Source organism: Hylobates moloch, unplaced genomic scaffold, assembly GCF_009828535.3.
Source record: "Hylobates moloch isolate HMO894 unplaced genomic scaffold, HMol_V3 SCAFFOLD_18, whole genome shotgun sequence".
Lineage (NCBI taxonomy): Eukaryota > Metazoa > Chordata > Mammalia > Primates > Hylobatidae > Hylobates > Hylobates moloch.
In genome coordinates, this window is record NW_026652293.1 from 40490166 (window position 1) to 40778523 (window position 288358).

At 39.4% G+C, this 288358-nt stretch overlaps 1 long non-coding RNA gene across 2 annotated transcripts; it reads left to right on the forward strand.

The window, feature by feature from the left end:
• Positions 1-16269: 16269 nt before the first annotated feature.
• Positions 16270-216717, forward strand: LOC116457347 (uncharacterized). Of its 2 annotated transcripts, none has more exons than XR_004245002.2 (7): positions 16270-16410; positions 58924-58973; positions 148854-148912; positions 152672-152764; positions 206091-206307; positions 207265-207420; positions 215126-216717. It is a non-coding gene; the product is annotated as an uncharacterized LOC116457347 (long non-coding RNA). The 2 variants fall into 2 exon arrangements; XR_004245004.2 differs by having other exon boundaries at positions 207265-207415.
• Positions 216718-288358: the final 71641 nt, after the last annotated feature.

Here is a 288358-nt window from a genome sequence, read left to right on the forward strand (position 1 = left end):
CAAATAAATCATTGCCCTCATTTTCAAGAGCAGAGGTTTGGGGCAACTTCAGTTCCTCAGAACCCTGATCCACAAGAGGAGTATGACACCATTCTTATGCTCTTGCAGATGACAGCAAAGGGAGAGAACAGACAGCATTCAAAAAAGAAAGTGATGTGGCAGTAACCAGATCTGTGGCCCTCACTAATACCAAAGTCACAGGCACTCACACACTCACACATGAAGGATCACTCAGTCCACCACTGTAGTGCAGCACAGAAGGTATAGCACAATGAGGGTAGACAGGAGTTTGATCAACAATTTGAGTAGATGAGAGATTATGAATCTCTTAATAAGCTTGTATAGATATTGTTGTAAGCTTAAATTCATATTGGTGAATTTCATTTTAATTTGTCTCATGGGAGACCTCATTTAATCCACACAGCCTCTAGTAGTAAAAGAATTCATTCCAAAGCAAAATAAACAAAACACCTTGATTATTCTGAACTAATTTTTTTGTTTTTCTATTTTACTTTTTTAGAGACAGGGTCTCACTCTGTCACTCAAGCTAGAATGCGGTGGCACAATCATAGCTCACTGTAACCTTAAACTCCTGGACTCAAGTGATCTTCCCACCTCAGCCTCCCAAGTAGCCAAGACTACAGGCGCATGCCACCATGCTCAGCTAATTTTTGTTTTGGTTTGGAGAAATGAGGTCTTGCTATTTGCCCAGGCTGGTCTCAAACTCCTGGGTTCAAGTGATCCTCCTGCTTCAACCTCTCAAAGTGCTGAGATTACAGGCGTAAGCCCCCGTCCCTGGCCTCTGAATGAAATTAAGTAGGAATGTGTATATTTCCCTTGCTTTCTAATTACTGTAATAGGAAAATAGGCAACTATAAGTATAGAAAATGAAATCAGTTTTTCTCAAAAATGTTACTTGGTGTATCAAAATTAACTGGGAAGACACTTCAAAGCATATCTGCTTGCCACCCCACCCCATCTTGGATGGCATATCAGAGTCTGTAGGCTATGGGCATGTGTGGAGGGGACTCCCCAACTCCTAGGTGTGCTTATAATGCCCTTTTCTAGGACCACTTTTAGGAGATTTGTCTCTAGCTTAGTTTCAAAGAAAGACCATGGGATTTGGGACCACCTTGGAGTAGTTTTATGATATGGGGAGATTTATTAACTCTTTCAATCTCAGTTCTTTTGTCTGGAAAATGGAGATAACAATACTTAACACTTGAAAGGGTGCAGATCAGTGTGTTTGAAAACGTCAAGCAAGTGCCTGACACACAGTGTAGTGTTCAATAACTGTGAATTTCCTCCTATTTCTAAACTGAACGTTATATATAGTCACAAATTGATGCTCAGAAACATGACTCTGAACTCTGCAAATCTTTACGCATTAAATAAAGATTCAAACTTAATTCTTTGTTGAGGCAGAAAAGTATGCTGTTGTTTTTGGGTTAACTTTCAGTTAACTAGAAAATAAAATCAAGTAGAGTAGCTCTTGCCTAGAAATGCTAATTGGTTGAGATATTTTTGTAGCTATTGACAAGTGCCCAGAGGATAAATCTATGACAGCAATTTGGCTCAGGAAAGGCAAAAGGTCTATAAATAATATTACAGTTATTCAGAATTAACCCTTTCCAAGCACAGAGTGTGCCCTTCTTTTGAGAAGTTTAAGAGTTGTTTCTTACATTTATATATAATTTTGAACTTAAAATGTTTATTTTCTGCTATGTAAATTCCAGTAAGCTCCAGCAAAACAACAAACAGACAAACCTAATACTTCAGGATTTTGACATGAATGTCATTGGAAGTATAAGGCAATTTGAGGGAAAATTGTTACATTTGAAACATTTAGGATATAGTATGTTATATCCCCACACTGGGGATATGTTTAATCAACTCTTCTGAGTAATGACTTATAGTTTATTCATTTAAGTTGCACATATTTCTTCTTGGGGTTACTTCTAGGTAAAACTTATATCATTTGATATTAGGTTAGTTGGCGCATGAAGAGACTAATTACTACTGTAACTTCATTATCTCATTTTCCAATTTATCAACATAAATAATATAAATAATAGATGATATACATATAATCTATTTGTTCTTATTTAATTGCTTTTGCTTTGAAGCCTACTTTGCCAGAAATTAATATTATCACTTCTACTTTTCATTTTATTGTTTTCAATACCTCTTTGCCATTCTTTTTATTTTTAATGTGAACGCTTTTGTTTTAGATATGCCTATTTAACGCAGCAGATATTTGGATTTAATTTTTTACTCCAGTTTGAGAACTTTTGTTTCCTAATAAAGGGGATTTAAGCCATCTATATTTACTGTCAAATGGGTTGCTTTGCTAATTTCTGTTTTTCTGTTCTACATGATTTCCTTTCTTTCCTTCCTTCCTTCCTTCCTTCCTTCCTTCCTTCCTTCCTTCTTTCTTTCTTTCTTTCTTTCTTTCTTTCTTTCTTTCTTTCTTTCTTTGCTTTTTTTCTGTTTTGCTTTAGGAGTTTGCATACATGGAATGTCCTGTGTGTTTTTAACTTCCTTAGTAATTCGGAAGGTGTATATCCTCTTTTCAACTTCACTTTAGTTTTCCAGAAGTCAGTTTTTGATCTTAATTTTTCTAATTATCAGAGTCAACAATTAAATATAATTTTAGACTCTCTTCTATGTGAGATAAGACAGTGAAATTTTACTCCTCTTCCTACTCTATTTTGTAAGCAATTCTTTTTTCTGTTTCTGGAAAGCAGGCTGAGTTCAGGAGTGGATTGCTCATTTATTTTGGCCTGGAATAAAGTAAACTTGGCTAAGTCTATTAATGTTTTGCATGTGCATCCTTTTTTACCCTCTTCTAGTTCAGAAAGTTTTTTTTCCTCCTGTTATGTCTTTGATTGTTGTTTCCTATTCAATTGTTCTGGTTTTCTTTGGAAATACCCTTGTAATTATTGAGTTGGATCTTCACTTTCTGGGATAGGTGTCATTCTCTTTCATGTGTGTTTTATGCTTTGGGTAATTTGTCTGTGTCTGGGAAAGTTATTGGAAGTATGACTTTCAAATTACTGATCAATTTTCACAGAGTTAATTCTGCTCCATAGCAGTCTTAACACTGCTAATGCATTATTAGTTTTCTTGCATTGCTAGTTTGTCACTCTCATTTAAAATTCTACCCTCTAGTTTTTATTTCTTATTTTCTCCTAATGGCTTTTGACTCTTGTTTTAAAGAACAGAAATTTTAAATCTGTTTCTTACAGTTTTTATACTTTATGATTTTCAGATATTTTCATTCTGAGTCACCCTTTGCTTTTCTTCAGCAGCATGTAACACTTTTCATTTTTGCAGTGGAAAAATACAAAATTTTTATCCATTTTCAGATGTGGAGAGAATTATCTGGATTTAGTATTTACTTACATTTGGGTATGTAGATTGTTCCTGGTAATCCATCCACTCTCCATTTGGGGTCTGGTGAATCCTCTTCCCAGATTTATAGCTGTACATAAGATTGATCTTCTGGTCTGATTTCCAGTGTAGTAGGACCTTTCTGCTATTCTGCTTGTCTGTGATAAGAATTTTTTTGTAACCCAATGCTTGACTCCCTAACAGTCAGAACAGATGGACTATATACAATTTAATTCCCAGCATGCATGTATACTAGGACTTTCTCTAGTTCTTGACTGTCTTTTGGGTTTTACTAGTGGGACCACACTTCAGATGATGCAGCATGTCACTGCTGGCTTCCCTGCCACCCCTACTTAATTGTTTTGTGGTAGTTACGTTATCTGAATGAGTGCAGAAATGTTAGTGGCAAAACAGGAATGACTATCTCTATGTGTTTTAGAATCTGTGTTTTTGAATTAGAAGACAGACAGTGTAGATATGACCAAAAATCTTCTATCTATTTCTTTGAGCACATGGGCCTTTTATTTTATTTTTGCAGCATAGCAGTCATAGGCCACTAATTGTATGTTTCTATTCAATATCATAGACATGTAGTTAGTGAAAATTCCTACCAGAATTGTCAGTGAGTCAATTTTTGATACCAGTTGTCAGTATTTTAAAGATGTCCTGTCTTCTTTCGTGCCTTAAGTATTACAAGGTTGGAAAGGTTCCATTAGGGCCTCCTAGCTAGAAGCCCTTTCAAACCAGAGGTCTCCAATTCTTTTAACTGACTTAGCATTGAGAGGGGCTAAAGGGGCTTAATTATTACACTTTCCAGGTCTTTAGTTCTGCAACCTTAAGTCCTGGATCCCCATGACAACTCTGTGGTTATTATTCTCCATGGGCAAAAATATTAATGATATGATTAATAACTAATGTAAATTTTAAACAGCAAACATTAATATAACAACATATTAAATTAGTTAGTATACCCAGGTGGTTCAGGCTATAAATTTTAGAGTATGAGTTTTGGGCCAAGGTTCAAGTCCTATACCAGTCACCTACTAGCTTTTTGAATCGACCTTAGGTAGGGTTACTTAAGTTCTTGGCTGCTAATCTATAAAATGTGAATACTTCATAGGGCTATTGTGGGAGAAAAATGATGTAAGACAAGTGAAATAGTCAGTGGAGGGCCTAGCCCATGGATGTGTTCAATATATGCAATCTATTACTATTATTTTTAATATTATTATTGAAAACATTCTTAAAGTTTCCTAATATAGTTTTCTTGAATAATGAAATCAAATAAACTCAAGATTAATACGTGTGTTATGGTTCTATCTCCCGAGGGAACAAAAGGTCATGGATATTCCAAAAAAACTACTGACTAAAGGTTGTTGAGCTGAACCTGTGACAATTCCAAGTAGCAAAAGCATGCTTGTAGTTCTGCATGAATTTCAGTGACACAGGAAGTTTTCTATAGGCTTCTCTCACTGAGTAATCGTCTTGGGAAGTAGAATTGTACCTTGAGAAGGGAACACATCTGCTTGGATGAAGTTTTTATCATAAAATGCAGAATTTCTACAGTGTGGGATAAGTCTATTGTTAGTTGGATGTTTTTCGTAAATTTTCTGTTACAGAGAAGATGTCTTAGACACATGGCACTTGTGTTAGGCAAATTCAGTTGTTGGGGCCGATTAATCTAACACAGTGGGAAAGTGATTTCTTTGCTTCAAAATCCAAATATACCCTCTTGAGTAAAAAAGTTTGTTAGATATTCTTTAACCACCTTGCTAACTCTGTTTTTTTTTTTTTTTTGAGACAGTGTCTTGCTCTGTTGCCCAGGTTGGAGTGCAATGGCGTGATCTCGGCTCACTGCAACCTCTGCGTCTGGGGTTCAAGCGATTGTCCTGCCTCAGCCTCCCAAGTAGCTGGGATTACAGGTGCCCACCACCACACCTGGCTAATTTTTTTTTGTATTTTTAGTAGAGACGGGGTTTCACCATGTTAGTCAGGCTGGTCTCGAACTCCTGACCTCAGTTGATCTGCCCGCCTTGGCATCCCAAAGTGCTGGGATTACAGGTGTGAGCCGCCACGCCTGGCCCCAGCTTGCTAACTTTCTAGGCCCCTGAATATTAATCTCTTAAAACACTATAGTTACCAAAATAATAACGATGATAACGATGAAAATGATTACAATCTTAATAGCTGATCTTTATTAAGAGTATGACATGTGTTAGGCAATATTCTCAGTGACTTATACAGATAATTTAATACTTGCAACAACCCATGAGGCAGGTACTAGCATTTGTCCAACTTACAGATGAGTGGATTAAGCAATTTGCCTGAGGTCACATTGCCTGTGAGTTGTGGAGAAGGAATTCAAAATGTGCATTCTCATTCCAGAGTGTGTGCTCTTAAACGAAACTCTCTTTATTAATTTCTCACTCTTCTTCCCCTTACAAACTCATGCACATCCCTTCAATGATCAATACTTGAAGTCACTGTTGACTAGGTGTGTTGAACTACTTCTCCTTTCCCCCATATGGCCCATCGTGAAGAGAAGATAAAGAAAAGGCCATGAGGGCTGGGTGCCGTGGCTCATGCCTGTAATCCCAGCACTTTGGGAGGCCAAGGCGGGCGGATCACGAGGTCAGGAGATCGAGACCATCCTGGCTAACATGGTGAAACCCCGTCTCTACTAAAAATACAATAAATTAGCTGGGTGTGGTGGCGGGCGCCTGTAGTCCCAGCTACTCAGGAAGCTGAGGCAGGAGAATGGCGTGAACCTGGGAAGCGGAGCTTGCTGTGAGCAGAGATCGCGCCACTACACTCCAGCCAGGGAGATAGAGCGAGACTCTATCTAAAAAAAAAAAAAAAAATAGAAGAAGAAAAGGCCATGAGGATTTTGGTAGAATGTGTCTATTTGCAGCCTGTGTTTTTAGGCTTAGTAATAGTAGCCTCTTCTATTCGGATCCCACTTTTTTAATTTTCAGAGAGGCTTTTTCTCCCTGCTGATTCATTTGATCTTTGAAACAGCCTCATGAACCATAGGAAAAATGACACTATTATTTTAAAGATGACAAAACTGACAACCAGAAAGTTCAAGGGGCTTTTTAAAGGCCATACAGATTATCGGAAGAAGATTTGAGACCATTTATCATATTGAAAGTAATAATAAAGCATTTATTAAATGTTTACCATGTGCCAAGTACCATGCTAATCACATCAGTGGCATTAACTCAGTGCTCCACAGTGATAGACGTCAAATCACATAGCTGAAGTCCACTCCTAGCACATGACAGAGCCAGGTCCCAAACCCGGGGTGGGGCTCTCAGCTCTTTAGTCTCTAATTTCTGTTTTACTAGAGAGAAATGGATTTTCTTTAAAGACATAAATGGGGAACTTTATGCACATTAAAACACCTTTCTGTTTGTGGCAAATATTAATTATGACAACAATGGTTAATAATATCTCAGTGTTCACCATGGCAGCCACTCTACTGTCTATGTGCCCACTGAATCAATAAACATTTACTTACCACCCAGGTTCTGTCCTGGATGCAAGAAAACATGTATGAGTAAGACATTGTCTTTCGTGGAGCTTATATTATTTTGGGAGAAACGTAAAGTAATCCAATAGTCACACATGTTTATAAGAACAACAGCTCTATTTGTTTATATAAAGGAACATCTGGAGTGTTCTGAGAGTTTATCAGTAGTGTTCTTTGATAAAGTCTGAGGATAGGGAAGTTTTCATGAAAAGGCCACATTCATATTGGGAATGGTGTAGAAGTGTTAACTACAAAGAGAGGAATGTTTCTAGGGAAAGCAGATTAATATGGGTAAGATTTGAGATTTTTGGGGTTTTGAGGAAGTCACAGAAGATTAACTGGCTAGAGTATGTTTAGGGAGAAGAAGAATGACTCAAGACAGGCTTGGAAAGGCAAAACTATGCAGGTCTCGTTAAGGATTTTGCTCTTTATCTAGGAGCAAGAGTAATCCGTTGAAATGATGATTACGTGTGTCTGAAAAGATCCTTTAGCCTTAAGTGTAAAGAATAAATTGTGGAGGGCAAGGATGCCATGAGACCAGTTAGGAAGCTACTACGGTAATGTGGGCTAGACAGAGAGTAGCTTAGATGGGGGGAGAGTGGAGGAGATGGGGAGAGTGGATGGATTTAGGAATTATCTAAGAGGTAAATTTATCAGGATTTATTTGGGATTAGATGTGGAGTAAGCAAGAGGAAGGTGTGAGAATTTTTCCCAGATTTCTGGACTATGCAATATGCATTGTTTTATCTAATCCTCCTAATGTACTATGATTATTTTATTTCCAATTTGAAGACATAAACAGATTCAGAATGTCACTGTCCATCCCATGGTTATATACAGCACATCCACGGCAGAGCCAGGATTTGACCAGTGTGCTTAATCAGAAATCGGTGCTTCTGACAGCTGCTACACTGGGAAATGGGAAATAGGAAGAACTATCTGACCCACTACAGAAAGAGGAGTCTTGGCCAGATGCGGTGGCTCATGCTTGTAGTGTCAGCACTTTGGGGGGCTCAAGGAGGGGGACTGCTGGAGCACCGGAGTTCAAGACCAGCCTGGGCAACATGGCGAAACTCCATGTCTACAAAACATACAAAAAATTAGCTGGGGGTGGTGGTGCGTACCTGTAGTCCCAGCTACTCAGAAAGGCTGAGGTGGGAGGATCTCCTGAGCCTGGGAAGTAGAGGTTGCAGTGAGCTGAGATTGTGCCACTGCATTCCCGCCCCACGCTGGTGACAGAGTGAGACCCTGTCTCAAAATAAATAAATAAATAAATAAATAAATAAATAAATAAATAAATAAATAAAAAATAAATAAATAAATAAATAAATAAATAAATAAATAAATAAATAAAGTCTTAAAAACAACAGTTGAGCAGTTGAGTATGGACTTTAGTGAAAAAAATGGGCATCACTCTACTTTGAAGATATGTACATCCTCAAAGCCCAGTCTTATGACATCTGCTACTGCCATTTTTATGAGATCAATGAGAAGAGGACTAATAACTTTAGTGAATATGATTTTGTTAAATGTTATTTTATAAGTAAAAAATACATGTTCATTGAAGAAGAATTAAAAGATACGGAAAAGCCAAAAGAAAAAAAAATGAAAATGTCATGTTAACCTATAACTGAAGAGAAGGAGAAAGTGCTTGCTTGGTTTTAATTAAATAATACCATACACTATGATTCTCTACCATGGGTATTTAGCAGAAAGCTCACTAGAGGCCTCAATTCCAGACCCAAACTTTGTCAATACTTCGACTTTGGAAGAATTTTAGCCTTTAGGGCTCCAGTCTTCTCCTTTACAAAATGACATGAAATGTTGCCTGCATATAATTATCACAGTCTTTTTTTGAGCCTTAGAGCATGACAGTGCTGGACCTATTAGCATCATCACAGCATAGGAGAACACAGCTTTGGGGTTTCTCAGACTATTTACTGGCTTCTTCAGCCCTATGACTCAGTTTCCTCATTGGTGCAGTGGAAACAATGATATTGATCTCAAAGGGATGTTTTGAGAAATGGCTCCCATGTGTGCAGAGCACTTGCTGGGCTCAGTGCCTATACAGAGCAAGCAGTCAACAAACATCACAAATCTCCATCAACACATGGCAGGCAGCAGTTTGCTGGATAATCTACCTCTTGTAGTCTTGAGGCTCCTGCTCTGGGGGAAGCAGAGTCCTGGAAGACCCACTAGCCCTCCTTGCCCTCACTTCTGCAACTTCACCTCCTGCTGAACTGCACTGTTTTTTTTTTGGGGGGGGGGGATGTGGGCGGGTAGGGAGGTGATACTTGCGAAAGGCTAGGCACTGGAGATATGAAGTGTAGGACCCTAGACTTTATTCTTAAGCAACAAGCAATGTAGTGGGGTTGGATAGTAAACAGAAAAACTCCAACACAATTTAATCAGTGTCATAATACTATGAGCAAGTGGCTGTGAGGCCAGAGGGAGGGGGCGGGGAAGTGACTCATTTTGCCTGAAGGGACCTGAGAAGGCTTCAGGGAGAAGCCTTCATTTGTACGTAGCCTGGCAGGAAGGGTACAGTTTGTTGGGTGGAGAAAATGGGCATGAGCATCAGCCTGAGTGCTATGGAAGAATCTTTTCCTGGAACTCGTAGTCCATGAGACCCTACGGATTCCAAATCCATGGATGAAAAATCTGGAGCCAGAGTGGAGGGAAATGGAGTGGGCAGGTAAGGCTCTGCTGGTCTCTATCATCACCAGCCTTCTTTTTCTGCATCCCCTGTGAATCCTCCAACATCTCCCAACATCTCTAGTCTGCCAAGTGTCTTTCCTGTGCCAGGGCCCCTTTTCCTACTTTAGATACTGAAATGGTCCTCTGCCTCTCTTCTCCCACTCACAAAAGTCTGCCAGGAAGAAAAGATCAGACGTGAATGGCTTAACCTGTAGTATAGTGATTTATGTGGCTTACATTGCTGTAATCCCTTTCCCATGTAACGTTTAAGTTTCTTTCTTTTTGTAGAATAAAACACTTTGATGCCAGAACCTCATTCTATCTTCTGATCCATGGTGTATGCACAATAGCTTTAGGCCCCAGGCAGCAGATGCATTCTGTTTGGTTAGTACAGTGTTGTATTCACTGTTGTTGTTTGTGGTAAATAGATATGACTTGCCAGTTTGTCACAGACCCCACCGTGCCCCACACACCCCTGTGTATACTTACCACAGCCCCACTGCCTCTTCCACTTAGCTGACCTGCCTGGTCTGAAGACGTGTGCATTTGTGCCCCCCATTTTTAGCTTTGTTATTTCTTGACTTTTCACTGAGAAATTATATCAACCCCTCCTATAGTTATTCCCCCTCACCTCAATTATTTATCTTTTTTTTTCTTCTGCAGTTCTACCAACAATACTGTATTGATGTGGACCTCAGTACTGGGCAATGTATTACGAGCATTCAAAGATTCCTTACTGTTCACTAGGACGGAGTTCAGGCTATGACACCTGTTAACAGGGTGTTTCTCACATACTTACAAAAACGAGAACTGAGGTTGCCATTTTTCTTTCTTTCTTTTTTTTTTTTTTTGAGATGGAGTCTCGCTCTTTCTCCCAGGCTGGGGTGCAGTGGCACTATCTCGGCTCACTGCAACCTCCGCCTTCCGGTTTCAAGCGATTCTCCTGCCTCAGCCTTCCCAGTAGCTGGGATTACAGGCGCCCGCCACCACGCTGGGCTAATTTTTGTGTTTTTAGTAGAGACGGAGTTTCACCATGTTGCTCAGGCTGTCTCTAACTCCTGACCTCGTGATCCGCCCGCCTCGGCCTCCCAAAGTGCTGGGATTACAGGCGTGAGCCACCGCGCCCGGCCGCCATTTTTCTTAAAGTAAGACACAACGAAACAATATGCGCTAATTTTACAGGAGTCCACCGTCATATGTGGTTTCACTTTCTGCAGTTTCAGTTACCTGAGGTCAATCTCAGTCTGCAAATAGGTGAGTCCAGTCCAATAAGATATTCTGAGAGAGCGAGCAAGTGAGCATGTTCACATACCCTTTTTTTATAGTATAGTGTTACAATTGTTCTATTATTAGTTATTGTTAATCCCTTACTAGCCCTAATTTCTAAATTAAACTTTATCATAGGTATGTATGTGTAGAAAAAAATAGTATACATAGGATTCTGTACTATCCGTGATTTCAGGCATCCACGAGGGGTCTTGGAATGTATCCTCCTTGGATAAGGTGGGATGACTGTAATTGATTCTTAAATGAATAGATGAAATCAATTATTTAGCCGACACTGTTTGTCTTTTCAACATTTGAAGAGGGCTTATCAAACCCAGCCGCTAAGGCATTTCCTCTGCAGGACTGAAAAGCACACATGTGTGAAGGAGAGGGTAGCTGAAGGATATTTGGGAGTGGGGGAGGCAGATGGGATCATTCTCGGAACAAAAATGTTCTCATCTCCTAGATGAGTTTAGACTTTGTCTACACCGAGGTCACGTGGGGGAGATGGGATGTGTAATGTGATATTTATTTGGCAATGTATGTGGCCAGCCACATACACTGTGTGCTCAATTCAGCTTACAAGTGCCGGCTCCCGGCTCTGAGGGCCCCATGTGCTTTGACTTGGTGGAAGGCTGCTCTGCCAGGGTTTACGCATCCCTACCTCTGACCTGGTCATTATTCCCAATTATCATCCATTTAAAATAGTCAGCAGGGCAATAGCATGTGCACATCAAGGATCACAAAAGGAACTTGGATTAGGAGGCATAAAAAATCTGTCCCACATGTGGCACTATTAAAAAGCTCTGGCTGAGACACACTGTTTATAGTCAGCAGTTGTCTGGAAAATAGATGTTTACTTGTAATGCGTGTATTAAGATCTTTGCCATTAGGCAATATATATCCTGCATTGTGTCTTCTCCTACAGAAAACTCTACATTGGGACAAACCTTTAATTAGCAATTCTGTGGCAACAAAAAGTATTCAACATCAATACTGTTATATGTTGGCATTTCTGCTTATTATAAAAAAGAGAGACGGAGAGTCAAAACCTGGAACTTTTCTTTGGAAGGACGGCCTCTTTTTTTTTTTCTTTAATGGAATGCTCCATTTAAAACTGTAAGTGAAGTATTTGCTAAATAAAGATTAAATTACTAACAGAAAACAATGTTCTCAATATTTGGCAAGAACTTAGACACACTGGGTTTCCCTGACCCGTGCATGCATCTTCTGATGAAAAGGTGCATTTTAATATGCCTAGGTGCATTCTTTGCATCAGACTCTCTCATCTATCTAATGAATTTCTTTTGTTGGTGATGAGACTAGCTTTTCTGCTTCAGAACAGAAACATGGACAGTGCTTCTGGAACAGGGACCAGGCACCACAAGACTTGTGTCCTATTCTTGCTTTTGACACAATATACGTTTTTTTCTGCCTCTATTATCTTAGCAAACAGACTTGTGTCCCCCGAATACCATCCTACGAAGGGATGATCCTACTTCTGTGAAGTTCTGAATAACATTACATTCTAGTGCTAAAATAATGAATTAACTTCAGACAAATTTGGTCTAAGATTAAGCAAGAGGACTCTATAGTCTGGGTGGCCCATCCTCGGCCTGGGCACATCCTTGGGCAGTGGGCAATGTTTTCTTAGTCTTGGTTCTTGTATATATAAAGCGGGACAATAATGCTTACTTCATAGGTTTGTGGTGAAGATTAAATGAAAAATTAAAAAAAATGTAAAGCCCCTAACATAGATTCTCACAGATAGTCATCAATCAATGTTATTCATTAGGTGCAAAGGGATTCCCTAGTGCTTTTAAAACTTGAAAGATGGCAGCTGGCAGAAGCAGCCACTGATTTTCACCCCCTCTGGCCCTTAGTAGGGGCCCAATACATATTTGGTGAATAGGTGAAGGAATAAAGGGCTACCAGAACAAGCCCCTAAATGTTAACTCCCAGCTCTACCAGTCTAAGCAACCAACTCATTTTGCCAGATCACACACTCCTCTTCATCTTCTGTATCTCTCAGTAGAACCCACCATTGCAATTAGAAGCAGGACAAATGGTCACATATTCATCTAGAACTCTCTTAAGCCAAATCAACAAATACTTATTGAGGGCAACAGAGGTGAGCAGAGTGAGGTCAGGAATGATAATTCTCAGCATGGTTTCCAGAGCATGGCTCTGCAAAGATATACGACACAGTAAAAATCTAGAACAGTGTTTTGTTTTCGTTATTTATTATTAATTTTAAATGATCTGATGGCATAAGATGAATCCTTACCCTCTTGTCCTGATCTGCTATTTCATTCCCTGCTAAGCACCCATTTCATCATATATGCTCACCTGGAACATTCAGACCTGCTGCCACAGTTAGAAAGATTCCTTTCTCGGCACCAAAGGGATCTCAAAATGGTTTCGAATGCCTGTTAGATTAACACCCTCACTCCTTATGGGTCCCCTTCTCTATTCATTCACTAATATGGGTGTTTGGAATTTGAGGAAAATGGACTACATTAGGGCTAGTGCAATCTATTTTTCATTTTCAAAATAGTGCGTCTTGCTTTCTCCCTTATAGTATTTCATTGTTTGCTTGGTTTCACAGAACTGTTTTGGTAAGAAAGTTTTGAGAATATCCTGGGATTACAGTCTTTGAGTGAACTTTCATACCCATAGTATAAGCCCCTTTGGTTTAAAACTATCCCACTTAAAAGCATCTACTTATAACTACCAGCTGCTGGTTCTTTTCTGTTCCTACTCATGAATGCACACGCAGACACATACAGATACATGTGCATGCCTGGTTGTGCGCGTACACACACACACACGCACACCCTCACGTGCACTGTGTATATGTAAACATCCAGAAGAAACAATGCATTGTAAAAATTGTCCTGTTGAGTTTGTAATCTAGAGTGAGTTACTGAGTGCTGATAAGTAAAGGAAGTGCAACCAGACAGTTTAATCCTCCAATTTCCTGTCTTCTAATCAGCCCCTGACTCTTTTGGCTTTAAATTAGAAACATTCCTGTCAATATTCAGTACAGGTGAAGGAAAATCAACTAGAAAATAAGTAAGGACAAAGCATTTATTTCACTGTCTAAAGTTCACAGGGGAAATATGAGTATAACAACAGGAAATCAAGATTTTTAAAAAGATAGTAGAAGTACATAGGCTTGCTTAAGTAACCAATCCCAAGTCTGAATGAAATACATTTGGATCATAATTTGATTTAAAGAAAAAAAAATAGGAACATAGTTCAGTGTATTTACTTCTCCCTAAAAATAGTAAATGGTACTTTAAAAGACGTTGTACAAGGCTAACCTAAAAGAAAATGATAAGGATAACTTCTTAATATATGTGAGAGGGAAAAAAAACCTGTCCCATTCAGATTTTGCTTGCAATCTGCTTATACTGTTAGAAAATAATGTTGGAGTGTACAGAAATCTTGTAAGTTAATGCATATTCTTAGAGATTAATATACTTACATATATTTATAATGGTCAATAAAAATAAAATTGTGCATTTAAAAATAAGCTCAGGTAGAGCCACTGCACTGCAAATATCTGCAAAATATCTGTGAAAATACTTAAAAATAGAGTTTGCAAATGCATTAAATAGAAAGTGTATAAATATGTTTACCATGGACTCTTTAAAAATATGCTGAGTGCTGGAATATGATATGCTTTATAATTTATTGAATCTCCTCATTTTGAGTCTTTTTATTTATAGATATTGTAGCAATTTCCTAGTTTATCATAAAAGCATAAATGCAAATTTATAGACAAATCTCCATTAGGCAATATCTTCAAATAATTATAACAAACCATCATTAAGAAGAGTTGTTCAGCTGAGAATTTTGAAAATTGAAATGGTAAATACAACGTAATATGTGAATCCAACACATCTTAACAACAACAAAAGTTTTCCATGAAATATGAGTTCTTAATTTTGTGTCTGCAGTGGTTAAAGCTGCCAATCATTTGGGAAGTAGGCTGGAGTTGAGTTTTTTTTTTTTTTTTTTTTTGAATTGTTGAACATAGTAAGGCAGTATTTCATAGAAGTATCTTGCTATTTTTTACATGTGTACTTTAAAAAGTAGGCATTTATACTACAAGGCACAGCATATTCTTTTTGCCCAAGTGTTTTCCTGGTATGCAAAGTTTGAGTTGTACAAGTTTGAGTAAGTGACAGACAGTTCTTGATTTTAAAAGTGTATGTCAAATTTTTGAAAGAGAATGCTCCCAAAATAAGTGCTTCAGGACCTAGCATGGGGTGAGGGGGCTGTAGGATAATTTAGTTGCCTTCATTTCACAGTCACTATGAGTTTTTAAATTGGAGGGCAGAAGCAAGACAAGTGCATTTTGTAATTCACATAAAAATAGTTCCATAACACATTGTTATCATTATGAAGAGGAGAATGTTCATTCTGCCTTCATTTCATGCCATATGGGTAGAATGGAGATAATTCTGCTGGACAGAATTATATTTTGAAGCAAATACATGCTTCTAGGGTGCCTCCATTTCATTTGGAGCTGAGGAAAATTTCATGAGGGTTTTCTTTAGTTTTCTATGGGAGAGTTTCTACTAGCGATGTCACAACACAGCTAGATTAAGTTGATATGTAATATCTATTTCTTGATTTGCATGATTAAAGCATTAGAGAAGTGGCTCAGATATCAAAAGGTTTCTCATAAGTGGCAGCGCCAAAGGTAATTACTGTTAAAATGTACATGCTTGAACCTTGGTTGCTTGTTAACTTCTAAGTTGTTTACAACCCTGTGGGTTTGAATAAACTTTTTTATTTGACTTTTCAATATCAAGACCCCTTTCTTGCTTCATTTTGATATAAAAAATGTATTTATCATTCTTATATCCGTGTCCCACAAGGCAACATTAGCTTCAACCAAAAAAGTAATGGAGGACAGAGATGGCACTTCTCCGTATTATATATTTTAAAATAACTGTTTCTTAAACAAAAGTAGTCTTTTAAAGACAAAGTTAAAATGTATACCTAAAAAAATTAAAAATTAATCGAGTCAACCGATTATTTCCAGTTAGTTATCAAAAAGTGTAGCTAAAGCCCTACTGTAAGCCTGAGTGAGTTATGAGAGGGGGTGGGGATAGAGAGGAAAAGAGGGGAGAGAGGGAAGGAGAAGAGAGGTTGTTATTCTCAGTCTTTTATTAACCAGTTTCTTTCATCCTAGTGTGTCTTTATTATTTAGAAAAATAAAAATGATCCAGAGCTCTACCCATTCTCACCTAAAATTCTGGAGTAGGTAATGACCGTCTACAACCTGGTACAACATATGCCCCCAAACTAAAACAAACAAACTCATTTGCCATACAAATTGTTTACGATTCATTAAAAAGCAAAATTGCATATCCCGTCGCTGGCAGCTGAGGCCGCGTCTCCACGGGCGGAGGGGGCATTCACTGAGTTGCCTTTGTATGCTGGGAGGACCAAGCCGGAGGTTCCCACTATGAGCCCGGAGTCTGTGCAGCCAGATGACGCATGAGGTAATTTTAAAGCTTTATTTGCCTTTAGTGTGAAACTCCGATCTTGTACTGTCCTTTGGTTAAATAACTATATCAGCCAGAGGGAAGTTTAAATTTTTCTTTCAGCTGGGGAAATTGTTTGGGATAGCGAGGTGGGTGAATGGAGGGAGAGGGAGAGCATGTTATTCAAGGAAAGAGATCTAAGAGAAAATGTGAAATTTGTATTATTTTAATTAGTTCCCTCCTCCTTCATCAAAGTCCTCAATTTCTCATCAATAATGGGAAATTTACATTAGAATTATTGGTAACTGACAGATCTGAAATGCCATGTATTTGGTCACCTTTGAGGGAAAGAAACAAATTGATTTATTCCCTATGATAACTTGTATAACTTCTTTAGAGAGCGCTCTGATTTCTCACTCCTTTTCAAAGCAAAGATCTAGAAGCACTGAAGTTGAGAGAAACTTCCCTGTAGTATGCAGCCTAAACAGCAGCATGTGAGCTTTCCACATTGTTTATTTTTAGGCAACTGCATTGCTAAATGTTTCCACCACTTTTATATGTTATATTCCCGGCGGTAAAACATCTGTAAAATAATTTTAAATGAAAAGCAACTTCCAAGTAAACTTTACAAAAAAGAAATTACAGTTTTCCAAGTTAAAAAAAGAGAAGCATTTGGTGATCTTTGCAAGAAAAAAAAAAAAGAGAGAGAGATGACACAATTTGCCATAAAAAGTAACAGTCTATAAAATCTATGAGCTCTTGAAATACAAGGAAGTAAAATGTTTCACCCAGAATATGACATCAGCACGCAGTTTTTTTTTTAAAAAGCTTACAACTTAGAAAATAATTGCGAAACCAATCAGTATATTCATTTCTAATGTTTAACAAGCTGTATAAAGTGAAGCAATAGGCAACATCATAGCATACACAAGTAAACTTTGTTCTTGCTGGCAAAAACTCTAATGGGAAAATAAGTGCCCTGAACAAAAGTTCAGGGTCAAAGTGGATAGTCTACTGTTAGTCTAATTAGCTAAAAGCTGCATGTAACATTGTCCTGAAATTACTGGTAAAGTTTCTAATGTCTAGTTAAGAAATTACAAGTTAAAACACACATGTGCACACATACCCACAACCACTTTAACTCAAGAGTCCTTAGGATGGACATACTGCATCCCAAGAAGCAGCCGGGTAGAATCCTGCGGTAGCTCACTTTTAACAGTCTCTCAGTCCTCCGAATTCCTAAAACTTGCCAAAATGATACCACCATTGGTCCAGGAAGGGGAAAAGAGAACTCTTTCTGCAGATCATACAGTGAAACCGACCATGCCCTGTTTTGTAATTCCATTTGCCAGTCTCCCCCTTCAACATCTCTCTCTCTCTCTCTGTTTTTTTCTTAAACTGATATCTATGTGAAATGAGCTGAAGTTCACGGTCCAGTTAGGAACGGATAATACATTCATTGTCCTGGCAGCAAACTTTTTTTTCACTCCCTGGAAGAATTCACGCTTGCCGCAAGAATAATAATTACGGAAAACTAGAAATGCACTGCTAACAAATTAATCCTTAACGGACACCACCCTAACGAGGGCAGTAATGATTTGAGGACTCTCTTCCTCACGGGACTTGCATCTCCTGTGACAATGAGCTATTGTGCATCCTCCCAACTCACTCTACCTCTTATAGATCCAAGATGTCAAAGGTTGTCTGTCCTGGTTGACCATGACATGTGAGTTAACTCATTCTGCTGCTACATGGCAGAACTTTATTCAAACTTTATTTATATCCAGAGTAACTAAAAGATAGAGTGTGCGGGTCTTTTCCACTCAGAGCTAGAATGCCTAAGAGACGGAAAACCTGCTCTGACATAAACGGAGAAAAGTTAGATGAGAGCTGATGGAAAATACGGAGTGGGGACCCGGAGTTCTCTCACAGGTGACTTTAGGCAATCCAGTTAATTGGCCAGGACTAGAATTCACTCAGAGGTTGCTTCTCCCTAGTGCCCAACACGCATCCTCAGAAAATACCACAGCCAGAGAAAACCATACACCCCATAGTCCCTGTAAACAAAAGTAAGGGGGATGTGAAACTGGAGAGAGGGGGCAAAACCTGAGGGCCGGGACGAATGTTTCACTTTTTCCCCCAATACTGACTTGGCTAAAATATCCACCTCCACCTTACAACTGATACTCTTTAAAAAAGAATAAAAAAAAAAATAGAAAACTCCAAATACTGTCCCATGGAAAATGAGGGCAAGCATTCCTGGGAACTCAAGTCGCAGAGTGGCAGAGAGAGGATGGCAAGAGGCAGCAGTGTGAGGCTGCCTCACTGAATAGTGTGAAAAAAATCAAATGTGAGTTTGATGAATGTGAGGTCTGGGACATTTTGTCAAAGAGGGAGGGAAAGTAGAAAAGGAAAAAAAAAAAAAAAAAAAAAAAGCAGCCCCGGCTGCCAACTCACCATCCACCAAGTTCTGGCCGAGATGTCGTAGCAGAGCTGCCATTTGATGGAGCCGTCGGAAGCTTTCCCTGCCATTACGCTGTCAGCAAGCTTCATCTGATGCTAACTCACGGGAGATAAGACACCTAATTGAGAAAACATTTGCAGTGGCATGTGGGGCAACATGTAGTCCGGTCCATACCATATGGAATCATGGGTAAAAAAAAAAATCTCCTTGACAATGAACCAATCTCTCACAGACCCAGTGGCAAGGTGAAGTGGAGATGAAAAGTCTTCTGCTCCTAGCACTGTCTTCTCCTCTCTCCTTTTTAAAAAACAAGAGCCCACTGCTACACATCAAAGGGAGGTGGTTAAAATTAGGGCTTCATCACTCAGATGATTTTGGTCTGCGGGGTTTTTCCTTTCCTTCCAACAACCAATCCCCCCCTCTTTTTTTTTTTTTTTTTTTTTTAAGGAGAATAAAGAGATTTAATAGGACAAAGGCAGGTAGTGGACTGCGGAGGGAGATCGCCACAGGCTATTAGCCTAAAATTTCTGCTTGACAGATGGAACTGCTTAGAGACTATCATGCAATGTTTTGGGCTTTTTCCCCCCTATTCACCCCCCCTTCTTCGACTTTAAGTCTGATTCAGTATCTGTTTTTCACAGCCACTTTTCTCAAGAACGTGAGCTGTGCATTTAAAAAAAATGTTTAGTTCAGTTTTGCTGTCTTACACATCTCTGTTGGAAAAGTCTCAAACTAAATCTGGGAACAACTGAACAGGTTTTCCAAGGAGTTAAAAAAAATTTCCAGGAAAAAAATATTTCTCTTTCCTTACTTTATTTTTTTAAAATTAACTCATTAGTTAATTTAGTCATGAAGGAAGATAAACAAGAGATGGCAGCATTCAAGTCTCTTGATTTTTGGTTTGGCTGGCATTGTGTTTAGATATATGTTTTTATGTGAGTAAATAAATACATTACTGATATTTTACAAGTTCTAACCTATGCTGGGCTAGGCACCACCGATGTTTTTTGGTGTCTTTTTAAATAAATTAATTTTGGACTTTTCCATTCTTTGTAAACAAAGCAATCAGTCATTATCAATTCGGTTTAGCACGATTCAGGCTAAACTTGACATGAACTCTTCCTTAATCAGAGGAAGTCACTTCTGATTTCCTTACTGTAACCTAGCCATCTTCTTCATAGGGGTTTTTAACCACACATCCTCTCTTTAGTGTGGAAAAGTAAACCACAACATGGACCTACCAATAAGAATGGTTGTAAAAATAATTTTTTTAAAGTGAGAAAAAGTCCAGACAATTGCTTCATTTCAAGTCATTTTACTTAGGACTAAGAGGGAGAAAGAAGCAGAGAGAATGACTTGTATTCATTATATTCTTTCAAATTGTGTGACACTAGGAACTGTAGAAATACCTTTATCAGGGTACCAAACACGTCCTAATTTTTGTGGATGTGCACCAAACACATCCTAATTTTTTCTGAATATAAGGGATCCTTTGAGCTCCAAGAACCTACAGTTTTCTCTGCTATGGGCCTTCAAAATATGTACTCCAGAATATGGGAGAATTGTCCATCACTATTTCTCAGGGCTGTTGAACTGTGATTATTTAAAAAGTTGTGCATTTACTGCCTAATTATCCAGTGGATTTTTGGTTCTGGTCATATTTTTGACTGAATAACTTATTCAGAGCATATTTTAAGTTCCAAAGAGGTAAATTTGGTGCATTTTGCTTTCCTATTTCTGATCTCTTCCTTAGTAGGTATTATTTTAACCATTTAGCATGCTGTTTTGACAAAAATAACTGTATTAAAGCAAATTTTATCATGTTGCACCAAAAATATTTCTAACTTAAAGCATGATGCACAGACTGCTTCTAGGAATGAACTACAAATACAACAAATATGGCATTTTTTTTTCTTTCTCATTCCTTATTGTAATGGGATTTCTTCTAATAAAATTGGGGTGAGAGGCGATAGCCAGAATTATTATCAAATGTAAATATTGTCATCACTCTTAGGAAGTATCTTTGTATACTTTATTACCTTGGTGTCACCTGTCTTTTCAGAAGAAGAGTCTGCAGTAGCACAGGAAATGTTATTAGCTTTTGTCCAACGAATACAATGGACATACTACCAGAAACTTGCCCTGAGCTTGCCAATGAAAACGTTTATTGCCATGTGTAACTGCAGCATCATTAAAATTACTTCGTTTTTCTTAAGTTTATCATTTAGAGAAAGATAAGGAAAAAAGTTGGAAATTCTATATAAAATGTAAAATATCATCAACCAAACAAAAAAAGGAGGAAAAAAAAAAAGAAGAAGAAAAGAAATGAAGTAGGATTCTGTCTTTGAATCAACCAACCTCTGATTCTACTTCATCCATTCCTACTTGCCTCTGACAAGCAGACAAAACAAAATTTCCCTGTTTTAGGGTCTCCTCTGCTTTCTCCCAGGGCGTACAGGCACATGGACATCTTGGACTTGTGGGTCCACAGTTTTACAGTTTCTGAGTTTATTCTGCAGCAACCTCTGAAGTTGGAGCTGTTTCTTGTCTGAGTCGCTGCATTTTTGAGACTCAGAACACCCTATGCATGCCCATTATTTATGAATGAATGGAGCACAAGGTAAACTGGAGTCCAGATTTCACTCTGTGAGTGATAGAATAGCTGGGAAGATTTTGCAGGAGAGGGCACATAGTTTGAACAAAAAAATGATAAATATTATTGGATAATAGTATTTTAAATCCAGAACAATTAGGTGCATTTAACTTTATCATTGTTCTCTAAGAGGCTGGTGGAAGCTGTCCTTCCCATGCAGCAATCAATCTTTTCACAGTGTGGCCCTTTGTTAATAGCCTTAAAACAAGATTAAATAAAACATGTTAAATATTGCAATTATTGTGGGAAATAAAATTATTTGGTGAGCATAATGGGGAGCAATTCAAGCATTTAACATGATCCAGGAAATGCTACTCCAAACAATTGCATTTGCTTTATGCATTTTTCCCCTTTGATTGCTGACAGATGCCTTTTTGGAAACAAACATCTAAATGGTTTGCCTTCAGTTAGAAAAAAAATATAACAGAAAGCGGCTACATGTTTTGAATTTAACTCTTGTCATTTGAATCCTTCTTCCCACTGCACATGAATGAATCCAAGGCAAAAACAGCGCTCTCATAAAGAAATAAGCCCATCAAAATTTGGCCTTTCATATTTCCTTTCAGTGTATTTTATAAGAAGTGGGAATCCCCCTAGATAGGGAGTCAGGTGATGAGGACTATTTCCTGGTGACAATGGGGAAGCATTAGAAAGGGAATTGTCTCCTTATAACATGAAGCCTCAGGCAAAGTGCAAGTCACTTTCCAGCCTCATTCAGGTCATCATGGCCAGTGCTCCCCTAATCAGCTATCCCCTTTTGCTGAATGGGAAGAACCCAGGAAATCTCAGAGGATGGTGCATTTCCATCTGTGTCATTGCTGCAGTGCATTCGGATAAAGGCCTTGAAGACTCTGCTGTCAACAGGTGTACAATAGCAACGCCAAGGAGAGGTTTTGGTTTCTGTTATATATTGCTAAAAGGAGATATGATATGGAATATTCATGATTTTCAGAGGTTGGGTCGTAGGGAGATTGAGAGCACTGCTTCTGCAATCTAGTTGTCCATATCTAGGCTCTCTTGGTTACTGTGTGACCTCTCCCAGGTTACTTAACCACTCTGATTCTGTGTCCTATCATAATCAGGAAAATGAAGATAATAATAGTTAAGTGTGCATGTGTGTGTGTATGTGTGTGTGTAGTGTAGTTAGAAGCAAAGAAATGCATAGGGTACATAGTCCCTGATATGTAATGAGTGCTTAACTGAAGTTATTGTGCTGTTGTTGATGTCTTGTTACTATTATTCCTCTATTGAGGGAAGCCCTCTTTCTTCCCCCTTCTGCTCCTGTGCTTTGAGGGTCAGTTGGATCCCTTCCCTCTGTTCTTTCATAATAACCTGTGCCTTGCTCCATTGCAGCTATTAGCACCCTCTTCTGGAATCATCTGCCTCCTAGTCTGTTTTCCCTCCTGGACCTTGAGATCCTTTTTTTTTTTTTTGAGACAGAGTCTTGCTCTGTTGCCCAGGCTGGAGTGCAGTGGCCCAATCTCGGCTCACTGCAAGCTTTGCCTCCTGGGTTCACGCCATTTTCCTGCCTCAGTCTCCTGAGTAGCTGGGACTACAGGCACCCGCCACCATGCCCGGCTAATTTATTTTATTTTATTTTTATTTTTAGTAGAGACAGGGTTTCACCGTGTTAGCCAGGATGGTCTCGATCTCCTGACCTCGTGATCCGCCCACCTCAGCCTCCCAAAGGACCTTGAGATTCTTAAGGGCAGGGACTGTATCTTGCCCATCTGAGTAGCTATAAGGCCAAGCACAGTGCTGGGCAGAGTAGGGGCTCCCTACATAGTTAGAGAATGAGAATAAAAAGGCGCAGGACATTAGCCACTTTGAAATTTGCATTCTTCTATTTACACAGCCTTGCCTTTTACCTTGGCTCAAGCTATTGCTGTCCTTGGACATGATCTCCCTTTCCAAGGTAACACCCTCCTGAGGACGCCAGCTCACAGTGACCCCTAACACCTTTGGTGCCCTGCTGCCTTCCTTATATGCACCATCCATTAGTACTACTTTGCATCAACTGACTGTATTATTATTTGTCTTTGATGAAAATGTGTCTTTCATTCATTTATTCACCCATTTAATAGCAACATATGTGATGCAGGCACTAAAACTTATTTTGTCTTTCTTTTCAAGCTCTGTTTCTAGGACCATTGGAAATTTGAAAGTCTAGGAGAAGAGCAATTTGATTTCGTACGTAGTAGCTCACGTTTACTGAGTGTTTCCTCTTAGCCAGGCACTAAGATCTTTATGTGTGTGCGTGTGTGTGTGTGTGTGTGTTTTTTCCGTGTGAGTCCTTATGAGGTAGGACCTATTATTAACTCCATTTTACAAACAGGATAACAGACTCCAAGAGGTAAAGTGACCTGCTTAGGGCTCCAGAGTTAGTGATGGAAGGAGGATTCAAGCCTTGGAATGATGACTTCAGAGCTTCACCACTCTGGTGTTGCCTCCTGAACCAAAAAAGGAGAGAAGTAACAGGATTTAGCACCTACTACATGTCATACAGTTTTTAAACACACTTTTGGGTATGATATGTCGTTTAACCTTCACAACAACCATAGGAGGTTGTTATTAACGATTTTTAACTTGCAGATCAGGGTCAAAAAGGTAAGAGTCTTGACTAAAGACACACGTTAAAGAACAAGAGGCAAGATTCAACCCTATGTCTGTGTAATGAAAAGCCCATGCTTTTGCTATTCCAACCAGCTTGTTCTCAGAAGATAATTTTTATTTTTTATTCATTTTTTTGGAGATAAGATTTATCTGTCACCCAGGCTGGAGTACAGTGGCCTGGAACTCCTGGGCTCAACTCAGCCTCCCAAGTAGCTGGGACCGCAGTTGTGCACCACCACACCTGGCTAATTGATTTTTTTTTTTTTTTTAAGAGAGACGGGGGCTTGCTTTGTTACCGAGGCTGATCTTGAACCCCTGGTCTCAAGTGATCTTCCTGCCTTGGATATTTTTTATTTCTTATGTAGAGTTGAATGTTGAGCTTAACAGATATGTATGGCCTTGAATCACCAGGCTCATGGAAAACATGAAATTAGAAATGTACCCTGTTGCTGAAGCTGCAGAAATGTTCAGTTTAGAGCAATAGGTATCCAAGATTAAAAAGAAAGAAAAGAATAGAACAGAAAGTAAAAGCTCTATTAGGAGGCATTAACTACTATTAACACCTAGATCTTTCCTCTAACCTTAATCAGGTGGAAAATCCTAAGATGGTGTTCAGGCCATCACCGTCTAAACCTTCGAGTTAAGATGTATTCACACGTTAAGTGTTGGGATAAAAAGAAGAATCAACATAAAAGGATAGAAAGTCTAGTTCCTCCAAAGCTCAGAAAAGTGTGACGGTCTTTGGTGGGAGATTTATCCTTTTTTGATGAAGGCAGCAAAATCCTCTGCCCAGGTACACGTCATTACTGGGTGTGAGTGTGGTGACTTAAAGAAACCAGCATTCCAAGTCACCTGGCATGGTTTACTCACTGTATGGCAGAAGTGAATGCTGCAAAGCTGAAAAGGGCAGAATTGAAGAAATTGCCAGAATGTCCAGACAGCCCCATCCATTTTATTAATTGGCCCAGGGATTGCTCAGATTTTTGATCTGGTATATATACATATACGTGGATATGGATATATATTTATTGCTCAATCAATCTATCCGTATTTTGCAAGGAAAATATTGATAATTTATTTTTGGCAGAAACTCACCCACAATGTCCTGCAAAGAATCGGTTTTCTTCTTGGCGGCAGATCTTGTGCCTCATTTCCATTTAGAAATTCTTTGACTTTTACTTTCTCTGCATTTTCTGTTAACCGGCTGCCACCCAAGATTGGACTAAACCCTCTGCCCCCTGTTAAAAAAGAAAGAAAAGGGGGAAAAAAAAACCATATACAACATAACCCTCTAATAAGTATATGCACAACTTCTATGCAAGGCGCTTAAGAAAACTAAAGGTTAATATATTCTAACTAGATGTTGGGTATAGAATGTCAGGTCTGTCAAATTTCATTATAACTTGCTGCTCATTGGAAAAGATTTGATTTCTTTTGCCACTGTCCTACTATGTTCAAGTCACAGACTGCCAGCAGCAGCCCACAGAAGACCACAGGCTGGCAGTGAGCGGGCTCGAGTGGGAAACCAGCCGCAAGGACCATCTGTTTCCGATTTCTAGCTGAGCCAAGATGTGCAGTGAAGTGCATTCCATTCACCAGGCCAGCTTCTCCCCTGCTCAAGTTATTAGTGTTACAAGTGAAATTGTCTTTTCCAAACAGCAGGGGAGCTATAATCCTTATGGAACAGGACACTTTAAAACACACACACACACACACACACACACACACACACACATGCACACACACACACACACACACCATTCAGACATCTTTTGTTAAAGTTGTGGGGAAGGCTGTTTGTAAATTTAATTACAGCCTTTATGGGGTTTATAAAGTGTGTTTTATTAAGCATGATAACCTCTGAGGCAGCAGCATATACATTGGCCTCATTTAGTGTAATTGAATGATCAAATATCTTTAGGATGCTTTTTGTGGGCATGCTTAAAAATGATAAGAAGGATGTATTTAAACCATCTTAAAATGAAATGGCTTTCAAAAGCATAATGGGTTTTTAGGAATAATCAATGGAAACCCTTGCCCAGCTGGCCCAAGTGAGCCAATCTCATGCACATTGACAGTGCTGAGGCTTGTCAGCCAGCTATTAAATCCCAACGGGGCCAAATGACTCATACCACCATTTAAGTTGGGAGACCGTAATAAGCTGCATGTTTGTTGTTTGAGATTGATCTTCTGTCTATCTCAAGATGAATACGTTTTAGAAAAATTTGGAGGGAGGCAAAGTAGCAAGGCCGATTGCATGATAGTGTGATAGAAATAGCAACAGGAGAAGTCAAGAGACCTTAATTAAGTAATGTTATAAACATGTATTTAGTAACAGGTACTTGCCATCACACTAGGTGTTCAGGATATGAAGAAGAAAGGAATAAAGGCTGCCCTCAAGGAGCTCCCAACTCTCACCGAGGAGACAGATAGAGGAGCAGGCAAGTACGTTACGGTGTGACAGAACCACGCTGGGCTTCTAGCCTTGGTTCTTCCTCATGCTCGCGGCTTGACTCCAGGTTGTCACACCCTCTCTGCAGGCTTCATCTGAAATGGGGATGGTGATGGCAGACTTTCAGGGACTGTTGTCAGAAGTAAATGAACTATAATCCACATAAGAGGACAAAAGTCTGTGAAAGGCACTTAGCCAGTGCTCAATGTATGTTAGTTTCTATTTCCTTTTAGTTATTCTTTGAATATGTGATAACCTTGTAAATTATAGCAGCTTTCTCCTTTGTGGATGAGTGGCACATTGATCTAGAGAGTCTGCCTCATTCGTGACTCCCAGTACAGGTCAACCAGCCTTAGGCCACACATTCCCTAAGGGCAAGGACTGAAGAGGGTGCTGTGCAGGGTCATGAATAATGAAATGCTTAATGTGAGCTTTTGGTTCATGGTGAATGACAAAATGATTTTTCCAAAAATGAACTTTTTTTCTTTTCAAAGCAGAAATCATATAAATTCATCTAAAATGAAGAGAGGGGGAGAAATATGATAAAGCCTCTTATTTTGTATTTAAGAAAATGAAGCCCAGTAGAGAGAATTACCTGGAGTCACTGAGCAAGTTAGTGACAGAGATAGGGTTCCAACTTAGAGACCCCAATTTTTGGTGTCTCTGCTGCTTCACTGATTGTTTCACAGTGTTTGAAAGGTGTTCTGAATCAGGTAATTCAATTGCATGCAGATGCATGTGAGTCCCTGCTGCTGCTGCTTCTGCTGATTGTGTTATAGACCTGGCAGTTGGATCATTGTACTTCACTTATGTTTACAGACAGAAATGGAGGTCATCTGGTAGAGTCCTCTTATTACATAGATGGGGAAGCTATGGGTCAGGGTCCCAGGTAGGTTCTCTGAAAGCAGACTTTGAGACTTGTATGAGAACTGTGAAGACCTGTGTGTGAGAACTTTATTGGGATGACCGTCAGGATCAACACCTGCAGGTAAGTAAAGGAAGGAAAATTGGGCAGAGGGAGGAGATGGCTAGACGAAGTTCTAGCTAATCCTACAGGAAATGTGGAAACTGGGATGGCATTGCAGAATGGTCCCAAATTAGGGCGAGGGGATGAGGATATTGTACTCCTATAATGGATCACCAGCGATTGAATGAGAGCTATTTTCAGGGAAAAGGAAGAGACTCCAGGCTGGACAATTCTTTCCAAGCAATCAAAAAAATGCAAGGGAGTTTCAGCTGAGAGCTGTCAGCTACTAATATTCCCAATAGGTAGGAGGGAATCTCCATGGTATGTCACAGGATCCACCTGTACCCAGAGAAATCAAACGGCCTACTTAAAGTTAGTGGCAAATTTGGGCTTAGAATTTATGGTCCGTAGCTCAACTCTTTTCTCCAATGACGGTGAGGAGACTTCGTGCTCTATTTGAACCTGGTAGATTCAGGAATACCCCTTCTTCAGAAACAACAGGGGATGGGGAAAGGAAAATAAGGCAATGAGGGCAATGTTGGGCATTTCTTGGATTCTTCTTCAGTTGTCTAGTGATTGTCACCTTTCTTGGCAGATGCAAGAGTTCAGTGAATGAATAAAAGAGATGTTTGGAGTGTGACTCTGAACACATCCTGTCAAATCTTTGTTTGAGCCTTGAAAGAGTCTCGTGGTAGAAGCAGGTGTTGGCATCTCTCTGAGGCCTTGTACCTGTGAGGAAGAGAATTTGAGAGAGGGGAGAGGAAGTACAAGGCAGCAGTGGAGTGAACCGCTGGTGTTTCTTAGTCCACATGTTTTCATCTCAAAGAAACTCTCCCTTAGAGCACCCAGTCAAGAAAAGAAAAAAAAAGAGAAACCCCCAAATCTGAAACGTTAACGGTGTGTGATTATTAAACTCTTTGCTTCAAAGAAGTTCTTTGGAGAACAAACCCAAGCTTCCATAATCTCCTAAAAAGAGCAAATCTGTTTGATATGGAGCCGAAAGAAGGCTTTTAGAGTCGCTACCCCTTCATACCTCCACCTCCTGGCTCTTTAATTTCTTTTTTCCTTTGTGTTCTCAGTGGGATTCTTTTATTTGTTATAACATTTTAAAAAGAAGCCATCTTAATTTTTGAGCCATTGCCATCTCTGCATTTCACTGGCAGTGAACATGATGTAAATTAGTCAGGAATCCATGGGCACTCAGATTCTCTAGTTAGTATCTCTTCTCTGGTCCTTGGTGGGACAAGTCTAGGAGACTAGTTTTTGCTTTATTCTTCATTGTCCCAATATAATGAACACACCCTTTTACAGGGGATCATGGACTGCCCCTCATGAGAAGTGGAAAAAAAGGGTTTCTACATCCATGTTTGGCAATTTTCCACCTTTTCCCTAATGGCCAGGTGTAGGTTCCTCTCCTACTCTCTCCACCTCTCCTTATCCTATTCAGAGCTTGTATTTACAGTTAAGAACTTTCATTTGTCTCTTCCCTCTCCCCCACTTTCCTTTCACCCACTTGTTCTTCATTCCTACATTTATTAAACTTCTCTTATATTCCATACACTGTGCTAATGACTAAGTGGGTACATTTATCATCAAGACAGAAGCTTGCCTTTATGGCACTGGACCTTGGAGCAGACAGTCTTGTACCCAAGTTGTCCCAATTCTTTGTGATAGATCCTATGATGGGAACATATAGGGTGCTAAGAGAGAGCAGAAAAGGGTACCTCGCTTAGTATGGACGTGGCGGTAAGGGTGGATTTGTTGCATTTCCTGCAAGAAGTAACAGTGAAGCTACTTTGGTTTGAAGGATGACAAGGCATGTGGAAGATAAAGGCAGATGCTGGGGAGCACGGGTAGCAGGAGTGTTGCAGGCTAAAAGAATAACAGAAAAGACCTGAGGGAGAGTCTAGTAGCATCGCACCCCTGAAAACTGTCCACTGTGGCTAGAGATCACTACATTTCCTGATCATTGTATTCTCCCAGTAGATGCATCTATAGTCCACCTACTATTTTTTATATGGCTCATGAACTAAGAATGATTTTTACATTTTTTAAGTGGTTGGATAGAAAATGAAAAGAAGAGTCATATACTGTGACACATATAAATAATATAAAATTCAAATTTCAGTGCCCATAATAAAGTTTATTGGACATAGTCATGCCCTTCATTTCTGTATCGTTTATAGCTGCTTTTGTGCTATAATGGTAGAGTCGAGTAGTTATAATGGAGACCGTAAGGCCTGAAAAGCCTAAAATATTTACTATCTGGTCCTTTATAGAAAAAGGTTTGCTGATCCCTGGCCCAGTGGATGGGGCTTAGGGCTTGGATTAAAACAGGCTTGGACTCAAATACTGGCTCTTCAACTTCTACCGGTGTGACTTTTAGCAAATTTCTTAGTGTCCATGTCAGTTTGCTCATTTGCAAAACGGTAATAATAATACTTCACAGCCTTGTGAAGACTGAGGAAAATATTGTCACATAAAGCTCCTGAGAATATTAAGTGCTGAAATATACTTACTTATTAAAAATAGTTAATGCCAATTTCAACTGCTTTGAGCTATTAATAACATTTGTGATAAGATAAGTATGATAACATTTTGAACTGCTGTATTCATTGCCATAATGACTGCTTTGGGAATTATCAGTCAAAAAATATTTTCTGTTAATAGATCAATGAGGAAAGAGAAAGTCATATTTGTGAGAGTGAGAGTCGAAAGCTGCTGCCAGAACTCCTCGAAATAATAAGTACAGTTAAAATTAAGTGCCTGCAATGACACAGTGCTGAGTACTTTACATTCATTGTCTCATCTGATCATCACTTCAAACCTATGAGGCAGCTACTGTCATTCATTTTTATAGATGGAGAGACTGAGGCTTAGAGGGGTAAATTTAATTCAAGTTACACAGACAATAGGAGGTATAGTTATGGCTGGAACCCAGGAGAGTCTAATGCCAAAGTTTCTGTCATAACCACTCTGCTTTTGGAAACATCTGATGAAAAGCAGAGATTCATATTTCAGGGCCCAAAACTGTTCCTGGTGGCTGGCACAGTGGCATATCATTCTGAGTTGAGCTCTGTAGAAGTTTCCAGTTAGAAAAATGCTATTGCAACTGCCTATATTCACTCTTGAGTCAGTTTCTCAGAAGACAGCCAGTGAGAACTACAACCCAGATTGTGTCTTGAGAGTTGTCTTATTAGGAGTGGTCTTGTATGTAATCTCTCTGTTACTTGGGTATGGGCATGTGGATGTGGCTGTACTAGGGGTGGAAAAATGGGTGTGTGTTTGGCTGTGCGATTGGGATAATATGTTGTGATTAATAAATAAAATCTGGTCTCTAAGTATTATTGACATGGTAATAAAAAATCAAACTATTACACACTCATACACAATAGTTTCAATTTGGTAACTATGTGCACATATGTATTTATTTTCAAAAAGATGGGGAAGGACTATATCAAGATATTCAATAGGTATCTGCCTCTAGGTCAGAGAAATAATGGCAAATATTATTTTATCTATATTTCTATTTCCAGAATTTTAAACAATGTTCATGTAATTATGCATAAATAAAATATATGTGATTTGATGCTGCATACCAAAAGACTTAAAAATTTTCAAATTCTTTTTTTTGAGACGAAGTCTTGCTCTGTCACCCAGCCCATGGTGTGATCTCGGCTCACTGCAACCTCCGCCTCCCGGGTTCGAGCGATTCTCCTGTCTCAGCCTCCCGAGTAGCTGGGATTACAGGCACGCGCCACCACGCCTGGCTAATTTTTTGTATTTTTTAGTAGAGACAGGGTTTCACTGTGTTAGCCAGGATGGTCTTGATCTCCTGACCTCGTGATCCACCCATCTCGGCCTCCCAAAGTGCTGGGATTACAGGCGTGAGCCACTGCGCCCAGACAAAAATCTTCAAATTCTTAAACTCAATTCTACCTCTAGTATACTACCATACACATTGTTTAACCATTCTATACACGGATATATGTTCATTTTAGTATTATTTGAAGTGGTGAACAAATTTAGAAAAAAATCTACATGGCATGACTACTTCAGAGCTTATTATGTAGCCATGAAAGAAAATGTTATTTACAAATGGAAAATGCTTATGCTATAATATTGTGAAAAAAGCATGAGACAAAATTGAACCTACAGAATGAGCACAATTTGGTGAAAACCCAACAATCTGTTCTTTAAGAGACAGAAGACACATTTGAGTCTTAAGAGTTGTTTATATAGTTGGTAGAATTATAAATTTTTTCTCGTTTTTTGTTTCTGTGCAATTTCAAAAGTTCATTTAATAAATGTTAATAAATAATAAATAATGTTAACAAAAGTTCATTAATAAATAATGAAAACAACTTTGATATTAAAAAACCATTGAAACTGGAAATCTATTGGCTGGTGATTAGGCTTAAAAACTCCCTCTCCTTCCATAGCTCAATTGCGGGTACCTTCATCTGTTTCCTTTTATGGTTATCTGGGTGTTTTCCAGATTAGGCACAAGAACTTTAATGAAAATGCAAAGAACACTGAGCTGGGAACCAGGAGATGTGGATTGTAGCCAGGGCCATGCCATTAACTCACTGTGTGCTTCAGGGTGAATCCATTTTCCTCCCAGGGCCTCAGTTTCTGTGTCTATAAAATGATGAGCTCTGGTTCCCTCCCACCCAATACAATTCAACACACACAGTTCTACTTTTATGGTTTTGTTATTGGGTTTACTGGAAAATTTTAAGTGAAAAATGATTCCTCTGTTAGTTAAAGTTTTAAAAACCGTTGGAATGGACGATCTAGATTAGTATAGATAACTAACTGCTTTTAGATTGTAGGTATTGTTTATATCTCTCTTTAAAAATTTATTTTTTATTGTGTTGAAAAACATAAAATCTACCTTATTAACCATTTTTAAGTGTACAGCACAGTATTATGAACTATACACACATTGTTGTACAGCAGATCTCTAGAACTTTCTCATCTTGCATGACTGAGACTATGACCATTGATCAGCAACTCCCCATTTTTTCCTAACCCCATCCACTTTGAGGTTTTTAATTACCGATTCAATTTTCTTACTAGTTATAGGTTTATTCTTACTAGTTTAGGTTTGTTCTTTTTATTTCTTCAGCATTCAGACTTGGTAGGTTATATGTTTCAGGAATGTCCATTTCTTCCAGGCATATAATTTGTTGGCATATAATTTTTGTTAGTTATATCTTATAATTAATTTTATTGATGTAGCATCAATTGTAATATTTCCTCTTTCATTTTTGATTTTATTTAGGTCTCCCTTTTTTTTTCTTAGTATAGCTAAAGGTTTGTCATTTTTGTTCATCTCTTAAGCCAACTCTCAGTTTCATTGATTTCTTTCTGTTGTTTACTATTCTCTGTTTCAGTTATTTCTGTTATAATCTTTGTTTTTTTCTTCATTTCTCCTAACTTTGGATTTAGTTTGCTTTTATTGTTCCTTATAGTTCTTATAGTTCCTTAAGATATAAAGTTAGGTTATTTATTTGAGATCTTTCTTCTTTTTTAATGTAGGCATTTATCACCATAAACTTTCTTCTTAGTATGACTTTTGCTTATTTGCATAAGTTTTGGTATGTTGTGGTTTTGTTTTTAATTTGTCTTAAGATATGTTCTAATTTTCCTTTTAATTGCTTCTTTGGTCCCTTGGTTGTCCAGAAGCATATGATTAACTTCATGTATTTGTGAATTTCCCAGTTTTCCTTCTGTTATTGATCTCTAGTTTTCATTCCATTGTGGTTGGAAATTGGTATGATTTCAGTCTTTTCCAATTTGCTAATACTTGTTTGGTAGCCTAATATGTGATCTATACTGGAGAATGTCCATGTGAATGTGAGAAGCATGTGATTCTGCTGCTATTGGGTGGAATGTTCTTTATCTGTCCATTAGATCTATCTGATTTATAGGATTGTTCAAGTTTGCTCTTTCCTTACTGATTTTCAGTCTGGATGTTCTAGCCATAATTGAAAGTGAGGTGTTCAAATCTTCTACTATGATTGCATTGCTGTCTGTTTCTCCTTCGGTTCTGTTAATATTTGCTTCATGTATTTGGGTGCTCTGATGTTGGGTGCATATACATTTATGGTTGACTTATCTTTCTGGTGAATTGGCCCCTTTTATAATTATGTGATGTCCTCTTTTGTCTATTGTGTCAGTTTTTGACTTAAAGCTTATTTTTTCTGATATATATAGCCACCTCTGCTATCTTTTGGTTACCATTTTCATGGAATATATTTTTTCTATCCTTTTCTTTCAGCCTGCATATGTCTTTAAATCTAAAGTGAGTCTCCCATAGGCAGCATATGGTGAGATCTTGATTTTTAAAAATCCATTCAGCCACTTGATGTCTTATGATCGGAAATTTAATCCATTTACATTTAAAGCAATTACTTATAGAAAAGGACTTAAGATTGACATTTTATTGTTTTCTGTCTTGTAGCTTTTTGTTCTTTTTCTTTCTCTGTGTTGTCATTTTGGTAGTGACGTGTTTTGAATCATTTCTTAATTTCCTTTATGTATCTTCTATGTGTATTTTCTTTGTAGTTAACATGATGCTTACATAAAACACTTATAACAATCTACTTTAAGCTGATAACAACTGCAATCACATACAACTCTACTCTTTAACTTCTTTCTCCTTCACACTTTGTGTTAACTCTTATACTATAATTAAAAGTGATTTATGGACCACCATTACAATATTCTGTATCTGTTTATACATTTATCTTTATCAGCAAGCTTTATACTTTCACATGTTTTTGTGTTGCTGTCTAGCATCCTTTTGTTTCAACTTGAAGGACACTCTATAGCATTTCCTGCAAGTCTAATGGTGAGGAACTCCTTCAGCTTTTATCTGGGAAATTCAGTGTTTCTGCTTTATTTTTGAATGTCAGTTTTGCCATATATAGTATTCTTTTTTTTTTTACTTTTCGCACTTTGAATATATTCTCCCATTTCCTGCTGGCCTGCAAGGTTGCTGCTGAGAAACCCATTGATATTCTTATGTAGAATCCTTTTCATGTGATGAGTAGCTTTCCTCTTGCTGCTTTCAAAATTCTCTCTTTGTCTTTGACTTTTGGCAATTTGATTGTAATGTAGACTTTTACAAGTTTATCCTAATTGGGATCCTTTAGGCTTCTTTTATCTGTATGTCCATTTCCTTCCCCAAATTTGGGAAAATTTCAGCCATTATATCTTCAAATAATCTTTACACCATTCTCAATCTCTCTCTCTCTCTTTCTCTCGTTTCCTTCTGGAATAGCATAATGTGTAATTAGTCTGCTTGACAGGGTTCCATAAGTCCCTTAGACTTTCATCATTCATTTTCATTTTTTTTCCTTTTGTTCTTCTGACTGGGTAATCTGAAATGATCTGTTTTTGAGTTTGTTGATTCTTTTTTTCTGCTTCATCACTTTTATTGTTGAACCCCTCTAGTGAAATTTTCAATTCAGCTGTTGTGTTCTTAAGCTCCAAAATTGCTGTTGGTTATTTAAAATTTTTTCTCTTTGTTGATATTCTCATTTTGTTCATTTATCATTTTTCTAACATCTTTGTGATGGTTATTTTGACTTCTTTGTCAGGTACTTCATATACCTCTATTTCTTTAGGGTTGGTTACTAGAGATTTATTTTGTTCCTTTGATTGGCGTATGTTTCCCTATTTCTTTATGTGTCTTGTAACTATGTTGGTATTCATGCATTTGAAAAACAGCCCTGTCTCCTAGTCTTTACTCACTGACTTCATACAGGGAAATAACTTCACCAGTTATTTCAGCTAGAGATTGTGAGGGCCTCTCACATCTTTTCTGGAGATGTGTTTACTCTGGTTTCTCCCAATTAGAGAGGTTTGCAAGTTGTTTTTTTTTCAGAGCTTGTAATCTCTTGCTCCCTCTGGTGTCTATCTGCAGTATTATAAGTTTTCTGGTGCAACCACAAGCAACTGAGTTTTTAGGTTTTTTTTTTTTTTGGTCCCTGTGGCCCTAAGCAAATGAGGTATGTTGGTTTCCCATTAGGACTCTGAATCAGATGAGGCAAAAACTCGTCCCTCAGGAAGCCCCCTGAAAAGGCAGAATGCTGGACACACATACCACCCTCCTGTTTTTTCCTAGGGAAAAAGCCACAGCTAGGTGCTTACTCCTGATAACAAGCCCTGCTAATTTCTATCTGTGATATTACAAGATCTCTGGCACTGCCACAAGCCCCTGACTCTCTTTTGCTCTCTGTGGTTCCCAGGCATCCAATGTATGTCAGTTCCCATGAATCTTCCGAGTCAAGTGAGACAGAAACCAGTTCCTTGGGCAGCCCCCCAAAAGCTGAAACTTTGAACATACGTTTCATTCTTTTCTGTACCTGTCACAAAAGAAGCTGTATGTTGGGCTTTTCCTCCCAGAGATGTGCTGGCTTGGGGGAGGGGCTGACATAGTTAATGAAATGAATTTCTTATCCATTTCAGTGCAGCTGCTCTTGGCTTTAAGATTGCCTGGGGGTATTGTGACTTCCTAACTGATTTCTAGGTTCTCATAAAAACTTTTTGTCTGTGTATTGTTGTTTAGTTAATGTTTCTGTGGGGGAATGGGGTCTGGGGTTTCCTATTCCCCCATCTTGATGATGTCATTCTTCTATATCTCTTAAATAATGAGAAATTAAAACTTGCTCACGCCACGCTCATATGTGCAAAGACACACACACCTTATTATCCTACCTATGGCCTCCTTTTTATTTCTGCAATTCTCCCCCTAACGTATCCTCTCTCTCAACATTGCCCAGCAAGTATGCCCCAAGGTCCCATGAATAGGTTTATTAACATCTTTAGACCTAAGCCATAGGAATCCCTGCTGTAGACCTTGTATTGAAAGATAATACATACCACAAATACAAAAAGACAGATTTATTTAAGAGCACATGGGCACCTCTGTCACTCAGGATCTGGTGTTGAGGGCTGACATATGCAGCCATAAACATTTGTTCTTACAACTAACATCTTCTGGACCTCAAGGAAAAACTTTTTTTTTTTAATATCTCTTAATATATGTCCCTGAAACATGCTTTAAAGGTTTGTGGTTTGTGTCATTGCCAGTGTTGAAGCTAGTCCCTATTTTAGAATGTGGGAAATATTTGAACAACTGAAGCATTTAGGTAAAAGAAGAGGCAAATTAGTCAATTTGTCAAATCTTTCTTTTCAAAAAGCTTTAATATGGAGATTCCTGCTCAATAAAGAATCATTTCTCAGTGACATGGAGGGTACTTTTTCTTGCTTCTCTGTCTTCTGGTTCTGGAGATACACCAATTGGTATGGTATTTATAGCAGTTATAGGTGGCAGATGAAGAACTATTAACTTTGTAATAGTTAAAATTTATATTACTCTGAAATTTATATATAGGAAGAACGAACATGTACAATGTCTGATACTGATTCTTTATCTTTCTATTAAATCTGGTTACTGTTTTTAAAATGGTGAAAATCATGAGAAAAGTGATAATTTATACAACGAAATTATAATAGTTTGTAAAGCTTTCTATGACAGTGATAATTTATCATATGTAATCCCACTATAATGTTTGCATATTCTATCTAAAATTTACAGATCTTTCTAAACCTAAGATAATAATCTAATTACTTTAATAATTTTATTGATAATTCCAGTTTCTCCTGCCTCTGAGGAGTGAGTTTTCTCTAAACTGAAATTAGTATCAACTTACCTAAGAGCTACAGTGACTCAGGAATAATTGTGTAATTTGGTGTTACTATTAAAGGAACAAAAATTATGTGACAATCTTGATTATAATAGCATAAAAATTTTTTTGCCAAAATGAAGGAAAGAAAATTTTGTGGAATTAGTGTATAGCAATTTGTAGATTATGTATTCCTTTATTTTAGTAGTCAACAAACATCAACCACTGATTAGAACAGTGGTTGATGTAGATCAGTGGAACAGCCAGACACGTACGATAATAGTTAAATTGTTATGTTTGATATCTTGTTTATTTTCAGTGACATAAAAATCATAGCTTCACACATGTTTTTAGATTTTTGTTTCTATTAAAGTATATTTGTCAATGTAGGGATGTAGAAGGCAGTTTATGTAACAGCTTACTAGTTTGATTATGAATTTTGAATTTAGACATCCAGTATAGGGGCCTCTAGCTATACTCTTGTCCTGAACCCATAAAGTGTTTGAACCGGTCTGAATAGGTTATGGCATGACAGCCAACATTTGTGACTACTGTGACACTGAAAGTATCTGAAAACATGGAGCTGTACTTCAACAACCTGCTGATCATATCTGTGGAGCTGTTTGAGGGTGCTCTAGAAGTGCAGTGCTCAGCCCAAGGAATGTGGGTGAGGGGAATAGGATATGGTTGAGGGTCCTGGTATGGCATCTTCTTTTTGTCCCCTTTGAGTGGCCTCAAGCAAGCTGCAGAATTACTACTCTAATCATGCGAGCATATTTATAGCTTCAGCACTGTTTAAAATACTGGGTTTGAGAAAATTTGACTTATATCCATACCAATTCACATTTTCTTTTTTTTTTTTTTTAAGTTCTGGGGTACATGTGCAAGATATGCAGGTTTGTTACATAGGTAAACATGTACCATGGTGGTTTACTGCACCTATCAACCCATCACCTAGGTATTAAGCCGAGCATACATTAATTATTTTACCTAATGCTCTCCCTCCCCCAACCTCACCCCCAACAGGCTCCAGTGTGTGTTGTTCCCTTCCCAGTGTCCACGCTTTCCTATTGTTCAGCTCCCACTTACAAGTGAGAACATGTGGTGTTTGGTTTTCTGTTCCTGTGTTAGCTTGCTAAGGATAATGGCTTCTAGCTCCATCCGTGTCCCTGCAAAAGACATGATTTTGTTCCTTTTTATGTCTGCATTGTATTCCATAGTGTATATGTACCACATTTTCTTTATCCAGTCTATCATGGATGGGCATTTGGGTTAATTCCATGTCTTTGCTATGGTGAATAGTGCTGCAGTGAACATATGTGTGCATGTGTCTTTGTAATAGAATGATTTATATTCCTTTGGGTATATACCCAGTAATGAGATTGCTGGGTCAAATGGTATTTCTGATTCTAGGTCTTTGAGGAATCACCACACCAACTTCCACAATGGTTGAACTAATTTACGTTCCCACCAACAGTGTAAAAATGTCCCTATTTATTCACAACCTTGTCAGCATCTGTTGTTTCTTGACTTTTTAATAATCACCATTCTGACTGGCGTGAGATGGTATCACATCGTGGTTTTGATTGCATTTCTCTAATGATCAGTGATGTTGAGTTTTTTCATGTTTGTTGGCTACATAAATGTCTTCTTTTGAGAAGTGTCTGTTCATGTCCTTTGACCCTTTTTTATTTATTTAGTTTTTTCTTGTAAATTTGTTTAAGTTCCTTGTGGATTCTGGATATTAGAACATTGTCAGATGGATAGGTTCCAAAAATTTTCTCCCACTCTGTAGGTTGCCTGTTTGCTCTGATGATAGTTTATTTTGCTGTGCAGAAGCTCTTTAGTTTAATTAAATCCAATTTGTCAATTTTTGCTTTGTTGCAATTGTTTTTGGTGATTTTGTCATGAAATCTTTGCCTGTGCCTATGTTCTGAATGGTATGGCCTAGAGTTTCTTCTAGGGTTTTTAATAGTTTGGGGTTTTACACGTAAGTCTTTAATCCATCTTGAGTTAATTTTTCTATAAGGTATAATGAAGAGATCCAGTTTCAATTTTCTGCATATGGCTAGCCAGTTTCCCCAGCACCATTTATTAAATAGGGAATCCTTTCTCCATTACTTGTTTTTGTTAGATTTGTGGAATATCAGATGGTTGTAGATGTACAGTCTTATTTCTGAGTTTCCTATTCTGTTCCATTGGTGTATGTATCTGTTTTTGTACCAGTACCATGCTGTTTTGGTTACTGTAGCCTTGTAGTATAGTTTGAAGTCCAGTAGTGTGATGCCTCCAGCTTTATTCTTTTTGCTTAGGATTGTCTTGGCTATATGAGCTCTTTTTCGATTCCATATGAATTTTAAAATAGTTTCTTCTATTTCCATGAAGAATGTCAATGGTAGTTTAATGGGAATATCATTGAATCTATAAATAACTTTGGGCAGTATGACCAGTTTCATGATGCTGATTCTTCCTATCCATCAGCATGAAATGTTTTTCCATGTTTGTGTCCTCTCTGATTTCCTTGAGCAGTGGTTTGTAGTTCTCCTTGAAGAGGTCCTTCAGTTCCCTTGTTAGCTGTATTCCAGGTATTTTATTTTCTTTGTAGGAATTGCCAATTCACGTTTTCAAAATAAATTTCATTATCTTTGTCAATGAAAGAAAAGAAGGCCCTTAAAATCTTATTAAAATTTTTATTTTTAATCGACAAATAATAATTGTAATTTTTATTACTTTAACTGTTTCACATTTTTAACAGTTGTAAAAGTGGTTTGATTTTTTTTTATCAACTACTTATAGAAAAGAGTCTTTTTCATAGTGATTATTAAGAATTTGAAGAGACTTTAAAAAAAGTCTTGATAAAGACTGTGTGTAGGATGGGTGCAGTGGCTCACGCCTGTAATCCCAGCACTTTGGGAGGCCCAGGTGGGTGGATCATTTGAGGTCAAGAGTTTGAAACTGGCCTGGCCAACATGGTGAAACGCCGTCTTTACTAAAAATACAAAAATTAGCCAGGTGTGGTGGCACAGGCCTGTAGTCCCAGCTATTCGGGAGGCTGAGGCAGGAGAATCACTTGAACCTGGAAGGTGGAGGTTGCAGTGAGCCCAGATTGTGCCATTGCACTCCAGCCTGGGTAACAGAGCAGACTCCATCTCGGGGGTGGGGTGGGGGGACAGGGAAAGACTGTGTGTAACTATTTCAGGCACAAAAACATCTGATAATGAAGTTCTAGTCACAGACACAAGCTCCAGTCTTGCATTACAATATGTGAAAATATTTTTTAAAAATATAATTTCAATTTTTATTTTAGACTCAGATAGTATATGTGCAGGTTTGTTACATGGGCATATTGTGTGATGCTGAGGTTTTGGGTACGAGTGATCCCATCACCCAGGTAATGAGCATAGTACTCAATAGGGAGTTCGTGAAAATATTTTTGAAAGTTACTTATAAATTCTAAATTTATAATCATTGCTAATGTTTTAAAATCATAATTATATTATAATGAAAATTTACTTTCTAAAACCAAGCCCCATATTTTCGTATACCAAGCCCCTAAATTTCTTCTAATTTACCCCAGTGTGCCTTATGAAATAGAGTAATTTTCTACGTGTGCCATAACATACAAAACACTGGAATCCCCACTTTATCTGATAAACAATCTTGGCAGCACTCTGTAGTCACCATGGGAGGTTTACAAAACACTCAGGCCTGGTCCACCCCAAGAATCTGATTTAGTTGGTCTGGTTTGGGGTGGGGGTTGGAAACTCAGTATCCTCTCTGTTCTGAGAGTGGATCTGAATGTTAGAATGGCCAGGAGAGCTTGGGAAACACAGATGCCTGAGCTTCACCTCCAACCACAGAGTCAGAATATCTGGATCATGAGTTTTGAGCCCCATACCACTGTTTAAGGTGATATCCTGCCTCTCCTTCAATGTGGCGGTAAGCCTCGTTGCTCAGCCTTCCAGGTAGAAGACTACTAAGTGAGGAATTAAAACATGGACATTGGTTTGAGGTTTACAAAATACTAACTCCATTACATCCAAGAATTTGGGACTTGGGTTGCAAAACATTTAGGAGTATTGGAAGCTGTCTTTTACGTGATGCCAGTTGCATAACACTGGTGGATTCTGATGGCCTAGACAATGATTTTCAACCCTGGCTCATGTTAGAATTGCCTAGAGAGCAAGAAACAAACAAACAAACAAAAACCCAAACATGCTTGGGCCTCATCCCAGACCAATTAAATGAGAATCTCCAGGAATGGGATCCATATACGGTCTGTTTTTCAGAAAGCTTCTCAGGTGATTTTAATGAATAGCCAAAACTGAGAACAATTGGCTTAAGGGAAACGTGCAGGACTTGATTTCCAATTGTTTCCCTGCCCCTGTTTGTCCAGTCACATTGGTCTACTCAGTGTCCAGTGTCCAAACCTGTTCCTATCTCAAATTTTGTGGTTCTCATGGACTACACTATCTAACATGGCCCTGCTGTTCTTGCCCCCTGTATCTTTTATTGCTCAGTTAATGACTTACTTTGTCTGCAAAGCCTCCCTTTATTGCCCCAGCTCTCAGTGACTGCTTCTCCTGTAGTTTCCTCTGATTATAACACATATTCTCATCTGTGAGAGAAGAAACAATGCTGTCTCCATCATTATGTCCCACCGTGAGGAAAGTCTACCCATGGCAGGTTTTTAGGAAATGCTTGCTGCTGCTTTTGCTGGCTGTGCTTTCCTTAGGGAAGTGAGTAGATTCCACTTTGTGGAGATGGCGAAGAACTGGAGAAACCCAAACTCTTATTCATCTGTATTTTTTCTCCTACTATTTGAGGCATTTTTAGAGGGAAGGTGAGAGTCCAGGATGTTGCAGAGGTATCCTACAGTGGTGGGATTTTCTGTTTTACCATGCTTACTTTATGCCCATGCCATGTGTGAGTAGGTGCTAGATGAGGAGCAATGTTCGTTACGATGAAAAATAGCTTATGTCCAAAATCACTGCCTTGGTAGGGGCCTGGAACAGTCCATAACTTGGATATGCACCTCTAGTTTCTAGCTCTCCGTTGGCATCTTCTAAATATCGCTCAATGTTCCCTTATTTGGAAAAGGGATCTTAACTCTAGCCCAAAGCTCATGTGAACCACTTTTATATTCATTCATTCATCTATCCACCACTCATTGGTTGAGCACTTTGTGTGCCAAGGACCCTGTTAGTCTCTGTGAAGCTCCGGTTAGGCCTGTCTGCTAACTAAGTGCTTACAACTTTCAGAGCTAGGATTTACAGAGTAACAGAATACTAGCTTCTTACAAAGGTTTTTCCTTCATTTTATTTTAAACTCATTTAAATTTTATTAATGAAACACTTTAGCTAAATTGTGCAGGCTAAACACATTTAGAAAAACAAAACTTTCACCTAAAAAAAGATGTAATCTTTGTGAATGTTTACAACAGTGAGGTAAATACATCCATATTCATGCAGACACAGACTTATAAATACAATGCAAATGCACATATGATATGTGTTGCTAATGCATATGCAGACCCTTGTAACATGTCCATTTCAACACTAAATATTTAAAGTCTTCTTAAAGATGCCAACAAGTTGCTAATTCATGGTAATTTCATTCTTCTCTAAAACCTTATAACAGTTCCAAATATAACTGGTACATAATTTTCAGTGTGGATATTGAAGCCTCAAGTTAGAAATTGCATAATTACTGTGTAATTATGTGGCTTTTGGTATGTATACACACTGAGCGGCTGAAGAAGGGCTTAGTTCATTTTGTACACTTATAAACTATTCACCTGCTTTGCTGGCTTTCTTGAATTTGCTTTCGTATATTCAAATAATACCTCATTTTATGAGCATTCGCCCATAGCCAAAAAAAAAAAAAAAAAAAAAAAAAATGGAGTCTAATGAAAACACAACCGAGTCATTGGTCTGTTTTACAATGTTCCCGAAACGTGAATCTCATTTCTAACCTCTAGATCTTTTGGTGACATAATCATTTCACTTGAATTTTGGAAGCAGAGCCTGTTTTTTGTTTTGTTTTTTTTTTTTCTTTCCGACTTTTATTTTAGGTTCAAGGGGTAGATGAGCAGATTTGTTACATCAGCAAATTGCACGTTGTGGGTGCTTGGTGCACAGATAATGTTGTCACCCAGGTGATCAGCATAATACCGACAGGTAGTTTTTCAACTGCCCCCCCGCCATCCCGCCCTCCACCACCATGTAGACCCTGGTGTCTGTTTTTCATTTGCTTCTTTATGTCCATGTATACTGAATAATTGGCTCCCACTTATAAGTGAGAACATGCAGCATTTGGTTTTCTGTTCCTGCCTTAACTTGCTTAGGATTATGGCCTCCAGCTCCATCTATGTTGCTTCCAAGGACATGATCTCATTATTTTTTATGGCTGTATAGTATTCCATGGTGTATATGTATTACATTTTCTTTATCCAGTCCACTGTTGATGGGCACCTGGGTTGATTTCATGCCTTTTCTATTGTTAATAATGTTGCGATGAACATATGCATGCATGTGTCTTTATGGTAGAATAATTAATATTCCTTTGGGTATATACCCAGTAATAGTATTGCTGGGTCGAATGGTAGTTCTATTTTAAGTTCTTTGAGAAATCTCCAGACTGCTTTCCACAGTGGCTGAACTACTTTACATTCCCACCAGCAATGTATAAGCATTCCCTTTTGTCTGCAACCTTGCCAGCATTTGTCATTTTTTTTTCTGACTTTTTAATAGTAGCAATTCTGACTGGTATGCAATGGTATCCCATTTTGTTTTTGATATGCATTTCCCTAATGATTAATGATACTGAGCATTTTTTATATGCTTATTGGCTGTGTGTATGTCTTCTTTTGAGAAATGTCTATGCATGTCCTTGGCCCATATTTTAATTGGATTGTTTATTTTTGCTTGTCGATTTAAGTTCCTTATAGATTCTGGATATTAGACTTTCGTCAGATGCAAAGTTTGCAAACATCTTCTCCCATTCTGTAGGTTGTCTGTTTACTCTGTTGATGGTTTCCTTTGCTGTGCAGAAGCTCTTTAGTTTAATTAGGTCCCACCTGTCAATTTTTGTTTTTGTTGCAATTGTTTTTGGAGTCTTCATCGTGAAGTCTTTGCCAGGGCCATTGTCCAGAATGATATTTTCTAGGTTTTCTTCTAGGGTTTTAATAGTTTTACATTTAAGTCTTTAATCCATCTTGAGTTGGTTTTTGTATATAGTAAAAGGCAGAGTTCTAGTTTTCATCTTCTGCATATGGATAGCCGGTTATCACAGCATCATTATTAAATAGGGAGTCCTTTCCCCATTGTTTGCTATTGTTGGCTTTGTCAAAGATCAGGTGGTTTTAGGTATGTGGCTTCATTTCTGGGTTCTATAACCTATTCCATTGGTCCATGTGTCTGTTTTTGTACCAGTACCATGCTGTTTTAGTTACCGTAGCCTTGGATTATAGCCCTTCATATAATTTGCGTCAACTCTCAAGTTCTTGTTTGTGTATTCTTTCCTAGGCAAAGTAACCTCATTTCCAGCCATGTTCTTGATATCATGTGTTTCAGTTCCTTTACCATGCTTTTTTCTAAAAGCATCATGGACGAAGTGTTGTTTCTACTGCCAAAGGATCCTCAGAAGAATTGAGTTTGGTCAAGGTCCTCAACTTCACTGGAATCTGCCCACACAGACCATCCTTTTTCAAGGGTCTCACCCTTTCCCATTTAATACCTTAACAGTAATACAAGAGATCCAATAAGCTTATGATACATTTTGTGTTGTAGTTCAGATACCTTTAGGATTAGATTTTTGGTTTAGTTTTCTGAAATCTCTAACTGTGGTTACAAGAGATAGGGTTTCTTTTAGTTTAGAAGCATTCTGGCTCTTTAACCAGACATATAACTGGATATTTAAAGCCCTAAGTTCATCATTTCTGCTCCCTCACCAAGTTCTCCATCACTCTTAGGAACAACATACCAACTCTTTGTTTTTACTAGAATATTCTAAGGCAGCAGTTAGTTGGTCACCCAAAGACCTTCTCTTCCATAGGCACTTGATTCCAGGTGGTACAGATGATAATTTAGGGAATAATTTTCCACTTCATGCTGTGGATTAGCAGTGTCCCTTTTACCACTGACAATTTGGTCATTAATGCCTTTTAATCGAGTCAGATTAGAAAACCAGGGGCTAGATTTAGGGAAGAGACTACAAATATCTAGGGTATAAAACATAAGGAGCACTTGCACCACCCTGAGAGTGAGTGTCTCCTTAATGTTTGCATCTAAGTAACTCACTTGTCTTACCCTAGTCCCTAGTCCAGAGAGTCTATTCCAGATTTCCAGTTGTAAAGTTTTGTGTTGCTGAAACCACCTCAGTTTTCCATTGCTACACAACAAACCACCTAAAAATTAGTGGTTTTTCAAACAGCCATTTATTTATTCATGATTCTGTGGGTTGGCAATTTGGACTGGGCTCACTCATGCAGTTTCAGATAATTGGTGGGTTTTCTAGGAAGTGGCTGGTCCAGATGGCCCCTTCATGTATCTGGGGCACAACTGGGACTCATCTAGGGTGGCTGCAGCAGTTGGGAATGCTGCTTTTCTCTATCTCTACTTATCTTTCTTACCATGTAATGTTTTATCCCCAAGGAGGCTAGCCTGGGGTCTATTCATAGAGTGGCAGTGTTCTAAGAGGGTACGAGGTAAGAATGAAAACTGTACATTGCAATGATGAGAGTAGAAGCACTAAGAAGCTAAAAAAGACAAAAAATGAAAAACAAATTTCTCTTGCTCTTCACCTTGGAAGTTGTAGGTCATCCCAGATGAAAGAGGTGTAGAAATAGACTTTCTGCCTTGGTGGTAGGAACGTCAAAGGATTTGTAGCCATTTTTACACTCTTCCTCATGAGTATATCCTCTGGCCACACTTATTTACATTCCTCCCATACACGAAATATATCCATTCTCTCCAAAGAGTTTCACAGCCTCATCCCATTTTGGCATAAGCTTGAAGTCTGTTATCTCACTGTCTGCATTAGGTCTAGTTGGAGAAGAGATTCTTCTAATGTGGCTTCTTATGGGTGGTTGCTCTTGATCCAGAGTCCTATGAACTAAAAAGACAAAGACTCTTTCCCTCATACACCCCACATACAATAGTGATATTAGGAAAGGATAACTGCAAAAGACATGCACGTTCTAAAAGGAGGGGTTTGGAAGGTAAATAGCATTAGCTGATCCATAGAAATTCTGGAATCCAGCAGGGTACATGTCAGAGCACCCTACTCCAGTAGTAAAATATGTTTCTTGACTAGGGTTCAGTTCTGCTCCCTGAGTGTGGTTCTCTAACTCACTGTCCTCCTTTGCTCTTCATTTCTTTTTTTTTTCAATAGAGCTCTCTGAGGTCTTTCTTTTTTTTGATAAATGATGGCCTGTGTATGCAGATGAGCATATTATCAGTCTATTTCTGCTAGAAAGTTTCAGAGCCAGCCATTATCCTTGACTAATGCAGGAGCAGAAAACCAAATAGTGTGTGTTCTCACTTATACGTGGGAGCTAAATGATGAGAATACATGAACACATAGAAGGGGACAACACACGCTGGGGCCTATTGGAGGGTGAAGGATGGGAGGAGAAGAGGATCAGGAAACATAATTAATGGAGACTAGGCTTAATTTCTGAGTTATAAAATAATCTGTACATTGAACCCCAACGTCACAAGTTTACCTATGTAACAAACCTGCACATGTACCCCTGAACTTAAAAGTAAAGTTTTAAAAAAAGAAAGTTTTGGAACCAGAGGGCTCTTTTCGTTTTGAATGGTTTCCCTTTTTTTCAGTTCATTTTTGCAGTGCTTTACTTAGTACAAGTCTGTTACAATTTTTTTGAGTTTCCTATGTACCTTATTAGTCCATGTCCCAAAGCCATATCAATATGTCTTTTTGAGAAATACTTTTATCTTATGGTGCAAATATGAGTCTTATTGGTCGATATCCTTAAGATATTTAGCTCTCATTTTGCTACCTGAGAAAACCTATTAGTCACTAACTTAAATTTTCCTGAGGTCTTAATAAAGCATCTTATAACCACATGCTTAGTTTGATTATTACCCTGAGGCCAGTTCTTAATTTTAGAATGTTTTACTGGTTCAAAAGACTAGGGGAATGTGAAACAGTTTTATTTTACAATTCAGTAAATCCTGAGATGTGCATACATGCACACATACATGTTCACATGCATACACACAAAGTGTTTGCTCATACCAGTACTGTTTGCATATAGATGAAAAAACTTCTGCTTGAAGATTGGTCATTTTTCTCTTTAGTTCTTTTCCCTGTTAATGCACCTTATTGTATGTAGATAAAAAGATGCCAAGTGAGGCTTTCAAAAGTCTGTTTGGAGGCTGGGCATGGTGGCTCACGCCGGTAATCCAAGCACTTTGGGAGGCCAAAATGGGAAGATCACTTGAGTCCAGGAGTTTGAAACCAACCTAGGCAACAAAGTGAGACATTGCTTCTACAAAAAAATAGGAAAAAATTAACCAGGTGTGGTGTTGTGTGCCTGTGGTCTCAGCTACTTGAGTGGCTGGGCTGGGAGGATCACTTTAGCCTGGAGGGTTGAGGCTGCAGTGAGCTGTGATTGTGCCACTGCACTCCAGCCTGGGTGATAGAGCAAGAGCCTGTCTTAATTAAAAAAAAAAAAAGAGCCTGCTTGGAAATCTTTTTAGGCAGGTCCACTAGATTATTGGGTATATAGTCTGTCTTCCAAATTACCACAAGTGACAGCTTTGCCAGTTGTTTCACTATTACATGATATGTTTTGCTCCTTATCTGCCCTCCAAGAACAATTTGATCACTGCTCTTTTAGTCCCTGAAAACAATGTCCTAATTGCTCTTCCAACCTCTGCTTGCTTGCCAGTCTCAAAGGCAATGCCACATATTTTATGTTTTATGTTATGGCAGCTTTTGACTTTTATGCAAAATTTTCTTTATTGGCCAGGGACAAGTCAGGGAAGCAGAGCTCCTGTGAGTGTTTGGATAAGGGATTGGTTATAGGAATTAGACTTTATACAATCATGGAAGGAGCTGATGAAATGAAGCTCCAAAAAGAGGGCTGACATATCAGAGAAATGTGTCACTAACCGATCTTTTTGAAGCATTGGTGCAACCGGACAAGCTAGAGCTTGCAGGGGTACTCAAGAAGGCAAGCATGACCAGCCACTGAGGTAGGACTATGAGGAAGCAGCTCACAGTGAAATCAGCGAGAAGTTGTTGCCTCTGTGTAGCTACTGCATGTGTGACTCTCCCAGCAGTGTCTTGACAGTAAGCCTGGGGCTGCTGCTGTTCAACAAAGCCTGGGGTATGGAAGAAGAATTGGACATGAATAGAAGAGTAAGGATAAACTGGAAACCACTGGATCTCTGTGTCTGTCTGTGTGTCTGACCACAATATGACCTTCAAAGAGTAATGCTCATTATTCCACCTCTGCTACTCAAATCTCACACAAGTTCCTCTTTTAACTGACCTGAACTCAGAATCATATTAAGAAGGAATTCTAGGACACAAAGTTTCCAGTTTAACTAGTTGACAATAGAACAATCCAGCATAAACACATTCATATCTTATGCCATTACTTACTACATGAACACAGAATTAGAAAATTTTGATGCTGTCTTGTTATTTTTTCCCAACTGCACAGTCTTTTCCCTCTTTTTGATTATCTAAACATCAATTTTATATAGCTCATTTTTCCCACTGGAGAAAAATTAATGTCCCTTATAAGAGCACTGTTTAAATAGCCCATAAATTTTAATAGCACCAACAGTGGCTTTCTGTGTATCATGTACTGTCTGCTGGTACCCACTTAATTTTAGGAATGTCAGGAAGAGCCTCTTACTGTACATTAATGGAAAATTAAATCATCTTACAGGGAGTTTCCTTCTTTTCTGATTATTTTTCTGGGAGAAAGCTGTATTTATTTTATTGTAACCAATTCTTCCTTTGATCTAAAGTATTCCAAAGCATTTGATGCTTTTCCTACTATCTTCCTTTGTGGTGAAAGTTCAGCCTGCACTGAAGAACTTCCTTATACTCTAGTAGCAATTTCAGAAAAACTACTTTAGTGCTTGTAAGGACCTCAGAGAACATCTAATATAATTCATGAATTTTTTAGATGAGGAAACTCCAGACCAGGGTGGCAAACTAATCCCAGAAAGTAGGTATTACCATTCCATTTTACAAATGGAGAAAAATAGGATAACAAAAGTTAAACAAATTTCCCCAAATCACACACCTAGTGGGTGGTGGGGCTGGGATAAAGCCCAGATGTGTTTGCTTCAAGGGTTATTTAACTAAACCATTTCACTTGAACCACGGGGCCATCATTTAAGCTCCTGATACAACACAGTTGTATTTTGTGCAGTGCAAAGGATCAGCCCATGAACCCTTAACTTAGGGATGGCAAGAGTAAAGGTAAGCATTTTGGAAGTGTTTACTTTTCTCCCTTCTAGAGCCCTTCCTCTTTTTAGCTCCTTCTAAATAGGTAATGTATGATGGCTGATTTGAACACTATCCTGGACACTAAATTATTGTCACCTAGGGTTGCTCTTGTTCTAGCTATCCTTTGACTATCTCTTATAGTGTCCCGTATTCCTTCTTTAGTCTTCTACAATCAGAGTAGGTTGCTTATTTAAGGTCTGAAGCTACTTTTATGCTGTAGTTAGCTCAACAGTTCTCCCAGAAAGCATTTTGGTATCCACGGCTCAAAATAACTACCCCTTCTCTGAACATAACACCTTTCATCTTTTATTGTAATAATTAAATTAGTTTCCTGTCTGTAGCTCAGACTGTGAACTTCTTCAGGGCAGGCATTTTGTTTTCCATTTTTGCCTCCCCAAGATTAAGATGATGCCTGACTCCAAGTGTATGTTAATAAATATCTATCAATGTGAATGCGTGTGGAGGATCCTCTAAGTTGGAATCAGTCTGATAAGTGTTATAAGCATAGTGCAGTGTTCACACTTAAAAGTTTTATGCTGTCAGAACCTCCTCATTCTATTGATGAAGAGACTAAGATCAGGGTTGAAGTGAATGACTCAAAATTACACATCTATATTTTAAGAAAATTGAGAATAGAATTCTGGATGATTCTTATCCTATAGGATCTTCCTATGGCATCTGTGTTTTTCAAACACTTTTTTGACTGTGAAAGTCTTTGAATGAAACAGCATCAGCCCACCACATTACATGGTTAGAAGTAGAACTGCTCTAAAGGTTGTAGTTAGTGTAGGGGGTGAGGGAGACAGAAGGCCCTGGACAGCACCTGCTGCTGTCACCACTCCATCCTCTGCCTCTACCCCTGGGGTCTACAACCCGCAAAAGGGTTCCATGGAATACACTTTGAAAAACACTGTGCTACATTGTGCTCCTTTGCTTTCTCCTTTAGCTCTATAAATAGCTAAACAAATTCACAAAGGAACAAAACAAAACCATGCACTCCCCCTCCTGTCTATGACCCCTCCTCTAAGCAGGAAGTTTTGCCCACTTGGTAACCCCAGTGGGGATCAGAGGAGTGAGTGTCATTTTCAGCCCAGCAGTACAAAGTGCCCATTCTTGCACTTTTATGGAAGGCAGTGCAGCCGGGCGGGTCTCCCACGACACATCTGCAGGGCTATATCTCACAGGAAGTAGTGCAGCTCTTCAGAGATAAGTTTCACTGGGGAACAAAGAGGGATTTTGTTCACTGCTTCAAGAATGATGCATTGAACCTGGGCCTAGCTTTTCAATTCATGGAGCTAGAAACAAGGCAAAAATGACCCAACGTGCTTCTTCCTTCTTCTCAAGTAAGGCAGAGTCATCTCCAAATCACCCTCCTCCTGCTGTCCAAAGACACTGAGAAAGCATTCTCTTTCCATTTCTGTACCAATCACCTCAGCTACCCCCACTGTACTCCCTGAAATCAATCTTGAACATTTAAAAAGTTGTGTTTATTTCACACATTTTTCCTCTTTTGGGTATCTGGGCTGTTCAGTCTGTTGAGATTAAGATGTCTCAAATTGTGGAAGCCATTGTTAAGGATTTCTGAACCTATTACTTGTAGCAAAGTACCACAGAGCCATGGTGTTAGAGCTTTTTTATTTTTGGAAAAGCATGCTTGTGAGTCAAGACGACTTGGGTTTGATGTCCAGATTCCCTTTGACTAGATATTTGACCATGACCTTGAGCAATTTGCAAACTTCTCTGACTTTCCTCATTTGCAAAATGGGAATAATGATATCTCAGCTCCCATTTTGAAGTAGAAAATGGAATCTCAGAGAGGTAGAGTGTTTTGCCAGATGTCCACAACAAGTTAGTGCCAAGGATAGCTGGGCAAGGCTTGTTATGTGCACTTAGGAAGCTGTACTGGCTGGTGAAGCAAACATATGACTCTCCGCTTTGTGTCTCTATCTCAGCTTTGGAGGCACAGATCTGACCACATTTGAATTTCAAGAAGCCATACATTTCCTGTGAGATAATGAGGTGTGGTATTGAGGCAGGCAGGATTTATATGGCAGTTAAATGTAGTTTGGTATCAAAAATATGATTGCATTATTCACTGTGGCATAGCAAAGATCACCTCTGCCCCCTTGCTTTTGGCTGGATCAGCAGATGTAGACCACGATTAAAGAAACACTGTCAAATATTTCTTTATAGTTTAATTTTCCTCTTACTCTCCATTGCTTGCAATGCCCTTGCCTCTGGGAAGAGTGGCAGAGTAAACATGGCTTTTCTTACTGGTTTTGTCCTTGCTTTTAGAGAGTGATTTAAGAATTCAGATTGGTCCTGGATTATCACCTTTGGTGTGTTGCACATGAGAATGGGTTAACTAAATAGGGACTGAGAATCTCCATTTGAAACTAACCAAAGGCCTTTGGGCAGCTGAGGTAGTGCTGGGATGGGGAGACCACCACTCCCCTGAAGCAGCCCATTTTATTTCCAGAATGCCTTCATTGTTAGACGCCAACACTTTCAAAGAATCAGAGAAGTTCCACGATGGGTTGGGTCAAATGTGGAGCTTTCAGTCCCAGGATGTAGTTAAACATAAACTGAATGTTCCCTTTTCAAGGAAGCTATCAAAGGGATTCCTGCTGGAGACTAGGCTGTCTTGAGTTTAAATATTAATTCTGCCACTTCTAAACTCTGTAAGTCTTAGTTTCTTATATGTAAAATGGGGCTAATAATGCTTACCCTACTGTGTTGTTCTGGGGGATAAAGTGAGACAGTCTGTATTAAATGCCTAGCAATAAATGTAGTTCTCTATTTACTACTTTTTTTTTTTTTTTTTTTGAAACAGGGTCTCTATTCTGTTGCCCAGGCTGGAGTGCAGTGGTGCAGTCACGGCTCACTACAGCTCGATCTTCCAGGCTCAAGCAGTTCTCCCACCTCAGCCTCCTGAGTAGCTGGGACTACAGGTGCACACCACCATATCTGGCTAATTTTTGTATCTTTTGTAGAGATAGTTTCATCATGTTGCCCAGGCTGGCTTAGAACTCCTGAGCTCAAGTAATCTGTCCATCTTGGCCTCCCAAAGTTCTGGGATTACAGGTGCGTGCCACTGCACGTGGCCTCTACTTACTTCTTTACAGTCATAGATATTTGATCTTTGAGTAAATTCCTTTATAAATGGAAAGATTTATAATGGAAAAGGTTCAGGAACTGTGGGAAATGGATGAAAAACTCATTTTGGGAATGCTGATATGATCATGTATGTATGATGTCAAGACCCTATTGAATGATCCTTCTCAGTGTTCTAGGTCAATGTAGAGTTATTTGATGCTCAGGAAAGCATCAGTGGTCCAGAGAGTTGAAGTTTTTGTTGAAGGAGGGGAGTATTTATATTAGCAGTGATACCATGGACTTGGGTTAGTTTGGATGGTGAGGGTGGGATGGGGCAGCGTGGTGAGAGGCAAGGGTCTATGTTTTGGGGAAATTAGTAGAGTTTGATTCTTATAGTTCCTTACAATCTATACTTGGAATAATTAGAAAGAAGGAAAATAAATGGTTGGAGAAAGAAAAAGAAATATAAAAATGTGAAAAGTAGAGTTTCTTTTGCTATAGCTAGGATACCCTGGGCAAGAAAGGGGAATGGGAGGTTAAGTTACACCTAGGGCTTGAAATCAAACTATTTGAAGGAGGGATCTGGGTCTTAGGTAAGAGGGACTGATATTTTATAGTTCAATCAATGTAAGCAGTAATAATAAGAGCAGGGACAGAGTATACTGATCTATTCTTATAGAAGGTTTTCATGGGCTTAATAAGGGAAAGAAGGAAGAGCAAGGGGAGAAGGAGGTAAGAGTAGGAAAAATTTGAATTTTCTCTTCCATACATGACATTTACACAATACTTGATACATATTTATAGATTTAATTGAAAAAATTTGTTAGGTAGGTATTACTATCCCGCTTACAGATAAGGACATTAAAGTTTAGAAGTAGGATATTGTTTAATGTCACAAAGCTAGAGGGTGGAAAAAATTGGCTTTGAAATTTGGTTTGCATAACCCCAGACCCTGTGTGCTTTCTATGGTTCCATGCTGCGCCTGAGCTGTATAAATTCCTAGATTGGCTAAGAAGGCAGGACTAACAGTCTGGATTTGTGGGTGGTCCCCTGAGTGAAGAAAAACACCACTTTGTTTGTACCCTAGGTGACAAAGTTGCAGATGAGGTAGAGAGAGTGAACTCTACCCCCTTTTTGAGAAGACTTTTTCTCCTAGATCTGGGCTCTTCAAAGAGTGGTCCCTGGACCCTGTCAGTTTATAAGCTATTACTGGTCTGCGATGAGAAAAAGACCTTGAGCCAAACTAAAAATCAACTTTGTAATTAAGCACACTGCTTGATTCTACTTATATACTTTTTGTAGCAAGACTTTTTGGATGAAAGAAGCAACACGTGGATTTACATTGTGATGTAATCGCCTCATCACATCTTGGAAAAGTACAAGCCTTTGACAGATTGGCTACTTAGCAAAGCACTATCCTAGAACCATCCCCTCACCAGGTCATGGCTAACATTTTAGCTGATAGTCCCTCAGGGGCTCTGCACCTCGCTCTCTGTTTAACAACTTTACCCGAGAAGAGTACAGCTCACGTATGAGTTGAGCCAGCAGCTGAGGGACTTCCAGAGAAACGCAATTCAAGACTCTGGGAAATGGGAGATTTCAAAGGACACAGGCCTCTGTTATCCCTCAGAGGTCTTCACTTAGCCTCTCAAGTGAGCTGCTATTCTGAACAAATTTGACATACTATAACCTAGCCTGTGATTTTCCTACAATATCTTTCATTATTTTAGGAACAGGAAGCATCCAGGATTTAGAAGAGAGCAATTTTTTCCCCAAGGAATTTATTCTGAGCTGATTAAAATTGAGAGCTGGTGGTGATCCTTCAAAATTTAAAAAGAAAGTGTTTTCCTTAAGAAAACCAAAGCATCTCAAGACTGGTGTACTTTTGGTCAGAATAGACGCTTAGATGACCATATGAAAGGCAAAGGTATCTTATTTTCAGGGAATACAAAGGTGGAATGAAAGCAAATATATATCAGAGAAGTTCAGAGTTCAAAAGGATTTTGGATACAGGATTAAGAAACTGACTTCATCAAGATGACGTTATTAGAGGAAAATATGTAAAGTCATTAACTGATATTGTCAAAACATATTTGTATCTTACAGGATTGGTTTACAATAGGTCATGCCTCCACTGCTCTTCCCTCTTATGCTCTAGTAAATTCCTGTTTGTGCTTCAAGATCTATCCTGAAGTTCACCTTTCCTGTGACGCCTTCTACTTTCCTAGGGAAAACATCTATCATTGGTATTCCTGCATTGCAACACCCGCCACAGGCAAACTTTATATTGACTATGTTTTTCCTCTGCTAATTTGTGAACTCCATGATCCAGGGGTAGTGACCTATTTGCCTTTGCACTTCTTGCCCTTAGCACAGTGCTTGACCCGGAATGTACACAATGAATCAGCTCTACTGCTCTGTAGGTTAAGAGCATGAACTGGAATACCGAAATAATGCCTGGGTTTGCATCCTGGATCTGCCACTTATTATGTAACTTATTATGTGAGTGAGTTGGTCATTTAACCTCTCTATGCCACAGTTTCTTCACCTCTTCACAGAGGGTAATAATTGTACCTATAGTGTTTGAAGACACAATGTGATAAACAATACATATAGAACACCTACGACATACCTGGAAAACAATAAGAGCTTTAGAAAGGTTAGTGATCATGTTGTTGTTGATAATGAGACTCTACAGGGCAGAATTAGGATCAGTGATTAGTGCTATCAGGGTAAGAAATAACTTTCTAACAAGGGGTAGGGATATCTGAAGGCTGAGTAGTTTGCCTTAAAAAGTAGTGGGCTATAGTTTTAAAATCAGTGTGGTGGCTGGGCATGGTGGCTCATGCCTGTAATCCCATCACTTTGGGAGGCCGAGGCAGGTGGATCATGAGGTCAAGAGATTGAGACCATCCTGGCCAACATGGTGAAACCCTGACTTTACTAAAAATACAAAAATTAGCTGGATGTGGTAACGCGTGCCTATATTCCCAGCTACTCGGGAGGCTGAGGCAGGAGAATTGCTTGAACACCGGAGGTGGGGGTTGCAGTGAGCCAAGATCGTGCCACTGCACTCCAGCCTGGCGACAGAGGGAGAATCCTTCAATAAATAAATAAATTAATTAATTAATAAAACCAGTGTGGTAATACCATAGGGATAGACATATAGATCAGTGGTACAGAATTAAGAGTATAGGAATAAGCCCATATGCATATGGTCAATTGATTGTTAGCAAGGGTGCCATGAATACTTAATAGGAAAATAACAGCCTTTTCAACAAATGGTGTTGGGACAACTGCGTATCCGTGTGAAAAAAAGTGAAATTAAATTCTTAGCTAGCACTATATACAAAAATTAAGTCAAAATGGATCAGAGACTTAAATGTAGGAGCTGAAACTATACAACTCTTAGAAGACAACATGGAGTTATCTATCTGACCTTGGCTTTGGCACTGATTTCTTAGACATGACACCAAAAGTATAAGCCATACAAGAAAAAATAGATAAATCTGACTTCGTCAAAATTAAAAACTTTATTGAATCAAAGGATAATATCAAGACAGTGAGAAGACAGAATGGAGGAAAATATTTCCAAATAGTATACCGGTTAAAGGTCAAATATCAGCCGGGCGTGGTGGCTCAGATGTGTAATCCCAGCACTTTGGGAGGCCAAGGCTGGCGGATCATGAGGTCAGGAGATTGAGACCATCCTGGCTAACACAGTGAAACCCCGTCTCTAGTAAAAAAGTACAAAAAAGTAGCCGGGCGTGGTGGGCACCTGTAGTCCCAGCTACCTCAGGAGGCTGAGGCAGGAGAATGGCGTGAACCCGGGAGGCGGAGCTTGCAGTGAGCCGAGATCGTGCCACTGCACTCCAGCCTGGGCAACAGAGCGAGACTCTGTCTCAAAAAAAAAGAAAAAGGACAAATATCCATAATATATAAAGAATTATAACTGAACAACAAAAGCAAATGTCCCAGTTAAGAAAATGGAGAAAAGGCTCGAATATGCATTTCTCCAAAGGAGATGTATCAATGGCCATGAGCACATGAAAAGATGCTTGATGTCATTAGTCATTAGGGAAATGCAAATCAAAACCACAATGAGATACTCCTTCACACACACTGGGATGGCTATAATTAAAAAAACAAAACAAAACGGAAAACATCAAGTGTTGGTGAGGATGTGGAGAAATTGAAACCTTCATCCATTGCTGGTGGGAATGTAAAATGGCACAGCTATGGTGGAAAACATTTGGTGGTTCTTCAGTAAGTTAACCATAGAATTCCCATATAAACCAATAATCCTGCTCCTAGTTACACACCTAAAATTATTGAAAACAAGTGTTTAAAAATGTGGTATATCCATAAATTGGACTATTATTCAGCCTTAGAAGGAATGAAGTACTGATACATGCTACAACACGGGTGAACCTCGAAAGCATTATATTGAGTTAAAGAAGTCAGATACAAAGGCCACATATTGTATGATTCCATTTATAAGAGCCATCCAGAATAAGCAAATCGTAAAGACAGAAAGCAAATTACTGGCTGGGGGAATGGAGAATGGGGAGTGGCAGCTTAATGGGTATGGAGTTTCCTTTTGGGATGATGATAATTTTCTGCAACTAAATAGTGGTAATGGTTGTACAAACTTATGAATGTACTAAATGCCACTGAATTGTTTGTTTTAAAATAGTTACCTTTGAACCTTTGTACATAGTTGGTGGGAATGTAAATTACTATAAGCACTATAAAGAACAGTTTGGAGGTTCCTCAACAAACTAAAAATAGAGCTACCATATGATCCAGCAATCTCGCTGCTAGGAATATACCCAAAAGAAAGGAAATCAATATATTGAAGAGATATCTTCACTCCCATGTTTATTACAGCTCTATTCAAAATACCCAAGATTTGGAAGCAACCTAAGTGTACATCAGCAGACAAATGGATAAAGAAAATGTGGTACATATACAAAACGGAGTACTATTCAGCTGTAAAAAAGAATGAGATCCTGTCATTGGCAGCAACATGCATGGAACTGGAGGTCATTATGGCCAGTGAAATAAGCCAGGCACAGAAAGACAAACATTGCATATTCTCACTTATTTGTGGGAGCTAAAAATTAAAATAATTGAGCTCATGGAGATAGAGAACAGAAGGACTGTTACCAGAGGCTGGGAAAGGTAGTGGGACGGTGGGGAGTGGGAAGTGGGGATGGTTAGTGGGTACAAAAAACCAGAAAGGATGAATAAGACCCAGTATTTGCTAGCAGAACACGGTGACTATAGTCAAACATAACTTAATTGTACATTTTGAAATGATTAAAAGGGTATATAATTGGATTGCTTGAAACACAAAGGATAAATGCTTGAGGTGACAGATACCCCATTGGCCCTGATGTGATTATTATGTATTGCATGCCTGTTATCAAAACAACTCATGGAACCCATAAATATATACATCTACTGTGTACCCACATACGAAAATAAATTGGTTATCTTTATGTGTATTTTACTGCAATAAAAAGAAGTAGTGAGCTTCTTTTTGTAGCAATTATTCAAACTGAAACTGAAAAGCCACCCTTTGGGGGTGCTGTTCAGGGCACTTGCACAGGGTGCTGAAGCTTGGACAAAATGACTTCAAAGGAAGTCAGTGACTGTGAGTGAGCAAGGCCTCTGCCTGTGATGTCAGGCAGGCTGGGAGCCAGGGTCCTGCATCCTGGCTCTGTGACCCTGGGTGGGGCTTAACCCTCTCTGAGCCTCCTCTGTAATGCAAGGACAATAATTACAGGGTTGTTGGGAGATTTATGGTGGGATCACAATGCCTGACACATGGTAAGTGCTCCATAAAGGCCAATCCCTCTTACAGTTTTCAGATTCTATAATTCCTTAAAAGAACCTTCCTCATAATCCAAACTACATTTTCAAAATAATTAAGAAGTGTTTGGGAGCTGTGAGAGGATCCCAGAAATCAGGGAAAATCCTTTTTTTCCCATCTTGTTCCTATGGAAAGCCACTGCCACGAGATCTGTTTTCCAGGTCTTGAATGCTTTTGTTCCTCATATCTGGGTTTTCTCTTTTCTCCAGCCTCTGCCTCTGAATGTGAAGGAAAACTGGACCAGCTCAGTGTCAAGCCTGTGAGTAGAACACCCTCTTAGTTCTTTCACAGTTGGTTTCTGGAAAACATCTCTATGTCCAGATTACTTTGTGGGTCTCAGCCCTCCCAGTGTTTTGGCTTCATGGTTTCTGTAATACTTCATTTCATTATGATATGACTGTAAATGGTCAGTCACCTTCACTTTCTCTAGCTAATTACACCCACAAGGATTTCCACAGGCCTGTGGCATTTTCAAAGAGCTCACACTCATGGATTTGCCAGAAATCTACAACGGAAATTTTAAATACAGGCATTCTTTGACTTCTGAATGCCTGATTTACAAAGGTCAAATATCTATGGAAGCATGGCCCTTGCTAGGCACGGAGCTGGGGCAGGCTTCTCCTTCTGTGGGTCCTGGAAAGGGAGAAAGAGTTTTGATTGCCATCTGTCTTTCCTTCTTCCTGTGGGGTCAATGGCTGAGGAATTAGTGAAGGGGATTGGGAGGCAGGGGAAGAGATGTGTTTTTGAGAACCCTGCATCTTCACAGGCATTGCATGATGGCCATACGTGATAGAACCTGGAGTTTGGGTATCAGAACTGGGTCAGAAATCTGGCTCTATCTTTAAACAGTTATCTTTTATGACTGTGTTTCCCTGGAAAATTATGTGACTTCTCTAGGCTTCAGTTTTTTCATCTATGACATGGAAGATAAATATATTTATCTTGAGGGATAATGGCAAAGATTAAATTAGATAAAATATGTACGACAGTACCAATAATAATGGACTTTTCTTTCTTTCTTTTTTTTTGAGACAGTGCTTGCTCTGTCACCCAGGCTGGAGTGCGGTAGCATGATCTTGGCTCACTACAACCCTTGCCTTTTAGATTCAAGTGATTCTCGTGTCTCAGCTTCCCGAGTAGCTAGGACTATGGACTACCACCATGGCTGGCTAATTTGTGTATTTTTAGTAGAGATTGGGTTTCACCATGTTGTCCAGGCTGGTCTTGAACTCTTGGCCTCAAGTGATTTGCCCACCACAGCCTCCCAAAGTGCTGGGATTAAAGCCATGAGGCATCGTGCCCAGACAATAGCCTTCTTTTATTGAGTACTCACTATGTGCCTGGAATTATTCTCTGTGTTTTAAAGTAATAACTTACTTCCAACAACACTAAGGGTCCTACTTTAATCCCTGTTGTATGGATGTGGGAGCCGAGGCCCACATAAGGGAAGGGCCTTGTCTCATGTTCAGAGCTGGGAAGTGTTTAGTGACAGGAGTCAAACCTAGGTAATCCAGTCCTAGTGCTCATACTATGCTAAGCTATACTGCCTTCTCTTTTCTTCATACAAAAGCTAAATTCTCACTATTACATAGCTTTCAAAATAGTTGTTGACAGGAGAAAGAGAGGGAGTTGAGATGTAAATCTGATGTTGCTGAGATTTCTAGATATTGCCTCAATGCTGATCTGTGTCAACACCATGACTGGCTTGGCTTTTGTGGGCCTTACTGGGGATCCAACTTTGGTTCATAAAATTCTTTTTATGGGAAAATGCCTTTGACATTCTAGAGAACAGGTTCACATGGGATACTTTTCACTAGTATTTACAGTAGTACTAGTGGTATAGTAATAATTGTCCTTACTCTTAGTGAAGGACAATATACTTAACATCTTTTTTTTTTTTTTTCCTTTGCTTTCTTAAAATGTTTAGTATGAGAGGAAGGGGGAATCGGAAAACTGGTTTTGGTTTTCTTTTCTAAAAGCAGAAAACAATGTAATTAGTGGGAAATTTACTCATAATCTTGATCTTTAAAATCTTCCGCCCTTTCATTCCATTAAGATTGCCTTTTTTTTTTTTTTTTAAAAGAAGGAAGAAAAGAGGCATAAATAGCCAGGCTACTAAATTCTCTTTAATGACTAAAGCTAATAAGAAGTGGCTCTGGTATTTCATCCAGCCTCTCAAATAATGGCTCTGTTGTTTTGATCTCAGAAGTGTAAGGGAAGCTTTATATTCAGGGATGGGCGTCCCTGTCTCAGGCACCTGAGAGACTGCATTATATATTTGAAAACCATTTTACAATGATGTCCCTTCCCAGAGTGTGAGGCCATTGATGCTTTGATGTGGTTAAGTAATTTAGTACAATCATGTAATAGATTAAATTAGATTTCAGCTTCCTTGAAAGTTTTGAAGAGTACACATGAAATGAGTGTATCCACAATCTTGGAGCACTGGGAGCATTTTCCATTTTTTATGTTTTATTTTTCCACAGGCTTCCTTCCCTTAATCTTGAATAGAAGCAGAGGAGAAATTGCTGAATTTCATTCTGTAGTGTCCCTGCTTGAGTGGGAGAAAAGAAATGCATGTAGGGAAGAAAAGAGGGAGATATTTTATAAGATAGAGTGGAAGAAGCTGTTTCATTTTCCATAAAATAAGTGTTTTGTGGTGGTGGAGGGAACAGAGGCAAGAACAAAGACTTCGGAAGGATTTGTAGAGGCAGACATGAGTTTTAGTCTTGAGTCTACAGTTTTTTTTGTTGTTGTATTATTACATTTCCCTGAGCCTGTTCCTAATTCTGTAAAATTGAAATCATAATATTAAAGTTGAAAATGAGATGATGTAGATAAAGTGGTGGACATAATGCCGGTCAGAGTCAACACTTAATACATGGTTGTTTGCTTTCGTCTGATTTCAATTTAGTCAGTTACATATGGAATATTTATTGATAAATCATATCAATATGTATTGAATATTTATTTTGAAACATACACTTGAGTGCTGTATAATGCATTGAGTTAGGCACATCAGACTATGCACCTGACATTTTCGGGGAATTAGAGTAGCCGAAACTTAAAATATTCCCAAATGAACTCATGGTCCCCACTTTTGCTAGTATTGCTTAGCTCAGCAAATGGTACTATCTTCACCTGACTGCTTTGCCTTCTTTTCCTAGGAAAACTAGGTGTCACCCATTAATCACTGCCTGTTCCTCACCCCTTATAACCAATTCATCATCATATACTGTCAGTTTCTTCCAAAATATTCTCAGATCCATTAATTTCAGAGCAATGTCTCCAATTTCACTCTTAGTAGCTGCATCCAAGCAATATTTATCATTTTCCTGAGTCATAGCAATAGGCTCATACCTCTTCTTCCTGTGTATTTTCTCATCTTTCTCCACCTATGCTTTAAAGAGAGAGCTTTCATAAATGTAAATCTTATCATGTTACTCCTCTGCTCAAAAGCTTTTACTAATTTTTTATTGCTTTAATGAACAAGACAAAATCTGTTTTGTTTATCACTGTGTACTAGGCACCTAATATTAATGCATTGCATATACATTAATTCAATAAATATTTGTTAAATAAGTGATCCCTTTTTTCAGCATCCATCTGGATGCTTTTAATGGCAAAACCCACACTTAACCTTTGCACCAACCTGTCAGATTCATCTCATCCACTGCTACTCGATATGCTATGTTTTTCACATATATAAACCTGCAAGGATGATAGTATAATTTTTGCTTTAAATCTTCACATATAAAACAATTAAGAGGAAAAACAATCTTTGATATTTACCCAGGCATTTAATACTTCCAACGGTCTTCATTCCTTCCTGAAGATCTGAGTTTTCGTGTTATTGATAGCCCTCAGTCTAAAGGGCTTTTTGAGAATTTCTTTTAAAATGACAAATTATCTTAGTTTTCTATCTAAAAATGTCTTTATTCTGCCCTCATTCTTGAAGGATATTCATGCTAGATTAGGATTCTGGGTTGGCATTTATTTTTTTTCAGCACTTTAAAGACACTGATACACTCTCTACTGGCTTCCATTATTTCTAGTGAGAAGTTAGCAAACATCTGAATCGGTTTCGCTTATGTGCTATGTGTCCTTTTTCTCTAGCTGCTTTCAAGATTGTCTTGCCTTTGGTTATTAGTAGTTTAACTATGATATGCTTAGGTGAGATTTTCTTCATATTTACTCTGCTTTGAGGTGATTGAGCTCTTGAATCTGTAAATTTATGTCTTTCAGGAAATCTGGAGAAATTTCAGTCATTATTTTTTCACATCTTTTGCTGTGTTGGTTGTCTTCTCTTGCAACTCTAATTACATGTATGTTAGATAATTTGATACTTGTCTATAGGTTTCTAGGATTTGTTTGCTTTTCTTTTTTGTCTTTCTTCTTCAGGTTGGATATTTTCTGTTTATCTTCAAGTTGGCTGACTCTACTGTATACTCCACTATGCTTTAAGTCCATACTATAAATTTTTAAATTTCAGATATTGTGTTTTCAGTTCTATGACTTCCTTTTTTTAACAGTTTATGTTAATTTTCTGATATTTTCTATTTTTATTTATTATGAACACATTTTTCCTTATATGATTGGGCACAAATTATGATAGGTTTTTAAAATAATTGCTTTCTAATTCCAACTTCTGGGTCATCTTGGGGGTTGGTCTCTGCTGATTATGTTGTATCTTGAGAACAGATCACATTTTCCTGTTTTTTTGTATGTAGAATAATCTTGGAATATATCTTGGACATTCTCACTGTTGTATTGTGCAGACTATTCTATATATTCTTCCTAAGAGTGTTAAATTTTTGTTCTGAGAGAATGTTAACTTAATTGGGTTCAAATTGAAAAATGTGTCCCTTTGGAATCTATGCAAATTTTAATTCAGTTCTATTATTCTTATTTTAGCTGTTAATAGCTTGCCACAAGTGTGCATAATTCAGAAGTCAGCCAGACTTGGATGGAGTTTATATACAGAATTTGGGGCTTCCCACACTTGTTCTCTCCTTTTTGAGACCTCCCCCACTGACTTTACAGCAGTTATGGTTACAGTGAACTCTGTTCTCTAATTTTTCAGGACAGAAAGATGCTAGGTTTTCTTCTGGGATTTCTATCAGAGTTTTAGCTATGCAGTGGTGCCAACTGTGGCCTGCCCTCAGGGTCGATCTATTTTAAAAGTGATACTTATTCTGCTGCTTCCTTCTCTGCAGAACTTTTTTCTTTTGTTACTCTCTGGTAACATGAGGTAGTTGTTTCTTCATATATTGTCTAAAGTATATAGTTATATGCAGAAGGCTTGGTGCAGTTGGAGCTTCTTCATCCATAAGAGAAAAAGAACCCTATATGGCACATTTTGAACGGCTCAAATTTGTGGGCAACACCAATCATCACGATATATTTAAAAAAATCTTGTGGTGTATACATCCATGTTATCAGTGAAGTATTAAAAAATTGTTGTGGTGTATACATCCATGTTATCAGTGAAGTATGTATAATTCATATTTGAACTGTCATGTATGCATGTCAAAGCTTAGTGTTAGACCATTTAGAAAAAAATGCATATATTCATTATTATATACTGCATGGTAAACCAAACAACCCACAATAGATTAAATTGATGTTGCTGTTAAATTAACAATAAACGATAATTACAAAGTGAGAATGGCAGAAATAAAACCATGATCAACCCAACGCAATGCTAGGAATTCGATGATGACAAAATTTCCTTTGTGTATCTGTAAATTTCAGTAATTATGAATTATCTGAGCTACAGTAGGGTGTAACATAGCCAAACATTTTGAGGAAATCAGCCTTCTTAGTAGAAAATGGAATTCATATCTTTGGGAGACTCTAATGATATGCTAATTTTAATTTATGAATATTAACATTTAAAACCTTTAACATCTTAGTAGATAACTTACTAGTAAGTTGGAGGTATATCAAGTTTTCACCCTTAAGAACTGCAGAAAAGACATGCACTTAAGGACTTTTTATAGGAGGTAGTCATTGGCCACTCATCTCTTATCTTGAGAAACTCTAGGCACCAAGGTATTTGCTCATTTTGGCACATTTTCCTTGCTCTTGGCTATGGAGATGAGCTAGGTCAAGGGGCCACTTTCACTGCACAGGCCTGAGAACTGAGGTGGGTGGGGTCAGGCAAACTATGTTCTAGACAATAAAGCCTAATCTCTTTTGCTTTGGCTTTCATCTTAAGCTTAATTCTTATTGAATGCTCTCTGTAAGTCTTTCATTGACTTTGGAAAGAACCGAGAGTTGAGTGTTAACTTGCAGTAAAAGCAGGCAAAGTAGGACAAAAATTGACAAAGAAGAGAAACTTCATACTGGCTCTGGAGTCAATTGCATATTTAAATATTTTAATACAACCTCACCACGTGGTCATGTGAAATTAACAAGTTACCTCACTTTGCATAGCCTCATTTTCTCATCTACAACGTGGGAACAGTTCTAGGAGGAGCCATCTAAAGATTTACTGGTAGAATTGATACATATAATGCATGTAAGGCATGGTTCCACTAGGCTGTGAAGACAGAGGCCACTTTAGTCTTGCTCACTGTCGTCCAGGTCTGTTTGGCACCGTGTGCGGCACATGGTAGGTGTTCAATAAGTATTTGATAATTAAGTCAGTGAATAAAGAGTATGGTGCCTGAAACATAAAATTAATAATAAATGGAAGTTTCTTCCTTCTCCAACCAACTGGTGTTGTAGTAGGAGGGATAGGGTTTGGGCAGAACCGAGTAGGACTCACTTGTCAGATGTGAGAAGAATCTGGCTATCATTCAAAATTCAGGGCAGGAAGCAGCTGGCAATTGGCATCAGGAGTGAAGAAGACAGATCGAGACCTATGAGGCTGGCCCCAGGCAAATTTGTGATAAATGTTAATCATTATTATTTTTATAGCACCTTGCATGGGTCTGTTTTACACCTTTCAAAGCACTTTTTACGGCTATGATTTTGCTTGTTTCTTAGGAAACATCTGAAAGGAAAGCTGCTGGCTGTTACATGAGCACATGTGTTGGTGTTATCTGTGCATGTGCACAAAACTTATTTTTATGTGGCAGAAAATCCTATAAATTATGTATGGGATTGAAGTTAGAGAATCTAGAGTTGTTTTGGCTCTAATGACGTTGACCACCTCACTTGAAGTTTAGGAGAATCGCTTTCCCTATCCTGAATCTTAGTTCTTACTACTGAGTGTAAAATCTTGGAAATGAAGCATAACTGCTCTGTGCCTCTGTTTATTTATCTGCAAAATGTACATAGAAATATATACTGCCCAGTATATATTTCATAAAGTTGTTTATTCACATAGCACGTATTTATTTTGTCCACTGTCTATCAGTCCATGTTATAGGAGCTTGGGACACATGAGTGAACAAATGAGATGGAGATTGTTGTAAGGTAGAAAGGAGTGAATACATGCAAAACACTTATATCAATCAGTGCTTGTCATAATAGAGCAATTAATGGAGGTATTATCTTGAAAATGAACAAATTGGCAGGGCACGATGGCTCACGCCTGTAATTCCAGCACTTTGGGAGGCCGAGGAGGGGGAATCACAAGGTCAGGAGATCAAGATCATCCTGGCTAACATGGTGAAACACCATCTCTACTAAAAATACAAAAAAATTAGCTGGGCGTGGTGGCGGGTGCCTGTAGTCCCAGCTACTTGGGAGGCTGAGGCAGGAGAATGGCGTGAACCTGGGAGGCGGAGCTTGCAGTGAGCCAAGATTGTGCCACTGCACTCCAGGCTGGGCGACAGAGCAAGACTCTGTCTCAAAAAAAAAAAAAGAACAAATAATATTTTCCATGGTCTAGATCAGCCTGTATTTTAAGATGTGTAAAGGGAGCTATTACAATTCAGAAAAACTATTTTGTTTTCACAAATCCTGGCTTTTAAAACGATTTACTTAGATTTGCTAAGGACTCAAGAGAGTCAGCTTTGAGTTGACAAAAGATCAATTTGTTGTAGTTTGTGCTTTCTTTCCTGGGTTGATTTTTCTTACTTAGCATGAATGGTAGGAGACTGTTAGAGCATGTGATTTTCAAGGCAAAGAGATTTGCAGGGGAATGGAAAATATGCTGATTTAATATCATCTCTATTATGTAAAACACATAGTAAATGCTCAAGAACTGATTATTGACAATTATTTCTTTTAAGAATTTGTAAAAATAATATAACAAAGAAGCTTAGGACAAACGAATGACTTGCCAGTGGCAGGACCCTTTGGCAATGCAGCTTATTGTAGGTGGAGATTATTGAGGGTAGTGAATATTCATAGAAAACCATAAAACATATACTATGAAAGCCAATAGTCTAAATAAAATCAAGCTGTCTTTGGGAATGGTCATTTTTCTCAATTAAGAATCCAGTGGATTAACTAGGAGTGTGTTGGAGAGATAGAAATTTCACGTATTTGGTGATATCCTTCAGCAAATGGATTTACCCTCTTATTTCTCAAGGCATTCCTGTAAAGCAGAGTTGAAGTCAATGTTTAGACTTCTGGTTCAATACAAATAAGAAGTTTCTGAACAATGTAATATCCAAATGCGAAAAAAGCTTTTGATTGTTTTCTACAACAATGAAAATTAAGGGGTGTAATCTAAAATGCAGTGATGATGAATTTCAGTGTGTTTGTGGAATACACAGCTGGTTATCTGCACAGCGGATGCCTTGTGATCTGTACATTCTATTGGAATGCCATCAAATGGTCTAAATGCCCCTATCTTACCTAAAGGATTAGAGTTGATCTGGTTGGTAGGCCTGGTATTATAGGGAGTTTCTCACACAAAGTTGGACATCTTGGCAGCTTAGTGCATGTAGATGAGATTTGAGCAGGAAGTTGAGTAGAATAATTGAAAGAAGTCTCTTCATACATATATACTTGGGAAATTGAATATGGTTCCAAGATTGGGAGAACTGTAGAGATCAATGAAGATCAGCAGGATGAAAATATGTGAAGGGTAGTAATAGACATTTTGGTGAAACACACATTATAGTTTTGTTTGCCTTTATGTCAACTTGGTATATTAACTTGGTACCTGGGAAGGCGGGCTGCAATTACTGATCTAGGTGTGAAACGGACACAATAGCTGTTATGCTTATTTAAAAATTGCCCATTCAGCTATTCCTCGTCATCTCTAAAAACCAAGTTGGAATCTGTGAGCCCCATGGTACCTCTTTTTTATCTTCCTCCACAATGAAAGGAGTGTTTGCATGAGATGTTCTTGCATAAGAACTTTGTTATCACCTGTGCAGTGTGTGTGTGTGAGTGTGTGTGTGTGTGGGTGTGCATGTGTTTTAAACAAACAAAAAAGTGAAGACTGGCCCTAAATCCTAGCTGGCTATGGAAAGTAAAGTCATTATGAACACCTGTGAGTAATGACTTATTCATGAAAGTCTCTATTAGAATTCTTAATTGTAAAATCTTTCCATTCTTGTAGAGAAATAATGTCCAGTGCAGAATGGTTTTGGGTGATTTAGTTCAAATTAGCCATTGAAATCACAATGGGTGGGACCATACTACTGTGAGACAAAGCAGTGGTTTCCAAACCTGGCTAAGCATCAGAATTGCCCGTGAACTTATTAAAATACATACACTAGACCCTACTCACTAAATTAGTGTCTCTTGGGGTAAGGGACTTCTGAATTTTTTGTTTGAATTTTCATCATATTTGATTCTGAAGAACAGAATGGTTTAGGAGTTATTGAGATAGTACATTGAAGCCATTTCTCTCTATTAGGATTTTTCCAAGTGCGGTCTGTAGTCCAGTTGCGTCTGAGTCTTGGAGTGGAAGTGTGAGAGTGGAAAGTGAGGAAGAAGTACAGATTAAAATACAGATTCCTGGGCTTCACTTTAATCCTGCTGAAGCTGCATTGCTAACAAGTGCCTCAGATGATTCTTACGTCAAAAGAGTTTGAGAATTATTATTGTGTATTCCCCTATGAATGGACTGTGGATGGAGGAGATTTGAGCTAGTTGAATTGACCCTGAATAATGGGAAATATTTCATCCAGAGAAATGGGAAGACAGCTGACTATCCTGGAAACGTATTCAATCCTAGGCAAGGAAATTTATCAACATAATCTAGTTCTTTACTTAATAGCCATGTTATGAAGTAGGTAGTAAGTTACTCATTGCAGAGGGCCTTATTTGAGGTCCCAGAGTTAGAAGAAATGGAAGCAAGATAAAAATTTGGGTCTAATTGACACCAAAGCTTTAAACCTGTCTACACTCTACTAAATTACCAGGAAATCTATATTAACCGGTATATAAATCAGGAGAACTAAACTTTAATCCCCACTCTGAGTGTGTCTATTTCTGTGGTGTTAGCTATGTCCTTGGTCCTCAGTTTCCTCACTGTTCAGAGCATAAGTGTTATATAAGAATATGGCTCTATTGCCTATAGTGATATTTCTTCTTAAATATTGAATGAAAGACAATGGACCACAGAAAGAGTATCCTTGGGAACCGAGCCTGACATCTGAAGGTCACAATATTCTTCTCTCTTCTGAGTAATTGTCTGAAGCCAATTTTGAAGTGTTTAAAAAAGAATTCTATTTTCCTCATTTGTGCAGGTAGCCTGAGACAAAAATTCAGTGCGTTGAAGATGTATTGGGACTATTTATTTATTTTTATAACTTATAATACTCCCAGTCACCTGCCCTCGAAGTGGGGCCATATATATTAACACCAACACAATCTCAAGAGACTATTCAGCAAAACTAGAAAAATAAAAAATGGTCTCACATTTGCTATGGCTATTTGCACTCTACGTTCCTGGATAAATGATGTCCAACCCCTGGGAACCTCTGTGTACCAGTAAAGGTTAAGGGCCTTTTTTTCCAGAATGCCTGCTCTATTTATAATAGAGACTGCCCCATCCTAGATCTAAAAGCCTGTGAGAAACATTAGCAGTGGCATCCAGGCAGGCAGGAGTTTTTCTGACAGCCCCTTAAGTCATCCCTACCAATGCCCACATGATCCTCAAAGGTCAGCAGGGGACTGAAGTCGTGACTTTGAATGCATATTGCATGCTCTTCAATCTGACTAGACTTTTCTGAACGATATCTTCGGGTCCGCAGTCATTGCTCAGTTATAAGGCCCTTCCAGACTTAGCACTTGTACCCCAGGTCTTCTTCAGGTCCTTGGCTTAACTCTTTCATCTCCTTGCATCCCAATTTCCTTATGACTGGCCCCATGGGACGCTGTCCATGGCCAGTGTTTGGCACTCAACACTCAGTTGGTGATGGCTTTGTTAGTCCCCCCACCATTCCACAGCTTCCTGACCACTGGAGGATAAGATAGGCAAGGGCCTTAATGAAGATGACAGTGACCATATGTGGGTTTGCCAGAAATACTGCTTGTTTATTTCCTTCTCCCTGTTAATAATGTTGCCTTTCACTTTAAATGGTTCTGGTTTGAGTGATTATATTATATTGTCACTCCATATAGAATGTTCTTGGTCTCATAGAAATGGTCCTGTAATATCACACTACCCCCAGTGTCCAAAATATACAGAATTTCACAACAAAACCTTTCTCTGATTAATTTTCATGGATTGTGGAGCTTTTAAAAATGTAACTGCTTCTAGCACTGTCCCTGGTGCACTGCAAGCCTAAATCAATGGAAGTTAACCATATTAGTAAATCTGGTCACTCGAAATGTTGCCAGGTTTAATGTGAATAGTGAACCCACAGCCAGTTAGCCCAGCACAGCTTCTGTAAATGGTCCTGCTCACTCCCTATAAGCACATGCCAAGCTCTTTGTTACAGGAGGTTCCAGTACATACTTTCCATTTTCAAACTAAGTCTGAAACTTCTTTGACCAGTTTCTACTTTCTACCTTCTATTGCATTATGCTTTATTCACCAATTCTGTAATTCGTTTTTAGATAAAGAGAAGTGTTAAAATGACAGAAGATGCTATTGCAGAAGAGAAAGAACTGAGAGATCTGGATGTAATACATGTTTAGTAGCTGAAGCAATCCAAAGTAAAGGAGGAGAGATAGCACATGAAAAGAGTATCTGGTGGAATTTTACAAGTGATGATAATTCTTTCAAAAAGAAGGGGGATTCAGGGTGAAGGGAATGGGAAAGATTGGGGGAGAGGTCTAAAAGTCCTTTTTTGTTGTCATTTGTTTTGAAATGTTTTGGTTCCAGTGAAGGCTCTGTTTCAGATGCTACAGGAAAAGTACTTTCCCGTCTTGGGCCCAAAGGAAGTGTGTACTCCCCCAGGCTGCCAGATTCCAGGTCTTGGAATGAATGGTGAATCTTGGAGTAATCACATGTCCTCTGCTAGGAATGCATTCCTAGAGATTTGTGGTCTCCCCATCTGGGCTGCAGGTGATGGATTAGATCAGGGAGGAGGAAAAGGCCCGAGAGGGGATTCATGACCCTGGGCTCAGCAGGGGATCTAGCTGGATTAACACGAAGGCTTCAGTCATGGCCAGGCAGAGAAGCTTGCCACTCTCAAGTGCGGCATGCTTGGGTCCAGTGCTGGGAGCAAGCGGTGGCAGTCTAAACGACAGTGGAGGAACACTGGTGTCTGGAAACAAAGTAGATCAGAAAACCTCCTAAGCAGCAGAGGTCACAGGAGCCATGCACAAATACATAGGCAAGCACAAGGATGAAGGACAAGGAGCTGATCATAAAGAGACATCTTTTGGCATGAAATTAGCTGTGAATTACTTGGGGAAAGATCAGAGTCTGTGACCCTTGAAATACGTGAAGTGCCTTGGAAAGGAAGGTCCAAGTTTCTAAACAAAGTAGCATGTTCTCTATCCTAACTCAGAAATGGCTTATTTAGAGAAGGCTGCACTTAAAAAGATTGGGTTCGAGTCCTAGGTTTACCCTTAACTTCTTAAATGTATTTGGACCTGCTCCATTTAGGCTCAATGTCTTCAGTTAAAAAAGTTGAACTCTGTGTCTGTGCTAATATGGTAGACACTTACAACTATTGAAATGTAATTAAATGAACAAAAATTCAGTTCCTCAGTCACACTAGTCACATGTCCAGTGGTCAATAGCTACATGTGGTTACTGGCTACCACATTGGACAGATATAGAACATTTCCATCATCATAGAAAGTTCTTTTGAGCAATGCTGCCTAGATTATCTCTGAGTTCATGTGAGAATCATGAAGCAAATTACCGTGTGTCAGGGATGAAGCCAGAAGCCATTTCTGCCCACCTTAAGATCTCTCTGTGGCAATCTTTGCAATGAAGCTCCTATTTGAGCTGGTGGAAACTTTCTTGAGCTGAACCATAGTCTGAGGCTCTTCTACTCAATCCTCCTGCCTCCCTATCTTCTTTCACAAGTAGATCTGCATTGTAATATAAAGACTTTCCCTGCCTACTGTTTCTCCCTCTCCTTTCCCTTATACAGGCATTGTCCTCAATAAATCTCTTACACTTCCAACTCCAAATTGGCCTGTGGTTTTTGGAGGACCTGAATGAACACATGAAGAAATGTTCTTCACGACAGACAATTAGGATCACCAGAGAATATGACCATAAGTCATGGTTTGAGCAGGCAGCCAGGCCTATATGATTTATGAGCCCTCCATGGCTTTCTTCCCACTGTGCACTTCCTAGAGATGCCCTGTTAATGATTTCTTGCCTCTCAGTTTTCTAGCCTCTGCCTTCTGCTTCCCCTAACTTTGTCCTGCCTACTCTCTTGGAGCATATTCTATAGTCCCGAGCTGATATTTGATTTCTAACCACTGTCTTGAGCTTGATAATTTTGGCCATACTTTTTTCAAGGCCTATCTTTGCTCAGGTTAGAGACCTTGATTCTCCTTTCCTCTGTACTCCATGATCATGACCACTGGTTCATTTCTAGCCTTGGGTTTTGGAATCCCAGTTTGGGCAAATCAGTAGGCACCTTCTTGTCCAGAAGGGAAGGTAGGTAAGACTGCAAATGAAGCTCTATGTAAGAAAGTGAGATATTCCAACAGGTGGATGGGAATCAGATATGCCATGCCTGAGGATCCAGTTCACTTGCAGAAGCATACCCAGAAAGGTGCAGGCCAGTCAACAGGATTTCTTGAGTCCTCTTAGTTTTTGGAGTAGAGGCTAGGAAAACAGGAAAGGCTCCTTAGAAGGCAATGGTGGTATATATCATACCATTAATTCACTTAAAAAACAACATTTGATGTGTGCTTGTATCATGCTAGGTCCTGTGCTGGCTGGAGATGAAAATATGAATTACCAGAGTCGCTGCCTGGTGTTCATGGTCTAGACTTTAGACCTGAAACAGGAGCTCAGGAACCACATCAGAGGCAGAAAACCAGGAATGAAACTGTTAAACAAAAAATTCTAGTTAAACTATCAGCAAGAGGGAATTGATCCTGTGGCAGTGTAGGTGAAAATTAAAAAAAAAAAGGGGGGGGGGAATTGAGATTGAGAACTAGGAGGTGGTTACTCTAACTCTCCTACTTAAGACAGCTTTGGAGTTTGGACTCAAGCAGCTGTTGCTGGGAGGAGAGAAGAGGAGCAGAAGCTGAGATCCGGGGAGCATCCACCACTACGCTCCATGATAGAGACTTTGCAAATTTCAGGCTGCTACAATCCCTGAATGACAAGCAAACTATTTGTGGGCTCATAGAGGAGCTCAACTGGGCTTCTGATTATAATTCATCATTCCATAACAGGTAGCATTTGGAGATTTCTGCTGTTTGTAATATTTGTCAGTTAATTTGCAGAAATACACAGCGTTCACCCAGTTAAATAACTTGTACTATAGACAGGAGTAAAGGAACTCAGATATTACTGCATGTAATGGAAACCCAAGATATTAGAGGTAAATGTAAGATAGAGGTTCAGTTCTCTGTTATATAAATGTCCTTGTGTTTATGGCGGCTCTGTTTGAATTCATGAAAGAAGGATCCAGGCTTCTTTTCTTGTTGTCCGGCAATTCGTCAGTGCTGTTGTCAACCACATGGTCCAAGATTCTTCACTACCATGCCTGGATTCCATCTACAAAGAAAGTGGGAAGGGGAGGTGATGAGCATGCCTTTTCCTCAGTGGTAGAGCTTGGATGTTACATACACATGATCAGCTATGCTCAGATTTCACTGGCCGTGATTTACTTTCAGGGTTCCTGGAAGAGGTCACATGTCACGGCAAAGACAATGAATACTATGGGGTAATTGTCTTCAGTCATGGGCTTGTGTGCACTCTTAATTTACAGAGTGTTGCCCACTTCCAGCACTGGCCCTGAGGAGGGGGTACTAAACCTTCTTTTCGCCACCACTATCCCTTAGACTTATCTCTATCAAGAAATTTTTCACCCTGGGTTGGAACTCTGCATTTATTTGCATCTGTGAGCCTCTTGGCAAGCAGAAGCTATTGCACCAAGTCTGGCACAAAGCAGATGCTCAAAACACAGGATAGCTGGCTCAGTAAATGGTTAGTGAATGAAAGAAATCCTTTAGGAATAAAATGTTACAAAATCTCTGCATGAAAAAGAGACATTCCCCTAAACACCCCCTCTCCTGCCCCTTTTTACCTGCTAGGACAGGCTGGGCTCATACATTCTTTTTTGCAATTGTTGGGGATGATTAAAAATAATTTATTTACATTATGTACGATTGACTGAAAGAATGACTAAATAGGTGTGGAAGTTAGAGATTTGGCATTCTTAGATACCAAGGGCACTGTGAATTTCGTCCTCAGGCCTCTCTGAGCCAGTGACTTCACTCCACTTCTCTGTGGGCAGAAACTGGGTAGCCTTTCTGACTTGGTTATGCCAAGCGGAAGTAACATCCTTTCCCACCCCCTGCCACATCAAAGGGGTCCTGGGAGCAAGGAGGAGTGTTATTGTGGCTTTTCACTTCAGGAAGCAAACATAATGATCCTATTCATGGCATTAACTGCAAAAAACTATCATTAAGTCGTTGACTGTCTTATAATCACAAGGAAGGGAATTAATACTTTGGAGCTCCAAATATGCACTTTGCGACCTCCGTCTCTTTTAATCTTCTCAATAGTCTATGAGAAAGGTAATTCGAGTCCCCATTTTACAGATGGGAATCATGTCAGAGAGATAAAATAATGTGCTCAAAGTGGTGCTGCTACTGAGGTCAAAACTGGGATCTGCCTGCCCGAAAGCCTGCATGCTTACCATGATGTCAAGTGGCTGTTGCTTACATTGCCAGTGGATTCTGTAATGCATAGCTTTCATAACACTAACTCTCTTGGCCTTGACAATTAGCCTGTGAGGTGAGGGAAGCAGGAGTTTTCATCCCCATTTTGCAGATAATCAGAGGTTCACAGAGATTAATTGACTCGCTACATATCACACTGCTGTTAAATGACAGCCAGAACCAGATCTGCAAGTCTAGGGTTCTTTTGTCCTATCCATGCCCACCTTATGTAGAGGTTATGTAGTTGACAGGAACAAAGAAAAGAAGTTGATTCCTTAAAGACGTCAAACATTTTCATAATGGAGTATAGGTAAGATTACCAGCTATTCTGATTTTCCTAGACTTTCCTGGGTTAGTACTGAAAGTCCTGTGTCCTGGGGTTACCCTCAACTATGGGAAAACTAGACCATTGTTTCACCTAGTCAGGTAAATTTCTTGAATCTCATAGAAATCAATAATTTTCCTTGATGATGTCATGTCAACAAAACAGCATTATAATGACATTAGGTTTACACTATTCTGAATAATAATGTGATCATTATTGGCCCAATGTTGTTTATTAAAAGCAGTTAATTTCAGTGGGGAATTCCAGTATCTCAGAGTCGCCCTTGGCTCAGTTTTATCTTGTGATTGTGCTTTTATTCCATCGGTCCTTGTCTTAGAGCCAAGGCCACCTTGCCCCACCTGTGGATTTAGCCATCAGTGGTTCTCAAAGTTCATTGTCCATAGAATTATGTGAAGAGCTTATTAAACCACTCATTGCCCAAACCCCAGAAATCATGATTCATTAGATCTGGGGCAGCGCCATGAACTTGTACCTCTAACAAGATCCCACATGATGCTGATGCCACTGGTTTGTGAACCATGCTTTGAACAGCACTTGGCCAGTCCAAAGGTCTCAAAACTGTGGATGCAAGACAATCCATTGGGGTGTGGGAAGAAAATAGAACTTCTATGTATGTTTTAAAAAAGCTAAATACTTTCATCATTTAAAATAACGTATTAGAGTGAGGGGCTCAAGAGGGCTGAACAGAGGCATCTGGCACCTCGCTCTTACACAAAAAACCAAAACAGTGAGTAGACAATCACACTTTGAATAGATCATCTAAGAGAGAACACTGGAATTCAACAGAAAAGTGACAGAAAACACCTAAGGCAAGGAAGAAGAGGAAAGTGAGGCAGTTTGCTACACAAGGATTGGCAGGAAGCTTGGAAAGGCTCCCCAATGTGGGGCAAAAGTAACTAGAGATCCCCAGCAGTCCACATTCCTACTGAAGACTCCTGTAATCCCAGCCATGGAAGAGCTCCTCAACCCTTATGGGCCCTGAAACTAACATAAGGAACTACTTAGAACCTTGTGATAGCATTGCTTTGGAGAGGGAGCTTACACTGAGCCCCACACAACTTTGAGTCCTAAGCAGCTATAACACGATGCTATTTTGAAAGCCCAGCTCCCACCATACTGCATCCTGCCATGGAGCCCAACAGCCCCTGCATCTCCACAGCCCTGGAGCCCCCATTGATATTCCCTGCCTGCAGCTGCTGCTGCTACTAGCTTCCACTGCTGGGCCGAAGTGTACCCCATTGGTAGTGACCCTATCATTCCCAGCCATGGATGCATTTATAAGTGCCCTGAGGATAGGCTTCTCAGTCCTCCTCAGCAGCAGGGCTGTGGTGCAGCCGCTGCTGTCCCACTCTGCTGGTGGTCTGGGATCACCCCACCCTTGCCCATCACAGCCAGTACTTGTATGCATCAGTGGCGGTCCTGAGGACAGGTCTATTTGGCCTGGCTTTCTGCCTAACCCCACTCAGTGCCTGAGCATGCTATCTGGGGACCTGGAGATTGGCCTGCCCCACCCACTATCATTGGCACTTGAGCACCCCTCCCAGAGGCCTAAGGATGGGCCTACCTAGTCTGACACTATCACTACAGCTGGCATCCTCCAATCATGTGCCATTTGTGGGCCTGGAGACTGGCCCATCCAGCCTGTGGTAGCCACTGCCAACACCAACATGGAGCACTTGGGAGGCAGAGGGTTGTCCCACTACTACTATGATTGCCTATGCCATACCTACTTCCCAGGATCCCAGTGATCAGAGCACCTGCCTGGCCCATCACTGCCACTGTTGACACTTAAGCAAGCTGCCTGGAGGCCCAAGAATCAGTCAGTCTTTCTGGAGCCACTAACACTGTTGTTAGTGTATGCTCCCTGGAACTGAAGAACAGGCATTCTCAGCCTGCTGCTACCACTACTGAGGCTTAAGGACAGGTCCACCTGGGATCCCTGTCCCCAGCAAAACATAACAATGGCCTTCACTAAAAACCACACCCTAAGCCACTGAGGAAACCAAAGACATGACTGACACCATTTAAAGCTGAAGAAGTTATATGGAGACTACACTACTGCACATACCCAGAATGAAAGCCAAAGTGTGCTACTCAACCAACATCATAGACATTTTCAGGAAAAAGTCCTCTTCTACAAAAGCAAATCCAAAAATTAGAAGAAGTAACTATTATACCAGATGTGCAGACATCAATGCAAGGATACAAGAAATATAAAAAAGTGAGGAAATATGACACCTCCAAAAGAATACAACAATTCTCTAACAAGAGATCTCAAGGAAAAAGAAATGTATAAAATGCCAGGAAAATAATTCAAAATAATGATATTAAAGAAACTTAGTGAGATACAACGGAACTAAAAAAAATTAAAAGGAAATCAGGAAATCAATTAATGATATAAATGAACATTTACCAAAGAGATAGAACAAAGGGATAGAAAATTTATTTAACAAAATAATAGCTGACAACTTCCCAAGTCTAGCAAGAGATTTAGATATCCACATGCAGGAAGCTCAGAATCATCAAATAGATAGATACAGAGAAAATCAAAAGTTTTTCATGAGACATTATTATCAAACTGTCAAAAGTAAAAAACAGAACTATAAAAAGAGCAAGAGAAAAGCATTTAGTCACTTACAAGAGAACCCCCATCAAATTAACAGTGAATTTCTCAGCAAGAACCTTATAGGACAGAAGAGAATGGGATAACACATTCAAAGTGCTGAAAGAAAAAATTGTCAACCCAGAACACTATATGTAGCAAAGTTGTCCTTCAAGTCTCCTTCATGAAGGAGAAATAAAGTCTTTCCTAGATCATCAAAAGCTGAGGAAATTCATCACCAGTAGGCTGGTCCTACAAGAAATGTTTAAGGAGCCCTAAACCTGGAAGGGAAAGAGTGATGTCTATCATGATGAAAACACATGAAATTGTAGAACCCATTGGTAGAAGAAACACACAAATGAAAAAGAGAAAGAACTCAAATGTTACCACTACAGAAAACCACCAATTTTTCACCACAATGGTCAACAATAAGAGAGAAAGAAACAAAGGTTATACCAAACAATGAGAAATCAATTAATAAAATGACAGGAATAAGCCCTCACATATCAATAATAACTTTGAAAATAAATTGATTAAACTTTCCACTTAAACTATATAGACTGGCCGAATGGATAAAAGAAAAAAACTGGATGAATGGATAAAAATATTCTGCCTACAAGAAAGTCATTTCACCTGTAAAGACAAATATAGATTGAAAGTAAAGGGATGGGAAAAGATATTCTATGCAAATGGAAACAAAAAATGAGCAGGAGTAGCTAGCTATACTTCTATCAGATAAAACAGACTTTAAGTCAAAAACAGTAAAAAGAGATAAAGAAGGTCATTACATAATGATAAAAGGATTGATTTGGTAAGAACATATGGCAATTCTAAACATATACGCACCCAACAGAGCACCCAGATACATAAAGTAAATATTATTAGAATTAAAGCAGGGGTCCCCACCTTTCAGGCTGCGGACCAGTACTGGTCCATGGTCTGTTAGGAAATGGGCCTTATGGCAGGAGGTGAGTGGTGAGTGAGTGAGCATTACTGCCTGAGCTCTACCTCCTGCCAGATCAGCTGCAGCATTAGATTCTTATAGAAGCCCAAAGCCTATTGTGAACTGCGTATGCAGGGTGTCTAGGTTGCATGCTCCTTAAGAGAATCTAACTCATGTCTAATAATCTGAGGTGGGACCGTTTCATTCCGAAACCATGCCCCCTCCCCACCCTTGGTCCATGAAAAAATAGCCTTCCACAAAATTGGTCCCTGATGCCATAAAGGTTGGGGACTGCTGATCTAAAGGCAGAGGTAGACTCTAATACAGTAACAGCTGAGGACTTCAACACCACACTCTCAGCATTAGACAAATCATCTAGACAGAAAATTAACACAGAAATATTGGATTTAAACTGCACATTAGACCAAATGTACCTAACAGACATTAAAGGACATTTTATACAACAGCTGCAGAATGCACATCCTTCTCGTTAGCATATGGAACATTTTCCAGGATATGTTATTATATGTTATGTTATGTTAATGTTAGGACATAAAACAAGTCTCAACAAATTTTTAAACTTTGAAATAATCTAAGTATCTTCTCTGACCCCAGTGGAATAAAACTAGAAATTAATAACAAGATGAACTTTGGAAACTGTAAAAAGATATGGAAAGTAAACAACATATTCCTGAATGACTGTAGGATCAAGGAAGAAATTAAGGAGAAAATGAAAAAAATTCTGGAAACAAATGAAAATGGAAACACAACATGCCAAAACCTATGAGCTACAGCAAAATCAGTGCTAAGAGGAACATTTATAGCAATAAATGACTACATCAAAAAAGTAGAGCTGGGTGTGGTGGCTCACACCTGTAATTCCAGCACTTTAGGAGGCTGAGGCAGGTGGATTGTTTGAGCCCAGGATTTCGGGACCAGCCTGGAAAACATGGTGAAAACCCATATCTACAAAAAAAGACAAAAATTAGCCAGGCATGGTGGCATGCACCTGTAGTCCCAGCTGCTTGGGAGGCTGAGGTGGGAGGATTGTTTTAGCCTGGGAAGTCAAAGCCACCATGAGCCACGATTGCACCACTGCACTACAGCCTGAGTGACAGAGTGAGACCCTCATTCAAAAAAAAAAAAAGTAGAAAGATTTCAAATAAACCATAAAAAGTAGAAAGATTTCAAATAAACCATGTAACAATGCACCTCAGAAATTGGTTTCATGAAAAGATGAACAAAATTGATAAGCTGCTACCTGGACTCAGAAAAAGAGAGAAGACTCAAATAAATAAAATCAGAAATGAAAAAGGAGACATTACAAATGATACCACAGAAATAGAAAATATTATCAGAGACTATTATGAACAATTATATATTTAAAAAAACAGAAAACTTAGAGAAAATGGACAAATTCCTGACACATACAATCAGAACTAGAACAAGACAAGGATACTCACTTCCACCACTCCTATTCAACATAATACCGGAAGTCCTAGCCAGAAAGGACATCCACACCAAAACCCCATCTATATGTCACCATCATCAAAGACCAAAGGTAGATAAAACCACAAAGATGGGGAAAAAACAGAGCAGAAAAGCTGAAAAATTATAAAAATCAGAACACCTCACCCCTTCCAAGGGAACACAGCTCTCTGCCAGTAATGGAACAAAGCTGGATGGAGAATGACTTTGAAGAGTTGAGAGAAGAAGGCTTCGGACAATCAAACTTCTCTGACCTAAAGGAGGAAGTTTGAACCCATTGCAAAGAAAAAAGATTAGACAAGTGGCTAACTAGAATAACCAGTGTGGAGACGTCCTTAAATGACCTGATGGAGCTGAAAACCATGGCATGAGAACTACGTGAAAAATGCACAAGCTTCAGTAGCTGATTCAATCAACTGGAAGAAAGGATATCAGTGATTGAAGATCAAATGAATGAAATGAAGCAAAAAGAGAAGTTTAGAGAAAAAAGAGTAAAAAGAAACGAACAAAGCCTCCAAGAAATATGGGACTATGTGAAAAGACCAAATCTACATCTGATTGGTGTACCTGAAAGTGATGGGGAGAGTGGAACCAAGTTGGAAAACACTCTTCAGGATATTATCCAGGAGAACTTCCCCAACCTAGCAAGGCAGGCCAACATTCAAATTCGGGAAATACAGAGAAAGCCACAAAGATACTCCTTGAGAAGAGCAACTCCAAGACATGTAATTGTCAGACTCACCAAAGTGAAATGAAGGAAAAAATGTTAAGGGCAGCCAGAGAGAAAGATCGGGTTACCCGCAAAGGAAAGCCCATCAGACTAACAGCTGATCTCTCTGCAGAAACTCTACAGACCAGAAGAGAGTGGGGGCCAATATTCAACATTCTTAAAGAAAAGAATTTTCAACCCAAAATTTCATATCCAGCCAAACTAAGTTTCATAAGTGAAGGAGAAATAAAATCTTTTACAGACAGGCAAATGCCGAGAGATTTTGTCACCACCAGGCCTGCCCTACAAAAGCTCCTGAAGGAAGCACTAAACATGGAAAGGAACAACCGGTACTAGTCACTGCAAAAACATGCCAAACTGTAAAGACCGTCGATGCTAGGAAGAAACTGCATCAACTAATGAGCAAAATAACCAGCTAACAGCTAATGGCAGGATCAAATTCACACATAACAATATTACCTTTAAATGTAAATGGGCTAAATGCTCCAATTAAAAGACACAGACTGGCAAATTGGATAAAGAGTCAAGACCCATCAGTGTGCTGTATTCAGGAGACCCATCTCATGTGCAGAGACACATATAGGCTCAAAATAAACGGATGGAGGAAGATCTACCAAGCAAATGGAAAACAAAAAAAGGCAGGGGTTGCAATCCTAGTCTCTGCTAAAACAGACTTTAAACCAACAAAGATCAAAAGAGACAAAGAAGACCGTTACATAATGGTAAAGGGATCAATTCAACGAGAAGAGCTAGCTATCCTAAATATATATGCACCCAATACAGGAGCACCCAGATTCATAAAGCAAGTCCTTAGAGACCTATAAAGGGACTTAGACTCCCACACAATAATAATGAGAGACTTTAACACCCCACTGTCAACATTAGACAGATCAATGAGACAGAAATTTAACAAGGATATCCAGGAATTGAATTCAGCTCTGCACCAAGTGGACCTAATAGACATCTACAGAACTCTCCACCCCAAATCAATAGAATATACATTCTTCTCAGCACCACATCACACTTATTCCAAAATTGACCACATAGTTGGAAATAAAGCACTCCTCAGCAAATGTAAAAGAACAAAAATTATAACAAACTGTCTCTCAGACCACAGTGCAATCAAACTAGAACTCAGGATTAAGAAACTCACTCAAAACCACTCAATTGCATGGAAACTGAACAGCCTGCTCCTGAATGACTACTGGGTACATAACGAAATGAAGGCAGAAATAAAGATGTTCTTTGAAACCAATGAGAACAAAGACACAACATACCAGAATCTCTGGGACACATTTAAAGCAGTGTGTAGAGGGAATTTATAGCATAAATGCCCACAAGAGAAAGCAGGAAAGATCTAAAATTGACACCCTAACATCATGATTAAAAGAACTAGAGAAGGAAGAGCAAACACATTCAAAAGCTAGCAGAAGGCAACCAATAACTAAGATCAGAGCAGAACTGAAGGAGATAGAGACAAAAAAAACCCTTCAAAAAATCAATTAATCCAGGAGCTGGATCAACAAAAGTGATAGACTGCTAGCAAGACTAATAAAGAAGAAAGGAGAGAAGAATCAAATAGATGCAATAAAAAATGATAAAGGGGATATCACCACCGATTCCACAGAAATACAAACTGTCATCAGAGGATACTATAAACACCTCTACACAAATAAACTAGAAAATCTAGAAGAGATGGATAAATTCCTCGACACCTACACCCTCCCAGGGCTACACCAGGAAGAAGTTGAGTCCCTGAATAGACCAATAACAGGCTCTGAAATTGAGGCAATAATCAATAGCTTACCAACCAAAAAAAGTCCAGGACCAGATGGATTCACAGCCAAATTCTACCAGAGGTACAAGGAGGAGCTGGTACCATTCCTTCTGAAACGATTCCAATCGATAGAAAAAGAGGGAATCCTCCCTAACTCATTTTATGAGGCCAGCATCATCCTGATACCAAAGCCTGGCAGAGACACAACAAAAAAAAGAGAATTTTAGACCAATATCCCTGATGAACATCGATGCAAAAATCCTCAATAAAATGCAAACCGAATCCAGCAGCACATCAAAAACCTTATCCACCATGATCAAGTGGGCTTTGTCCCTGGGATGCAAGGCTGGTTCAATATACGCAAATCAATAAACGTAATCCAGCATATAAACAGAACCAAAGACAAAAACCACGTGATTATCTCAGTAGATGCAGAAAAGGCCTTTGACAAAATTCAAGAACCTTCATGCTAAAAACTCTCAATAAATTAGGTGTTGATGGGATGTCTCTCAAAATAATAAGAGGTATTTATGACAAACCCACAGCCAATATCATACTGAATGGGCAAAAACTGCAAGCATTCCCTTTGAAAACTGGCACAAGACAGGGATGCCCTCTCTCACTACTCCTATTCAACATAGTGTTGGAAGTTCTGGCCAGGGCAATCAGGCAGGAGAAAGAAATAAAGGGTGTTCAATTAGGAAAAGAGGAAGTCAAATTGTCCCTGTTTGCAGATGACATGATTGTATATTTAGAAAACCCCATCATCTCAGCCCAAAATCTCCTTAAGCTGATAAGCAACTTCAGCAAAGTCTCAGGATACAAAATCAATGTGCAGAAATCACAAGCATTCTTATATACCAATAATAGACAAACAGCCAAATCATGAGTGAACTCCCATTCACAATTGCTTCAAAGAGGATAAAATACCTAGGAATCCAACCTACAAGGGATATGAAAGACCTCTTCAAGGAGAACTACAAACCACTGCTCAACAAAATAAAAGAGGACACAAACAAATGGAAGAACACTCCAGGCTCATGGATAGGAAGAATCAATATCATGAAAATGGCCATACTGCCCAAGGTAATTTATAGATTCAATGCCACCCCCATCAAGCCACCAATGACTTTCTTCAGAGAATTGACAAAACTACTTTAAAATTCATATGGAACCAAAAAAGAGCCCACAATGCCAAGTCAATCTGAAGCCAAAAGAACAAAGCTGGAGGCATCATGCTACCTGACTTCAAACTGTACTACAAGGCTACAGTAACCAAAACAGCATCGTGCTGGTACAAAAACAGAGCTACAGACCAATGGAACAGAACAGAGCCCTCAGAAATAATAACAAACATCTACAACCATCTGATTTTTGACAAACCTGACAAAAACAAATGGGGAAAGGATTCCCTATTTAATAAATGATGCTGGGAAAACTGGCTAGTCATAGGTAGAAAGCTGAAACTGGATCCCTTCCTTACACCTTATACAAAAATTAATTCAAGATGGATCAAAGACTTGAATGTTACACCTAAAACCATAAAAACCCTAGAAGAAAACCCAGGCAATACCATTCAGGACATAGGTATGGGCAAGGACTTCATGTCTGAAACACTGAAAGCAATGGCAATAAAAGCCAAAATTGACAAATGGGATCTAATTAAACTGAAGGGCTTCTGCACAGCATAAAAACTACCATTAAAGTGAACAGGCAACCTATAGAATGGGAGAAAATTTTTGCAATCTATTCATCTCACAAAGGGCTAATATCCAGAATCTACAAAGAACTCAAACAAATTTTTACGAAAAAAATCAAACAACCCCATCAAAAAGTGGGTGAAGGATATGAACAGACACTTCTCAAAAGAAGACATTTATGCAGCCAACAGACATATGAAAAAATGCTCATCATCACTTGCCATCAGAGAAATGCAATCAAAACCACAATGAGATACCATCTCACACCAGTTAGAATGGCGATCATTAAAAAGTCAGGAAACAACGTGCTGAGGAGGATGTGGAGAAATAGGAACTATTTTGCACTGTTGGTGGCAGTGTAAACTAGCTCAACCATTGTGGAAGACAGTGTGGCAATTCCTCAAGGATCTAGAACTAAGTACCATTTGACCCAGCCATCCCGTTACTGGGTATATACCCAAAGGATTATAAATCATGCTGCTGTAAAGACACATGCACATGTATGTTTATTGCGGCACTATTCACAATAGCCAAGACTTGGAACCAACCCAAATGTCCATCAATGATAGACTGGATTAAGAAAATGTGGCACATATACACCATGGAATACAATGCAACCATAAAAAATGATGAGTTCATGTCCTTTGTAGGGACATGGATGAAGCTGGAAGCCATCATTCTCAGCAAACTATCGCAAGGACAAAAAACCAAACACTGCATGTTCTCACTCATAGATGGGAATTGAACATTGATAACACTTGGACACAGGAAGGGGAACATCACACACCAGGGCCTGTCATGGGGTGAGGGGCAGGGGTAGGGATAGCATTAGGAGATATACCTAATGTAAATGATGAGTTAATGGATGCAGCACACCAACATGGCACATGGATACATATGTAACAAACCTGCACATTGTGCACATGTACCCTAGAACTTAAAGTATGATAATAATAATAAAAAGAAACCAAATAATGCCATTAAAAAAGACATGGGCAAAGAATATAAATAGACATTTCTCAAAAGATAGACAATTGGCCAACAGGTATTTGAATACTTGCTCAATATCATTAATCATCACGGAAATGCAAATCAAAACCATAATGAGATATCATCTTATCCCAGTTAGAATGGCTATTACTAAAAAGCTAAAAAATAACAAATGCTGGGGAGGACATGGTGAAAATTAGTACAACTATTATGGAAAACAGTATGGAAAATTTGCAACAAACTAAAAACAGAACTACCACACAACCTAGCAATCTCACTACTGCGTATTTATACAAAGAAAAGTAAATCAGTTTATCAAATCAATACCTGCATCCCCATGTTTATTGTAGTACTACTCACAACAGAAGAGGTACGGAATCAACCAACTGTCCATCAACAGACAAATGGATAAAGAAAATGTCGTATATATACAAAATGGAATATTATTTTCCATAAAAAATGAAGTTATGTCATTTGTAGCAACAGGATGGAACAGAAGGTCATTATGTTAGTTGAAATAAGCCAGGCACAGAAAGATAAATATTGCATGTTCTTACTCATATGTAGGAGCTAAAAAAGTTGATTTATGAAGGTAGAGAGTAGATTGATATAATACTAGAAGCTTGGAATGGTGTGTGGGTTGGTGAGGGAGACATGAAGAGAGGTTGGTTAATGGGTACAATATACAGTTAGAAAGAGTAAGTGCTAATGTTCTATAGCAGAGTAAGGTGACTATAATTAACAACTATGTATTGCATATTTCCAAATAGCTAGAAGAGAGGACCTGAAGTATTCCCAATACATAGAAATGATCAATACTCCAGGCAATAGATACTCTAAATACCCTGACTTGACCATTATACATTCTGTGCATGTAACAAAGTATCCCACAAATTTGTACAAATATCACGTATCAAGAAAAAATAATGTATTAGTACAATAGTATAGGCAAATACTTTATATGTAAATAAATATACATAATTAAGTAAAAAAGAGCTTGATAGAATTGAGCAATCACTTTTTCTCCAGCAGAGCAGTGTGTATCTCCTACATCAGAGTCATCTGTATGCATCTGAACCTCCATCATAGGGAAGAGGCAGGGATTTCATATTTAGCTGATTACCCACGTGATTCTCATGCATACCAACACTGGAAAGAGCCCGATATAAACTCTGGGATTCATAGCCCAGCGTTTTTCAAAGTATGGCCCCGTTAGCATTAGCCACTCCAGAAATGTGTTAAGATTCAAATTATCAAGTGCCACCCCAGATATACTGAATCTAAAGCTCCGGGTGTCAGGCCCAGCAACTTGTGGTTTAACAACCTCCCCACCCCCGCCCGGATATTCTGATGTGAGATAAAGTTCGAGAAACATTTCTCTGGACAGGAGACCTTTAGAGAGAGACTTAGATATAGTGATTTGATAACAGGTTGGTCTTCTAGTTCCACTGTTTCTAGCTTTTTAATCTGCAGCGAAGTCTCTCTTGAAGCCTGAATTCCCTGAGAAAATGAATTCCCACTTTTTTCTGTCATGATGTTTGGCTACTTTCTTTTGTCTCCAAACTTGTAGCACTGAGAAACTATTAGTTTACTGAATGTAAATATTTTCTCTTGCCTCTGGCTTAGAGTTGCACAGTTAAATCTGAATTTTCAATTATCAACAAATGAATTTTTGTCGATTGTACACATGCTATGCAGTATTCGGGATATACTTATGTGAAGAAGCATTTGTTGTTTATCTGAATTTCCAATTTAAAACCTACTCTGGTTGCTCTTCCTTCTGCCGCGAATACTCCTCTCCCTGGCTATATTCTTCTGTCCTTTAAGACTTGTCATCTCCTTTGGGAGGTCTTCAAAGACACTCATGCCAAGATTGACCCCCTATTCTGTTCTCTCATGGTTTGCACTTTATTGAAATTGTTTAATTACTTGGTAGCCTTTTCCGCTAGACTGAAGCTCTTTAAGGATAGGGACTAAATCTATCTTGTTGGTTGTGGCATCCCCAGTGCCTAGAGCCAATTTGTGGGCATTCCAACTTTGCTTAGTAGATAAATGAATGGTTCTTTGTGAACCCTGTGATTTCTAGAACCAAGAGCAGATGCTGCCAGCACCCCTGATGCTGCCTGGCTGCCCCTTCGCTGCTGACCTTCTGCTGTGATCCTGACTGACCTGTGCAGTGCCTGGGCATGGAAAGAAGCAGTGTGCTGTGGCAGGGAGAGCTGATGACAGAGACAGGAACATCAGCTCTGTCCTCTATGTGTGTGTGATCTGGCTGGAATCTCAGCTAAATCTCTTTTGATCTGTAAAATGAGGGAGTCCTAATAATACCTTGGTTTTGAAGATCCAATGAGACAATTGGTGATAATGGAATTTTATACATTATAAAGAACTATGAAAATAGTATTTGATTTTCATTTTGAGCTTGGAATTTCTGGCTCAAAACAAACCCTTTCAGGGTGAGTACATTATCCTCATTCTGTTCATCTCAGATCCATTTCTACTTGTATTTTTTTCTAGTATTAATAATATATACCACTTACTATTGCTTGCCAGGCACTTTGTTATTGCTTTGCATACATTATTTTAAGTCTTGACTAGCCAAGTAGGCATCCCCATTTTACAAATAAGGAAATTGAGACCCAAAGAGTTTATGTGCTTAAATAGTAAGCAAATAGTAAATAGCAGAGCTTAAATTTAAACTCAAGGCTGTCTGACTGCGGAAGCCACACCCCTTGAATCACAGCACGTTAAATCTTGACTCATGATTAGAGTTGACCTTTGCTAGCTCCTTCAGGGGTCCAAACTGCCTTAGGGTGGCCTGTCTCCCCTGGCTCTCAGCCCTGGTTTGGACACTGCTGCAAGGGGCTAGCAATATCCCGCTAGAGTCAGCTGATTGCCAGAGGCACATGAGAGTCTGTTAATATCACTGCATCACCCCAAAGCAGTCACATTTCTGGTTCTGCCTTTAATTCCATCTGAAAGTTCAACTTTTACAAACTATGTATTTCTATTTCCAGCACAGCTCACACATGCTGCCTTGGGAGCCTGTCCTATGTATCTTGGGCTTCCTTCTGATATATTCCTTAAATTGGTGAATTCTGTGCTGTAGGCCAGAAACTATTGCCCATCCAACAGCCCTTCCCCTCCTTGCCTTGCTGGTAGAGCCTGAGTTTATTCATCTGTCTACCTTTTCCCCATGTGACTCAAGAGAAGTGACCCCATCCCAGCTCTAGGAGTAAGTCATGATGACCTGTTCGTGACAGCATCATTCCTCTTTCCAGTCATTGGTTTAGGGATGGGCACATAACATGGTTACAGCCAATGGGCTAAGAGCAGACGTCTCCTGAGGGCTTTTGGGAAAAGTTGCTTTACTGATAAAGAGGTGTACGGGAAGATGCCATTGTTGCCTCTACTTCCTCTTCCTCCTCTGTTGCTCTACCTGTGTATTCTAGCACTAAGGCAGCCATATTCTGTCTAGCAGAAGTGCTAGTATACTGGAATACCAATATGCTGGGAATGTAAAGAAACTAAGTTTTTATAACATCATTGAACCATTGCATAAACCTTTCTTGAAGGAGTCCTATCTTGGATTTATATAAGATCATAAAAGCTACATAGATGTCAAATCATGTTTTCAATTAAGAGTTTGTATTCCCATTATTTGCAACTGACAGCTTGGTCACTGATACCCTGTAACTCTATTTTCTTCTCTGTCTCCACTCAGGACTATGACCTAATAGAAAGCAGAAATTTTTTCTTGTTTAAAGTTGTATCCTCAGCATCTATTATTATATTTGACACGCAGTAGTTACTAATCAAGCACTTCTTGACTGAATGAGTGAAAGCTCTGCTGGGGAAACTCACTAAACATGAAAATGCAACACTCTTGTATTTGATTTCATCCTGAGACAGGTTAAAATAAAAGCATGAGGGGTGCTATGCTTGATCTGTAGTATTTACAGTAGACCAGTAAAGGTTTCTGCTGGATAATTCTCATGTAGAGTTGAAGCAGAATCCTTGAAGATCAGAGCAGAAGGGGACTTGGACATGGCTATCCTGAACTGCCTTTAAAAAAAAAAGACAAGGAAGTGAGTCTCAAAGAGGCAAGTAACTTGTCCAAGGCACCTATATATTTCTTGACTCCGTTCCTTTAAGCCACCCCAACTCTTAACTTGCTGTGCAACTGGGGCACATAACATACACTCTCTAAGCCTTTTTCAGACATAGGTAACAAAAGGGTAATGATTACTGTTTGCTCAGTTCCAGATGCATGGTAAAGAGAGATGCTGTGATAGAAGTGGAAGAGTTTTGTAAGTTACACAATTCTAGGCAAATTTGTTTTGCTATTACAGTAGATATTAAATTTATGTATATTGAAGTGAGATGAGGGAAGAAGCTATAACCAGAGTGCTAACAGGTCTTGGTATGAATTTGTAGAGAACATAAAAAGAAGTGATTCAAATAGAAAAGGAGGGTGAAGAGGCCGGGCGTGGTGGCTCGCGCCTGTAATCCCAGCACTTTGGGAGATCGAGGCAAGTGGATCTTGAGGTCAAGAGCTTGAGACCAGCCTGGCCAACATAGTGAAACCCCATCTCTACTAAAAATACAAAAATTAGCCAGGCACAGTGGCAGGCACCTGTATTCCCAGCTACTCGGGAGGCTGAGGCAGGAGAATCACTTGAACCCGGGAGACAGAGGTTGCAGTGAGCCGAGATCACTCCACTGCACTCCAGCCTGGGTGACAGAGCGAGACTCCGTCTCAAAAAAAAAGGAGGGTGAAGAAAGGATGTTGGGATGCAAAATCCTGAGTTTTTGAGAGCTTGTTTGTAGCAGACACTATGCTAGACAGAATGCATCCATCAATATTTAGTATGATCATTGTACCATAGGTTTGGTTTTTACTAGTGAAGAAGCTGAAGCTGAAGCTCCAAGAGGTTCGGTAGGTTGTTGAGGTAGTGGATGGTTTTCATGGCCTGGCTTGACATTCATACTCTTTCTGCCATACCATAGGTCACTCCAGAAACTTGAGGACATCTATCTGGATGACGCAATCTGAGGTCCTCCTGCCTCTGGCACACCAGGGCTTCCCATTCCCCACAGGTCTTCCCTGACTGGCAGTGGGAATATGCCAGGCAAGATGACTTGGAAACTGATGGTTGAGAGATCATCATGTAGATGATCACAGTGACCAGCAACATCAGTCTCCTCTCTGCCTCACCATTGCTTAGTCCTTAAAAGTCTAGGCAAGGACAATTCTTCCTTTTTGTTTTGGTGCCTAGGTCATGTAATTTATCTTCCTTTCAGTTGTGTTTGGTGTCTAAATACAAGTTCTGGGACAAGGGCAACAGGAGCTAGTATGTGTGACTCTAAGTCACACAGCACTGGGTTCAAATTCTAGTTCTACCATTACTCATTTGGTGGCCTTATACAAGTTTCTTTTGGGTCTCAGTTTGTTCACCTGTAACATAGAGGTAATATCTTACTTATAGGGTTATGTATTGTTATCATTTCCACATATGGTTGATACTAAAAAAATGAGAGCTATTCTTTAAATTTATTTGCAAGAAAAAAGAAAAAAAACAATTTGGCTTTTCTTCTCTATTAGTTTTTTAGGTCTTTTTTAAAAAATTTTTTTTAAAAATTTTTTATTTTTTGAGACAGAGTCTTACTCTGTTGCCCAGGTTGGAGTGCAGTGTTGTGATCTCAGCTCATTGTAACCTCCGCCTCCCGGGTTGAAGCGATTCTCCTGCCTCAGCCTCCCCATTAGCTGGGATTACAGGCATGCACCACCACACTTGGCTAATTTTTGTATTTTTAATAGACAGGGTTTCACCATGTTGGCCAGGTTGGTCTTGAACTCCTGGCCTCAAGAGATCCACCTGCCTTGGCCTCCCAAAGTGCTGGGATTACAGGCGTGAGCCATCACGCCCGGCCCTGTTTTTTAGATCTTTTAAGTCTAGTTACCATCATTTTTTTATGTCTCTATATACTTCTCTTTTGTTCCCAAATCAGCTTGTATTTTCTAGAATTAGGTTTCTGATAGGTCCTTCTCCATATTTTCTCTGCTTTCCTCCCCCATCTCTATTTATCCCCCAAGTGGATTATTTTGTTCTCAGCCTCTCTCTGTCCACTCTGTTACAGGGGGCTTTTCACTCCAAATCTCTTAGATGTGATCATATAAACAGTTGTGTTTGCCCTGAGTTTGTTTCCAGCTCCATTCAACATCCATTCTGCTCCAGGAATTTCTGAGGCCAAAACATTTGGCTGCGGAAGGGACTCCCATGGCATTTGTTGAGGTGCATCTGGATTCTGCAGTCAGCAGCCTTTGAAGCCATATAGTGCATCTGGTTGCAAATGTTTCTGGCCAACAAGGAGCTCAATTATCTATGCACTTTTTTTCCAATCTCTCTTTCAATCTGTTAAAAACATCCAGATTTCTTGGGTTCCATTTAGAATGGAAAACTATAACCACTTTGGAATTCTCTGATAGTAAAAACCTTTGCTGGCTCTGCATTGCCTATGGAATAAATGCTAAAGCACTCTGCAGGCAATCAAGGCCCCCAGAGTCCAGCCTCAAATCAAGCCTTTAATCAGGGGTTCTTAATCTGAGGTTTGGGAATCCCTTGAAGTTCCAAGCAAAATTGTTTGTGTACACTTTTTATTTTTCTGGATAGAAAGTCCAAAGCTTTCATCATTTTCTCAAAGGGGTCTAAAAATCAAAATGATTAAGAAGCGATCAGTCCATTAGGCTTGCCCTTGAATTGAGTAATGGGCACATCAAGCTGTCATCTTCACAGCTCTTGTTCTGAAGCTCTTGTCCGGCTGTGCTCCCCCAGCTGCCTTCCTAGCTCACATTTGCCACTTTCTCTCACTTCCCTACCTGCTGGCATCTCTCTTCTGTTTCCCCTTTATAGCATTATCTTGGTCATCAAAACTGACCTTTTGCTGCATTTCCTGATAATCACTTACTTCGTTATTAATGATAACTTCCTGATAATGTCTTAGTTTGGCTTCCCCACAGAAGCAGACCCTAAGATTCTAAGTCATCTGCAAATAACAGCTTTCTGGAGTGAACCTAGAAAACATAAGAAAGGGAGTGGAGAAGGGATACCAGGTAGAGAAAGAAGCTGAGAGAGGATCATTATAAAGCAAATGAACAATGTGGGCACCTGGAGCCTAATCCTGCTGGGAAATATATGACTCAGGTTTCCCTCAGGGATGTTTATTCACCATTCATCATTGCTTGGGGAAAGTGGAAAGGAGAAAGAAATCCTTAGCACTCTGCCTGCCCAGCATGCAGGCTGAGTGGGCTCCAGCATCCAGATAATGCCCTTGGTTGAAGAGTTGGAAGTTGGGCTGGCTTGTAGCAAAAAGGCACTTTCTGAGGGCATCCAGGTGTGGCCCAACAGTGCCTGCTACATGACCTGCCTCTAGATAAATATGCTTCCTAGTCAAGCTCTACCTCTGAGCTCCCCCTCTGATATAGTTTGGCTCTGTGTTCCCACCCAAATCTCATCTTGAATTGCACTCCCATAATTCCCAGGTGTTGCGGGAGGGACCCTGTGGGAGATAATTTGAATCATGGGGGCAGTTTCCCCCATACTGTTCTTATGGTAGTGAATAAGTCTCAGGAGATCTGATGGTTTTATCGGGATTTCCGCTTTTGCATCTTCCTCATTTTCTCATGCTGCCACCATGTAAGAAGTGCCTTTCTCCTTCCACCATGATTCTGAGGCCTCCACAGCCATGTGGAACTGTAAATCCAGTGAAACCTCTTTTTCTTCCCAGTTGCAGGTATGTCTTTATCAGCAGCGTGAAAATGGACTAATACACACCCTCCCTCTTGAGTTTGCAGCACTGGACTTCTCAGCAATTCCCAGACGTGAACAATATTGTCTTGTCTCTGTCTGATTTCTCATTTTGTTCCCTTCACCTAGGTTGTCCCTCTCTCTTCATGCTGAAGACTTAGTCATAATTCAAGGCCAAGCTCAAATGCCCTCATTTCCATGAAGACTTCATAGATCCACCAAAATTACAATAAAACCTATCCTGCTCATGTGGGCCCCTAACACTGCACATTTGCTTATGAAATGAGCTGAGCCTGAGGGGTGGATGTACTGTCTTCTCCCCTAGAAATTGAAGTCCTGAGGTCAGGTATTGGTTTATTAATCTTTATGTTCCAGAGATGAAGCAAATGTTTGGCACACAGTAGGCATTTGAAAAAGATTTCCTGAGACGAAGTTCATAGTAGCCAATAATACAATTCTTGATTAAACTACATCATACCCCTGGAAATGAACTGTTTTGTTTGGCCTCTGAAATGTGACTCCATATGTGGTTCATCCCAGGGACAAAGTCTTTTTTTTTTTTTGCATTGATCTATTAAAATATCTTCTTTAGTTGCTTCTCTGGAAATTAATGCTTTAGAATTGGCTTAAATATCCTTCAGAGCAAGATGCTAATTAATTCAACAAATATGTACTGAGCACTAACTACATTCTGAGCACTAGAAACACGTACTTGAATGTGTCAGAACCGCACTGTCTAGCCGGGGTTTATAATCTTGTGGTGGTCCTTATAATTGTTCTGTGTGTATGTAGAAGTCTTCTCTATGGCAACATTGTGAACTCATTACAAAGGTGTCTTAGTCTCCATGCATGCACTGGACTGGGTTACTATAAGATAATGAGGAACTAATGAAAATCTTTTGGGTGGTTTCAGGCCAATCCCAATAATTCTTAGTCAGCCTTCAAGGCTTGGTTCAGATGTGTCCTTTGGGGAGCCTTTGAGTATTTGGGTTGGGTTAGGTGACCATGCAGTGGGCTTCTAGCATCTGGTGCTTACCACATTGTATTAAAATTATTAGCTGTATTTCCACCTATTCAACCATCAGCTCCTCAAGATCAAGGGGTGAATTTTGTTTGGCTTCTCATGTGGAGTGTCTGATATACAGCAGAGTCTCAGTTACTATTTGTGAATGGCATTGGACTCATGTATGTGTTTTCCCATTTAGGAAGAAGAATCCATGGTAATTCCAGAGGTGGGTGATTTTCCCAGCAGACCTTCCACTCACATCCCCACTTCCCCTTCATCTATTCAGGCGTTCACTCCCTTCCTTGACGGATTTGTAGAATAGGTTACACAGAACTCTAATGAAGCAAACAAAAAAAGTTACAGTACTTTGGGGATTGCTGTACTTTGCTTCTAGAGATAATTTTTCACTCAGGCCTTCACTTCATATTTTATTCTTTTATTCAGAGAAGGAAATGCTTTATGCTTTCTGGAGAATGAGAGAGACCACAAGTTATTTAATTGAAAGTATGTTGGTCAACATAAAAATTTGGCAAAGATGGCAGGTATGGATATGCATATCTGTTTTCTGGTGAGTATTAGTAATTTTAGAAGAACGTTAGATAGATTTTTAACTCTTCACATGTATTGAATCATTTTTATAGCCTTTTCCAGACATTTATTTGATTTTAATTTATTTTCCATTCATTTCTCCTGCCCCTAAACATTTTGATATATTATGAGAATGCAGTTTCAAGGGCTCAATGATGTGTTCCGGCCTTGCATGTACCAAAGGATTTGGTAGAGGTCCTCTCCAGAATGGTAGCACAGAGGTCCAGGCCTGGGGAGAGGAGACTGGTTACCCAGGGCAATCATAAACAAGGTGGCCGGTGGGGAGAAACAGAGCTACTCTACTCACATTCTGAATAGCTAGGGTTCTCACTTGCAAAATGCCAGTGTAAGTAGAACTGGGAGGAGAGAGAAGAATGCAAAATGAAAAGTTAAGCCACGAGCTAGAACACTGTAGTCAGAACAGTCTGAGATGTGCACCACAGAGAATAAGCAGTGGTTAAACAATGAAGTTGTGAGTGGAAGGTGCCATTCACACCATCCGTTTAGCTAATGCCTCATTTATGATGTACAGATAGGTACAGTACCTTAAAGAAACCCCAGTAGTCTGGACAGAAGATATGGACAAAGGTCCCTGCTAATAGGGTTTTGTTTTCACCTCATAACACTTTCCAGCCCTTGAAAACTGTTTTGAGTAGGATTGTACTATCCTTGGAGAGAGTAAATATCTTGGGCAGTCATGACTTTTATGATTTTCCTCTAACATTGATTTCCCATTCGTTTGAATTTTACTTAAAAGAAGTGAGCCCACAGACCTACCACGCCTGTACTTCTGTGTGGTACGTGAGCCTGTGGGATAGCTATGAAAAGTCAAATAAATACAAAACAGGTGCCCAAGTACTGGAAACAAGGGGAGAGCAAGACCAAATTGATTCCAGTACCATGCAAGAGACACCCTTTATCCCAATTTAACCCCAAATTCTGCCTCTGCAGCCACCATTTCTCTTGTTGTGGCTTTGATCCTCTCACACATATGCAGCATATTATGAGATTGCAGTGCCACCGGGAAAGGGAAGGTTTCCATGCAGTTCAGCCCACAGGTCCCCTCTCTCCTCTCCTATTAATGCTGGTGTGTTCACCCTAAGAATGGGTGCACTCTCCCAACCTGCATGGACCACAATGCCACATTACATTTTAAGATTTAAACTCTTTACTCACAAAATGGTTGTCAAAAGGCAAATAACCCCTACACTCATTCACTACAAGCTTGAAGTATCCACCAACATAAACTCTAATTTGCTATTTAATAAAAATCATAAATTGAAATCTATTGAAAACCATGGACTGAAATTGAAGACCCTTAATTCAATAAGTATATCCTGATTTTATAAGGGAAGTGAAATAAATGCAAAATTCATATCTGTCCACAGGGAGCTTAGTGTCTCCAGTGATTCAATATACATCTTCTCAACTGACAGTGTTAGTTAGACTCTGTGAGGACAACAGACATGGTTTAGATAGACATTGTGCCTGGCCTCAAGGAGCTTACAGTCTAGTAAAAGAGGTATTCAAGTGTACTATCTATGAATACAACATAATTAGTTCTACCCCTTATGGAGGTACAAATTAAATATTTCTGAATTCCAGTCTCATTTATTACAATGAGGACTTTATTTTCTACTCAGAGTCACCTGTGTGACTGACTAAAGGATTCTAAGGAATTTGCTTATCTCAAGGGGTCAGTCTCGATTACTGTTGCCCTCCAGAGAAAAAATAAGAACCTCTGAGTCATGACCTGTATGGTCCTGTTCTCTGCTGCAGTTGTTCTTATAGAGTATTATTGCTCAAGCAGGCCCTCCATTTGACCTAACCTTTGCCGTGAATGCTGGGGGTTCTAGACACGGTCATGGAGATCCAGTGTACCTGTCTGCTGGAAGGTCAAGTGGTCAGGTGCAAGGAGCACTACAGATACGTAGTTGCCCCCCCACCCCCCACCATTGGTGGTTAATGAACATAAAGCTGCCATTGGCTTGGAGTTCATGGGAGTGAGAAAGTGGTGTATTTGATGTGTCTTCCATATTAATGTTTAAGAGCCCGAGTTTGATGGAACTACTGGGATAGAATTGCTGTGAACTTTTTACAAAGAAACACCAGAGAAGGTACAGAACTGAGGGAGACAGTCATGAGTTCAACTTTTTGATTATGTTGATGTGGGAGCTCCCATGAAACATCTGAGAGCGAATTTTGAGTAGATTTTATTTATTTATTTATTTTTAAAATTTTTGAGACAGAGTTTTACTCTGTTGCCCAGGCTGGAGTGCAAAGGCCTGATCTCAGCTCACTGCAACCTCTGCCTCAGGTTCAAGTGATTCTCATGCCTCAGCCTCCCGAGTAGCTGAGATTACAGGCAGGCGCCACCACACCCTGCTAATTTTTGTATTTTTAGTAGAGACGAGGTTTCACCATGTTGGCCAGACTAGTCTTGAACTCCTGACGTCAGGTGATCTGCCGGCCTTGGCCTCCCAAAGTGCTGGGATTACAGGTGTGAGCCACTACACGTGGCCTTGAGTAGACATTTGGATCAAAGACCTATAGTTACAAGAGTGGCTGGGCTGGAGATATAAACTTGTGTACCATCATCATATTATTAATCCTACATTATAGATGAGGTTATATGATTTTCTCAGAGTCATACAGTGCTGGAGTCTTTCCTGTACCTTATATAATCTCTCTCTCTCTCTCTCTCTGTCTGTCTTTCTGTGTCTGTGTCTCTCATATCCCTCTGTGCCTAGAGTAGTGTCCTCCTCACAGGAGATGCTCAATAAATATTTTCTTATATCCCAAAGACTCCCTAGATAGACATGTCAGACCTATTTAAAATCTGCTGGCGTCTCTGGTCATTTGGAAGAGCATGTTTCGAAAAGATGAGCTTTTTGATGGCTGTATTCGGGTAGATAACAGACAAGGAAACACACAGCAAGACTGCTAATTGCATTTACTGGACCACACGCCTTCCTTTATTCTCAGAGGAATACATGTTTCCAAGAAATAAGGGGTTTGTCTGAGGTCCAAGGGCACTTAGACAATGGAGAAAACAGGTCTCTCAAGCTGTGGTTAATGTCTCTGTCTGAAGACCTCGCCCACTATTGCTTCATTTATATCTGAACAACTAGCACTTCAGGATCCTTGTGTTTGGATTTTAGGTATACAAAGTTGTTTTCTTTTTCCTTAGTTCTGGTAAATGACTCCTTTTCAGCATTTTCAGTTAGTTGTCTTCATGTAAGTTGAATGTGGGGTTCTGGATTTGGAGACTGAACACCAGGCTTTGTATGTTGCTTCTAATCCCTAGAAGCACATGACCTTGGGCAAGTAACTAATTGAGCTGTTTTTAGACCCTTAACGGGGGATTTACATTACCTGCCTCCTAGATTGGTAGTGAGGTTCAGTGAAATGGCCAGGGTGAAACCATGTACTACATGTTTATTTAAAAAATCTGGCAGGTTTTAGCACTCCTCGAAAGCACTCTTTTCCAAGTCTCAGAGAGTTTATGGCTTTTTGCTCATCTTCAGTTGGGGAGGGACTTCACCTGTCATATTCTATCTTACCTATGGACGAATGGAACTACTCTGCTTCAGAAATTACCACCGAAATAAGATTTTAACCGCTATAATTGTTGCAAATTGCTTTGTCTCTCCAGAATAGCTGTTTCTTTTGGGGTAAATTTCTCTTGCACTCTTACCATATATCTTGCTGTTGGCTAGGGGAATTGGCCACTGGCTTAGGCCATTCATAGACTTCCAGTCCTCTAAGCAGTCATTAATCCAGGAATGTGCACAAGATCCAACTGGGCCAAAAGTTTAAATGAATACCAACCCCTGGGAGAGACAGGCTTTCTTTCCTACTGATGTGAGGAGAGAAGTAGAGGTAACAGGCAGAGAGTTCTGATAACAAAATGAGTTCCTGGACTATTGTGCTTGAGACCAACTTAGCCCCTTACACACTCATGAAACAAGATTCCTCTTTTTACTTATGCCAGTTCGGTTGGAGTTTTGAACTTGCAGCCATCGTAAATATCCTAGTTATCTATTGTTGCAGGACACACTACCTCCAAATTTAATAGCATAGGGCCATCACTGTGGATTCTGCCGTGAATTCTGTGGGTCAGTAATTCAGACAGAGTACCATAGGAACGGTAACTCCAAGTTCCACAATGTCTAATGCCTCGGCTAATGAGACTTGAACAGCTGCCACAGCTGAAATAGCTCAAATGCTAGGACTAGAACAATGGGGCTGAAGATGTCTCCTTCACCAACTTCTCTGACATCTGGGCTGGGATAACTCATAGGCTGGGCTCACCCAGGACTGCTGCTTGGAGCAACAGTGTGTTGCTTCTCTACATGTAGCTGGAGTTTCTCACAACCTGGTGGCTGGATTTAAGAGCAACCATCCCAAGGAGAAGTATTAGGAGAGCAAGGGTTCTAAGACAGCCATGTGAAGCTGAATGACCATTTATGGTCTAGGCTCTGAGGTCACAGAGCACCACTTCTAATGTACTCTATTAGTAGGGCCATCAAGGGGAGGGGACATGGACCCCACCACTTGATAGACGAAATCTTGAGAAACTTGTTGCCATTAAAAAAATGACAAGCACAACAATCTTAATACATGTCTTCCCTTTTTTGTATCCAGGCTCACCACTCCATCCCCTCCTCCCTGTCAACGCTTACTCTGATGTCTTTAAAACTCATCTCCTCCAGAAAGCTCTCCCTGACTTTCATTATTTTACTCAGAGGTCCATTTTAATCCTTTAATAAAAGGCAAAAGATGTATTCAAACTGGAGAGAAACCAGAATATCTTTACTAATCCTTGTCTCCTTGATGCCAGTGATAAGCATTTCTAGTATAATCTTAGGTACATCTATGCATTACAGAGCCATAGATGTTGAAAGCTAAAAGAAATGTGAGAAGTGATCTGGTTGATACCCTTAATTTTGCAGATTCAGTTCAAAAGACCTTTGTTAAACTCAACTCTATGCCAGCCATTATGCAAGTACAGAGGATGCAAGGCTGAACTACATGCACAGAATAGCCAATAAGTATAGGCCGGGTGCAGAGGCTCATGCCTCTAATCCCAGTGCTTTCAAAGGTCAAAGCAAGAAGATCACTTGAAGACAGGAGTCCAAGACCAGCCTGGGCAACAAAGCGAGACCCCATCTAGAAAAAAAAGTTAGCTGGGCATGGTGGTATGCATCTGTAGTCCTAGCTACTTGGGAGGCTAAGGTGGGAGGATTGCTTGAGCCCAGGAGGTTGAGGCTACAGTGACTTATGATTGTGCCCCTGCACTCTAGCCTGGGTAGCAGAGCAAGACCCTGTCCCAAAAAAATACAAACCAAAAAACCAAAAAACAAACAAAAAAACCCCAGGGAAGCATACCCTAAAGTATCTTTTGAAAACTTGGGTTCCACAGAATGTTAGTTTTATGAAGAAAAAAGTTACTGTTATCAATATATTTGTGAGATGCTAGGTTCAATAAAATTAAACAATTAAATATGCTCTTTATTGTAAGACTTTTTAGGGCCTTTACTGTGTATATATTAGCCTGAACAAATGTTTGTCAAATGAAGGTTCTTGGATGAAAGTGTATTGTACATCCCTCTCAGGTAGTGAGGTGAGGGTGGGACAAAGTATGCTACATTTCTCAAACTTCTCTGTACACATAGCTCTTTTTCTTGAAATACGTGCCTTAAATATTGCACTTTGGACACATTTGGGGAGTGAGAACAGAAGGGGGAATGCAAGCATTCCTTCCTTTCCTTTGGACTTCTGCCTAGTGTCTTTTGCACTTCTGTTTCTTCATGAAATGCAGATACAACCCGGAACCCCAGTGTACTGGTTGGGAAACTCAGACAATCTAGCTTCACTCTTACTAGAATCCTGTTCTGGGTGCTGTGTCCTGTGCCGGACACCTCAGGATAGACATTCAGCTTCAAATGGACTGAAGTTCCAAGCCATGATGTCGATGTTCACCAGAATTTGAGAATTACCCATCTGTTAGATTGAACCTTAAATGCTGTCTGTCGAAATTAGCCACCTTCTTCTTGGCTATTGAATTACCCTTGGCGAGGAATTACCCTGGTTCAGGTTCTGAATTACAGTAGCCTCAATACTTGACATTTGGGTTGAGCCACATGCAATTACTGTTTTTGGGGAATTAAAAACAGTTAAGTATTGGCACTTGCATAGTTTTACCTAATATCACTTCATCTTTACAATGTTTCTATGAGTTAAGCCTGAGCTGGGCCAGACCAAGGCACGTGGGTATTGTGGCAGTCCAATAATTTGTACCTTTTCAAATTGATCCTTTAAAATCCCTAGTACTTATAGAGAGCCTGAATGTAGTGTGGCTAAGTGGATAAAGGGGATCCCTGTTGGCCATGGCAGCAATTCTTCTATTTTACAGAACAATTAAGCTCTGGCCCAGGAATTCATAAAGCACTCTGCCAAACAAAAACCCTACTGTTAACCAGACACACCTGTCCTTAGAAGGTGGTTTGGCAACTATTACTATTTATTGTTACTTAATACTGTTCTTCTCCCTCAGCAATTGAATAAAATATTTCTTCCAGCCAGATATTTCTTCTCTGTGAAAGAAATTCTGAGAAATAGTTTTTTCTTCTCCTATCTCATTTTATTTTCAATGATATTTTGAGGCATCATAAATAACTGCCTGGAAGACATGATAGATTTCATCTGGCTCTGGATATTTTATCCCCATTTTGCAGATGAGGAATTCAGAGTTCAGACAGGTCAACGGGCTTGTTAAAGGCCACACTGCCAATATGTGCTGGAGCTGGGATTGGAACTCAGGTCTCAAGGACTCCCAATCTGGTTGCCTTAACCATGGCAGGATCTTGCTTTGTCTGCCCTCAGGGATGGTTTCCCTTGTTACATTAGCGAAAAACATCATGCTTAAGAGCTTGTTACTCTGTCACTTACTAGTTGTACATCTTGGGTAAGTTACTTAACCTCTCTGGTTCAGTTTCCTCATCTGTAAAGTAGAAATAATAAAGATTAATCTTTAAAAGTGTTATTGTGAAGACTCAATGGCTTAAAAAAATAGTTAATGCTATTATTGTTATTCTGTATCTCCTCCCACTTATTTCTATTTTCCCTACGTTTCCAGTGGCCTGTGTTGCTGAAGACCCAGTCTGTATATCTTGGGCTATAATTTACTTAATCTGGAGCCAGCCTATTTGAGAGGCCAGAGAAGCTGCATCCTTATTCCGCTCTCCACTTGGAACTGATTCCCAGGAATTCTAAATGGCCAACATTAGGAGTTTAGATGATAGAAATTAAATAGCCATCAATAATACCCTAGTGTTCGACATTTAAGTTGTGCCAAATGTTTGTAATTATACATACAAAGAGCAGGGACAATTAGTGGAGAATGAACTAGAAAATTAAAAGATTGAGAAACTGAAAATATAAACAATGACCTGATCATATGTGACAATAGATTTCTTAACCTACAAACTCTACAGCAAGCAACCTGGGAAGCCAAACTACTAACTCTGGAGCAAACTACTAACTCTGGAGCAATCCACCCAGGACTTGGTCAGTGACTGCCAACTTCCGTGTTTTTTTCCTCCACTGCTAACTCAGGACCAACTAGGGAGAGCCAAATGTACTCCCCAAACCAATGACATAAGATGCCCTTACACTATTTATCCTGCCTCCAGCTTCCCAATCCCAACAACCTCCTATCAAAGCACACTTGAAGCTTTGTCTCTTTTTTTTCACTATAAAGATTTCCCACTTCCCTACCTGACTTGAGCGTGTGGCTGACTCCCTTGCTGTCATAAGCTCTGAATAAGTAGCCTCTGCTTGTTCTCATTTGGGTGGTCTTTGTTTATTTCTAGAGATTGTCTGGGGCTTCCCCTGACATATGGTCTATACTGCCCAGCACCGTGGATCCCAGCCTTCAGCCAGGTGCAGCAGCCACAGAAAGCCCTTGTGCCTTACTGTTCACAGTTTGTAGGGTCAATGCTTATGCGGAAAGTTAGCACTGAGTCTGAACTCCATGCTCTTGTGTTGGATTCCCTGGCTATCTATTCTCAATTTAGCACGTGGGTTTTATTTTATTTTATTTTATTTTATTTTTCAGACAGGTTCTCACTCTTGTTGCCCAGGCTGGAGTACAGTGGCACATCTCGGCTCACTGCAACCTCCGCCTCCCAGGTTCAAGCAATTCTCCTGCCTCAGCCTCCTGTGTAGTTGGGATTACAGGTGCCCACCACCACGCCCGGCTAATTTTTGTATTTTTAGTAGAGACAGGGTTTTGCCATGTTGGCCAGGATGACCTTGAACTCTTGACTTCAGGTGATCTGCCTGCCTCGGCCTCCCAAAGTATTGGGATTACAGGCGTGGGCCACCATGCCCAGCTGCACCTGGGTTTTATTATTGGTTCCCATTTGTTTGGAATTCTTGGTGGAATAAGGCCATTCCTTTTTATCCCTTTCTTCTCTTTTTTGTGTTTTTACACAGGACTCGTAGGCCTGTTGTTTGAGCCAGCCTTGTAGATGGGTGAGTTTGTGGTTCTCACTGGACTAGCATCTATACAGACAAACTTTGCTTGGGTCACCAATAAAACTGGATAAGTTTCTTCTTCTGTCCAGGCTGTTTTGTCTTGAGAGCTAGGCTTTGATCCAGAGAGTCTTTTCTGTGGTTTTATGACTGCTGGGGGTGCTGCCTGCTTTTGGAGGCAGCCAACTGTCAGGTAGGGATCCTGGGACACGAAGTGCAAAAGCATCACTTTTGACTGACTGTTGCCAGCTCTCGTGGGTTGTTTAAATAGAAATCCTCCCCAACTGCTGGAAAAAAACTTCTATGTCTCATCTGTATTCTCATAACAATAAGATTTTTTTGTGCTTATCTCTTTAAATAGTAGAATTTTGCCACAGATGATTTGGGCATTCAGTGACCACTCTGGGGAATGTTTGAACTTGAACAAAATTGTTCATTTGAGAGATGCTTTAGAAAATAAAAGGAATTAAGATTTCTCAGGCCCAATTGGTAGCATTTCAAAAATTTAATTAGTATTCAGAGCCCTCAAAACAAAATTCTGAGAAAACATTGCTTTACTAAGAGATTTTTTTTTTTTTTTTGGCCAAAGCAAGTGAACAATTTGACACACTTAGGTAACAATATACTATATTTATTTTCCCTAGTAAATTATCTTCCTCCTTGTCCTCCAGGTACCTCCCTCTGTCCAGCTCTACTTTTTTTTTCTATTTTTCAAATCTCTCCTCTTCTGCATATCCATGGACTCATCTTACCTACTCACCTTGTCCAGATGCCCTACCTTTTCCTAAAGACTCATTTAAAGGCCTCAAAATGTCAATTGCCTCTAAACATCTATTGTCTTGCCCATGAGCCAGTTGAAAGCTACAGGAGAATTAAAACCTTGGAGCCAAACTGAATTAAGAACTATAATTATGAAGTTCCCTAAATCCAGACATGACCAGCAGCTATTCATAGAAGAATTTGGAATTGTTTTGAGTGCATATACCTCATACGCACTCAATAGAGTTAACTGATTTATATCCACTTGTACTCATGTTGGTTGGAACCTTAGATACTAAATTCTTGGTGGCAAAAGAAATGAGACTGATCCAAAAAGGGGTCTATAGGATCCCCCTTTCCATAATAAATCTCAGAGTCAAAAAATAGGGCTGGAAAGTAGGACAAAGTTTCCCAAAAGCCATACCTGAGATATTTGCAATAAAAATTAATTGGACTGCAATTAAATCATGCAAACAGAGAAAAGATGAAACTGTAGAGGATTTTAGGATAGGCTAGAAAATACCATCTGACAACATCTGGTAGTTAAAGAAGATGTTGACATAACAGCAGCCCTTTCATTGGGGACCTAATAAGAAAACAGAAATTAGAACGGAAAGTAAGCCTTTTATCTGAACTACAACACCAGGTAGAATGTCTTGAAAGGGCTCTAGAACAAAATGAGACAGGAACCAAATAAACTTACACCTCTGCAGACCAAACAGCTGGGTGGCTAACTTCCTAACAGACTATTAACAAAGATACCTGTAGAAATTGTAAACAGAAGGAACAAGGGAAAAAAGATGGTTTCCTCTCGGAAAAGAAAAGCCATGATAAAGAAAAATTTCTCAATTCAGATCAACAAGAGCTCTCTAAGGAAGAAAACAGTGCCCAACATTTTGCCTTGGTCTTAAACATACAAGATGAATTAACTATAAATATAAATGTTCAAAACTCACCAGATTCTGGTAGATATATGTACTACTCTTTCTACATTAAACTCTGCCTCCTTTACTCAACTTCTTCCTTGGAGTAAACATACGACACAGGTGGTAGGTATTTCAAATATTGCATAGATTCCCTGTCTCCTAGCCTTTAACTGTAACCTTGACCCTGATTGTAAAGCATTTCTTTCTGCTCTGTGGTACCACCGTTGTAAATATAATGAGAGACTTACTTTGCAAATGGAATTGTAATATTAAAAGAACACCAGAGGAACAACTTCTTTAGGACTTTGAGGTCTGCTCTGTTTATAATCAAGTTGTACCTGCTCTGGGTATACCTTTGCTTCTCTCATTATTGTTGATGTATATACACCATGTAGAGATCTTGATGCTCTGTGAATGAAAAATGCCACTGACATTGGGAAAATAATTGGACAGACCTATTAAAGTTCTAGCAAACTGTTACCCAAACTTCCCTAACATTCCTTGAAGCAAGGGAGAGAGAGAGTGAGAGAGAGAGAGAGAGAAACAAATAAAGACACAAACCTATAGTTGAAGGCTTTTTAGCCAAAGGCCTTCTCATACCCCGTAGTAGGCCTAGTAACAATCCTGTTCTTCCAGTAAAACAAAACAAAACAAAACAAAACAAACAAACAAAAAACCCCAAAACAACCAACCAAATGGATAAATATGTTGATTAGTTGAAGATCTCAGAGCCATCAACAGAACTGTAATTCCTCTATTTCTGGTAATATCTAACCTAAATATCATCCTTAGGCCACTTGCTTCACTGTAATAGACATTTGTTCTGCCTTTTTAAGTCTGTCTTTAGTTGAAGACAAAAAAAAATTTTGCCCTCCTCTGGGGAGGATGACAAAATATTTGAATAGTGATGCCCCAGATATTCACTGAAATCACCTTCTATTTTTCCCAGGTCCCCAGTTAAGACTTAAAAGATCTAAATTTTCCTTATGAGTCTGATGCAATATGCAGCTGATCTACTTTGCTCAGAGAACAAGAGAGCCTGTAAAAAGGATACCATTTACTTCCTCATATATATATGTATATATCTTTTTTTTATTATACTTTAAGTTCTAGGGTACATGTGCACAACGTGCAGGTTTGTTACATATGTATACATGTGCTATGTTGGTGTGCTGCACCCATTTGCCCATCATTTACATTAGGTATATCTCCTAATGCCATCCCTCCCCTCTCCCCCGACCCCATGACAGGCCCCAGTGTGTGATGTTCCTGTTCCTGTGTCCAAGTGTTCTCATTGTTCAATTCCCACCTATGAGTGAGAACATGTGGTATTTGGTTTTTGTCCTTGCGTGTTTGCTGAGAATCATGGTTTCCAGCTTCATCCATGTCCCTACAAAGGATATAAACACTTCCTTTCTTATGGCTGCATAGCATTCCATGGTGTATATGTGCCACATTTTCTTAATCCAGTCTATCATTGATGGAAATTTGGGTTGGTTCCAAGTCTTTGCTATTGTGAATAGTGCCTCAGTGAACATCCATATGCATGTGTCTTTATAGCAGCATGATTTATAATCCTTTGGGTATATACCCAGTAAAGGGATGGCTGGGTCAAATGGTATTTCTAGTTCTAAATCCTTGAGGAATCGCCACACTGTCTTCCACAATGGTTGAACTAGTTTACAGTCCCACCAACAGTGCAAAAGTGTTCCTATTTCTCCACATCCTCTCCAGCACTTGTTGTTTCCTGACTTTTTAATGATTGCCATTCTAAGTGGTGTGAGATGGTATCTCATTGTGGTTTTGATTTGCATTTCTCTGATGGCCAGTAATGATGAGCATTTTTTCATGTGTATGTTGGCTGCATAAATGTCGTCTTTTGAGAAGTGTCTGTTCATAGCCTTCGTCCACTTTTTGATGGAGTTGTTTGTTTTTTTCTTGTAAATTTGTTTGAGTTCTTTGTAGATTTTGGATATTAGCCCTTTGTCAGATGAGTAGATTCCAAAAATTTTCTCCCATTTTGTAGGCTGCCTGTTCACTCTGATGGTAGTTTCTTTTGCTGTGCAGAAGCTCTTTAGTTTAATTAGATCCCATTTGTCAATTTTGGCTTTTGTTGCCATTGCTTTTGGTGTTTTAGACATGAAGTCCTTGCCCATGCCTATGTCCTGAATGGTACTGCCTGGGTTTTCTTCTAGGGTTTTATGGTTTTAGGTCTAACATTTAAGTCTTTAATCCATCTTGAATTAATTTTTGTATAAGGTATAAGGAAGGGCTCCAGTTTCAGCTCTCTACATATGGGTAGCTAGTTTTCCCAGCACCATTTATTAAATAGGGAATCCTTTCCCCATTTCTTGTTTTTGTCAGGTTTGTCAAAGATCAGATGGTTGTAGATGTGTGGTATTATTTCTGAGGGCTCTGTTCTGTTCCATTGGTCTATATCTCTGTTTTGGTACCAGTACCATGCTGTTTTGGTTACTGTAGCCTTGTAGTATAGTTTGAAGTCAGGTAGTGTGATGCCTCCAGCTTTGTTCTTTTGGCTTAGGATTTTTGTGGCAATGCGGGCTCTTTTTTGGTTCCATGTGAACTTTTAAGTAGTTTTTTCCAATTCTGTGAAGAAAGTCATTGGTAGCTTGATGGGGGTGGCATCGAATCTATAAATTACCTTGGGCAGTATGGCCATTTTCACAATATTGATTCTTTCTATCCATGAGCATGGAGTGTTCTTCCATTTGTTTGTGTACTCTTTTATTTTGTTGAGCACTGGTTTGTAGTCCTCCTTGAAGAGGTCTTTCACATCCCTTGTAAGTAGGATTCCTAGGTATTTTATTCTCTTTGAAGCAATTGTGAATGGGAGTTCACTCATGATTTGGCTCTCTGTTTGTCTGTTATTGGTGTATAAGAATGCTTGTGATTTTTGCACATTGATTTTGTATCCTGAGACTGCTGAAGTTGCTTAGGAGATTTTGGGCTGAGATGATGGGGTTTTCTAAATATACAATCATGTTATCTGCAAACAGGGACAATTTGACTTCCTCTTTTCCTAATTGAATACCCTTTATTTCCTTCTCCTGCCTGATTGCCCTGGCCAGAACTTCCAACACTCTGTTGAACAGCAGTGGTGAGAGAGGGCATCCCTGTCTCATGCCAGTTTTCAAAGGGAATGCTTCCAGTTTTTGTCCATTCAGTATGATATTGGCTGTGGGTTTGTCATAGATAGCTCTTATTATTTTGAGATATGTCCCATCAATACCAAATTTATTGAGAGTTTTTAGCATGAAGGGCTGTTGAATTTTGTCAAAGGTCTTTTCTGCATCTATTGAGATAATCATGTGGTTTTTGTCTTTAGTTCTGTTTTTATGCTGGATTACATTTATTGATTTGCGTATGTTGAACCAGCCTTGCATCCCCGGGATGAAGCCCACTTGATCATGGTGTATAAGCTTTTTGATGTGCTGCTGGATTTGGTTTGCCAGTATTTTATTGAGGATTTTTGCATTGATGTTCATCAAGGATATTGGTCTAAAATTCTCTTTTTTTGTTGTGTCTCTGCCAGGCTTTGGTATCAGGATGATGCTGGCCTCATAAAATAAATTAGGGAGGATTCCATCTTTTTCTATTGATTGGAATAGTTTCAGAAGCAATGGTACCAGCTCCTCCTTGTACCTCTGGTAGAATTTGGCTGTGAATCCATCTGGTCCTGGAGTTTTTTTGGTTGGTAAGCTATTAATTATTGCCTCAATTTCAGAGCCTGTTATCGATCTATTCAGGGATTCAACTTCTTCCTGGTTTAGTCTTGGGAGGGTGTATGTGTCCAGGAATTTATCCATTTCTTCTAGATTTTCTAGTTTATTTGCATAGAGGTGTTTATAGTATTCTCTGATGGTAGTTTGTATTTCTGTGGGATCAGTGGTGATATCCCCTTTATCATTTTTTATTGCATCTATTTGATTCTTCTCTCTTTTCTTCTTTATTAGTCTTGCTAGCAGTCTATCCATTTTGTTGATCTTTTCAAAAAACTGGCTCCTGGAATCATTGATTTTTTTGAAGGTTTTTTTGTGTCTCTATCTCCTTCAGTTCTGCTCTGATCTTAGTTATTGGTTGCCTTCTGCTAGCTTTTGAATGTGTTTGCTCTTGCTTCTCTAGTTCTTTTAATCATGATGTTAGGGTGTCAATTTTAGATCTTTCCTCCTTTCTCTTGTGGGCATTTAGTGGTATAAATATCCCTTTCCACACTACTTTAAATGTGTCCCAGAGATTCTGGTATGTTGTGTCTTTGTTCTCATTGGTTTCAAAGAACATTTTTATTTCTGCCTTCATTTCATTATGTACTCAGTAGTCATTCAGGAGCAGGTTGTTCAGTTTCCATGTAGTTGGACGGTTTTGAGTGGGTTTCTTAATTCTGAGTTCTAGTTTGATTGCACTGTGGTCTGAGAGACAGTGTGTTATAATTTTTGTTCTTTTACATTTGCTGAGGAGTGCTTTACTTCCAACTATGTGGTCAGTTTTGGAATAAGTGTGATATGGTGCTGAGAAGAATGTATATTCTGTTGATTTGGGGTGGAGAGTTCTGTAGATGTCTATTAGGTCAGCTTGGTGCAGAGCTGAATTCAATTCCTGGATGTCCTTGTTAACTTTCTGTCTCGTTGATCTGTCTAATGTTGACAGTGGGGTGTTAAAGTTTCCCATTATTATTGTGTGGGAGTCTAAGTCTCTTTGTAGGTCTCTAAGGACTTGCTTTATGAATCTGGGTGCTCCTGTATTGGGTGCATATATATTTAGGATAGTTAGCTCTTCTTGTTGAATTGATCCGTTTACCATTATGTAATGGCCTTCTTTGTCTCTTTTGATCTTTGTTGGTTTAAAGTCTGTTTTAACAGAGACTAGGATTGCAACCCCTGCCTTTTTTTGTTTTCCATTTGCTTGGTAGATCTTCCTCCATCTGTTTATTTTGAGCCTATGTGTGTCTCTGCACATGAGATGGGTCTCCTGAATACAGCACACTGATGGGTCTTAACTCTTTATCCAATTTGCCAGTCTGTGTCTTTTAATTGGAGCATTTAGCCCATTTACATTTAAGGTTAATATTGTTATGTGTGAATTTGATCCTGTCATTATGATGTTAGCTGGTTATTTTGCTCGTTAGTTGATGCAGTTTCTTCCTAGCATCGATGATCTTTACAATTTGGCATGTTTTTGCAGTGGCTGGTACTGGTTTTTCCTTTCCAAGTTTAGTGCTTCCTTCAGGAGCTCTTGTAGGACAGGCCTGGTGGTGACAAAATCTCTCGGCATTTGCTTGTCTGTTAAAGATTTTATTTCTCCTTCACTTATGAAGCTTAGTTTGGCTGGATATGAAATTCTGGGTTGAAAATTCTTTTCTTTAAGAATGTTGAATATTGGTCCCCACTCTCTTCTGTCTTATAGAGATTCTGCAGAGAGATCAGCTGTTAGTCTGATGGGCTTCTCTTTGTAGGTAACCTGACCTTTCTCTCTGGCTGCCCTTAACATTTTTTCCTTCATTTCAACTTTGGTGAATCTGACAATTATATGTCTTGGAGTTGCTCCTCTCGAGGAGTACCTTTGTGGCTTTCTCTGTATTTCCCGAATTTGAATGTTGGCCTGTCTTGCTAGGTTGGGGAAGTTCTCTTGGATAATATCCTGCAGAGTGTTTTCCAACTTGGTTCCATTCTCTCCATCACTTTCAGGTACACCAGTCAGATGTAGATTTGATCTTTTCACATAGTCCCATATTTCTTGGAGGCTTTGTTTCTTTTTACTCTTTTTTCTCTAAACTTCTCTTCTTGCTTCATTTCATTCATTTGATCTTCAGTCACTGATACCCTTTCTTCCAGTTGATCGAATCGGCTACTGAAGCTTGTGCATTCATCACGTAGTTCTCGTGCCATGGTTTTCAGCTCCATCAGGTCATTTAAGGACTTCTCTACGCTGGTTATTCTAGTTTGCCATTCGTCTAATCTTTCTGCAAGGATTTTAGCTTCTTTGTGATGGGTTCGAACTTGCTCCTTTAGCTCAGAGAAGTTTGATCGTCTGAAGCCTTCTTCTCTCAACTCGTCAAAGTCATTCTCCGTCCAGCTTTGTTCCATTGCTGTTGAGGAGCTGTGTTCCTTTGGTGGGGGAGAGGGGCTCTGATTTTTAGAATTTTCAGCTTTTCTGCTGTTTTTCCCCATCTTTGTGGTTTTATCTACCTTTGGTCTTTGATGATGTTGATGTACAGATGGTGTTTTGATGTGGATGTCCTTTCTGTTTGTTAGTTTTCTTTCTAGCATTCAGCATCCTCAGCTGTGCGTCTGTTGGAGTTTGCTGGAGGTCCACTCCAGACTCTGTTTGCCTGGGTATCAGCAGCAGAGGCTGCAGAACAGTGAATATTGCTGAACGGCAAATGTTGCTGCCTGATCGTTCCTCTGGAAGCTTCGTCTCAGAGGGGTACCTGGCCATGTGGGGTGTCAGTCTGCCTCTACTGGGGCGTGTCTCCCAGTTAGGCTACTTGGGGGTCAGGGACCCACTTCAGGAGGCAGTCTGACTGTTCTCAGATCTCAAACTCCGTGCTGGGAAAACCACTACTCTCTTCAAAGCTGTCAGACAGGAACATTTAAGTCTGCAGAGGTTTCTGCTGCTTTTTGTTCAGCCATGCCCTGCCCCTAGAGATGGAGTCTACAGAGGCAGGCAGGCCTCCTTGAGCTGTGGTGGGCTCCACCTTGTTCGAGCTTCCCGGCCGCTTTGCTTACCTACTCGAGCCTCAGTGATGGTGGGCACCCCTTCCCCAGCCTCGCTGCCACCTTGCAGTTCTATCTCAGACTGCTGTGCTAGCAATGAGTGAGGCCCCATGGGCGTGGGACTCTCAGAGCCAGGTGTGGGATGTAATCTCCTTGTGTGCTGTTTGCTAAGACCATTGGAAAAGCACAGTATTAGGGTAGGAGTGACCTGATTTTCCAGGTGCCATCTGTCACAGCTTCCCTTGGCTAGGAAAGGGAATTCCCTGACCCCTTGTGCTTTCCAGGTGAGGTGACGCCTTGCCCTGCTTCAGCTCATGCTTGGTGGGCTGCACCCACTGTCCTGCACCCACTGTCCTGCACCCACTGTCCGACAAGCCCCAGTGAGATGAATCTGGTACCTCAGTTGGAAATGCAGAAATCACCCGTCTTCTGTGTCACTCGTGCTGGGAGCTGTAGACTGGAGCTGTTCCTTTTCGGCCATCTTGGAACGTTCCCTCTACTTCCTCATATTTTAAATTGAAAAGGACATAAAGTCCTAGAAGACAAAATTACAATTTTTGCCAAAACATTGTTTAGGACAATTAATTATTTAGGACCATTTTTTAGGACCAGACCCATCTATGGAGGGAAAAATGCAATCTCCTGATAGACTAAAGACCATCAAACTTATTCTAGACCCCTTTGCTGAATGACATTTGAGAGAATTTCTAAGTTAAACTTGATATTGCAGAAGAGGGCCAAATTTTTTCTTAGATTTTCACACTTAATTATGAACTAAGTCCTCAGTAACAGGTAGGTAATAGGTAATATAAATTTGAATTCAACAACCTTCTTAAGGTGATTGGCCAAATTCTTTCCACTTGAAAGAGACTAATAAAGATAAAAATGTGTGACCCAGCTCACGTTCTATAGCGCTTATAAACACTTACCTTCTCATGTTCCATAGAGCTCCTCTGGGAATGCAAATATGAAAAGGCCTTCTAAAATTTGAAGATGGTTCTTCAACAGCCTCCTTTCTTAGGCATCCCTAACTACAAATATCCCTTTGGTCTACTTGTGCATGAACAATCTGGACGAGCACTGAGATTTTAACTCAACTTTATAAGAGTCATCACAAACTCACCAGTTACTATAGGCTCACCCTTGGTCCTATTACAAGAGCTTAAGCCCTTGTATATCTTAGGGCAATAGCTGCCGCAACCAAACTCATTCTTGCCTCTGATGAACTAGTTTTAAGCTCCTTGCTTGACCCCACAGTTTCTCACCCAGCACAGAATTACTACTGATTGAGAACACATTATGTTTCCAAGCCATCTGATTAACTACTTAAGAGATTCTGTCACTTTCTTCCTCTCCTATTACTATTTACCACCAAAACACTCTCAGTCCTGCCATTCTCCTGCCCCTAAAGGAAGCAAGGGAAATCTTATCATTCTCTAACCTCAATTAGGGAGCTGTCTTTATTTTACTGATGTGTAGAAGAGACTCCCATCAAAAACTTGGTCCAAATATTATTTGTTGATGGATCATACTTAAATCAGAAGGTAGTAGTTATCAAACAGGATATGCTATCACTAATTTAAGCTCTTCTTTAGAATACAGTTCTCTACTTCAGGTAAAATAAACCTGTATGGCAGAACTTATTGTATTTACTAGAGCATGTAAACTGGCCAAAGACCAGAATGTAAATATATGTACAATAACATGTATGCTTTTGGAGTAATACTTGACTTTAAGATGCTTTGGAAGCAGAAGGTTTCTCATCTCCTCTGACATCCTCGTTAAAAATAGACAAGTTAAGGAACTTTTAGATACTACTTCTACTTCCTAGTGAGGTAGCTATTATATAGATTGTGGCCCATAGAAAAAGAGCTGGATTTCATCCAGCTTCCTCTCTCCATGGAGTTTATGTTTTAGTTATTATATGTCTATTTTCAGTATGTGTTGATGTTGAAGTATTTCCTTGCCAAAAAGCTACAGAACTTATAGTTACTACAAAGCTGCCTGATTTTTTGTTTCCAATCTGGGGTATTCCAATTTTTATATATTAAGTAACTGAGACACACACTTTACAGGAACCATTATAAAAGAACACTGTAAGGCATTATCAAAGCTGAAAACTACACTGCTTTTTTCCATCCAAATCTTTTGGAAAGGTAGAAAGAATCAATAGCACCCTTAAATTAAAAGTAGCATAATTATAAAAGCTTTTAATAATCCTTTTTCTCTCTTGACCAAAGGTATTTCTACTAGCCATTATGGCCGTATGATCCACTCCCTTGGAAACAATCAGTTGTTCCCTCATTAACTGGTAACTGGAAGCATCATGAATTAATAGATTTCATCTTTAATACTAGATTCTGCCCTGTCACATGAAGACATGGCAGAATACTGCAAGGGACTCAAGTACTATGTCCGTTTCTACCACCAATATTTTAAGGCCATTCTCTCACACATCTAACTAAGCAAAGTTTTCATGACTTGTAATGAGGAGATTTCATCTGCTGGAAGAGACATAATAGAAACACTGCACTCAAACCTCATTGGAAGGTACTTTAACAACAAATGCAGGAGTGGAACTCCTGGAAATTAATCCTTGGGTTTCTGTTTTACAATGAAAAAAAAAATACAGAATTCCATACAACTGGAAGGCTATTATATGTTAATATGGAAACTCAAACAAGATTTTCAGAGATTCTCTAGAATCAGGTGATCTTTGGAAGTAGTCATCTGACCTGAGACCGTGAGAATAATCTTATGACCTCAGATAATGGACAGCTTCCCCTCCAGACCAAGACCCCTGTATAATTCCTGTTTTGTTTTTCATCTGCTTGCTTATAAACACTTACCTTCTTACGTTCTATAGAGCCCTGACTGTTGTCCACCCATAATGGCTTCTTTTTTATTTTCATTCATCTTTATGATAACTATTAGGTTGGAACATTCTCATTCAAACTCATTCTTTGATTATTCCAAACCATAGCCCTGCCTTCAACTTTACCAACTTTTGGATATGCCATTAATCAATGGACCCCCATGATATCTTAGGGCAATTTCAGTCTCACCAAATAAAGCCATGAGGAACTACTGATTGCATTTCCATTTGCACCTACAAGGACAAATGTGCTAATATGAACCAACCTGTAACTTTGCCAGTGTCCTTCTTTCCCCCAGAAAAGGAATACATTGTTACAATCTATTGATTGGAATTTAGGTAATATAAATTTGAATTCAGCAACTTTCTTAAGATGATTGGCCAAATTCTTGCCACATGGAAGAAACTAGTAAAGATAAAAATGTGTGACACAGCTAAAGTAAAGCATTGATTCTGACCTCATGCCATAAACAACTAAATTTTTTCCTAAGTGTCCATGTGCCACTATCATATACTTCTAGGACTTCCTGGTCATCTTTTCTTAAGACTAATATCTTCTGCACTTTAGAAATAATATTCTGAGACCTGTCAGTATACAGAGATTCTAATTCTGTAAATCACCAAGGCTGGAAATTCTAACTCAGTTGATAGCTCCATCATAAGTCCTCCATTTGGGAGAATTACTTACTCATTGTTTATGTGAACAATGAAAGGAATGTTCCCAGTGGTGAGACTCAAACAAGTAGAAAATATTGAAAGAAACTTAGAATTAACTCAGCAGAAGTTATTAATTAATATACTCCTCCTGCCTTAGATAGAGTACAGATCAGTCTCAACTTGTTGGCAGGAGTAATGATGGACAATGTCATTACTCTAAATTTCTTATTGGCTAGTCAGTGTGGTGTTTGTATCATTGTTAATATTTCTTATTTACTTAGATCTATGAAGCAGGCATAGTCAAGTAGGCTACACTTCACCTTAAAGAAAAAGTGACTTGATGCTCTAAGATTCATCCTCTTATTCTCTGGGATTCATTCTGTTTACCTGAGTTAGGCAATTGGGCTTCCTGGGCCTAGCTGTCTTAGTGGGACTATTACTTATCTTTGTTTTGGTCATAGTGGTTGTAATCCTTGTTCTTTATATTCTATCCAGAGTCTTAAATGCTTTTGTGTAGCAGCTCTCTCATCAAATGATTGTCATGATGATACAGCAGTAAAAAGATCAAGAAGATCTTGTGATACAGTTGACTATGGAGACAAGCAGACAACCTTCCATCAGTGAAGATCTGCATTTCTGGTCTTCCTTGAATTGACCAACCTCTTGCAAGTGAGAGAATGACTGAAAGGGGGGACTGAGGGACATTGTCTGGACAGTGACCAGATCATATATGGCAGTAGAACACTGACCCACAACCTCTCTGGCTATTGATCCCGGAAAGCAAATTATGACCTTTGCATCAGTTGAACCCAAACAGTCAGAACTTCGTCAATGACTGCCAGCTTTCCTATTTGTGGCTTTCACTTCTAATTCTGGACCAAGCAGAGAAAACCAAATATGCTCCCTGTATTAGTCTGTTTTCACACTGCTGATAAAGACATACCTAAGACTGGGTAATTTATATATATATAAAAAAAAGAGATTTAATGGACTCACAGTTCCACATGGCTGGGGAGGCCTCACAATCATGGTGGAAGGAGAAAGGTGAAAGGTACATCTTACATGGCAGCAGGCAAGAAAGAACTTCTGTAGGGGAACTCCTCTTTATAAAACCATCAGATCTTGTGAGACTTATTCACTATCATGAGAACATCACAGGAAAGACCTGCCCCTATAATTCAGTTACCTCCCACTGGGTCCCTCCCACAACACATGAGAATTATGAAAGCTACAATTCAAGATTAGATTTGGGTGGGGACACAGCCAAACCATACCACTCCCTAAAAAAAAAAAAAACAAAAAAAACGCATAATATATCCCATTTTTATAGCCTGTCTCCAGCTTCTCCATGCCAACAACTTCTAATTAGAGCATACCTGAACACTCCCCCTTTTCTCTCTCTGTCTCTCTCTCTCTTTTTTTTTTTTAACTATAAAGCTTTCCTTGCTTCTTCTGCCTGACTTTGAGTCTCTGCCAAATGGAAGTGACGGTGGCTGATTCCTTTGCTATAGTAAGCTTTGAATAAATAGCCTCTATTTTTCTCATTTTGGTGGTCTTTTTTTCTACAAGAAAAAAGTAAAATCCTCTTGAAATTGTATACAATGATTAAAAAGGCTTAAAACTCAGAAAGCCTCTACAACTATTCCATAGAAAAACTGAGTTATTATTAATATTCACTGAATGATTTTGCTTCATGGTGATACGTTAACACTAAGGTCAGATTATTTCTTTTTAGCAGGGCTTTGTGAAAGAAGGGCCCTGGGGATCTGAAGGCAGAGATGTTTCTCTCTGAAATGTATCAAAATTAATAAAAGAAATCTGGAAAGAGAGGGGAGTGGTTGCAGTGTATACATGACATATATGACATATATCATATATAACAATATATCATATCATATATATATCATATATAACAAGTACCCTTGTGACCTTAGGCAAATTATTAAATTGTCTTAATTTTATGTTTTGAAAGCTGTAAGTGTGTAGATTGGACTGGAGTAGCTTAGGTCAGGGGTCAGAAAACTTTTTTTATAAAAAACCCGGTAGTAAATATTTTAGGCTTTGCAGACTATGTGATCTCTGTAACAACTAAAGTGGTCATAGAAAATAGTAAACAAATGAGCAAGTCTGTGTTCAATAAAACTTTGCTGACCAGGTGCAGTGGCTCGTGCCTGTAATCCCAGCATTTTAGAAAGCTGAGGCGGGTGGATCACAGGATCAGGAGTTCGAGACCAGCCTAGCCGATATGGTGAAACCCTGTCTCTACTAAAAATACAAAAATTAACTGGGTGTGGTGGTGGGTGCCTGTAGTCCCAGCTATTTGGGAGGCTGAGGTAGGAGAATCACTTGAACCCGGGAGGCGGAGGTTGCAGCAGTAAGCTGAGATTGTGCCACTGCACTCCAGCCTGGGTGACAGAGCAAGACTCCATCTCAAAAACAAAACAAAACAAAACAAAAAACAAAAAAACTTTGCTTATACAAACAGGTGGTGGGCGCATTTAGCTTGCTGACTGTATTTGCCAACTCTTGGTTTACTTCTCTGTAAGTAAGCCTCTCTCTTCTTTGATAAGCAGGGAACAATGGAAGGAAATTAACATTGACTGAGCATGTACTGTGAACTAAGCATTGTACTCAAGACTTTTATAGTTATTTCATTTAATCCTCACAATTTAATCTCTATGCTATAGAAAAAGAAAGTGGAGTTTCAGGAAGCTGAAATAGATTGTCTGCAATCACACAGCTGGTGGGAAGCACAACCTTCTGACTCCAAAGTCTCTTTCTTCTCATCATAGCAGCTTCTCTTCTTTGCCATCCATATATATGCCTTTCCCAGCATCTCTGGCCATCCTTGCTTCTGAATTTATGTTAAGAATGTTGAGAAAGAAATAACAATAACAGCAATTAAACTTTATGGATGGATATTATTCAGTCCTCACGAGAATATATATAGATATGGTTATATCTCCATGAGAATCTCATAAAGCATATTTTCTCCATTTCATGGAGAGGGAACATCAAGGTCACAAAATGGAAACTGGCAACTCTAGGAAAAGAACTCCCATTTCCTAACTCCTGATTCCCTTACTAGGACTTTATTTCTAGTCAACATTGTTTAATTAACACAGGAGAATATTTTCCTTTCTCTGAACCTCTCTAAGTACAGCTGCCAAGTCAATTCCAACCAACAGAAGTAGCTGAGACTAGATTAATGGTTTTGGGGAGAATATCAAATTCAATGCAACAAAATTCTGTTAAAGCAATATGGATTGGTGTCCAGGAAATATCAGAAACTCTTGTGCTTTGTCAACAACTTGGCTATTAGGCTGACAGCCACCTGGATTTCTCTTTAAGGAGTTCCCCACATGAAAAATGGCTCCTCAGAACATCTGACTCTTAGATTGACCAAAGTTCTGGTCAGGAAGAAACCTCTGTCTTTGCTGACAGTTTCCAAAATATAAATACAGAGGCTTGAGGATAGGAAATCTTTTCATTTTTTAAAGCTGTGTATTGAAAGAGAAAACCTGGGACTCTTCCTTGGTGACGCTACTGGAAACTTCTCAGTGCTTTTTTTTTTGTGGCCCTGTTGGAGCCAGTTTTCAGCTTGGATTTCAGGAGAGCTTCTGAGGAAGAATAAGCATGCCTATCTCCCAGTCTTCCCATTTGTGTCCTGGGCCTCTTATGGCTTCGGTCTGTAAGCAGCAGAGACTGGCTCAGGCTGATAAAGGAGAGAAGAAATTTATTAGATGGTATCAGGCAGCTCACAGAACGGTTGGAAAGCTGCAGAGCAGGTGTGAGGTGAGGGCTGGAGAGGAAAGATCTGATGAGCAAAGTGCTCTCTGATCCCCCAGCATTGCTTGACTGTGTCAGGGTCTGACATTGCAACCTCAGACATTGAGGCGGGGAGAAAGGGACGATAGGAGAGGAGAGGGGAGGAGACGGAAGGGGAGGGTAAGAGAGGGGAAGGAAGAAGAGAGCAGAGAGGCAACACAAGGAGAGACATGTTTCCTTGTGTCCCTAAGATCTTGATTTAGTCCTGTGCCTTAGATGCAAATGAAACCAGGAAAGCAAGTATCTAGCATTCCTGCCTCTTTAAGGAGAAGCAATTTTACCCTACAACAAGACTAATACTGGGCAGCAACAAAAATGACTAATGTCCACGACAGTTTTCTGCCTCAAAGCCTTGGCCTTCACCAACCCTTGGTCTCCAAGGAACCCTCTAACAACATCCTCTCCAGATACTGAGTGCTGAACCCTTCTTTCTTGTCTTCTAAACCTCAGAGCCTTCTCTCTTACCAGGGTTTAATGGATCATCCACAGAATCCTGGCATCTCTGTTGCAGAAGCACCTGAATATTCATCTAGGGCAATGTTTTGAATATGCTCCGGGGAGCCACAGGGCTTCCTCAGACACCCCACCGGAGTGAAGGCCCTTTCCCCCCTCCTCCCACCACACACAGCCTGCTGTGATTTGGAGCAGGTAAGTTTTGAACTGTTTTGCATATTGGGCTTTTGTTTTTTTGAAGACAGATTCGAAGGCTAAAAAAGTCTTACAGGTGTAGCCCAAGCCCCTGTGTCATGTCTTGATCATCTTTGTAACCCTGCATCTACCACAGGACCTGATGCAACAGAGATGCTTCAGAAGTATTTATGAATGGAAACAAATAAATATTTTATTCATTCATCCATTCATCTACTCACTAGAGAATCACTTGTTCAACTCCTATTAGGTCGCAAGGACCATTTACCCATCACTTTCATTGACTGCCAGTCTTGGGTTAGCCAGTGTATATGACTAGAAATATCCCATTCCTCTCCCACTGCACTGTCTCTGTGCAACCCATGCTGGATCTCAGGCTGTGTCAGCCTGAGGGTTAAAAGTTAGGTCTTATTAATAGTAACAGGCATTATTATTATTCTTGGCTTTACTCCCAACCTGCTATTGCACAGTTTCTCTAGTTTGGTGACCTCATTTCTCTTTGAGGCATGCTCAACTGTAAACTTTGTCTCTTACTAACACACAAGATAGAAGTGGTGGGAAGAGGCTTTTGCTGCAAAGATTATGGAGCTTTAATAGAATATATATCTGAAAGTGCTTTGAGCAAAGGAAACTGCTCTTCAAGGGTCAGAGGTTGTTATTAAGTAGGGCTGCCTGCCAGAGAGCTGGATACTTGTAAAAAATTTGGGATGCTAAGGAGAAGATACTCACCAGAATAATTTATGCTGTTAATAAAAAACCACTTTGCATTCAAGTCTCAGTCAAACCTTAGTCTTCCCCATGGGGAAACCATTAGCTTGTTGGTAGTAACTTTATTTGGTACTACTATCATTGTGCCAGCTGTGGGAGCTAGACTATGGCCCTTTGCTTCATTCAGCTAACATTTAATGAGTACCTTTTAATGTTTCACTTGCCCATCCATCCATCCATCCATCCATCCATCCATCCATCTATCCATCCATTCACTAACTCATTCAACAAATACTTACTCATTCAACAAATACTTACTAAGTACCCATATGTGCTAAGGATTAGAAATACATGAAAAGTCAAGAATCCTTGCTTTTTTGGAGTTTCCATTATAGTGCTGGCAACACACAAATGGGAAGAGAGATACAGATATAGAAATATGTGGAGTGTCAGATAGTGGTAAATGCAAAGGAGAAAAGTAAAGGTAAGGATGAGAGATAGGGAGTGTTTGAAGGTGGGACTATAATTTTAGCTAATATGGCCTATTAGCTAAAAGGTCATGTTAAAAAAAAAACTCCACAAAGATGATAGCAACTCTGTGAGCTAAGTGTTAGTTCTATTTGATAGATGAAGCACTTTGACTCAGAGAGGCCAAGGAACTTGGCCGAGGTCACGCAGAGAGTTTGTGACTGAGTAGGTATAATGGACCCAGATATGTGTGATCTTGAAGCCAGGCTCTTTCTACGGTGCTACCCTAATCACATTTTTTTTTTATCTGCATAACTTTAGGTGGGGCTAAGTCAAGACACAAAGAGTTTTCCTTTCTGGCTTTAACATGCCTTGAACCAGTGGTCTTTTCTGAGGGCTACAGAACATTCTTAGCTGCTTTCAGCAATATCAGAGATGGCTGACATATTACCCCGTCTCCTGCTCACTTTAGAGTGATTATTTCTGGCTAGGGATTTGGTCTGAAAGTTAAGCCCTTAACACGCATACATAATACTGCAAAGTGGAGTGGAGGAAACTCCCTGATGCTGCAGGTTGCTGTTCAGATTTTGCCAGTGAGGGAAGCATCACTGTTATTTATGGTAAAAAATTATCTAGAATTTAAAAAATCTTCATAAAGATTCTAGAAAAACAAAATTGAAGAAATCTAAATTACATGAGATGCTAAGGAATTCCAGGAGGGGGGCCCATGCAATCAGGCTATGGGTGGGGAGTGAGAATGCAGGGGGCCAGGGGATCCCTTGAGGTCTGATGGAGGAGACGTGCTGCTGGCTTGAAGTGCCTTGAAGGTAGAGCCTCCAGAAGCACAAGCTGGATCTTGTAGCTAAATTTTAACCATGAGGGCAAGGATTGCTTTTCCATTCCCCTGCATCTGTGAGGCCAGGTGCTATGCCTGGCACTTAAGATTTTGATAAATGTTAGATGAATGAATGAATGCATGATGACAGGGAGATCTGAAACCATATAATACAAGAGATGGAAGCTAGAACTGGGAATATACATTCCTTTTTCCACATTCCTCCATCTACTCCCAAACCTCACTCTTGCTCCCTGTATTACCTCCTAAACAAATTATTACAAGCCCTTTTCTCAGTTCTGCTTTTCAAGGGAATGCAGCTAAGCTAAGCCACGATCTCTCTCCTAGCTACTTATCTATTTTTCTATGTATCTATCTATCATCTATGTATCTATCTATGATCTGTATATCTATGTATCTATCATCTATGTATTTATCTGTGTATCTATCATATATGTATCTATCTAGTTTGTGTGTGTGTGACATAGAAATTGCATTCAAATAGTAGATCTGGTCATCTCCTCAAGACATTCCGTTAGAAAAATTATAATAGTGTCTGAGAAGGAGTAGACATTTTTTTTCACGCATGATATTTAAGCAGCTTTAATTGTCTAGTAGCTTTTACAATGTTCTGCTGATTCCTGAGTTGTCATATGCTGTGTAAGCCTCATTAAAGGCTATATAAACCGCTTTTGAGCTTTCTTACAGCTGAGTAATTATGCCTTGATTGATGGAAAAGTAAGCACACCTTGATTGCTTATGTAATTTTGAATTAATTACATTACTTCCAGATTCGTGTGTTATTGAGAAAGATGCTTATAGACTGATTCTAATTAATGTATAACTTTATGATATTCAGAGAAGCTTTAAACACTTAAAATATTACAGCTCCCCAGGTTCAATTCATTCATTCATTCATTCAACAAATATTTATGGAAGTTTTAATATGTAGAAGGTGCTTTGGGAGTTGGTGTGGTAATGTAGTAAGTGCATAACACTTGGTGCGTCCTTCCTAAGTTGGCAATGAAAGGCATACAAATAACCACAAGGTGAAATGGTGATATATCCGCTCTGACTTTCTATTGTCATCTTCACATATATCAGTCCATGTGATACTTTTTAAGAAAATAGAAAACCACTTTGAGAAAGTTTCATGTAGGGAATTGGTTACATGGATGATGGAAAAGAGGAGAAGTCAGTGACGGCTGGTAAGGCCACAGCAGGAAGTCCCTGCTTCCTGTAGTCCAGACTAGAAGGAGAGAGTGTTTCTGAAGCCCTGGGGCAGAGGTCACCAGAGAAGGCTGGACCATGGCAGGCCTGGCAGATGGGAGCTGGAGCCATGGCAGTGATGCAGTGATGCAGTGATGCGGCTCTTAAGCATAGAGACCAGATGAGGGATGCTTTGGCCTCCCCCTTCCTTTTGCCATCTAGTCTCCTCTAGCCCCTGTGGTAGAGAGAGGAGAAAGGCAATGAATGGGTGTGAAGGCAAACTGGCCTGAGACTTGCAGAGAACTCTAAGACTGATCATGACCTCATACACATTACACTTGAATGTAGAGAAAATATTTATATCATACAGAAGCCACACACAAAGCCTGCTGTTGCCTAAGGGAACCCTCAGTCTGTGTGTACCTGTGTGTGTGTGTCTGGTGTGCACACTGGGAGCTGGGGTGGAAACAAGATGGGGTAGACCACATGATTGGAAGAAAAGGGAGATTGCTCCCAAGCGATAGACCAATTGGAGATGCTCAGTAGTAAGCTGTTGGACATCAAAGTAAGATATTTGGAAAGAGAGAAAAAGGATTAAATCTCACTTTGTGATTGAGCTGAGGTGAGGATCCAACGATTTAGAGAGTGTAAAAATATACCCTTACTGGGAATTATTTAGGAGCTGTTTAATTTATTAACCAATTAATTCAACAAACATCTATTAAAAACTATGAACTGCAGACCAGGTGCAGGGTTAGGTGCTAGTGAAAACATGATGAGCAAAAACAGACTTGCATCTGGCCTTATAGATTTTACAGCCTAGTGGGTGAAAAAAATATTTATTTTCAAATGATCACCAATGTGAATAAGTACTAACTGATAACTACAATAAAGGAAGAGTGCAGGGAGCTAAAATGGTATATTGTAGGGGATCCTGGTTTAGCCTGGGCTCAGGGAAAGCTTCCCAGAGGAAGAGGCAAATCACCTGCAATTTTTAAATATCACAGGAGTAGGACTAAAAAATAGGAAGAAGGGAAGTGGGGAAGAGTGTTTCAGGCATAGAGAAGAGCCACGCAAAGGCCCTGGGGTGGGAGTGAACATTCCAGTGGGACAGGCTGTGGTGGGAAGGAGAATCTTTCAGTGGAGTTTTTTCAACAGTTTAAGCAACTGTAGTTGAGGGGACTCACATATTACACTTTTCAGTAACCTTCCAACCCTAAAATTATATGATTTACAGCATTTAATTGCTTGCTGATGCTGAGTTCAAGCCAATGAAAGATGCTTTGAGAGAGAAAAGGACAGCATGAGATAGGGTGCTTAGGTGAGTAGAACAGAACACGCCAACAAGTCGAGTAACCACATATGACAGCATATGATTAAGTGCTACAATGACGGGCCCATATGACTGGGAAGATTGGAGGTCAGGGAAGAAAGTGGAGTAGGATGGGGCTTCCCGTTGTCACATCTCCTGACCAGACAGCTGGAATTCTCCACTCTGTGGGAGGAGATCTGACCGAAGAGAATTCTCGGCAGCCAGTGGCAATCTGTATATCAGCTGTCAGCTGTGCAACTATCAGGAAGGAGCAGGGACACTGGGGGTACCATGGCTGCTTTGGGCTAGGTGCTTTATATGCATTGTCTCAGTCTTCAAACCAACTGTGTGAAATAGTAAGTAATATTCCCATTTTACATAAAAGGAAACCAAGATTTAGATGACATGTGATTTAGATGACATGCCCACAGTCATACAGTAAGATACTGGCTGACCTGGGGTCGGAACCTGGTTCTGTCTGGCTCTGGACTCCATGCTTCACCACAGCCCTAGGCCGTATTAAACTGTAGTTTGTGTGACTTTGTGTTTGTGTGCATTCTTGCTTTATTTCATTATCATTATCGTCATTAGAAACATATGCATGTACTGTAGCATGTGTTCTTAAGGATGGAGGGAGAGTATAAATGAGACAGGAAAGTAAAGCTTTTAAAAAATCTGTTATACATCAAGCAATATGCCTGCCAATTACATAGACTATTTCACTCAATGTTCACCACCAACTTCATGCTATATATTATTCTCTCCATTTTACAGATGAGGAAAATGTGTCAAGTATCAAGTGTGAGATCTTTCATCAATCAGGGGAACAGAGCTGAGGTTAGATTCTAGGTATAATTGAGTCCAAATTCCATGTTCTTTCCTAGTTTATCACATTAGTCTCTGGAACCCTTTAAGTCAGTGTTTGTATCCTGCACAGTGTTGTGGGCCTTCCAGTGTCTAGTAAATATTTGTTCATTTATTACTCATTCAATAAATATTGTTTGTGCACTTATTTTATGCTGGACACTGTAGAAAGCACAGAGAATGGAAAGGAATTCTTTTAATTACTTTTTTAACTTATGAAAACAGTGTGGCATTTAATTTTTCTCATACTGTCTTGGATTTTACTCAATGAATATTAGAACTTAAAGAGACCTTAAAGACCATGTAGTCAATGTTTCCACACTAAAAAAAAAGTTCTTGTAATCAAGATGTGAAAGTTCCCAATAAAATACTAGCTTACAGAGTCTGGCAGCATATTAGCGAATACTATACCATGAGGAAGATGAGTTATTTCAGGAATATAAGGATGAATCAATATAGGGACATATATTAATAAAAATCTGCATATTAATAGATCTGATGACAAAATCTCTATAATCATTCTCCAGGGATAATGAAAGTTAACTAATGCAACATCACAAATGTCTCATGTACATACAAACTATATATATTACATGTACATATAGGTGCAATCACATACACAGAGTCTTGCACTGCGTAACAGTGTTTTGGTCAACAATGGACTGCATATGTGACAGTCCACATATAAGATAGTGGTCACATAAGAATATAATACAATATTTTAGCTGTACCCTTTCTATGCTTAGATATGGGATTTTTAAAATTTTTAATTTTTTAATTTTTATTTTTGTAGAGATAGTGTCTTGCCATGTTGCCCATGCTGGTCTTGAACTCCTAGACTAAAGTAATCCACCTGCCTCAGCCTCCAAAAGTGCTGGGATTATAGCTGTGTGCCACCATGTCCAGCCTAGATATGTTTAGATATACAAATACTCACCATTATGCCACAATTGCCTATAGTATTTCATACAGTAATATGCCACACCAGTATGTAGCTTATGAACAATAGCTATAGGTGTGTAGTAGGCTACACTAAGTTTGTGTAAGTACACTCTATGATGTTCTCATAATGATGAAATTGCCTAAGGATGCATCTCAGAACATATCTTTGTCATTGACACCTACATGAATGTATGTGTGCATATCTATACGTGTTTAACACATACACAACATATTTGTGAAATTGCACAAAAGAAGAGCTGAACAAATAGAAAGCATATACAGAGTTGTTGGCTAGGAAGACTCAATCAAATAAAGATATAATTTTTCCTTGCATTAATTTATAAATTGAATATAATTTTAATAAAAATACACAAAAGCTTTATAAAATTTTTCTTATGGAAAAAGAAATAGATAAGAATAGCCAGAAAACACAAAAATAGAAGAGCAATAAGGTAGCACTTGTTTTAGGGAATATTAAAACATGAAATAAACCTTTACTAAAACAATGAGATATTGGCTGATAAGTACAACCAATGGAACAGAATAAAAATCTAAATATATATGGAATTCAAATATATAGGGAAATGGGTGTATAATAAAATTGGCAGCTCAAATGAGTGGTGTGTTGAAATTGGGGGGCAGACTAGTCTGTAATAGTAATAGATGGGTAACTATTTGGAAAAAAAATTGGATTCACAGTCACACTGTGCACCAAGATGAGTTCCAAATGGATCAACTATTTAAAAGTAAAAAATTAAATCATAAAGGTAGTAGAAGAAAATATGTGAGGATTATTTTATTGTCCAGGAATGAGAAACATCTTTTCAATATTATACGAAATGCAATAACTGGACAAGAAAAATCTGATAAATCCAACTTTATGTATTTAAAGTATTTGCATGCAAAAGTACTATAAATGAGTAAAAAGACAAATGATCCGAGGCAAAATATGTCCAACTTGTCACAGACAATATCTTTAATATATAAATAGCTTCTATAAGTCAATATGGAAAAGATAACCAACCCACTGGAAAAATGGGCAAAGGATATGCATAGATAGGCCAGATAAAAAGATAAAACGAGATTCTTATAAAAGTGAAAGCAAAAAATTCAAACATTTGATGCTTGATGTTGCCAAGACTGTGTGGAAACACTCATATGCTGCTGGTGGGAGGTAAATTAGTACAATTTAAACAGTATCAAACAAAATTACAAATGCATCTATTCTTTGATCCTACAATTCCAATTCTAGGAAATTACACTATCAGTACATTTTCCTGTGTGAAAAATGACACATGTAACATTATTCTTCACAGCAAAAGATTACGTAAGTATTCACCAACAGAGGACTGGTTAAATGGAATTATGCAGCTGAAGTTTTTTAGGAACTGTTATAGGAAGATCTCCAAGTTGCATTTTTAAGTGAAAAATCAAGATGTAAAACAGTGTATATGATACGGAAGGAAAATGGAAAAAAATACTTATATTTATTAAAAACATCTTTGAAAGGGCATCTGAAGAATTAATAAGAGCAGTGACTTTTTTTTTTTTTTCCTTTCAGGAGAGCTATACTGGGTGGCTGGGGGACTTAAATGGGAGAAATATTTTTCATTTGATGCATTTTTTTCTACTTTTTGAATTTTGAACCAATATATAAATTATTTTTTAAAACCCTATATCTAAAATATGTGAATGAGAAAACACCACAATTCCCATTTCTCTTTCTGAGTGGAGTTTGGGGTGTGGACCCAGAGGCTCATCCAGTTAACCCTTTCCACTTTGCAACAACCTCTATAGCAACACTATGGAATCCTGTTACTACAATGACAGTTTGAAAGCCAACTTTAAAAATTCAAAAGTTAGTACATAGAGAGCATCTATAAAAGGCCTGGCATGTTGTAATTATCTTGGCAAATGTTAGCTATTTTTTTAAAGTTGTTATACTTTGTAAGTGGGCAAATTGAGTCACATGGATAGAAATAGTGAAATTTTAAGATCCCCTTTTATAATCATCATATGGTGTGTATCGATGTCTTGACACACATCAGATACCCAACAAGCACATGGTGATTGATTACCTCATTCTATGGTATTGTCAGTGATTAGTAAAGGTAATATTGTTGGTGAAGACCTACAGGCATGAAGGTAATGTCAAAATATGGTAGCTTGTCCTGTTGTGGGGCTGAGGGTCTTCATTTTCTGAGAGAATAGTGTTAAGCAGGCAGAATTTAATTTCAAATTACAACCTATGGAGGCACCATGGCATGATGAAAAGCACATGGAAGTCAAAGGACGTAATTTAGATTCTTGATGCATTAACAGAATAGCTTAGCAGACCCTGGGCAGGTCTTTTTACCTGTATCAATCCTCAATTACATCCTTTGCAATATGATTCTTTTCTCCTCACGAATGTATATAAAGCCCAAAAGACCTAACTGGATTTGAAAGCATTTTGAAATTTTCAAGTATTATAGACACGTGTAGAAGATACATGACAATTTCATAATAATGTCAGGCCTGTTCACACTCTGTCCATCAGTGATGGAGCATTTGTTGCTGGTGAGGACAGCGTTAAATTTACAGAGCAACCCAAGGAGAGACTCGCTTGCCATAAGGAGAGACCCAGGACTGATGGTAGGCACTTAACAGCATGTTCCAATTACAGCATTTAAATCTAATTGCATACTCTGTTAATCTCTGTCAGTGCGGCATCATTTAATATCATCACGGCAACCTCTAATATCGTGAGCAACGTGAGCTGAGCTGAGACTATTGAAAAAGTTCAGTCCCAGGTCTTCATATCCCCTTTAATTCTCTCTGTCAATTATGCTGCAGCCAAGAGTTCAAATAAAGGTCTTGAGATCCGGGGTTGGAGCTACCTTTTTGAAGCGAAGCCTCCTATAAATATACAGATTATATCAGGAGCCTCCAATTCCTTGCTGTGGTTATTTTTGACGGGTTAGTTGCAGTGACTAGTCTCTGGGGATATAACTTACTAAAGGCTTATTTTAAACAAATATTACAAATGCAATCTGTTCCATAGTTTATAGTTCTGGAAATAAAGTGATGTGATACTTGCACATGTATTTTCCTCCCTCTGCAATCCCCTTGGCTAGAATAAGGTTGGTGGGGAAAAAGCCAGACACATACTTAGCCCAGTTCTTTGCAAAAAGTAATCTTTTTATCTTTGTTTACTCTTATTATAAATGACAGTTGATAAGCATGAAAGATACAGTCAAATACTTACGTTTTAAAAGGTAATTATTAAATCATAAAAACCAAATTTAGGAACATCATCGACTCTATTTAAATCCTATATAGGATTCCATGAATTACTGGCTGATTTGCTGTTCCTGGCAGCCCTGTAGTTAGATACCATTATTACCCTGATTTTATAGTTGAGGAGATTGAAGCACACAAAAATCAAGTGTTTTGTCCACGGTCTTACAGCTGATAAATAGAGAGCAGAAATTTAAACCCAAGCAAAAGGAATCCAGAGGTGTGTTCTCTTAAGACTAACTCCATGCTCTCAAGGACTTTTTCTCAAATCTTGCTGGGACCAAGAGATTGGTAACAATACACAGTGTTAGAGAAGCCCAGAAAAATCAAGGTTTACCAGGTGCTGGAATTGGAAAGATGAGATGGGATATAAACCAAGGATGGAGGGACAGGTAGAATTTAGATGAGTAAAACACACACAGAGAGAAGGGGCAAGTCATGGGGAGGGCATTTATAAATAAATAGGCTGGGCATGCTTTCTTGGAAGGCTGTGAGACAAGGTGTGTTAGAGAACAGGCTGAGCTGCTCTGATGAAGGGCCCTTGAATCCTATGATGTATGTCAGATATAAATGTGTTTCTCAAGAAGTTGTTCAGCGATACCTGGTCCTAGGCTCCCTGGTTTCATCTGCCATCCTCAGATGAGGGTTGGGTTCCAGGCTTAAGTTCTTCCCACCTGCATAACATAATGGGCCAATGTAGTGGTCAAGCCTCTGACACTTTGTGCCTATGGGACCTTGGGCAGGATAGCTACTCTCACTGCTAAAGTTTTCTCATCTGAAAAATAAGTATAATTAGGGGATCAGTGGTATAATTGAAAAATGTTGAGAATGGTGCTTGGCACAAAGTTATTGATATTATGTGCATCATTATTATATGCATACAGGTGGCTCTCAGTTTTTGCCCATCAGTTGGCTCCTTGAAATGGGTGTTCTCCTTTTGGGAGATGTCTGAGGTGAAGTTACTTACCATAAATAAATAAAGCTTGTAATTTCCTCTACCTGGAATTATTATAATGAATAGAGATTCCCAGATGAAGACTAGAGAAGATAGAGACAAGAGATTAGCCCACAATGTGAAGAGCTTAGGGCAGGCCTGAGTGTCTGCAGGGGGAGGGGATGGGAGGCAGTATGGAATACATGATGGGACACCCTGCAACCCTTGGTAAAGGTGAAGCCTTATTGCATTTTCCCCTTCCTTTCTTTGCTCCTGAAGAGGAGATGAACTCAAAATTTGTTCAAGGACACACTGTGGTCCACAGAGCTAAGCAGAGGTGCTTTAGCATCCTAGGCAGCCTTTGTTTTGGAGGATCTACCCAAGATCATTTCAAATGTATTAAAATGCAACCACATGTCCTATTTCATGAAATTATGAATAACCATATGAGTTGAGTTGTAGTCTAATAGCTGACAAAATGTTAAATTTTTGTAGATATTTAATTCAACATTCATTCATTTTGATCTGCAGTTTTTGTTTCTTATTTTGGAGCCTATAAATATATCTTTATGCATGCAAGTCTTAGGCCCTGAGCTCATAGTGCCAAATGCATTAAGTGGCCTTGGCAATGGTGGTTTGGAGCAGATGATTTGGTCAAAACAAAAAAAATTTTGTTGAAATGATGATTTTACTTTTGACTGATTTTGTTTTTTGTTTTTTGTTTTTTTGAGATTTTACCCGGAACCTTTGTGGTTGGAATGTCTTATGAATGAGAGGAGAAAGAGGTTATAAGCTTTTGCCTTTCTACTTATTTTGGGATTGTTCTTCACTCTTTGATGATGAGATAAGACAGTCTCAGGCTTTCTCTTACTGAAGAGGTGGAATCTGACCTTCAAAGTCATCGTGGAGTCTGGATCGGACTCAGTCAAATAAATCTGGAAATAGATGATTAGGCCTGAATTGAGTGAGGCAAGAAAGATTCTGGAAGTAACTCATGTGGCTTATTCTGGATAGTTGGAAGAGAGGGAACTGCTCTAATAATGGTGTGACCTTTAGTAGGGGTTAGTGAGGGTCATGGATGGGTGCAGCGTTGGAAGCTGTGAGACCAAGGATCCCAGCTGGAAGTGCAACAAACGCCAGTGCCTCTCAATGATATGACCAGTAGAAGGTTTTGCAAAGATATTTCTCTTTGTTCAGTGGGGGCCCAGAACCTTCTGGGAGGTCAGTGTGAGGCACTTAAATGTATTGTGGAAGCCAAGACATTTCTTGGGATCAGGGTTGGGAGGATCTCCATGAGCTGGTCACTTTTCTTAACTAGACTGTGGCCAGCCCTGCAGGAGATTGGTGAATTACTTAATTTTAATTTTTATTTTTATTTATTTATTTTTTGAGACGGAGTCTTGCTCTGTCGTCAGGCTGGAGTGCAGTGGCGCAATCTTGGCTCACTGCAACGTCTGCCTCCTGGGTTCAAGCGATTATCCTGCCTCAGCCTCCCCAGTAGCTGGGACTACAGGCATGCACCACCATATCCAGCTAATTTTTTTTTTTTGTATTTTTAGTGGAGACAGGGTTTCACCATGTTGGCCAGGATGGTCTCAATCTCTTGGTCTCATGATCTGCCCACCCCGGCCTCCCAAAGTGCTGGGTTTACAGGTGTGAGCCACCGCGCCTGGCTGAATTACTTAAAATTTTAAACTTTCTCTTGTTTGCTATTTTGATGACCCCCTTGTCTGGTTCTTGGTAGTGATGAGCAAAAAAACACCTTATAATAAAAAGAGCTAATGAGCCTGTCTTCCAGGCAGCAACATATATTTAAAATGATACTTAACAATGTAACCTAAGTGAGAGGTACTTTTGGAGAGGCAGAGGTGGTTCCACAAATCAGGACAGATTTGGGATGGCAGATTTGAGATGGTGGAAGAGAGTAGTGGTAGAGAACCTAGGCTTTTTATTTAAACAAACTTGTGTTTGAATTTTACTTTGGAACTTATTATTGGTGTGATGCTGAGCAAATGATGTAACCTTTGTGAAATTCAATGTCCCTAACCGTAATAAAGAGTCTAATTATTGTTGTGACATAATTCCTATAAAATGCTTATCATAGTACTTGGTACACACAGAAATATAAGAAGTAAACTAGTGAAGAGATGGCTCACAGCTGGGAACAAAGATGCTATTGCTTCACCTTCTAAAGTCAAAGAAATAGCCTGGCCACACATGCTTTTTGCAGAGCATGAAATTCTAAAAGCAACTATATGGCAACCCCCCATCCCCATGTCTAAACAAATGAAGCTGGGGGTGGCTGGGTGGGGAAGTTACTTTGGTGAAGAACTTCAGTGGAAGATGTCAAAGTTAGCCTCCTTTCACCTTGCTAATTAAATTGTTGAAGTTTCTGCAAGAAGGGAAAAAAAAAAAAAAACTTGTGTCTCATTCTCCAGATGGATGTTTGCTAGATTTCAGACATACCCCTAGGATCCTGGAGTTTGGAGACAGAAGAAGGGGCAAAGACCATCCCACTCAAGGAACAGTGGAAAATCCCATCTGCTTCCATCGGCCTTGTGTACAGGGACAGATTGATGAAGGCGAGGAGATTAGAGGTCTAAAAGTTTGCTAGAGACTACTGCAGATATTGAAGATTATGGGCTGGAGTCAGACTGAAGATGTTTCAAAGTGTCTTGGGCATCACTGCATAAGCCCTGGTCCATGCTGGCTAAAACAATTAGTGCCTACTTGTCACAGGTGAATATAGAGACCAAGAGTAGATGGGCAGTGAGAAAAAAATGATAAAAGTCACCAGAACTCATAAATATGCCCCACACATTCTCCTGGGAAACAGACTGCCCCCTTACCACCTCAGTGCCCATGTTAGCACACAACACGGAGGAGAAAGAACAAGCACAAGATGATGAAAATGAATGGTCTGGGGTGAGCAAGTCACCCTTCTCTTCTGTCTCAGTGGCCCTTGCAGCAGCTTAATGCAGGATGCAAGGAAGGAAGATGCTAATCTCTATATGGGATTGAATGCTTATCTGAAATTAATTCGAGGCTATAACTGGATCAGTCCACAGACTGCTGGACCAGGTTGAATTATTGGAAGGACTAAGATATTGTGAAATGGTTATTTGGCAACTTTAAGGTACCACCAAACCATTCCCTCAACTCCACCCTTCCGCTAGGATATGGTGGTGGGGGTTGTTGAAAAAGCAATTGCAGTTACTAGAAAAAAATAAAACAACCTCACTCTGTATATCCTTGAGTCACACTGTACTTCTTAGTTATGAGTATTTGGTAAGTAAGTGTGAATTAAATTTTAGCTGTATTTTTATGATTATTATTATGGCTATTATCATTTGTCCTTTCCATATTTACTGAAAATCTAGTGCTAGGAACTTTGTTATATGCTAGGCATAGAGAAAGAGAGAAAGAGTGGTACCTAGCAAGTGTGGATAACCAGCATATAAATAAAAGATTCAAAGACAATGAGAAAATAGTGTGGTAGAGGTAAGGAGGGAGGGCACTATTGGTATACAAGTCAAGAGTGAGGAACTAAGCCATGGGGTGTGTGGTATAAATATTTAATAATGGCTTTCTGGAAGGCAAAACCCTGAATTGTAGCATTTGCCAATTTCTGTGGTGTAAACCATAGTTATCAACAGGATGTTACAAATGAGGAGACAAAATATGCACAAGCATCTCTAGTGAGCTACTTCCAGCCGGGTGTGTGTGTGTGTGTGTGTGTGTGTGTGTGTCAGAGAAGGCTTTCTGAGAGCAGAAACCCCTGACCTGAGTCTGAAAGGACAAGCAGGGATTAATCAGGGCAAGAAAGGCAGGAAGGACATCCAAGGCAGGAGGACAGTCTGAGCAAAGGAAAGAGGCCTATCACAGCAGGATTTGGTAAAGGCAGGAGGAGAGAACCATTCAGTACACTTGATGTTGGTTACTGACCGTCAACATATGTTCTTTTTTTTTGTTATAAATGACATGTATGTTAACTCAAATAAAATTGTCATACTGAAATTTATTCATTTTATCAATTCATCATTCATTGGTCAAATACAACAAACATTTATGGGTGCCTACTTTGTGTTTATCAGGAACTAAAGATTTAAAGACCACTAAAGACCATGAGTGGAACATGGTCCGTGTCCTGAAACCAGTTGCAGTATAATTGTGAGGAGAACATAGACATATATGTATACACATACGTAACATGGCATGGTGACTGTACTAGTTAAAATACACATACATTATTAGGGGTTGTGGTAGGTGGAGTAAGGGACCCCTCATGTCTTTGGAACATGTGAATATGTTACCTTACGTGGCAAAAGGGTCTTCGCAAATGTGATTAAGACCTTGAAATGGCTAGGTTATCCTTAATGATCCAGGCGGGCCTTAAATGTAGTCACAGGGGTCCTTATAAGAGACAGTGAAGATAGAAGGTTGGAACTAGAGAGGGAGAAGGTGCTACACTGCTGGCTTTGAAGATGGAGGAAGGAGGTCATGAGCCAAAGAATGTTGACAGCTGTTAGAATTTGCAAAACACAAGAAAACAGATTCTCCCCTAAAGTCTCCAGCAGAAGCATCTTGATTTTAGCTCAGTGAAACTGATTTTGGACTTCTGACCTCCATACTGTAACATAACATAGCTGCATTGTTTTAAGGCATCACATTTGTGGTAATCCATTATAGCAGCCTTAGGAAACCAATATCCGGGTATTAAAGGAAGCAGTGTAACATAGTGATTAAGACTCTTGATTTGTGAATTAGATTGCCTCTCTTACAATAATGTCCCTGCCTCTTTGTAATTCTGTAACTTTGGGCAAGTTACTGCCTCAGTTTCCTCATATGTAAAATGAGGTAATTACCTACTTCATAGCTTGAGGGTGTGGATTGTGATGTTGTATACATAATGTACCGAGTACACAGCAAGCAATCTATAAATTTTCACATTAAAAAAATATTGTTTCCTCCTCTCTGTTCTCTGATCTAGGTTCTCATCTCTCAGGTTGGTGAGTATAACTAAATACATGGATGATTAAATAGGCTTTTGTTGTCTTGCCTGGAGAAATAGGTACCATTTCCATTGTTAATTTTATGGGCAAATATGATCTCAGATGGAAAAATCTAATCCTTAAAATGTTGGAACTGCAAAACAATTTGAATTCCTTCTCTTCTCTTTCGAAAACAGTCACATTTGATCAAGCCAATAAAAGGGTTAAGAGTTTTGTATATTTCCCATCTCCCTGACACCATCCCCCTGCCCCGTCCCCACCAATGAAATCCTTTTTTGTGCACCCTTTCTTTGGCCAGAGTGTTCTTTTCTTTTCTTTTTTTTTTTTTTTTTTTGAGATGGCGACAGAGTGTTATTTTCTACTCCATGATTTGGAGTCGGCCTGTCTGTCCCCTCACTGAGCAGGAGCGGTTGAACAGCTGTGAAAACAATGGAGAAGCCGAGGATGGCTGTGATTAGTGGGGGGCGCTGGGGCAATCTGGGACCCACCAGGCCTGTTTCCCATGTCACACAGCCTGCAGAGTCTGGGTGTCACATGCCCGGGCTCAGCCTGGGGAGGCCTGCTCCAGGCTGGGGCTGCCTGATAGTCACCCTGGCAGCCCCTCTCCAGAAACAGATTTTTGTATTTTTGCTCTTCTCTCCATGTTCTCGGACCATTGTATAAACATAGTGTTGCTAGGCAGCCCTAAAACCTCCTTTCATCCTGGATCCCAGGAAATTTGGTCCAGGAAAATTCACCGGAGTGTGCCTACAGCTGGTGTTGTCCACCGAGCCAGCTCTTCTCTCTGGCCCCAGGTTTCCCTGCCAGAAATTCCCAGCATCTGTGTTGTACATTTGATTTTCTAGATGTGGACAACATTGAGGTGAGTTTCGAGATCCCCCTACCCTCCATTAAATGTCCCTTACTCTGCTACCTGTGAATACAAAATGTTTAACTTAATCGTAGCCTTTTGCGAGTCAGTCCTAGAGAACAAATAATTTTGCTTACTGCTCCACTGAAACACCCAGTGACCGCCTAATAGCAGTTTCAATTTCACCTCATTTTTTTCCTTTCAGATGCAGAGCTTACCAGTCATGTGTGATTATTATTTTTAAAATCATCTCAAAATTTTAGTATATTTTCAGTTATGGAACCATAATTGTAATCTAAATTTGTTTATTTAAAAAAATGTAAATGCATTTTTAGTAGACAAATAATAATTTTGTACATTTATGTAGGAGGCAGTGTGGTGTTTTGATCTATGTATGCGTGGTGTAAAGATCCAGTCAAGCTAATGAACACATTGGTCACCTCACCAACTTATCACTTTTTGTTGGCCACTTTTTAAAACTCCCTCCTGCCAGAGCTCTCTCCTGGTTTTCCTTTCAACTATGTGACAGTGACAGTTTTCTTAGGTTCTGTTTCCCTTCCTAGCCAGAGCCGTGTTGCATTTATCTCCATGCTTCCAGCAACCAGCACAGAACCGGGTCTGCATTTGCTTCAGTAAGCATTTGTAGGGTGACAAGATGATGAAATCATTTAAATGTACTCATTCTTTACTTGTGTGTGCTTTTTTCCCCTTTGAAACATAATTTAAAAAAATCTTGGTGCCATCCAGAATTGTTTAATATTCTCTCTTCTGGATTGAGTTATCACTCTAATTATTCTTAGTTACCATCTGATAAAAAAACTATATACATTATAATTGTTGACAAATAATTATTAAACATAAACTTAGAAATTTATTGAAAAGGCCTCTCTCAAGGAGATATATGGACTTTTTTTCCCACATAATTATTAAACATAAACTTAGAATTTTATTGAAAAGGCCTCTCTCAAGGAGATGTATGGACTTTTTTTTCCACATAGTTTATCTATCTATGGATGAAAACTACTTGTTCTTAGAATGACAGAGGGTTCTACATTAATTCTGTTGTAACTTTCTGTTTTTTAACTATTTTATATTATAGCAATTTTACATATTTGCTAATAGAGAGATTAGTATAATACAATCATCATTTTTCCTCTTTTTATGGTTGCCTATAAATTGTACTGTCTAGATGTATATAAACTCTCTAGCCTATGTAAGTCTTGGATTAGTCAACTTTTATTGAGTGAATGATGTATACAGCTGTCCTCACTTGACTTCTTTGTTATACACAAAATTTCAGTCTTATTTTTATTAGACTGTTGGAATGTTGACTATATGACTGTATGTATGACCACGGGCTCTACATATAGGCTGTATGACCTCACTCCTTCTTGGCGGCCATGGCAGATTTACTGATCTATCAGATAATTGTTTTCTGTGGAGCTCAGAATCCATTTTAACATGGTGTTCCAGACAACTGTCACGAACCAACCAGAGTAGGTATGAGAGCCAAAATCAATTTTATTTTTTTTAAATTGTATGAAAATCCTTTTAAAAAGAATGTCATCTTTGTTATTTTTTTTCCAAATATGGTACATGCTAAGAATAAAAATCAAGGAACCAGCACAAAATCTGGTTCAAGTGAAAAGTTCACAGAAGAAAGTAAAATCTCGTCTAAAATTCTTCCTCCTGGCCGGTGCAGTGGCTCACGCCTGTAATCCTAGCACTTTGGGAGGCTGAGGCAGGTGGATCACCTGAGGTCAGGAGTTCGAGACCAGCCAGACCAACATGGAAAAACCCCGTCTCTACTAAAAATACAAAATTAGCCAGACATGGCGGCAGATGCCTATAATCCCAACTACTCGGGAGGCTGAGGCAGGAGAATTGCTTGAACCCGGGAGGTGGAGGTTGCAGTGAGCCGAGATCGTGCCATTGCACTCTAGCCTGGGCAACAAGAGTGAAACTCTGTTTCAAAACAGAAAAAAAATTATTCCTCCAAGATATTAGCATTGTGATTTTTAGAGAGTATTGTTTTGTACACCTGTCTTTGAAAACACAAATTAAGCTGAGTACAAATAATTTTATAAAGATGGGATTTTTTATATGCATATCATTTAAAATAAAACATTTTTTCTTGAATTGAATGGAAGGAAGAAACATAATGAATTGCTGAACCTCAGATTGTGTCTTTACAAGGGAACTTCATTCTTTAAAGGTACCTCAGAGGCTAAGAAAAACAATATAAAACACATGAAGGGGATGAGAAAAAAATATTTTTAAATGAATGTTTCAAATTGGTTATTATCTATTAACTGTAGAATTTTTTTGAAATATAAGAATACTAGTTTATGCCTCCCCATGCCCTGCTTGCATCACCTGGGTTTTTCTAGTAAAATTATTTTACATTGTTGGAATTTATAACATTTGTATTCTATCCTGTAACCATAATTCTCACAGTTGTTTAACCTCTGTTCAACACTTGAATTCATTTAGTGCTCACTACCAGCCATTTTACCATGGCTTTTCTATTGAGTTCTTTTATTTTGAAGCATCATTGGTTTGCTGTATTTCGTTATTAGGTACCTTCTTCAAGAAAGGCTCATAAATGTTGTGGTTTTAGTTTTGAATGTGCTTGAGGGCATTCTCATCTTTATACCTGAAGAAATGGTAATTAAATTATCCTTACAATTCTGTGATCCAGGCAACAAAATGATGCTAGTATTTCTTTCTTTTTTTTTTTTTATATATTTTTATTATACTTTAAGTTCTAGGGTACATGTGCACAACGTGCAGGTTCGTTACGTATGTATACATGTGCCATGTTGGTGTGCTGCACCCATTAACTCGTCATTTACAGTAGGTATATTTCCTAATGCTATCCCTCCCCCCTCCCCCCACCCCACAACAGGCCCCGGTGTATGATGTTCCCCTTCCTGTGTCCCAGTGTTCTCATTGTTCAATTCCCACCTATGAGTGAGAACATGTGGTGTTTGGTTTTTTGTCCTTGTCATAGTTTGCTGAGAATGATGGTTTCCAGCTTCATCCATGTCCCTACAAAGGACATGAACTCATCCTTTCTTATGGCTGCATTGTATTCCATGGTGTATATGTACCACATTTTCTTAATCCAGTCTATCATTGTTGGACATTTGGGTTGGTTCCAAGGCGGTCATTAAAAAGTCAGGAAACAACAGGTGCTGGAGAGGATGTGGAGAAACAGGAACACTTTTACACTGTTGGTGGGACTGTAAACTAGTTCAACCATTGTGGAAGACAGTGTGGTGATTCCTCAAGGATCTAGAACTAGAAATACCATTTGACCCAGCCATCCCATTACTGGGTATATACCCAAAGGATTATAAATCATGCTGCTATAAAGACACAGGCACACGTATGTTTATTGCGGCACTATTCACAATAGATGCTAGTATTTCTCTGTGGAGTAACTGAAGGATGGCCCACATCTCCAGTGTGTAGGTGTTCCTTGGAATGCTGTCTGAGGTCTGAAGGGGATAAGCCTTTGTTTAAATGAGCACAGGTTACACCAGGAAGTTCCCTTGGTATCCCCCGTGTTACTCCATCTCTCTTCAATCCCTTTCTGCTCTTGGCCCAGACACATACCTTTTCCTTCTTTACCATGTGGATTATAATGCTGGCCTTGGTCCATCCTCTGTGAGCTTTAATTTCTTTAGCACCTGCTTTGGAAAGATTTTGTTTCTCACAAAATTTCCTCTTCCTTACTCATCAGGAAAATGCATTCTGTGCTTGGCACCTCTGAAAATTGAAGTAAATGATTTCTCTAAGCCTTTCTGCAGGTTTTGCTATTTATTCCATTAAGATTTTCCTTGTCCTCTTTCTCTCATTTTCTTCATGGCCAGTGTTTCCTCAGTTTCAAATATGATTGTTTGCTTTCAGCTGTTCTTTATTATATCTAAAAATGAGGTGTTTATCAGAAATCTGTTCACCTATAGCTCTGACAGTCTCCATAGTTCAAAGTCTCATAACTACTTAGTGAAATCTAACTTGGTTTCTACTTTGGTTTCTTGCCTATTACTAAACAGCAGAGGCCACTATAATAAACTTTTTTTATTAGCAAGATACAAATTCAAAATATTTTCACCATAATCTAACTAATTTGGGGTGATGACTGCTTTGTGATTTTATGGGAAAGACAGAGAGAGCAACAAATATAAGATGACTATTACTTTAATTGGGAGAGAAGAGGGATGGTGGAAATGATCTAAACCTGCTTAGGGGCTTCAGAGAAGACAGTACAAAGTTTTGACATTTGAAGGGAAACTTGAAGATCAAGTCAGAGTTTGTCAGAAAGTCAAGCCCTTGGGAAAAATAAAACAGAACACAAGATGCACCATGACATGGCAGCAGGGAAAAGCATGGTGGGCCATGGAAGCTAAAGTTACTTAGTGTGGTCTGGAAGGAGCTGAAGTCGCTTAGCGTGGCTTGGAAGGAGGAGAGTTAGAATCTGTGGCTGATGAGGTAGGCAGAGTCAACCATACCATGTTTTGATTTTATCGTGTAGGTAAAGGAAAGACAGGGGATAATGTTGAAAGGGGAATTTGATATAACCCACATGCCATGGGGGTCCCTCTGGCAGGAGTGGGGCCGTTGTCAAAGGGTGATCCTGCAGGCAGGGAGACAAAAGGCTACTGTAAGTATGCAGGTGAGAGATGACAGCCATGATGTGGGCTGACTGACTGCAAAGGCAACAGATGTGGGGTGATGAGGGGGCCACCGTGAGAGAGATGTCTTAGATGATTTCGAAGACAGTGAGTCTTTAGAGGAGGGATCAACAGCTCTGGACATAATTGACCTGTGTGCAATACTAGCTCTGTCCCTTATTGTTTATACTATCATGAGAAATTCACTAACCAACCTTTTCAAATCAATGTCTTCATCAGTACACAGGGATGAAAATGCTCAACCCAAGATTGTTGTGAATAATATATGTAAAGCCCCTGGGAGAATGCCAGCCCAGTGACCCTTCAAAATGAGCTAGCTCTACCTGTCTCCACCCTCCTGGCCATCTAAGGTTCTTTGCCTCTAGAAACAGTCATGTTGTTAACTCTCTGAAGAGTGGAATGAAAATTCTGAATTCTGGGGCCACCCTAGCACCCACCTTGTACAGTATTACTAAATATTTCAGACTGCAAGTCAGGAATATAAAATCAATCGAACTCTGGCTGCGTAATTTTGGCATAACACATCTTATTAGTCACAGGATGAACAGCGATTTCAAACAAACTTTGCTTGCCATTTCTCAGAGCTGGAATCAATGTGGAGGGAACGGTGTGGAGGAAGTATTGCTACTTATACTATCACTATTATTACCACTGTTTTTTCACTACTTGAGTTTTATAAGGCATTATAATTTTACTGTTTCTACTATCACTATTACCATTAGTTATTTGCTACTTGAATTTCATAGGTCACTATAATTTTAACAGACATTTTAAATGTCTTTTAAATATATGCTACACACTGTGTGCCAAATATTTTAATAATGTTGTATCACTTGGTTCTTACAATAAACTTATGAGGTAGGAATTTTTCGTCTATTTTACAGGTAAGGATATTGAAGCTAAAACACTATAAATAACTTGATCAAGGACACTTGGCTAGGACTTTGAAATATATAAACTCTGGAAAGAAAATGTATCAGTTAGTTTTTGCATAATAATGAACCACCCTAAGGTGCAGTGGCTTCAAATAACTACCATTTATTATTACTCATGAGTTTAAGGGCCAGTTGGGTGTTTCTGATGATCTGGGTCAGGCTTGGTTGATACTAACTGGGCTTGCTCCTGCATCTGTGTTCAGATGGAGGCCTGCCTGAGACTGGCTGGTCTTAAATGGCCTTTCTGGTTTTTGGCTGGCTCTTGACTGGAGCAATGGGAGTGAGTGGGCCTCATCAACTAGCAGGCCAGCCTGAGCTCATTCACATAGAAGACAGGGAGTGTTCCAAGACCAACAGCAAACGTGAGCAGACACTTGAGGCTCAGGTTCAGAATGTTGCTTCTGCTACATCCTTTTGCAAAAGCAGCACAAGTTCAACACAGATATAAAGGATGGAGAAGTAAATTACACCTCTTGGTGGAAGAAGTGTAAAGAATTGTGGCCATTTTTGTTACCTACCACACATGCCTATATGTGTTGGGCTCCAAAGCCAGTGATCTTGCAGTGCTGCATTTTAATTTTATTCTTATTTTAAGGATAAAAAAACTGAGGTTCAAAGATCTTAACTTGCTCAGTCTCTTGACTGGTAAGCAGCTGGCCCTGATGTGAAGCCAGGCATGCATGACTCCAACCAGTGAATTTTTACTGGGCCTGGTTGCTGGAACTCGGTTTTCAGAGTCTGTGAGATGTAGAGTCATTCACTCTTGTGGGTAGAAGGAACCTCAGAGGTTATCTGGCCCATTAGCTGATACACTTTTGAATCTCATAGGTCACTATAATTTTAAAAGACATTTTGGCAACCAACACAGAGTAGTTAAGCTGTTTTTTTTCCTCCAAGTCAAGGCATTTGCTCGTCATTCTCATTTCATTATGAAAAAGAAATGTGATGCCAAAAAGCATAATTTTTAAATAAAGGACAGTTGTTTAAATTGAATTAATACAGTATTGTGAAAAACTTGCTACTTTTGTTTATATTTTGTTGTGGTAGCTTTACATCAGTCCAAAGAGCAGAATTTAGGAGCCCCTAACCTAGACTACTATTCTGTTTAAGAATCCCCTCTAAAACTTTCCTAACATGTGGTCTTCCATTCATTGCCTGTGTAATTCTAATGACAGACAGCTCACTATTACCTGAAGCAGCTTATTCCATCTTTGGAGATATGTACAAAAGAATTTTTTTTATTTTATTTTATTGAAAGAAAATCCTTCCTGGTGACATCTATACATTAGCTGAAGTTCATCTGTTGGTGCTCAGCTAGGGAAGTTGAATGCACTAAGGTGCTTGAAAATAGCCATCATGACTCCCTAAGTTGTCATTACCCCAGTCCCTTTGATCTCCAGTTATACAGCATTGGCACTGAGCACCATCTACTTTCATACTGCTCTGAGGCTCTACCCAGTCTGCCGACATTTGCCTTCATGTGGATGTAGACCACAGTTTAAGTCTCTGGGCCTGGCCTGATTAGCTGTAGTGGATTAGGTCATCCATTTTCTCTTTCTTTTTTTAATATTATTAATTATTCTTTCTTTCTTTATTTTTATTATTATACTTCAAGTTCTAGGGTACATGTGCACAATGTGCACGTTTGTTACATATGTATACATGTGCCATGTTGGTGTGCTGCACCCATTAACTCGTCATTTACATTAGGTATATCTCCCAATGCTATCCCTTCCCTCTCCCCCCACCCCACAACAGGCCTTGGTGTGTGATGTTCCCCTTCCTGTGTCCAAGTGTTCTCATTGTTCAATTCCCACCTACGAGTGAGAACATGCGGTGTTTGGTTTTTTGTCCTTGCGATAGTTTGCTGAGAATGATGGTCTCCAGCTTCATCCATGTCCCTACAAAGGACATGAACTCATCCTTTCTTGTGGCTGCATAGTATTCCATGGTGTATATGTGCCACATTTTATTAATCCAGTCTATCATTGTTGGACATTTGGGTTGGTTCCAGGTCTTTGCTATTGTGAACAGTGCTGCGATAAACATACATGTGCATGTGTCTTTATAGCAGCATGATTTATAATCCTTTGGGTATATACCCAGTAATGAGATGGCTGGATCAAATGATATTTCTAGTTCTAGATCCCTAGGAATTGCCACACTGTCTTCCACAATGGTTGAACCAGTTTACAGTCCCACCAACAGTGTAAAATTGTTTCTGTTTCTCCACATCCTCTCCAGCACCTGTTGTTTCCTGACTTTTTAATGATCTCCATTCTAACTGGTGTGAGATGGTATCTCATTGTGGTTTTGATTTGCATTTCTCTGGGAGAAAATTTTTACAATCTACTCATCTGACAATGGGCTAATATCTAGAATCTACAAAGAACTCGAACAAATTTACAAGAAGAAAACAAACAACCCCATCAACAAGTGGGCAAAGGATATGAACAGACACTCCTCAAAAGAAGACATTTATGCAGCCAACAGACACATGAAAAAATGCTCATCATCACTTTCTTTTTCTACATACAATTTTTCTATTAATGAGGTGTAAGATCATATTAGCCTTTGCACAAAATCTTATCAAGCTGTTGACTTGAGGCTCAAGTTAAGTCTCAATTTCTGTATGAATGAAATGAGAGCACTGTACAGCTGTTTTAAAGGCTCAATAAATACTTATTAAAATCCAATATGACTTCAATAGCATTTATAGAATATATTTTATGAACTAGTCCCTATGATAGTCACTAGGAATCTAGAGAAGAAAAGCTAATTTCTATTCTCAAAGAAATCAAAGTGCAGAAAGTAAAACAAACATGCAAAAACAATAAAGCAACAAGATTATCGTTTTTTTTTTTGGTGGTATGTGCAAAGTGAGATGGGAGAATAAGAAAAGCAGCATCAATGCCTTCCTGGGGTTCAAGGAAGACTTTGTAGAGGCTGTAGCATCTGAACTAAGAGCTAGAGATTGTGTAAGATTGGCCAGTTGGCCCTGGTTTCTCTACCTCTCGGGGAGGTAATAAACCATACAGATGAAAGGGCACAAGCTTTGGAACCAGAAAATCTGGATTCTAGTCTTGGCTCTGCCACTTCTCACAGGTCAAACTCACTATATCTTGACTTCCTTTCCAAGGACATTATTGCCCCATCTCAGTATTGTGAAGATTAAATGAGATAATATGCATAAAGTTCTTGGTATAATTCTGGTGTGGTAGGTATCATTGTTCCAAGTAACTTAAGATGACCCAAGTACCAAGGACTACTAGCCTGACTGAGGACACACTTTATCTTCATTCACCTTACCCTCTGTGCTCTGCAATGAAGTGTGCACCCGGAATGTGTCCCTTACATGTCAGAATCTTCAGATAATGGCTTTAGGAAGAACACATGAAAGGGCCAAGAGCTGCTGCAGTGAAAAGTGCTGACATATACCAGAGCGTAGTCTGAGGCAATAAGGTTCACATTGCTCTTTTGAAATGTAATCACCAGAAACTCAAAATTAAGAAAAAAAAGTTTTTAAAAAATTTTTAAGAAGAAAAATACAGTCATTTATTTAATAATGAAAGATTCTATAAATCTACTGAATGTTTTATTGTTTAACTTTTAAAAATTATACTTCTGAAGCATTTAAACCATTATGTAGTTCTCAAAATTGTGTTGGTCATTTTCTCTCTGTGACATTTGTAAATATGTTTGACCAAATAATTCCAATTTAACTATATTTGCAGATAACAATTAAGCATGTGTTTTCCATTGTTCTTCCTTTTGACTATTTAAATTTTGATTTTTATTTTATTAATGTGATTTTGGCTTCAGCCAATTGAGTTTTTAATCACTGTAGTGTTTGAAATCACTGGAAGCTTCTCAAAGGAGAAAAATATAATGGGAAAATTAACTCCTAAATAATTTCTATGCAAGTCTATGGGAATTTTCTTCTATCAAAGAATTACTTCCACTTTTTATGGCAGCTGAAAAAAAAATCCACATTTTTTCCTTTTGTTAAATCTTCAGAGTGCCAGAACTCAAAAATATTTTTTAAAAAATGAAAATAAATTTGAAGAAAAATCACAGAGTAAAAACAGTACAAAAGACAGCCATATGTCCTTTATCCATATTTTACTGTTGTTAACATTTTCCCCATTTCCTTTACCATTTCTTCTCTTTTTTCCATACACACATGAGCGTGCATGTGCACACACACACACACACACACATGCAGCTTTGGAGAGCCATTTGAGCGTGAGTTACATATATTATAGCTTTTATCCTAAATATTACAGTGTGTACTTGCTAGAAATAATGGTGTTTTCCTTCATAACTGCAAGGTGGTTATTAATTTCAGTAGATGCTGATGTAATACCTTGATAGAATCTGCTGTCCCTATTCCAGTTTTGTCAATTGACTCAATAATATCGTTTATAGCATTTTTTTACCTCCATTATGGGATCAGTCAAAGGCTAAGTATTGGCTTTAGTTGCCATGTATCTTTAGTCTCCTTCAATCTGAAACATTTCTATAGGGCTTTCTTTTTCTTTTATGATACTGACATTAAAAACAAATACAGCCTCCTCCCTGCTTAAAATAGAGTGTATCTAATTTGCAGGATGGCAATCTCATATTTCCTCATAATTTGCTTCAGTTTATGCATTCTAGGCCACTTAAGTGATGTCCTTCTCAGGGCATGGCATTTGGAAGTACATGGTGTCCATCTGCCCCTCATTGGTGGTGTTAACGTTGATCACCCAGTCAAGGTCATTTTTCATTTCTCTACTGTTTAGTTACTATTTCTCTCTTTCTCTTACCAATCAGCAAAATGTAGGGAGACATTTTAAGGTCATGCAAATACATATCATTCTCCTTATCAAAATTTCCCCATAGATTTAACATCTATGGATGATTCCTTTGTCTGAACCAGTTTTATACTATGATGGTTACAAAATGATGATTTTTTTCCAACTTCAGAACTTCTATATTTACTAGCACTTCTAATTTACCATTTTTACTTCTATCTATCTATCTATCATCTATCTATCTATCTATCTATCTATCTATCTATCTATCTATCTATCTATCTATCTATCATCTATCATCTGTCTATCTATCTATCATCTATCATCTATCTACCTAATCTATTATCTATCATCTATCTATCTAGATTTATCATAAAAATGGACCCAAGGATTCCTATTTTTAAAGTTCTATAATTAATCACCACTTTTAATTAATTGGTGGTCAAATCATGTCATATTCAGTCAGTGGTAGCCCCTTCAAGCTGGCTCCTATGTACTTGTGATATGCTCTCAACCACTTTTTGAGTATTTCTTTACTTTCTGGCACAACTCATTTTTCCAGACTCATGTTATACACAACTTGCCCCAGCTTTGAAATCAGCCATCTCTCTGTGGTGCCCTGGTTCCTTTTGGTGGGGAATGGCATTAGAGACAAAAATCTGGGAGCTAAGTATGCTCATTGCTACTGGAGTGTCTTTGCTTCTAGACCCTTTCAGCAGACAGAGCTAGGAAAGAGCCAGGAAAGGTATACACAAACACATATACATTAGAAAACCTGAATCCCTAACAATAGCCTCCAATTTCAATCCACCATCATAGAATTCTTTATTTCCTTCTTCTACTCCATATTTACACATCCTTTCTTCCACAATGAAAATTCTGGATCCCATCAATATCAAAACATTTCTTTATTTGCTCACTTCCATAATACACGTAAAATAGTTTTTGAATTGCTTCACTTAAACCACTACAAAAAACAAACTCATTAAAAAGAGTTCAGAATGTATGGTTTCCCACCCTCTACCCTGCCTAAAACTGAGCATATATATAGTTGAATGCAGTGTTCATGTGACTTTTGTTAAACTTTTCTACCTGTTTCTCTGGTCAGTGAGGTTATGCAATTCATTTGAAATACACTTGGGTTCAATTTTATGGTTTGCTTTCAGAATTTTTTTTGCCCTTCCCATATTTATTGGATACATTTTATTTTCTTTAACGTGTAAAACATAACAGCTTTTCAAGCCAAAGCCCTATGAGCAGCTGTATTTAGAGGAGTGTCACTCTTTCCCATATCTCTTTCTTCCTGTTTCCTCATCTCTGTAGGTAACCAACTTAATTGCTTTCTGTTTTTCCTTTCCTTGTTTCTTTTCTTTCTTTTGTAGGGGGTAAGGTTAAGCAGAAACTTGTATGTTTTCTTATTTTCTCATATTTTACACAAAAGATAGCATACTATATAGGCTACTTTGCATTTTGCTTTTGCACTTAACAGTATCTCCTGGAAATTCCTCCAAATTAGTGTGTAGAGATCATCATTTTTTTTTAACAGCAGCATAGTACTCTATTGTGTATATATACTATGGTATATTCAACCAGTCTCTTATTCTTGGATATGTTTAGGTACTTTCCAATATTTTACATATAAAAATAGTGTTGCACTGGGTAACACTATGTATATGTAATAATACACACATATTAAAGGTGTATATTCAGGGTTAAATCTTAGAAGTAATATTGCTAGGGTTAAGGGTAAACACATATGTAGTTTTTAAATACATTGTCAAATTATCCTCGATAGGTGTTATGGCAGTTGGCATTTCCACTAGCAGGAGAGTGCCTGGGAAACTCAAAATTTTGATCTTTATGCTCACATAATGATAACTCAGAAGGGATTCAGGAGCCAGGACAGAATGAAGATCAAATGTTAGGTGTAAAGTTTAGTGGGAAAAAGGATGCCCATACAAAATCAATTTACAAAATGCTTTTTCAAACCCTTGGACACTATCTGCTTGAGGGCAGGGTGGTCTTAACACATGGTAGGTGTTCTGTAGACATTGACTGTTTAAATGAATTAAAGAATAAACTGGCAAAAATCTGGCATTGCCCATGGGAATAAATAAACCTGGCCAGGAGATTATTTTGAAGTGACAAATCTCACCTCCTCTCTCCTCGTCTCTCCTAGACAGACATTTCCTTGTTCCTGGGGACTGAGCAGTTTGAAGTTTCCAAAGATGAAAACATGTAAGTCGTCCTTGCATAAGAAGATGGGGCTGCACAGAGGCCTATTGTCTGCAGGGACATTGAGAGCTCTGTGGTGAAAGAGGATTGTCCTCAACTGCAGCCTGGTCTTTTTTCAGCCTGAGCATTGCCTTTTCTCTCTGGAACGTAATATTCTACCCATGCTCTCTGAGTGGCATTGTGCAGTAGCAGGGTCAGGAATGGGAGGGTGCAGGTGGGGAAATGATCTTTGTATAGGCAACCCAGTAAGTCAGAGGCAGTATCAGAGGGCATGGCTAGGCCTGGGTCTCTGAATAAGTGCTTTGTGCAGGTCTTGGTGGCAGTGGCTGGAGAAGCACCTTCCTCTTGCAGCTTACCTGGTGGCTGAACAAAGCAGCCTTTCAGGCCTTGGGCCCCACAGCAAACATTGCGCAGGTGATTGACCTGCTCTCTTGCCCTGCAGTGGCCCAAGGATCGCATTTCTGCCTGGCATTTCTTGTGGGTCACCACTAGGGCCTGTTCTTCTTCCAGGACTGTAGGGGAAATGGTGACAACAGCCAATGAGGAGATGGGGCACTGGTTCCAAGGTCAGACAGGTTACTAGAACTCTGAGGACATTTTCTCAGAATCACAGGGAGCAGGCACAGCTAATCTAGATGTCTGTTGGCTCTTGGCATGGTCCACACTACACTAGCAAGCACTCTTTCCCTGGCTTCCAGCATTTATAAAATTTCTTTTCTCATATGATCTCCATGATAGTCTTGGGAGATCCCTAGGACAAAATTTACATGGAGATAGTGGAACCATACTGTGCTGAAGTGCTTCCAGGATGGTGGAGTCTTCTGACTCTCAATTCAATTTTTTTGGACACAATTATGCACAGTGTCATGGGGATTAGTGTGATGATGGGGCAAAATTATATGCTGTAACCTTATTTTGGGTTTTGTTCTGGCTACTCTGAAGAGACCTGAATGGACAAGAGATGTTTTCCTCTTCCTTACCATAATAGAAGAGGTGAATCTTTGTGTTCTGAGTTTGAGTTCCTTGTCTAAGGGATTATTAATAGTTTCTATGCATCAGGATTAAGAATAAAAATTGTAAAGCACCTGGAGAAAAACACACATAATTCTATTTGGGCTTATAAACTCATGGTTTATAAGGTGCTGTGGGCCCAGGAAATAGAACGGGATTCACTCAAAGGTGAAAGGAGACGTTTTCCTTTTCTCTGGTGGAGACAGGGGTAGGTAGTGCTTTTAGTGTTTCCATGAGTGGCGGAGATCTGTGACCTATGTGTCTGATGCATCAAAGATGGGGAGGTGTCTGTGAGAGGATTGTGGAGGCTGCCACTGAGGTTTTACGAGCAGGCATTGGTTCTGTGGTCAGGCCTCTGTTGAGTGAAAAGGACTGCTGTGAAAGTACATCTGAGCCCACCTGAAGCATCCTCACCTGCTAGATGGGGGAGGACAAGTTCGTCCAGTAGCCTCATGCACAAAACAGACAATTGGAAGATGAGGATATGATGGAGTAATCTCTTACTTTTTGGACACCACGTCAACCTCCTTGATTGTCTTTAAAACCCTAGGAAGAGAAGGAATTCCCCTTCAAAAGTGACTGAAATGGAATCCTTCTTGTCTGTAGCAAGCTGGGACTCAGAGTCAAATTTAATTCACTTAAAGAAAGTGAAATGATTTGTTCATTTATTCATTCAACAAAATTTATTGAGTGGTTACTATGAGTCAATATGATCTCAAAGAATGTCAGTATGTCCTTCTCTGGACACCTTAACAAAGTTTGATTAAAATGAATTCATTAGATAGTTGGCCTCTGTCATGATTCTGTTTTCTCTGTCATGTTCCCTCTTCATGAATCGTTGCCCCACAGTGTTTGCATAAATCTGACTCTTTCTTCAAAATGTGGTTCAAATACTTCCTTTTTTTGGCAGATACTCATGTTCTCCCATTCAACCCATAAATCAAGGTGTAGCTGGGTTTCAGTTTGAGCATGGGCCAGGTCTGCTTACAGGTCCAGGCATGCTTGAGGCTATTGGGAAAACTTCAGGTTTGTATCTGATGGAACTATTTTGGGGAATATTGAGGATCCTCCTGTGAAAGAAGTCATAATGTTTCCACTTTTGGGATCCAGACAGACACATTTGGGCATGTCTGGAGAAGCAGTTGAGAGGCCTTAGGTTTTAGGAAGTGGGTAGTTGACTCCCAAGAAAAAACCTATGCTCTGGCCACCATTTGGGTTTGTTTCCTAACCTGCCTTAGGCTTTTTTAAAGGATGGATCTTAAGCAGCACAGAGTTACCATACATAGAAATGAAAATAACTGCTTTGTTTAAATATCTACAAACTTTGGGATAAGAGGCATACAGTTTGGTACTGCTTTCTCTGTTCTTGGAGGTTTATACAAAAGGGATAGAAATGTTCTTCTCCAATTGTCAGAATATTACCAAAATTTTTGATGCTTTAGCACATCAAAGCCTTTGGGTCATTGAACATCAGGCTTGGCAGAGCAGAGGTAAAAGGGATAAACCAAAAAATATGTGAGACAAGTCTCAATCAGTTTAGAAGTTTATAGCTTGATTTTATGCATTTTAGTGGGACAGAAGTTACAGGCAGATGTCAATCAATACATGTAAGGTAGGCATTGGTTCAGTCTCAAAAGGCAGGACAACATGAAGTGGAGGGTGAAGTGGGGGTGTCCTTCCAGGCCAAAGATTTTCTGGTTGGCAATTGGTTTAAATATTTAAGCTATTATCTAAAGTCCCGGAATCAATAGAAAGGAATATATGCATTAAGATAAGAAGTTGTGGAGACCAAGGTTCTTATTATGTAGATGAAGCCTCCAGGTAGGAGGCTTCAGAGAGAGTAGATGGTAAATGTTTCTTGTCAGAGTTAAAAACATTCCAGACTCTAAGTTAATCTTTCTTGGATCAGGAAGAGACCTGGAAAGGTAAGGGGAATCTCTCCAGAATGTAGATTTCCTTGACAAGAGACAGATTTGCAGGGCCATTTCAAAATATGTCACCTAAGTATATTTTGGGGGTAAAATACTTCGATTTCTTTCGAGACCTGCTATCTGTCATGTAATGTTATATTGGAGTCACATTGAAATTTGATATTTCATTGTTACAAAGAGTCTTTTTTCAGTCTTAAGATTTCTATTTTAATGTTAATGGTGATCAGTTATGCCTGAATTCCAAAGGGAGAAGGATATAATGAGGCAAGTCTGACTCCCCCTTTCCCATCATGGCTTGAACTAGTTTTCCAGGTTGACTTTGGAATGCCCTTGGCTGAGAGGAAGGTCCATTCGATTGGTTGGGGGGCTTAGAATTTTACTTTTGGTTTACAAGGGCTTGGTTGAGTACTATAGAGGAGCAGTGGGCACCTTGACGCCTAGTGTCCAGGTGCAGAGGCCTGCATGAGTAGAATTGTTCAGGAATAAGGAGTAAGATTCTGCCTGTGGAAGTCCAGAAATTATTTGATGGAGAGATCTTGAAGATGATGGAGGGTCCTGTTTTAGTCCAGTGGGAACAGAATGCTACAACATTTGTGGTGTTTTGGGTTAATGTAATCCAGAAGCAGAGAGAGTTGGGGAAGGAATGATGGACACTGGGGAAATCTGATGGACAACACTGTGGCAAGTCCAAGGCAGCTTGAAATGATCACTAGGAGAGAGCTGTGTTTTAAAAAGATAATTCTGGAGGCAGGCAGATTGGAGATAGGTAAAACTGAAGAAGGAAAAACTGAAAACCTGTCACATTTCTTAATATTTCTAGGACTGCTCCTGACCACAGGATATGCCTGGTCCAGGAAATGGCCACATTTCCCCCCTCAGGACCTCTACTTGGATGGGCTGTCTTGGAAATAAGGTGAACAATTAGTCTTTATTCTGAATTCTCTTTTGATGACTATGTTTTCTAGTTATTAAAGAGTACTTTAACTTAGAGGTATTTGTTTATAATCCTTCATTTTGTGAGTTTTTTTTTTTTCGATAATCAAAACTTTGCCTCAAGAACTAATTTTTGCCTACATTATAGGTTTCTAGAAACCATTCTGGGACAGTAATGAAATATGAACAAATGAAATATAATCCCTCCAGTTTGATTCTCAACCCTCCCATGTTTTCTCCATTTTATCCTGAAGTTATAAGGATACTCCTGTCCTTAAAATTTCTGTTTGCTTTTTAAGGCACCCAGTAATGTTGATTGACTTTCACCTCTTCCTTGACTCAAACATACACACTCACACACACCCATGCACACTCACACAACACACATCTCTCACCCCATCCCTGAGGTGCTTGACCTCCTCTCACCAGAAACAGTGGCTCTCTAAAGCAGAAGATCAGGGACTTACTTTGAAGAGATGATGAACCATGCAGTTTGAAAAATTACAGCTAGGGCTGGGCAAGGTGGCTCAGTGGCTCATGCCTGCAATTGTAGCACTTTAGGAGGCCAAGATGGATTAATTGCTTGAGCCTAGGAGTTCAAGACCAGCCTTGGCAACATGGAGAAACCCTGTCTTTACAAAAAAATACAAAAATTAGCTGGGTGTGATTGCATGCACCTGTAGCCCCAGCTACTTGGAAGGCTGAGGTGGGAGAGTTGTTTCAGCCTGGGAGGCAGAGGTTGCAGTGAGCTGAGATTGCACCACTGCACTTTAGCCTGGGTGATAGAGCCAGACCCTGTCTCAAAAAAATAAAAAGAGAGAGACAGAGAAGTTCCAACTGGAAATATTGCTGTTTCCAGAAGGTCAGGGAATCCCCACCTTTTCAGGATGGAAGCCTATTGACCCTTATGCCACTTGCAACTACTTTCAGGCTTACACTAGCCTTTTAAAAAAGTCAAGTATTATTTGATTACATTTTCTGTACTGGGAATGTAGGAATTTTGCATATGTGGCAATGGAAAGCAATTTACTTTGGAGTCCAAATACAGGAATCAACCAAAATAATTATTGTAAACAAATTTATAATTGTTGTTATATTGCCATCCATGCCATTGGGATAATAAGAGGATCTTCTCCTATGGTGTGTGTGCATGGTGAAGATCCACAGGGCTATGAAGACGGGCTGAGGAGTCACATGGACAGGGCAGGAGGGCAGATTTTCATGGGTACTTGTAATGACATCGTGCACATATTTCTGGAAACTGATTAATATAGTTCTTAGCCATTTTCATATTTTTGAGTGACAATGATTTTAAGATATTAAATTGAAATTGGTCCATTATATTATTATATTTTAAAACAATAATTAAGCTCTTTAACAGTTTGGATAACTAAACTTTAAGAGTATCATTAATCCGGACATGATCAGAGCTGGAACATTGCAGTTAAAGGAATGCATTTGTTCTTTTTTAATACGTCTTATCTAGAAAGCACATAAAATGGAACTTAAAGTTAACTTACTGTCTTTGTTTTGTGTTGCTATAAAGGTACACTTGAGGCTGGGTAGTTTATAAAATTAAAAAAAAATGTATTTGGCTGTTGGCTCTTTGGGCTGTACAAGATACATGGCAACGGCATCTGCTCAGCTCCTGGTGAGAAGCTCAGGCTGCTTCCACTCATGGCAGAAGGCTAAGGGGTGCTGGTGTGTGCAGTGATCCCATGGTGAGAGAGGAAGCAAAGGTGAGAAGGGGGAGGTGCCAGGCTCTTTTTAACAACCAGCTCTTATGGGAACTAACAGAGCAAGAACTCACTCACTACTGTGAGAATGGCACCAAGCCATCCATGAGGAATTTGCCCTCAGGACCTAAATACCTCCATTAGGCCCTACCTTCCAACATCACTACTCTGGGGATTAAATTTCAATGTGAGGTTGGAGGGGACAAACATCCAAACTACAGCACTTACTTTATCAATTTTCTCAACAAAACTATAAAATATGCAGCCCTATTTTCAATATTAGAATTTGCCAAAATGGCTAGCCTTCTTTTCCCTTTAAAACTACCTTAAAGAGTAAAATATTAAATAAATAGAAGAGAGAAACCTAAAAATCAAGTCAGCTGATTTATGGTCATGTGATTTTCAAAAATCTGTTCTCTAACCAGGCCTGCATATGTAAAGGAAGGCGCAAACCTTCCATAGAGTTTCAAATCCTCTTGTACCCAAACATCATATTTCCTCAGAACTGGCTTAACGTTTCTTGGTCAAGCCATATAACCTGTTCTAGAAAGGAACCCCCTCTGTCTCATTTTTATGTGTACAAAAAATGGTTAAAATGAGACAATGTCACTTTTTTTTTTTATCCTGAATGGTGGCTGCCAGCTATTAAAATGCTAATTACCCCAAAAATACAAAAACACCAAATACGGGAGCCAAAGACAGCCAGAAAACAAGAGGAATGAAGTCTACTGAGTGATTAATCATTTGATTAACCAGGTAAGTCTCTGGCACATTACTAATTAGCTCACTTACAAAGCCCTGCACTGAGCAGCCCTGGTTTGATTAAAGAGGTGCCGAGCCATTCAAACTCTGATGCTTGAGCTGCTTTTATAAAACAAAATGTGACTTTCATGCTAAGCTCATCTCTGTAATCCAGAGATGACTTTTCAGGCCTCTGACACTCAGACCTAGGCAAATAAATCAAAGAGCCAGAAAATAGTCCTGTGAAAACAGCTCCGAGAATATAATCTGTCTTCTAGGACTCTTTATTCTAATTTGTAAAAGGGATTGTCTAAGTTCTGAGGTTGCAGTAGCTACTTGTTGGTGGCCTATTGAGTTATCTGCAAGTATTGGTAGAAGACTCTGCCTTTGTAGAAAGGCATAAATCTGCTCTCACTCCACTCTATTCCTGTGGTAGGATTTATGAGATTTAAAAGAAGATATTTGACATCGTTATTACAGATCTTCTCAACTTTACTATGGAGTTTGCCTTTAAAATATACTCACAGTTTATTTCTTCTTGGCCAAGTATTTCTATTCTTAGTCATTTTAATGGATTCTTTTTTTCCCCAGATGGAAATATCCATCTTCTCTGTGGTACTAATTTAGAGTGATCCTGACTGCCTACAAAATTAAGGAGGTATAATAGACTCTTTCTGCTCCATGATTCTACTTTGGATTCTCATACAGAGTATTTACTTCTTTATTTTTTCAGCTTGCTTAAAATAACTGAGTAATTTTTCAGGCTGTACACTGTACCAATGAGTTTAGCAACAATTCTATTGTAGTTTCCTTTGTAACTATTGCAGGAATTAAAAAAAAATAAACTAATAGAAATGTTGGTTGTGTTAGCGGAAGTACAGTGTTAAGGTCAAAGCCAAATTCTTGTCTTATGACATTTCAAGTTGATCACATCATGGCTGGATATCATCTCCACTCTGGGTGCCATATTCCAAAGGGTTATTTACAAAACAGAGCTTGTCTAACAATGGCCAGGAAAGAGAGGGTCATGTTGGGACATCTTGTCATGGGGGAATAGCTAAGGAAGAAGAGACCAGAGTGGATATGGACATAGCACCTGTCTTTAAATATCTGAAAGATGGAATGAAATGTACTCTTGTTCACTGTTATAACTCCAACATGTAGCAAAGTGCCTGGAAAGAGCAAGCATAAGCAACAGTGATCATGACTTTTTGAACACATAGTATGTGCCAGTCATTGTAATGGTGTTTTGCTTACCCTATCTTACTTAGAAATTATTATTATCTCCAATATATAGTTGAGGAAGCTCTGACTCAGAAAGATTAAGAAGCTTGTTCTAAATTGCATGGTACATATCTAATCTAGGAGTCAATACAGGTCTGTGTCTGGGGCCTGAGTACGTCTCTCCATGGCAGCCTGACTCTCATGACACCTGTCTTGATGCCACAATGAGCTTGATGTTCACTGGGGGTCCGAGTTGGAACTTTAGTGATCAAATCTTAGGACTTTTATTTTTTTGCTTATGGATGAGGAATTGAGGGTTGGGGAACTGAGGTTACGTAACTGGTATATTCCAGAATCAGGACTAAAATCCAAGACTTTCTACAAAACCCAGTCTCTTGATCACTATGTTCCATCTCCTCTCCGCTATGAACAACTCAATACATGCTTGATTTTAGCTTGATCTGGACAAAATACTGCTGCTTTAAGTGAGAATCTCCATTATATCTACCTTCTTCTGCTTAACTTTTGAAATCTGGGAACTCCCTTGTCTTCTGTACCTGAATTCTTGGTTTGCCCTTAACTGGTATTCAGTTTTTCTCTGGATTCTTTATCTGCCCTGCTCCAGCTGACCTTCCTGTTGGAAATGTGGATAATTATTATCTAAGTTTACTAAGTGTTTTGTGTAGTGTCAACGTATCAGATCTAGTACGGCACTAAGTGCTTATCCTCCCAACATTTAAATATTACTTTTAACAAGCTCATGAATAGAATTATTGTTGTCTATATTTCATAGATTAGCAATCAGAGTCTCAGAGAGGTTGAGCATATTCTCAAGGTCACATAGCGAGTTAATTTAGCCAGGGAAATCAGGCAAGAGAAAAAAATAAAGGACACTCAAATAGGAAGAGAGGAAGTCAAACTATCTCTGTTTGCAGATGACATGATCTTATATCTAAAAAACCCCCTAGTCTCAGCCCAAAAGGTCCTTCAGCTGATGAACAACTTCAGCAAAGTCTCAGGATAGAAAATCAATGTGCAAAAATTACTAACATTCCAATACACCAACAACAGTCAAGTCAAGAACCAAATCAGGAACACAATTCCATTCACAATTGCCATAAAAAGAATAAAATACCTAGGGATACAGGTAACCAGGAAGGAGAATGATCTCTACAAGGAGAACTACAAAACATTGCTCAAAGAAAACAGAGATGACACAAACAAATGGAAAAACATTCCATGCTCATGAATAGGAATAATCAATATCATTGAAGTGGCCATACTGCCCAAAGCAATGTATAGATTAAATGGTATTCCTATTAAACTACCATTGACATTAATCACAGAACTAGAAAAATCTATTTTAAAATTCATATGGAACAACAACAAAAAGAACCCAAGTAGCCAAGGCAATCCTAAGCAAAAAGAACAAAGCTGGAGGCATCATACTACCTGACTTCAAACTATACTACAGGGCTACAGTAACTAAAATGGCATGGTACTGGTACAAAAACAGACACATATGCCAATTAAACACAATAAAGAACTCAGAAATAAGGGTGCCCACCTACAACTATCTGATCTTTGACAAACTTGACAAAAACAATCAATGACAAAAACAAACTTGACAAGAACCGAAGGATTGCCTATTCAATAAATGGTGATAGGATAACTGACTAGCCATATGCAGAAGATTGAAACTGGACCCCTTCCTTATACCATATACAAAAATCAACTCAAGATGGATTAAAAACTTAAATGTAATACTCAAAACTATAAAAAACTCTGAAGGACAACCTAGGCAATAACATTTTGGACACAGGAACAGGAAAAGATTTCATGATGAAGATGACAAAAGCAATTGCAACAAAAGCAAAAATTGACAAATGGTATCTAAGTAAACTAAAGAGCTTCTGCACAGTAAAGGAAACTATCAACAGAGTAAACAGATAACCTATAGAATGGTAGAAAATTTTTGCAAACTATGCATTGGACAAAGGTCTAATATCCAGCATCTATAAGGAACTTAAACAAACTTACAAGAAAAAAAATTAAAAAGTGGGCAAAAAAATAACAAACACTTCTCAAAAGAAGACAAGCATATGGCTAGCAATCACATGAAGAAAAGCTCAACATCACTGATCATTAGATAATTGCAAATCAAAACTGCAGCAAGATAACATCTCACACAGTCAGAAGAGCTATTACTAAAATGTCAAAAAATAACAGATGCTGAAATGATTGTAGAGAAAAAGGAATGCTTACACACGGTTTGTGGCCGCATAAATTAGTTTAACCATTGTGGAAGACAGTGTGGTGATTCCTCAAAGACCTAAAGACAGAACTACCATTCAATCCAGCAATCTCGTTACTGAGTACAGATCCAAAGGAATATAAATTCTATTATAAAGACACATGTATGTATATTTTTATTGCAGCACTATTCACAATAACAAAGACATGGAGTCAGCATAAGTGTCCATCGATGATAGACTGGATAAAGAAACTGTGGTACATATACATCATGAAATAGTATGCAGCCATAAAAAGAATGAGATCATGTCCTTTGCAGGAACATGGATGGAGCTGGAGGCCATTATCCTTAGCAAACTAATGCAGGAACAGAAAACCAGATACTTCATGTTCTCACTTATAAGTGGGAGCTAAGTGATGAGAACACATGGACACATAGAGGGGAACAACACATACTGGGGCCTACTGGAGGATGGAGGGTGAGAGGAGAGAGAAGATCAGGAAAAATAACAGGTACTAGACTTAATACCTGGGTGATGAAATTGTCTGTATAACAAATCCCCATGAGACAAGTTTACCTGTAAAACAAACTTGCACATGTACCTCTGAACTTAAAAGTTGAATAAAATATTTATTGATGAGCTTTAGAAAAGTTTTTTATATTTTACTATTACTCAATGTATACCTTTACAAATATTGGTACTTGATGGAAACAAGCACAATGTCTTATAAAATATTGGCATCTGTTAAAGAATGAATGGACAATTCAGGTTAATAGTAATAATAACAACAATAATACATATATTATTTCTACTATGTGCATGCTACTGTGTTCCCTTCATGCTTCCCTTCACTTGCCAATGTTTCCTTCATTCCTTGCAAAGAACATAAAAAGCCTCTTATTAATCAGTTATCACTAGGTAAGTATCATTATATCAGTTTGTTCTCACACTGCTATAAAAAACTGCCTGAGACTGGGTAATTTATAAAGAAAAGAGGTTTAATTAACTCATAGTTCTGCAGGCTGTACAAAAGGCATGGTTAGGGAGGCTTCAGGAAACGTACAATCATTGTGGAAGGTGAAGGGGAAGGAAGGAAGTCTCCACTTGGCCAAAAGGGGAGAAAGACAGAGAAGTAAAAGACACACTTTTAAACAAACATATCTTGGGAGAACTCTATCACAAGAACAACAAGGGGGAAGTCTACCTCCATGATTCAATCGCCTCCCACCAGGCCCCTCCTCCAACACTGGGAATTACAATTTGACATGAGATTTGGTTGAGGACACAGAGCCAAACCATAGTATTCCACCCCTGGCACCTCCCAAATCTCATGTTCTCACATTTCAAAAGACAATCATGCCTTCCCAAGAGTCCCCCGAAGTTTTAACTCATTCCAGTATTAACCGAAAAGACCAAGTCCAAAGTCTCATCTGAGACAAGGCAAGTCCCTTCTGCCTATGAGCCTGTAAAACCAAAAACAAGTTAGTTACTTCAAAGATACAATGGGTGTATTGGCATTGGGTAAATGGTCCTGTTATAAAAGGGAGAAATCAGCCAAAACAAAGGGGCTATAGGCCCTATGCAAGTTTAAAACCTAGTAGGGCAGTCGTTAAATGTTAAAGCTCCAAACAATCTCCTTTGACTCCATGTCTCACGTCTAGGCCACACTGATGCAAAGGGTGGACTCCTAAGGCCTTGGGCAGCTCCATCCCTGTGACTTGGCAGGGTACAGCACCCTAAGCTGGTTTCACAGGCTGGCATTGAGTGCCTGTGGCTTTTCCAGGTGCATGGTGCAAACTGTTGGTAGAGCTACCATTTAGGGTCCTGGAGGATGATGGCCCTCTTCTCACAGCTCCCCTAGGCAGTGCTCCAGTTGGGACCCTTTGTGGGGCCTCCAGCCCCATATTTCTTTCCATGCTGCAAACTGTTGGTGGAGCTACCATTTAGGGTCCTGGAGGATGATGGCCCTCTTCTCACAGCTCCCCTAGGCAGTGCCCCAGTTGGGACCCTTTGTGGGGCCTCCAGCCCCGTATTTCCTTTCCATGCTGCCCTAGTAGAGGCTCTCTATGAGGGCTCCACCCCTGCAGTTCAGGCCAACTTCTGCCTGGACATCCAGGCATTTCCATACATCCTCTGAAATCTAGCAGAGGCTCCCAAGCCTCAACTCTTGCCCTCTGTGCACCCATAGGCTTAACACCAAGTGGAAACCTTGGCAGCTTCTGGCCTGCACCCTCTGGAGCAGTGGCCTGAGATGTATCTGGGGCTTTTTTAGCCATGGCTGGAGCTGGACCAGTTGGGATGCAGGGAACAATGTTCTGAGGTTGTGCAGGTCAGTGGGGACCTGGGCCCAGCCCACAAAACCATTTTTCCCCTCCTAGGCCTTCGGGCCTGTGATGGGAGGAGCTGCTGTGAAGGTATCTGAAATGCCTTGGAGGCATTTTCCCCATTGTCTTGATTATTAACATTTGGCTTCTCTGTACTTACGCACATTTATGCAGCAGGCTTGAATTCCACTCCAGAAAAATGATTTTTCTTTTCTACTACATGGTCAGCCTGCAAAATTTTCAAACTTTTATGCTCTGCTTTCCTTTTAAATATAAGTTCCAGTTTCAGGTCATTTCTTTGTTTATGCAAATGAACATAGGCTTTTAGAAGCAGTCATGCCACATATTGAACACTTAGCTGCTTAGAAATTTCTTCTGCCAGCCACCCTAAATTGTCTCTCTGAAGTTCAAATTCCACAGATCTCTACAGCAGGGGCACAATGCCACCAGTCTCTTTGCTAAAGCATAACAAGAGTGCCCTTTACTTCAGTTTCCAATAAGTTCTTCATCTCCATCTGAGACCTCCTCAGCCTGGACTTCACTGTCCATGTCACTATCAGCATTTTGGTTACAACCATTCAACAACAGTCTCTAGGAAGTTCCAAACTTTCTCCCTTCTTCCTGTTTTCTTCTGAGCCCTTCAGAGTGTTTCAACCTCCGCCCAGTTCCAAAGTCACTTCCACATTTTCAGGTGTCTTTATAGTAATGCTCCACTTCTTTGGTACCAATTTTATATATTAGTTCATTCTCACACTGCTATAAAGATCTACCTGAGACTGGGTAATTTATGAAGAAAAGAGGTTTAACTGACTCATAGTTTCTGCAGGCTGTATAGGAAGCATGGCTGGGGAAGCCTCAGGAAACTTACAATTATGGTGGAAGGTGAAAAGGAAGCAAGCACATCTTCACATGGATGACAGCAGAGAGAGAGAGAGAGAGAGTAGGGGAGTTAATACACACTTAAACAAACAGATCTTGGAGGAACTCTATCACAAGAACAGCAAGGGGGAAGTCTGCCCCCATGATTCAGTCACCTCCCACCAAGCCCCTCCTCCAACACTGGGAATTACAATTCGACATGAGATTTTGGTGGAGACACAGAGGCATTATCATCAATTTAGGTAAAAAACTATAGAAAGGTATAAACAAAAATATAAGTCACTCACGTCTTGAAGACAATAATGAAGTATCAAATAAGGAGACTTAGGCTTACAGAAATGAAGTGACTTTCTCATAGTCATTCAGCTGATAAACAAGGCTTGTGCCTTGATTTCAGTTCCATAAAGGTTGAATGGCATATATATTTTAAAGAGGAGCAAATGGATAATTTAGATGTTAGTTAAGGAGAAATAGACAATGATGGAAAAATGTTCAAAAGACTTACAAAAGTTGGTGAAAACTTATAGAAATGTCATGAAAGCCTTAGTAAGGCATAAATGAAAACTTTAAGTAACATTAACCTGTCTGTAAAGCTATGTTTCAGTGGACAAATGAGCCCTTTTTAGTTCAGAGGAGATTTAGTTAAGTAGGCCCTCCTGGTTAAGGAAATAAATAAACAACTGAATATGCATCTATGATTCTAGAAGAAGAGTGTAGCTGGATTTGTGTACATTGGGCACATGTGTGTGATTTTTCAAAGGCTATGCTCCTTAGTCTTTGATATATGGAGTGGTGGTGATAGAGGAGTTTGCCTTCTGAGATAGAGAAATAGATATCCAAACATCTACTTCCTATGATGTGAAGTTAGGAAACCTCGCTGAGTGGATTGGATTGGAGCAAGATGTGCTGGCAAGAAAAGGCCCCCCAAAAACCCAATGACCCCAAAGAGTAATTCATTTGGAGGGAAGAGAAATCTGATGACTTCTAGGTTTATATCTCCAGCCTGTATCTCTTTCCTAACGCCCAGACTTGTATATCCCACCTAATATCTCCATTAACTAGGTCCAAAAAATAATCTCTTGATTCTCACTGCTGAAATATTCCACTGGTTTCCCATCTTTCCCAGAGTAAATATCTAAGTATTTATGTGGCTTCCAAGGCCCTTTGTGATCTTAGCCTCTGCTTATCTCTCACTCCTTATCTCTCCTGTTCTCTACTTAGTTCTCTCTACTTGGTCCACACTGGCATCCTAGCTGTTTCTCAGCCATGGCAGGCATACCCTGACCTCAGGGCTTTTACATCTGCTGTCTTCTCTGCCTCAACTGCTCTATCTCCAGATATTCACAATGCTTGTCTCCTTGCTACATTCAGATGTCAGATGATACCTCATCAGCAAGGCCTTCCATAAGCCGCCCACCTAGAATAGCCAGGACTCCCTTATTCTCCCACTCACTCCCCTGCTTAATACTTTACCTCTGTGTTTTATTTTATTTTTTTTTCTTGTGCCTATAACTATCTGATGTATTTTATATATGTAATTTATTGGGCTGGTGGTGGACCAGTATCTGTCAGATCTTACAGACCCAGCCTTCAATAGTGACACCTTGTGGCATGAGAGGCAACATTAGCAGAGAGCTGACTTTAGACCCTCCAATTTCCTCTGGGGCTGGCATTTGTAATCAGGACCGAGTAAGCCCCAGAGGTCTCGGACAATTCTAGGTGGTGTGTTTTTTTATTCATTGCATGTTTTGCAATAAGGTAATATATTCACATGGTCTAAAATGCAAAAGTAGCAAAAGATATCTGGTAAGGAGTCTCTCACTCACCCCTGCCCCTAGTCACCCAGAATCCCTCCTCTGACATGATCAGTTTCTTGTGTAGCCTTCTAGAGATATTCTATGCATGTATAAACACATACATATACAGACATATATATTTTTTCTTTTTTTGCACAAAGTATAGAGTATTATATTTATAGTACAGTGTCTTGCTTGTGGATTTGTTTTATAAATAAGAGGCCATGTAAAGTGCAGAATTTGTGTATGGTGTGATGACTTTTTACTGAAGTATATACCCATGTGATCACCACCTGGATTAAGATATGTATTTCCTGCACCCCCATGTCTCCCTTGTGCCTCTTCCTATTCTCTCCAGAGATAATTGCTATTCTCACTTTTATCACCATTTTTTAGTTTCTCCTGGTCTTGAATGCCATATAAGTGGAGTCATATATTATGTGCTATTGTGTTTCTGTTTCAATCAAAGCTATGTACTTTTTTTTTTTTTTGAGACGGAGTCTTGCTCTGTCGCCCAGGCTGGAGTGCAGTGGCGCAATCTCGGCTCACTGCAAGCTCCGCCTCCCGGGTTCACGCCATTCTCCTGCCTCAGCCTCTCCGAGTAGCTGGGACTACAGGCGCCCGCCACCACGCCTGGCTAATTTTTTGTATTTTTAGTAGAGACGGGGTTTCACCGTGGTCTCGATCTCCTGACCTCATGATCCGCCCGCCTCCGCCTCCCAAAGTGCTGGGATTACAAGCGTGAGCCACCGCGCCCGGCCTGCTATGTACTTTTTACAGAAAATTATATCTTGATGATTGTACCTCATAAGGATAAAGGACATACAGAACTTTGTCCTCCTCTTTTATGATAAAGAATGCACCATACTTTATTTAACCACTCCCTCCTGATGTAGACGGGACTTGCAAGAAAACATGCACAAGCACACGTGCAAGTATATCTGTTGACGGAATACAAGAAAGTGGAATTGGTAGGTCATAGGCTATGTACCTGTATAATTTTGATAGGTGTTTCATTTAGTGCTTGTAGCAATGTACTATCAACAATATACAAGAATGCCTTTTTCCCACACCTTTGCCATCCGAGTATGTTTTCAAACTTTGGATCGTTGCCAGTTTTTTTTTTTTTTTGAGACGGAGCCTGGTTCTGTCGCTCAGGCTGGAGTGCAGTGGCGCGCATTCTCGGCTCACTGCAAGCTCCGAGTAGCTGGGACTACAGGGGCCCGCCACTATGCCTGGCTAATTTTTTTGTATTTTTAGTAGAGACGGGGTTTCACCATGTTAGCCAGGATGGTCTCGATCTCCTGACCTCGTGATCTGCCCGCCTCGGCCTCCCAAAGTGCTGGGATTACAGGCTTGGTGAGCCACCGCGCCCGGCCCCATTGCCAGTTTTTAAAAGCAAAATGGCATCTCAGTATATTTTCTCATTATGAGTGAGACCTAACATCATTTCTTATTTTAAAGACCCATTTGTATTTTTCTGTAAACTATGTACATATAACTTAACTTTTTTCAAATTGGTTAGTGATATTTTCTCTCACTGGTTTCTAAGCACAATTTATGTATTAGGAAAATTATCCCTTTGATGTGATATGAATTACAAACATATCTTTCAAATATTTTTCTTGGACTATTTTTTGGCCATTTGTGAATGGCTAAAATGTTTTATTTTTTAAATGTTTTATTTTTATGTGGTCACGCATCAACTTATTTAAAGTTTTAGGGTTTTGTGTTATTCTTTGAAAGCCCTTCCCTACTCATAGATTGTTTAAATAAATCACATTGTTTTCTTCTAGTCTTTTTATAGTTTCCTTTTAAATTATTAATAGTTTCAATAATTCTCTAATTCATTTTGGTGTAAGGTATGAAGTAGTGATCCCTATTTTTTCCCCAAATTGAATCTATCAACACTAACTCTGTTTATTCATGAATCCATTTTTTTCCCAACTGAAATGCCACTTATCATAATAAATTCCTCATGCATTTGGGTTTATTTCATAATTTGACATTGTTCTATTTATATGTGTACCAGTTTAAATTACTATAGATTTAACATATTTTAATATTGGCTTTTAAGTAGAAATGTGTTAATATGGAACTACTGTTTTTCCTTGTAATAATGGTAGCAGACTTCATGGCAATTAATTATAATAATAAAAGGCATGTGGCTATATTTGGAGCTCAAATGTAGGGAGCAGAATACAGTGGCTAGAGAAGAATAAAATGTAGCAACAAGAGGGATTTTAAACTAAGATCCCAAAGTACATTCTTATCATCCGCCTCCTCTCTTCTCCCTCCCCACCAACCCCCACATCTCCACTCAGCAGATTTACCGCTTGGAGCAGACTAAACAGTTTGCCCAGTGGCATGGTGGATGGTGACATGAAAGTGATAGGTTAGAGCTTGAATATGGAAGGTCTCCCTTTACCTCCAGTCTTTAAAAAGTGACAATGCAAATAATAGATTTTATAATTGTACTTTCCTAATGATTTCAATTTTTATTTCATTTTAATTTATGATAAAAAAATTAATTTTTATTTTTATTTATTTTTTTTTATTTTATTTATTTATTTATTTTTTTTTGAGACGGAGTCTTGCTCTGTCGCCCAGGCTGGAGTGCAGTGGCGCAATCTCGGCTCACTGCAAGCTCCATCTCCCGGGTTCATGCCATTCTCCTGCCTCAGCCTCTCCGAGTAGCTGGGACTACAGGCGCCTGCCACCACGCCTGGCTAATTTTTTGTATTTTTAGTAGAGACGGGGTTTTGCTGTGGTCTCGATCTCCTGACCTCATGATCCGCCCGCCTCGGCCTCCCAAAGTGCTGGGATTACAAGCGTGAGCCACCGCGCCCGGCCAAAAATTAATTTATTGAATAAATATTTATTGATTACACACCATTTAGAATGATGAAAATCCAAAACACTGACAAACCGAATGCTATGAAGATGTGGAGCAACAGGAACTCTTATTCAATGCAAAATGGTACAGCCACTTTGGAAGACAGCTTGGCAATTTCTTACAAAACTAAACAGACTCTTACCATATGTTCCAGCAATTGTATTCCTTGGTATTTATCCAAAGGAGATGAAAACTTATGTCCACACAAAAACCTGCATGTGGATGTTTATGGCAGTTTTATTCATATTGCCAAGACTTGGAGGGAACAAAGTTGTCCTTCAGTGGGTGAATGAATAAATAAACTGTGGTACATCTTGACAATGGGATATTATTCAGCACTAAAAGGAAATGAGCTATCAAGCCATGAAAAGACAGGAAGGAAACTTAAATGCATACTACTAAATGAAAGTAGCCCAGTCTGAAAAAACTACTTACTGTGTGATTCCAAATATATGGCAGTCTGGAAAAGGCAAAACTATGAAGACAGTAAAAGGATCAGTGGTTGCTAGGGGTTGTGGGGAGGGAGGGATGAATCTGCAGAGCAGAGAGGATTTTCAGGGCAGTGAAAATACTCTGATACTATAAAGGTGGCAACATGTCATTACACATTTGTCGAAACCCATAGAATATACAACACCAAGAGTGAACCCTAATGTAAGCTATGGTCTTTGGATGATGAGGTGTTAGTGTAAGTTCGTTGATTGGAACAAGTGTGCCTTTCTGATACGGTATACTGATAGTGGGAGAGGCTATACACTTGTCGGGGAAGGGGATACATAAGAACTCTCTGCACTTTCCACTCAATTTTGTTGTGATGAACCTAAAACGATTCTAGAATATAAAATATATTAAAAGTTCAAAAAAATAATTGAGCATCCAAATATTGTCCTGTCAATGGTAGCTGGTATTAAATGATTAACAAGACTGGTGTAGTCCCTGCCCTCATGGAGCTTGTGAATGCCAGCCTAAAGGTTATGTGATGTCTGATGAGAGTACTAAAAATACTCAGAGGGTTAGCAAGTGAGAGTGGAAAGGACTTCAGTGGCAGTCAGGTGTGGATTCAAATTCTGACTACATGCTTACAAGCCTGACTCTGGGCATATTTCTGAGACTCATTTGCTCAATTGTAGAAAGAGATAAAAGTCTTTTCCTCCTAATGTTACTGAAAGGCTTAAAGCACCTGAGGTAGCACCAGGCTCCTATTGGGTGCTTACTAGAGAGTGGGTTCTTTCTGGGGATTTTGAGTACCCTGCTTGGGCAAACCAAAGGGCAGCCACACTCAAGAGAGTGCTGGCCGATGCTTTCTAAATTTATAACATGTATACCTCCATTGAGAGCTTGTTTATGTTGGCAATTTCCCCTAGAATCTCTTCAGATTGCACATGCTCTTTGCAGACTACCAGACACAGACTAAACATTCATCCTCCGCCTCCGTTCACCTTTGCTTGGGCTTCTGATGTTTACTCTTGCCTCTTTCCTTCAGCTGAAACCTTGGCTTTGTGAGAAATTTCCCCAATGTAATGCTCTTCTTTTTAACTAAGAAAGTATATCCTTTCTTCTTCTTTGTCAGCTTCCCTAAACCTGACTGGCTAATAATATTGCAGGCTGACACAAAATGGACTGTATTGCTTTGATGCACAGCTCTGTTTTGTGGGGAGGCACTGAAGGTCAGATCTGAGTATCTACTTTTGTATTAGCATGAATGGAGACTGAAATATGTAACCTAGACAGGAAATGTGTGCCATTCTCTGAAACCTGGGATGGATTCTATTCCCTCCTATTTTGTTCGCATAGTGCCTGGTGTTTGCTCCTGGAGAGGAAGTGATTACATACTGTGGGCTCTAGAATCTCAATTCTTATTTCAGAGCCAAGGACCACCATAAAGGTGCTCTGGGTCTGTTAAGTTGCTTATCTGCCCTGTGCCCCTGTATTCTCATCTGTAAAATGGGTTTAATAATAGAACTTACAGTACTTCATATGGCTGACGTGAGGATTGAATGAATTAATGCATAAGATATTAAGGTTGTTTCTGTACTTTGACTATTGTAAATAATGCTGCAATGAACATGGGAGTGCAGGTCTTTCTTCAAGGTACTGATTTTGATTCATTTGGAAAAACATCCAGAAGTGGAAACACTGGATCATATGGTAATTTGATTTTTAATTTATTAAGGAACCTCCATATTGTTTTTCATAATGGATGTACTAATTTACATTTTTATCCACAGTGTACAAGGGTTCCCTTTTCTTCACATCCTTGACAACTCTTATTGATAAGAGACATCCTAACAGATGTGAGGTAATATCTCAACATGGTTTTGGTTTGCATTTCCCTGATGATTAGCGATGTTGACTACCTTTTCTTATATCTATTGGCCATTTGTATTGATGTATATTGGCCATCATCTATTGGCCAATAGGTATTATATGTATTTCTTCTTTGGAAAAATGTCTATTGAAGTCCTTTCCCTATTTTGAAATTGGGTTATTTGTGTTTTTGTTATGATTTGTATGAGTTCCTTATATATTTTGGGTATTAACCTTTTATCAGATATATGGTTTGCAAACGTTTTCTCCCATTCTGTAGGTTGCCCCTTCATTTTTTTAAAAATTATTTTTAGTTACTATGGGTACTTAATAGGTATATATATTTATGGTGTACATGTGTTTTGATATAGGCATGCAATTTATAATAATCACATCAGAGTAATTGGGGTATCCATCACCTCAAGCATGTATCATTCATTTCTTTGTGTTAGAAACATTCCAATTCCAAGCTTTTAGTTATTTTGAAATAGGCAAGAAAGTATTATTGACTATAGTCCCCCTTTGTGTTATCAAATATTAACTTATTAATCCCATCTAACTATATTTTTGCACCCATTGACTATCCCCACTTTTCCACCCTTCCCTGGTACTCTTCCCTGCCTCTGGTAACCATCATTATACTCTCTATCTCCATGAATCCAATTGTTTTATTTTTTAGCTTCCATATGTAAGTGAGAACATGCAAAACTTGTCTTTCTCTGTCTGGCTTATTTCACTTAATGTCTTCCAGTTCCATCCATGTTGTTGCAAATGACAGGATTTCATTCTTTTTATTGCTAAATAATATTCCATTGTGTATATGTACCACATTATTGTAATCCATTTATCTGTTGATGGACACTTAACATTAATTCCAAGTCTTGGCTATTGTGAGTAATGCAGCAATAAAGAAGAAAGTGCAGATAATTTTTCAACACAATGATTTCCATTCTTTTGGATATATACCTAGCAGTGGGATTGCTGGATCATGTGGTAGTTCTATTGTTAGTTTTTGAGGAACCTCCATACTGTTCTTCATAGTGGTTGCCCTAATTTGCATTCCCACCAACCGTGTACAAGGGTTCCCCTCATATCCTCTCCAGCATTCACTATTGGCTGACTTTTGGGTAAAAGCCATTTTAACTGGGGTGAGATGATAGTTCATTGTGGTTTTGATTTGCATTTCTCTGGTTATTAATGATGTTGAGCCTTTTTCATATACCTGTTAACCATTTGAAAGTCTTCTTTTGTAAAATATCTGTTCAGATTTTTTGCCTATTTTAAAATCAGATTATTTGATTTTTTTCCTATTGAGTTATTTGAGCTCCTTGTATATTCTGGTTATTAATCCCTTGTCAGATGAGTGGTTTGCAAATATTTTCTCACATACTGTGGGTTTTCTCTTCATTTTGTTGATTGTTTCCTTTGCTGTGCAGAAGCTTTTTAACTTGATGTGACCCCATTTGTCCCTTTTTGCTTTGGTTGCCTGTGCCTGTGGGGTATTACTCAAGATGATTTTGCCCATTCCAAGTCCTAGAGAGTTTCCCTGATATTTTCTTTCAGTAGTTTTCGATTTAAGTCTTTAATCCATTTTGATTTTATTTTTATATGTGCGAGAGATAGGGGTCAAGTTTCGTTCTTCTGCATAAGGATATCCAGCTTTCTCAGCACCATTTATTGAAGAGACTGTACCTTTCCCAATGTATTATAGTTTCTTGGTATCTTTGTTGAAAATGAGTTCACTGTAGATGTGTGGATTTATTTCTGGGTTCTCTATTCTGTTCCATTGATCCATGTGTCTGCTTTTATGCCAGTACCATACTATTTTGGTTGCCATGGCTTTGTAATATAATTTGAAGTCAGGTAATGTAATTCCTCCAGTTTTGTTCTTTTTGCTAAGGTTAGCTTTGGCTGTTCTAGGTCTTTTGTGGTTCCACATAAATCTTAGGGTTTTTTTTTTCTATTTCTGTGAAGAATGTCATTGGCATTTTGACAGGAATTGCATCTAACCTATAGACTGCTTTGAATAGTATGAACATTTCAACAATATTGATTCTCCTAATCCATGTAAATGGAATACCTTTTTATGTTTTTGTGTCCTCTTAAATTTCTTGCATCAATGTTTTATAGTTTTCATTATCAATATCTTTCACTTCTTTGGTCAAGTTAGTTCCTAGATATTTTATTTTATTTGTAGCTATTTAGCTATTGTAAATGGGACTATTTCATGATTTCTTTTTCAAATTGTTTGCTGTTGGCATATAATAATGCTACTGATTTTTGTATGTTGATTTTGTATCCTACAACTTTAGTGAATTTGTTCGCCAGTTCTAATAAATTTTTGATAGAATCTTTAGGTTTCTATAAATATAAGATTATATTGTCTGCAAACAAGGATAATTTGACTTCTTCTATTCCAACTTGTATGCCCTTTCTTTATTTTTCTTGTCTAATAGCTCTAGCTAGGACTTCCAGTACTATGTTGAATAACTGGTCAAAATGGGCATCCTTGTCTTGTTTCAGGTCTTAGAGGAAAGGTTTTCAGTTTTTCCCCATTCAGTAGGATACTAGCTGTGAGTCTGTTGTATATGGTTGTTTTCATGTTGAGGTATGTTCCTTCTATATCCAGTTTTTGTTTTATTCCTCATAGAGGAATGCTGAATTTTGTTGAATGCTTTTTCATCATCAACTAAAATGATCATATGATTTTTACTCTTCATTCTGTTCCTATGAGATATCAAGGTATCACATTGGTTAATTTGCATATGTTAAACCACCTTTACGCCCTGAAAAAATTTCACTTCATCATGCTGAATAATCATTTCAATGTGTTTTTGAATTGAGTTTGCTAGTACTTTGTTAAGGTTTTTTGCATCTAAGTTAATCAGAGATATTGGCCTGGAGTTTTTTGGTTGTTGTTGTGTCTGTCTGATTTTGCTATCAGGGTAATACTTGCCTCTTCGAATGAATTTGGGAGTATTCCCTCCTCCTCAATTTTTTGATATCGTTTGAATAGAATTGGATTAGTTCTTTAAATGTTTGGTAAATTTCAATAGTGAAGTCATTGGGTCCTGAGCTTTACTTTGATGGGAGATTTTTTATTATAGCATCTATCTTGTTACTTGTTACTGGGCTTTTTAAGTTTTGGATTTCTTCATGGTTAAATCTTGGTAGGTGATATGTGTCTAGGAATTTATGTGTTTCTTCTAGGTTTTCCAACTTATTGGCATATAGTTGTTCATAGTAGTCTCTAATGATCCTCTGAATGTCTGTGATATCAGTTGCCTCCTTTTTCACCCCTGATTTTATTTATTTAAATCTTCTCTTTTTCTCTAGTCTGGCTAAGGGTTTGTCAGTTTTGTTTACCTTTTTTTAAAAACAACTTTTCATTTCATTGATCTTTTGTATTTTTGGGGGGGCTTAATCACATTTATCTCTCTGATTTTATTATGTCTTTTCTTCTATGAATTTTGGGTTTGGTTTGCTCTTGCTTTTCTAGTTCTCTAAGATGTATCCTTAGGTTATTTATTTGAAGCTTTTCTTCTTTTTTGGCATAGGCACTTATAGCTGTAAATTTCCCTCTTAGTGCTGCTTTCACTATATCCTGTAGGTTTTGGTATGTTGTGTTTCCATTATCATTTATTTTAATACATTTTCTGTTTCCTTCTTAATTTCTTCATTGGTCCACTGGTCATTCAGGAGCATGTTGTTTAATTTCCATGTGTTTGTATAGTTTCCAAAATTCCTCTTGTTATTGATTTCCAGTTTTGTTCCATTGTAGTCACAGAAGATACTTGATATTATTTCTTTTTTTCTTAATTTAAGACTTGTTTTGTGGCCTAACATATGGTCTGTGCTTGAAAATGATCAATGTGCTGAGCAGAAGAATATGTGTTCTGCAGATGTTGGATGTTCTGAAAATATCTATTATGTCCATTGGGTCTATGGCACAGATTAAGTCTGATGTTTCTTTGTTGATTTTCTGTTTGGATGATTTCTCCAATGCTGAAAGGAGGGTATTGAGGTCTCCAACTATTATTATATTGGGGCCTATCTCTTTCTTTAACTCTGATAATATTTGCTTTATATATCTGGGTGCTCCAATGTTGGGTACACTTATACTAACAATTGTTATATCCTCTTTCTGAATTGACCCTTTTGTTATTATGTAATAATGTTTTCTGTCTTTTCATACTTTTTGTCTTGAAGTCCATTTTATTTGATATAAGTGCACTTTTTTGGTTTCCCTTCATATGGAATATCTTTTCCCGTTACTTTATTTTCAGTCTGTGTGTGTTTTTATAGGTAAAATGAATTTCTTGTAGGTAGCATATAGTTGGGTCTTGTTTTTTTAATCCATTTAGCCACACTTTGTCTTTTGATTAAAGAGTTTAGTCCATTTACATTCAATTTTATTATTGATAGGCAAGAATTTATTACTACCATTTTGTTATTTTTTTCTGATTGTCCTCCCCTCCCCTCCCCTCCCCTCCCCTCCCCCTCTCCTCTCCCCTCCCCTTCCCTTCCCTTCCGTTTTTCCTTCCTTCCTTCCTTTCTCTTTCCTTTCATCTTTCTTTGGGTAAAAGTGTCTTTCTCTGTTAGTATGTTTTAATTTCTTGCTTTTTATTTTTTGTTTATCTGCTGTAGGCTTTTTGCTTTGAGATTACCATGAGGCTTGCAAATAATATCTTGTAACAAATTATTTTAAACTGAGGAAAACTTAACTCTGATCATAAAAACAAGGAAAGAGAAAACTGTTTAAAAACCTCTACACTTTGACCCCATTCCCTCACTTTAAACTTTTTGTTGTTTCTATTTGTATCTTTTTATGCTATCTATCTCTTAAAAGTTGTTGTAGTTATTTTTGATAGGGTTGTCTTTCAGTCTTCCTAATCAGGATATGAGTGGTTAGCATACCACAATTACAGTGTTAGCATATTCTGAATTTGTCTGTGTACTTCCTGTTACCAGTGAGTTTTTTAACTTAAGATGATTTATTTTTTTTTGAGAGGGAGTCTCACTCCGTCTCGCCCAGGCTGGAGTGCAGTGGCGCGGTCTCTGCTCACTGCAAGCTCCGCCTCCTGGGTTCACTCCGTTCTCCTGCCTCAGTCCCAGTAGCTGGGACTGCTGGGACTACAGGTGCCACCACCACGCCCAGCTAATTTTTTTTTTTTTTGTATTTTTAGTAGAGACGGGGTTTCACCATGTTAGCTAGGATGGTCTCCATCTCCTGACCTCGTGATCCACCCCCCTCGGCCTCCCAAAGTGCTGGGATTACAGGCGTGAGCCACCGTGCCCAGCCACCTTCAGATGATTTTTTATTGCCCATTAATGTCCTTTTTCTTTCAGACTGAAGAACTTCCTTTAACATTTCCTGTAAGACAGTTCTAGAGTTGATGAAATCGCTTAGCTTTTGTTTGTCTGGGAAAGCCTTTATTTCTCCTTCATGTTTGAAGAATATTTTTTCTGGATATAGTATTCTAGGATAAAAGTTTTTTCCTTCAGCAATTTGAATATGTCATGCAACTCTCTTCTAGCCTGTAAAGTTCCCACTGAGAAGTCTGCTGCCAGATGTGTTGGAGCTTCTTTATATGTTACATGTTTCTTTCTTCTTTTAGAATGCTTTTAGAATCCTTTCTTTATCTTTGATCTTTGGGAGTTCAGTTAAGTACCTTGAGGCAGTCTTATTTCACTTAAATCTGCTTGATGTTCTATGACTGACCTTCTTATAGCTGAATGTTGATTATCTTTCTCTAGGTTTGGAAAGTTCTCTGTTGTTACTTCCTTGAATAAACTTTCTACCCTGATCTCTCTACCTCTTCTTTAAGGCCAATAACTCATAGATCTGCCCTTTTGAAGCTGTTTTCTAGATCTTGTAGGTAGGTGCTTTGTGCTTACGATGCAAGCACAAAGGTGTGCTTCATCCTTTTTTATTCTTTTTTCATCTCTGACTGTGTGTTTTCACAGAGACTGTCTTCAAGCTCACTAATTATTTCTTTCACTTGATCAATTCTGCTGTTGAGAGACTGATGCAGTTTTTCAGTTTGTCAGTTGTTTTCAGTTCCAGAATTTCTTTTTGATTTAAAACAATTTTAATCTCGTTGTTAAATTTCTCTGATAGGTTTCTGAGCTCTTTTTCTACGTTATCTCGAAGTTCATTGAGCTACCTCAAAACAGCTGTTTTAAATTCTCTGTCTGGAAGTTCATATATTTTTGTCACTTGCAATTGGTCACTGGTGCCTTATTTAGTTTGTTTGATGAGATCATGTTTTCCTGGACATTCTTGGTACTTGTGGATGTTTTTCAATGTCTGGACATTGAAGAGTTAGGCATTCATTCTAATCTTCACATTCTGTGCTTGTTTGTACCCATCCTTCTGGAGAAGGCGTTTCAGGTATTCAAAGGGAATTCAATGTTACAGTCTATTGTAACTCTTTGGTCACTACAGTCATATCTACACACGGAAGTGCCACAATCCTAGTAAAGCCACAACTCTCGCAGACTTGCAGAAGTACTGCTGTGGTTGACTTGGGTAAGATCTGGGAGAATTCTCTGGATTACCGGGCAGGGTGTCTCATTTTTTTCCCTCACTTTGCCCCAAACAGAAGGAGTCTCTCTTTGCAGAAGACTGCTTGGAAATGGGGGAGGGGTGGTGAAAGCACTCTTGCGGCCACCACAGCTGGGACTGGACTGGTTCACATCTGAAGCCAGCACATTATTGGGCCTTGCTCAAGGCTTGTGGTGGCTACTGCCTGGCTACCATGAATGATTATTCAAGGATGAAGAGATCTTTCGTCAGCAGATGGGGAATCCTGCCAAGACTGGGTCCTTCCCTTCAGGACAGTGGGTTCCCTTCTGACCCAGGGTGAGTATACAAATGCCATCCAGGAGCTAGGGCCTGGATGCAGAGGCTTCATGAATCTGCTTGACACTTTATTTTACTATGGCTGAGCTGGTACTCAACTTTCATGACAAAGTCCTCTGTACTCTTCCCTTCCCTTTCCCCAAGTGGAAAGAGTCACTCCCTGAGAAGCACTGCTTGGAGTTGGGGGAGGGGTGATACAGGCACTCCCTTGGCCACCACAGCTGGTGTCTCACACGCACCCGAAGTCCACTAGCTCCAAGCCCAGCATAGCACCAGGATTTGTCCAAGGCCGTTTTGCCGTTCAAATTCATTCAGGACCCCAGGGCACTTTAGTCGGAGGAGCCCTGGGTTCTTGAACAAAGTGGTGGAGCTAGCTGGAACTGAGATTCCTACTGCTGCAATGGAGGATTTCTCTCTGGCTAGGGCTAGTCTGGCTGTTCCCTCCAAGGGCACTGGTCAAGTACTGCCCTGTGTTGTGTTCTGCTGTGACAGGGCAGCACTGAATTCCTACACAAAGTCCCACAGTCACTTCACTTTCCCTCCCCCATGTATACAGATTCTCTCTCCAAGCACTGCTGGGGGATTGGCGAAGGTGGTGATTGCAATGCAAGAATGTCTTTCCTACCCTCTTCAGTGCCTCTTTCCCTAATATGATGTTAAAACTAGGTACTGTGATTGCTCATTTGATTTTTGGTTCTTATGAAAGTGCTTTCTTGCACGGATAGTTATTCAATTTGGTGTTCCTGTGGGGGAGGGGCGATCACTGGAGCATTCTATTAAGCCATGTTGCTCTCCCCACTCCCTGCCTTTTAATTTTTTTGACTGTTTCCCTTGCCGTGCAGAACCTTTTTAGTTTGGCGTCGTCCTACTTATTTAGTACAGAAATAGAGAAAGCAATGCTAAAGTTTATGGGGAATCACAAAACACTCTGAATAGCCAAAGCCAACTTGAGAAAGAAAAACAAAGCTAGAGGCATCACATTTCCTGATTTCCAACTATATTATCAAGGTATAGTAATCAAAACAGTAGAATACTTGCTAAAAACAGACACATAGGCCAATGGAACAGAAATAAGCCTATGCATATACCATCAATTAATCTTTGACAAAGGCACCAAGAATATATAATGGGAAAAGGATGGTCTCTTCCATAAATGGTGATCAGAAAACTGAATATCCACATGCAAAAAAAAAAAAATTAGGCCCTTATCTTACATTATACACAAAAATCAACTCAAAACGGATTAAAGACTTACATGTAAGACCTGAAATTATGAAACTCCTAAAATAAAATATAGAAAATAAGCTTATTAACATTGGTCTTGGCAATGATTTTTTTTTGGCTTGACACCAAAAGCACAGGCAAACTATGAAGTTTTGATGGCAGAAAATGTGTCTTGTTTGTTGTTGCATTCCCAGAACCTAGCACTGGGCTTGTGCATAGTATATGTTCAATATTTGTTTTAAAATAATGGATAATATATTACTCTGTGGTTCATTGACTCAATGATTGTGCAGGGATTGAGGTACTATGGTATGACCAGGCAGATGAATGTGACTATAGATGTTATGCAGGTTGTTACAGGGGTACCATTTACATAAACTGTACAAAGTTGTTCTGAGAAAGGCATTCTTGGAAACTATGAATAAATAGTTTTTTCACCTGAATACTTATTTATTCTTAAGAGTTGATTTCAATGACTGAAACCATTGAAATATTTATAAATTTATTTCTTAAAGTTATATTTTAGATAGGACTCAGATATGTGACCTGTATAATGTTTCCTTTCTTCTTCTTTTTAAAAATAATCTAAGATTTTGAAATAGGACTTAGGGGAAATGCTGGAATGGTGGGATGTGTCTAAGTGGTCTAACCAAACTGTAATCATGACACTCCTCTCTGCCTGACCTTTTCACTCCCTACACTCAGTGGTGAGATAAGATTTGTCCTTGTGACTTCAGAAGGATGAAGTTATTAGGGAGGCTGGCTGGGTAATTTACTAGATATCTGATTTTGGGAAAGTCACTTAACCTCTTTGTGCCTTGGTTTTGTCCTCAAGGGCTGTTGTGAAGTTCAAGTGAAATAATAAATATTACAATGCTTAGGGAACTGCAGAAGCTATTTGAATGTACGGTTTTATACTTATTGTTTGTGTGTGTGTTGGGGGGGAGGTGAAGTCAGGGGTTCCTTGCCTCTTCTCCCGTGTTTCTGATCTTGCCTTCAGGTGAAATTGTGCCTCAGACTGCCTTCCCCCACTTCCAGGATTCCTCTATGTTGATAAGGGAGAAAGATTTTCTGCTCAGATGTGTCCACAATTCAGGTGGGCAGGATTACAGTTCCTTCAAGGCAGAGGACTCAGCTCTTCTTGCTGCTCCATCACGTCCTCGCAGCACCTGATCTAAACAGGTAGGCTCATGGTCTTTTCTCTCAGTATCTTGATGGACATGTCAGATTGAGTCTGCTTTGCAATTTGACCATCTTAGATAGAGTCAGAAGAAGTGGGAAGCCCATCTTACATCTATCAGCCTCAGGCATGTGCGTCATCCCAGCATATTAAAGAAACTCTGAATTGGACAATCACTTCCTTGGTTTCTTTTCTCTATTTTTTCTTTACGTGAACAGCTTCCTTAGGATGCTAGAGGGGAGGAGGGCCAAGTGTTAAGTTTAAGAAACACAATCCTTTATCATCCTTAAAGTGTTACCAGAGGGTAAATTCTATGAAGGCTGAAGGTGTGGATTCTAGAATAGAGAAAGACCTGCATTGAATCCTGGCTTAACTACTCTGACTTGGAAATATGTCTTAATGTTTCAGGCCCGAGTTTCTTCATTGTGGAAAGGGAAGCACATTTATACCTACCATATAGGGTTCTTGTGTAGATCCTCTGTGAAAATGTATTCAAAGCGCTTACTACTAGGCATGCCTGTAGAAGTGGATAATAAATGCTAAATAAAGTCATTTTAGTTAATTCCAAGCTTTGAAAATCATCAAAGGTTTGTGTGCAGCCATGCAGCATATTTTGATGATAGTTAAGTTCAATTAAAGACAGCTTTCTCTTAAAGCAGAACATTGAGTTGAACGTGGATTTTTAATGCTATCTTTTCCTTTTCAAAATGCGGACCATCTCTACATGTCTAACTTTATTTCCTACTGCTTTTCACCACACGTATTTCTGACCTTTCCCAGGAATACGTATACATACTCACGGCCCTAGTGCCTTAATAAAGCAGTTATAATGTTTGGTTTCCTCTTCTTTTTTCCTCCATTTTACTTTCTTGAAATTTTTCAGGAAGCTTTCTGAACTCCATTTCTTCTTGATTCTTTCAGTATCTATTCCTAGTATTGCAAAATTCATTATATATAGTATCTGACATAATTTGACAATTGCAGGCATGTTCAGTTGTTAACTTAGTGAGTATAGGAATCACAGTTATTTCTTTTTCATTATCTGAAGGAAGACAGTGCAATGTATTGGAAATAGCCTAGGATTTGGAAGTAGAAAATAGGGATTCTTTTGATGACTTATCATTGATAATAATTAGTGTATAGCCACATTTTCTTTAGATTATATTAGGGCTTCATCTCTCTGTGTGCTACTATGTGGTGCCTTAGAGATAAACTATCTTTTCTCTGTTAGTTTACAGATTTATAGAAATCTGTTACCTAGTATGTGTTCATTGGAGTCTTGTTTATAAAACTTGTTAAAGCTTAACTCTGAAACTCAAGATTTTTCATTGTTAAAAAGATGTCTTCTTAATGTATAACCAGGTTTTATTTAGTAGAATTACTTCTCATGACGTAAGGAAGCTTAGCTAGGAGTTAACAGTGAAAACTAAAGAAAGCAAAGGACAATGAATGACTTTTTTGTAGTATGTGTACCAAAACATTCAGTACTGTGCTTTGTGGCTGAAGAGTTGTGTTACAGAGAGAAAGATTGACATTTATGATTTGGTCTAGTGGCAAAACCTATGCACTTAAGTAGATCCATTAGTGAACTAGCCTGAAGGACTTTCCTAAGATGAGAAACTGCTGTAGAACACTCAGAAAAAACAAATGCAAGAAGCAGATCAAAATCAACTTTGCACTTACACAGGCCTCTTTGAAAGTATGTGCCATTTCATTTCACATTGATTGACCCTCTACTGCTTTGTGAACATGAACAGGGTTCCAGAGGTTCTTTGTGAATTGGTGTATCAAAAATGGTGAGTTGTATCTTAAGCATAACTGGTTCAAGATCAAGACTATGCTTGATCCCCCTAAATTTTAACTCTAGTTAGGAGACAATTCTAGAGTTACTACTGTGAGCTTTTGGGAAATTGGAGATCAGACAGGGATGATCTTGCACTGCTGAATCTTCCCTCATTCAAAAGTACCCGGTACTAGGCACCAATGTTTAAAGATATGATCAAAGGTCAGTATGACCTTTGCCTTCATTTAATTAACACTTTAAGGCTATGTTGGTATACCTAGGAGGGCTTTCAGGGTCAGGAAAAGTTATTGGAGGAAATCGCATTTAAAATGAGGTGCAAAGGGCAAGTGAGAATTAGCCAAGTTTGGGGGTGGAGGATCTTGGCCAGCATATACACCACTCAGAGAAGAGAGAAAGTTAGAGTGCTGGGGGATTTTCAAGTCATTTTTTATCATTGGGGTCGAGTGAGATAAAGGGGTGTCCCTAGATGAGTAGTTATTAGCAGGGGTTAGGTCATAGAGGATCTTGCTAGCAATTATGAGAGTGGGCTTTCTAATAAGGGTAATGGAGAGTCACTGGGGAGTTTTAAATAAGGGTAGTGATAGGAGAAAATGTTTTCTTTAGAACCACCTTTCTGATTACAGTGTGAAGAATGGGTAAAGAATACAAGACAAGAGGGACTGAGACCACTTTGGAAGTTATTGCTATAAAGCTGGCAAGAAATGGAGATGGCTCCATAAACACAGTGGTATTAGGGATAGAGAAAAGTAGATGGATTCTAGATATGTTTTAGAGATTTAATGCATAGAAAGCCCTATGGCCTATTGAATGTAAGGCATGAGAAAGAGGTAAGACATCCAGGGTTATGCAATTGAATGATGTGGGTGTCATTAATTAAAGTAAGAGGAAATGTGCATGTTTTGCAGGAAATAAAATAAATTCAGTTTTAACATGGTCTATCCAAGCAACCTGAAACCTGGGAGATAACCACACAGAAGCAAAGGGAAGAAAGTCTTTTTAAAGGGAGGGAATAAGCAATAGTATAAATGCTACTGGGAAGTTAAGTAAAAAAGAAATAGAAGTCTACCAGAGAGATCCAGGTTTCAGTTAGAAAAAAAGGTGGAATTATCAAACAGGTTAAAGATGTGAGAAGGTGAGATCTCCATGGAAAAGGATTTCTAGTGTGGAGGTTTGTGGGGTTGGGGGAAGCAGTAAAAAGTGGGTCTGTGAGAAGTCAAGCAGCAACATTCTTATTTACGGAGTGCTTGTTATGCACATTGGAAAGTGCTTGAAAGGTATTACGCTTTGATATTTACATTATCCTATGAAATTGGTGCTCTTATAGGCTCTCCTTTTCAGGTGAGAAAACAGGTTCTGAGAGATTAAGTCAGTTTACCTAAAATCATACACGGCAGATTTGAACACAGACCTATATGGCTCAGACTCCTGCTTGTAACCACTGGTGATGCTGCTATGAAGAGCACAGTGAAAAGCACAATATAGAAAGTGTAAACCTGTCAGGTGCGGTGGCTGACGCCTGTAATCCTAGCACTTTGGGAGACGAGGGGGTGGATCACGAGGTCAGGGGATTGAGACCATCCTGGCTAACATGATGAAACCCCATCTCTATTAAAATACAAAAATTAGCTGGGCATCGTGGTGGGCACCTGTAGTCGCAGCTATTCAGGAGGCTGAAGCAGGAGAATGGCATAAACCAGGGAGGCGGAGCTTGTGGTGAGCCAAGACAGTGCCACTGCACTCCAGCCTGGGTGACAGAGTGAGATTCTGTCTCAAAAAAAAAAAAAAAAAAAAAAGAACGTGTAAACCAAAAATAAAATGCTAAGACCCCCAACCATCTGAATGGACCCCTCCTCTCGACCAAGGGCATTCCAAAGTTAACCTGAAAAAGTAGTTTAGGCCGCGATGGGAAGGGGGAGCCTCATTATACCCTCAGTCCTTTTGGAATTACTGATAGAACAGATTCTTTAAGTCAGATAAGAAACATTTACAGGCTATTCTCTCTGAAGTCTGTTACCTGGAGCTTCATCTGCATTATAAAACCTTGGTCTCCACAATCTGTTATTGTAACCCAGACATTCTTTGATAATGACTCTTTCAATCAATTTCCAATCAGAAAATCTTTAAATCTAGAAATCACCATTAAAGAACTTATCCTTGTAACCAAACACCACCTGTTCTCCAGAAAGTATTGAAATAATAATAATAATAAAGAAAATCTTTAAATCTACCTATGACCTGCGTGCCCCCACTTCAAGTTGTCCTGTCTTTCTGGACCAAACTAATGCACATCTTACTTGTGTTGATTGACATCTCATGTCTCCCTAAAATGTATAAAATCAAGCTGTACCCCAATCCCTTTGGGCACATGTCATCAGGACCTCTTGAGGTTGTGTCACAGGCACATCCTTAACCTTGGCAAAATAAGCCTTCTAAATTGATTGAGACTTGGCTTAGATATTTTTCGTTTATAATTGGCAATGATAGGATTCTGAATGGAGGTGCCTCTGACCTTGACAAATCTCCTATTGGTGCTTGGAACCAGCTTGAGCAATCTTTATTGCTCAAACCAATAGGACAATTTGCTGAGGCCTGGGAGCTCCCCCATCCAGAAAATCCCTGATGTCCCCCAATTTGGTTGTGATCTAAGGTTTATTTTGCTGTACAACTCCTTTTCTGGAGTTTTACTCTAACAAAGGACCCTAAAGGTTTGTGTCTTTGAGAATTGGATCTTGTGGAATATATCATTGGAATCCCTTGTGAGTTGCCTTCTGATTGGGTTCAACCAAGGGGAGATTGGTGGGCAGGAAAGAGATGTCTCCTGTGTAGCAGTGTCCCACATCTGGTAATAGCTGCATCCCTCCGGGTAGCCCGTTCTCCTTCAGGGTGCTTGTCTTCACAGAGCTCTGGTAGAAGCTTTTTCTTCCTTTGTCCCTTTAGCCATAGGGGGTAGTAATCCTTCCAGCTGTTGCTGGTCTTTTGGTTTTTCACCTGCACCTCTCTAAGTAGAGGCTTCATTCAAGTCTCCCCATTTGAACCATCTGGGAATGAATTGTGTCTCCTGCTGTGCTCCTGAGTAATAGAGACAGTAGCCAAGGGGCAATAGGGACATGAGGACTGAAAGATTTAACGGACAGCAAAGCCTATACACTACATCACCATAAATAATCATGATGAGAGTTATAACACTCACAATTGTTGGCACTTTAGATTTATAAAGTGCTTTCACATAAGTTATATCATTTGCGTCCAGAAGTAACCCCAAATAGTAGATTCCATTATTTACATTTTAGACAAGTAGACTGAATCTCAGAAAAGTTAATATGTCCAAGGTCTCCCAGGTGACAGGGCTGAGCTTCCAAATTCAGGCCTCCTGAGATCAAAACCAGAATTCTTTCTACCACTCATCTGCTTCCCATTAGTTACTGAGATGACAGAATGCCTTTTCTGTAAAGCCTCCTGCAGTAGGCAGGCAAAGAACGTCTAAATCATGTCAGGAATCCCCAAGGACTCAATGCATTTCATATCATAGCTAGATTCACATGAAACAAAACTTCCTCCAACCTCTTGGGATTTGTCTTCCTGTGTGTAGATTGAAGAAGACCAGTAAAGCATGCCAACTTCATGAACAATATCAGCATAAAATGGGACCTGATAGTAAGTCTCCAGTGGCTGAAAATAACTGAACAAAGTACAAAGAAACTCTTACAATCCCCGGAGATTATGTTGATGATTTCATTGAGCTTATTCTCGGATCTGCAGCCTTTTTCCAATGTATTGGACATTTCCTGTATGTACTTTGTTGATTTCTCAAGATCAATACTAGCTGACTATAGACTGAGATTCAATAGCATCTTTTGAAGGCCTACTCTGTGCCAGATATTTTCATAGGCATCATCTCATTTTAGTCTTTATTCAAGGCCATGGGGCTGGTGAGTGAGAGGATAGAATAAAATCCAGGTGTCCTGGTTCCTTTTGCAAACCAAGTCTCTTGATTCTGCTACCCCAGGTTAGGAAGCAGTTTCCACACTTTCTTCCCCTTTCTTTTGATTTCCTTAGATATGCCTGGTGAAAACCTAAAGAGGAATCAAGTTCATGGAGTTGAATCTGCTGATTCAGTTCAGGGGTTTGTGGAAAGGGCTGCGCTTAAAAATTAGGGACAGGGCTGATGGCATGGACATTTATGTTATCCAAAACCCAAGTCTTCCTCTTGTCTCTCCTTATATGCTTAGAGGGAAAGGAGAAGACCTTTCTCCTTTGTTGGATTATGAGGCAATAGGCCTGCCAACCTCCCCAATAAAAGTAGCCCTGCAGAGGTTGCAGTGCTCCAGCCTGAGCCAAATGTCTTTCTAGGAGTGACCCTGACAATGGTGATCAACATAGATTGACCATTGTTCTTTTCATTATTGTTGCCTAAATGATCAGAATAGCACACCAGCCTCAGAGTTTATATCCCCCTTGATAAATAATGGTTCATCCAGACCATCGTTTTTGCTGGGAGCCTTCAGTCTCCCAGTGTGACAATAATTGCCTGAATGGAGATGCAGAGAAGGGAACTATTGAATAAACTCCTAGACATTTAGCATGGGGTTGAAGCCTTCTCAGTTTGATGCAAACTTACTCTTTTGCCATAAAATCTGCTGCTGATTCTCTTTCTTTTACCCTGAGCTACAGTTGTACCAAATTGCTCAAGCTCTTTAAACACACCATGCCTTCATGCCTCTGTGGGTTATTCCTGTAGCCAACCTCCATGCTTCTTCATGTGAGGAATGTCTACGATTATTTTAGGACCCAATTCAAAAACCATCTTCTCTCTGAAGCCTTCCCCGATCCCCTCCCTTCATTCCCACTTCTCTAGAACTGTTTTTTTCTGTGCTCTGTAAGACTTTTTTTTTTCTGTGCTCTGTAAGAAATGACTTTTTACCTTTAGTGCAGGGGTTATCAATTTGTAGAACAAGCCATGTGCATTCCTGAAATCCTGATAAATTCTCCTCAAGGGCAGTGGCTGTTCCACAATGGACACTCAGTGGAAGTTACTATCTCAGTAAGAAATTGAATTCTCCTTCTATGAGTTGAGGGTTCTATGATTTGATCATTCTCTGATCCTCACAAAGCATTCCAGTCTGTGGTTACACAATGGCAATTTATATCTTTGCTCTCAGACAGAACCAAGCTTTGGCTGGATGCCTAACAATATAGTGGACATAAATTAACAGGGAGCAATTTACAGTCTGTCATGTCTTATTGCTTAATGAATTTGTCAAAAATCATATTAGTCTGAAAATTATGGCAACCAGGGTCCATGGGGCTTATGTCTTTAAGAGGGCGATTGTTTCAGCCTCACCCAACAAAGCTGCTGCACTGCTTTCCTCTTTTTAATGCAGACACTAGAATCTCTGAGCACTTCTGTTTATTTATCAAATCTCTGTTGACCTTCACTTTGCATTAGGACTACCAGGGATGACCTTGGCCAGTTTGCAAATCCCCAGCAACAGTCCACCTGCTGTCAGAGCCAAATAGGATTTAGGAGTCTATCTTAAACTCCTGATTCTATGCTAATATGATGTCATACATTTCTGGCTTATGCTCACCCCAGACTTTATTACTCGCTTTTAAAACAAAGCCAAAGCCTTGTCCTCTGTTATAAAGGCACCAAGGAGAACCCCCCTTTTAGCTCTGTCCCAATTTTTACTCCACTTTTTTTTCTCTCATTCTCTTCTTCTTCTGAATCTATTTGCTCCCTAAACCTCTCCCAACCTTGTTCTCTGTTTCTCAGGATATGAGTCTTCTTTGAGTGATGCTATTTTACAGGATAAAGAGTCAAGACTTGAGTTTCTCTAGGCATTAATTTTTTCATTTGTAAATGGGATCAACAACAGCTAACTCACTGGCCTAGTATGAAGATTAGCAAGCTTGGCATTTATTCATTTCTTTGTTTATTCATTCAGCCATCCACCCATCCATTCATTGATCCATCCATCCATTCATGCAAAACTCATTCATTCATTTTGTAAATATTGTTGGAGTACTTAAAATGGGTCAGGCTCAGTGCTTGGGCATTTAGGATATGCAGGTGAACTCTACATCCTGCTGTCAACGACCTTGGAGTCCATTAGGAGGATGAACAGATGAAAAGGTAACTACAAATGAATGTAGGAAGTTTAGTGATTGAGACATGCTCAGGCCAGAAGATGAGTTCACAGCCATCTTCACAGGGCTCCTAGGAGTGTGTGGAGGGTTGCCAGGTATCTATTCTGCCAGGGCTGCATTCTCTGTTCATACTCTTTGGGTTTGAGGCCACAGTTGACACTCAAAAATAATGATGAAACTGTTGGTTGGAGTGGCAGCACTGGCAATAGTAGTTCTGGTTATTATTATCTCTGTCAATTTCTCTCTCTTCTTTCTCTCTGCTTCTCCTTTATTTTCTTTCTGCACATCTCTCTCTGTTTTTCACTTTAGATCCCTTTATTTCTTCTTTTACACCATATCTTATCATTCTTTTGGGGACATGTAACTATGGATTAACTGATGGCTGATTAAAACACAATTGCATCTTTTTCTTGCATGCTTTTCCTAAGGAAAAACTGCCCTGATGACACCTAAACATATGGAAGAGGCATGGCTGGGTTGCAAACCAGTGGGAGCTGCCCCATGGAGGTAGCAGATGCCCCTGGGCAGCTCCCTGGCCCATCCTGTGATCTGTCTGGTTGGCCAAATGGAAGCAGGCCAGCCACCTAACAGTTAACTGTGATTCTTTTTTTCTCCCATTTCATTTCAATCTCTTTGTTCCATGCAACCAAAGAGCTAATGGCTGGCGAATTTATTATGACCCATTGTTTGGCTTGTGGAATAAACTGATTCTTCCCCTTTCTATGTTCTGACTCCCCCCTTTGTCTGCATTTTTATTTTACGGTTCTTTTTGTACACATCCAACACATGCTGAGGTTATTGAAAAGCACAAATTACACAGAATTCAATTTGCATATCTATTGAGGGTCCAATCGCAGAGTCCTCAGTCAGGCAAAATGCCCACTGACTCTTACCTCCTTTACTCTGCTCCTCCTTGGCACCAGAACCGGCAGGCTGCCCCTCCGCCACTCCTAGCGGACCTGGCAAATGGCCTTCGCGAGAGGTTTAAGCAGAGTCACACCACGGAGGACAGCGCGCCAGGAGTTAGCAAAGTTCCCACAAAGTCACTCAGAGTGTCTGAGTAGGCAAGGTTCAGAAAAAGGCCAGATAGCAGCAACACAATGCCAATTTAGCACTGGGGTGACTGAGAATGTACAGGCATTGGAATCAGACAGGGTTATGTGTGAATCCTTGCTCTGCCAATGGCTTCCTCTAAAAAAGAAATTAAACCTTTTATTTTGAGATGGTTGTTGCTTCACAAGCAGGTGTAAGAAACAATACAGAGGGATCTCAAGAAACCTTCACTCAGTTTCTCTCATCATTTACTTGTTGACCATGGGCTAGTTACTTAATCTAGCTAAATCTCAGTTTCCTCATCTGTAAAATGAGAGTACTAAGAGTTCATAACATATAAGAAAGACTGTTTTGAAGGTCATCTGAAATAACATCTATGTACCAACCCATAAGCACAGTAGTTGTGCCCACTCTGCCCTCAATAAGCAGAGATACTCCTCAGAACTGGTTAAAAGATGGTGGTTGATATGGTTTGGTTGTGTTCCTACCCAAATCTCATCTTGAATTATAGTTTCTAGTAGACCTCACAAATGGCCCTCATGAGTGGTTAAAGCAGAGTCACACCATGATCCCCGCGTGTAGTGGGAGGGATCCAGTGGGAGGTAATTTAATCGTGGAGGCGGTTACCCTCATGCTGTTCTCCTAATAGTGAGTGAGTCCTCATGAGACCTGATGGTTTTATAAGGGGCTTTCCCGCCTTTGCTCTGCACTTCTCTCTCGTGCCACCATGTGAAAGAGGATGTGTTTGTTTCCCCTTCCGCCATGATTTTAAGTTTCCTGAGGCCTCCCCAGCCATGCTGAATTGAGTCAATTAAACCTCTTTCTTTTGTAAATTACCCAGTCTTGGGTATGTCTTTATTGGCAGCGTGAGAACAGAGTAATACAATGGTCAAATAATTCTGATGAATGAAGAAATATTAACCTGACAGTATATTCAGTTTTGATCTAAATCTTATCATGAAAAATAGAATATTTTTAAGATTTTGATATAAAAGTCATGCTTTCTGTAGAAAATTTTAAAAATAGAGAAATTACTGGCCCACTTTAGAGATATTGTGGGCTTGATTCCAGACCACCACAATAAAGCAATTATCTCAATAAAATGAGTCACATGAATTTTTTAGTGCTCAGTGGACATGAAAGTTATGTTAACACTATACTGTAGTCTTAATAGTCTTAATGCTATTAAGCATGCAATGGCATTATGTCTAAAAAATACATACCTTAATTTAAAAATATTTTACTGATAAAAAATTCTAACAATCAGCCGGGCGCGGTGGCTCACGCTTGTAATCCCAGCACTTTGGGAGGCCGAGGCGGGCGGATCACGAGGTCAGGAGATCGAGACCACGGTGAAACCCCGTCTCTACTAAAAATACAAAAAATTAGCCGGGCGTGGTGGCGGGCGCCTGTAGTCCCAGCTACTCAGAGAGGCTGAGGCAGGAGAATGGCGTGAACCCGGGAGGTGGAGCTTGCAGTGAGCCGAGATCGCACCACTGCACTCCAGCCTGGGTGACAGAGCGAGACTCCATCTCAAAAAAAAAAAAAAAAAAAAAAAAATTCTAACAATCACCTGAACCTTCAGTGAGTCATGCTGGTGGAGGGTCTTGCCTTGATGTTGATGGCTGCTGACTGATCAGGGTTTGAGGTGGCTGTGGCAATTTCTTAAAATAAGACAACAATGAAGTTTGCTGCATTGATTGACTCTTCCTTTCACAAAAGATGTTTCAATGCTTTTTGATAGCATCTTTCTCACAGTAGAACACCTTTCAGAATTAGAGTCAATCCTCTCAAACCCTGACACTGCTTTATCAACTAAGTTCATATAATGTTCTAAAATTCAGGGGTGTCCAATCTTTTGGCTTCCTTGGGCCACATTGGAAGAAGAGGAATTGTCTTGGGCCACACATAAAATACACTAACTCTAACAATAGCTGATGAGCTAAAAAAAAATTAGTAAAAGAACCTCATAATGTTTTAAGAAAGTTTACGAATTTGTGTTGGGCCACAATCAAAACCATCCTTGGCTGCATGAGGATCATGTGCTGGGGGTTGGACAAGCTTGTTCTAAATCCTCTATTGTCACTTTAACAATGTTTACAGCATCTTCATTAGGAGTAGATTCCATCCCAAGAAACCACTTCCTTTGCTCATCCATGAGAAACAACTCCTCATCCATTGAAGTTTTATCATGAGATTGCAGCAATTCAGTGCCATCTTTAGGTTCCACTTCTAATTCCAGTTCTCTTGCTATTTACACCACATCCGCAGTTACTTCCTTCACTGAAGTCTTGAACCCCTCAAAGTCATCCGTGAAAGTTGGAATCAACTTCTTCTAAACACCTATTAGTGTTGATATTTTGAACTCCTCTCATGAATCATGAATGTTCCTAATGACATCTAAAATGGTAAATCCTTTACAGAAGGTTTTAAATTTACTTTGCCCAAATCCATCAAAGGTATCACTATCTGTGACAGTAATAGCCTTACAAAACGTACTTCTTAAATAGTAAGACTTGAAAGTTAAAATTACTCCTTGACCCATGGGCTGCAGAATGGATATTGTGTTAGCAAGCATGAAAACAACATTCATCTCCTTGTACATATCTCCTGGAGCTCTTGGGTGACTACGTGCGTTGTCAATGAATAATAATATTTTGAAAGGAATCTTTTTTTCTGAGCAGTAGATCTCAACAGCAGGCTTAAAATATTTAGTAAACCATGCTGTAAACAGATGTGCTGTCATCTAGGCTTTGTTGTTTTATTTCCAGAGCATAGGCAGAATCGATTTAACATAACTCTTTTTTTTTGAGACGGAGTCTCGCTCTGTCACCCAGGCTGGAGTGCAGTGGCGCAATCTCGGCTCACTGCAAGCTCCGCCTCCTGGGTTCACGCCATTCTCCTGCCTCAGCCTCTCTGAGTAGCTGGGACTACAGGCACCCGCCACCACGCCCGGCTAATTTTTTGTATTTTTAGTAGAGACAGGGTTTCACTGTGGTCTTGATCTCCTGACCTTGTGTTCTGCCCACCTCGGCCTCCCAAAGTGCTGGGATTACAAGCGTGAGCCACCGCACCCAGCCAGATTTAACATAATTCTTAAAGGCCCTAGGATCTTTGAAATGGTAAATGAGCATTGGCTTCAACTTAAAGTCACCTGCTACATTAGTCCCTAACAAGAGAGATAGCCTGCCCTTCAAAGCTGTGAAGCCAGGCATTGACTTCTCTTCTCTAGCTAGTAAAGTCTTAGATGGCATCATTTTCCAGTATTAGGCTGTTTTGTCTGCATTGAAAATCTGCAGGCACCTTCATCAATGATCTTAGCTAGATCTTCTGGATAACATACTGCAGCTTCCCCATCAGCAGTTGCCATTCACCTTGCATTTTTATGTTATAGAAATGGCTTCTATCCTTAAAGCTTATGAACCAACTGCTAGCTTTAAACTTCTCTTCAGCAGTTTCCTCATCTCTCTCAGCTTTCACAAATTGAAGAAAAAGCCTTGCTCTAGATTAATTAGCCTTTGCTTTAAGGGAATGTTGTGGCTGGTTTCATCTATCCAAACCATTAACACTTTCTCCAGGCCAATCATGTTAGCTCGTGAAATCCCAGCCCTTTGGAAGGCCAAGGCAGGAGGATCACTCGAGCCCAGAAAGTTGAGACAAGCCAGGGCAACATAGTGAGACCCCATTTCTACAAAAAGATTAAAAAATTAGTTGACTAGCTTGGTGTGGTGGTATGCACCTGGAATCCTAGCTACGCAGGAGGCTGAGGCAGGAAGATCACATGAGCCCAGGAGTTTGAGGCTGCAATGAGCTTTGATTGCACCACTGCACTCCAGCATGGATAACAGAGTGAGACTCTGTCTTAAAATAAAACAAAGAAAAACACAAAACAAAACGAAACAAAAACAAACTTTCTCCTTCTCAGCAATAAGCTGTTTCATTTTCTTACTACTTATGTATTCACTGGAGCAGCCCTCTTAATTTCCTTGAAGACTATTTTCTTTTCATTCATAACTGGAGTAACTGGTACAAGATGCCTAGCTTTGGGCCTGATTTGGCTTTTGACATGCCTTCCTTACTAAGCTTAATCACTTCTAGCTTTTGATTAAATGTGAAAGATGGGTGACTCTTGCTTTCACTTGAACACTTAGAGGCCATTGTGTGGTTATTAATTGACCTAATTTCAATATTCTTGTGCCTCAAGGAATAGGGAGGCCAGAGGAAGAGGGAGAGAGATGGGGAATGGCCAGTTGGTAGAGCAGTCAGAACACACACAACATTGATTGATAAAGTTTCCCATCTTTGATCATGGTTTGTGGTGCCCCAAAACAATTATGATAGTAAGATCAAATATCCCTGATCGCAGATCAGCATAACAGATATAATAATCATGAAGAAGTTTAAAATATTGCAGGAATTACCAAAATGTGACACAAAAACCCAAAGTGATCACATGTTGTTGGAAAAATGGTGCCAATGGACTTGCTTGTTTCAGGGTTGCCACAGACCTTCAATTTGTCAAAAACGTGTATCTACAAGGCATACTAAAGTGAAGCACAGTAAAAGGAGGTGTGACTATGAATTAAAATAACTTGTAACCTCAACACCCAGTTAATTGCTAATAATTTGTTGTATGTCTCTCATAGTTATATTTTTAAACAACAAAAATGTGATTATGCCTTTTATCCTCTTCTGTAACCATTAAAAAATGTAGCAGTTTATTTTAGGGCTGCACGATGGTGTGCAGTAAGGAGTACCACATTTTGTTTTTTATGTTTTGTAGTTTCCAATATTTTGCTGCTGGGCAATCAGTTTCTTTCCTTTCTTCACCTTCTCCTCACTCTCCTCCAACTCCTCCTCCAACTTATTCTCCTTCTCATCCTTTTTTTACTTCTAAAGAGACACGTACTAAATGAACAGTCTTGTAAACAAATCTTTGCACTCATCCATGATTATTTGCCCAGAACCAATTTCTAGGAGTGAATATGTATGGCTTAAAGGGTCTGTGAATTTTATGTTTTTTGATATATAGTAAACCACATTATTACCAATTACTTAGACTGGTGAGTCTTTAATCAGAGTGTACATCAGAATCATCTGGGGAGCTTTTTAAAGCCTATGCTTCTCCACTCTTGATCTCTGAAGATTTTTATTTCAAGGATCTGGCACAAGCCCTCAGTACCTGTGCTTTTAAGATGTTCCCCAGAGGAATCCCATATGCTCATATGGTTGAGAACCACTGGCTGAGAAGACAGAGGTAAAATGCCAGCAAAATTTTCAAATGACATGAGGCTAGAAAGAAGAATTAATTAATTGGGTGTTAGTATCAGGTTCCCCCAAAATGTCCTTATGCTGGGATAATGGAGGTATGAGCCAGGGGGACTTAATATATATTGAGCATTTTCTATAAGACAGACAATGTGTTGCCTCAGAATATACATGGTCTTAATGGTAACTGCAACCCAGGCAGGAATGTGGTCTATTTTACAGGTGATGAAATAAAAATTCAGGGAGCTAACTTATTTGCCTAAGGCCAGGTTTTGAACACAAGTCTTCCTATCTCCAAAGTCCCTTTTGTTTTTTCACCACATACTACTAATTTTTACTGGTGCATTTAAGAGGGATCAATACAATGTTATGAATTTGAACTCTCAAATCTGAGTACACAAAGAACACCACTAGGCTATGTACTTTATCTAAAGCATCTGGGAGAAAGATTCAAATCAGTGTTCACAAAGTGCACTACAAATATCACCAACAGTAAAATTACTTGCAAGGGGGAGAGAATGTTATGAAATGCAGATCCTTGAGTCTCACCATAGATCTACTGAATTAGGATCCAGATTTTTTTTTCTTTGTCTAGTTCACCATTGATGGTCACCTGGGTTGATTCTATGTTTGTGCTATTGTAAATAGTGCTTCAATGAATGTATGCGTGCATGTGTCCTTAGGTAGAACAATTTATTTATTTATTTTTTTGATATATACCTAGTAATGGGATTGTTGGGTCAAATGGTAGTTCAATTCTTAGTTTTTTTTTCTTCAAGTTTTATTTTAAGTTCCATGGTACATGTGCAGGATGTGCAGGTTTGTTACATAGGTAAACATGCGCCATGGTAGTTTGCTGCACAGATCAACCTGTCACCTAGATATTAAGCCCAGCATCCATTAGCTATTCCTTCTGATGCTCTCCATCCCCCTGCACCCCTCCAACAGGTCCCAGTATGTGTTGCTCCCCCCATCTGTCTATATATTCTCATGGTTCAGCCGCCACTTATAAGTGAGAATGTGGGGTGTTTGTTTTTCTATTCCTACCTTAGTTTGCTGAAGATAATGGCTTCCAGCTCCATCCATGTCCCTGTAAAGGACATGATCTCATTCCTTTTTATGGCTGAATAGTATTCCATGGTGTATATGTACCACATTTTCTTTATCCAGTTTATCACTGATGGGCATTTGGGTTGATTCCATGTCTTTGCTATTGTGAATAGTGCTGCAATGAACATATGCATGCATGTATCTTTATAATAGAATGATGTATATTCCTTTGGGTATATACCCTGTAATGGGATTGCTGGGTCAAATTGTATTTCTGCCTCTAAGTTTTTGAAGAATTGCCACACTGTTTTCCACAATGATTGAACTAATTTACACTCCCACCGACAGTGTAAAAGTGTTCCCAGTTGTCTGCAGCCTTGCCAGCATCTTGACTATTTCTTGACTTTTCAGTAATTGCTATTCTGACTGGCATGAGATGGTGTTTCATTGTGGTTTTGAATTGCATTTCTCTAATGGTCAGTGATGTTGAGCTTTTTTTTTTTCCATGTTTGTTAGCTGCATGAAGGCCTTCTTTTGAGAAGTGTCTGTTCATGTCCTTTGCCCACTTTTTAATGGGATTTGTTTCTTTTTCTTGTAAATTTGTTTAAGTTCCTTGTAGACTCTGGGTATTAGACCTTTGCCAGGTGGGTAGATAGCAAACATTTTCTCCCACTCTGTAGGTTGTCTCTTCACTCTGTTGATAGTTTCTTTTGGTGTACAGACGCTCTTTAGTTTAATTAGATCCCATTTGTTAATTTTTGCTTTTGTTGCTATTGCTTTCAGCGTTTTTGTCATGAAATCTTTGCCCTTGCCTATGTTCTGAATGGTATTGCCTAGATTTTCTTCTAGGGCTTTATAGTTTTGGGTTTTACATTTACGTCTGTAATTCATCTTGAGTTAATTTTTGTATACCGTGTAAGAAAGGGGTCCTGTTTCAATTTTTTGCATATGAATAACCATTTCTCCCTGCACTATTTATTAAATAGGGAATCTTTTCCCCATTGTTTTTTTTCATCAGGTTTGTTGAAGATCAGATGGTTGCAGGTGCGTGGTCTTATTTCTGAGTTCTCTATTCTGTTCAATTGGTGTATGTGTCTGTTTTTGTGACAGTACCATACTGTTTTAGTTACTGTAGTCTTGTAGTATAGTTTGAAGTCGGGTAGTGTGATGCTTCCAGCTTTGTTCTTTTTGCTTAGGATTGTCTTGGCTATGTGAGCTCTTTTTTGGTTCCATATGAATTTTAAAATAGGTTCTTCTAATTCTGTGAAGAATGTCAATGGTAGTTTAATGGGAATAGCATTGAACCTATAAATTACTTTGGGCAGTATGGCCATTTTCATGATATTGATTCTTCCTATCCATGAGCATAGAATATTTTTCCATTTGTATGTGTCCACTCTGATTTCTTGGAACAGTGGTTTGTAGTTCTCCTTGAAGATGTCCTTCACTTCCCTTGTTAGCTGTATTCCTACGTATTTTATTCTCTTTGTAACAATTGTGGATGGGAGTTCATTCATGATTTGGCTCTCTGTTGTTAGTGTACAGAAATGCTAGCAATTTTTGCACATTGATTTTGTATCCTGAGAATTTCCTGAAGTTGCTTATCAGCTTAAGAAGCTTTTGGCCTGACACGATGGGGTTTTCTAGATATAGGGTCATGTCATCTGCAAACAAAGATTATTTAATTTCCTCTCTTCCTATTTGAATATGCTTTATTTCTTTCTCTTGCCTGATTGACCTGGTCAGAACACAGTTGAATAGGAATGGGAGAGAGAGCATCCTTGTCTTGTGCTAGTTTTTAAGGGGAATGCTTCCAGCTTTTGTCCATTCAGTATAATATTGGACGTGTGTTTGTCATATATGGCTCTTATTATTTTGAGGTATGTTCCTTCACTACCTGTTTACTGAGATTTTTAACATGAAGCGACGTTCAGTTATATTGAAGGTCCTTTCTGTGTGTATTGAGATAATCACGTGGTTTTTGTCTTTAGTTCTGTTTACATGATGAATTATATTTATTGATTTGTGTATGTTGAACCAACCTTGCATCTCAGGGATGAAGCCAACTTGATCGTGATGGATAAGCTTTTTGGTGTGCTGCTGGATTTGGTTTTCCAGTAAGAAATCCAGATTTCTAACAAACACCAGGCACTTCTCATGCACACCACAGTTTGAGAATTAGTGGTTAAGGGTGTTAATTAAACTTGAGTTTAATGTAAATCAACAGAGTAAAAATTCTGAAAAGACAAAAAAATGTGAACTGGAGTTACGCCGATAAAGGGGCAAACACACCCACACTGTGGAAGTCACATTTGAGCACTCATATTTAAGGATATTTGAAATTTGCAGTGCACAGAGCGAAGAGTAACCAGCATGGCGGGCATACTTGATGCAGTTGAAGGAACTAAGGCTACTCAGCCTGGAATAGAGAAGACTTTAAGGAGATAAAACAGGTGCTAAGATTGGGGTGTCAGGGCTTCCTTCTTATTTTCCCTTGCAGACCCTGGCAATACAGCTGGAAACTCTAGGACTGGGGGGCTCATATTCTATTTAGCAGAGTAGTAGAGAATTTCATCTTTGAGACATCTGTGGAAGTCTTTCTCTAGCAGGAGGTTGGGCTGTCCCTAGAACATGGGACCCATGGCAACTCCCCTCTACTGTCCACTGGAAGCTGAAGATCTCAACCACCAGGCTGTCCTCATTCTGTGCTTTTCTTAATTAAATAATTTTATGGTACCAGAGAATGGCTGCTTATATGGACATTTTCTGGGGGCTACTGCCATATTTACCAGCTTCTTTCTCATTTGTGGCAATAAGGGGTAAGAGATAAGACCTGGGCTTCAGTGATAGGAGAGCTAGCTTTTGTCCCAGGTTTGCAATTAATGAGACAGTTAAGGCAAGATCCCCAATCTCTGTAAAGTGTTTGTTCATCTGAAAGACAATGATCATTTTGGCTGTTCTTTTTTATCATGGTATTGCTGAGAGGGCCAAATGAACAAAAGGCAATGAAAATGATACAGCCAGAGCTGTATGATCCAGCAATCCCACTGCTGGGTATATACCCCCTCAAAAAGGAAATCAGTATATTGAAGAGTGTATTAGTCTGTTCTTATGCTGCTAATAAAGACATACCTGAGATTGGGTAACTTAGAAAGGAAAGAGATTTAATTGACTCACAATTCTACATGGCTGGGAAGGCCTTATAATCATGACGGAAGGCAAATGAGGAGCAAAGTCATGTTTTATATAGTGGCAGGCAAGAGAGCTTGTGTAGGAGAACTTCCCTTCATAAAACCATCAGATCTTGTGAAACTTATTCACTATCACAAGAACAGCATGGGAAAGACCTGCCCCATGATTTAATTACCTTCCACTGGGTCCCTCCCGTGACACATAGGAATTGTGGGAGCCACAATTCAAGAAGAGATTTGGATAGGGACACAGCCAAAGCATATCATTCTGTCCCTGGCCCCTTCCAAATCTCATGTCCTCACATTTCAAACCCAAGCATGCCTTCCCAATAGTTCCCCAAAGTCTTAACTCATTTCAGCATTAACTCAAAAGTCCACAGTCCAAAGTCTCATCTGAGACAAGGTAAGTCCCTTTCACCTATGAGCCTGTAAAATAAAAAGCAAGTTAGTTACTTCCTAGATACAATGGGGACATGGGCATTGGATAAATGCACCCCTTCCAAATGAGAGAAATTGGCCAAAAGGAAGGGGCTCAATGCCCCATGCAAGTCCAAAATCCAACAGGGCAGTCAAATCTTAAAGTTCCAAAATGATCTTCTTTGACTCCATGTCTCACATCCAGGTCACACTGATGTAAGAGGTGGGTTCCCATGGTCTTGAGCAGCTCTACCTTTGTGGCTTTGCAGGGTACAGCCCCCCTCCCAGCTTCCTTCATGGGCTGGTGTTGAGTGTCTGTGGCTTTTCCAGGGGCATGGTGCAGCCTGTCAGTGGATCTACCATTCTGGGATCTGGAGGACAGTGGCCCTCTTCTCACAGCTCCACCAGACAGTGCCCCAATGGGGACTCTGTGCAGGGGCTAACCCACATTCCCCTTCCACACTGCTCTAGCAGAGGTTCTCCATGAGGGCTCTTCCTCTGCAGCACACCTCTTCCTGAATATCCAGGCATTTCCATACATCCTCTGAAATCTAGGTGGAGGTTTCCAAACCTTAATTCTTGACTTCTGTGCACCTGCAGGCACAACACCATGTGGAAGCTGCCAAGGCTTGGGGCTTGCACTCTCTGAAGCCACAGCCTGAGCTTGGCCCATTTTAGCCATGGCTAGAGTGGCTGGGATGCAGGGCACCAAGTCCCTAGGCTGCTCACAGCAGGGAGGCCTGGACCCAGCCCAGGAAACCATTTTTCCCTTCTAGTTCTCCTGACCTGTGATGGCAGGGGCTTCCATGAAGGTCTCTGACATGCCCTGGAGACATTTTCCCCGTTGTCTGGCTCCTCATTACTTATGCAAATTTCTGCAGCAAGCTTGAATTTCTCCTCAGAAAAATGGGGTTTTCATTTCTATTGCATCATCAGGCTGCAAATTTCCAAACTTTTATGCTCTCCTTCCTCTTGAACACTTTTCAGGTTAGAAATTTCTTCAGCCAGATACCCTAAATCATATCTCTCAAGTTCAAAGTTCCACAGATCTTTAGGGCAGGGGTACAATGATGCCAATCTCTTTGCATAGCAAGAGTGACCTTTACTCCAGTTCTCAACAAGTTCCTCATCTCCATCTGAGACCACCTCAGCCTGGACTTCATTGTTCATATCACTATCAGCATTTTGGTCAAAGCTATTCAGCAAGTCTCTGGGAAGTTCCAAACTTTCCCACATCTTCCTGTCTTTTGAGCCCTCCAAACTGTTCCAATCTCTGCCTGTTACCCAGCTCCAAAGTAGCTTCCACATTTTCAGGTATCTTTACAGCAATGCCCCACTATCCAGTACCAGTTTACTGTATTAGTCTGTCCTGAGGTTGCTAATAAAGACATAATCTAAAACTGTAATTTATAGAGAAAGAGGTTTAATTGGCTTACAGTTCCACATGTCTGGGAGGCCTCATAATTGTGGCTGAAGGCAGATGAGGAGCCAAGTCACATCTTACGTGGCAGCAGGCAGGAGAGCTTGTGTAGTAGAACTCTCCTTTATAAAACTATCAGATCTCATGGGACGTATTCACTATCATGAGAACAGCATGGGAAAGACCCACCCCCATGTTTCAATGACCTCCCTCCAGATCCGTCCCATGATACCTGGGGATTATGGGAACTGCAATTCAAGATGAGATTTGGGTGGGAACACAGCCAAATCATGTCAAAGAGATAACTGCACTCCTGTATTTGTTGCAGCACTGTTCACAAAGGCTAAGATACGGAAGCAACCAAATGCCCATCAATGGATGAATGGCTAAAGAAAATGTGGTACATATACAAAACAGAGTACTCTTCAGCCACAAAAAAGAATGAGATCCTGCAAGCACATGGATGGAATTGGAGATAATTATGTTAAGTGAAATAAGCCCATCACAGAAACACTAACATTACATGTTCTCACTTATTTGTGGGGCCTAAAAATCAAAACAATGGAACTCATGGACATACAGAGTAGAAGGATGGTTACCAGAGGCTGGGAAAGGGTATTGGGAAGTGAGGTGGGGGAAGGTGATCATGTTTAATGGGTACAAAAATAAATAGTGAAAAAGACTGGATAAGACCTACTATTTGATACCGCAACAGGGAGACTATAGTCAATAACTTAATTGTACATTTGAAAATAACTGAAAGAGTGTAATTGGATTGTTAGTAACACAAAGGATGAATGCTTGAGGAGATGGAGACCCCATTCTCCATGATATGATTATTACACGTTGCATGCCTGTATCAAAACATCTCGTGTATTCCATAAAGACATACACAGACTATGTACCCACAAAAATTAAAAATAAAAATTTAAATTAAAAAAACCCAAAATGGTATAGCCATAAAACACTGCAAAGTCAGATATTAATACAATTCCTACATCAAATTAGAAAAAATATATTTAAACACCTATCGTGTTTATAAATCGAGAAAAAATATTGTGCATTATTAACCTAAACTCCACTACACCAGAACAAATTATAATAAAGTAGAAAGAATTGGAACACATTAACCACAGTAAAACAATATGAGCTTGTCACTTTACACAGAAGCTTACTCCTACATTACAGGAAAGAAGAAGAATGAGTGTGAAGTGTGCAGAATGAGGGACTGTGTGTATAAGGGAAGTCCTTGAATCTGCTGAACATGGCTTACATGGGACAGTTGTTATATTCCTGCCACACTCCTTGAGGAGCTGCCATGGGAAGCCCTGTATTTTACAGCTGAGGAAACTGAAGACAGAAGACTTTGAGTATTCTTCCCACAGCAGTCACTGGCAGATCCACATGAAGGGGGTTGTTGACATCAGGCAGTGGTGATGGAGGAGGGAATTGAGTTCTTCTGTGACATCACCTTCTTCGTGGTGGAAAAAAGGTGCCATAATTTAGGTCAGATGGAGAGTCAAGTAATAAATAGCACAGGTCTAGGATGACTTTGCGGTAATATTTGTCTCATCACATGTCTCACATGCAATTCTGGAGTTCTGCTCTGAGTACATACTCATCTAATCACAGGAGATACAGTGGTTCCTGCTATTGCAATGCCGTCAGTGCTCGCATAAACAGCTTACATATATGCCTTCTTGCTGTAGCTTCTACTTCCTTCCTCCTTCCTCTCCCTTTTCTTCACTCAGTTCTTAGCCAGTGAAAACACTGCCAAGGTAGAGATTGGATGGTCCTTCCTCTTCTCCATTCTCTCTTGCCCTTTGCCTTCCTCTTAGTAATACTTTCTAACACATTTACTATGTGCCAGAATTTGTGCTATGCACTTTAAATAGACCATTCAATTTAGTCCTCATGACAGTATCATGGGCTAAGTTTTATTATCCCACTAAAAAATAGATATGAGATGTTAAGTAATTTCTTCAAAATAGCCTGTCATGGCCAGTGAATGTCTGAACTGCCTTTCAAGCTTGGGTTTTTGGACTCCAAGTACATACCACTTACCATGATATAATGACAGCCACCATTCCACATGCATGTATGTTTGCTGTTGACATTGATCATCACTTTAGTAGAAGTTAAGAATAAAAGGTTAACAGCGTCTGGGAACCATATTTTACAAGAGTCAATGTGCTATATACATGAGCATTATAAGTAAATGCTATATAACTTGGAATTATTTATCTTGTAGGCAAAAATGGGAATGGCTACTTATGTGCTGTCATCACTAAGAGCTTATAGAGGTAGAAAAATTGAATTTGAGTTTTGATTGTGCCGTTTAGTTCATGTGAGACCTTGGAAATGTTATTTAATTTTGGTTATTCTTATCTGTATAATGGGAGTACTAATAGTGTCAAATATGGAAGTTATAAGGAATCAGAACCGTCTAATTCCTAGTGTATAGTAAGTGCTCAGTATATTTTTGTTACAATTAGAATTATGATTATAATCATTGAGCCTTTAATATTTTTCAGGTACTCTCAGAAGTTTTGTAGAGGATACTGTTATTCTTCATTCATATACACTCAATAAACGTAGAATAGAATGAAAAATTGGTGAACTACCCAACCCTTTGTTCTAGAAGGGCCCACTTTTCCCCTTTACCTTACCCTATGCACAGTCTTAGTCCCCTTTCATATGGAATTGCTGTGTCCCAGGAGAGGTGGCAAGACATGATGAAAAAATGAGGCAAGAATAACTGGGGATGATCTGGTTTTTTTTTTTCCACTCTCCTGCAGCTAATTTCCACTCTGTTAAGTCATGCTGTGTGTGCTATCTGACCAGGCCTCTCACCCCCACCCGGCTATAACTGAGCTTAAATTCTTGATTTTGGTGTTTGCATTTTCTCATGCTGGTGTCCTCCTCCAATCTATCAGTACAGGCACTGAAGTTGATTTTTTTGACCTTCATCTGCTTCTCTTTTGCTTATTTCCCAATTTGTTCAGGACTCAAGACAACAAGATGGGTGCTGTGTATGGCAGGCTCCATCAGAGACTCTCAGCAATCTCTTTTCAGTTAATTTGGCAATATTTATTAAATAACTTGAGTGAGACGTACATTTCAAGGGGTTTATAAGAGTAGATTGAAAAAGGCTTACAATGTTGCAAAGAAGGCAGCACTTACCCATAGGAAGTCCACAGCCTCAAATGGCCAGTGTGGGTGGTGCAGCCAAGCCAGGAAAGGGCAAAAAATGATGTCAGTCTGGGCTGGAGTTGGTGGGGAGGTGAGACCTGAGATGTTGTCAAGAAGGGTGGATAAAATTGAGCAGTGGAAGAATACTTGGGAGGCCTTCCAGAGAGCAAGGGAAATAGTATTGGCATTAACGAGACGGCTGGGCTCTGGAGTTCTGGATACTTTGATTACTGCCCAAACTGAGTGTGGACTTGGTACAGTGGTGGGGTTCTCAGTTTTGTCATTTATTCACTGAATGAGTTTAAGCAGGTGAATTCCCCTCTCTGAACTGTGGCTTTCTCATTCTTAAAATGAAGGCAATAATTTTGCCCTTGCCTGGCAGTCGTGAGATTTAAATGAGTCAATGGATGGAACGCATACAGCCCAATGCCTAGCACATAATAAAAACTTAACAAGTTTATTGGTTTTGACCAAAGAGTAACTGAGCTGCATGTGAATGAGGTGGCTTGCCTGCAGCCAGTGAGCCTTATCTTTGCTTTCCATGAAATCCTGTCAGATGTTTTTGAGCTCCAAAAATAAAACAAAACACCATAGTTTTTAAATGGTTGTAGTCATTATTCAGTAGACCAGTTTCCAATCTTTAACTCATAGTTGCAAAAGTTTTTAAGCTCCTCTCTTTCTTCAATTATTCATTTTGACTAAATTTTTAATGAAAGAAATGTAAATACAGAACCAGCATGACCAAATTATAGTTCCAATGTTTTGTACCAATTATTACCTTTACGTTCTAAAATATTAAAAAGTAGGATTACTAAGCAGGACTTTATGAAATCAAGGCTTGGTAGAGGTTTTATCTGCCTTAGTTCCTTTCTATAGTTTCTCTATCAAAGTCTTATTTCCTGTCAGCAGCTCAATTGCTTATTATTTTTGTGTATTTCAAAGTATTTCTATAATACTTCAAACATGGTGACTGAATGAAAATAGCCACATTCTTTGACAAGAGCTAGTTCACAACTAACACAATGACACACATACCCTAGGAGCAGCTCCTGACATGCAATCAGAACCAGGGGTGAAACATGAAGAATACCATCCTGCCATTTCACAGGGACTACATCAGGGACAGCGGTGGGCAGTCTAGGCACCCCCTTGGTGACAATTGCTATCTGTACACTGATGACTTCCAAATCGAGATCTCTAGCCCAAAACTATTTCCTCTGCTCCATACTCAATTGACCAATTCCTGCTGGGCTTTTCCACCATGATGTCACAGGTGCCTTGATTTACAGCTCCCAGAGAAACTTGACTCTTTCCTTTCAAGAAGTAAATGACATGTCCATCTATACAATAGGCAACTCTGCAAGAAATTTGGGACTCACTCTTGGCTGCATAGTGTTAGTGGTTAATAGCATAGACCCGAGGTGGAGACTACGTGTTCACTGGCTATGGCACTTAACCTCTCTGTGTGTCATTTATCTTATCCATCATATGGGGATTATAGAAGTTCCAACTTCATAGTGGTAGTGTGGTGATTAAATGAGTTAATATTTCTAAGTGCTTAGAACAGTGCCTGGCACATATTAAAAAAACATGTAAATGGTTGCTGAATAAATAAATCACACGTAGCAGTCCCTGAAAAGCTACTAAATTTACACATTCCTCTTCCTCTTCATCTCCAGGCAACTAAGGATGCTGCCTTAGTTCAGCCTCTATCTCTCCTAGTATAATGCAGTGATTTTCATTTCCTTAGTGAGGTCCTGTCCCCTGTTTTTCCCTGCTCCAGTCTATACTCCCTATGGCAACCAGGGTGACATTTACTGAATGTAGAGCTGATCATGTTTACAACATTGAGTGAGTCTTCGTCATGTTAGCCGGGCTGACTTGGCTCTTCATGGTCTGGCTCCTGCTTGCATCTCTTGCTACCTCTACCCTTTCTCATCACTCTGCCTTCTAAGCATTACAAATTCATTCTTTTTCCCTAAGCCTATCTTCATTTGCTCTCCTTCCTGTTGATGGAATGCCTCCCTCTGCCTTATTCACCTTTAGATCCAGCTTAAGCATCACTCAGTCTCTAAAGATTCCCTGATTCTTTCACCAGGAAGCATTCTTTGCTTTGTGCTTTCTTTGTATCGGTGATTATCATTGCACAAAAGGACTTTTTACTGCCTTTATTTCTTCGCACCATCTAGCTTGCTAACCAAAATGTGAGCTCTGAGGGCATGGAGTGGTCTCTGTCTTATGTGTGCTCATGCACACATACATGTGCATATGCACACCCCCCCCACACAGTTAATTTTAATTAACTTTTTTTTGTTCTGTATCAGTGCCTTTCACAATGTCTGACACAAGGTAGATTATTAGTTAACGTGCATTGAATAAATGAAGAAATAATAAATGGAAAGGTATTTCATTGGTTGTTTAATCGAGTCCCTAATTTTATAGATAAGAAAACAGATCCAGAGAAGTTAGTTAACTTGTTCTAGATCTCTCTGTTGGGCAGCATCAGATATACACTAATAGTAACTTTCCAGCATCTCCCATGATGATATAGTCTCACTTATTAAGTCCCGTTCAGATTAATTATACAATTTTAAACTCTAGATTGAGGAAGCTAAGTGCTCCCTGATCCCATTCTCCTCATCTATCCCTATTAGAAATCCCTTTCTTAATACCCAGGATTTAGATTCTGTGGTAAGGAATGTTATTGAATTCCCAAACCACTCAGAGCTTCCAGGGCAGGGGTTTCACTTGCCTACCCTCCAGGCACTGGAAGTGACCTTGACTGTTTTAACATTTTAAATTAGGGTTGGGGTAGGGGAAGGGCAGCAGGACACTTTTTGAAATTTAAATATAAGAACTCTTTTAAAAACAAATTATTTTGTCCTTAAGAAACTCTGTGTGTGTGTGTGTGTGTGTGGTGTGTTGTGTGTGTGTGTGCGTGTGTGCCTGTGTGTGTGTGTTTGTGTGTGTGTGTCTGTGTGTACTGAGAAAAGGGGGTGCTAGGTTACTTGAAGGGTTGGTTCAGAGGCAAAAACATGGGGATGCCCTGAGTTTTGCATTTGTGTTGAAAAGTCATCAGAAAAGAGTAAGGTCAACTCTGAATTCCGCCAAGTTTTGCCTTCAGTGCTGCAGAATGAAATGAGGTAATGTACTTTATGAGCTGTGAAGAACTACAGAAATGTGAGGCATTTTTAGAATAGTTGATTTACGGAACAGGAAGGCCTTTAGAAATGAGATAGCTCCTCCCATCTTTCTCATTTCAGAGAGTGGTAAAGTGACTTGCCCAAGGTCATAGCACCAAGGCAGTGGGAGAGTTGGCTCTGCTTCCTCCAGCCCATGGCTTACCTCTTCCTGCAGGCCCTTCACAATCTCACCTACAATTGTGGCACCTGAATAAGCTGGAGTCTTTCCCCTCCTCTGGGCTTCTGCACATGCTGTTCCTTATTTCCAGATACCTTCTTTTTTCATGGTGGCCATGGGAGGACCTCCTCCTTCTGTGAGATTCTGCCTCATCTGACACTCTTCTAGTCTCTCAGCTCTTTACTCCCAATGTCTGGTCATAAAATAAAACGCATGGAAGACACACAGTTCTTCCTTTAGAGAAATTTACAAGGAGCTATGTCTGTTTCTAAGGGGCCTCCCTAAGTGCAAGTCTGCACCCTTAGCTGTGATTAAAACTGAAGTCTTCACAGGTGGTGGGAGATGGGATTGAGGCACAGAGAAGGTCCTCTCAGACACACGATCCTCCTGGTCCTCTCCAAATCACACCTCTTAGGCCATGGCTTACTCTACCAATATTTAAAGTCAGGAAGTTTGTTCAAAGCAGTTATCTTGGGGCCCTTCAGTATCAGTCAAGAGAATATTTGCTTCTTAGAGAGAGAAGTTACAGGGAGGCAGATTTTGAATTAGCTCGAGGGAGCCCATCCCATCAGTAAGGGCTGAACAACCATAGAGGGCTCTGCAGCCCAAGGAAGAAGATCTCCTGCCCTTGACAGTGTCCAGAAGAGCAGTCAGCAGCTTTCAGGACTGAGCCATGCGCAAGGCCTCCAAGCTTCCATCTGGCACTGAGGCCCTTGATTTAATAACAGGGTTTCCATCCCATCTCCAGTACTGGGTAGTTTTGGGTCCTGATCCCACAAGGTGAAGAAGAATTTCTTCCTGTGGACTGCCAGAGGTATGTTATTTTAATCAAGATTGGAATGACCAAGTAAATGAATTTTGGAATGTTTTATAAAAAGTCATAATTATGGTGTTAGTGTGTATGCATGTGTGTGAGTGTGGAGAGGGCAGCAAATACAGATGTGCCTTTAAATTTATATTTCCCTCATCTTTTGCAGTATACTGGATTGGAAACCCATTCAATCTGATGTCTGCTGAGGAATGGAGAAGGACCACTGGTGATTCCTCCATCCTCACTCCTGTGTCCCTCCTTGCATTGCAAGTGCTTTACAAGTCTTCCCGATAGACCATGAGCGTCCTGAGGGCTGGTATCAAATTTAACTCATCTCCTATCCTCAGTGCCTCATACAAGATGCTGGATGTAGGAGGAGTTCAGTAAGTATATGCTATATAAATGACAAATGAATGAGTGAATGAATAAGTAAGGGAATGACTTGATTCTTCCTCTACCACCAATTCAGAAGACTTGGCTGAAAGGGTGGGAGAGGGAGTTAGGATTCTGTAAAGAAGACCATGATTGAGTTTTGAGGAAAAAAGAAAAACTTTAAACAAAGAACCTTTTGTTCTTCTCCTGGTGCTATTCCCTTTCTGACCGACAGCCTCCTGTTCTTTTTGTGATTGACACCCCTCACTGTACTATACACGTCCTATCTGGTTCCATGTTATATTCTCAAATGCTTTGCACAATGCTTGGCAAGTAGCTGTAGCTCAATGAGTGGAAACCCAGTCAACACACACATATTGAACACATATTCTGTATCCCAGTTTTTGAGCTAGATGTTGAGGGTACAGATTGAAAGATAAATAAAATTTGGGCACTGTTCTCAATTTGCTCAGCTTAATGGGAAGAGGACATAGGAAGGAGAGCCTCCTCCTCAGCTGGTTTAGCTTCTCAGTATGCTCCTAACAATGTAAATGCCAGCCTAGAGGAAATACATTCATTCACCCCTTTATTAATTCCAGTGTCCATAGATTTATTTGGAATCTCTTTGCAGGGCTTACAGAATATGTGTCTGTTAAAATTCCAGAAGGAATGCAGACTCAAACTGGGTGATTAAAGAAAAATTGAAGGATTCATTTATAAAGGTATAGGGATGTTGTATGGAAACCTCAAGGATAGTGCAATGCCCTTGGGCCAACAACAGCTCACTATTTTTAACCTTGTATGTGAGACACAATGGGAGGGAACAGTTAACAGAATCTAGAGACAGAACATGTTATGGAGAAGACCATCTGGCAGGAGATGCGCCCTTATGCCAAGGATGCAGCAGCCCGAGATGAATGCAAACGAGCAAGGTTGACCTCACTTTCCTTCTCTCTGGTCTCCTACAGTGCCCTCCATTGCTTGACTCAACTGGAAATCAGAGAGGGAGCCCTTTGGTAAAGTCCAAACAGGTCAGGCTCCAAGGGCAAAGAGCTGGTGGTGAGGGGTTGAGAATGGATCTGGGAGAACAAATGGGAGATAGATACTTCATTATATTAGGTAAGGTAAGTCCTACAAAGATATGCCCAAGGCTTTCCTCTCCCATCCACACACTTCACCTACCCTTATGCATCCTCCCCTTACCCCCAACATCATTTATGAGAACAGACTGATGCCAGAGACTGTAGGGAGCACATCATCCACTTTATTTTCTCATTTCAACTTTACAATCATGCCTGAGTAGGTGAAGACTCAGACCAAAAAAGGAGAGTAAAATCTCTCTGACTCACGAGTCCATGTGGCATGTTGAATTCCTGAACGTTATTAGCACATCTAATTTGGATAGTTCATTGGGGCAGTATCTTCAGGAGGAAAAACTGCCCAAACTCCCGTCTGCCTGGACACCTTTCCAACCTCAATTTACTTGACTAGCCGTGAATCTTTACTCCTGACTCAGATAAGCTTTCTTTCCTAGCAAGCTTTTATAGAATCTCCCATCTGGTGGTATGGTCCTGTCTTGGAATTCTCATTGTCACTACTCTTGCTTCTAATATAGCACTAATCACGTTGAACTTAATCATCTTTGTTGTTTTTCTCATGAGACTGTTAGGTCTTTGAGATCAGGGACCATTTCTTTTTTCATTTATATGTCTGTAAAATACACAGCGGCTGGAATTCACTAGGGCTCAGTAAATATTTCTTAAAAATAAGAACGACTTTGTCTATAACTAAGAAAAGATCAGGTGGAGGACAGCAGAGGAAGATAAAGTACAGAATATCCTTTATTCTTCAATGTTTCAGGAAGATTCGATACTCAGGAAACCTAGAAGTTTGTATAACCAGATAGGCTAAAATGATGTCGTGAAAATCCTACTGTTATCACCCACGTGAACACCATCTCATTGCAGTTAATGGAAATAAATGTACCATTCAGTACTTTAAATCATGAAACAACATAACTGCCTTCTATTTGCAGTGACCTTCTGGTGCCCTCATTATTTCCTCACTGCAGATGTCTGTGCCTAATCTTGTTGATTCAGCAAAGGGAGTGCATCCAAAAGGCATAGGTGAGGTGCAGAGAAGTAGGGGAGGGGAAAAGGAATCTGACATCCCCTAAGGAATGGAGAAGGACCACTGGTGATTCCTCCACCCTCACTCCTGTGTCCCTCCTTGCATTGCAAGTGTTTTACAAGTCTTCATGATAGATCATGAGCATCCTGAGGGCTGGTGTCAAATTTAACCCATCTCCAATCCTCAGTGCCTGGTACAGGATGCTGGATTTAGGAGGAATTCACTAAATATATGCTATATAAATGACAAATGAATAAGTAATGAATAATGAAGGGAACTGATTCAGAAGACTTGGCTGAAAGAGTGGGAGAGGGAGTCAGGATTCTGTAATAGAGACCATGATTGAATTTTTTTTGGGAAAAGAAAAAAAACTTCAAACAAAGAACCTTTTGTTCTTCTCCTGGTGCTATCCCCTTTCTGACCGACAGCCTCTGGTTCTTGTAATTGACACCCCTCACTGTCAGATCTGGTACTGTATACATGCTATCTGTTTGGTTCCATGTTTTATTCTCAAATGCTTTGTAGAATACTTGGCACATAGCTGTAGCTCAATGAGTACTTTCAATAAAGTTAAAACCTCTTCATCTGGGGTTTTACTCTTCCTCTCATAGTCACCTCCCACCTCCCCTGCCTCCACCTCCAATGCCGAATACATAACATACTCCTAGGCTGCCTTGCCCTGTGGATATAAGCTCTCCTGTTGTTTAACTTTCCATTTTACAGAAAGGAAACTGAAGTTTTAAAGAGAAATATTTGCTTAAAGTCATATGAGTTAGTATCAGACTTGGAATTAGAAAATGAATTTCTTGTCTCCTTTGCCATCACACTGTGACCTCGAAGTTCAGTTTTCTGGTTCATTGCCTTTCAAAAAAATCTTTTTAATTAGGAAACTTTGTGTTCAAAGAAATCTTATCCAGGAGTTCAATATGTAAAGTAGATAAAGTCAGTGCTACTCTAGTTAAACTAATGGTGAAACTCAAAACGCAAACACAGGCTGGGTGTGTTAGCTCACACCTGTAATCCCAGCACTTTGGGAGGCCAAGACGGGTAGATCATCTGAGCTCAGGAGTTCAATACTAGCCTGGGCAACATGGTGAAACCCTGTCTCTACCAAAAATACAAAAAAATTATCTGGGCGTGGTGGCACGTGCCTGTGGTTTCACCTACTTGGGAGGCTGAGGTGGGAGGATGACTTGAGCCTGGGAGGGGGGGTTGCAGTGAGCAGAGATCACACCACTGCACTCCAGTCTGGGTGACACAGTGAGACCCCCATCTCAAAAACAAACAAAAGCAAACCAAAAACCAAAAATCCAAATCAATCAAACAAACAAACAAACAACTCAAACACAAATGGCTCCTAGGGAGTTGAGAGGAACACAGTGTGAAATTATTGATATAACAGGGTACATGAATCTCCACTCAAAGCCCTCTGGTGAAGGTAGAGAGAAGAATCAACTGAGACTGAGCCCATACCCATAGCTTCATGTGAACCTATGTAGTGGCTGTGGCAGTTATGAGTACCCTGGCTGAGAAGAACTATGGAGAATGGGGAGGCATGCTAACTTGGAGTCAGAAATTGCAGGTTCAAGGCTATCTGCCAATTACTAAGGGCAAAGTTGTAAAATTTCCCCTAATTCAGCCTTGATTTCTTCAAGATGTTAATGAAGCTTGATAATATCAGTGGTGAGCAAGCTATTTTTCTTCTAATGCTAATGCAGGATATAAAAAATATTTAAGTGCCATTTATTTAAAAAAATCAAAGTGAAAATAACTTTACTGAGTTCTATGAGAAAAATTACATTTTTATAACCTACATTGCTTCATTTATTAAATAGAAGACTTTCAATGAGATACTTGAAAGCTTTCTAAGTCACTAAGATTATATCTTGACATACTTGAGAAATGGGAAGGCAGAGACAAGTTTCTAATATTCTACCCTGAAACTGTGAAGTATTATAATTTAGCATTCACATTCATTCATGTGCATTATCTCTATTCATTAGTGAAAAATCCTGCAATGTAGGTATAGTTAATGGGGAGACTCAGAGAAGTAAAGTAATTTTCTCCAAGTCATTCAGCAAGTTTGTCATAGAGCTGGAACTCAAAGTAGTTAATTCCAGTTAATGCAATGTTTACTAACTATATTAAGGAAGGCAGACCTAGCAGCTGTAGTAAATAAGCCTCTAAATCTTAATGCTTAACACTATAAAATTCTTTTTCTTGCTAGTATAAGAGCCTAGTGTGCATGCTTGTGGTTAGTGAGTCTCTTCTGTGCGGTGATTCAGAGAGTCAGCCTCCTTCCATCTGTGGTTCCGCAATCTTAAACACATGGCTCTTCTATGTTACCTGGGAGTTGTCTCCATTCCATTCAGCTGGAAAGGGAGAAGCACATGGAAGAGAAGCACACTAAAATGGAACAGGTCTGGAAATGATTCACACATGCCATTGGTCACACATCAGTCACATGACCATTCCTAACCACATGTGGGCTGGGAAATAATACTCTACTGTTTGTCCAGTTAGGAAACGGGCATGAAGATTTGCCACATTGCTATTTTGAGCGTCTTGAGGACTAGGACCATGTCTTATTCATCTCTCTGTGTTGCACATTGTTTTTGCATGGGGTTAATACATGTTGTGAACCTTCCCTCCTTCCTCCATTCATATAGATATAGTTGGAGTTGCCATGTTGTTAAACATAGCCTTGCTCCTCTAGGTGCTAATGATTGGTGCAAGATAGGCACCACCCCAAGCTAAACCAAACAGAAACCTTCATAGATGCCTTCTCTGGGATTTTTCAAGCTGTAATAGAAGAAATAAACTTCGTCCTCTGGAGGTCGAATCTGCAATATGAAGCTCAGGAGTTGTTGGTAGCCACGTATCCCACCTTGCAGCAGAAGGTAGTCTGCAGTGATGGCCAAGGAAACCATCAGAGAAGTGTAGAAAAGTGATAGGACTAGTCTTTATGATTCATGACCCAGATTTCAATTGCTCTGAGGCCCAGCTACAACCATCCTTTCCTGAAATTTGGTTGTTCAACATTATCTTAATCTGTTCAGTCAACTAACGAAATATCTTAGACTGGGAGGCTCACAGACCACAGAAATTTATTTCTCACAGTTCTAGAGGCTGAGAAGTCCAAGATCAAGGTACTGGCGGATTTAGCATCTGATGAGGGCCCTCTTCTTGGTTCATAGATGGCAACTTTTCGCTGTGTCTTCACATGGTGGAAGGGGCAAGACCTTTTATTAAGGGTGCTCACCCCATTCGTAAAGGCCCTCATGATCTAATCATCTCCCAAAGCCTCACCTCCCTAATAGTATCCCCTTGGAGGTTATGATTTCAACTGTGAATTTGAAGGGAATGGGGGACAACATTCAAACCACAGCAAACACTCCTACCTGTGTGAGATAACACAGTACCCTTCCAATAAATTCCCCCTTTGCTTGACCTTGTCTGAGTTGGGTGTAGGTCTAAAGCAATCACAAGACACCCAGTCCTGCAGTTTAATGGCACAGAGTGACCAGCGATTGTCCCTGCTGCTCCCCAGCAAGGCTTTCTCACAAGGCCTGTTTCTCACGCCAGTGTGTGGTTGTGAGCTCATTCCCACCCTGCAGGCCTGCCCAACTCCAGTGGGGGAGGCCACAGTCCCTCCATGGGGCTCCCCTCAGAGGAGGTTGTGCCTGAGGATTCCCAAAAAAATGTTCTCTGTGGTTGCATGGTGGAATTTTTCCGTCTCCCTCATCTGCCTCAAGTAACCTGAATGATTGTGTTTTGATAAGGGTGAAGGTTCATCTGGAGCTAGGTCCCAGTTCAGGGTTCATTCATATCCACAACAGATGCTCTGTGAGTTTCCATCCCACCCTGAGCCTTGTACTAGTGTTACACGTGGTCTGAGGTTGGAAAAATAACTATTTTTGGAGTGCCTCTTTGACAAAGCTACTCCCCAATATGTTTCTGTCTAAGCCTAAAAAAAGGATAAATAACTGTCACACATAAGCTGGGTAGCCTAGTGACCTTTAGGATGTCTGTTTTTCTCGTTTGTAAACTTATTTATTAGTGAGGATTACATTACATTAATATATGTGACACACCTAGCACAGTGACAGGAACTTGCTAGGTGTTAATTTCCCTCTCATACCTTCTTGCATACCTATCTCCACATTCAGGGCTCTGAGTAGTGGAGGGGGATTAAGATGCAAGGGATCTAATGGCTTTCTCCAAATTCTTTCAGAAACCGCCACCTCAGTCCCCTAACCCACTCCACTTGGCCCTTTTTCCTTCCTCCTTCCATGACACCCCTATTTCTTCTTTACACTGAAGTGTCCTTGTTTTCTCCGATAGCCCCCTTTTTCCTCCCACTTTGCCTTTCTCCTCCCCCCAGCCCCAGCTGTTGATGTGGCTGCCTGGTCTGATGCTATTGATTTTTTTCTATAAAAGATTGCTCAATTCATTTTCTCCACTGCAGCCCAGCGCCAGACCTCAGGGTAGGCCCCATGATGACTGAGTTGATTATGTATAACGCTTCCCCTGAAGGACTGCAACCACATTCCTTTTCCATTCCCAGGGAGGATTAGGCAGTAAAGGTGAACGTGATTCATAAACTCTAAAGAGCTAAACAGAGAGCAGTGGACCCTGTCTTCTCATCTCCATATTTACAGGGCTTAGCACAGGGCCTGGCAATGAGTGGGTCTTAATAATGTTTGCTGAAATTAAATGAGTATCTTTTCTTAGCTTCACAGCATTCTGGGCATATAAGTAGAATCTTCATTGATGTCTGATTGCCTACAGCAGTGGCTTGCAACCTTGACTGCACATTAGAATCACCTGGGGAGATTTAAAAACTACCCGTGGCTGGTCTTACCCTAGACAAGTTAAACTCAGACTCTTGGGCAGTGTAGCCTGAGCATTTGTGCCTTGTAAGAGCTTGACAGGTGACTCTGATATGCCACACTGGCCTACAGGATAAGACTGGATCCCCTAGCCTGGCACACAGAGTCCGCTATGTCTTGGCTCCTGCCATGTTCCAGCCTCCCCTCCTTCCTCTTTACTCCACACACTCCAGCCACTAAGACACTCTTGCTCTTCCCTGGAACATCCCTGTGCCTTTGCTCATGCTGTTCCCACTTCAAAAATTGCCCTTTCCTAAACTGCCTTCCTGGCAAGCTTCTAGTCCCTTCTGTGATTGAGATCAAACACTGCCTCCTCTGAGAAAAATTTTTTGTCTTCTCAAGTCTCTGTTTCTCCAAGTTTTCACCTCTGCTTGTATTCTCTTTTTGGAATTAATTTTGCCCAATAGCTCCAATTTCTGTCATCACCCTGGATTTATTTTCTTCTTCTCTAATTGGCCCTTCCTGTCTGATAGTCCAGGCAGATTTTTTTTTTAACTTGGTCTTGTACTCTAGCTTTACCCCTGGACACAGATGTTTGGTGCCTTTTTTGACTCTAAGCTCTGATGCCCATTAACTGACCTTATTTCTCCATCCTTTCTAGGCTTCTAGAACCCCTGCCTGGGTGCAATGGCTGACACTCTGCATCTCTCGGGGAGGCATCTGAATACAAATTGCATTTGTTAGTAGGGGCCCACATGTATTGAGTCTTTCCTATGTGCCGTGTTAAAGTACTTCATTGCATTATCTCACATAACCCTTTAATAATGGATCAGTGGGACTTACAGACTTTAAGTAAATTGTCCAAGGTCAAACAGGTGGCAAGAGGCAAAGATGAGATTTCCACAGAGGCTAACAGTCTCCAAAGCCCACATGTTTCATACCTGGGTGATACTTGGATGCTCCTTCTCTGTGCATTTTGTTTTTCACTCTGTTATTACACTCCGAGTGTTGTATCATAATTTATTGGTTGGTGTGTCTTGTCCACCCCAGTAAACAGTGACTTTCTCAAGGGCAGAGGATGAGGGTCTATACTCCTAGCACTTAGCAAATTGCCTGGCACATAACAGAGGCTCAATAAATACTTATGGCCTGAATAAATAAATGCCCACTATAGCCTTGAGCAAGACTGGCGTAGAAAAGGAGACAGACCAATCTTGACCACAGTCTGGTCAAAACACCTACTCTCCTACAGCCCCCATGAGTGAGATCTCTGCTTGGCAGAGAAGGCAGATGGGTGGAAGAGTAGGGGCTGCCGGCCCGAGGGTGACTTTCCCTGGTTCTCTTGAAACCCAGCGTCTGTCCTGTCCTATAGCCCAGCAGTAAGAGAACATTTATTCCCTGAAGGGCCGGCGCTGTGCCAGCAGCAGGTGGTGGCCTGTCCACTGGGAGGGAGGGAGGCAGCAGGCAGGAGCACTGATGTGTCCCTGAGACAAGATGCTGCAAGTCTGCTCGCGGCACGGCAGTGACAGCAGCTGGGCCAGAGTTGCAAGTCACCATTCTGTAGCCATTAAAAACCAGTTGCTGTCCCTTTCATAATAATAAATTAAGATATCACTCCAAACTCTGCTGGGTTCAGAGAGAAAAAATAAAACAAACAAACAAAAAAACCCACAAAAACAAACAAACAAAAAACACTCAAAAGACAAAAACGAAAATAACCAAAAAATCAAACAAAAACACAAAAAAACACCAAACAAACAGTGTTGGACCATATGTTATCAGTTGGATTGTCTATAAAATTGACTGGTTTCTTGGTAATTACAGAAAAGCTTTCTGGCTGCATTTCATTTATTTCATTTTCTTCCAGAAATAAAAAGTGGAACAACAACCTGCACCCATCTGACAACATACACATTTGGGAACAAGAAGACGAGAAGGAGAGTAGAGGCAGCATTATATTTCTGACTGCTTGTTTGGTTGCTGGGGCAGCTTAAGTGTTATTGCTAAACCAAGTCATCAGTATCTCCTCTTCACGACTGTCTGAAAACATGCAGCTTTGCTGTTAGCAGGATCGGACTTCACAGGGTGCCTATGAAGTTGACCTCAATGGCCTGTCATGCCTTGGTCCTCTATAGGCCACTTTTTAATTCAATCACCAGATAAAGTGGCTTGGAGCTCCTATCCTATCTACAGTGGGCAGTCCAGTGCCCTCTTGAAGACTTAAGGGGATTCATGGCATAGGTGACTATGATCTCCTATAGTTTCTTGTTATAAATTTTGGCTTCTTGATCAACCAGTTCACACTTAGGCCTCTTGGGACGTCCCCCCTGCCTCTCCCCACTCTGTCCCATTTATTGACAGGAGTTTTCTTCATTTAAAGCATCACTGATGGAAGGCAGCTATGTATATGTAGTAGACTCTTACTAAAAATTTAGGGATGACTACAGGGATTATGGCAGAGAACAGGAACCAACCTAAAATGTAAACTAGGTTACTAGACGTCTCAAAAACTGCCAGCCTCTCTACCCATGGGAAGTCCTCACTCACTGTATTTACATTCAGGTCCTACTTACAGACATGTTTTATTGGATCACAACTGCAAAATTCCTGTTACTTTGTGTGCAGAACTCTTTTTTTTTTTTTTTAAAGTCCTACCCATCCAGAACAATGTAGGAGGCCTTACTATAGACAAAGTTTCCATTTTTGTGAATAGTCAACAGTCTCTGAATTTTATTCTAAAAAAAGACCAATCTAGCATCATGCTAAGAGTGGGAATCTGATTGGATAAGTTTGACATCAAATTATTACTATATTACTACTACAATTGCTGTTAAAATTACTAATGTTATAAACATAAAACAATTGGGCAGTTTTATGCCATCTTAGCTTAGGGCCTATGAGCACATGCTCTGATCCCTGATCTGAAGCATTTTGGGGTGGGCAACAGAGTGGAACTGTGGATGTCACAGATATGTCACTTACATTAATCTACTTGGTGTGATTTCCTTAGAAGGGGCTGTGTGTATGGCATATTTTCAAATTTTCAGTCTGTGCTCCAGTTGGGTATGCCTGGTCTTTAAGAGGATGAAACCGATATCCTGACTAAGGGCTCAATCATTTGCTTAATAAATGGATGGAGGAAAACCACTCAGTGGTATAATTGTCCTTTTCCACACTTGAAATCATCTCAAATATGTAAGATTATTTGTGAGTTTGTGTGCACTTGTTCCTGATGAATCAGAATAAATTCTACAAAGTATTCCCAGTAGACAGCAGGAGTTTGTGCTCTGCATTTTGGAATCTTCCATGGAGACTGGAAGAATACTTAGCACACTGTGGGTACCTAACTTGCTAGATGAATAAATGGAACAAATGATCCTGACATACCATATCACTGTACTTTGGAATGCTCACCTTAATGCTCAACTTAGTTAATTCTAACTTATTCCTATACATCTTAGCCCCTGATAATCTATGTCATAATACTCATTACATTTTCTTCTCGCACTCAATCTTCCCATCACATTTGCAATTGCACTGTTTGAATTGTATTGTTTGGATATGTATTTGTACATGTTTTTGTGATTATTATTATTTTATTATTATTTTTTTTGTGAGCAATAAAGCTGTTTATTTCACCTGGGTGCAGGTGGGCTGAGTCCGAAAAGAGAGTCAGTGAAGGGAGATAAGGGTGGGGCCGTTTTATAGGATTTGGGTAGGTAAAGGAAAATCCCAGTCAAAGGGAGGTTGTTCTCTGGCGGGCAGAGTGGGGGTCGCAAGGTGCTCAGGGGGGGTGCTTTTTGAGCCAGGATGAGCCAGGAAAAGGACTTTCACAAGGTAATGTCATCACTTAAGGCAAGGACCAGCCATTTACACTTTTTTTGTGGTGGAATGTCATCAGTTAAGGTGGGGCAGGGCATATTCACTTCTTTTGTGATTCTTCAGTTACTTCAGGCCATCTGGGCATATATCTGCAAGTCACAGGGGATGTGATGGCTTGGCTTGGGTTCAGAGGCCTGACATTCCTGCCTTCTTATATTAGTAAGAAAAATAAAATAGTATTGAAGTCTTGGGGCGGTGAAAATTTTTCAGGGGTGGTATGGAGATAGGATGGGTGATGTTTCTCAGGGCTGCTTCAAGCGGGATTAGGGGCGGCGTGGGAACCTAGAGTGGGAGAGATTACGCTGAAGGAAGATTTTGTGGTAAGGGGTGATATTGTGATTGTGGGGAAGTTAGAAGAAACATTTGTCATATAGAATGATTGGTGATGGCCTGGATACGGTTTTGGATGAATTGAGAAACTAAATGGAATAAGAGAAGGAGAAAAACAGGTATTAAAGGTCTAAGAATTGGGAGGACCTAGGACATCTGATTGGAGAGTGCATAAGGAAATTCAGCATAGTCCTGTCAGCAAAGATTATTTATTTACTTCAAGAGCTAAGAGTGGCAGTTTGGGGATAGCACGAGGAGATATCAGCTGTGGTGGCTTGGAGAAACAGTGTAAACCGGCAGTGTAAACAAGACCAGGGCATGTGTGAGTAGTTGAGAACAGTGAATAGGAGTATGACTTGACAGAAAATAGTAGGGATGACAAGTTTTTTGGGGGCACATTCTAAGTTGGTCCGGTATCTGGAATGAGACTGGGGCCTAATAAAAAGGAGTGTCTATACAAGAGCTTAAATGGGCTGTATCTTGTAGCATTCTGAGGACAGGCCTGAATTCTGAGAAGCGAAAGTGGTAAAAGTATTGTCCAGTCCTTTTTAAGTTGGTGGCTGAGCTTGGTGAGGTGTGTTTTTAGTAGACCATTAGTCTGTCACTGAATACTAAGAGCCTGAAAAAACGCTTGGCTGATTTGACTAATAAAGGCTGGTCTGTTATCAGACTGTATAGGGGTGGGAAGGCTAAACTGAGGAATTATGTCTGACAGAAGGGAAGAAGTGACTGCGGTGGCCTTCTCAGACCCTGTAGGAAAGGACTCTACTTATCCAGTGAAAGTGTCTACCCAGACTAAGAGGTATTTTAGTTATCTGACTCAGGGCATGTTGAGTAAAGCTAATTTGCCGGTCCTGGGTGGGGGCAAGTCCTCAGGTGATGTGTAGGGAAGGGAGGGGGCCTGAATAATCCCTGAGGAGTAGTAGAATAGCAGATGGAACACTGAGAAGTTATTTCCTTGAGGATAGATTTCCATGATGGAAAGGAAATGAGAGGTTCTAAGAGGCAGGCTAGTGGCTTGTACTACAGCATAGCCTGCCTTTGCTGGTGTGTGGTGATTAGGCCTGATGGAACTGCCATCAATAAACTAAGTGTGATCGGGGTGAGAAACAGGGATGAAGGAAATGTGGGGAAATGGGGTGAACGTCAGGTGGATCAGAGAGATGTAGTCATGAGGGTCAGGTGTGGTATCTGGAATAATGTGGGAGGCCAGATTGAAGTCCCGGGCAGGAACAATGGTAATTGTGGAGACTTAACAAAGAGTGAGTATAGCTGAAGGAGCCGGGGAGCAGAAAGTATACGCATCAGGTGTGAGTAAGAAAATAGATTTTGGAAATTATGAGAGCTGTAGAGAGTGAGTTGAGCATAGTTTGTGATTTTTAGGGCCTCTAAAAGTATTAAAGCAGTGGCAGCCGCTGCACGCAGACATGAGGGCTAGGCTAAAACAGTAAGGTCAAGTTGTTTGGACAGAAAGGCTACCGGGTGCGGTCCTGGCTCTTGTGTAAGAATTCTGACCGCACTAACCATGCCTAGGAAGGAAAGGAGTTGTTTTGTAAGGGATTGAGGTTTGGGAGATTAATTGGACACGATCAGCAGGGAGAGCACGTGTGTTTTTATGAGAATTATGCTGAGATAGGTAACAGATGAGGATGAAATTTGAGCTTGACTGAAGTAATGGGGGCTATCTGTGAAACTTTGCAGCAGTACAGCCCAGGTAATTTGCTGAGCCTAATGGGTGTCAGGGTCAGTCTAAGTGAAAGCAAAGAGAGGCTGGGACGAGGGGTGCAGAGGAATAGTGAAAAAAGCATCTTTAAGATCGAGAACGGAATAGTGAGTTGTGGAGGAAGGTATTGAGGACAAAAGAGTGTACGGGTTGGGCACCACAGGGTGGATAGGCAAAACAATTTGGTGGATAAGGCGCAGATCCTGAACTAATCTGTAAGACTTGTCCGGTTTTTGGACAGGTAAAATGGGGGAATTGTAAGGAGAGTTTACAGGTTTTAGAAGCCCATGCTGTAGCAGGTGAGTGATAACAGGCTTTAATCCTTTTAAAGCGTGCTGTGGGATGGGATGGGATATTGGCGTTGAGCGGGGTAAGGGTGATTAGGTTTTAATGGGATGGTAACGGGCATGTGATCGGTTGCCAGGGAAGGAGTAGAGATGTCCCATACTTGTGGGTTAAGGTGGGGGGATACAAGAGGAAGACATGAAGGAGGCTTTGGGTTGGGGAGAAGGGCGGCAATGAGATGCAGCTGTAGTCCAGGAATAGTCAGGGAAGCAGGTAATTTGGTTAAAATATCTCGGCCTAATAAGGGAACTGGGCAGGTGGGGATAACTAAAAAAGAGTGCATAAAAGAGTGTTGTCTAAATTGGCACCAGAGTGGGGGAGTTTTCAGGGGTTTAGAAGCCTGGCCGTCAATATCCACAACAGTTGTGGAGGCAAGGGAAACAGGCCCTTAAAAAGAAGGTAATGTGGAGTGGGTAGCCTCCATATTGACTAAGGGGATGGACTTACCTTCCACTGTGAGAGTTACCCGAAGCTCGGCGTCCGTGATGGTCTACGTGGCTTCCGAGGCGATCGGGCAGCGTCAGTCTTCAGCTGCTAAGCCGAGAAGGAGTCAGTCAGAGGGCCTTGGGCCAGAGTTCCAGGGGCTCTGGGAGTGGCTGCCAGGTGAGTTGAACAGTCTGATTTCCAGTGGGGTCCCGCACAGATGGGACACGGCTTAGGAGGAATCCTGGGCTGCAGGCATTCCTTGGCCCGATTTAAAATTGGTGAGATGTTCCTTGGGCTGGTGGGTCTCAGGACCTGAGGTCGTAGGTGGATCTTTCTCACGGAGCAAAGAACAGGAGGACAGGGGATTGATCTCCCAAAGGAGGTCCCCCGATCCGAGTCACGGCACCAAATTTCACGCGCGTCCATGTGAAGAGACCACCAAACAGGGTTTGTGTGAGCAGTAAAGCTGTTTATTTCACCTGGGTGCAGGTGGGCTGAGTCTGAAAAAAGAGTCCATGTTTGTGATTATTGATTGAACTTCTTTATTCTTCTCTATACTTCAGGCTCCCAGAGGGGAGGCCATGTCTGTGTTAGCTGCTCTTTTTAAAGGAATGGTCTTGTGCTTGGAAAGGAGAAGGTATTTATGACAGAGATGGAATAATCTTCACCAAACCGATTTCCTCTTTATCACCACTATGAGGCAGGCTACACTTCCTAGTCTCACTTGCAGCTAAGTATGGCCATTTGATGGAGTTCCAGCCAATGGGATGTGAGGGGCAGTAACATGAGCCACCCCCAAGCCTTACTCTTTAAAACCTCCCACGGGTGATCTTCCATGCTCTTTCCTCCTGCCTCTGGCTTGTGGAAGCAAGTACAGTGACTTTGGAAGCCACATATTGAAGGTAGGGAAGCCATGAGATGGAAGGAACCTGGGCCCCTGAATGATCCTGTGGAAGAAAGCCATCACCAATCACGATTACCTGTGGAGAACTACACTTGAAGGAGAAATGTTTATGGGATTTGAGTTTTCATATATTTTAAGTTTGGATAGCATTACTTTGACTCATACAGTATTAATTTTTTGGGTTTGTAATTATTAGATATATACAGAGAAGCAAATATTCAGGATGCAGATTGTGTCATTAGAAATGTTGAATCCTGATATACTATGGCAATCTTCAAGGCACTAGAAGAAAAATGGTTCCATAAGAATGAGGTGGTATCCCGGCTATCCAGCACTCTCTCCTCCACACTGCAGTTAATAGAGGCTTGTCGATCTTCGTACCCACACAAATACTCTCTTCTCTAACACACCTAATTTCCCTAGCGCTCTCCATCCCCAAATGGTCCTATATTGCTTCCTGTGCCATTGAAAAATCCAACATTTTACCAGACAGGAATGATCTTTTGAAACCAATTTGCATTAAGGAGTAAACTACTATTTTCTGCTTTAGTTTCACAGGGAAGTTATGCATTTCTAGGGAGATGGCAAAAATTAGTCATTGCTGATATTTCAGGAGTAGTGTAAAATGAAGCAAGCATTACTAAGCAGTGACAGGCAGTTTTTACAGCCTAATCATCATGAAGTGTTTGCATTACTCCACTCAGAATAGCAGGAAAGAATGATGGAGGGAGCTTGAGTTCTTGATAAGACATAGAACAGCCTTGGCAACCCTGGATGCCAACCTCTGAACTTCTTGATTGAAGGAAAATCATTCCTAACTGAAATGGATGCCAATGTTCTCCCCCTGACAATGTACTTCCTCCAGAATCATGGATGTCAGGAGAATAAGAAGAGAGAGTGCATCTCTACTAAAAATACAAAAAAAAAAAAAATTAGCTGGGCGTCATGGTGGGCACCTGTAGTACCAGCTACGCAGGAGGCTGAGGCAGGAGAATGGCGTGAACCCAGGAGGCGGAGCTTGCAGTGAGGTGAGATCGTGCCACTGCACTCCACCCTGGGCAACAGAGCAAGACTCTGTCTCAAACAAAACAAAACAAAACAACAATAAAAAAAAAAGAAGAGAGAGTGCAAATTTAGAGGTTATGGGGCCAGGAGTACCATAGAAATACTTAGTAGTGGGTTAACTCTCATAAAGATATAAGGAATAAGGTGGTCTGGCAACTGCAAACTAATCTACTCACAAAGAACATGACTTTGCAGAGGAATGGAACGAGGAGGTCTGTATAAAGTGTATTATTTCCAAACCAAAGTTTAGTTAAGACTTAGATGAGTTTAGCACCCAAGTTAGTCTCATAAGTCCCAGACTATGGCCTCCCTGCCTCATCCTCATCACCTGTGGCCTGACTAAGGCTTTTAGTTCTCAAGTACACTTAAATTTAGTGCTTAACCCTGCATTTCAAGAAGGTTAGTTGGGATCTGAGGCCATCAGATCCTGCCATCCCCTCTTCTTATGGAGCTAGATTCAGACAGACCTCTTTGAGCCACAGTGAGACCCTTACATGACAATGATGCATCCCTTCCTAAAAGGCCCTGAATCTGTTCTCCACTTTTGAGACTCTTTCCCTAGCCCTGTTTGTTTACACAGCCCTTCATGGCACCCCTACTTCATGGCCTGCACATGCCTTACTCATTTCCACATCCCCAGTGCTCAGCGTGCGGCTTGGCACACATAAGGTGCTCAGTCTGTATAGATTGACCACATAAAATGACTTAGTAATTTGCTGAACTGGCTCCATCCTGGAGAAAATACCAACTCCTGCTGCTCTGATTAATTTCCCTGCTTCTCATTGGCTTAAGTTTATGGCTACATAATCCAAGCCACCCAGGACTGGGATAAGAAATAGATGCAACTCTTCCTAACTGAGGGAATGAGAGAATGGGACATGTCAAACATAACAAGATGCAGAGGAAAAGAAACAAGAACCTGCTATTATTACCAAACATTTCGGGTATTGGATGTTTTTCCTAAAGGGAAATTGAGCTAGGAGAACTCTACATCGTGAAGATGAGATAGTTGTTTATATTGGAAATGACTGAAGAGAGTAAAATAGATTGCTTTAAGTCTAACATTCTGACGTATATTGATCAAAACGTGATAAAATAAATTCTAACAATAACATTTCAATGGTAATTAAATCCATGATGATTACTACAACCATCATTAAGTCACCACCTCCTTTGCTACCACTATCACCACCATTTCTTGGACATCTATTATCTGGGACTAAGCTTTGTGATTTTACCAACACTACCTCATTTGATCCTATAAACTTGAGAGAGAGACAAAGAGACAGAGAGAGAGAGAGAGAGAGATCTCTTTTGCCCCAGGATCTATTTTCAAGGGAATCCAGCCTAAGATGTCAAGCCTTATGTTAGGCTAAGGATATGTTAGCCTATCTAAATCAGGATATTTGAGCTACCTGACAAAAGCGAGTATAGTTATGGGGATAATGGGTTGAAAAAATTTTAATACAATTTATATTTTTCTTCAAATTATGAAGGTAATACATTTGTTATAGAAAAAAAGAACAAAATTTATTATTAAGAACTCATTTTCTCTCTTCCTCATTGCCTTTCCTCATTCACCCACTCACAAATCCAAGTACTCTTTTTTTAAAAAAAAATTATTTTTACTTTAAGTTCTGGGGTACATGTGCAGGATGTGCAGGTTTATTACATAGGTAAACATGTGCCATGGTGGTTTGCTGTATCTATCAACCCATCACCTAGCTATTAAGCCCGGCATGCATCAGCTATTTAATCCAAGTACTTTTAATGAGCGAAAGGTTTGATAAATTCATTCCCAAAGAGTTACTAGGGAACTTCTGCATTGCCTTCTCCAGAGAGAAGTTTAGTCTCTTGTAGAAGTACTAAACCCCCAAGGTAGAGCTGGAACTAGAACTGATAGGAACTTGAGGTAGAAGAGGCTCCCTAGTGGAGAAGACAGCTTTGAGTGAAGGTCTCTGAGATGCCCCTCGGGCTGCATCGCCCTGCTGGTGGCCCATTCTGCATGTGCTTCAGTCACATTCCAGATGTGAGCATATGTGTGTGCACCTGTGAGTGTGTCTGTGCATTGGAGAGGAGGAGTGAGGGCCATACAGCCAGAGATAAGAAGGTACTTTTGCTGAGTAGTCCTTTCCACATGACCCTCTCCCTTATTTTCCAGGAAGCTCCCACTGAGGCAGAATCACAGCGATCTGGAAAATGGTGAGTTGCCAGCACCAGGCTTTCTCATTTTGGCTGGTGTCACAGTCACACTGAATATTTTCTTCCAAATTGTGCACAGCAACCCTTTGTCAGGGGAATTGGGTCCAAATGTGCTCACATTCTTACCTTTGCCAAGTGAAGCTTTTCATGACTACAGGATCTTTGAGGGATATGGTTTGAAAATAAATGTAGAGGTTCAGTGGCAGGGGCGAAGTTGTCATGGTACTCCACCTGTTTCTAGTCCCTGTGTCAACACAACAGCTCCTGCTCTGGGGCTTTGATGTTGCTGCTGAGGCAGGAAACACCATGGAGTCCTGAAATTCAGTGTGACACCTGCGAGTGGCTTGCTGTGATTGCCTGGCAGGGCTGCAGACTGCACACATGCAAAGAGAGCTGCAGGCTCAACCTCTGCAATGTGACTCATATCTTAGGTGCTGCCAGGGATCTCGCTTCAGGTATCTAGAGATCTGACTTCAGGTACCCCGGAATCTGGCTTCTCTGATATTGCCAGGGGGCTGGGTAGTACCAGCTGCATATGTACTAGCTGGGAAGCAGCCAGCATCCAGGACTTCACCTTTTAAATTTCATTAGTAATAGGTGGTATGTGTGACTGCTGCACAAAATGGACTTGAAATATCCAGGAAAAATAAATCAAGGCCCTGTTTCTTTCTTGTGGCTTGCTCTGAAAGCAGGATAAGAGGCCTTATGTGGAGAGGGGAGTTGAAGCTGAGTTGTATTTGTAATAGCAGTGAACAACAACAAAAATCCATTTCTGATCTGCAGAACTTAAATGTCTGGAGAGGTCAGATCAGATAAATGGCAGGAGTTCTAGACAGAGGGAAGATTTCCCATAGCCCAGCCACCCTGGGCTCCAAAGTGATGGAAATGAACTCTTGGGGGCAGGCAGAGGAGACCCCAAAGAGGGGATAGAGAGGGAGTGGGAGGAGATCTGGGTGGGTTGGCATCTGGGGTAGGGGCTTAGCTTAAGGGCATTAGGCTTTGAATCTCATCATTTGACTTTTTCCCATCTTAGTCTTGGATTTAGAGACTCAAAGGTTTTTAATAGGAAACCCTCAAGATTGAGCGGCAGGAGGAGGCTATTTGTTTTTTTTAAGTTTTGCTCTTTGGGTGGTAAGAAACAATGTGTCACCTTCATTACCAGAGGAAAAAGGAGGTTTTCTTTAGGGAAACACTTGAATGGAAACTGAGCAGTTGTTGGGAAGTGAGGCAGCCCTAATGACTCCCCGCTTCTCCCTCGTGGGCCTCAGTGTCCCACTGCCCTCTCAGAATTTGCTTTAGCCATAAGCACATCCACTCTATTCTTCTTTTGCTACCACCTGGATTTTGCATCTTCTTTGTTTCTGCTTGAAGCATCTTTGGCTTGCCCTTGGCTCTTCCTGATTATTCTGAGCCAGACTCTACCTTGGAAGCTGCCATTCCTAACATTATCTTAACTTCTTAGCATTCCTTATTTCAACATTCTGAGAAAGGATGTCTGATTGTCTGCTTTTAGGTCCAATCAGCTACAGTGGAAAAGCAGAATCACTGAATATAAAGCATGGTCATGTCAGCAGCAGGGGCTGTGGGCTGAAACAGCTTCACTGGGAAGAGGATATGGGTGAGAAGGTACAGCAATGGGTACCTCCATTAACAGATAAGCTGGATCCTCAATAGGAATAGGCACTAGCTGGTTTTGGATGAAGGTGTCATAAGATCAGATACATATTTGGGTGATCAGCATGATCTAGGTATGGACATGGCAGAGCAGGTGGAAGGGAAGGGACCAATATGTGTCAATAACCATCTATGATCTAGGCACTTACCGGGAAGTATAATGTCTTTGTAGTTAGACAGACCAGTAGTGTCTGCTGCTCTGGAGGAAGTTACTTAAACTCATCAAGACTCAGTTTTTTCTGTATCAAAACGGATGACACCTACCTCACTATCTGGGTGTTGGGATTAAATATGAGAATATGTGTGAAAATTTATGTCATACGGTAAGCACTCAGATGTTTCCTGGTGGAACAGCATGGTGTGGATTAGGAACATCCAAACTCTGACATCAAGCTGAATTTTTGAAATAGAGGCCTCCCTGCTCACTAGTTGGGCAACCTTGAACAAGCTAGTTAAACTATCTAGACCTCAGTTTTGTTATCTGGTGAGATTAATAGCACTGAATGGTGTAAAGCACATTCTCAGTAAATGCTAATTATTATGATTATAGTTATTAATGTTTATTTAACTTTGAAATAATAATGTGTGGGAGCTCCTCAGGTAGATAATGGAAATAAGAAATTTCTTAGGTCATGGAAGCATGGAGGTATGGAAAAGTTTGGAGAACAAAGAGAGGTCCGGTGAAGTAGGGTGGGGATACTGGGCAGATGCAAAGATTGGCAAGGGTTATATCATAAAGGCCGGAATACCAGCCTGGCATCAAGTGCCTTAGATTGGGAAGATGCAAAACTGTGGTCCGGAGTCAGCCCTGCAGAGGCCTGTTTCCTGACTTTCCATCTTCAATCTCTTTTCTATGCAGTTACCAGAGTCACGTTTTGAAATCTCAGATCTAAGCATCTATCCTCAAATAGAGCCCTATATGGCTCCCAGTTCCTCCAGGAGAAGGTCCAAATCCCTTAAGATGGCATTAAGGCCCTCCAGTGTTCCAGGCTCTGTATGTTCTTGCTGCCACAACTATGCCACAACAAAACAGTTTTTCCCCCATTGCTACTTTGTTTATTCAGTTGTAGAGTCAAAGCCTCAAGAAGGGGAAAGGGACGAATGGACACCAGGTCATGTGCCAGGTAGCTGGGAAGTGAATACTTGTATTTTCTATTTTTTTTTGAGACGGAGTCTCACACTGTCGCCTGGACTGGAGTGCAATGGCACAATCTCAGCTCACTGCAACCTCCATCTCCCAGGTTCACAGATTCTCCTGCCTCAGCCTCCCAAGTAGCTGGGATTACAGATGCGCACCACCATGTCTGGTTAATTTTTTGTATTTTTTAGTAGAGACGGGGTTTCCCTATGTTGGCCAGACTGGTCTCAAACTCCTGACCTCGTGATCCACCCTCCTCGGCCTCCCAAAGTGCTGGGATTACAGGTGTGAGCTACCGCGCCTAGCCAAATACTTCTATTTTCATCTCTTAGGAAAACATGCGATGTAAATCACTGTTCCCATATTCAAATTTAAATGATGGTTTACCTCTCTGGGGATGTTTGTATTTGAATGAAGCAGCAAGTTTTTGCCACACTATAATACTTTAACTTTACAGATATTTTGACTCCTTCTGTTTCTGATTTGCTTTCATAAATGAATAAAAATACATTATTTTACATCAAATTCACATGAAGTATTATTAATTGAAATAAAATAACAGAAAATTGGGAATGGCTATAATTTTACACTATTAAATGTATTAGAGGTGAAAAAAATTGGTAAAGTTGAAAAATGTAAAAATCAACTAGGGAAATAGTAGTTTCTGGAGAAATAACCCAACAAAACCATCAAAGGCTAGAGCTTGACATGGTAAAAAAAAAATTTATTGGTAAAATATTGATAATGAAAAAGATCATTTTGGAAAAATTTATAAATGCAAAATTGAATTAAAAAATTAGACTTTGGCCCAGGTGCAGTGGTTCATGCCTGTAATCCCAGCACTTTAGGAGGCCAAGGTGGGCAGATCACCTGAGGTCAGGAGTTCGAGGCCAGCCTGGCCAATACGGTGAAACCTCATCTCTACTAAAAATACAAAAATTAGCTGGGCATGGTGGCACGTGCCTGTAATCCCAGCTACTCGGGGGGCTGAGACAGGAGAATCGCTTGAACCCGGAAGGCATAGGTTGCAGTGAACCAAGATGGCACCACTGTACTCCAGCCTGGGCAACAGAGTAAGACTCTGTCTCAAAAAAAAAAAAAAAAAAAAAAAAAAAAATTAGACTTTGTGGAAATAACGGCCCCCAGAGAAAATTTACAAAGACAGAAACTTTTCTCATTTAATTTGACGTGGACAAAAAAAATGAATGAAAGCTGTATCAAAAATAAATGTACATGGAAAACAGTGGATATTCATGAAAAATAATTTTAGTAAGACAGAAATAAAGATGATTAAAATACTACTAAATAGAAAATTGGTCTAAGAATTAAAATGGCTTAATTCTCCCAGAGAAATAATGTCTTTTTCATTCAGGAAAATTCACCAATACTGGTATAATTCTGGGGCAGTGTTTGTATTTATGAACATTGAGTTAAGACAATTTCTGGGTCACTACATTTTGATTGAATTCAGCAATTGTCAGCCAGAAATTGTACCACTCATTTACTGGGCAATAACACCATACAACTACTTACTAGAAAAGGAGCTTCTGGCTAAAACTTTTTTCTGAACCCACGAGAATTGCAAGGATTTATCCATTTCTTCTGGGTAGATAGTTTGATTCTGAGAGTAAGCTGCAATGCGATGTGCTACTGACATGAGACCATTCCCAATGGGAAGAACAGCAATCTCACTCCATGACCTGGAAGCATACAGAAAGGCCTGTCTTCTTCAAAGGCACTTGGAGATAAGTACCTCAATACTGCTCCGACTGAGCTTCTTGGAGTGTCCCAAGGAATCGCCAACTCTCAGTCTCTTCTGTCATTCCCTTAAATTATTTCTCCTCTCTTCTCTGTTGCTGGGAACACAAATAGGACTGAGGGATCCTGGGGATTTGCTCCCTGCAGTTGGCAAAGCAGTGATATGGAGTCTTAGTGTTTAGAAGTCACACACATAGAGCACCTCCTCAATATAGACCCACAGACACTGCCTGCTGAGTTCCTTTGCTGCATCGTTATCAGCACACAAAAGCATTTACTAGGATCTCTTTGAAAACGCTTCATTGTGACACTGGGCACAATGAAGGGAACAGATGTGGTGGGCCAACCTCCAGGGGTTTGCAATCCAAGGCAGAAGGACAGACAGTGCAAACACACATGAGCGCTCAGGCATAACCTGCAAGTCAGGACACAGGTATGACAGTCGGGATTGACACAGTGTGGGAACCACAGAACAGCGGTCTTGCTTTTACATAAGGATGCTTCTTCTTACCCCAGGGTTCCCCTAGGGCTCCTTTAACAACAGGCCCTCTTCTTGCATTTTTAATGGGATCTGATTTACAATTATGCTTTGAAAATAACTTATGCGGGAACATATTGACTGCATACAGCTCATGATGTTGGTATAGGGAGAGGTGGCCAATACTGAATACGCCAGTAAAGAAATGTAAACTTCTATTTACATAATACACAACCCAATGGGCTCCTTCCATTGTGTAGAAGAATCAAAAAACCTGGTTCATTCTGTGCCTAGCAGAACACCTGGTCTGTGTTCATTGGTCAAATAGTACTTATTAAATGAAATAATTAAATAATTACAAAGAAAAGATCTACTTCATTCTTAGGTAAGATGAATAAAATGCATTTCTGTTTTCTACTTTTTCTTTCTTCTCCACCTTCCTCTTTCCCTTGTTACTCCTTTTTTTCCTTGCTTTTCTTCTCCTCTCCTTTTTCCTCCTCCTTTGATTCCTCTTCCTTGTCTTAATATTTCTCATTTTAAAGTGTGAACTTATTTTGGTATATGGTATAAATTGGGCCTTTGAACATTTTCCCCAGGGTGTTAATAACTTCCCTAATGCCACTTATTAAATAAGTGGTCCTTCCTTGGACCACTGATTGAAGCCTTTTCCTGACAGGGGCTCTAGTTTATCAGTCTTTATGTCTCCAGTGCCTGCTGCAAAACCTAGAGGTATTTGTGGGTATATGATGCTATATGATGTACTTAGGTTCTTTTTGGGTATATGGTGTATTTGTGTTATGATGTATGGTGTATGGCATATTTGTGTTGCCACACTTAGCACTTGTTATGGGAAGAATTATGCCTCCCCCCAAAACCAGCTTCATAGGTTGAAAGTCTTAAACCCTAGTACTTCAGAATGTGACTATATTTGGAGATACTTTTAAACAGATGACTATGTTAAAGTCATGTCATTAGGGAGGGCCCTAAGCCAATACAACTGATCTCCTCGTAAGAAGAAAAAATTTACACACAGCCATGCACAGAAGGAAGACTACATGAAGATACTGGGAGAAGACAGCCATCTATGAGCCGATAGAGGGGCCTCAGAAGAAGCCAACTCTGCTACAACTTGATCTTGAACTTCCAGTCTCCAGAACTGTGAGAAAATAAATTTCTGCTGTTTGAACCATGCAGTTTGCAGCACTCTGTTAGACAGCCCTAATAAACTAATACAGCAACTATGAAAGTAACTTATTTTTATATTAGGGCCTATCTATCTGTGAGCTATCAACTTTATTACTTTGAAATATCTGACTATGCTTTCAATGATATTATTATATCATTTCAAATATGTAACATATTCTTAGAAAAAAATTAAGGAAATATAGAAAAATGTGAATTATGCTTATCTCTGGCTGTGAGATTTTGGGTTATTGTACTTTTTTCTATGTCTTTTCCAGTATTTTCCAGATTTTCTACAATAAGCATGATTACTTTTCTAAATAAGGAAAGAAGCTATTTAAAAGTTATATTAAGGTGCTATTGTGTGTATCAGATGGTGGCCTAAGAAGTGAAAAAGGGGAGGTTTGCATGTAGATAAGTTTTGCATCTGAGGTTCCTTAAACATTTTTGGATTGCTGTAGCCTAGGCTTGTTTTGTAAAAAGTGCTTGTTTCTGAAAATGATGATTTGTTTGGATAAACCCCCTCCTCATTTTTTGGGTGGTGGGAGAGCTTTTTATTGCATAGTCACAATGGGAGGCATTGTTCACACAGACCAGCATCGTCATACTTCTATTCCTGTCCTGATAGTATTATTTGCAACTGCTTTTTCTCCAGCCTCTTCTAATTTCCACACTACCACTTATTGTATTTCATTAAAGCTGGTTTAGAAATGCAAGGCATATAATTAGATTGAGAACTATGCTATCGATTTGGTTTTCCATTATGATGTTATCACATGCACAGAAAAGTCGTTTGGTACAATTGTTATGATTAAAACTACAAAAGAGATCTATTACATCAGACTTAGTTTTCAGTGCCTGATGTAGTGTTCAATATGAGTGAGAGGGGTTGATCTGTTTATATGAGAGCTGCATATGTCATGTAACCATAAATGTCTGTAGGCTAATAATTTCAAAGCAACCTTTAGTAGATGAGAGGTTTTTTAGAAATTCATATTAAATAAAAGTCGATCAATACTTCAATACGCAATTTCTAAGGTGGTGGCGGATGATAATCCTTTTCCAGCTCTGCACTATGCAAAGACTCATGCTCCAAATCTGCAGCTTTCTATTGCAGGGAGGCTAGGAGGGGCAAAGATGGATTTTGGCATCAGACAGAAGTGGGGTCCAGTCACAGTTCCATTGCTGCCTAGGAGAAGGCAGGATCGTTATTTAATATATATCTACCATAAGCTGGGCTTAATAGACGTTATCTCTGTCAATTCCTACAATGCTGTGAGGTTACTGGCCCAAGTTCATGTGGCTAGTAATTGATAGGATTTTAGTTCCCTTCATCCCTAAATGTCCATGTACTCTCCGCAGTAATATTCTCTTTCTCTTTTGTTGAATAATGTTGGATAAGTTACTTAATGTTTCCGAGTCTTAGTTTTCTCATCTGATAAACAAGAACAATAACGTCCCTTCATAAAGATGGTTTTGATTATTAAATGAATTAATATCTCTGTAAAACTGAGCATTGTGCTTGGCACGTAATAAGTACCCAGTAAACACACTTATCTTTCTCTGCTTCTCAGTAAGTTCCCCCACAATCCCTGGGGTAACCTTGGAGTTATACTGGGTTAGAGGAATGACACTGATTTTCCTCATCTCTGCATATGTAGGTAATGAAAAGGTAAAAAAAAAAAAACAAGATCACTGATGTAGAAAGACCTTGTTTAATAGAATAATATGGGAACTAACTACAAAGATTATCTTATAGCTATGCTTAAGTTGGTTTTGATAATCTACAAAATGGGTTTAAAAGTATTTATTTAGCACCTAGTGCATCACAGACATGGGGGCTGGACAGATTCTCATGTACATGCTGTTTAATTTTTTTCCAAACACTTTCTGGGGGACATAGTTGAAGAAACTGGGACCCAGAGAAGGTGGAATAATTTGAGCAGTGACTTGGAGGATGATTACAGTTTCCACAAACAGAAATAAAAGTATCTACAGGGATCTTACGTAAAGTGATATTGGGCTACATTTGATCTTTCTGGTTGTTTTGAGTAAAACAGTCAATTAGTCGGTTAAGTGGTGACTTAACTGCAATGTCTAGAGTAGGAGCTAGGTATGGCTGAACCCAAAAAAGGCTCAAATCAGAGTTATTGGATGGCTCATTCCTGTGACTTCTCTGCTTTGTTTCTGGTTGTCCCCATTTTCAGGAAAGTTGACATACCCCCATTTTCTCAGAAACATCAACGTAAGGATAGTACCCCTTTTCTAGTCAATCCATGAAATTTCCCAAGACATTCTCTGATTAGACTTAGTTGAATTATGTCCTCATCCTGGATCTACTGATGAAGCTAGGGTGATAGAATACACTGATGGGTCAGACTTGGGTCACATGCCTAGCCTGGATTTGGGAGCGGAATCCACTTGAACAGAATTCATGGATGGAGAGTTGGGAGGGGTGGGGTAGCAGATACTCTCAGTGTTCTGCCCATACTTCCCAGGATCTCAGCAACCTTTCTATATCTTTTTGTCAGGCAGCTCCCTCAGGCTGCCAGAACCTGCTTTGCCTGTGCCCCTGGAGTGCAGAGAATTTATGTGTCCCTAAAGGCAGCCCTTAAGAGTCGTAAGGGTGGGGTATGAATACTCTGGCTCCTTTCTCTTGGTGGGAACATCTCTCTCAGTTGTGTTCTATACTGTTTCTAGAGCTTCTTTGTGGAATTGAGCTAAAGTCATCTACTTGGGTTTATGATACTAAATATTTTCTAGTTGCACTTAACCACATCCTTACCGTTTTTCTTGGGAATAATTCTAAATAAATCACTTTCCCATGAATCCTTGTTACAAGGTCTGCTTCTGGGGAACCTAATCTGAGAGATTTCTCCAAGGAAAACTTGGGTACCTTAATTAGTCAGTTATTGCTGCACTAGAGCTAAATAAAAGACATAAATATCTAAGGCACTTACTGCAATAAATATCGTGTATCTACTAACAAGTTGGCTAGGGAAGCTTGCTTCAGAGTATGGGTTGAGTATAAGCCTGTTCCACATGTCTTTTGCTCTGGGACCAGGAGCTGTGCAGCCCATCCTTTTCTCAAGACAAAAGCCAAGCCAAGCAAGCACATTTAAAGCTTCACTTCTGCTCACATCATATCTATTGGCCAAACATTCCATTGGCCAAAGCAAATCACACGGCCAAGTCAAGCATCAGTAGTCTGGGAAATATTCTTCCTCTACTCTAGACACATGGCAAAGGGTATGCATACTAATTCTATATCAGGAGAGAATGAGGAATTGGGAACTGTAACCCAATCCACCACATTTCAGTTGGAAGAAATTACTCTGAAGGCAAGAAATATTTTTCCTCCAGCAGATACTCTGCAGGCATAACCAGCAGATGTCTACCCTGATTTACAATCATGTGTGATAGGCTGAGTAATGGCTCACAAAGATGATCATGTTGTAATTCCCAGAACCTGTGGATATGTACCTTGTATGGCAAAAGGAACTGCACGGATGCCGTTAAAATGTGGATTTTGAGATGGGGAGATTTTCCTGGATTATAGGTTGGCACAATGTAATTACAAGCGTCCTTATAAGACGAAGGCAGGAAATCAGAAAGGAGAGAAGATGTTGCTCTGATGGCTTTGAAGTTGAAGGAAGAGGCCATGACCCAAGGAATGGTGGCAGCTTCTAGAAGGTAGCTAAGGCAAGGAATGGATTATTTCCTGGAGCCTCTAAGAGGAAGCAGTCCTGGCAATACCTTAATTTTAGTCCCATAAGACTCCTCACAGACTTTTGACTTCCAGAACTGGAAGAGAATAAATGTGTGTTAGTTCAAGCCACTAAGTTTATGATAATAGTGGCTGGCAATAGGAAACTAATACACCATGTGGTTTACATATTTTAAAATACTTTAATCCTATAAAGTAGACATTATTTTTACCATTTTAAGGATGAATAACTTGAAGTTCCAAGACATGAAATAATTGGCCCAAGGCCATATAAGTGACAAGTATCAGAGTTAGCATTCAAATGCAGGTCAAACTTCAATATTAATGCTGTTGCCATTGAAACACTATTTTAGCTTCTGTTTTCTGCCAGTGGGTAAATTAAGGAATGAACTCAGAGAACTCTAGACCATTCTTAATTCAGCAGGAGGAGATGAGGGCAAATGAAACTTCTTCAACAATTGCCATGGTCTTTGTGGTAGAGACTATATAAGTCTTTCCTCAAGTTTGTGACAAATACAGCGATGAGCTCTTTGGGAATGAAGAGAATGTGCCTCTGAGTATGGTGTTATGGCCTGAATTATGTCTTCTCAAAATTTATATGGTGAAGCTCTAACTCCCAACCTGACTGTAGTTGGAGATAGGGCACCTAAAGAGGTAATTAAGGTAAAATGTGGTTATAAGGGAAGGGCCCTAATTGAATAGAACTGGTGTCATTATAAGAAGAGGAAGACACATGAGGCATGGGCGTGCACAGAGATAAGAACATGCAAAGAGGCAGCAAGAGAGTGACCATCTGCCAGCCAGGGAGAGAAGCCTCAGGAGAAACCAAACCTGCAGGGACTTTGATCTTGGACTTCCAGCCTCCAAAACAGTGAGAAATAAATTTCTGTCATTTAAGCCACCCAGTCTGTAGTATTTTGTTATGGCAGCCCAAGCAGACTAAATACAGATGACATCTGACCTCTTTTGCCTTTCTGAAAGCTTCAAATCATATTAGGTTTGTTCTTAAAGTTTTAATAATTCATGCCTTTTACAATGCTAAACATTTGTACTTCATTTAAAGAAGACAGCTGTGTAGATTAATTCAAATTGATGTGATTCGAGAGCAGGGTATCTTTTCATACCATAAAGAAGAGTGAGAGAAGAAAAGGTCTCAAAAACGTGTAGGCAAGTAGGGAAGTGTGCTGTAGAGAAAGTATCAGGTTTTTTGTTTTGTTTTAATACCCCCGACACTGAATGGGTATGATATAGTTGTTCTTTTCACATTAGTATGAGCAGCGGTAGGGCCACAGTCAACATCCCGAGGGTCTTGGGAAAAAAAAAAATGTGTGGAGAGTAATTTAACCAGAAAGAGGCTACCACATTCTCAAAAAGACATTAAAGAAATTGCAAACAGGCAAGTATAAAATATTTATTGCACTCCAGCTCTGGGCCATGCAAGGTGTGGAGTCATCTATTGAGTTACTATTTATAGAGTTTTTATTAATGAATTGTAATAGTTTATTAATTAGGGCAATTCTAGTTGCAGTAACAAACAAATGCCAATATATTAGTAGATAAGCTTAGGAGAAACTTGTCTCTCGATCTGAATATCGTCCAAGGCAAACATTCCTGTAGGTGGTAGGATTTTTTCCATGTGGTGATTTGGCGATCAGGGCTCCAATTTTTTGCTCAACGATTCTTGAGGAACCTTCTCTAGAACAAAGAGAAAAGGGGGAAAATGGCACACTGGCTGCCATTTTCAGAAGTGATGCTCTGTACTTCCTACGTTTCATTGCTTAGAACTAGTCACATATCTTCAAAAATTCATGTTTTTTCTTTAACTATGTGGAGTTGTCTTTGGAAGGCAGCTGTCGAGGCAGGCACTACTAAATCCCCTCTTGCATAACGCAGAAACCATATTACAAGTTCTCACTAATAACAAGTGAATGAAAGTGATGTATGTCACACCTTAGCCAAAATGGTTAAAAGTGGGTATAGTTTTTTACCCTCTTATTTGCTTACAGCAGAAGGCCCTGGGACATGGAAGAACCCCCAAAGAAAGGAACCTGGGGCTCTGAATGACTGTATAGAATGCTTCCTTCCTCATTTATCAAGACTACCTGCATTTTACTGCAGGTGAACTGGAATAAACTTTTATCGTGTTTGTCAACAAAATGTTGGAATGGCCTTGCTACAGTGGATAAGGTCACTCAAACAAATATTCACGGCCTCACCTAAAAGCAAGAGATGATGGCAAATATGATCTCAGGTTGGCCAACCACGTCTCATTGAAAGCTGTTTCAATACTTTGGAAACAGGAGTGCAGCTTTTAGGTGCTCAGTTAGCTGACTCTATGCAAGCACCTTTCACAGTGCCTGACTTTACTGAATGAATAAATGAATGGCCCACATTTAAGTGGATGCCTTCCTCCAGGAAGCTCTGTGCACATTGATGTAGCTATTAAAAATTGACTACAGGACTTTTTACAAACATGTTAAGCTATTTATATACATTATTTTATCAATACTGGTCATAATCCAGTTAATTACATTTCATTTTATTGCATTCATTTATTTTTAAAATTGTGTCTTCTTTTTTGAACTCTGAGATTTTTGTTGTCACGATTGGTGCCCTTGGTTGCTGGTGCAGTGCATGGCACATGGCAAAGACTCAATGTCTGTTGAATGAATACATGCTTGGGCAGACGGATGGACAGATACAGGATAGACATGAGGCCAGCTGTGTGTGATATAGGGTCTAAATGCCAGGACTGAGGGGCAAAAAAGAGTAAAAGAAAAAGAAATAGGCATTTTCACTTGGTGAGGAGTGGGTGCTGGATGGTAAACTGGCCTCAGGCATTGGGAGAAAGTCCAGTCAATAACTTCAAGCACAAATCAGAAATATGTGGTTTGGGGCAATAGTCTAAGCAAGGGATGAGTAGGTCTTCAGAGCTGAGGGATCTGGGAGTTGTCTTCAGGTACTTCAGGCAAATACTCATGAGTCTGCTGGGCTAGACATTTCTGGCCTAAAAAGGTGCTGATTTAGTAAAAAGTCATGTATCTAAAATGTTTGGTTATCTAAGATTGAAGAGTAATCAGACGTTTCTGGCTAATGTCAGCACTTTATATTTTTCAAGCATCAGATGTATGATTTAAAGTAATCATGCTCCTCAGTCTGGTTCACTCTCATCATCAGTCTTTGTAGGTGCCCTTTAGGTTTTGCTATATTTTAATACTTGCTCTTTTTGTTCTTTCGCTCCACCTTTACCGTCCCTTCCCCCTCCTCAATTACCACCACAATGGTATATTTGATATGTGCCCTCTAAACCACCTGTCACAGAAGAGGTGGTAGAGCACGCTGTTTAAGAATGCAGGTTTAGGAGTCCAGGCTCAACTCCTCACCCTGCCAGACTGCATATGTGACCTGAGGCAAGCTGTTTAGCTTCTCTGTACCTCGGTTTCTTAATCTGTGTATGATTATTCACTGAATTAAATAGATTTTTATATATATATATATAGTATAAAATCGATTAGTACCTGGGGCATAGAGTGCTTGTAAACCATTGAAAATGTACCTATTGTTTATGTTTTTAAATAAATAGATGTATAAAGAGTAAATATCATTTAGTTTACTTTTTTCATTGAAGACCGAATTTTTTTAAACCTATGCCTTTTTCAATATGCATCTAGGTTCATTATTTCTAAATGTTGTGTAATATTTCATTCTATGTGAGGCCACTTCATATCTATTCATTATCTCAATATTGAACACCTAGGTTGTCTTCAACTCCCAGCTATGACAGGTAATGCTGCTATAAATATCAACGTCTGTATCTTAAGATTTTTCTCGATGGTCTTTTAATGTTATAAAATTATTAATCAATTTTTTTGATAGGTCAGGAATCATGATGATTATTTTGTATTATGCTTTAAGATTTGGTAGCCAGTATTTTATTTTAGATTTTTAAAATCTATATTTAAATAAATATTTTATCTTAGAATAGTTTTGTATTTACAGAAGACTTGCACAGAAAGTACAGAGAGCGCCTGTACACACCACACCCAATCTTTCCCATTGTCAATAGCTTACATTAGTAGGGTGCTTTTGTCACAACGAATGAACCCATATTGACACATTGCTGTTAACTAAACTCCATACTATATTTGCATTTCATTAGTTTTTCTTAATATCCTTTTACTGTTCTAGAATCCCACTCATAACTCCACATTCTATTTAGTTTTCATGTCTCCTTAATCTCTCCTGGACTATGACATAACTTGTTTTTGATGACGTTGATTTTTATGAGGAATAGTGGTCAGGTATTTTATGGAATGTGATACCAATCATCTGGTGTTTTCTCATGGTTAGATTGGGCTTATGATTTTTTAGGAGGAAGACCACAGAGGTGAAGTGTCGTTCTTATCCCCTTATATTAAGCGTATATACTATCAACATGACATCGCCAGTGATATTAACCTTGCTCACCTGGCTGAGGTAGTATTTGCCAAGCTTCTGCACTAAAAAATTATTTACTCTTCCCTCCTTTTCATACCATACTCTTTGGAATCAAGTCACTAAGCACAGTCCACACTCAAGGGGTAGGGAGTTCATCTCCATTTCCTTGATAGGCAGTATCTACATACATTATTTGGAATTCTTCTGTATGGTGGATTTGTCTCTTCTCCCTCATTTCTTTATTTGATTCTTATTTATATTGTTATGGATCCATGAATTTCTAGTTTATACTTTGGCTTATAATCCAATACTCTTTTATTTGTATTATTGCTCAAATTGTTCCAACTTTGATCTTTGCAAGCTCTTTTAACGGGCTCTTATATGCTTTTGGCATACCCCTATCATTGTGTGTGACTTTCTGGTGCTATATGATGCTTCAGATGTATCTTGTATATTCTCTACTGTAGTCCTAGAATCAGCCGTTTTCTCAAGGTTACATATATGGTTTGGATCCTTGTCCCCTCCGAATCTCACATTGAAATACAATCCCCAGTGTTGGAGATGAGGCCTAGTGGAAGGTGTCTGAGTCACGGGGGCAGATCCCTCATGAAGCGCCCTCCCTGCATTAATGAGTTCTCACCCTATTAGTTCATGAGACAGCTGGTTGTTTGAAAGAGCCCCGAATCTCTGTTGTTCCCTCTCTTACCATGAGGCATGCCTGCTCCCTTTGCCTTCTGCCATGAGTGGAAGTTTCCTGAGGCCTTCAGCAGAAGCAACGCTAGTGCCATGCTTGTACAGCCTGCAGAACTGTGAGCCAAATAAAACTCTTTTCTTTATAGATTACCCAGCTCAGGTATTCCTTTATAGCAGTACAAATAGACTAGTTCAGATCCCTAGTTCCTTTTATTGGAGGATGATGATAGAAACCAAAATCCGAGAACTGGATATGATCATTGCTACTGGGTATAATTGCTTCCATGCCTTTTCCACAGACAGTTAAGAAATACATGTATGTATATTAAGCTATGTGTGTTTGTGTGTGTACATGTGTGTGTATTTCTATCTCTATAATTATTTCTGTCTATATTAGTATTAAGCTAAACGTGAGCTCATAGTGATATTTCCAACCCTAACTCAGCCCACATGATTCATTATAGTCTTCTGCCTATGCTAGCCTGTTATGGCACTCTCCAACAGTGAGAACCTGGTTCCGCCATCCAATATTGTTGCACTAATTTGTTTAATCCTAGTATATATGTACAGTAGTTTTAGAATTGTTAACCCATCCTTCTGTGAGAAACAAGTTGGCCAACTAAAGGACAGTGCTTGTGTTTGTAGTCTTATACTTCCCAGTCATTTCTAAAGTTACTTAGGTCAGCATTATTATTATTATTATTATTATTATTATTATTTGGCCACTCTCTTCAGAGAGGTTATGCCATACATCTGTAGTACAATTAGATACTTTTGTCTTTGTCTGAATTTCATCCTGTGATCCCCCAATGCGTTAATTAATTTTTTAAAAAATAAGGCTTACTTTTTAGGCTGTTAAAATCTATTTTGGGGTTTCAGCAAATGTATGGTGATATGAATCCACCACTAGGTTAAATACTGTACAGTTTCACTGCCCTAAAAAATCCCTGTGCTTCCCCTAGTCAACTCTTCCCTTCCAGAAATCCTTGGTATCCATTGATTTGTTTTCTTTATACATCAGTTTGCCTTTTCTGGAATGTCATATAAATGGAATCATGCAGTATGGAGTCTTACAGACTGGCTGCATTCATTTAGGAATATGTATGTAAGAATCACTGATGTTGTATGGATTAATAAACTGTTCCTTTCTATCACTGACTAGCATTCAATTATATGAGTGTGTAATAATAGTATGTTTATCCATTTACCTATTGAAGGATATCATGGTTGCTTCTAGTTTTGGCAATTATGAATAAAGTTGCTATAAACATTTTTGTGCCAACTTTTGTGTGAATATTGCATCTATTTTAAAAATTAAAATTGGCTTATATTTTTATTTTCTCACAATGCCATCTGGTTTTGGTATCAAGTATATATTAAAAATAAAGTGAATAGGGTACTTCTACCTTTTAAAATTTTTTTAAAAAACAACTTGTTTAAATTAGAATATTTATTTCTTAAAAAATAAAATCTTAAAAAATTCCTTTAAAATACTATTTTATTGTGTTATCTGGAAAATTGTCTAGGTTCGTGAATTTTTAGAATAGCAGAAGGTTTTGTTTACCATTTCATTAAAAAAAGATTACCAATCCATTTAAATTTTTTAATTTTTCATGTGCCAGTCTTGGCACTTTATATTTTTCTAAAAATACATCAGTTTTATACAGGATTTCAGAAGTATGGTTGTTTCATAAAAATTTCTGTTATATATGTATTCATTCCTTTTTTTCTTTCTTTCCTGTGTATTATTTCTATTCTTACTTCCATTTTTTTTCTTTGTGTTTACTCTGGTAATCCTCTTATATATTTTTAAAATCAAATGCTTAGTTCGTTTTTAATCTTCCTTATTTTTAAAATAAATGTATTTATAATTTTTATTTTAAATATTGCTATAGCTGTACCTCACAAATTTTGTCATTTGGCTTTTTATTGTCTTTCAGATCTAAGTTTTACTAATTTCCTTTCTGACTTAATTTTTACCTGTGTATGATTTAGTAGTATTATTTTAATTATTGGACATATGGAATTTCAAAATTATCCTTTTGTAATTTATTTATGATATTATAGTATAATAATTAGATAACATAGTTTACATAATATATATTTTGTGCTTTTGCTGAGACTTTAACATTTGGCTGAATTTATAAACTTTCCAAGCACATTTGAAAAAAACATAACCTTTATTTAATCAGTGTAAAGCTTTGTTTATGTTTCAAATTGTCTATAATGTTTACATTTTTGTCTACTTCATTTTTCAGTGTCTGTGATAAAAACATTAACATTTCCAACTGAAATTTTAATTTTATCTGCTGCATCATCATGTAAATTGTTGCTTTATATATCCTGAAAATATGTTATTAGGTGCATATGTGTTCATGATTTATTACATATTCCTACTCTGTGAATTATTACTTATATCTCATAGTGTTCTTGTTTGTTTTTAAATTCTATTTTGCCTCATGTGAAAGTTGAAGCTCTAGCATTCTGTTTTTCAGTATTTGTTTGTCATATCTGTTTATTTTCAATCATTTAGTTTCTTCTCAGTTCAAGTCTCTTATATTTGACATTGCTGAATTTTTTATAAAACTATTATGGAAATATGTATCCTTGGAGTAAACTATTTTAATTATAAATAGCATCAATACTTATTTCTACTATGTTATTTTTATATATCAATTGACATATTTTTTATTTCTCATTCTTTTCTCTTAATGTTCCTCTCCCTTCTCCTTCTTTATTTTGCTTCCCTTTATTAAGATTTTTTTTACTAGTTCAAAAGTTGGGTAATGTTTACTCTCATATATAAATTATAATTCAACTAGATATTCAAGTTGACTCAAGGTCTTTTCCTTCAAAACAAAAATTTTATGTCATTTTCTCTTCATATATAGTGTAGCTATTTAGAATTTGATAATTCGATTCTTCACCTATTTTAGGAAACTGTTTTAATATTCTGGAATTAATATTTAAAAAATTTGTCTTTGAGTCTTGGGCGCTTTAAAAATTCTTTTTAATAGAGGTAGGGCTTGAAGAAATCTATCCTGTGCTGAACTCTAGATCCTTTTGAATTTGAAGTGTCATAAATCTTTTCATTATGGCAAATTATTGTTCACTATTCCCTTAAATACATTTTTTACTTTTACTTATGTCATTTGGGATTAATATTAAATATTGACCCTTCTACATATCTCTTCTACAAAACTTTTTATTTGTTGTTCTTATTTGAACTTTCTTAATACCTCCAGTGATAATTCTTCGCATGGATCTTTGACCCATTAAATAACTTTGGCACTATATTCTGTAATCAGCCTATCCTTTTTTTTATTAGTAATGGTGTTCTTATCACCAATAAATCCAAGTACTTATGTTCCATATTTGCTTATTCCTGATTTGTTCATTCATTATGGTCTCTATAATGTCTCTTTCTTTCTCTGTGTAAATATTTAATAATACTTTTAATAATTATTGTTCTGTTTGCTTCATTTATTCTGCTGCCGCTGCTATACATTGTTCAGTTTTTAGTATTTCTTTCCTTTTATTAATCTTTCTCAATATCTCATCGTTTCCCCCTATGAACTAACATTTCCTTGAGACTCTCTGTTACTTTAGTCACCAATGTGTACCTAGAAGAAGGTTGACATCTGGACCCCTGTTTGTGATTTTCAAATTACCTATTAGTGATGAGGACAGCCTCTGGGGTTGCAATCCAGGCTTAACCATTTCCTATTTGCTGACCTCTCCTTTCTTTTGTAGGGACCCTTACCTTTAGGGAATCTTCCAAGCACTGCTCTTTTCTGAAGGCAGTGACCCTGTGCTGTGTTGCCTAGTCCATGGATTGGTCTTGAAAGGGAGATGAAAAAACAATTAGAGGATCTTGGATCTGAGAATGTAAAACAGAGACAGAGGAAACATTCATAGAGTCAGATTCATCACAGTTCCAGTAGCAGTGGCAGGTGGCCAAGACTAGACCTGTGGTTTGCCTTTGGCTATGGCTATTATCCAGTGTGATCTGTCTACTATCTATCTATCTATCTATCTATCTATCTATCTATCTATCTATCTATCTATCTATCTATCTATGTAACTGATTTATTTGATTAAGAGACCCAGAGTATTTATCTTTTGCTAGCTCTGATAAATCCTGCTTAGAACACTATGTGCTTTAATGTTTTAATGTAATAGCTTTAGAAATTAACCCGAATATTCACTTCTGGGCTTGTCAGCTCAAAGAAACTTTTTATTTGCAATAAAAGATTAAAATGTAACACTGTTGGTGTTGTAAGAGAAGAAAAACAACTGGATTTATGAATCTATTGCTGGCAAATTACTATTTTGAGTAATATATGAAAAACAGATTGGAAATGAGGTTTAGGGGCAAATGTTGCTTTGAAAGCAGGTGTCATGTATCACCCCCTGCCCCTAGTGAGTACGATTACTTGGTTTCCAGTGGAGCTTTTGCTTCCAAAGTGAAAGGAGAAATGTGGAAGACATTCCAGAGTTTAGCTGTTTATTTTATGTATTTATCCCTTAGCTGTCTTTCCTAATCATGGAGAAACCCCTGTCTGATTAATAAACAATTTCTGGCTCCGTTTCAGAATCTGGCTGCAGTGCATTTGCTATTTGATATTTGAGATATGTACAACATGTTCACAGTGAATTCTCCAACTGAAAACAGTAGAGTTCAAATAAAGTCAATTAATTCACAGAGTGAATGGATTGAAGCCCAGAATTGCATGTCTTGTAGAGGCCTTTTTGATTCACTTGCCAAAAGATATCTGTTTATAAATGCAGGAAGCGTAACTATTTGGTACTTATGGCGGTTAAAACCTGATGTGATATTTTTCCCCCTGTGTTGTGGCTGATCTCAAATAATTGAACTATAGTTTACACATATTTCAAACGTTCTTTCTTGTACCCACTCCTCTAATATTTAGTTGTGTTCCTCCTGCTTTAACATATACATCTTCTCTTCCTAATTTTCTGTTTCATTCTCTCTCACTTCCACCTGCCTCCTTCATCCCTCTGTTTCCTTTTGTCCTTCCAAATTCTTCCCGTTTCCTTTTTTCCTTCCAAGTTCTTCTTCCAGTTCTTTTACTCTCCAAGTGTCCTTCTTTACCTTACCCTCTTCTTCCCTTCCCTTCTTCCTTCCTTCTCTCCAGACCTCATCAGTTGGGATCCCTGAAAGTGCTCACCTGCAGGTTCATGAAATCAGTTTCTCTGAGCACAGCTATGATATTGCTTGATATTGATTCTTTATTATATACCTGGGGCAGCCTCTACTTTATATTGTACCCAATATAAAGTACCTCTTGGGTACTTTATATTGAACGGTGGGATACTCTGCGTAGGAACTACCAAACACAGGTGTCAGTTGCCTTCTTTGTCAGCATAGCCCATTTTCCTCTTTTACACAATTATTTTATTCATATTCCTTCCAGGCCTACATATTTCTTCTTCCTTTAGAAGGAAAATGGACAAGAATTGGAAGCTGAAGAATAATTGACCAATTCATTATGGAAATATGTTTTTTCTTTTGGCTTTTTGGCCAATCTCAATTTTTCCGAAATTTTTGTCCCTTTCTTTTCAGTGTTTCTTGCTAACATCTCTACTAAACCTTTAAACATTAGAGTTACTGAGACCTTGGTACTCTCTTCTCAATTTCATTCAGTTTCTTTCACTGGTTTTAATGATTCCTACTGTTTCATAAGCCATCTTAATGGCAGTTTTGCCTAGAAATTTTCCCAGTACTTCTCATTTTGTTCATTCTGTATGCTTAATATTAATGGATGTAAGTTCCCAGATTAGTACAATTAATATCTTGTAAGTTGTTGTGAGCTTTCAATAACAAGATTTGTCAAATTTCCCTGTAAAGCACAAAAACCTAAATAATAACGCTAATACTGACAAACAGAAAACCGTATTTCAGGATCTTCTTTGAACATTTTATATGCCTTTCTCAGTGTAAATTATCATAGCTTTCTATTGGCAGAAATTAGTATTCTGCCATTTTATTTATTTATTTTTTTAATTTTATTTATTTATTTTTATTTTTATTTTTTATTATACTTTAGGTTTTAGGGTACATGTGCACCATGTGCAGGTTTGTTACATATATATCCATGTGCCATGTTGATTTCCTGCACCCATTAACTTGTCATTTAGCATTAGGTATATCTCTGAATGCTGTCCCTCCCCTCTCCCCCAACCCCACAACAGTCCCCGGAGTGTGATGTTCCCCTTCCTGTGTCCATGAGTTCTCATTGTTCAATTCCCACCTATGAGTGAGAACATGCGGTGTTTGGTTTTTTGTCCTTGCGATAGTTTACTGAGAATGATGTTTTCCAGTTTCATCCATGTCCCTACAAAGGACATGAACTCATCATTTTTTATGGCTGCATAGTATTCCATGGTGTATATGTGCCACATTTTCTTAATCCAGTCTATCGTTGTTGGACATTTGGGTTGGTTCCAACTCTTTGCTGTTGTGAATAGTGCTGCAATAAACATACGTGTGCATGTGTCTTTATAGCAGCATGATTTATAGTCCTTTGGGTATATACCCAGTAATGGGATGGCTGAGTCAAATGGTATTTCTAGTTCTAGATCCCTGAGGAATCGCCACACTGACTTCCACAATGGTTGAACTAGTTTACAGTCCCACCAACAGTGTAAAAGTGTTCCTATTTCTCCACATCCTCTCCAGCACCTGTTGTTTCCTGATTTTTTAATGATGGCCATTCTAACTGGTGTGAGATGGTATCTCACTGTGGTTCTGATTTGCATTTCTCTGATGGCCAGTGATGATGAGCATTTCTTCATGTGTTTTTTGACTGCATAAATGTCTTCTTTTGAGAAGTGTCTGTTCATGTCCTTTGCCCACTTTTTGACGGGGTTGTTTTTTTTCTTGTAAATTTGTTTGAGTTCATTGTAGATTCTGGATAATAGCCCTTTGTCAGATGAGTAGGTGGCAAAAATTTTCTCCCATTCTGTAGGTTGCCTGTTCACTCTGATGATAGTTTCTTTTGCTGTGCAGAAGCTCTTTAGTTTAATTAGATCCCATTTGTCAATTTTGGCTTTTGTTGCCATTGCTTTTGGTGTTTTAGACATGAAGTCCTTGCCCACGCCTATGTCCTGAATGGTATTGCCTAGGTTTTCTTGTAGGATTTTAATGGTTTTAGGTCTAACATTTAAGTCTTTAATCCATCTTGAATTAATTTTTGTATAAGGTGTAAGGAAGGGATCCAGTTTCAGCTTTCTACATATGGCTAGCCAGTTTTCCCAGAACCATTTATTAAATAGGGAATCCTTTCCCCACTTCTTGCTTTTGTCAGGTTTGTCAAAGATCAGATAGTTGTAGATATGCGGCATCATTTCTGAGGGCTCTGTTCTGTTCCATTGATCTATGTCTCTGTCGTGGTACCAGTACCATGCTGTTTTGGTTACTGTAGCCTTGTAGTATAGTTTGAAGTCAGGTAGCGTGATGCCTCCAGCTTTGTTCTTTTGGCTTAGGATTGACTTGGCGATGTGGGCTCTTTTTTCGTTCCATACGAACTTTAAAGTAGTTTTTTCCAATTCTGTGAAGAAAGTCATTGGTAGCTTGATGGGGATGGCATTGAATCTGTAAATTACCTTGGGCAGTATGGCCATTTTCATGATATTGATTCTTCCAACCCAGGAGCATGGAATGTTCTTCCATTTGTTTGTATCCTCTTTTATTTCACTGAGCAGTGGTTTGTAGTTCTCCTTGAAGAGGTCCTTCACATCCCTTGTAAGTTGGATTCCTAGGTATTTGATTCTCTTTGAAGCAATTGTGAATGGGAGTTCACTCATGATTTGGCTCTCTGTTTGTCTGTGATTGGTGTACAAGAATGCTTGTGATTTTTGTACATTGATTTTGTATCCTGAGACTTTGCTGAAGTTGCTTATCAGCTTAAGGAGATTTTGGGCTGAGACAATGGGGTTTTCTAGATATACAATCATGTCATCTGCAAACAGGGACAATTTGACTTCCTCTTTTCCTAATTGAATACCCTTTATTTCCTTCTCCTGCCTGATTGCCCTGTCCAGAACTTCCAGCACTATGTTGAATAGGAGCGGTGAGAGAGGGCATCCCTGTCTTGTGCCAGTTTTCAGAGGGAATGCTTCCAGTTTTTGCCCATTCAGTATGATATTGGCTGTGGGTTTGTCATAGATAGCTCTTATTATTTTGAGATATGTCCCATCAATACCTAATTTATTGAGAGTTTTTAGCATGAAGGGTTGTTGAATTTTGACAAAGGCCTTTTCTGCATCTATTGAGATAATCATGTGGTTTTTGTCTTTGGTTCTGTTTATATGCTGGATTACATTTATGGATTTGCGTATGTTGAACCAGCCTTGCATCCCAGGGATGAAGCCCACTTGATTATGGTGGATGAGCTTTTTGATGTGCTGCTGGATTTGGTTTGCCAGTATTTTATTGAAGATTTTTGCATCAATGTTCATCAAGGATATTGGTCTGAAATTCTCTTTTTTGGTTATGTCTCTGCCAGGCTTTGGTATCAGGACGATGCTGGCTTCATATAATGTGTTAGGGAGGATTCCCTCTTTTTCTGTCGATTGGAATAGTTTCAGAAGGAATGGTACCAGTTCCTCCTTGTACCTCTGGTAGAATTCGGCTGTGAATCCATCAGGTCCTGGAATCTTTTTGGTTGATAAGCTATTGATTATTGCCACAATTTCAGAACCTGTTATTGGTCTATTCAGAGATTCAACTTCTTCCTGATTTAGTCTTGGGAGGTTGTATTTGTCGAGGAATTTATCCATTTCTTCTAGATTTTCTAGTTTATTTGCACAGAGGTGTTTGTAGTATTCTCTGATGGTAGATTGTATTTCTGTGGGATCGGTGGTGATATCCCCTTTTTCATTTTTTATTGCATCTATTTGATTCTTCTCTCTTTTCTTCTTTATTAGTCTTGCTAGCGGTCTATCAATTTTGTTGATCTTTTCAAAAAACCAGCTCCTGGATTCATTAATTTTTTGAAGGGTTTTTTGTGTCTCTATTTCCTTCAGTTCTGGTCTGATTTTAGTTATTTCTAGCCTTCTGCTAGCTTTTGAATATGTTTGCTCTTGCTTTTCTAGTTCTTTGAATTGTGATGTTAGGGTGTCAATTTTGGATCTTTCCTGCTTTCTCTTGTGGGCATTTAGTGCTATAAATTTCCCTCTACACACTGCTTTGAATGTGTCCTGGAGATTCTGGTATGTTGTGTCTTTGTTCTTGTTGGTTTCAAAGAACATCTTTATTTCTGCCTTCATTTGATTATGTACCCAGTAGTCATTCAGGAGCAGGTTGTTCAGTTTCCATGTAGTTCAGTGGTTTTGAGTGAGTTTCTTAATCCTGAGTTCTAGTTTGATTGCACTGTGGTCTGAGAGACAGTTTGTTATAATTTCTGTTCTTTTACATTTGCTGAGGAGAGCTTTACTTCCAACTATGTGGTCAATTTTGGAATAGGTGTGGTGTGGTGCTGAAAAAAATGTATATTCTGTTGATTTGGGATGGAGAATTCTGTAGATGTCTATTAGGTCCACTTTATGTAGAGCTGAGTTCAATTCCTGGATATCCTTGTTAACTTTCTGTCTCGTTGATCTGTCTAATGTTGACAGCGGGGTGTTAAAATCTCCCATTATTATTGTGTGGGAGTTTAAGTCCCTTTGTAGGTCACTCAGGACTTGCTTTATGAATCTGGGTGCTCCTGTGTTGGGTGCATATATATTTAGGATAGTTAGCTCTTCTTGTTGAATTGATCCCTTTACCATTACGTAATGGCCTTCTTTGTCTCTTTTGATCTTTGTTGGTTTAAAGTCTATTTTATCAGAGACTAGGATTGCAACCCCTGCCTTTTTTTGTTTTCCATTTGCTTGATAGATCTTCCTCCATCCATTTATTTTGAGTCTATGTGTGTCTCTGCACGTGTGATGGGTTTCCTGAATACAGCACACTGATGGGTCCTGACTCCTTATCCAGTTTGCCAGTCTGTGTCTTTTAATTGGAGCATTTAGCCCATTTACATTTAACGTTAATATTGTTATGTGTGAATCTGATCCTGTCATTATGATGTTAGTTGGTTATTTTGCTCGTTAGTTGATGCAGTTTCTTCCTAGCCTCAATGGTCTTTACAATTTGGCATGTTTTTTCAGTGGCTGGTACCAGTTGTTCCTTTCCATGTTTAGTGCTTCCTTCAGGAGCTCTTTTAGGGCAGGCCTGGTGGTGACAAAATCACTCAGCGTTTGCTTGTCTGTAAAGTATTTTATTTCTCCTTCACTTATGAAGCTTAGTTTGGCTGGATATGAAATTCTGGGTTGAAAATTCTTTTCTTTAAGAATGTTGAATATCGGCCCCCACTCTCTTCTGGCTTGTAGAGTTTCTGCTGAGAGATCAGGTGTTAGTCTGATGGGCTTCCCTTTGTGGGTAACCCGACCTTTCTCTCTGGCTGCCCTTAACATTTTTTTCCTTCATTTCAACTTTGGTGAATCTGACAATTATGTGTCTTGGAGTTGCTCTTCTCGAGGAGTATCTTTGTGGCGTTCTCTGTATTTCCTGAATCTGAATGTTGGCCTGCCTTGCTAGATTGGGGAAGTTCTCCTGGATAATATCTTGCAGAGTGTTTTCCAACTTGGTTCCATTCTCCCCATCATTTTCAGGTACACCAATCAGACGTAGGTTTGGTCTTTTCACATAGTCCCAAATTTCTTGGAGGCTTTGTTCATTTCTTTTTATTCTTTTTTCTCTAAACTTCCCTTCTCGCTTCATTTCATTCATTTCATCTTCCATCAGCGATACCCTTTCTTCCAGTTGATCGTATCTGCTACTGAGGCTTCTGCAATCTTCGCGTAGTTCTCAAAACTTGGCTTTCAGCTCCATCAGCTCCTTTAAGCCCTTCTCTCCATTGGTTATTCTAGTTATCCATTCTTCTAATTTTTTTTCAAAGTTTTTAACTTCTTTGCTATTGTTTTGAATTTCCTCTCGTAGCTCAGAGTAGTTTGGTTGTCTGAAGGCTTCTTCTCTCAACTCTTCACAGTCATCCTCCATCCAGCTTTGTTCCGTTGCTGGTGAGGAACTTCGTGCCTTTGGAGGAGGAGAGGTGCTTTGCTTTTTAGAGTTTCCGGTTTTTCTGCTCTGTTTTTTCCCCATCTTTGTGGTTTTATCTACTTTTGGTCTTTGATGATGGTGATGAACAGATGGGTTTTTGGTGTGGATGTCCTTTCTGTTTGTTAGTTTTCCTTCTACCAGACAGGACCCTCAGCTGCAGGTCTGTTGGAGTTTACTAGAGGTCCACTCTAGACCCTGTTTGGCTGGGTGTCAGCAGCGGTGGCTGCAGAACAGCGGATTTTCGTGAGACCACAAATTCGGCTGTCTGATAGTTCCTCTGGAAGTTTTGTCTCAGAGGAGTACCCGGCTGAGTGAGGTGTCAGTCTGTCCCTACTGGGGGGGTGCCTCCCAGTTATGCTGCTCAGGGGTGAGGGACCCACTTTAGGAGGCAGTCTGTCAGTTCTCAGATCTCCAGCTGCATGCTGGGAGAACCACTACTCTCTTCAAAGCTGTCAGACAGGGACATTTAATTCTGAGGAAGTTCCTGCTAACTTTTTGTTTGTCTGTGCCCGGCCCCCAGAGGTGGAGCCTACAGAGGCAGGCAGGCCTCCTTGAGCTGTGGTGGGCTCCACCCAGTTCGAGCTTCCTGGCTGCTTTGTTTACCTAAGCAAGCCTGGGCAATGGCGGGCGCCCCTCCCGCAGCCTCGCTGCCACCTTGCAGCTTGATCTCAGACTGCTGTGCTAGCAATCAGGAGACTCCGTGGGCATAGGACCCTCTGAGCCAGGTGCGGGACACAATCTCCTAGTGTGCCGTTTTCCAGGCCCATTGGAAAAGTGCAGTATTAGGGTGGGACTGACCCGATATTCCAGGTGCCGTCTGTTACCCCTTTCTTTGACTAGGAAAGGGAACTCCCCGACCCCTTGCGCTTCCCGAGTGAGGCAATGCCTCGCCCTGCTTCGGCTCACGCACAGTGCGCTTCACCAACTGTCCTGCACCCACTGTTTGGCACTCCCTAGTGAGATGAAACCGATACCTCAAGCAGAAATGCAGAAATCACCCGTCTTCTGTGTCGCTCAGGCTGGGAGTTGGAGACCGGAGCTGTTCCTTTTCGGCCATCTTGGCTCCACCTCCCGTATTCTGCCATTTTATAGATGAGGTAACTGGTGCTAAAGAGTAACGTAATCACAGCACTGAAGAAACTGACTTTGTCTGATTCAAAAAAGAGAATTTATTAAAATAATTATCAGATTGATTGGAGAATCAGGTTTGGCATTTGCTCAGCAAAACACTACCCAAAATCTACCTCAGAAAGCTGGGTCAGAGAGAAAGTTTCGATGCTGCCACCATAGAACTAACAATCATGGTGGATGCTGGAGGCCAACATTAAAGTTTGAACACTATCTTGCAATGGTAACTTCTACAGAAGAGGATTCTCTATGGCCTTATTTATTTGGGTCATGAGCTTTTAGCTCAAAGCCCATGGTGAATGCTGCTGATCAGCAGATTCAAATGGCTGAGCCCTGTCTGTCGTGGAGGGTGCAAAAGCAGCATCGACTTCTTTTTTAAAATTTAATTTAATTTAATTTAAAGTTCTGGGATACATGTGCAGGATGTGCAGGTTTGTTATATAAGTAATTATGTGCCATGGTGGTTTGCTGCACCTATCAACCCATCACCTAGGTATTAAACCCCGCATGCATTAGCTGTTTATCCTGAAGCAGCATCAACTTCTTTAGCTTCTATGTAAGAACTAGGCTCTGCCCCATTTAATATTTATAAGATGGGGAACACTCCAAACATAGGAAGGGGGATAGAAAAATAAGTCATTAAAGGAGTGTCAAGTGTCCTTTACCAGTAACTTAGCCAAAGTCATGATGCTGAGAGCTATCCAGTAAGCATTTGCTAAGACATAGGAATTCACATGCTGCCTCCAAGTCTAGAACTGGGAGCTAATAATGAGAAATATTTAAGCAAAACCATGGAATTCTAAAATTCTAAAATTGGAAATCTCCTTAGAAGTAACTTTGATTGGAATTCCTTTTAGAGTCCCACCCCACCTGCTTCAAACACATTGTCTTGTTTAACGTCAAATCTGGCTATTTCTGTTCCCGCACACTTGTATGGTGCTACCTGACTTTTACCCTTGCCACCTAATCTTGGCATCTGAGCTTCCGATTTGGCATCTCTCTCCTAGATTTCTGAGTTTTGGCTCTATGTTGCCTTTGGCTCATGTTACTGTTTCCTTGTAGATAGCTTTCTCTTTGGTTAGTAGACGTGCTGTTTGTTTGTTTGTTTGTTTATTTATTTATTTTTTACTTGCTGAGGCAGAGCGTCCATGAGGCTGCTTCTGTCTATGCTTGACTGCCAGTGATGGCTGGGTCTGGGCCCAACTATATGTGTTTTCTGAACAAACGGAGTCTCCTCTTATCTCTCAGGCTCTTTCACATATATTATCTCATTTAATCCTTAGAGCAAATCTGTGAGAGATTTGCAGATAAAAACATTAAGGTTTAGAGAGATTAGTTTTCCCAAATTATGATGTCTTATAAATAGAAGATCTTGGATTTAAACTCAGCATTGCCTGACTTCAGAGGGTGCTCTTAGTCTGACATGTCATCTCACTGCATCTTCTAGTTACTTAATTTCACTGAATGCTATTTACAGTTAGTAAAGTTACTTCATTCCCCGAGGGCTCCCCTTGACTCTGTTCCCTTCATCCATTACCTGATATGTTTCTGTTTTCAACTCCTTATGTTCTGACACGTTCATATCTGAGAGATGAACATCTATTCTTCATCTTCATTCTGGATAGTAACTGATGAAATGGATTCTTTTCCCACAAGCTGAGTTTTAAGTGTAAAGTGTAACTTTTGCCTGGTTAATAAAAGCTCCAATGCATTCATTCTCATGATATTGTTAATAAGTTAATCATAAAACATATATACAACACTATGTCACAGACACAGTTCCTTTTTCTTTTAAAAGACAGGGTCTCCGTCACCCAGGCTGGAGTGCAGTGGCATGATCATAGTTCACTGCAGCCTCGACCTCCTGGGGTCAAGTGATCCTCCTGCCTTAGCTTCCTGATATGATTTGGCTGTGTCCCCACCCAAATCTCATCTTGAACTGTAGCTCCCATAATCCCCATGAGTTGTGGGAGGGACCCAGTGGGAGGTAACTGAATCATAGGGGTGGGTTTTTCCCATGCTGTTCTCATCATAGTGAATATGTCTCATGAGATCTGATGGTTTTATAAACGGCAGTTCCCCTGAACGTACTCTCTTGCCTGATGCCCTATAAGGCATGCCTTTGCTCCTCCGTCACCTTCTGCCATGATTGTGAGGCCTTTTTCCCCAGCCATGTGGAACTGTGAGTCCATTAAACCCCTTTTTCTTTATAAATTACCCAGTCTTAGGTATTTCTTCATAGCAGTATGAGAACAGACTAATATACTTCCCAAGTAGCTAGAACTATAAGTGCATACCACCATGCCAAGCTAATTGTCTAATAAGCTAATTAAAAATGTTTTTGTAGAGATGGGGTCTTGTTGTGTTTCCCATGTTGGTCTTGAACTCCTGGCCTCAAGCAATCCTCCTGCCTTGGCCTCCCAAAACTTTGAGATTACAGGTGTGAGCCACCACACCTGCCCTTTTTAAATTTTTATTTTTATAGTATTTAATATTTTTAGTTTTATTATCTACACTTTACATTTAAAAAATTGAAGTCCAGAGAAATGATGCCTTTGCTTAAGGTCACATAGCTAGGATCTAATAATGCTAGTTTTCTCTTGAAAAGATTTTTGGCAGCATATGGATAAAAACACAAAGGATGGAGGATCAGGAATATGTGTTAAGCTGATATCTACACCCAGGAACCTAATACTTGCCTAAGAATGAGAGTTCACGAGAATAGAAGAGCATGATTACCACCCCAAACTGCTAGGCTAAAAAACACTACGTGACAAGTGACATGTAAGAGATAGACTCTATATAAGGTGCAGCATATGGAGAAAATCAAAATTTGAGGGTGAGGTAGACATTGAAAAGCAAACCTTCTGACAAACCAGCCCCCACCTTAAAACAAGCAAGATAACCAAAATAAAACAATTTCCTACCCCGAAAGAAAACACTTTGGCATATCATATTCAAACTGCTGAAAACAAAGGAAAATGGGAAAATACTGAAGTTAGTCAGAGAAAAATAGTCATGTTACATAGGGAAGAACAAAAAAATAAGAATTATGGCAGAGCATTCAAAAACCATGTACACTGGAAGATAATAGAATAACATCTTTAAGTGCTGAGAGGAAACACAAGAGGACCTCCATAATCCACCATGATGGAGTAACTGAGAGTAGATTTGCTTTTCCACAGAAAACAAGGAAGGAACTGAACAAAATACATGACATAATTTTTCACACGTTGGACAACAGATATTGCAGGACAGTAATCTCTGAGAGAAGGGGAACAATGAGATGAGTTCTATCATTGTTCTGGAAGAATGTTTAGGACTGCAGTGCAGGGAGAAGGCTCCCACACAGAGCATGGCACTGTCACTGAGTTGGAGATACATGGCTGTGAGTTTGGGAAGGTAGGTGTAGCAGGAACTTGCTAGTCATTTGGGGAGAGCTATGTACAGAAAAGTTCCAGAAATGTGCATGCAGGTACCCTTGAGACTTTGGCTGTATTAAAATCTATTCAGGAATAGAGTACTATTTCACAAGGTTGACCAAAATCAAACACTATTAAAATGTAATTTAAACAATCCCAAGATCTCACACTGGACTGGGAGATGTTTGAATGATGTTTGGCTAGAGTAGAAAGACTTTGCTGAATACACTACAATTATCACTAGAGACCGAGACCTCAGAAGGCTAATAGAACAACAGTAATAGTAAGAGATACATTATCCCTAGCAATATTTAAAATAAGATTTGAAAGAATTAAAGTGATTTTCAATAACTGCTTTAAGCCCAAACAGCCTTCAAATCTATAAAAAGATAATACCAAAATCCAAACATTCAGTAATCCAGAATCCAATACAAAATATTCTAGGCATGTGATGAAAGAGCAAGTTTTGGTAATCAGAAGAAAAATTAGTCAATAGGAACAGAACCAGAAATGACAGACATGAATCTTAATACAGCTTTTATTACTAAATTGTTAAATGTTAAAATATGCTCAAGGACTTAAAAACATGAATAACATGAAGAAATGGATGATAGACATAAAAAGAATAAAATAAAACTTCAAGAGGTGAAAAGGTAATGTCTGAAAGAAAATTATGAAATGGAATTAAAGAGTAAGTGGGAAAATGTAAAAGGAAGGTGAACAAACTTGGAAGTATTCAAGTGGAACTGCAGGGAGGAAAAAGGTTAACTAATGAATAGAGATAGACTTCCACTGCTTATCAAGGTGTCATAACAGGGACTAGATTTACTCTCTCACCTAGAACAAACCAAAAGAAAGAAACAAAAACCCTTCAAAATAAAAAGAAAAAAATCTCAAGGATTTTTAAGAAAGACAGGAAGTAAATTAAGTGAACCTTATTATTGTTGCATCTAACTGCCTTGAGAGAGTTTCCAGGTCATTGCATAGGGAACAGGCTCACGGAGCCTGTTGGACCCCTTGAGTTGAGGAGATGGAGCTTAGAGTCTAGGGATATAAAGGCACCTGGAATTTGCCGGTCAGAGAGGAGAGAGAGGAGAGAGCTGCACAGAGAGTAAACTCTGGAGATTTGCAGAAGATTCCTCTTGAGTATTCAACATAGTATGCAACTAATGTTTATAGGGAATCTACCTGAGGTTAGGGGGAACAACACCCAAAAGGATAGAAGGAATAGTGCCTTGCACTCACACAGGACTGAAGAAAGTGACTATTTCTGCCAGTCAGACTGGAAAAATCTCATGATTCACTGGAAATTAGGTAAATTATCCAAAGAATTTGACTCATTAGTGGGGAAGGAACAGGCCCATCCTGAGCACTGTTCCAATCCCACCTAACAAATCTCCAAGGCCAGGTCTGAAAGGATCAAATTGTTTCCAATGACTGTAACTGCATCCAAGAAGAAAACTCATAAATGTTGATAGAAATACAAAAAGTATCCAACAAAAAACAAGGTAAAATTCACAATATTTGGTTTTAAATTTTAAAATATGAGGCATGAAATGAACAAGAAAAAGATGGCCCATAATGAGGCAAAGAAAATCAATCAGTTGATAGGACCTAGAATTAACAAAGGTGTAGAATTAACAAAGGTGTAGAATTAGCAGGCAAACGTACTGATACAGTTATAAATATATTTCATACATTCAAAAAGTTAAGCAGAGACATTGAAGAAATAAAAAAGCCCAAATCAAACTATTAGAGATGCAAACTACAATGTGTGATATGAAAAATACATTTGAGAGGATTAATGGTAGATGAGACATTGCAGAACAAAAGGTTAGTGAACTTGAAGACATAGCAATAGAAACTAGAAAAAATGAAACATAGGGAGAAAAAATAGTTTTTAAAAATGAAAAAAAAAAATAAGCATGGAACAACTGCAAGTAGCCTAACGTAGATATAGTTGGAGTCCTTGAAGACTAAGAGAGGGAAAGGACAAAATATAATTACATTTGATTATATTTGAAGATGTAATCACCAAAATGGTTTCAATCTGATGAATATTATAAACACACAGAATCAAGAAGATCGATGGATGTCAAGTACAAAAATTATGAAGAAAATTACTCCAAGATATACTATAATCAAATTGCTCAAAACCAGTGATAAAGAGAAAAATTTAAAGTGATCAGATAAAAAACATATATATAGAGGATAAAGATTAAAGATGACAGCATATTGCTCATTAGAGACACTGTAAGTGAGAAGACAGGAAAACAGCATCTTTAAAGTTTTATAAGAAGCCATTTCTCTCAAAAATGATCGAGAGATTCAACTCAATACTAACCAAAATATCATCAGGCTTTTTAAAATAGAGAAATTAATAATAAGATTCTTATATTTACAAGAAAATACAAAGAGGCCTAGAACAGCCAAACCAATTTTGAAAAAAAAAATTGGAAGATACAGAGTCCATATGTCAAGACTAATTATGAGGCTTCAGTGATCCAGACAGTGTGATATTCTTGTAAGGAGAGCAATTACCTCAGTGAAGCAGAGCAGAGAGTCCAGGAATAGATGTACCCTGTATATTAATTCACTTGTAACAAAAGTTGTAAAGCAATCAATTGGAGAAATGAGAGTCATTTTTGCAAAACATGCTGGAGGAACTAGATGTTCATATTGTGGGAGAAACAACAGCTTTGACTCTTACCTAACACACTACACAAAAATTAACTGAAAGTAGATCATAGACCTAAATGTAACAGTTAAAACTTTAAAACTTCCAGAAGAAATTGTAGAAGACATTTTTGCAAATTTGAGGTGGAAAATATTTTTAAATTAGGACTCAAAAAGTTTAAAACCATAAAAGCAAAAAGACAATCTTTATCAAAATTAAAAAACAGTGCTCTTTGAAGACACCTAAGAAAATGAAAAGGCAAGTAAAAATTGGGAAAAGTATTAATAATAAATATGTCCAGTAAAGGACTGACATGCAAAACACGTAACTTCTGCAATAGCAGAGACAGACAACTCAAAAATAGGCAAAAGTTTTAAGTGTACATGAAGCGTTCATCAATAAAGATGTATAAATGCCAATAAGCATAAACAAAGATGATCAACATCATTAATCACCAGGAAAATACAATTTAAAATCAAAATGAGATACTATTACATATTCATTAGAATGCCTAAAATTTAAAAGACTGCAAAACCATGTGTTGGTAAGAATTTGGAACTGAATATTTTATACATTGCTGATATATATGTAAAAAGTCACAACCACTTTGAAAAACAGTTTGGCAGCTTCTTATGAAATTGAACATGTACTAACCACAGATCCCAGCATTTCCACTTCCAATTATTTAACCAAAAGAAATAAAAAATGAAAACACATGTCCTTGCACATTGTGTAAGGAAATGTTCATTGCAGGTTTAATGGTAATTCCCTTCAGTGCGAGATTGAATAAACAATTTTTTGATATATTCACTGAATAAACACTTTTTTTTTTTTCTGAGACAGTGTCTTGCTCTGTTGCCCAGGTTGGAGTGCAGTGGTGCGATCTCGGCTCACTGCAAGCTCCGCCTCCTGGGTTCACGCCATTCTCCTGCCTCAGCCTCCCGAGTAGCTGGGACTACAGGCGCCCGCCACCACACCTGGCTAATTTTTTGTATTTTTAGTAGAGACGAGGTTTCACCGTGTTAGCCAGGATGGTCTCGATCTCCTGACCTTGTGATCCACCCGCCTCGGCCTCCCAAAGTGCTGGGATTACAGGCGTGAGCCACTGCGCCCGGCCTGAATAAACAATTTTTTGACATAGTCACACAATGGAACACTACCCAGCAATTATTAATAAAAGGATGAAATACTTTCAAGTGCATAATATGAATGAATCTCAAAAACATTATTCTAAGTGAAAAAAGCCAGACACGAAAGAGTATATGTCGAATATTTTATTTACACAAAATTCTAGAAAAGTCAAATTAATCTATAGTGGTAAAAATAAGATCAGTAGTTGCCAAAGACAAAGGGAGGGTGGAACTGACTATTAAAAGGCATGAGGGCACCTTTTTGAGGGATACATTATATTTCTTCATTACTACAATGGCTATCTGAGGTAAACATATGTCAAACCTCATCAAACTGTACACTTATGGATGCATATTATTATATATAAATTACATATCAGTAAAATTGATTAGTAAAGATACAGTTAAGGTAGAGACATTTAGGGATATTTCAGAACTGAATATGGTTGAGTGAAGTAGCAGAAATTGATACTTCTGGATATCTGAGCTCAACAAATACAACACCTGTGCAATATATTTGAATTTTTTAGCAGCTTAGTAAAAAATCAAAGCATATTAGATTGCTATCTAATAAAGCAAATATATTCAGAAACTAAATTATGATAAAATTTATTAATTGAGTCCTTAGACAAAGGAGATTTAATAACATAAATGCCAAAACTATCAACGTCAGTTTTGCAACCAATATAAAATATGGGCCACTTTTTAGATGATCCTGAATTACAGGATATGAGATTTTGGACTTTATTTGCTGGCATGAGGTTCTATGAAGTAATTTTTGGGGAGCAGGAAATATTATATAATATTACAAGGTGAAAATACATTGCATGGTTTGCAATAGAAGTGGTACCCATTGTTGACAAGGAAAGTAACAAATCTTGTGTAAGGTGGATGAAGGAAGAAAGAACAGCGTAGATTCCTATGTAACGTCACTCGTGAGAGGTATTAAATGCTGGAACCAGAACACAGGTGGTGGGATTGAAGTAGCCTGGATATATCCCGAACCTACTGTTGAGATAAAATCTTTAATGGCAAAAACAGCAATTACTTTTGCACCAACCTAACAGAATGAAGTTTCTTGTTGGCTGTTAATACACAATGGATGAGTCTCTCAATGGAAGGCAAGAAGCTAAGTAAGCTAAGTTTCCAGCTTCCTTTTCTTGTAAGATTCTCCAGTTCTGTGCAGGCAACCAACATGGGAATAAGCAATTACCTTTGGACTTTTCACACTGAGCATAGAGGTTTTTGCCCAAGCTTTGAAGTTTAGCATAGCAAAGTTTTAACAATCATGTGAAGGATGTTTGGTGGGTATTTGAATAGTTGCTGGGATCTCAGACACAAGTGTGTCATTAAGGAATTCACAGCTTAACAGGGACAACAGACTCTAAAAGCTTTGAATATATTGTCACATGTACTAAACCTGAGGGCTCTGAGAGTACAGGGGAAGCCTCCTAACTTGAACTGGTGGCGAAAACTAATTTAAAGAAGCCTTTCGAGAGGTAAGTCTTCCTGGTGAAGAAAATGAGAAGGGTGCCTCATGGGAGTCATCTTCACATTGGGAGGGATTAGTCAGGACCCTGGAAGTTGCACATAGAAATATTTAATTGACATGATCATTTTTTAGCCTTTATCCTTCTCAACTTGACTTCATAAGAGCACTGGTGTTTTGAGAGGTGTTCATAGGTATTGTGTTCTAAAAAGAAAACAAAATAAAACCACACTCAAACACAGGAGTTAAACACAAGATTGAACAAAATAAAAACTTTTTTATTACAGGCTTTCTCAGAGCATTTGATTTACTAATGGGAAATATTAGATGAATACAATTAATATATACATCATATGAATATAATTACATGTATTAGATGAATATAAATACAGTGTATAGCAGTTTCCAGACTTATGTGACCACAGAACACTTTTTTTTTTTTTTTGGTAGAATCCCTGCGAATACCTCAACTATGTGTTCTGGGAACAGTTTAGAAAACATTATATCCTATTCATTTCTTAACCTTTTCCGTTGGCATCTGTCAAGGATATTGAAAAGATATGTTCATGTTCAACTTTCCCTGGTTCTCATTTGGACTCTTTCTCAGATGACCAAAATCTCATGCTAAATTGATTTCAGACTTCTGATAGGAGAAAATCTATCATTTCCCCCAGTACTGCACCAATCACACCACAGCCTGGAGCTGATTAGTCTGCTCAGTGCCACAGCCTCAGCCAGGCCAGGCCAGGGGCTGGGAGCTTTCCAAGCCAACCATCACTCCCAGATCAAGTTCATCTCCTCCAAGCTCAGCCTGCTCCCATGCTCAAAATCTCAAGAATCTACCCATGTAGGGTTCCTTCCCTTTCTCTTTGGAACCACAGAGCTCCACTGGAAAGGAGCCTGTGTACCTGACACCTCCGGAAGGGGCCTGACATTTGTTCCTTTCCAACTGAATGTCTTCCTTGAGGGGCGGAGCAAACTGAAGGCCCCCGCTAGCCCCATGTATTGCCCAAAGACTCTCTGAGGCTCTGTGCTGCTTACTTCCCACTACGCAGAGATTAGTAGCCTCCTCAGCAGATGAAAAAACGAAAGCTCAGAGAGGTAAGATGATTTGTCCAAGGTCTCAGAGTGGCGGAACTGGCAGTGGACACGATTAAGATGACCCCGAGCCTGCACTGTCAGTCGTCACCCCGTATTGTCTCTTGGTGCCAAATCCGCATGACATCCTAGGGCTGGTTTGGAGAGAGAACCCTCTTCCCTCTTCCCATTTGCATGCCTCACACTGTAGTTTAGAATGCCTTCTTTCCTTTACTTTGATTCCCCCCCCCCACCCTTTTTGGAAAGATTAATCTCCAAGAAATTCCCTTAGGATATCTCACGTCATTCCCAGTCTAAATTCTTCGAAGTGAAGAAGCATTTTGAGATTCAGTGATTATTTTCAGCATCACATTAGGATGTGCCCTCCAAATTTAGTGTGTGAGACTGATGTCCCCAACTGTGTATTCTGAACATTGTTATAGCATGCCCCTGTGTACACCCTGTGAACATTCCCCGACAGTGTCCTCTTGAAATCCCCACATACTAGCTCTCAGATATTCCAAAATGTAACCAAAATAAATTGCTTTATTGGATGGATATTAGTATTTTTCACTTGATAAAAACCATGTCTACCAAGCACCTTAGTGTGTTGTTGTAGCTTAGTTTATTATGATTGATGATAAGGATAATAAACATTTCTGATGGTAAAAATGAACACATTCTTCATGTACTTCTAGGTCAGAAACCTCTGCTATTAATCAGATCCTTCTGAGTAGTTCACATCTAGTTTTGATCCCCATGCCATATCCTTAGAGAAAAAACATGTACTTTTAATTTGGTCATGAAAATTACTGTTTGAATAGATTTTTTAAGACTTTAGGCATTCTGGTTATTTAAATTGACTCAGACAGTATAAACCAGACTCCCTGACATTCCTGGGCCTTCAAGAGTCAATGGCTTCTGGTAAGCAGCCACTCAGGCCTGCACTTGGCCTTAACTAAGTCAGCCCCAACACACCAGTTCCTTAGAATTACATGCAAGGTCATAGGATTTCAATTAAAAAAATACTTTAACACGAGGCCAGAATACCTATGGCTGTAACCTGCTCTTGAATAAACTTTCTCCCTATCATTTTTTTTTTTGTGTATGTGTGAAATACTTTACTCTTTTTATAGATCTTGGTCTTTTGCAATCATACAGGATTCTATTTGTTGAGTACCTTCTTCGCATTGGAAATTTGAATTTCTTTTTACCCTTACAGTATACCTATAAGGCAAATATCATCAACTTCATTTTAAAGATGAAAAATAAGTTACTGGTGAACTGGTGACGAAAATTAAGGAAGGCTTTTGAACATGAATATATCTTTTCAATATCCTTGACAGATGCCAACAGAAAAAGTTAAGAAATGAATAGGATACAATGTTTTCTAAACTGTTCCCAGAACACATAGTTGGGTATTTGCAGAGACTTATTATTCAGTTAGAACAATAAGTGACTTATTGATTAACTGCTTCTAAATGATATAAATAGGGTTTAAACTAGTATTTATCATGTATACACAATAAAGATTTATTATTAACATAAATTGAGCATTTATCATATTCTAATCACTGTTCCATTAGATTGAACCACATAAAATTGCTGCTCTTTCACCTATCAAATGGCAATTTCATGTGGTTTAACCTAATAGTTGTCTCATATGATTTCAACAATAGCCTTAGATGCAACTGTTTTTAATGTCATTTGTAGAAGAGGAAATGGAAGCTCAGCAAGATTAAATAATGTGCACAGAATTAAGCAGTCAATAAGGGGGGCTTCTTCTCCCCCAACCTCAAACCAAGCAATTCTTCTTCACCATGAAGTGGTGACTCTGATGAAGTGATGTGACACTTTTATTGTCCCCAGTGATGGTAATTTTGAGTTTATTAGTTCAGTCACTTCATTCAGTGTATTGAGCACATACTGTAGATGTGAATCATATGTATTCAGCCTTTGAAAGAACAGAAAAGGTGGAAAATCAAGCTAGTTAGCCAGAGTTGGGTTTTACAAAAGCAGTGAAACAAAACCATCTGAAACTGATTTTTTTTTTCAGTATCTATGCAGGTAGTTCTTGAAGATTGTTTCTTAAGTTCTCAAAGGTTGGTTATTACTGGAAAAAATTAAGTATTGATTTCTAAAGTAACTGGACTCTTTGGATAGTGTAGGTTCTGGTGTGTTTGTTCAGTAGTTACTTTTATTTTACCCTCTGCCTGGGATGCTCAGTTCCTAATCACAAGATCTTTTAAGTCTTACCTCTGCGGTCACTGTTCCTATAGGGATCCTTCATTATTTTCCCTCTGTAAATGAACTGTCCCTCATTTTGGCTCTCATTGCGACTTGTTTTCACTTTTCATATGTCACCAGTCTCCTTTCCTAAATTATGTTTTATTATCCATCCATCCATCCATCCATCCATCCACCCATCCATCCATCATACTACACATCTATAAAGTTCTAGTCAGTGTTAGGGGTCCTGAGGTTGCAGGGGTGAAATGACACAGTTCCCACCTCAGAGGCTTAATAGAGGAGACAGAGAAACAAACAGAACATTTCAGTAAACTATAGGTCTCCTTATTCCAGCTTTAACTCTTCTGAAAATGCGCTCCTATCAGTGACAGTTGCTCATGATGGCTGTGATTCTGGTGGATGATAAAGATTGGTGGCGAGAGAAAAGAGAGAAAGGAAGAAATATGCTCCCTCCACTCCAGAATGGGGTTGGGAAACACATGATGCATGTCTCTCCAGCCCAGTCCAGCCTCCTGAGCTGAGGATCAGCAAGACAGATTATGCAGTGCGTCTTTGCAACAGAGAGGAGGTCTGCTCATCCCACATTTGGAGCACCCGTGGGAGTGGAGCAGGGAAGATTTCTGAGAAACAGTGTTTGAATTAAATCATGAAAATGAGTAGGAGTCAGCTACATGAGTAAGGGAGGGAAGAAAAGTCAGTAGAGAAGGTAGGCAGTGCTTGCAAAGGCCTCAGGTAAGAGATAGCATGCTGTGTGTCCACACACACGTGTGTGTGTGTGTGTGTGTGTGTGTGTGTGTGTGTCTATAAGAAGTCTGCTATGGCTACTTTAAGATGAAAAATGGAATTTGGCAGGAATTGAGTGGTCAAAAGCAAGCAGTGAGATAATGACATTTTTCAAAAAGACAGCAGTTTGGAGAATGGGGAATACATATCTTACACCCATCATTAGACTGTGATCTGCTTGAGGGTGGAGATTTTAACCCTGCTTATATCCCAGTATGCCAAGCTCCTAGAATATCACTCCACATGCTTTGGAATTGCACTATGTTGTCTATAGCCTGGATATCGCATTTCTTTCATTCTGAGGTGGCTGGCTTGAGGAGAATGAATGTCAGGAGAATATTGCTAGTTTTTAGGGGAGACACAGGGGAAAGAGGCACTGGGATATGAGTGAGAGGAGTCTGTTTGAAAGAAAAACGAGGCTTAAATCCATTATCACCAGCATTAAAATACAGCATTTCTTCTCTGAATGGTATTTGTTCCTGTTTACTTTCTTCCTTGTGGCATTGAGCTGGGCTGCATTTGCCATTTAGGCGTAATTACTATTTTATTATTATTTTTTTTCATAGTTAAGTGGAGCATTTGAGCACAGCTGAATTGCTGGGAGCCTCGGTGGAAGAAATCTATTAGTGATACGGCTTGAAACAATACACAAAAGGCCGCTGCGTGTGGTCTGCCCTCCACGCTTTCAACTTCCTTATGTGGAACAATAAATCTCCGAGTCAGCTAGAACGCAGAGACTCCCATCCAACGAGAGCCGCATTTTTATCTTTTATTCATTGGCAGGAACATTAGCTGTAGGAGGTATTCAAATCACACTTTTATTTAAACAAACACAGCTGGATCACAGCCTCTTAATATAGCAATTCTCTAATGAAAAATAACAACATAGTATTTATCTCTTTTCTTTTGTGTGACTCTCAATTTGCTAAAATTAGGCAGACTTCAATCCCATACAAAATTGGCATGTTTTCATGACCAGAGCTCATCGCAACTAACTGCAAAATTATAATGGGGATGTAATTATAGGAGGGCATGTGAAATACACATCCTTTTGCTGCTGTAAGCTATATGGGGTTATACAATTATGTTGTAATAACATCATTTATCTTAAAGGAGTCAGACAGCTGACTTCATTTATTTAACTTGAGCACTCCAATTATGTGCTGTGTCAGTTTAACATAAATGTCTTGCCCAAAGAACATGGTGTAATAATAATGGTAATAGCAATAATAATAATAGCACGCATTTGTATAGGGCTCTACAGAGCACAAAGGGTTTTTACAATTGTATCTTGCTGGAGTCTCCTAACAGTCTGTAAGGCAGGCATCGATGCCTGTGATCTTGTGCCCCATTTATTGTTGAGAAAACTGAGGTTCAGAGAAGTGAAGTGATGTTGACAAGCCTGTACACCTATTAATAGTAAGTGGAGAGGTAAGAACTTTAAAGTCAAGTTTACTGACTTCGCAGCTGAGGACTATTCACCAGTAGTACCACATTTTGGACAGAGTGACATGTTTGTTCTCATCTCTTATTTCATTTTATCTCACAGTGATCTTTTAAGGCAGGTAGAACAGTCTAGGGTAGTGGGCATCGCAGGTACTAATTCTGTGAGCCTGGGCAAATTAAATTATTAGACCCCAGATTTCTTGTCAGAAAAAATAGGGATACTAATACACACGGAGCAGGACTGTTATCAGAATTAATTAATATAATGCTTGTGAAGTGCCTGAACATAGGTGCTCAGAAAATGAATTCATTCCCTCTTCCTGTAGGACAAGAAAAAACTCCGCTTTGCACATAACATAATTGCTGTGCCTTTTGCTTAACTGACTTACCCAACTCGCCAAGCTGGTGTCAGGGCAGTGACCAACCAAAATTCATGTCTTGTTATTTCAAATCTACTTGTCATTACTTTTACATACTTTATAATGCCTTCAAATGTTCACTATTATTTTCAGTTCTTTCTCAATTCTTTACAAAATTCATTTGCTTAAATACCCAGAGGTAGAATAAAATACTTGAACTGAAATCTTAGCGCTCTTTGCCCGAAGGCGAGAGACCACAGGTGTAATGGACGAGCAGGATGTGGAGTCAGGAAGCCCGCGTTGGGCCCCCGGCAGTGGCAGTTACTAAGCTATGTGAATTTAGGCCAATCCTCTGACTTAGCTCATCTATAAATGTTATTTCAATCTGAACTTCCTGAGAGGAAGCCTAAAGTACATAATGTTTCTGAGAGAGAAGAAAAAGCCTGTAAAATAATCGACTTAGCTTACCCCATGCTAGTACATTGCTAGAAAGACACTGTCTCATTTAACCTTTATGGCAACTCTGTTGGATATTTTTCCCTGTTTTACAGATGAGGAAATGAATATTAAAAGATTGTCAAAGAGTTATAACGTTTACATTTGGTTATTATATTTATGGTTTGTGGGACTTCATTTTCAAGTTTCTTGACTAAGAAGTTAAATGGGGAAGACGAGTGGGGTCTATTTGGATGCCTCCAATTTATACAGTTTTGTTTATAAACACAAAGTTTTATAAATGTCACAATTTTCATGATTCCTAGAGGAACGACCAAAAATATAGTTTCCATAACATCAGTGTTTCAAACTGAGCCAGCAAGGATAAAGTTCCATAACTTAGGAAAATTTTACTTAGTGCAGGCATTTAAGTGTCTGAATTTCAGCTTCAGCCTAGGGGCCTCGGTATTTTGCAAGTGGGTTGGTGCAGGTTCAGAAAGCCAAAATGACTTAGCCAGGAAGGAATATAACAAGATTTTATGTCTGTGTGAATGTGCTCTTTTTATTCCTTCCTTCTTTCTCTGTCTCTTTTTCCCTACTTATCCGTTTATATATTTAATTTGCTAAGATTTGAGTTTTTAAAAAGTCCTATACTTTTACTGCTTTCTTGGAGCTTGCAGTATATTAGGGGGAACATTCTAGTGAGAAACCATTACAGTACAGTGAGATTACAGTGAGGCAGGTGCTACGCTAAAGATGAGGGCTAGCTTTAATTTTGGCAAACCAATTGATTTGACATTATCAATTCTGCTTAGAGGATGGCGTCAAGGAGGCTTCACAGATGAGGAGTCTCTTGAGCCGATTTTTTTTTTGCCAGATGCTTTTAATTTTAAGTAACAGAAAATTTATGTAAACAATGTATAAATTTATATAAACAATATATAAAGAGGAGCTTTTATTGTAGAGATTCTGGGGTATTAACATCAAGAATGGCAACATGGCTGGACCTAAGGAAAATCTGGGTCCATTTATTTGAACATTAACAATTGATTTCTCTCCATCTCTCATCTCGGTTTCACTCAGTGCAGATGGTCTCCTCTGTCTCTTGGTCGCTTTGACAGGAGGTATTGTCACTGACACTTCTAAAGCTTTATATCTCATAGCCTCAGACACTAAAAGAAGCTGCTTCGATGAACTGTCCACTTTTCAAAGTTCTAAGGCCAAATTTCCTGGGGAAAGGATTCACCGGGTCTCTCTGAGACCAATCAGTCAGAAGTGGCGGTGGGGCAGGCTTACTTAGAAATGGGCAGCTTCCACAGGAGCCTTATCAAAGGAGTGGAAAGGTGGCAACTCCTCAAAGAGGGGACGATTAGACTCTTTCACAGACAAGTGGTTCTCAAGGTATAGTCCCTGAGCCCCTGAAGATCTCAAGGCCATTTTAGGGGGTTCATGAGGTCAAAACTCTTTTCTTCATAAACCTAACCTATTATTTTCTTTTTTTCACTCTGTTACCATTTGTATTGATGGTGCAAAAACAATGGTAGGTAAAACTGCAGGTGCCAGAGCATGATAAGCAGTACCAAATTATGTGAGTAGTCATTGTGTTCTTTAACACGGTGTACTCACAGTAAACAATGCCAGTTTTCTTTAAGAATTCTCTCGAATAATCAGTAAAAAATATTACTTTTATTAAATGTCAACCCTGTCTAACACCTTTTTAACATCTGTGGGGCAAAGTAGTTGTGCCATGAAGGTTTTTTGCTCATACTAAAGTACAAAGGATGCCTTGAAGAAAAGTAGTTGTGTAATTTAGTTGCAAGCTGAACTGGTTGCCTTTTTTCACAGAAAAATCTTTGTATTTGGAAGAATGACATAGAAAAACTATGGCTGTTCAGATCTGGGTGTTAGGCAGACATATTCCTAAAGAAAGTATATTAATTTAAGGAAAACAACTAACAGTATTTGTTGGCAATGATAACATTTGAGCTTTCACACAAAAATCATAATTTTGGAATCTGCAACTGGGAACTTGATGGTTTCCTAATACTTAAAGTCTTTACTGATAAGATTTGTGGTGACAGTGAAAAATGTAATTTTTTTGATATTATGTGGTCAATGTATCGATTTTTGGATGAACTACACGGCTCAGTAAACGGGTGTTTTTCAAATGACCCACACAGGATGCTATAGAGATCACACATAAACAAAACGCTCATTTGAGGTTGACCAATGGGTTTTAATGTAACACAATACAAAAAGTTCATTAGTACAGTTTCAGACTCCATATTGCAGCTAATAAGAGGTTATCACTTGTTGAATTTTTGTGCAGATTCAAATAATATCCACAAAATATTCCAAATTTTCTTCATATACTTCAACCAAACCAACATAGCAATACAGATTGAATGTAGATGCAGATATTAAAATCTGTATCCTATGAAACCAAATGTTAGAGAAATTTGCAAAAATGTAAAGCAATGCCAGTTTTTCATGAATTTTTTGAAAATATATTTTTAAATGAAAAACTTTTATATATTTTAGCACATATTACTGTTATTTGAAAATGAATTTCATGTAAATAGTAAAAATTGTTCTCATTTTCAGTTTCTACATGGTAAATATTGATAGATATAAATAACATGAGCAAGTCATCTTGCAGTCCCCAATGATATTTGAGAGTAGACTCTGACTCTGAGACCAAAACATTTGAGAACTCCTGCCTTAGATACCCTCCACAGTCTTTAAATATGAACAAAGGCAAGCCAGGTGGGTGAGAGATGGAAGAGCATTCCAGTGAAAAGACAGGAGGCATGAGGCAGTGTGACTTCAGGAGTTTAAGAAGAGATGCAAATGGGAAATGGAGTATGTGGAGTAGATTATGGGGAGATAAAGTTGAAACAAAAAAATTCAGTGCCAGGTTATCTGGAGCCATACAAAGGTTTTAAGTAAGAAATGATGTAATTGGCTTTGGGTTTGGACATGGCATTTTGTTGTCAGTGTGGAAGACAGGTAGGCAATGTGGGTGGAGTGAGGGGTGGATAAAACTAGACACAGGGAAACAAGTGAGGAGGCTTCTGTCAATAGGCACAGAAAATAAGAGAGACTGAATTAAGGCAATGGTGGTAGGGATGAAAAGGAAGATGTATGTTGTGCAGAATTTTAGGAAACAATTGAAAATAATGCTATCTGGATGGAGGCTATACAGAGTCGATTTAATAGCTGGACCCCTGTAGGAAGTGAGCGATTATAGTAGTTACTATCCCTGGGACTCTTTATTTTAATAATTTAATAATTACTTTAAGAGAGTCAAGTCTAAGTCTAAGTCCCAGGCTCCCAAAGTTTACTTTTGCAAAGTGGCTGTATTACTTAAGACTAGGTTTAGCTGTGTATAATATTCATAGGAAATACCAAACAATCAATAGTGATTCAAACAGGACAGGAGTTTGCCCCTCATGCAAAAGATGTTCAGAGCCATTTTCTGCTTTACCACCATCAGTATATTGCTTTCATTCTCAAGGTCACCTCATTGTCCCAGATGGCAGCTGGAACATTACCTCATTGTTCCAGGCTGGCAACAGGAAGGAGGAGGATGGGACAAAAGGGCCCAGTTTCCAGTCAAGTCGGTTTCCTTTAGCAGCTTTTCTGCTATTTCTACCACTTTTCATTACCCAGATCTTTTCATTTTACCAGTCAGGTGCAAGGGGGATAGGAAATGCAGTCTTTTAGCTAGGTTCATTGCTGTCTCAAATAATATTAGGCTTCTATTACAATGAGAGAAGGGGGAAATGTTTATGAGATTGTATTCAGCAGCCTCTGCCCCAGAGATCTAGAGTTCTCTTTTCTCTCCCCAGAAATGCCTTTATATAGAATTATTTGTCTTTTCCTTTTACCATGAGAATTCCTGGGAATGACAAGGACATCTACTTTTTTATTTGGAAGGCTCTTACCTGGCAACTTGAAAGTTCCATAACACAGTCTGAGAACTGAGAATAAATAAATCCCCGGGACATCTCATTTCTCCTTTTTCTGAGCTACTATAATCATCTTTTTAATTGGTTGTCCCATTTATTTGCATTTTTTTTACTCCAATTCAACCTATACAGTGTGACAGGATTAATTTTTCTGAAGTAAATTTCAAGTCATGCTATTTCATTTGTCGAGAATCTTAATTAATTTCTCATAGCCTCCTGAACATTCACAAATGCCCACAAAGCATTCAGAGCCCTCTTGCAATTTTACCAAAAGTGACATTTCCAGGCATACCTCCCATACCATATGCTTTAGCTAAATGGGGCCTAACAAAATATGGAAAACCTAACCTCTGTGGTTTTGCTCGAGTTACTATAGCTTTTACGAATTCTAGCTCTGCAGTTGCATAGGACTGTAAAAATTACCGAGGACTTCTTGAATTCCAGTTTCCTCTCAACACCATTTATTGACGAGACATGCCAAGATCCCACTCTGTGACCACAGATACATTCTAAATGTTATGCTTCAAGAGCACATTTTTCTTAGCCAGAGCAATTAGGTAATAAAAATAACTAAAAGGCATTTAAATAAAAAAGGAAGAAGTTAGATGGTCTTTGCCGGCAACATGATATTATATATAGAAAACCCTCCACCAAAAAAACCTAATAAAACGAATAAACAAATTCAGTAAAGTTGTAGGACACAAAATCAACATACAAAACCGGTAGCATTCCTGTACACTAAAAACGAAGCATCTTAAAAAGAAATTAAGAAAATAATCCCATTTATAATAGCATCAAAATATACCTATAAATAAATTTAACTAAGGAGGTTAAAGGTCTATATACTAAAAGCTATACAATGAATGATGATGAATGAAATTGAAGATACAAATAAATGGAAGCATATCTTATGTTTATGGATTGGAAGAATTAATACTGTTAAAATGTCCATACTATCCAAGGCGATCTATAGATTCAATGCAATCCCTATCAAAATTCCAATTAAAAAAATCCAATGATGTTTTTAACAGAAATGGAAAAAAAACAAATCCTAAAATTTGTATGGTACCATAAAAATCCTCTACTAGCCAAAGCTATCTTGAGCAAAAACAACAAATCTGGAGGCCGTCATACTACCTAATTTCAAAATATGTTACAAAGCTACAGTGAACAAAACAGCATGATACTGGCATAAAACCAGACATATCAACAAATGAAACAGAACAAGGAGCCCAGAAGTAAACCCACATGTATATAGTCATGATTTTTTACAAAGGTGTTATAATGTATTATTTCCCCAAGAACACATAATGGGGAAAAGTTAGTCTCTTCAATAAATGCTGATGGGAAAACAGGATATCCACTTTCAGAAGAATGAAATTGGACCCTTTTCTTATACCATATACAAAAATAAACTCACAATTGATTAAAGACTTGAATGGAAGACCTGAAACTGTAACACTACTAAAAGAAAACATAAGGGAAAACTTTCATTCCTTTGGTCTGGGCAAGGGCTTTTCAATATCACCCCAAGAGCACAGGCAGCAAAAGCAAAAATAGACCAAGAGGACTGCACCAAAAACAAAGCATCTATACAGAAAAGAAAACAATTAACAGAGTGAAGAGACAACCTATGAATTAGAAGAAAATATTTGCAAACCTGGCCAGAAGCAGTGGCTCATGTCTGTAATCCCAGCACTTTGGGAGGCCAAAGCAGGTAAATGGCTTGAGTTCAGGAGTTTGAGACTAGCCTGGGAAACATGGCAAAACCCCATTTCTACAAAAAAATACAAAAATTAGCAGGGCTTGATGGCACACACCTGTAGTCTCAGGTACTTAGGGGGTGGAGGCAGGAGTATTGTTTGAGTTCAAGAGGTGGAGGTTGCAGTGAGCCAAGATCAGGCCACTGCACTCCAGCCTGGGTGACGGCACCAGACCCTGTCTCAGAAAAAAAAAAAAAAAAAAAAATTGCAAATCATACGTTTGATAATGGGTTAATATCCAAAATATATAAGAGATTCAACAAATTGACAATAAAACAAATAACTAGATCAAAGTTTAAAAATGGGCACATGATCTAAATAGACATTTCTCAAAAGAAGACATACAAAAGGCCAGTGGGTATATGAAAAAATGCTGAACATCACTAATTATCAGGGAAATGCAAATCAAAACCACAATGAAACATCATCTCGCACCTGTTAGGATAATTACTATAAAAAAGATGAAAGATAACAAGTATTGGTAAGGATGTGGAGAAAAAGGAAACTTACACATTGTTGGTGGAAATGTAAATTAGTACAACCATTAAGGAAAACAGTATGGAGGTTCCTCAAACAATTGAAAATAGAGTTAGCATATGATCCAGCAAGCCCACTTTTGGGCTTCCAGTGGAAATTAAATTAGTATCTCAAAGAGATAACTTCATGTCCATATTCACTGCAGCACAATTCACGATAGCCGAGATCAGTGTCCATCCACAGATTAATACTTTAAAAAAAGGTATATATGCAAAATAGAATACTGTTCAGCCTTAAAAGAGAAGATATTCTGTCATTTGCAACAACGTAAATGAACCTGGAGGCCATTCTGCTATGTGAAATAAGCCACGCACAGAAACACAAATACTGCATGATCTTACTTATATGTGGAATCTAAAAAATCAAACTCAGAAGCAGAAAGTAGAATGGTGGTTACCAGCAGATGAAGACTCGGGGGAATGGGGAGGTGCTTGTCAAAGGATACAAAGTTTCCATTAGATGGGGGAATAAGTTTTGGAGATCTAACGCACAGCATGGTGGCTATAGTTAATGATAAAGTATATTTGAAAATTGCTGAGAGTAGATTTTAAATGTTCTCCCGCAAAAATTAAGTGTGTGAGAGGATAGACATGTTAATTAGCTTAAGATAGTCATTTCACAATGTGTACAAAACATCACACTCTACCTTCAAAAATATAAATAATCATTATTATATGTTAATTAAAATGTTAAGAAAAAAGAAAAAGAAAAGATCATCTTCCTTTAACCCACGCTAAACCACCGCTGAAAGTCACAGGGAAGGACATATTGCTCAGAAGTGCAAGAGTCTGGCCATCTGCGTAAGTGCTGCTCCCACATCTCTGACATAGAATGCTACGTTGTGTCCCTAACCTGAACCCTGAAGTTACTAAGTGGACAGGATTTGTTGTTGCTGTTCACTATTATCCTTGGCTCCTTTTCTGACTCTACTCAACAACCCAAATATTGTTTTGCTTTAAAAGTAGACATTGCCGCATTGTCTGCACATGCACCTTTTTCTTTTGTCTAAGATATATTATTAAACTTACAAACTAACCATCGGCAGAAATTAAAGGCCTGGGAAAATTATCAAGTGCCAAGGACTTATTAAGGAAAGCTTTGTTTTCACATTGGCAAACTGATAATCCCCTATGCTCGGGTCTCTTGAAAGTTGTCATGGTGTGCAGGCCCTAAAGGGAATCCTACCTGCTGTACTCCTACCTGCTGTTTTTGGAAATGTGTTGTGGGAACACAGAGGGCTAGAATGAGGACATCTGAAATCTGTTCTCTACTTTTACCCAAGATCCACAATAAGGTATAATGTAAATTGTTCTGGCAGTCGATTCAGAGAAAAATCCCCTGTGTGTACTATAAAATTTGTAGGACACTCAGCAAGGCTTTTAATATTTTGAGCCTGAATTTCCTCATCAATATTTGGAAATCGGCACCTGTAGAACAATTCACTTTTCACCCTGCCAATAGCCGTTTAAGAAAGTAGGGCATTTCTTGTTAATTATCACCATATAAAAGGCTCAGACTTGTTAAATAATTTATTTAATATTGTTTTCTAACTTAGGGTAAGTAAATGTCCATTCTGAGATTCAATTCCACCTCCATTGGTTTCAGTTTTATCACCTATAGAACATATTATAACGTTATATTACAAGACAATTTGGAGTACTAAATGAGACAAAATATGTGGAAATTTCTGGTACCTGGTAAGTGCTCACTAGGACTGGTTTTGAGAAATGCAGCTAAATTAAAATGGAGGTCTTGCAAATGACTAGCTTCAAAGCTCCGTTGTGGAGACATGTATTATTTCTCAAACATTTTCTGAGACTACCTACCATCTGCCCTGTTATGTGCTGTGTACTGGGGTTACAAAGATTAATACGCCATGACTCCTGCTGTTAATGGAGTACATGAGTTAATGTATAGAACAGTGCTTGGCACAGAGTAGGACCCAATAAATGTAAGTTTTGCTATAATAATAATAATTTCATATTGTTGTTCTTATTATATCTGGCTTTTCCATGGTCCCCAAGAAAATAGCATCTGGGCCAAGATTAACTGCTGATGCTCTATCTGGGAGCTGTAAAGATAGGGCAATAAAAATGGGGGAAAAGAAATTGAGTCAGGGAAGTACAGGAAGCAATGCAGTGTGACGTACTCAGCAGATAGCTTGTTGGAGGTGCTTGTTTGGCCTTGCAGAATGCCTTTGGAGAGGCTGTAAAGAGAAAGCACACCACAGAACAGTACTTGAGAAGAAGAAGGAAGAGGGAGTTTATCTGTTTGGCTCTCTCCAATCTTTTCCTTTTCCCTACTATTCAAACTTTGCCCCGAAAGATATCAATTCCTCTGCGCTTTCCAGGTACAATTATTTGGCTTCCTGAGTGGCCAGATCCTGAATTCTGTGGTAGGGTGTTTCATCTAAGTGCAGAAATGGCTAGAGAGACGGAAGCACTGGACACATGGCTGGTCAGCCTGGTTGTGTGGTGTCTGTTACAGAAGAGAGTCCAGCTTTCCTGAGCAAGTATGTGTTTAGCTTCATTTGGGAGAACCACACTGACCTGTACTAAGTGTATCAATACAACAATAGCCAATGCAAAACAAATATCCAAAGGCCTCTGAGATGGGTGAAGCCAAGGGAATCTAAATCTGACTCGAGATGTCCCATCTGTTCCCCTCCTGAGCCATTCCAATCCCCACTGGCCCTCTTATTTCTGACTCTTGTACTACAATATGGGGTCTCCCCTGAGTATTTTTTTTTTTTTTTTTGGTGTTCTTATTCCTTCCCAAAGAGGGAAGAACAGGTCCAATCACTGGTAGAATCCTCCTCTAGATTGTTTGTCATTTGTTGTCTGCAAGACTTAAGCCATGAAGGTTACAGAAACAAAGTATAGTTTCTGCTGCTGAAACTGATGCTGAGACCATGAATGACATTTATTATCTCCATCCTTTATCATTTTAGATTTCCCTCACCATTGGCCAATATTTCAGCTAGTCCAGTTAGTTTCCTGTTGGGATAAGACAGACCCTCATTCCTGATGGAAATAAGCCCTTACTTGCCCAACTCTGGTTGGGTTTGTGGTTACTGTCATTGCCCACTGATGATTATTAGTTAGCATGGAAATATTAAAAGACCCTTCAGTGAATTGCCTGAGTTCCGCATATAATCTTCCCTGCTGCGTTTATGACATAGTAACTTCTTTCTTTGCCTACAGTTCCACTGAAAAGATGTGCTTAAAGTAGACACGTCATAATTACAGTGTTTCCAGTTTAGTGGAACCATTATTTAATTCTCTGGTGGGTGTGTACCCTATACTCAAGAACAAAGTCGTGGGAGAAGGAAGCATAATCTTGCAAGCAGGTCCCTGGATGTGAGAGTGGGCATACTTACTTTCACCCCTGATACCTGACCCATACACTCTAGCTCTTGTAGATTCAGTGCCATGTCTAGTTTTTTTGATTCAGTACATATTCCACATTCTGGAAGTTGGGAAGCAAGGCAAGGTGATGTGTTACTCATCATCGGTTGCTTCACAAACACCATAAATATTGACCTCAGATCTCTCAGCAGTTGGGTCCACTTGGCCCCATGAAACAATTCTCAGCAGGATGTACAAAGATCCGAGGTTTCAGAGCACTCCCAGAGAGGACAGAAGGAGAGAGATTTTACCTGCTTGGTGTCTTTCTTTATCTCACTGGTTAAAGTTCACCTTCTCGGGAGTTAATTTATGCACATTTCTAGGTCGTGTCATTTAGTTCTTTAATATATCGTTATTGGCAGTTAGCATTATAAGTACTGCTATTATCATCCGTAATTATCCGTCTGTCTATGCCAGGAGAGAGTAGTGCATAACTTTACATTTGAATCTGTATCTATATATCTATCTATGTATCATGGTAAATACATGACAAATATATGTAATGTGAATGTTGTTGCTCTGAGCAGGAAGAGTTAATCCTGTTGGGGATGTGAGGCATTAGCTAAGATACGGAGAAAGGGATTGCTTGGAAAGTGAATTCCAGGCACAGGAATAGCATGATCAAAGACCCTGAGACAAGATATACTGGGAAATGTGCAGGAAGGCAGGGTTTTCCAGTTACGTAGGAGCAACGTCATATAGGATCCTAAATTTCTATTGAGAACCTTGAAACCATTCAAACACGGGCAAGTTGCTCATCGTTATCCTTTCTGTGCTTCAAATTCCTCGTTCACATCATAGGAACAATAATGATGCCTACCCAACTTTTTTATTGCTAGGCATGGAGCAAGCATTCATTAAAAGTTATTCATTATTAGGCATCAGGAAGTCATGAAGTATTCTCAGTGGCAGAGTGACATGGTCAGATTTATGCCATTGGTGTAGGGAACGGATTGGAGGGCATGAGGGCCAGATACAGAGAGACTAGTTATTTGTTGATATAATATTGTAATAGCCCCAGGGGGTGATGGTGACCTAAACTAGTCCACAGTCAGTGGGAAAGTAGAGGAACTATTCAGATCCAAAATGTATAGGACTTGATAGGTAATTGAATGAAAGTAGTGAATGAGGGGGAGGGCGGACTCAAAGATCACACCCAGGTTTTGACTTGGGTGACTTGGTGACTATAATGAAATAAAGTAAGAGAAATACAAAAGGAATAGAGAACAGAGAGTGTTCAGAAGGAGGGCATCATCAACAGTGCTGAACTGGAAAGGGCCAGTAAGCAAGGACTGAAATGCCTCCATTGTATTTGTATTCATGATCTTTGTGATAGCACTTCCCAGAAGTCATCATTATTATTGTCCCTTCTTTACGGAAGAAAACACTGAGGCTCGGAGTTGTTTTGTGAACCCATAAGGTCACACAGCTGGTTGGGCGCAGCATTCAGTGTGGGTATTCATTGATTGAAAATAACAACAACAGCAACAACAGCAAGAACAACACTCTTATTGAGTGTCCACTGTGGGACAGGCCCTGTACTAGGTGCTGGGAAGCCAAGAAAAGTACAACAGCTCCTGCCTTCAAGGAGACTGCTGTTTTGGAAGCCACATAAGAAAAATACATTTAAATTTATCACAGAGCTGTGGACAGAGTAAGGGGGCAGGGGGGCACAAAGAAGTTTTGTGCTTGTGCTGGGGACATGGAAAAGATTTTGAAGTGGTGCAGTTGTTTTAGCTGACTCTTGGAAAAGGAGTAGGGATTTTCCAGGTCAATAGCTGATGTGAGTTAGGGCAAAGGGCAAGGAGACAAGTAGGAATTTCAGGTTAGGGAATAGCAAGTGCAGAGGCAGGAGGATGAGAAAGAGCCTGGCATCCCCAGGAAACCCAAGCACTTCAGTGTGGCTAGAGGTAGGCTAGGGCTGCTTAGTGGGTGTTTGAAAAGCCACATTAAGAATTTTGACGTTGTCTTGCAGACCAGAGGTTCTTACTTGGTAAGTTTCAGAAGGTCTGTGAAGTCCCTGAAATCTTACTCATAATTCTCTATAGATCTCAGTTGTCTCAAAAGTTGAGGGAGGGACTTCAAGAAGAAGGTAGTGAGTGGTTATCAATGTCAAATTTTAAAACAGATATACATCTTATTCTTCTCAGGAGTTAATTGTATTTTATAGAGAAAACTCTATGCAATCTTCAGATTGTTGAACACTTCCTACTCTGCCAGGCAGTCAGTGTGGGTCCTCTGAGAATCAGACAATTAGATGTGCAAGAGATTTATTGCGGGAAATGCTAACGAAAGGTAAAAAGGGAGGAAGCAAAAGGTAGGAGAAACATTCAGACTGTGAGTCAGATACAACAACTATGAAGGGAGAGGAAGAAAGATTGGGCAAGAGGAGCCTCAGGCAGGAAGAGCCTCAGACAGGGCACACCTTTGAGTGGGATTTCGCTAGGCTGATTAGGAGTTGCCACGCAAAAGTTGCCCATTAGAGAAGTCCTGTTTGGGAGCATTAAAGACCTGAATCTCATATCTCTGCTACCATGCTCCATCAGTGGCTAAGAGCAGCTTAGAGGAAGTATGGCATCACAGCCAAATCAATATCACATCAAATTCAAAAGTGTGGCAACAGCAGGCTGCCAGTCAACTACATTCCCCACAGCAGGTTCTTTAAAAGGGAGGTTTGACTCCACTACACAATATTTCAGATTGAGAAAATCTAATGTAACAGAGTATCGATTGGTTACTGAATGTTGTTGCTCTGAACAGGAAGAGTTAATCCTGTTGGGGATGTGAGGCATTAGCTAAGATATGGAGAAAGAGATTGCTTGGAAAGTGAATTCCAGACACAGGAATAGCATGATCAAAGACCCTGAGACAAGTTATACTGGGAAATGTGCAGGAAGGCAGGGTTTTCCAGTTATGTAGGAGCAACGTCATATAGGATCCTAAATTTCTATTGAAAACCTTGAAACCATTGAAATACTGGCAAGTTGCTCATTAAATTGAAGCACAAATTATGTGCCAGAATTATGAATAGAGTCTGCACTGAGGACAAAGATCCCAGTTCCCCACATGTTTTTATTCTTTTTATTATACTTTAAGTTCTGGGATACATGTGCAGAACGTGCAGATTTGTTACATAGGTATACACGTGCCATGGTGGTTTGCTGCACCCATCAACCCATCATCCACATTGGGTATTTCTCCAAATGCTATCCCCCGCTAGCCCCCCACTCCCTGACAGGCCCCAGTGTGTGATGTTCCCCTCCCTGTGTTCATGTGTTCTCATTGTTCAACTCCCACTTATGATGAGAACATATGGTGTTTGGTTTTCTGTTCTTGTGTTAGTTTGCTGAGAACGATGGTTTCCAGCTTCATCCACGTCCCTGCAAAGGACACGAACTCATCCTTTTTTATGGCTGCATAGTATTCCATGGTGTATATGTGCCACATTTTCTTTATCCAGTCTATCATTGTTGATGGGCATTTCGATTGGTTTCAAGTCTTTGCTATTGTGAACAGTGCTGCAATAAACATGTGTGAGAAGTATCTATATAGTAGAATGATTTATAATCCTTCGGGTATGTATCCAGTAATGGGATTGCTGGATCAAATGGTATTTCTTATTCTAGATCCTTGAGGAATTACCACACTGTCTTCCACAATGTTTGAACTAATTTACACTCCCATCAACAGTGTAAAAGCGTTCCTATTTCTCCACATCCTCTCCAGCATCTGTTGGTTCCTGACTTTTTAATGATCGCCATTCTAACTGGTGTGAGATGGTATCTCATTGTGGTTTTGATTCACATTTCTCTAATGACCAGTGATGATGAGCTTTTTTTCATGTTTGCTGGCTGCATAAATGTCTTCTTTTGAGAAGTGTCTATTCATATTCTTTGCCCACTTTTTGATGGGGTTGTTAGTTTTTTTCTAGTAAATTTGTTTAAGTTCTTTGTAGATTCTGGATATTAGCCCTTTGTCAGATGGGTAGATTGCAAAAATTTTCACCCATTCTGTAGGTTCCCTGTTCACTCTGATGATGGTTTCTTTTGCTGTGCAGAAGCTCTTTCATTTAATCAGATCCCATCTGTCAATTTTGGCTTTTGTTTCCATTGCTTTTGGTATTTTAGTCATGAAGGCTTTTCCCATGCATATGCCCTGAATGGTATTGCTTAGGTTTCTTCTAGGGTTTTTATGGTTTTAGGTCTTATGTTTAAATATTTAATCCATCATGAGTTAATTTTTGTATAAGGTGTAAGGAAGGGGTCCAGTTTCAGTTTTCTTTATTAGTCTGGCTAGAGGTCTATTTTGTTGATCTTTTCAAACAACCAGCTCCTGGATTCATTGATTTTTTGAAAGGTTTTTCATGTCTCTTTCTCCTTCAGTTCTGCTCTGATCTTAGTTATTTCTTGTCTTCTGCTAGCTTTTGAATTTTGAAATCTTCTGCCAGTTTTTCCAACACCATTTATTAAATAGGGAATCCTTTCCCCATTGCTTGTTTTTGTCAAGTTTTTCAAAGATCAGGTGGTGGTAAATGTGCAGCATTATTTCTGAGGCCTCTGTTCTGTTCCATTGGTTTATATATCCGTTTTGGTACCGGTACCATGCTGTTTCACTTACTGTAGCCTTGTAGTACAGTTTGAAGTCAGGTAGTGTGATGTCTCCAGCTTTGTTGTTTTTGCTTAGGATTGTCTTGGCTATATGGGCTCTTTTTTGGTTCCATATGAAATTTAAAGTAGTTTTTTCTAACTCTGTGAAGAAAGTCAGTGGTAGCTTGATTGGGATAGCATTGAATCTATAAATTACTTTGGGCAGTATGGCCATTTTCATGATATTGATTCTTCCTACCCATGAGCATGGAATTTTTTGCCATTTGTTTGTATCCTCTCTTATTTTCTTAAGCAGTGGTTTGTAGTTCTCCTTGAAGAGGTCCTTCACATCCCTTGTAAGTTGTATTCCTTGGTATTTTATTCTCTTTGTAGCAATTGTGAATGGGAGTTCACTCATGATTTGGCTCTCTATTATTGGTGTATTTGAATTCTTGTGATTTTTGCACATTGATTTTGTATCCCAAGATTTTGCTGAAGTTGTTTTATCAGCTTAAGGAGATTTTGGGCTGAGACGGTGGGGTTTTCTAAATATACAGTCATGTCATCTGGAAACTGAGACAATTTGACTTCCTCTCTTCCTATTTGAATACCCTTTATTTCTTTCTCTTACCTAATTGCCCTGGCCAGAACTTCCAATACTATGTTGAATAGGAGTGGTGAGAGAGGGCATCCCTGTCCTGTGCTGGTTTTCAAAGCTTTTGCCCATTCAGTATGATATTGGCTGTGGGTTTGTCATAAATAGCTCTTATTATTTTGAGATATGTTCCATCAATACCTAGTTTATCGAAAGTTTTTAGCATGAAGCAGTGTTGAATTTTATCAAAGACCTTTTCTGCATCTATTGAGATAATCACTTGGCTTTTGTCATTGGTTCTGTTCATGTGATGGATTATGTTTATTGATTTGTGTATGTTGAACCAGCCTTGCATCCCAGGGATGAAGCCGACTTGATCATGGTGGATAAGCTTTTTGATGTGCTGCTGGATTTGGTTTGCCAGTATTTTATTGAGGATTTTCACATTGATGTTCATCAGGGATATTGGCCTGAAATTTCCTTTTGTTGTTGTGTCTCTGCCAGGTTTTGGTATCAGGATGATGAATGCCTCATAAAATGAGTTTTTCTATTGTTTGAAATAGTTTCAGAAGGAATGGTACCGGCTGCTCTTTCTACCTCTGGTAGAATTCTGCTGTGAATCTGTCTGGTCCTGGACTTTTTTTTGGTTGGTAGGCTATTAATTACTGCCTCAATTTTAGAACTTGCTATTGGTCTATTCAGGGATTTGACTTCTTCTTGGTTTAGCCTTGGGAGGGTGTACGTGTTCAGGAATTTATCCATTTCTTCTAGATTTTCTAGTTTATTTGTGTAGAGGTGTTTATAGTATTCTCTAATGGTAGCTTGTATTTCTGTGGGATCAGTGGCGATATCCCCTTTATCATTTTTTATTGTGTCTATTTGATTCTTCTCTCTTGTCTTCTTTATTAGTCTGGCTAGAGGTCTATCTATTTATTTCATTGATATTTTCAAACAACCAGCTCCTGGATTCATTGATTTTTTTGAAAGGTTTTTCATGTCTCTCCTTCAGTTCTGCTCTGATCTTAGTTATTTGTTGTCTTCTGTTAGCTTTTGAATTTGTTTGCTCTTGCTTCTCTAGCTCTTTTCATTGTGATGTTAATGTGTCAATTTTAGATCTTTCCTCTTTCTCCTGTGGGCATTTAGTGCTATAAATTTCCCTCTAAACACTGCTTTAGCTGTGTCCCCGAGATTCTGGTACCTTGTGTCTTTGTTCTCATTGGTTTCAAGTAACTTGTTTATTTCTGCCTAAATTTCATTATTTACCCAGTAGTCATTCAGGAGCAGGTTGTTCAGTTTCCATGTAGTTGTGCAGTTTTGAGTGAGTTTCTCAATCCTGAGTTCTAATTTGATTGCACTGTCGTCTGAGAGACTGTTTGTTATGATTTCTGTTCTTTTGCATTTGCTGAGGAGTGTTTTATTTCCAATTATGTGGTCAATTTTAGAATAAGTGCAATGTGGTGCTGAGAAGAATGTATATTCTGTTGATTTGAAACGAAGAGTTCTGTAGATGTCTCTTAGGTCTGCTTGGTCCAGAGCTGAGCTGAATTCCTGAATATCTTTGTTAATTTTCTGTCTCATTGATCTGTCTAATATTGACAATAGGGTTTATGTACCACTAAGAGAAGGAAAAATGCTTACAATCAAACCATGATATATCATTTATTGAAAATCACATTGCTATTTCAGACATGTTGATGCCTAAAAGAACATATATTAGAATTTATGAAATATGGTGATGAGTTTTCCAGAAACATTATCTAATACATTATTATAATTATACTTGTAATTGTTGTAACTATTTGTAGACATCACCAGGAGAAGACAAACAGACAAACTCAGGGTGTATTAATCCATTTGGGCTGCCATAACAAACTACCATAGATGGAGTGGCTTATAAACAACAGACATATTTCTCACATTTCTGGAGGCTGGGATCTCCTAGGTCAAAGTACCAGCAGATTTGGTGTCTGATGAGGGCCTGCTACCTGGTTCACAGACAGCCATATTCTTGCTTTGTCCTCAACATAGCTGAGGGCCCCAGGGAGCTCCCTGGGGTCCCTTTTATTAGAGCACTCATCCTATTTATGAGGGCAGAGCCCTCTCAAAGCTCTCATTTCTAGTACCATCATGATGGTGATTAAATTTTAATTTAAAAACTTTGGGGGAACAAAAACGTTCAGTCTGTAGCGTAGATAAGATCAAAGATGGCTTCCCTTTTCTATAAGGTAACCATTTATACAAGAAGACTTTGATTTCCTCTACTATTTTTGGATCTTTATTAAACTCTGGAATAATTATACTTGGAAGAGCAAATATAAGACTACAGGGCTTTCTTATACAGTTATGCATATAAGCTTTGCATATACAATTCAGAGCTTTCTTATATGGTTGTGGAAATTGTGTACTGGACAACTATAGGGAGAGTGGTTAACATGGTATACCATATGAATCTTGCTCCCTAGGGTTGAGCATTGCATATCCTGTGTGAATCCATGTGGTTGGCCTGCATAAATCTCATAGCTAAGCATCTATGCAGCCTCATCTCTGATCCTTTATCCTGATAAGCCAGCATCACAACACAAGACTTCTGCTGGGAAAAGAGGGAATGGATGAGTTTGCAATCAATTTTGAGATTAAAGTTTTAAGTTGTACATTTAGTAATGAAAAATGACTAGAAATGATAAAATCTACCTAAGATATTGCAAAGAAATTGGAAAGGATGATTTGTCAGAATGTGGCTGAAGGTGTTAATGGCAAAAAAGGAAAATATATTCGTGTTTTTACCACATAATATTGAGAATCTTCAATAATATGGTTTTATATAAAATTGAGAGAAAAACATGTCTTTTGACTCAGAGAACTCTTCATTCTTCCTAAGAGAGACAGACATACGATAATGAATTAAGTACTATTGGAGAGAAGGGTTCCAGCAGGTGCAAGGAGGGGGTAGGGATTAGTCCTGAGTGGGCAGCAGAGGAGACTTCTTTGAAAAGCTGACATTTTATTTTTTATTTTTTCAAAATTTTTTTTAAAATTTTAGATTCAGGTGGTACATGTGCAGGTTTGTTACATAAATATCTTGCACCATGCTGGGATTTGGGCTTCTATGGAACCCACCAACCAAATAGTAAACACAGTACACAATAGGTAGCTTTTCAACCATTTCTACTCTCCCTTCTTCTCCCCTTTTGGGGTCCGCAGTGTCTATTGTTTCCATCTTTATGTCTGTATGTACCCATTGTTCAGTTTCCACTTATAAGTCAGAAGATGTGGTATTCGATTTTCTGCTTTTGTCTTAGTTCATTTAGGATAATTACAGCTGCATCCATATTGCTGCAAAGTACACGATTTCATTATTTTTATGGCTGAATAGTATTCCATGGTGTACATGTACAAAATTTACTTAATCTAATCCATCATTGACGGGCATCTAGGTTGATTCCATGTCTTTCTTGTTGTGAATAGTGCTATGCTGCAGTGAACAACATATGAGTGCATGTGTCTGTTTGGCAGAATGATTTATTTCCTTTAGAATATATACCTAATAATATGATTGCTGGGTTGAATGATAGTTTTATTTCTAGTTCTTTGAGAAATTTCCAAACTCCTTTCCACAGTGGCTGAACTAATTTACATACCCACCAACAGTGTATCAGCATTCCCTTTTCTTTGCATCCTCACCAACAGCTTTTATTTTTGACTTTTTTTCTTTTCTTTTTTTTTTTTATTATACTTTAAGTTAGAACTGGAAATACCATTTGACCTAGCAATCCCATTACTATGCTGCTATTTTTGGCTTTCTAATAGTAACTATTCAGACGGGTGCGAGATGGTATCTCACTGTGGTTTTGATTTGCATTTCCCTAATGATTAGTGATGCTGAGCATTTTTTCATATGTTTGTTGGCTAAAAAGCTGACATTTCATTTCATTTTTTTTAAAAAAAAGGTTTATTTTAGGTTCGGGGGGGTACATGTGAAGGTTTGTTACATAGGTGAACTCATGTCACAAGGGTTTGCTGTACAGCTTATTTCATCACCCATGCATAAAGCCCAGTACCCAATAGTTATTGTTTGTGCTTCTCTTCTTCCTCCCACCCTCCACCCTCAAGTAGACCTCAGTGCCTTTCATTCCCCAAAAGCTAGCATTTTAAAGCAGCCCAAAATATAATAATTTTAATCCAAAGTTGCATGTGATTTCTGTTAATGATAAAAAAAGATAACATTTGAAAAGGAGTCCTTTTGGTAACCCATGTATTAAGGAAGAAATGTTTGTACCTGCCCCCACCCCCAAAATCATATGTGAAACCCTAACAACCAATGTGAATGTATTTGGACACAGGGCCATGAGCAGATGGTAGAGTTTAAATGAGGTCATAAGGGTGGGGCCCTAATCTGATAGAGCTGGTGCACTTTTCAGAAGAGGAAGAGATACTGGAACGTGTCTCTGTCTGTGTCCATTCAGAAAGAAGGCCATGTGATACAGTTTGGATGTTGCCTCCAACCCAATCTCATGTCAAAATGTAATTCTCAATATTGGAGGTGGGGCATGGTGGGAGGAGATTGGGTCATGGAGGCAGGTTTCTCATGAATGGTTTAGTACCGTCCCCCTTGGTACTGTCTTCATAATAGTGAGTTCTCATGATATTTGATCATTTAAGTATGTGGCACTTCCCCCTTCACTGTCTCTTGCTCCAGCTCTGGCCATAAGACATGCCTGCTCCCCCTTCACCTTCTGGCATGACTATAAGTTTCCTGTGGCCTCCCTAGAAGCTGAGCAGATTCCAGCATCATGCTTCCTGTACAGTCTGCAGAACCATGAGCCAATGAAGCCTCTTTTTTTATAAATTACCCAGTCTGATGTACTTCTTTATAGCACTGCAAGAATGGACTAATACACTATGTGAAGACAAAGGGGATGTCTGCAAGCCAGGACGAGTGCATCTACCAGAAACTGAGTTCTGCTGGACTTTTGATCTAGGACATCCAGCTTCCAGAATGGTGAGAAAATACATTTTTATTATTTAAGCCACTCAGTGTGTGGTATTTTGTTATGGTAGCTCAAGTAGATTAATGCACCACATCTACTCTGTTTTCTGGCTCTATTCAACCAATTTTAGGCCATAACAATAATATTCATTCATAATACCCCAACAATACAGAATAGCTTAGTTTTTGCCTTGCTTTTTATCCATCAGATTTCATTAGATTCTCACAACAGGCCAGTGAAATGTAAGTTATTTTCATTGGGCTATTTATAAATGAAAAAATTTTGAGACTCGGAGTTTCAGCTAATAAGTTGCTCTAGGTTCATTGCTATTTCTACTCAAATCCAAACACTGTTTTAGCCAGGACAAGGGTCAGAAGCTCAGCAACTCTAAATCATAACAACTGCATATCCCCTCCCCACCTAAATATTATGGTGATTTTACAGGGAAAATAATGAAATAAGATTTTTTTCTCAGAAGAGCAAAGCTTCCAGAGTTTTAGCAACTCTTTGAAGCCTAATGCCATAAAGTTGTTGACTTTATGGGGGGGTGTGGTGGGAGGGAAAGTAAAAGAAACACTTATTATAGTGACTGTAAAGAATAATCATAGAACATATTTGATCTATCTTCTATATGAACTATTCTTTCCAAGGATGTATGTTCCAAGCCATTATATTAAAATATCAGTTAAGAGCCTTATCAGGTATGGTAATGCCTCAGGTGGAATTTGGAAAGTACAATTATTAGGGTGCAAAGACCGCCTCAAAACCATCAAGCAATCACACTCAGTCAGTTATGGTGTTGAAGTGAAAATAGCAGCAATTGGCATTTGGAACTATTATCTGGAAATTCTTGTTTGTGTTAATTCAGGGGCACAATTTTTATAGCAGGTATGATAATTCTATTTCTGGAGGGCACTCCTATCCTGCAGATTACGATAATCTCTGAACCAACCTGCAGTCCATGAGACTACAATTCTGGGAAGGCTCTCCGCTAATGCTTCCCTACTGTTTTTTTTTTTTTCCCGCCATTCTTCAAGCTGTATTTAACATTAATTTGCTCTCTGGATTGGTTATTGATTACACTGGAGCACATGGAGAAGCTGGCTAAGAGGCAACACTTTTTACAAAGTTCATTCACTTAAGTTTACAGAAGATGTAGGTGGGTCTGATCTGCTGGAGTCAAAGGATTTAAGGAAAAACAGGCTTTCCCTAAGAGTAGTTAGCCTTGTACGTTAGCTTATTCCAGGTGAAACAAATAGGGCTCCTGATTGTATAAGGCCATGTGAAATTTACAAAATACCTTCTCAAACATGATCTTGGTTTTTCTTTCTTCCCTCTTTCCTTCTCTCCTTCCCTCCTCTCTTCCCTCTTTTTCTTACCTCTTTCCCTTCCTACCTCCCGCTCTCCCTACTTCTTTTCTATTCTTCCTCTTTCTCCTTCCTTCCATTCCCTCCCCTCTTCTCTCCTTCCCTTCCCTTTTTTCCTTTCCCTTCCCTCCCTTCTCCCCCTTCCCTCTCGTCCTCTTCTCTCTCCTCCCCTTCCCTACCCTTCCCTTCCCTTCTCTTCCCTCCTCTTCCCTCCCTTCTCCCTCTTCCCTCCTGTCCTCTTCTCTCCCCTCCCCTTTCCTCCCTTCTCCCTCTTCCCTCCTGTCCTCTTCTCTCCCCTCCCCTTTCCTTCTTTTCCCTTTCCTTCCCTTTTCCCCCTCCCCTCCCCTCCCCTCCCTTTTCCTCCCATTCCCTTCCCTTTCGTCCCCTTCCCTCCCACCCCCTTTCCTCCCTTCTCTTCCCCTTCCCTTCTTTTCTGTTCCCTTCCCTGTGCTCCTCTCCCCTTCTCTTCCCTTCCCTTACCTTCTTTTCCCTTCCCATTCCTTTTTTTTTTTTTTTTGCAATCATGTAATGACTACTGAGCACCATGCCAAGAACAATGTGCATTCAGAGCCAAAATATTGTTAGTTTCAAAGAGCTC